This window comes from Pan paniscus, chromosome 20, assembly GCF_029289425.2.
Source record: "Pan paniscus chromosome 20, NHGRI_mPanPan1-v2.0_pri, whole genome shotgun sequence".
In the NCBI taxonomy this organism is placed as follows: Eukaryota; Metazoa; Chordata; class Mammalia; order Primates; family Hominidae; genus Pan; species Pan paniscus.
In genome coordinates this window covers 50217191-50446388 of record NC_073269.2, presented here as the reverse complement: position 1 = coordinate 50446388, position 229198 = coordinate 50217191, and the positions used below count along the sequence as shown (strand labels likewise).

At 40.6% G+C, this 229198-nt stretch overlaps 8 protein-coding genes, 1 long non-coding RNA gene and 1 pseudogene across 52 annotated transcripts; 2 read left to right on the top strand and 8 right to left on the bottom strand.

Moving 5' to 3' along the window:
• Positions 1 to 5180: 5180 nt before the first annotated feature.
• On the bottom strand, positions 5181 to 39951 carry ZNF233 (zinc finger protein 233). Its single transcript, XM_034945876.3, is given in 7 exon segments — positions 5181 to 5209; positions 5212 to 6583; positions 6586 to 6959; positions 12918 to 13013; positions 13555 to 13681; positions 15486 to 15547; positions 19655 to 39951. Coding segments are annotated over 7 exon segments (2184 nt in total). The 5' UTR covers positions 19779 to 39951.
• Positions 39952 to 42559: 2608 nt separating this feature from the next.
• On the bottom strand, positions 42560 to 104586 carry ZNF227 (zinc finger protein 227). 18 transcript variants are annotated; one of them, XM_055104144.2, is made up of 9 exons: positions 100725 to 104586; positions 99144 to 99321; positions 86767 to 86919; positions 86514 to 86611; positions 71859 to 72021; positions 67248 to 67309; positions 51273 to 51399; positions 50030 to 50113; positions 42560 to 45126 (listed from the first exon to the last, which is right to left on the bottom strand). In XM_055104144.2, exons 6-9 carry the CDS (start codon positions 67305 to 67307, stop codon positions 42998 to 43000), a joined length of 2400 nt encoding a protein of 799 aa, XP_054960119.1. In that variant the 5' UTR covers positions 67308 to 67309; positions 71859 to 72021; positions 86514 to 86611; positions 86767 to 86919; positions 99144 to 99321; positions 100725 to 104586; the 3' UTR covers positions 42560 to 42997. The 18 variants fall into 18 exon arrangements, with proteins under 18 accessions (XP_054960119.1, XP_057156688.1, XP_054960117.1 ...); XM_057300705.2 differs by lacking the exon at positions 99144 to 99321 and having other exon boundaries at positions 50018 to 50113; XM_055104142.2 differs by lacking the exon at positions 99144 to 99321.
• LOC117977045 (uncharacterized) lies at positions 44536 to 51014 on the top strand. The gene is made up of 4 exons (XR_004667939.3): positions 44536 to 44667; positions 44798 to 45073; positions 48941 to 49033; positions 50882 to 51014. It is a non-coding gene; the product is annotated as an uncharacterized LOC117977045 (long non-coding RNA).
• Positions 104587 to 104984: 398 nt separating the features above from the next.
• ZNF226 (zinc finger protein 226) lies at positions 104985 to 117623 on the bottom strand. Of its 8 annotated transcripts, none has more exons than XM_063600376.1 (7): positions 117518 to 117611; positions 116852 to 116902; positions 115776 to 115953; positions 112579 to 112639; positions 110457 to 110583; positions 109719 to 109811; positions 104985 to 107172 (listed from the first exon to the last, which is right to left on the bottom strand). In XM_063600376.1, exons 4-7 carry the CDS (start codon positions 112585 to 112587, stop codon positions 104996 to 104998), a joined length of 2406 nt encoding a protein of 801 aa, XP_063456446.1. In that variant the 5' UTR covers positions 112588 to 112639; positions 115776 to 115953; positions 116852 to 116902; positions 117518 to 117611; the 3' UTR covers positions 104985 to 104995. The 8 variants fall into 8 exon arrangements, with proteins under 8 accessions (XP_063456446.1, XP_063456450.1, XP_063456451.1 ...); XM_063600380.1 differs by having other exon boundaries at positions 117413 to 117560; XM_063600381.1 differs by having other exon boundaries at positions 117472 to 117560.
• A 2672-nt stretch (positions 117624 to 120295) lies between these two features.
• ZNF234 (zinc finger protein 234) lies at positions 120296 to 141452 on the bottom strand. Of its 12 annotated transcripts, none has more exons than XM_008970794.5 (6): positions 141375 to 141452; positions 140623 to 140676; positions 138344 to 138434; positions 134095 to 134221; positions 132505 to 132597; positions 120296 to 126428 (listed from the first exon to the last, which is right to left on the bottom strand). In XM_008970794.5, exons 3-6 carry the CDS (start codon positions 138356 to 138358, stop codon positions 124561 to 124563), a joined length of 2103 nt encoding a protein of 700 aa, XP_008969042.2. In that variant the 5' UTR covers positions 138359 to 138434; positions 140623 to 140676; positions 141375 to 141452; the 3' UTR covers positions 120296 to 124560. The 12 variants fall into 12 exon arrangements, with proteins under 12 accessions (XP_008969042.2, XP_063456430.1, XP_054960108.2 ...); XM_063600360.1 differs by having other exon boundaries at positions 120296 to 126425; XM_055104133.2 differs by having other exon boundaries at positions 132505 to 132561.
• A 3711-nt stretch (positions 141453 to 145163) lies between these two features.
• Positions 145164 to 167432, bottom strand: ZNF225 (zinc finger protein 225). Of its 4 annotated transcripts, none has more exons than XM_034946194.3 (6): positions 167196 to 167432; positions 166551 to 166716; positions 164922 to 165004; positions 162448 to 162574; positions 162188 to 162280; positions 145164 to 152022 (listed from the first exon to the last, which is right to left on the bottom strand). In XM_034946194.3, exons 3-6 carry the CDS (start codon positions 164934 to 164936, stop codon positions 150137 to 150139), a joined length of 2121 nt encoding a protein of 706 aa, XP_034802085.1. In that variant the 5' UTR covers positions 164937 to 165004; positions 166551 to 166716; positions 167196 to 167432; the 3' UTR covers positions 145164 to 150136. The 4 variants fall into 4 exon arrangements, with proteins under 4 accessions (XP_034802085.1, XP_054960107.1, XP_008969049.1 ...); XM_055104132.2 differs by having other exon boundaries at positions 166902 to 167331; XM_008970801.5 differs by lacking the exon at positions 166551 to 166716 and having other exon boundaries at positions 167196 to 167430.
• Positions 167433 to 171480: 4048 nt separating this feature from the next.
• On the bottom strand, positions 171481 to 186582 carry ZNF224 (zinc finger protein 224). Of its 2 annotated transcripts, none has more exons than XM_034946193.3 (6): positions 186420 to 186582; positions 184479 to 184567; positions 182968 to 183050; positions 179922 to 180048; positions 179624 to 179716; positions 171481 to 174449 (listed from the first exon to the last, which is right to left on the bottom strand). In XM_034946193.3, the coding sequence occupies exons 3-6, from the start codon at positions 182980 to 182982 to the stop codon at positions 172561 to 172563; spliced, it is 2124 nt and encodes a 707-aa protein (XP_034802084.2). In that variant the 5' UTR covers positions 182983 to 183050; positions 184479 to 184567; positions 186420 to 186582; the 3' UTR covers positions 171481 to 172560. The 2 variants fall into 2 exon arrangements, with proteins under 2 accessions (XP_034802084.2, XP_014198204.4); XM_014342718.5 differs by having other exon boundaries at positions 186378 to 186558.
• A 5833-nt stretch (positions 186583 to 192415) lies between these two features.
• ZNF284 (zinc finger protein 284) lies at positions 192416 to 210657 on the bottom strand. 5 transcript variants are annotated; one of them, XM_063600367.1, is made up of 7 exons: positions 208572 to 210657; positions 206267 to 206360; positions 204481 to 204563; positions 203072 to 203235; positions 199737 to 199863; positions 198791 to 198883; positions 192416 to 195203 (listed from the first exon to the last, which is right to left on the bottom strand). In XM_063600367.1, exons 5-7 carry the CDS (start codon positions 199768 to 199770, stop codon positions 193657 to 193659), a joined length of 1674 nt encoding a protein of 557 aa, XP_063456437.1. In that variant the 5' UTR covers positions 199771 to 199863; positions 203072 to 203235; positions 204481 to 204563; positions 206267 to 206360; positions 208572 to 210657; the 3' UTR covers positions 192416 to 193656. The 5 variants fall into 5 exon arrangements, with proteins under 5 accessions (XP_063456437.1, XP_014198207.2, XP_063456438.1 ...); XM_014342721.4 differs by lacking the exon at positions 203072 to 203235; XM_063600368.1 differs by lacking the exon at positions 206267 to 206360.
• LOC112437947 (U6 spliceosomal RNA) lies at positions 195614 to 195704 on the top strand (annotated as a pseudogene).
• A 2757-nt stretch (positions 210658 to 213414) lies between the features above and the next one.
• On the bottom strand, positions 213415 to 228909 carry ZNF223 (zinc finger protein 223). The gene is made up of 5 exons (XM_008970806.5): positions 228693 to 228909; positions 225696 to 225778; positions 220291 to 220417; positions 220031 to 220123; positions 213415 to 214804 (listed from the first exon to the last, which is right to left on the bottom strand). Exons 2-5 carry the CDS (start codon positions 225708 to 225710, stop codon positions 213591 to 213593), a joined length of 1449 nt encoding a protein of 482 aa, XP_008969054.3. The 5' UTR covers positions 225711 to 225778; positions 228693 to 228909; the 3' UTR covers positions 213415 to 213590.
• Positions 228910 to 229198: the final 289 nt, after the last annotated feature.

The window sequence follows — 229198 nt, the reverse complement described above, 5'->3', positions numbered from 1 at the left end:
AAGATGCATTTGAAGACTGAGACACGCAGTTACAGATGTATGTAAATAGATGTTCACAGTTGCATTGTTGATAATAGCAAACTTTGCATTTATCAGTTGGATTGACAAAATATTTGATGACTTATCCATTCAGTGGAATACAGAGTGAAATGAGAGGAGGTAAATTTATAATTATTGACGTTGGTAGTTACTAAGAATATGTTTAGGAAAGTGGGCAGAGACAGGATTTTGTATGAGTGTGTATATATGTGTATGTGATATGCATATATATGTACACATATGATCTTGTTACTTTAAGGGGGCTCGTGTAGTAACTTTTAACATTTTTGTAATGTGTTTTAAAGTTCTAAAACTTTTATTTTGAATTAATTCTAAACATTAAGAAAAGATGCAAGAATAATACAAAAGAATCCCACATATTCTTGGGGTCTCTAATGTGATTGCAGTTAGACCTGTTCATTACCACATTTGCTGCCTGAACTGAGAGAATGACACAGCTTTGGTTTCTCAAACATGTCTTTCTATCTCTCTGTGACCTCTTCAGCATGGCGACTTCACAGAAACTGGACATTACATGGTGGCTCAAAGCTAGTATCCAGATAAAAGCCAGCACAAATACTATGACCCTTTTTAATCTAGCCTTGGAAGTTCCAACATCACTTCTGCCTCGGTATGTTGAGACAGTCAAAAGCCTATCTACAATCAAGGGGGCAGTAAAATAATCTGTAAACATATTTTAAGACCATTGTAGGTTGAAACAGTAATGTTGGCTGGGCGTTGTGGCTCACGCCTGTAATCCCAACACTTTGGGAGGCCAAGGCGGGTGGATCACAAGGTCAGGAGATCGAGACCACAGTGAAACCCCATCTCTGCTAAAAATACAAAAAATTTGCCAGGCACTGTGGTGGTACCTGTAGTCCCAGCTACTTGGGAGGCTGAGGCAGGAGAGTGGCGTGAACCCAGGAGGCGGAGCTTGCAGTGAGCCAAGATCATGCCACTGCACTCCAGCCTGGGTGACAGAGCAAGACTCCATCTCAAAAAAAAAAGAAAAAAAAAAAGAAGAAGAAAAAGAAACAGTAATGTTTCCTAATCTGCAGAGTTTATTTAAATTCCACAGTTGTCCTATAATGTTTATAGCATTTTCTAGTTCAGGGTCCAATCTAAAATGTATCATGCCCTGCATTTCATTGTCATGTTTCTTTAGTCTTCAACCTGGATCAGTTCCATAGCCATTTTTTGTCTTTCATGAAATGAGCATTTTGAAGACAACAAGCTATTTTGTAGAACAACCCTAAATTTGAGTTTGACTCCTCATGATTAGATTCAAGTTAAATGTTTGTAGATTGAGTATTGCATGACTAATGCATACTTCTCAGTGCATCACAATAGGAAACACATGATGTGTTTTGTTGGCGTTAGCGTTGATAACTTGTATGAACTGGTGTCTCCCAGGTTTTTCCACTAAAAAATTGCTATTTTGGCTTTGAAATTAATAAGCAATTTGTGGGAAGATCTTTGAGACTATGTTATCACCTTGTCTTTCACCCACTAGTTTTAGTGTTCATTGATGATTCTTGTCTGAATCAGTTATTACTGTGATGACTGCAAAATATGACTTTCTGACTCCGTCATTCCTTTTATTTTTAGTAATTGGCATCCTACTGTTTGTTAGAAGAGCTTTTCCTTCCCCTACCCCCATGTCTCTCTACCTGTCTGTCATCCATATGAACCTTTGTTTTCTGGTACAGTAAGATATTAGGTTTATCTTGTATATTCCCTGCCTCAGCCACAGATTCTGTAGAGCTCTGATTGCTTTTAGTGGGGAATGATACTTAGAAACCAAGATCTGGGTGCTGTGCATACTAATCATTATTGGGATAATAGTCGTGTGTGTGTGTGTGTCTGTGTCTGTGTAAAATACTGACCCCTCTCATTTTAAATAAGTATTGCAGGATTCTTCCTAAGGGATTTTCCCATTCCATATTTACTTCTTTCTCCAAGAGTCAGAAATTGGCCCCCAGCATCATCAGTATGTTTATGCATCTGTTCAGTCCTCCAATACCTGGCAAGTAGTTTTGGAGTTGCCAACTAACATGAATGCACATAACAAAATTTGTTAGTGTTCATGATTTCTTTGCAGGTCTTTTTCTGTTTAGACCAAGTATATATAGATAAAATTCTTTATTCAGGCCAGGTGCAGTGGCTCATGCCTGTAATCCCAGCACTTTGGGATGTCGAGGCAGGAAAATAGCTTGAGCTCAGGAGTTTGAGACTAATCTGGGCAACATGGTGAGACCATCTTTACAAAAAATTGGCTGGGCATGTTGGTACATGCCTGTAGTCCCTAGTACTCAGGAAGCTGAGGTGGGAAGATTGCTTGAGTCTGGCAGGTTGGGACTACAGTGAACTAGGATTGTGCCACTGCACTCCAGCCTGGTCAACTGAGACCTGTCTCAAAAATAAATAAATAAATAAATAAAAAACAAACAAAAATCAGACAATCTCTTGCTGCAAATGACAGGATTTTATTATTTTAATGGCTGGATAATATTCCGTTGTGTGTATATACCACATTTTCTTTCTCCTGTCATTTGCAGCAACATGGATGGAACCAGAGGATATTGTGTTAAGTGGAATCATCCAGGCATAGAAAGACACATTTTGCATATTCTCATTCCTATATAGGAACTAAAAATATTGATCTCAAGGAGGAAGTGATTTAGAATGGTGGTTATCAGAGGTTGGGATGGATAGGGGTGAGGGAAGGATGAAGAGAGGTTGGTTAATGGGTACAAAAATATGATTAGATAGAACAGTGTCAGTAACACTAGAACTTACTGATTATAGCTAATCAATAACACAGTAGGGCAACTACAGTTAACAAGAATTTGTTGTATATTTCAAAATAACTAGAAGATTTAGAATGTTCCCAACACAAAGAAATGATAAATATTTGAGGTGATGCATATCCCAATTACCATGATTTGATCATTACACATTGTATGTGCACAAATCAAAATATCACGTGCATCCCATAAATATATACAACTATTAATAAAAACTACTTCAAGTGTTTTAGAAAAAAATTAATTTTACTCTGGAAAAATGTATATACTTTAAAAGATTCTCCAGAAGGTTGATGCATGGTTCAAATGGCAAACCATAACCCACAGTACCTCTATGAGTATTTGTTTAGGTATGATATATTTAGGAAAATGAAAAGTCTGTACATGATTAAGAGCAAAAAGAGGTTCCGAAAATAACTGCTTTAGAAGTGCACAGAAAAGGGAGTGTGTGATATGAGAATGTTAACTGAGCATCTATTCTTTAAGTAAATTTCCTCAGTAGGTTGGAATGAACAAATATGAGAATCAACTCAACCAGAAGGGCAGAGGTGAGGGAATCACAGAAGAATTGACCCAGAGCCCTGTTTCAACGAGACCTAGTCCTGTCCTACCTGTATTCTTTTTGTTTTTTGTTTTGTCTTGTTTGAGATGGAGTCTCATACCGGCCCCCTGGGCTGGAGGGCAATGGCGCCATCTTGGCTCATGGCAACCTCCGCCTCCCGGGTTCAAGCGATTCTCCTGCTTCAGACTCTTGAGTAGCTGGGATTACAGGCACCCACCACCACACCCGACTAATTTTTGTATTTTTAGTAGAGGCTGGGTTTCACCACATTGGCCAGGCTGGTCTCAAACTCCTGACCTGTGATCTGCCTGCCTCGGCCTCCCAAAGTGCTGGGATTACAGGCATAAGCTACCATGCCCAGCCTCTTCTTTTTAAATATGCATACCAATAAATTTTGTTCCAGCTAGTTGGAGTGTGATTTTCCATTTCTCACAATTGAAAACATCTTGATTTAAACAACCATGTGCTCCAGCAGCCCACCCTAGTAATCTGGTGGTGATGAAGCAAAGCATTATTGGCCCTGTATTTCTTTTTTTGTTTTTATCTTTTTTATTTATTTTTTCTTTTTCATTTATTGGCCCTGTATTTCTGATGGTAGCATGAAATGAGGTATCATGGAACTTAAGTATTCATTGTCCTGGAAGGTAAGGTCCAGGACAAAAAAAAAGAAAAAAACAGTGGGAAACTTTCTCCCACCTCCACTAAATATACACCTGAGTAAACCCTTCATCCAATTACTATGATTTGATCATTACACACTGCATAACGTGTAATGATGTCTGAGAAGTATGGGGTGTTGTCCAAAATGCTGTGTCCTTAACAGCTTAGTTTAACATCTAAAATGCATGCCATATGATGTTCCCCTTTTTTGCAAAACCTTTCTCATGAAGCTTTATGGAACTAAAAACCAGTTGGGATTTTTTTCTTCATTCAGTCTGTTTCCATCACACAAGCTCCCAAAAAGAAAGATAGCAAGAGCCCCCGCCAAAGAAACATAGCACAGCTGTACACTGTACGGAAAAAGTCTTAAATAATCAGATAGAAACTTTGGCCTATTACTGCTTGGAAAATGAAGCTGAACTGAGGACAGAAGCCAATTGCAAAAACATTACTCAGATTGTAGACTGCATGGTTTTATGTGTTTTAATTAAATGTCATTTCCTTGAATTCATTTTAAGGCTTCTTGCAAGAATCCTTTTCCCAGTACAATTATAATGACGAATTGGGGCTGAGCTCACTAAAATATTCAAATATATGTCCTATATATGATAGATTTTTCCTATCAAGTTAAACAATTCCAGGGAAGCCACTATTTGTTAGGTACTTGTTCAAGGTCACGATCATGCAGCAGTAAACAACGTTCCTGCATGGAGCTTAGATTCTAGTGGACACAGATTTTGTCATGTCCCTCATTATACTTTTGCTAAATTCTGACCTTACTTACCATTTTGAAGGCTTCACTCCTGTATATTGCTTATTGGATGTGAAGGTTCTGATTGAAACGTATTGTATCATTCTTTATAGGGTTTCTCTGTTGTGTGTTCTCTTGACAACTGTGACATTTTGGGCTCTGCTTGAAACTGGTCATATTCGTACAAAAATAGGTTTTCTTCAATGGAATTCAGATAACTATAAAAACTCAGCTCATGAATTCTTAAAACATGACATTTTATAAATATTCTGTGCTGTGTGGATTTTCTGAGGAAAATGGGAAGTCTAAGTCTTGAAGAGCACCCCTATCACACTTATCATGATTAATAGATTCACCACCATCATGGACTCTCTGATGAATCTGAAGACATGAACTCTTACTAAAGCCCTTACCACACACAAAACATTTGTATGGTTTCTCTCCAGTATGGACTCTCTGATGGGCTTGAAGATGTGAAGTCTGACTGAAGCTCTTACCACACATGCCACATTTATAGGGTTTCTCTCCCGTGTGGATCCTCTGATGAACATGAAGATATGAGTTCCAGATGAAGCCTTTCCCACATTCTTCACATTTGTATGGTTTCTCTCCTGTGTGGACTCTCTGATGGGCTTGAAGATGTGAACTCCAACTGAAGCCTTTCCCACACACATCACATTTGTAGGGTTTCTCTCCAGTATGGACTCGCTGATGGTCTTGGAGATGCGAACTCTGACTAAAGCCCTTCCCACATGTCTCACATTTGTATGGCTTCTCTCCTGTGTGAACTCTCTGATGGGCCTGAAGATGAGAGATCTGACTGAAGTCCTTCCCACATGTGTCACATTTGTAGGGTTTCTCTCCTGTATGGACTCTCTGATGGGCCTGAAGGTGGGAATTACGGCTGAAGTTCTTATCACACACATCACATTTGTAGGGTTTCTCTCCAGTGTGGATTCTCTGATGGGCTTGAAGATTTGAGGCCTTACTGAAGCCCTTATCACATACCTCACATTTATATGGTTTCTCTCCAGTGTGAACTCTCTGGTGAAGACCAGAATTCCTATTAAATATCCTGTCACTTACTTCCCATTTGTATGTCTTGTCTCTAGAGTGACCTCTCTGATGGGCTTGAAGTTGTGATGTCTGACTGAAGCCTTTATCATATACATCACATTTACAGGCTCTCTCTCCAGCACTGTCTACACAGTGAATGTCAAAATCTAAGCTATGATGGAAGCCCTTCCCACACCTGCCACATGTACACAACTTCTCTCCTGGGTGAGTAAGCTCATGAGAGGGAGGACAGGAGTTCTGGTTGGAGCTCCGGGCATATACCTGACATCTGTGGAGGTTCTCTCCTGTGCTGACTCTCTGATGAGGTTGCAGATGTGAGCCCTGACTGAAGCCCTCACCACTGTCACCATTCCTATAGCATTTCTCTCCTATGTGGAAACACTGATGCCTGGGAAGCCCTGAGCTGTAACCTATGCCCTTCCCGTACTCAACATTTACATGAGGCTTGTCTCTTAAGTGTAGTTGCTGGTGAAGTTCAAGATTAGAGCCAACACTGAAGCCTTTTCCATTTTCATCAGAGGTTTGCTCTCCTGATTGGATTATGCTATGCTGGGATGATTCCTTCACACAGTCTTTTCCACAATTATTGTGGCTAAAAGCTTTCTCTCTTTTGTGTACTCCATGATCATCATGTTGATGAGCAATTCTTTGCCTAACACAATGATCACATTTACAGAGCTTATTTTATTTTTTACATCAATTTGCTGACACCTACTCTGATAATTCTGTGGTTCTCTCAGATACATTTTCCTCCAGAAATCCCAGGTGGTCCTCAATGGAAGCTCTTGATTTTTTATGCTATTTGAACTCTCCCCTTGCAGCTTTATTACATAGTTCTCATCTTCAGAGACCTGACTAGATTCTCCTGTCCACATCTGACAGGGGGAATCACCTTGTTTTAGCAACTTGGACCTCTTGCCTTGAAGATTTATTATTAGGTCTTGATTACTGGTTAATTTACTTGTAAATTGTTCCCATATTTGCCAGCATATAAGGTCTTCATATGAAAGGAATCTTAATCTTACTTCTTGAAGGGTATCTATCTCATTTTGATTCCTGTGTCCTGGAATGATAAAGAGAACTCAGAAATGAAAATGAAGACAACTGAATATTTGTTCAGAAATAAAAAAACATTTCACAGGTTGATCACATTGGGAAACCTTAATAAACCAGTGGAGAGTTCAGCTTGACTTTATCATTGGTTTTTTTTCTCTTTTTTTGTTTTTTGAGACGGAGTCTCGCTCTGTCGCCCAGGCTGGAGTGCAGTGGTGTGCTCTTGGCTCACTGCAAGCTCCACCTCCTGGGTTCATTCCATTCTCCTGCCTCGGCCTCCCGAGTAGCTGGGACTACAGGCGCCTGCCACCATGCCCAGCTCATTTTTTTGTATTTTTAGTACAGACGGGGTTTCACCATGTTAGCCAGGATGGTCTCGATCTCCTGACCTCGTGATCTGCCCGCCTCGGCCTCCCAAAGTGCTGGGATTACAGGTGTGAGCCACCGCACCCAGACTATCATTGGTTTTTTTCATGCCTATGGCAACAAAAAAGGCTGGCTTCTATATACAAAATGTTAATGAGACTCATTTAGAGCTATACCAAGACTTTTTTTTTTTTTTTGAGACTGCAGTTTGTACAATGTAACCATGATTCTGAGGCTCACATATAGCCAGGATTTTGTAGATTTTATGCATCTGCCATGGAAAAGAGGAGAGGATTTTTTTTTTTTTTTTTTTGAGATGGACTCTCACTCTCTTGCCCAGGCTGGAGTGTGGTGGCACGATCTTGGCTTACTGAAACCTCCACCTCTGGGGTTCAAGTGATTCTCCTGCCTCAGCCTCTGGAGGAGCTGGGACTACAAGTGCATACCACCACACTTCATTAATTTTTTTTGTATTTTTAGTAGAGACAGGGTTTCACCATGTTGGCCAGGCTGGTCTTGAACTCCTGACCTCAAGTCATCTGCCTGCCTTGGCCTCCCAAAGTGCTGGGATTACAGGTGTGAGCCACCATGCCTGGCCAATACCAAGACTTATGTATGTGGTCAAATACACAGGCTACAGAGCAACAAAAAGATGCCCTAGAAAGACGTTGTAGAGGAGAAACTACCTCTTTGTCCATAAGAATAATCACTTAAAAATCCCTCCTCTTTGGCTGGGTGCGGTGGCTCTCACCTGTAATCCCAGCACTTTGGGAGGCCGAGGCAGGTAGATCACGAGGTCAGGAGATCAAGACCATCCTGGCTAACATGGTGAAATCCCGTCTCTACTAAAAATACAGAAAAATTAGCCAGGCATGGGGGCAGGCGCCTGTAGTCCCGGCTACTCGGGAGGCCAAGGCAGGAGAATGGTGTGAACCCAGGAGGCAGAGCTTGCAGTGAGCGGAGATCGTGCCACTGCACTCAAGCCTGGGCTACAGAGTGAGACTCCGTCTCAAAAAAAAAAAAAAAAAATCCTCTCCTCTTTTCCATGGCAGATGTATAAAATCTACAAAATCCTGGCTATATGTGAGCCTCAGAATCATGGTTACATTGTACAACCTGCATCTGTATATGATAAAGCCCAAAAATGGTTACAAAAGCCTGAATCTCTCCTTCAGCATTCACAAGTGGATTATTAAGTGATGCCAAGAATTCTCAAAGAAAGAAAGAAAGGGGACATCCTTGGCAAAAGTGAAGAGAATATAGAAAAATATCTTCTCAGTCTTGAGAATGAACCCATAAGATAGTACCATTATTTCCTTAATTTAGTCCTTAAACATACATTTGATGAGCTAGATTTGAGAGAATTCTCCTTCTTTTCAATGAGGTTCTAAGTATATAGTATTCAATTAGTGAACATGATAAATGAAAAAGAATTAGAAAACTTATTCCCATAGCTGACACACCCTATAGGAGTAAAGGCATTGATAATTGTTGCCACTTGGTTTGACTGAATTTTCTGATAAACCTAAATGGCTAATACAGGATGGTCCCCAGTGATCACTCCCCATTGGAATCCATTCCCTTTTGAAGCCCCCTCCCACACTGTATCAAGTTTGGTCTGTGAAACCGATAGAATATGGCAGAAGTGATGATCTGTCACTTCTGATGCTAGGTCATAAAAACACTGTGGCTTCTATCTTCCACTCTGCTGAATCACTGGGTCTGGGAGAAACTAGCTGCCATGTTTTGAGGACACTTCAGCAGCCGTAGGGAATGGTTCACTTAGCAAGGAAGTGAGGCCTCCTGCCACAGCCATGTGAACGAGCCCACCTTGGAAGCAGGTCCTTCAGTCCCAGTCCAGCCTTCCGGGGACGGCAGCTCCGTCACTCTTTAACAGCTTTTTGAGATCCGGAGTGAGAACCCTCACTCAGGGTTAAGCTAAGCTGCTCCCATATGCCTAACCCATAGAAACTATAAACCAATGTTCATTGTTTTAAGGTGCTAAGGTTTTTGTTTTGTTTTGAGACAAAGTTCCGCACTTGTTCCCCAGGCTGGAGTGCAATGGTATGATATCAGCTCAATGCAACCTCTGCCTCCGGGGTTCAAGTGATTCTCCTGCCTCAGCCTCCCCAGTAGTTGGGATTACAGGTGCCTGCCACCACACCTGGCTAATTTTTTTTTTTTTTTTTTTTAGTATAGATGGGGTTTCACCATGTTGGCCAGGCTGGTCTCGAACTCCTGACCTCAGGTGATCTGCCTGCCTCAGCCTCCCAAAGTGCTGGGATTACAGGCGTGAGCCACCACAACTGGCCAAGGTGCTAAGTTTCACAGTAATTTGTTATAAAATAATTGATAACTAACACAGGTGTCATAAAAATTATAAGTAGGCTGAACATAACATCAGAAGAGTAACTATGTTCTGAAATAGTCCTTTAGTGACACCTCTTTATTCTCTGCCTGTGAACTCTCTCCATGAGAAGTGAAGACAGTGAGATCCACTTAGCACCATACTCTGTGAGATTTTGTTTCATTGATCCTTGAGGGAGAAGACGCCCTTTAATTTGTACTTCTGTCCATTGAAAATAGACCTCAGGAATATTTTGTATAGGTGGAGCTGGGTACCTAGGTGGACAGGCAGAATGTGAAACCCTAAAAAATTCTGATGTTTGCCAAAAAATAAAGAGAGGTGAGGGTAGAATACGCTGTCAGATTTGTTCAGTTTTCCAAGGGCTGTGAGTTACATAGTTATATCCTTTTGTCAAAACTCATCAAATTGCACACTTAAGGTGTGCACATGTAAATTTTACCTCAATAAAAAAGAACTGTAAAACAAGCCATTTTACTTTCTGAAAATTTAGGGAGCTATACATTTACAATTTGTACAGTTTTCTGTATATATTTCAATAAAAAATTGGCCAAAAATTAAAAAAAAAAAAAAAGTAAAGATTTGTGGCCGGGAGCAGTGGCTCATGCCTGTAATCCCAGCACTTTGGGAGGCCAACGTGGGCAGATCACAAGGTCAAGAGATAGAGACCATCCTGGCCAACATGGTGAAACCCCATCTCTACTAAAAATACAAAAATTAGCTGGGTGTGGTGGCATGCGCCTATAGTCCCTGCTACTCGGGAGGCTGAGGCAGGAGAATCGCTTGAACCTGAGAGGCAGAGGTTGCAGCCAGCCAAGATTGTGCCACTGCACTCTAGCCTGGCAAAAGAGCGACACTCCATCTCAAAAAAGAAAACAAAAACAAAAACAGTCAAGATTTGCTCAAGGAGGCAAAGAAGAAGTTGGGAAGCTACCTGTTAAGAAAAAAAAAAAAAAGGACAATGGCAATAACTGGGATCATAATTCCCAAGTTTTAGGTTTATACACAAAAATGAGGCAGTCAAAAACAAAAAAAGAAAATTTTTAAAAATGAGGCAGTCAGTCAAAGAAGTCAGCATCCAACATTCCTGATTGCAATGCAGTAAACCTTCATGCAGCATGGAGATACAAGAAAATAAAAGATAAGAAGATTGGAAAGATTTTACTACTCCAGCTACTTACAAAATCCAGGGCCTGTCTCTCTCAGATAAGCAGAGAGATTCTCCTGGGCTTTTGGTTTGCTTTTTTCGTTTGTTTAATTTAGTTTTGCGTGTTGGTGCTTCTATCAAGTAGGAATGACTTTAATTAGTGTATTTTAGTATTTATGATGTATATTCAAATTAAAGATAAATGAAGGAAGGAGTGAAGAAAAGGGGGAATGAAATAAGGAAGAGAAAGAATAGAAGGAGAGGGGTGAAAGCAGAACAGGGAGGTTGTCACTGGGTGTATGGATGAGGCAACTCTCACCAAAAGTCTCGCAGATACCACAGGTTGGGAGATCTGTGAGAGAGCCATTTCAGTACTATTCAAATGAAACACCTATCCATTAGTCCATTAACTGACGTTACTGACATCGGTCCATTAACCCATTCATTCACTCGTTCGACAAATATTAAATGAACAGGTATTATGTGCCAAGCCTATTAAAGGCAATAAGGATCAGCAATTTTAAAACAGGTAAAATTAGTGTTGGGCACAGTAGTGCACTCCTGTAGTCCCAGCCCAGGAGTTTGAGCTGCAGCAAGCTATGATTGTATCACTGCACTCCAGCCTAGGTGAAAAAGCCAGACCCCCATCTCTAAGAAAAGAAAAAGAAAAATGAAAAGAAAACAGGTAAAATTCTTACGCTCATGAAGTTGTACTCTAATGGGGAAAGAGACTGTAGAAAAGTAAACAAAATATAATACATGAATATGTCAGCTGATGATTGATGATTAATCACAAAGTCAGGCAGAATAAAGAGATGGGTATTTAATTTAATTAAATGTATGTATGTATGTATGTATGTATGTATGTATGTATGTATGTATGTATTTTTGAGACAGGGTCTTGCTCTGTCACCCAGGCTAGAGTGCAGTGGCACAATTATAGCTCACTGTGAGCTAATTTTTTAAATTTTTTTGTAGAGGTGCGGTCTCACTGTGTTGTCCAGGCTGGTCTTAAACTCCTGACCTCGAGTGATCCTGCCACCTTGGCCTTTCAAAGTGCTGAGATTACAGGGATGAGCCATCACGCCCAGCCAAGGATAGGTATTTTAAACAGGGTAGTCAAAGCAGGTTTCCAGGGAGTCGGAGGTTGCAGTGAGCCAAGATCGTGCCATAGCACTCCAGCCTGGCGACAGAGCAAGACTCCGTCTAAAAGGAAAAAAAAAAGCAGGTTTCTGTGATGAGATGACATCTGACCAGACATAAAGGAAGTAGGCTGGGAGCCAAGAGGATGTATGAGGTAAGAACATCCCAGGCAGACAGAAGAGCAAAAGGCTTCAGGTAGAAAGAAATACATGTATGCCAGGCACAGTGGCTCATGCCTGTAATCCTAACACTTTGGGAGGCTGAAGTGGGAGGATTGCTTGAGCTCAGGAGTTTGAGACCAACCTGGGTAATATGGTGAGACCTCATCTCTACCAAAAAAAAAAAAAAAAAAAAAATGTATATATACATAGTTTTAAAATTAGTCCAGCATAGTGGCATGTGCCTGTAGTCCCATCCCAGCTACTCAGGAGGCTGAGGTGAGAAGATCGATTGAGCCTGGGAGGTCGAGGCTGCAGTGTACCATGATTGCACCACCACTTCAGCCTAGGTCACAGAGTGAGACCTGTCTTAAAGAAAAAAAAAAAAAAAAAAAAGCACACTTGGCATGTATAAGAAACACACAGCAGTCTTGTGTGGCTGGAAAGAACTGAGTGAAAAGCAAAGGATAGGAAATCAATTCACAGGGAGTGGGTGACCAGGTCACATAGGACCCTGAAGGCTCGTAGAGATTTTGGAATTAATGAGTGAGATGGGAAGTCACAGAAGGCTTTTGAGCCAAGGAGCGACATGATCTGACTTACATGATCTGGCTGCTATGTGGAGAATGGACTGGAGGGAGGTAGAAGGAGGAAGGTCATGCGCAAGCTGCTGCAGTAAACCAGGGTGATGAATTCTGGGGTCTTGGGCCAGGCTGGTGGCTGAGGAGGTGGTGAGGAGGAGAGGACTAGGCTGTACCCCGCAAAGACTCAGAGCTCCATGGTTCTCACCTGAACACCCATCTCCTTGGATTTCTGTCTCCATCATCAGAAGCTTGTCTTCTTTTCCCAACTGTAATATCACATCTAGTTTGAAGGGTTGATAGCCTGTGAAAAAGAAATGGCATATATATAAAGTGAATGCATTATAGTCAAACATTTTAATTCCAACACCACCATTTTCATGCGCTCTAAGTAGTATTTTTCAAAATTGTGATCATGAGCTATTGTCTGAATACCTTTTAATTTGTGATCCGGTACACAAATATATAAATGTAAATCACTGAAATCAAGTGATCAGATAATTTGATCCTAACCATTATCTACTTTTATCACATCTTCTTTCCTGTTTTTACTTACAATTTTTGTTGCACTGAATGCAGTTCCTGACAAGGAGCTATAATATTTCTACTTCATTTCATTAAACACAATAATAATGTAACTCCCCAACTGATTTCAAAACCCACCAAGATTTCACAACTGCAATTTGAGAAAAATAGACAAGGTATAGACAAGATGTCCCTGAGGAATTAGAAAATTCACATCCCCAAGTTCAGGGAAGCATTTTAAGCGCCCCAAAGTCTTAAATAATTGAAAGCAGGACAGTCCAGAGGGCTGATATTCAGTTACAGAAGGTGCCTGTGCTGACCCACTGACAGCAGGTTCCTGAAGTTCTCCAGCGTCACATCTTGATACAGCTTTCTCTGGGCAAGGTCCAGCAACCCCAGCTCCTCCCTGGTGAAGACCACAGCCACATCCTTGAATGTCACCATCTCCTACAACATCAAGCAGATGTAATCTCAATCTTATGGCCAATAACTGCTGGGAGAGAGGCAGCACTGAGCAGGTAGAAAGAACAGGCAGGAAGACGTTCTGGATTGTGAGGGCCTCGAATGAACTTTAAGTAGCTTCCTCGTTTCCTCCATCCCACCTGCCAATCTCATAGACTACTTTTCCACAGTCACATCAAAAGTGTGTGCTACTAAAAAATAACCCCTGTGTATTTAATTTGGTGACATTTGTAAGTATTCCAACAGTAAATGCCCCAGCACTGTAAATCTTGAATCACACGGAATACGTATTTTATAACTTGACTGATACTACCAAATTGTCCTAGAAATGTTGGGTCAATTTAGTCCCAACGCTGAAAAAGGTGTTTGTACATGCACGTTTATAGTAGCACAATTTGCAATTGCAAAAATGTGGAACCAACCCAAATGCCCATCAATCAATGAGTAGATAAAGAAACTGTGTGGCCGGCCGCAGTGGCTCACGCCTGTAATCCCAGCACTTTGGGAGGCCGAGGTGGGTGAACCACGAGGTCTGGAGTTCGAGACCAGCCTGGCCAACATGGTGAAACACCGTCTCTACTAAAAACACAAAAAATTAGCTGGGTATGTTGGCAGGTGCCTGTAATCCCAGCTACTCGGGAGGCTGAGGCAGGAGAATTGCTTGAACCTGGGAGGCGGAGGTTGCAGTGAGCCAGGATCGCGCCATTGCACTCCAGCCTGGGCAACAGTGCAAGACTCCGTCTCAAAAAAAAAACAAAAGAAAAGAAACCTTGGTGTGTGTGTGTGTGTGTGTATATATATATATGATGGAATACTACTCAGCCATAAAAAGGAACGAATTAATGGCATTTGCAGCAAGCTGGATGATATTGGAGACTGTTATTCTCTGTGAAGTAACTCAGGAATGGAAAACCAAACATCGTATGTTCTCTCTCATAAATAGGAGCTAAGCTATGAGGATCCAAAGGTCTAAGAATGACACAGTGGACTTTAGGGCCTCAGGGGGGAAAGGGTGAGAAGGGGGTAAGGGATAACAGAGGATGCCTCTGGGGAGTAAGGAACTGACTTGAAAGAGACAGGAGGGACCTTTCTGGGATAATATAAATGTTCTATATCTTGTTCTGAATGGTGGGCTAATGCAATTATACAACTGTCGAAGTGGGATATAAAACTGTTATTGACCTGACCACTTAAGATATATGTAATTTTTGTAAGTAAATATTGCATTTTTAAAGCCCCATGAAAAAGTCTTGCAAATTGAAATACTATTTAGAGACAGCATTGTGTATGTTTGTTTTGTAGCCTCTGAAAAATTAGACAAAAAATGAAAACCCTTCTGAGACAAATACATAAAGGAACACTAAATCATACAAAACTCTAGTAACAACATTAACTGAAAAAAGAAAATTGTATATAGAATGTGATTGTAGTTCTTTAAAATACACTGACAAGTATAGATATAAGACATACAATATGTAAATACATATAAAATAGTATGGGGGAAATAGATTATTTGTATGCAATGTAGTAATGTGGAGGTTTTCTCCCATTTTTTGATATCTATGAATTTTTGCACTACTACTTGTGAAATAAAGATGATAAAATAAAACTAACAAAACAAAAGCTAAAGACATAAACAAAAAATTGAACCAATCGAAAATCAAGTAACTAGCAGATCCCAAATACCTGTTTTCCTCCTTTATCTTTCCCAAGGAAGAGAAAAAAAAGTGTCTAATCTTTGAGGAAAAGAGATGTCATTTTAAGAGATAAAAATCAAAACTCAACTCACCTGAAACTTGGTCATTTTCTCCTGCTCCTTCTGGGGAAGGGCAGGGTCCTGGGAAGGCAGAACTGGGAAAAGAGAAAGAAGCCATGAGAAACAGGCCCTAGCCCACATGGCTGCTCTGGCTGAATTTTTAAAAGGTGGCCGGGCATGGTGGCTCATGCCTGTAATCCCAGCACTTTGGGAGGCCGAGGCAGGCAGATTGCTTGAGCTCAGGAGTTCGAGACTAGCCTGAGCAACATGACGAAACCCCATCTCTACAAAAAAATACAAAAATTAGCCGGGTGTGGTGGCACACATCTGTAATCCCAGCTACTTGCAGCAGAATGTACTGGCTACAAAAGTGGATTCTGGGGTCACAAGGTCTGGGGTCAAATCCTGGCATGGCTACTAACTCTGTTTAAGCTAATTAACCTCCCCATTCCTCAAATTTGTCACCTGCAAATGAGAAAAATAGTGCTTTCTTGCAAGATTATTGTAAGGGTTAAATGTGTGAACAGATGGAAACTCGTATAACTGATTTCCCTGCAAGCTGCAGAAAAGCAGATGATATTATGCATCATAAAATTGTTGTTGCAAATGTCTTTTGCCATCATTTCCAATAAGAGAGTCTTTTATAACATCCAGATTTCAAAGACTGTACAATGCTTTATCTTATGAAATTTACCTTTACCTCTGAAAAGTCTATAATTCTGATTGGCTATATTACTTACTACTTTGTTGTCCTATAATATTTAATTGATATCAGCATTCAGTTTTGTAAAAGGTATAAATACTTATGAATTTTCTTCATGTAGCCAGGAGAGTCTCAATGGTGTATCTCCCTTTCCTGTGCTCACTGTCGTAAGGAAATACTAATTTAAAATGTGTCTCTGCTAGCTTTTTTTTAAACAAAAGTTTGACAGTATCTGTCTCACTTAAATGAAAAATACTGTAGTACTAATAACAGATCCTAATTTACAGTTGCTTTTGGGATTAATGAGCAAATCGAATAGTCTTGGCTAGGCTAAACCATAGAGACAAAAAGTAATAGTTGCCAGGGCCTGAGAGAAGAGATAGTAAAGAGTGATGGCTAGGGCATATGAGGTTTCTTTTGGGGGTGATACAAATGTTCTTCAATTAGAAAATAGTGATGGTTGTACAACCTAACATTGTGGATACACTAAATACCACCGAATTGCACACTTTAAAAGGGTGAATTATATGGTATATGAATTATGACTCAATTTTTTAAATGGGGTAAAAGCCTTGGTTCTGTCTGTGGCACATTATATAAGCTCTCAATAAGTGATGATATGATGACTGTCGTTCCCATTTAATGGATGAGGAAGCTGAGGATTACTGAGATTAAGTTGCCCAAGGTCACGGAGCTGGTGAGGTGAGACTGCATCTGAACCCAGCTGAGTCCAGAGCCTGTCTCTTAATCGTGTCTCCTTCTCTAATCAGAAATATGAAGACATGGAAGGAATCATGTCTTAGAGATCAGAGAAGGGGAAGTTGGAGGGTATGAACTGCTGAAAATGATCTGCTGAGGGATACTGGAGCCAGATGATGACGAACCTAATATCCTAATTGACTCTTCTGACTTACTAGCTCTTTGTGCCTATTTCCTCACCCATAAAGTGAGGACAATAACAGTATCTACCTCGTAGGGTTATTAAGAGGTTTCAGTGAGTATATACAAGATAGCATTCAATACAGATAGCTACTCCTGTTCGTGGGTCCTCCTACTTCAGGCAGAAACACTCTAGTAGGGACGAGAGCAATGTATTCTCTTCTGAAAGCTAGGGAGAGAGATCAATTTTTAACATCCAATTCCCTTTGTTCTGGTCCTATATTTACCTGCACCCTCCTGCTCTGCCCAGTAACAGGATTTTGCAAGACTTGACATTTCACGACATTTAGTAGAAAAAAACAAATGGGGTTTGGGGTGCCTGGCTCAGCTCTGCTCACTATATGTACCAGGGCCACTTTTCGAGGCCTGAATTTCCAGACTTTGTTCATTCCTAGGTTGTCAAGTCCTCTCGTGCCTTTGCTCCTGCCACTCTGCCTCCAGAGAGGACCAGCTTCCCTGTCCTTCTCTTGTAATCCCTCCTCTTGGAAGCCTTCAGCGTAGCTGGGGCATTTGGGGTATAATTAGTAAATCAAGCATCTGTTTTGCCTGTGAGATAATGAACATTACTCATCTTTTTACCCCAAGCACCTAGAATATAGTGAGTATTTGATGCACACAGAATCAAAGAATGACACACAGTCAGACAAGGATTGTACTAATTGATCTCCAAGATTCCTTTAAGCTACAAAATTCTCAGGCTATTAAATTAATTGGGAGGAGGAGAGGATGAACTTTATCTGTCAATTTCTTCTGCGTTTTTAATTTCATTTGCTTTGCTCAAGCAACATCAAGGTCATCCTTAAAAGTGAAATCATTAGGCCAGGTGCAGTGGCTCACGCCTGTAATCCCAGCACTTTAGGAGGTCAAGGCAGGCGGATCACTTGAGGTCACGAGTTCAAGACCAGCCTGGCCAACATGATGAAACCCCATCTCTCCTAAAAATACAAAAATTAGCCAGGCATGGTGGCGGGCATCTGTAATCCCAGCTACTCGGGAAGCTGAGGCACGAGAATCGCTTGAACCTGGGAGTGGGAGGTTGCAGTGAGCTGAGATCGTGCCACTGCACTCCAGCCTGGGAGACAGAGGGAGACTCAGTCTCAAAAAAAAAAAAAAAAAAAAAAAAGTGAAATCATTCATAAAAGGGTCAATCCATAGACTGTGGATAATGTAAACCCTATCTATTTATTTATTTTAATAGCAGTGTCAGGTATTTACTCAAATGTCATCTCCTCAGAGTTCTTCCCTGCAAATCCTTAAAAAAATTTTTTTTATTATGACTCTTGAGCATCCCCCAGTCATTGCCTAAACTGTGAAACCATTTCTTTTCCTCTTTTTAATTTTTTTGAGACAGACTCTCACTCTCTTGCCCAGGCTGGAGTGCAGTGGGATGATCTCAGCTCACTGCAACCTCTGCCTCCTGGGCTCAAGCGATCCTCCTGCCTCAGCCTTCCAAGTAGCTGGGACCACAGGTGTGTGGCTAATTTTTAATTTTTTTGTAGAGATGGAGTCTCACTGTGTTGCCCAGGCTGCTGTTGAACTCCTGGGCTCAAGCCATCCTCCCGCCTCAGCCTTCCAAAGTGTGGGATTACAGGCGTGAGTCACTGCACCCCCATGGGACTGACATTTCTCAGGGCTGAAGGAGAGTGGCACAAAGGTCAAGAACCCACTCTGCCTGAGCTCAGCCTGAGCTCAAACTCCCAGTTCAGGCTCTTTCCTGTTGTTTTACTTTGGGAAGATAAATGTTTTACCCATCAGTGTTGTCATCTGTAAAATAGGAATTACAATATTATCTTTGTTCTGAAGATTAAGCTAATTAATGCATATAAAGCCTATAGAAGAGACCCTGGCACTCAACGTATTAACAAATTATTATTACTCATTCACGAACACATGCCTAATCCAACCTCTCATTTATTCCATAAATATTTGAGCATTTGCCCAGCAGGAAAAATAATATTGCTAATGAGTGTGGGAAATCTGTTCTCCAACTGAGCAGAAATAGCAATAGCATATATTAAGTCCTCTCACGTTGGGACAATGTTACCAAGAGCCAGGGGGTCAACACCCTCCTCTCTGCAGCCCTCCGGTTAGTCAAGGCTGAGGAAGGAAAGGAGGTTGGAAGATATTTAAACTCTGTTTCTGGTCCAGGATGAATGACAGTGGACATCCCCAGGCACCACATGGAGGTGAGACACACTCATGCCTTAAAAGGGAAGGAAAAATAAAAAAGATGGAGAGAAAATTGACACCCCCATCCCCCCACGTTAGGAATCCAGGAACAGCCCCGCGAGGTGCAGAGATCAGAGAAGGGCGAGTAGCGCTGACCTGGAGCTCAGAACCCACTGCGGGCTCACAGAAGCTTTCAGAGACTGAATGCCTCTCCTCTCCAGGAAGAAATAACAGATTGGCAACAACCAGCCACCTTTTCAGTGTGTGTCAGGATCGGTCTTACGCATTTTTACATCTATTTATCTTAAGTAAATCTCACGAAACCCCTACCAGATAGGTACTACTATGAAACTCACTTTACAGAGGAGAAACGGAGAAATTAAGAAACTACCAAGATTATATCGCCAGAAGACAGCAGAGCGTGTGGAAGGTGGGGAAGGCGAGGGAACTTGAGCGCCCGGGAGACCCTCAAACCAAACGTGCGACCAGGAGCCATTCCCAACTTGGAGACCCATGCACCGCCCTAAAAACAAAGGGCAAGCAAACCGTCGTCCCCGCCCTCTGCGACTTCCCTTCACTGAGTGCGAGGGCAGGCACCTGCGAGTCCAACGCCCAGGCCAGGAAAGCTCGCCGTAGATGCAGAGGTTCCGCGCTGACTCACCTCCCAGAGGGGATAGATGACGGCTGCCTCGCCCTCCTGCAGCGGAAGTACACAAGATTGCAACGGCTTCTGCACTACACTTCCCAGAATGCCCGAGCGGAAACAGGCTACCGCCCTGCCCAGCCAAGAAGGACCAAGAGGGGCCAGGTGCAGTGGCTCACGCCTGTAATCCCAGCACTTTGGGAGGCCAAGGGGGGGGTGGATCACTAGGTCAGCAGTTTGAGACCAGCCTGGCCAACATGGTGAAACCCCGTCTCTACTAAAAATACAAAAATTAGCTGGGCGTGGTGGCACATGCCTGTAATCCCAGCTACTCCAGTGGCTGAGGCAGGAGAATTGCTTGAACCCGGGAGGCAGAGGTTGCAGTGAGCCAATATCGTACCACTGCACTCCAGCCTAGGCGACAGAGTGAGACTCCAGCTCCAAAAAAAAAAAAAGAAAAAGAAAATCAAGAGGAAGAGAAATATTTACAGTTCTGTACTGTATTGATACTGTAAGTTTACACCATCTGTTTACAAAATAAACCATCTTTCTGAAATGGCAGGCAGCTGCAGCTTCAGACCTCAATCTACAGTACATATCAAGCAATTCAACTTTTTCTTATAATGTCATGACTTTTCTATGCATCTTGGGAGCACTTGCAACATCACTAGTGGTAGTTCACATAGGTCCCATGGTAGTATTCAAGTTTTACAGTATTGCACTAAACACAATAAAAAATAAGAAACCTTTAGATCACTTTTTACTGTAATACGCAATTTACTAGAGAGATGAACTGCTCACTTTGAGATGATTAGCATCACTTGGAATTTTAAGCAGATATTTACACACATGAGCTCACCACAACAGTGACAGGAGATAGCTATTAAATTGTTACAGTAGCACAGCATGTACTACAGTTAACTTTATGCAGGCTTGATTTAATATTGCATCTTTGTTTTACATTTCTCTTGACTGTGAACGTACAGTCTGTGTTTGTGTGTGTAAGTTTTTATAAGTTTTACCTTTTTATAATAGATTCATGTATATTTTATGGTAGTAAATGATAAAATAGACTAATATCTACATATATTTTATGCATTCATGGTATACCTAAATTTTTCTTAATTGTTTGGTATTTCTAGACTACACGGCTTATCTGTGAGCTTTTTCAAATTGTTGCAAATTTCCAAAAAATTTTGCAATATATTTGTTGAAAAAAATTTCACATATAAGTGGACCCATGCAGTTTAAACCTGTGTTGTTCAAGAGCCAACTGTATTGTAATTTGGAAAAAAACAATATCTAAATTATATCTTGAAAATGCTTCTTCCCTTATTTCAATTTAAATTTTTTTTGTATCCACTCAGCTTGCTCTTGAGATGATAAATGCAATAGAATGATCATCAATAGATCAAGTCAATGTGGAATCAAAAATGAAGTAATATTTAGCAGCCTTGTAAAAGCACATATATCAGGACTTCTTGCAGAGGCTTTGTTTCCAATGTGATTTTCTCTAGAAAGGAGAAAGTTGTTTTATTTAAGTTATGGGGGTAGGTATTGTGTATAGAGTGGGGAACTGCCTTTGATATTTTCTATCACAAATTTTTTTAGCTCAGTCAGCAGAATTTTATTATTTTAGCACCAAAGGAATCCTGAATCATGTTTTGTTTTCATCTCAAAGTATTTTCTAATTTCCCTGTAACTTCTATCCCCATCGGTTTTTATGAGTGTGCTGTTTAATTTCCACACATTTGTGAATTTTCCAGTTTTCCTCATTACTGATTTGAGTTTCATTTTTTTGTGGCCTGAGAATACATTTCATGTGACTTTATCTTTCTGTTGATACGTGAGATTTTTTATTTTTATTGAGACCTGTTTTGTGGCCTAATGTATGATCTATCCCAGAAAATGTTTCATGACCACTTAAGAAAAATGTGTATTCTGCTGGTTTTAGATGGGGTGCTTTGTATATATCTGCTAGGAGTTTGGTTTATGTTTCCAAATCCTCTAATTCTTTATTGATCTTTTGTCTGGTTGTTGTATCCATTATTGAAAGTGAGATACTGAAGTCTGAAAACATTGTAGAAATATTTCTCTCTCCCTTCAGTTCCATCAATTTTCACATCATATATTTGGGGACTAGCTGTGTAATGTCTGTATTGTTATATCTTCTTGATGGATTGACTCTTTTGTCAATATATAATGTCATTGTTTGTCTCTTGTCAAGTTTTTTACCTAAGTCGATTTTGTCTAATATTAATACAGTTACTTCAGTTCTCTTTTTTTATATCCTGCATGGAATAATTTTCTTCCATTTTTTCACTCAACATTTTTTGTCTTTGGATTGCAAATAAGTCTCTTATAGACAGCATATAGTTGGATCATGCTGTTTTATCCATTCTGTCAATTTTTGCCTTTTAACTGGAGAGCTTAATCTATTTGCATTTAAATTAATTCCTGATTTTAAAACGGCCTTGCTTCTTTCACTTTGTGATCTGTTTTCTACATGGCTTATCTTTTTTGTTCCTAGGTCTCTTGATTAATGCCTTCTTTCCTAGGTCTCTTGATTAATGCCTTCTTTTCTGTTTGATGTTTTTGCAGCGTACCTTTTTTTTTTTTTTTTTTCCATTTTGAGACAGGGTCTCACTCTGTCGCCCAGGCTGGAGTGCAGTGGTGTGATCTCAGCTCACTGCAACCTCTGCCTCCTGGGTTCAAGTGATTCTCATGCCTCAGCCTCCCAAGTAGCTGGGACTATAGGCATGCACCACAATGCCCAGCTAATTTTTGTATTTTTAGTAAAGACAGAGTTTCACCATGTTGGGCAGGCTGGTCTTGAACTCCTGACCTAAAGTGATCCACCCACCTTGGCCTCCCAAAATGCTGGGATTACAAGCGTGAGTCACCATGCCCGACCTGTAGTGTACCACTTAATTTTTCTTCTTATTCCCTTTTCTGTATATTTTCTTAGTGATTACCCTGTGGTATACAGTTAACATCTTTTTTTCTTTTTTGAAACAAGGTCTTACTCTGTCACCCCGGCTGGAGTGCAATGGTGTGATCTTGGCTCACTGCAGCCTCAAATTCCTGGGCTCAAGTGGTCCTCCAGCCTCAGACTCCTGCATAGTTAGGACTACAAAAATGTGCCATCACACCCAGCTAATTAAAAAAAAAAAAATTGTAGAGACAGGGTCTCACTATGTTGCCCAGGCTGTTCTCAAACTCCTGGCCTCAAGCAATCCTCCTGCCTCACCCTCCCAAAGTGCTGGGATAACAGATGTGAGCCACCACAGCTGGCCTATTTTTCCAAATTTTATTATGAAAAAATTTAAAGATGCAAAAGTGTTGAATAGTATTAATTCAAACTATATTGTAATACATTAAAGAAGTTAATATAGCTTGAATTAATACTAACCTAGCTTCCACAATATAAAAAATCCTGCTCCCGTATCTCTGTCCTCCTCCCTTTAGGATTTGAAAAATTACATCTTTATACATTGTGTGCCCCATTAACATAGATTTGTAACTATTTTACTCATTTTTCTTTAAATCATATAGGAGTTATGAGCCAATAATACAATAATATTGGCTTTTGTGTTTACCTATGTAATTACTTTACCAGTGATCTTTATTAATTTATATGGCTTCAAGATTTAGTGTCTTTTCACTTCTGCCTGAAGTATTTTGTATTTCTTGTAGGGCAGGCCAACTAGCAATGAACTCCCTCAGTGTTTGTTTATCTAGGAATATCTTAATTTCTCTTTCATTTTTGAAGGATAGTTTTGCCAGATATAGGATTCTTGGCTAACAGGTTTTTTTTATTTCATTACTTTAAATTTGTCATCATACTGGCTTCTGGAGATCATGGTTTCTGATGAGAAATGGGTTATTAATCTTATTATAGAGCCTTTGAACATGAGGTGTCACTTTCTCTTATTGATTTTGAGTCTCTTTTTATGGTTTGATTATAATGTGTCTTGGTGTGGATCTCTATGCATTTATTCTTCTTGGAGTTAGTTCCTTGAGCTTCTTCTATGTGTAGATTCATGTCTTATAAGTTTGAGAAGTTTTTGAACATTATTTCTTCAAATATTCCTTATACTCCTTTCTCTCTCCTCTTATTGTGACTCCCATTGTGCATATGCTGATATGCTTGATGGCATCCCACAGGTATCTGAGTTCTACTTATTTTTTCTTCTGCTCCTCAGATGGAATAACTTCAATTTACTTATCCTTTAGTTCACTGATTTTTCTGCTTGCTTAAATATACTGTTGAAATACTCTAGTGAATTTTCATTTCAGTTATTATACTCTTCAGGTCCAAAATTCATTGTTTTTAAATAATTTCTACCTATTTGATATCTTTTTTTCAGACATGATTCTCCTGGTTTATTATTTTTGTTCATGGTTTCCTCTAGCTCTTTGAGAATATTTAAGACAGTTTATTTAAAGTCTTTGTCTGGTAAGTCCAGTGTCTGTGTTTCCTTGGGGACAGTTTCTGTTCATTTATTCTGGGAATGGACCATAATTTTTTATTTGCATGCTGTGTACTTTTTTTTGTTTGTTTTATAATGTGGTATCTCTTAAAGTCAGATTCTTCCTCCTGCTCAGTTTGTTCTTATCTTATTGTGGATCGTAATGGTTTGTTTAGTGACTGTTACAGGTTTAATTTTGTCTCCCAAAAAGATATGTTGAAGTCCTAACCTGTGAACATGACCTTACTTTGAAATAGGGTTTTTGAAGATGCAATCAAGATGAGGGCATTAGGATGTACCCTCATTCGATACGACAGTGTCCTTATTAGAAGAGTAACACACCATATTAAGACTGAAACACATGGGGAGAATGCCATGTGACCACAGAGACAGAGCTTGAAGTGATACAGCTAAAAGCCAAGGAATATCAAAGATCAATGGATACCAGCAGAAGCTACTAAATGGTAATGAAAGAGAGCATGGCCCTTCTGACACTTTGATTTTGGAGGTCTAACGTGGAGAAAACTGGGAGAGAATGAATTTTTATTGTTCAAGCCACCCAATTTTGTGCCATGTGGTAAGAGCAGCTCTGGGAAATGAATAGTGAGTTTTCTAAACTACTTTTTTTGTAAAACTGGTATTCCCTGTATTGTGTGGTATCTAAGGCCTCTATTCTTTTCATTTATTTTTACCCAGTGTGTTAACAGGGATTTCCTTGAATGTCTGGATGAAAAACAAACAAAAAAGGAAAAATATTTGCCCACTCTTTGCGCAATGACTCTTTGTTGGAGCCCTCTTTCGGTGCTTAGCCAGGTCATTTACAACTCTGCCAAAGCCTTCCCTTACTGCTTGCACTAAGTCAAAGATCAGTCAGAGGTGAAAGCTTGCAGTTTTTTCAGGTCATTTCTGAACATATGTTCTCCTCTGAGTATGTGCATGCCTTTCTAAATTTCCTGGTGTATGTGGGGAGCTTTTCAATACCCTACTTCCTCACAGAATCTCTCTCCCCAGATTTTCCTCCCAAGTTGTCATTCTGTATATTGTTTGCTTCAACAGTAATCTCTTACCTCAAGTGACAGTGGGTTGTTCATTTGCCTTTCAATGATTTAGAGGAATGTACTCTTCAATTAGCCACTTTTCCACCATGATAGAATTCCAAGTTAGATAAGATAAAACCAAGTAACTTGCAACAGTCTTTCAAGTAGCCCTCAGACAGTTCAAAACAGACAAACACAATTGAGAACAAGTTCTGCTCCACTGCCTCTGGAGCAAGAGATCAGTGTCCTACACTGGTAATATAGGCTGTCACCTTCAAGACCATCACCCAGCTGCAGAGAAAAGTAAATCAAGGGCAAATGAAAGCACCACAAAGCTCCCCTACTATTTTTAAGTTGCTGTTTTCTCTATTCTACATTCCCTGGGTTGCTGTAAACCTTGGACTACTTTTCAGAGTTCTGATGACATTGATTTGGACAGTTTTTTAAAAATCATTTTTGTTGTTTTGTTTCTGTGGAAGGATGGGCCCTTGAAGCTACCTACTCCATCATTTCTCTGACATTACTTTGCCACTCTTTTTTTTTTTTAATACTTTAAGTTCTGGGATACACATGCAGAATGTGCAGGTTACGTAGGTATACACATGCCATGGTGGTTTGCTGCACCCATCAACCCGTCATCTACATTAGGTATTTCTTCTAATGCTATCCCTCCCCTAGCACCTCAACCCTCGAAAGGCCCCAGTGTGTGATGTTCCCCTCCCCGTGTCCAAGTGTTCTCATTCTTCAACTCCCACTTATGAGTGTGAATATGTGGTGTTTGGTTTTCTGTTCCAGAGTTAGTTTGCTAAGAATGATGGTTTGCAGCTTCATCCATGTCCCTGCAAAGGACATGAATTAATCCTTTTTATGGCTGCATAGTATTCCATGGTGTATATGTGCCATATGTTCTTTATTCAGTCTATCATTGATGGGCATTTGGGTTGCTTCCAAGTCTTCTCTATTTTGAATAGTGCTGCAATAAACATACATGTGCATGTCTCTTTACAGTAGGATGATTTATAATCCTTTGGGTATATACCCAGTAATGGGATTGCTGGGTCAAATGGTATTTCTGGTTCTAGATCCTTGAGGAATCGCCACACGGTCTTCCACAATGGTGGAACTAATTTACACTCCCACCAACAGTGTAAAACCATTCCTATTTCTCCACATTCTCTCCAGCATCTGTTGTTTCCTGACTTTTTAATGATCACCATTCTAACTGGCATGAGATGGTATCTTATTGTGGTTTTGATTTGCATTTCTCTAATGACCAGTGATGATGAGCTTTTTCTCATATGTTTGTTGGCTGCATAAATGTCTTCCTTTGAGAAGTGTCTGCTCATAGCCTTTGCCCACTTTTTGATGGGGTTAGTTTTTTTTTTTTTTTTCCTAGTAAATTTGTTTAAGTTCCTTGTAGAATCTGGATATTATTAGCCCTTTGTCAGATGGATAGATTCCAAAAATTTTCTCCCATTCTGTAGGTTGCCTGTTGACTCTGATGATAGTTTCTTTTGCTGTGCAGAAACACTTTAATTAGATCCCATTCATCAGTTTTTGCTTTTGTTGTCATTGCTTTTCGTGTTTTAGTCATGAAGTCTTTGCCTATGCCTGTGTCCTGAATGGTATTGCCTAGGTTTTCTTCTAAGGTTTGTATGGTTTTAGGTCTTATGTTTAAGTCTTTAATCCATCTTAATTTTTGTATAAGGTATAAGGAAGAGGTCCAGTTTCAGTTTTCTGCATATGGCTAGCCAGTTTTCCCAACACCATCTATTAAATAGGGAATCCCTTCCCTATTGCTTGTTTTTGTCAGGTTTGTCAAAGATCAGATGGTTTTAGATGTGTGGTGTTATTTCTGAAGCTTCTCTTCTGTTCAATTTGTCTGTATATCTGTTTTGGTATGAGTACCATGCTGTTTTGGCTACTGTAGCCTTGTAGTATAGTTTGAAGTTGGGTAGCGTGATGCCTCCAGCTTTGTTCTTTTTGCTTAGGATTATCTTGACTACAGGGCTCTTTTTTGGTTCCATATGAAATTTAAAGTAGTTTTTTCTAATTCTGTGAAGAAAGTCAATGGCAGTTTGATGGGAATAGCCTTGAATCTATACATTACTTTGGGAGGTATGGTGGCCATTTTCACGATATCGATTCTTCCTATCCATGAGCATGGAATGTTTTTCCATTTGTTTGTGTCCTCTCTTATTTCCTTGAGCAGTGGTTTGTAGTTCTCCTTGAAGAGGTCCTTCACATCCCTTGTAAGTTTTATTCCTAGGTACTTTATTCTCTTTGTAGTAATTGTGAATGGGAGTTCACTCATGATTTGGCTATTATTGGTCTATAGGAATGTTTGTGATTTTTGCACACTGATTTTGTATCCTGAGACTTTGCTGAAGTTGCTTATCAGCTTAAGGAGATTTCAGGCTGAGATGATGGGCTTTTCTAAATACACAGTCATGTCATCTGCAAACAGAAACAATTTGACTTCCTCTCTTCCTATTTGAATACACTTTATTTCTTTCTCTTGCCTGATTGCCCTGGCTAGAACTTCTAATACTATGTTGAATAGGAGTGGTAAGAGAGGTCTTCCTTGTCTTATGCCAGTCTTCAAAGGGAATGCTTCCAGCTTTTGCCCATTCAGTATGATATTGGCTATGGGTTGGTCATAAATAGCTCTTATCATTTTGAGATACATTCCATCAGTACCTAGCTTATTGAGAGTTTTTAGCAAGAAGGGGTATTGAATTTTATTGAAGGCCTTTTTCTGCATTTATTGAGGTAATCATGTGGTTTTTGTCATTGGTTCTGTTTATGTAATGGATTATGTTTATTGATTTGCATATGTTGAACCAGCCTTACATCCCAGGGATGAAGCCGACTTGATCATGGTGGTTAAGTTTTTTGATGTGCTGCTGGATTCGGTTTGCCAGTATTTTATTGAGGATTTTTCACATTGATGTTCATCAAAGATACTGGCCTGAAATTTTCTTTTTTTGTTTCGTCTCTGCCAGGTTTTCATATCAGGATGATGCTAGCATCATGAAATGAGTTATGGAGGAGTCCCTCTTTTTCTATTGTTTGGAATAGTTTCAGAAGGAATGGTACCAGCTCCTCTTTGTACCTTTGGTAGAATTTGGCTGTGAATCCATCTGGTCCTGGGCTTTTTTTTTGGTTGGTAGGCTATTAATTACTGCCTCAATTTCAGAATTTGTTATTAGTCTATTCAGGGATACAACTTATTCCTGGTTTAGTCTTGGGATGGTGTATGTGTCCAGGAATGTATCCATTTCTTCTAAATTTTCTAGTTTATTTGCATAGAGGTGTTTATAGTACTCTCTGATGGTAGTCTGTATTTCTGTGGGATCAGTGGTGATATCCCCTTTATCATTTTTTATTGTGTCTATTTGATTCTTCTCTTTTCTCTTCTTTATTAGTCTGACTAGTGGTCTCTCTGTTTTGTTAGTCTTTCCAAAAAGCCAGCTCCTGGATTCACTGATTTTTTTGAAGGGTTTTTTGTGTCTCTATCTCCTTCAGGTGTGCTCTGATGTTAGTTATTTCTTGTCTTCTGCTAGCTTTTGAATTTGTTTGCTCTTGCTTCTCTACTTCTTTTAATTGTGATGTTAGAGTGTCGATTTTAGATCTTTCCCGCTATCTCCTGTTGGCATTTAGTGCTATAAATTTCCCTCTAAACACTGCTTTCACTGTGACCCAGAGATTCTGGTATGTTGTGTCTTTGTTCTCAATGATTTCAAATAACTTATTTATTTCTGTCCAAATTTCATTATTTATCCAGTAGTCATTCAGGAGCAGGTTGGGTTTCCATGTAGTTTTGCAGTTTTCAGTGAGTTTCTTAATCCTGAGTTCTAATTTGATTGCACTGTGGCCTGAGAGACTGTTTATTATGATTTCTGTTCTTTTGCATTTGCTGAGGAGTGTTTTACTTCCAATTATGTGGTCAATTCTAGAATACATGCTATGTGGCACTGAGAAGAATGTATATTCTGTTGATTTGGGATGGAGAGTTCTGTAGATGTCTATTAGGTCCACTTGGTCCAGAGCTGAGTTTAGTCCTGAATATCCTTGTTAATTTTCTGTCTTGTTGATCTAATATTGGCAGTTGGGTGTTAAAGCATCCCACTATTATTGTGTGGGAGTCTTAAGTCTCCTTGTAGGTCTCTAAGAACTTACCTTATGAATCTAGGTGCTCCTGTATTGGGTGCATATATATTTAGGATAGTTAGCTCTTCTTGTTGCATTGATCTCTTTACCATTATGTAATGCCCTTCTTTGTATTTTTTTTTATCATTGTTAAAGTCTGTTTTATCAGAGACTAGGATTGAAACCCCTGCTTTATTTTTCTTTCCATTTGCTTGGTAAATATTCCTCCATCCCTTTATTTTGAGCCTATACTTTGCCATTCTTAAAACAGTTTATACTTAATGGATTTGAAATTGGAATATTGTCAGGTATAATTGGACTGGAATGGGGAGCAAAATGTAGCAATAACTCCTGTAGTTCAAACACCTGGTAATATGAGGTCTCTGTAACTCTAGGGGGTGGAGGGGAGGTGGAGACAACTGGGGATAACATAGGACTGGATAAATGAGCTAATGCTGGAGCTGGAGAGAAGAAAATGAACAGAAGTCCACAATATGAACTGCAAGGTAGTTCTAATTATGGGATTCAGGAAAAAGAAACTATATTTTCACTGTTCTCATTGTGAAGCCTGGAGTTAGTTAATGATAGAAATAGGCTTTTAAGAACTTTTATTCTGGATGAAAGCAGGACTAGGGAAACAAGCTTTGCAGAAAAATAGTAAGATTGGAATGAGGCAAGAGAAAACCCATTGACAACAAAAAATAAAAAAGCATTCCAATCTCTCAGGGATGAAAATACCATCCTGAGCAGCAGCCAATAACATATATGGGGTCTGTGGACTGGGTCTTTGTTAGGTTTTAAAACTGCGTTGTTAAACGTGTGTTTAATTTTTCTTTTCCAGTGGTGAGTCAAAACACAATGGCCAGTTAACAATACTCTTCCCATGGAGTGAGGCTGTAGGGAAATGTAATACTTTCTAAAATTGTGTAAATATGAAGATATGGATGTGTAACTGTCTATATGTATTATAAATGAGAGAATACTGAGACTCTAATCAAATAATTAAACTAGGCAAAGGAAAAAATAAGGCCCATTAATGCATTTGGGGAAATTTGCTTTAAATTTTTTTCTATACTAGGTAATATATTTACATGGTACAAAATTAAAATAATATAAACAATATACCTTGAAAACTCATCCCATTCTGACCCAAGGTTGTTTGCCTATACCAAAAGCCCATGTACCACATGTAATCTTTGTGGGGTTTTTTTGTTGGTTTGTTTTTTTTGAGATGGAGTCTTGCTCTGTCACCCAGGCTGGAGTGCAATGGCACAATCCTGGCTCATTGCAACCTCTGCCTCTTGGGTTCAAGCGATTCTCCTGCCTCAGCCTCTCAAGTAGCTGGGATTACATATGTGTACCACCACGCCTGGCTGATTTTTGTATTTTTAGTAGAGATGGAGTTTCACCATGTTGCCCAGGCTGGTCTCAAACTCCTGACCTCAAGTGATCTGTCTGCCTCGTCCTCTCAAAGTGTTGGGATTACAGGCATAAGTCATCACGCCCGACCAGTGTTAGTTTTTCATGTATACTTTCAGTGGGTCTTTGTGCACATGAAAAATTCAAGAAGTATATACAAATGAGCTTTTTCTAATGTACTAAAATATACACCCTTCCATCCTTTGGTTTATTACATGAAGAATGTAGTAAGAAACAAGAGTTTCTAGGTGAATGAATATATTTCTGTGGATTTTCAATGGTAGTATCTGTATTTTTAAAATAAAAATAAAAACAAGCACACCTAGACACATCATATTGAAACTGCAGTAAATTCAAAATAAAGAGAAAATTTTGAAGGCAGCCAAAGGCAGGGGATGGGTGAGGAGACACAATACATACAAAGAATCAAAGATGAGAATTACAGGACATGTCTCATTAGAAACTATGCAAACCAGAATACAAAGAGTATAGAAAGAAAAAAACAACAACACATAATTCCATACCCAGCAAATATATCCCTCGAAAATGAAGATATAATGAAAACTTTTTAAGACAAAAACTGAGAAAATTCAGTAGCAGCCAACCAGCAGTACAAGAAACATTAAAGAAAGTTCTTCAAACAGAAAGGATGCTATATAAAATTTGGTAAACTTGCAAAGTAATGACGATTTCCAGAAGCAGTTAAGAATTTAACTTTTAATTGCTCTGAAAGACACTTGACTCCTAAAGCAAAAATAATAGCAATGTACTGTGGCTTTATAGCATATGCCAACGACAAATGCTTGACAATTGGACAAAAGTTTGAAGGAAGGAATTGGGAGTGTACAGTTGTATAAGTAAAGAGTATATATTCAAAATATCATTAACCAAACACCACCTGTTTCCCAAAAACCTAGTGAAATAAATAAAATAGTATATATTATTTAAAGAGAGGCTGTCATTAACTATAGATGAATATTGTAAATTCTACAGTAAACGCTAAAACAACAATGAAAAGAGGTACAGGTTGAGTACCCCAACCTGAACATCCAAATGCTGCAAAATCTGAATTTTTTTGAGTGCTTACATGACAACTCAAAGGAAATGCTGATGGGAGTGTTTTGGATTTCAGATGTTCAGACTGCGAATACTCAACTGATAACTACAATACAAATATTCCACAATCCGAAAAAATCTGAAATCCGAACACTCCTAATCCCAAACATTTTGGGTAAGGGATATTCAGCCTGTAAAAATAAGCTAATTCTGGATACAATATGAAATCATATTTAAAAATTAGCAAAAAATGTGTAACAAAAGGACAAGAAACAAAGAAGGTAACCAAAAATAGATTTATATCTGACCATATCAATTACTAAATGATATATAAATGACATAAACATACCAATTATAACAAATCATCAGATTAGAGAATAAAGCAACAATAATCAAATTAAAGCTGGAGTGGCTATACTACTATTAGGCAAACACTAATAAAAGGCTACAGTGGGCCGGGCGCGGTGGCTCAAGCCTGTAATCCCAGCACTTTGGGAGGCCGAGGCAGGCGGATCACGAGGTTAAGAGATTGAGACCATCCTAGCTAACACGGCGAAACCCCGTCTCTACTAAAAATAGAAAAAAATTAGCTGGGCGTGGTGGCGGGCACCTGTAGTCCCAGCTACTTGGGAGGCTGAGGCAGGAGAATGGCATGAACCTGGGAGGCAGAGCTTGCAGTGAACCGAGATCGTGCCATTGCACTCCAGCCTGGGCAACACAGCAAGACTCCCTCTCAAAAAAAAAAAAAAAAAAAAAAAAGGCTATAGTGATATTAAAAGCAAACAAAGTAGGCATCAAAACAAGGATTATTACCAGAAATAAGAGGGACATTAAATAATAATAAAGAGGTAATTTCACCAAAAAGACATAAAATTAAATGTGTATGCACAAAACAACAGAGCTTCAAAATATACAAAGCCAAAACTGATAAAGACTAAACAACCCACAATTACAGTTGGAGACTTCATTCTCATTAATCAATAAAACAAATAGAAAACCAGTAAGTCATGATGAACTCTTGCTGTGATGGAAAAGAGAAAAGAAAACCAGTAAGGATATAGAAGACCTCAACAACATTATTAATCAACATCATTAAAACATACACCAAGATGGATCATACTCTGGGCCATGTAATTCACTGCACCAATTTAAAAGAATTGAAACTACACAAAGTATATTCTCATATCACAATAAAATTAAATGAGAATCAATAACAAAACAATCTCAGGAAAATCCCCCACTACCCTTAGAAATTAAATAACCCATGGGTCAAAAAAAACCCCATGAGTTAGAAGAGAAAAGGGAAAATAACAAATAAAAATAAAAAGATAACATATCAGAACTTGTAGAATGCCACTAAGGCAGGATTTAGAGAAAAATTTAGAGCATGAAATGCTTATGTTGGAAGAAAAGGAACTTACATCAATTATCTAAGCTTTTTTAAGCTTAATAAACTTTAAAAAAAAAAAAAAAAGCTGGGTGCAATGGTTCACACCTGTAATCCCAGGATTTGGGGGAGGCCAAGGCAGGAGAACTGCTTGAGCCCAGGAGTTTGAGACTAGCCTGGGTAACAGAGTGAGACCCTGTCTATGAAAAAAGAAGAAAAAAAAAAAAAAAAAAGAAAAACCCCAAGCAAGAAAGAAGAAAACAACAAAAATGAAAGCAGAAATCAACCAAACGAAAAGGATAACAATAGTGAAAAAAAAGCAATAAACTTTGAAAAGAACAAGAAAACAAAACAGAAATTACCAATTGTAGGACTGAAAGAAGGATATGATTACAGATCCTAATGACAGGCCAGGTGCAGTGGCTCACGCCTGTAATCCCTGCACTTTGGGAGGCTGAGGCAGGTGGATCACTTCAGGGGTCAGGAGTTCGAGACCAGCCTGGCCAACATGGCAAAACCCCCTCTCTACTAAAAATACCAGCTACCCAGGAGGCTGAGGCAGGAGAATCACTTAAACCTGCCCCGGAGGCAAAGGGTGCTGTGAATGCAAGATTGTGCCACTGCACTCCAGCCTGGGAGACACACACACACACACACGCCAGATCCTAATGACATTAAAATGATAATAAGGAAATATTATGAACAACTTTATGCCATACGTGACAACCTAGATGAAATAGACAATGTATTTAAAAAAGAAAAACTACCAAAATTCATTCAAGAAGAAATAGACATCCTGAATATTCCTATACCTCTGAATGAGATTGAATTCAAGTTAAAACACCTCCAGAAACACCACCACCAGGCCTGAGCCTCTTATATGTACCAAACATTTAAGGGAAAAGAAACTACCAATTCTACACAAACATTTTGAGGAAAAAGAAGAAAATAAAGAGGAGAAAAACACTTCCCAACTCATTTTATAAGGCTAGCATTATCTTGTTACCAAAATTAGAAAAATGCATGAAGAAAGACAACAGATCAATATTCCTCATAAACATAGACACAAAATTCTTCAACAAATACCAGCAAGTCGAATATATGAAAAGAATACTACATCATGATTAAGTAGGTTTATCTCAGGAATGCAATGTTGTTCGAACATTTTAAAATGAATGTAAGTCACTATATTAATAGACTAAAGAACAAAAACTCTTCAATCATCTTAGTAGATGCAGAAAAAGCTCTTAGGGAAACAAGCAAAGAAACAGAAAACATATTGGAAAAGAAGAAATAACTGTCTCCATTTGCATACAACATGATTATGTATAAAGAATGAAAAAGTTACCAGAACTAATAAATCAGTTTCAAAAGGTCCTGGGATGCAATGTTAATATACAATGTTAATATAAATAAGTTGCATTTCTATATACTATTATGAACAAATAGAAACTTACAACAGAACAAAATTTTCAGGAATTTTTTAAGTACAAGTCTAAGAAAACAGGCAATATCTGTGTACTGAAAAATACAAATCACTGATGAAATAAAAGACCTAAATAAGTGAAGAGACATGCCATTTTCACTGATTGGAAGACTAAAGAAGTCAAATCTTCAACACACTTCCCATTAAAAGCCCTGCAAATATTCTTTAAAAGAATCAACAAGATGATTCTACAACTTACATGAAAAAGCAAAAGAACTAGAATAGCTAAAACAATTTTGAAAAAGCAAAGTTGGAAGACTCGTGCTACCTGATTTAGAGAGAATTACTATAAAGCTATGTTAGTAATCAAGAACAACTGGCTGTGTATGGTGAAGAGACAAAAAGATCAACGAGCTAGAATGGAGAGTTCAGAAATAGGCCCACTCATATATGGTCAATTGATTTTTGACAAAGACACAAAGTCAATTCAATGGAGAAAAGATCATTTTTTCAACAAATGGTGTTGGCATAACTGGACATCCATAGTTTTAAGATGAATAAACATGTTTTGTATTATATATAAGTATTAACTAAAAATGGATCATACATCTGTATGTAAAACCTAAACTTGGCTGGGCATGGTGGCTCACGCCTGTAATCCCAGCACTTTGGGAGGCCGAGGTGGGCGGATCACGAGGTCAGGAGATCCAGACCATCCTGGCTAAAATGGTGAAACCCCGTCTCTACCAAAAATACAAAAAATTAGGTGGGCATGGTGGTGTGGGCACCTGTAGTCCCAGCTACTCAGGAGGCTGAGGCAGGAGAATGGCGTGAACCCGGGAGGCGGAGCTTGCCGTGAGCCAAGATCGTGCCACTGCACTCCAGCCTGGGCGACAGAGCGAGACTCCATCTCAAAAAAAAAAAAAAAAAAAAAAAACCTAAACTTATAAAATTAGCAGAAAACAAAGGAGAAAGTCTTTGAGACCTTGGATTAGGCAAAGGTTTCTTAGATATGACACCAAAAGCATGATACATCAAAAAAAATTATGATAAACTAGACTTCATAAAAATTTTAAACTTCTGCTTAACCACAGACTGAGTGAAAAAATTTTGGAAATCACATACCTGATAAAGCACTTGTATCGATAATATACAAAGAACCCACAAAACTCAATAAGAAAACAAGTAACCCAATAAAAAAATGGGCAAAGTATTTAAGTAGACTTTACCAAAGATATGATAATGGAAAATCAGCACATGAAAAACATGTTTAGAAAAATGCAAATTAAAAACACAGTGAGATACTACTAGGGTAGAATGGCTAAAATTAAAAGAGACCGACCATTACATATTTTGATGAAAATGTGAAGAAAAGATGCACACTGCTGGTGAAAACGTAAAACAGCACACCCACTTTGGAAAAGAGTGGAAATTCCTTAAAAAGTTAAACACGGGCAGGCACAGTGGCTCACGCCTGTAATCCCAGCACTTTGGGAGGCTGAGGCAGGTGGATCACAAGATCTGGAGTTCGTGACCAACCTGGCCAGCACGGTGAAACCCCATCTCTACTAAAAATATAAAAAATTAGCAAGGCATGGTGCCACATGCCTGTAGTCCCAGCTACTCAGGAGGCTGAGGCAGGAGAATTGCTTGAACCCCGCAGGCCGATGTTGCAGTGAGCCAAGATCATGCCACTGCACTCCAGCCTGGGCGACAGAGCAAGACTCCGTCTCAAAACACACACAAAAAAGTTAAACACAATGTTTGGGGTGATGGGCATCCCAACTACACCGATTTGATCATTACACATTGTACACATGTATTGAAATACCACATGTACTCCTCCAAATTTCTATAACTCTGATAAATAAAAATACCAAATTAAGTTATACATATATTTACCATATGATCCAGTTATTCAATTCCTAGCTATTTATCCAAGATAAAATATATAGTCTAGAGTTATATATGGTATATATATATATATTTCTAGACTATACATATCTCCATGCAAACACTTGTACACAAACAAGTGTTCATAGCATGTCATAGCATTTATAATAGCCAAAAGTTTGAGAACTCAAATCCCCATCAACAGATGGATTTTTTTAAAAAAATTATGGTATATCTACACACTTACAGTAATGCTCAGTAATAAAGAATTAATTCTATACAAACAACAAGGATGACTCTCTTTCTGCAAGAAGTTAGGGAAAAAAGTATATACTGTACAGTTTCCATTTGTTAGAATTGTAGAAAATGCAAACTATACAGTGTCAGAAAGCAGATCAGTGGTTGCTTGGGGATTGGGGAGGAGCAGAATGGAGATTAAAAGGGAGATATGAGGTGACTTTGAAGAATGATGGATATTTTTGCTATCTTGATTGTGGTGATGGTTTCAAAGATACACATATTAAAACTTTAAAAATCGAACACTTTAAATATGTACAGCTTATTGTATGTTAATTATACCTCACAACTTAAAAGGGGGAGGGAAAAAGAGAAGAGAAATATGGGTATACATTGTCAAAAGGCTCTCCAACTTAGAATTTTCAAGTGAATGGCTATCCTAAAACCTGCATTTTTAAGATTATTATTTCTGAGTCAGGGCCCCAGGCTGGAGAGCAGTGCAACACCACAACTGCAGCCTCAACCTGCTGGGCTCTAGCAATCCTCCCACTTCAGCCAGTGAGCCTGTAGCTGGGACTATAGGCACGTGACACAATGCCCGGCTAATTTTTTGATTTTTTTGTAGAGATGGGGTCTCACTATGTTGCCCATGCTGGTCTTGAACTCCGGGGTTCAAGCCATTCTCCTGCCTCAGCCTCTGAAAGTGCTGAGATTACAGGCATGAGCCACCATGCCTGGAAAAAGCTGCATATTTTTAAATAAACCTGATTTTGTGGAGGAACTACCAAGTAAATAGTTTCAGGTAAGTCCTAAAAAGGATTCCTTCCTCAAGTGGACTGCAAAATTACAGTTGGAAGAGGTACATTCAGTTAGGTTACAACTGCTAGGTTAAAGCTTCAAACATGGCTGTTCTTTTTCAACATTTGAGTTAATTTTTCAGTATTGGATTTTTAATCATCAAACAAGAAGAAATATTTAAAAATTAATGGCATCAACGAGGTCAGAAATGTAATCAAGGACATAGGAAATACAAAACATATCTCCTAGATCGAGGTGTCCAATCTTTTGGCTTCCCTGGGCCACACTAGAAGAATAATTGTCTTGGGTCACCCATAAAATAGCTGATGAGCTTTAAAAATTTGCAAAAACAATCTCATGTTTTAGAAAGTTTATGAATTTGTGTTGGGCCACTTTCAAAGCTGTCCTGGGCTGCAAGTTGGACAAGCTTGCCTAGATTATTGACTTAGTATAGGAAAAGCCTGAGTCGAAATGGAGCAAAAGACTTCCTAGGCAAATTTCGTTCTTTCTGAAGGATATTCCATTCTTATATTTGCACTTTATTTGTGTGAAATGGGATGCATGCTCTACAGAATGTAAACTTAGGAGTTCTGGCCTTGCAATGTAATTTATGCACATAGCATTTAAGAGTAGTTTTGAAGTCAGCAAGATAGACCTGAGTTCAAACTGTGGTTGTGACATTCACTACCGACTGACTTAGGGAAGGTACTTAAACCTGTAAAACCTAAGTTTACTTACCAAAAAAAAAAAAAAAACAGAATAACATTTATTCATAGAATTGCAGATTAACTACACATTGGACACACAGCACATTGCTTCATATATGGTCCCAATTTTCTGTTAAAAATATGCTTGTGTTTTCTTATGTCAATTCGAGCATTTTTTTTAAACCTAAAAGATTTGAGAAGTACTGAATTGAGATAATACCTATCTGTAGTATGTATGTATCTCAGAAGCAAGGCTTCCGAGAAACTAAAATTTGCTTAGATCAGAGAACGGCAAACTTCCTAAAAAGGGCCAGACAGTAATATTTTAAGTCTTGCGGGCCACAGATGGTCTCTGTAGCATTTTTTTTTTTCTTACAACTCTTTAAACATTTAAAATCTCAGCTCTCGTGTTGTACAAAGAGAGGACACAGGCTAGATTTGGCCAGCAGGCTATAGTTTACTGATCCCTTCCTTAGAAATTTCAAATATAAATTAGCAGAAATCTAGTAATAGTGACATCTATGTTGAAAATAATAGTTAACACTATACAGGTCTTACTATATGCCAGGCATATAGTTTTAACCCTTACCACAGAACTAAAAGATATTATCCTCAAACATTGAAGACACAAGCAAATTGAGGAATAGAGAGGTTAAGCATTTTGCCTGCAGTTACGCAACTAGCAAATGGTTACACTGAGCAAGAAAGTCTAATTCCAGGGTTCCAGGGTTGGCTTTTTCTTTTCTTCTTTTTTTTTTTTTTTTTTTTTTTGAGATGGAGTTTCACTCGTTGCCCAGGCTGGAGTGCAATGGCACAATCTCAGCTCACTACAACATCCACCTGCTGGGTTCAAGTGATTCTCCTGCCTCAGCCGAATAGCTAGGATTACAGGGGCTAACCACCACGCCTGGCTAACTTTTTGTATTTTTAGTAGAGACAGGGTTTCACCATGTTGACTAGACTGGTCTGGAACTCCTAACCTCAGGTGATCCACCCACTTCGGCCAGCCAAAGTGCTGGGATTAAAGGCGGGAGCCACTGCACCCAGTTGGCTTTTTCAAGATGGGGTCTCACTGTCACCCAGGCTGGAATGCAGTGGTCGAATCACAGCTCACTGCAGCTTCAAACTCCTGGGCTCAAGTGATCCTCCCACCTCAGCCTTCTGAGTAGTTGAGACTATAGGTGTGAGCCACTGTGCCTGGCTGACAGTCTGCTTTCTATTATACTCTACTACTTTATTACCAATATTCTGACTTGGTCTCGTTAACACTAGTTTCTCCTAAAATGCCTTGGTCCTCTCAAGAAGCAGTAGAGGGATGTGGTTTGAGAACTTTGTCAAATCTACCTCTGAGAAGGTTCAGAGAATGAGAGGTAAATAAAGTAAAGCAATGCTAATCAATGGCATCCATGACACTCACAGGCTAGGAGAGCTCCGCAACACTTCACCAGAAACCATTCCTTAACACTATCTGCAAGGAAACATTGACTGGAAGGCTCTCATCTGAACATATCTATCTTTGGATATTTCTATCAGATACTTTTCTTCATGGCCCTACGGGAACATTTTATTTGGTTTAAAGGGTCAATACCCTGAGAATAGGAAAAATTATAATGTTTGGGAGACTATGCCATTCAAAAATCATCTCTGGCATCAGTCATCCAATACTCCCGTTCTCTCCGAAAGATAGAACCCCCAAGTTCTAGTTGGATGCATGTCCACATTCCCCAGTAAATATATGAATGATACTGGGAGACAAATTTCTGATTCTTGAAGAATGAAGATGCAACATAGAATGGGGGTAAGGCTAGAAAAAAAACACTATGATATTAATTTAAGAACTAGAGATAAAAGCAGGAACTCATCATTAATTCTTTCTACCTTTCTACTTCTCTTCCTATCTGTATAACTCTTTCCCCTCCTTCCTAGAGGGGGAAAAAAAAAAAAAGGCACAGCTATTACCCAGATCTTGATGTTTAACTACCATCCCCCAATCAGAAGAATCTGAGTTCTCAAAGAAACAGCAAATTCCATGGATGGTGCAGGAAGGGTACAAGATGAGCTTGGAACACTGTATTGTGTCAGAGTAAAGATGTGCTCAAATTTATTTAAAAATACATGATGGGCAAACAGGACAGAAGGGAAACTTCCTTAGAGTAGAACAACAATCTAACAAGTGTTGGAGGAATGATGAAAGTTGAATATATCACACTTTCGCACCATCAGAGCAATTACTGATTTAGACCAGACTTACAGAATGCTTAAACTAGTGGAGGAAAATTTACTGAAAAACAAGCTATTTAGAGTCAGAAAGTGTCTCCCCAGAAGTTGCCTTTGTAATTATTAATTACAAAGAAAAAAATAGTAATTTCGCAGTGGGAAAACCCAGCACCGCCCTCCCCAATCAAGTGTTCCAAGTTAACATCACCTATAAAGGTACAAACATACCTCGTTTCCTCACGTGCTGCACACCACTTACAGAGTCCTCATGGGAAAAAAATGTGTAATTTAAATCCAATTGTAAGGAAACCTCAGGCAAATCCAAATTAAGAGACATTCTACAAAATAATCTCAAAAATATCAAGGTCATTAAAAACAGGTAGCAACTCAGATTAAAGGAGTCTAAATGCAATGTGTAATCTTTGGACTCTAGAGCAGAAAAACAATAAATATATTATTGGGATAATTTTAAGATTTAAATAAGGTCTGTAGGTTACATAGTGTTATGTATCAATAATAAATTTTCTTTCTGGGTGCAGTGGCTCATGCCTGTAAACCTTGCATTTTGGAAGGCTGAGGTGGAACGATCACTTAAGCCCAAGAGTTCGATACCAGCTTAGACAACATAGCGAGAGCCCATCTCTACAAAAATCTTAAAAATTAGGTGGGCATGGTGGTCCACGCCTGCAGTCCCAGCTACTTGAAAGGCTGAGTGGGGAGGATTGCTTGAGCCCAGGAGTTCAAGGCTGCGGTGAGCTATAATCACCACCCTGCACTCAGCCTGGGCAACAGAATGAGACCCTGTCTCTAAATAAATAAATCACTGGAATGTTGTATTGTAACTAAGTAGATATCCTTGTTCTTAGGAAAGCACACTTAAGTATTTAGTGTAGGGAGAAGGATGTCTGTAACATATTCATATGGCAAAACTTTATATATAAATGCGTTTAATATGTATAAGTATCAGTATATACACGCTCATACTTATTGAGAGAATAATTCAAACATCTTAACAACTGGTGAATCTGGGTAAAGAGTATATGGGAGCTTTTATATAATTTCTATAATTTTTCTGAAAGTTTCAAATTATTTCAAAATAAGTTTAAAGAAATATAAAAATATACATAAACTAAAATCCCACTATTTAGAGAGAACTATAAGTAAATACCCATTCATCTATGCGTTTTTACAAAATAGGATCACATAAAAATCTCACATTTTGTTTTTCAAGTTAATATATTCTGAACATCTTCCAACATCCACAGCTAAAAATTTACCTTTTCCCATTTGATGTCTGCATAGTGTGCCACTGGATTGGTAAAGCACAAAATACTTTGGCAATCCAAGTATTTCTATGTTTGCTACTGAAACAATGATGCACCGACTATCCTCTTTTCTCTTTCTCTTGCTCTCTCTCTCTTTCTTCTTTATTTATTTGAGACAGAGTCTCGCTCTGTCACCAGGCTGGAGTGCAGTGGCGCAATCTTGGCTCATTGCGAACTCCACCTCCTGGGTTCAAGCGATTCTCCTGCCTCCGCCTCCCGAGTAGCTAGGACTACAGGCACGTGCCACCACGCCTGGCCAATTTTTTGTATTTTTAGTAGAGATGGGGTTTCACCATATTAGCCAGGATGTTCTCAATCTTCTGACCTTGTGATCCGCCCACCTTGGCCTCCCAAAGTGCTGGGATTACAGGTGTGAGCCACCGTGCCCGGCCATACTACTATCCTTTAATACACCTCTACGGCAGATATAAATTTACTTCTGAAGATCAAAGATTCATCTCTGGGGATATATTCCTTAATTTTACACCTATATACCATATAAAAGAATCATATTATGAGTCCTTAGCTACAGAAAATTTTTAGTAATTTTATTCATTTTTCATAGCTTTACAGCTTTTATGAAAATAATGATCACTGTAAGTATAAAATGAAAATTAAAGAAAAGGGATAATAACCCAAAACTCTCCCTGGCCAAAAAACCAGTTAGCATATGGCAAATATCCTTCCACACATTGTCTTCAGGCATATATTCACAATGAAAGGTGATCATTTATATTAACTAGATCTTACCAAGAGAGCCACAAGCCCTATTTCTCCCCTAAATACGAGTTCTATTCCTGTTCATGGTTCTGTGTTATCATCTTGATGGATTTGTTAGAAAGATTCCAAGTGTGAACAAACCCCCTTCCACTCTCAGTAGTTTTACAGGGTTTACCACCAGCATGGACTAGCCAAAAACTTGAAGATGTGCATTCAGACAAAAGTTGGTAACACATTTCTCATTTCTAAAGCTTTTTACCAGTATGGACTTTCTGATGATATGTAAGACGTGAACGGTGACGGAAGTCCTTATCACATATGTCACATTTGTATGGTTTTTCTCCAGTGTGGACTCTCTGATGGGCTTCAAGACGTGCACTCTGACTGAAGCCTTTACCACACTCTTCACATTTAAAGAGTTTTTCCCTGGTGTGAACACCCAGGTGGACTCGAAGATTTGAGGGGAGACTGAAGGCCTTACCACACTCCTCACATATATGGGGTTTCTCTCCCGTGTGGACCCTCTGATGATGGCGAAGATTCAAGCTCCTACCAAAGCCTTTCCCACACTCTTCACATTTGTAAGGTTTTTCTCCAGTGTGGCCTCTCTGATGGTATATAAACTGCGAACTGTATCTAAAGCCCTTTCCACACACATCACATTTGTATGGCTTTTCCCCCGTGTGGACTCTCTGATGGGATTGAAGACCAGAGGACTGACTGAAGCCCTTACCACAGACACCACATTTGTATGGCTTCTCTCCAGTATGGACTCTCTGATGTACCCGAAAATCTATGGCCTGACTGAAGCTCTTATCACACTGCTCACATTTATAGGGTTTTTCTCCTGAGTGAACTCTTTGATGTGCATGAAGATTTGATCTCCAACTGAAGCCCTTCCCACATTCCTCACATTTATATGGTTTTTCTCCAGTGTGAATTACTTGGTGTAGTTTAAGATTTGAACTATAACTGAAGTCCTTACCACACACATCACATCTATATGGTTTCTCTCCAGTGTGGACTCGCTGATGGGTTTGAAGCTTTGAGGACTGACTGAAGCCCTTCCCACACGTTTCACATTTGAATCGTTTCTCCCCAGTGTGGACATTCTGATGGACTTGAAGATTTGAAGCCTGACTGAAGCCCTTACCACACTCCTTACATTTATAGGGTTTCTCTCCCGTGTGAACTCTGAAATGAATATGCAGATCTGTATTACGGGTAAAGCCTTTCCCACACGCCTCACACTTGTATGGCTTCTCTCCTGTGTGGACTCTCCGATGGCATATTAATGGTGAATTGTGGCTGAAGCCCTTACCACACACATCACATTTGTAGGGTTTCTCTCCAGTGTGGACTCTCTGATGGATGTGAAAATGTGCAGCCTGAGTGAAGCCCTTACCACATTCCTCACATTTATAGGGTTTCTCACCCCTGTGGACCCTCTGGTGAACACGGAGATTAACACTCCAACCGAAGCCCTTACCACACTCTTCGCATTTGTATGGTTTTTCTTCAGTGTGGACTCTCTGATGGCACTGAAAATTTGAACTTTGACTAAAGCATTTACCACATTCCTCGCATTTATAGGGTTTCTCTCCAGTATGAGTTCTGTAATGAATGATAAGACCCGTGCTGCTACTGAATCCCTTGCCGCAACTGTCGCATCTATAAGACTTCTCTCCTGTATGATTAGATTGATAAGAATGAAAAGAGCTCTTATTGAAGCAATCACCAGATTCATGACATCTATTGAGTTTCTCTCCTGGGTGAATTCTCTGATGAGTTCGCAGATGTGAGCTTTGACTGAAGCATTTTTCTCCTGTGTGAACATTCGGATGAAGGGGAAGCCTTGGGCTATAACTGAAGCCCCTTCCACACTCACCACATGGATGGGGTTTCTCTCCTAAGGGTAATTTCTGATTGGAGCCATCACTAATGATTTTGCCATATTCATTACCTTTGCAGGGTTTTGGTTCTGTGTCAGTTTTAATACGCTCATGAAATGGTGATTTCTTCATGAAGTCTTCATGTATTTGCAGGTTATTTTTCACATCAATTTGCTTACCTCTACTCTGAATCTGTGACTCACTCAGATAAGTATTCCCGCAAGAATGCTGGGTTCTCCAAAATGGAAACTCTTGATTTTCAATATAAATAGAGCTATCTCCTTTAGGGTTCATTATATTGTTCTCATTTTCAGAAACCTGAATAGAGTCACCTTGTAATAACTGGGAACTCTTCCCCTGAAGACACCTGGTTAATTCACTTGCAACCTGTTTCCAGATTTGCCAGCAGGACAGCTCTTGATTTGAAAGGTATTTTAATGCAAATTTTTGGAGTGTTTCCATCTTATTTTGATGCTTGCTGCCTATTAAAAAAGAAAAAAGGCAATATTTAGAGATGAGGGCAGTAAATGCTTTCTTCAGAAATATCAGAATTTCACACTTAGGCCATGGGAGAAAGCCTTGATAAACCAGGCGAAAGGTGACGTTGTCCTTACAGCATCGTGTATTCTTTTGACATGTTTTTCATACAGGTGTAAACGAAGAGTGGGGTCAACAGGCTCCCATTCACTAAGTATAAACATGATCCATGTAGAACCGTAAGTCTAACAGTTTAATATGAGAGCTAAAAGCTAAAATCAGGTAGCTGCAGGGCAACAAAAAGACAATCCATATTCCAACCTACAATAACATCAATGAACAGCCTACTCACCTCTTCCTCAGTAGGCTTATGACAAGCGGGATTCTAATAACTAGTTAGGTTAGAAAAGTTCAGACTGTAGGCATGAAATATTATTTTAGATCCTGATAGAAATTATTCTCCAACAGATTTGGGAAGGCAGTTGGAATAATATGATTGTTCTAAAACCTGGTAGAAATCCAGGTCTCTGGACAAGTGGAAAAGGGAAAGCTAATCTTGTATAACTAGGAGAGAACTTTGGAGAGGAAATAGAGCATAGTGCAAACTCTCAAAGCCAACACAGAAGACGAAGAGAGGGAGAGGTATGTTCAGCTTGGAAACTTCCTCCCAGAAAGCAGGGAGCCTTGCTTGTTCTCTCGCTCCCTTCAGGTCTCTGCTCACATGTTACATGTTACTTTATCCGTGATGCCTTCCATAACACACGATGTAAAAATAAATCAACGGTACCACCATACACCATTTTTTTTTTTTTAACAGCGTCTCGCTCTGTCGCCCAGGCTGGAGTGCAGTGGTGTGATTTCAGCTCACTGCAACCTCCACCTCCTGGCTTCAAGAGATTCTCCTCCTCAGCCTCCCGGGTAGCGGGGATTACTGGCGCATGCCACTACACTCAGCCAATTTTTGTATTTTTAGTAGAGATGGGGTTTTGCCATGTTGGCCAGGCTGGTCTCGAACTCCTGACCTCAAGTAATCTGCCCACCTCGGCCTCCCAAAGTGCTGGGATTACAGGCTGAACCACCACGCCCGGCCTGCCATACACCTTCGACTCTTTCCAGTTCAATTACCCTGCTTGACTTTTCCCCACAGTACTTATTATTTGATTTACTATATACTTTCCTTTGTCTCTTTAGACCCAGTAGAATGTAACGGTCATGAAAAAAACACGCATTTTGTTTTCTTCATTGCTTTATCCCCACTGTTAACAAGGGTTTTCAAATTGTTGCAATGCATTAGTGCACCATGAAACCAAGTATGTAACTTGTGACAAAAAAACAAAAAACAGAATAAGACATGCTTAGTGTATTAAAAGCAATAAGAGTACTACTATAGGAAATACTTGTTTTAGTTTGTAAATATACACATAAATATAAACATATTTATGCTTAGTCAAGATGTAAAATTATACTTATGTTGAGGGTCATGGTTAGAAACGTACGAAAGACCTTGGCTTAAAATGTTTAGGGGGTGGTTTACTAAGTCCTAATCAAATAATTTGCCTAAATGAAATGTTACATTCTAATAATACAAACTGAAAAAAAAAATAGCAACAGGTGTCTACACATTTCTGGATATGGCAGGCTGAGTAATGACACCCCACCCCCAAGAGATGTCCACAGCCTGAACCCTCAAACCTGTGAATAGTTAATGTACATGGCAAAAAGGAATTTACAGGCCAGGCACAGTGGCTCACACCTGTAATCCCAGCACTTTGTGAGGCCGAGGCAGGTGGATCACTTGAGGTCAGGAGTTCGAGACCAGCCTGGCCAACAACATGGTGAAACCCCGTCTCCGCTAAAAAACTAAAAAAACAATTAGCCTGGCGTGGTGGCGGGCACCTGTAAGCTACTAGGGAAGCTGAGATATGAGAATCACTTGATCCCAGAAGGCAGAGGTTGCAGTGAGCCAAGATTGCACCACTGCACTTCAGCCTGGACGACGGAGCATGACTCCGTCTACAAAAAAAAAAAAAAACAAGCAATTTATAGATATGATTAAATGAAAGCTCTTAAGATAAGGAGATTATCCTAGATTATCCAATGAGCCTAAAGTAATCACAAGTCCTTACAAAAGGGAAGAAAGAGGGAAGCCACCCAGATTTCACCCTATATATCTCTCCCTTTTGCTGCTTCCAACATGTATCTTTTTTGCTATAATAAAACTGTAAGTCCAGCACCTTCCCAAGTTCTGTCAGTCATTCTAACAAATTATCACGGGAACTCCCAAATTTGTAGCTACTTGGTCAGAGGTGAGCAAAATTATCTGGGAATCCCTAAACTTAGAGCGATATATAAACTTAGAGCGATATAGAGAGCAGTCTTGTGGAAAACTATGCCCTTACTCTGAAAGTCCGGCCTAACTTCAGGTGTTTGGTGTCAGAAGTCACTGCAACATGTAAAGTGCTTCTCACATTGCTGGTGCTAGAAGCTAAGATTAATACATGTGGATGCAAATTACAGTGGAAACCCAATTTAGAAATTCTGGAATTTTCTTTGCCTAATCAGGACTCACCTCAACTCCACAGGTATGTCAGCGCCTTTGGACTTCTGGAAATGTCCAATTCAAAACTGCTAAAGAACTACTGTATGTAGGTTATATAACTGTTTTGGTATTAGAGGGAAGGGGAAATGGGAAAGTGGGAAGTCAGCTGTATGGATAAGGCAGTTTTCACCAATGAGTAAAGCCAACTTGAAATTGATACAGGGAAACTGATGAACTATAATACCTGCCATATTGCCACTGATAATTTTTGATAGTGAAGTTCTACATTCCAACAACTGTGAATAGCTTTTATCTTCTAAGGTTAGTAGGTTTGAATATTTACATGTCCAAAAATGTCTTAGAAATTACTAATTATGTTAGACATTCACTAGAAGACAGTGTTCCCAAATAATTAATCACACTGGTGTGCTCTCAATCTATGAGCTAACTCTGAGTAAAAGGGATGTGATGTCTACTTGTCTCCATTCTCTGTAAGTTTTTTGTTAAGAATTCTTATAAAAACAAACCCTTTGGCTGAGCATGGTGGTTCATGCCTGTAATCCCAGCATTTTGGGAGGCTGAGACAGGTGGACCACGATCTCAGGAGTTCGAGACCAGCCTGGCCAAAATGGTGAAACCCCATCTCTACTAAAAATACAAAAATTAGCCGGGTGTGGTGGCAGGCGCCCGTAATCCCAGCTACTCGGGAGGCTAAAGCAGAATTGCTTGAACCCAGGAGGCGAAGGTTGCAGTGAGCCAAGATCATGCCACTGCACTCCAGCCTGGGTGACACTTTTGGGAGGCCAAAGTGGGTAAGATCAGAACTTCAATACCAGCCTGGCCAACATGGTGAAACCCCATCTCTACTAAAAATACAAAAATTAGTTGGGCATGGTGGTGGTCACCTGTAATCCCAGTAACTTGGGAGGCTGAGGCAGGAGAATCACTTGAACCCGGGAGGCAGAGGCTGCAGTGAGCCAAGATGGCACCACTGCTTTCCAGCCTAGGTGACAGAGCAAGCAAGACTCGGTCTCAAAAAAAAAAAAAAATTCACATCATCTAGGAATATCTAATTTTTACTTTTAATTTTGTGTGTGTGTGAGACAAGGTCTCACTATGTTGTCCAGGTTGGTCTCAAATTCCTGGGCTCACTTGATGCTCCTGCCTCAGCCTCCCAAGTAGCTGGGACTACAGATGTATGCTAACATGCCTGGCATATATATATATATATATATATATATATATATATATATATATGTATTTTTTTTTTTTTTTTGTAGAGATGGAGTCTCACTATGTTGCCCAGGTTGGTCTGGAACTCTTCAGCTCAAGTGATCCTCTCACTTCAGCCTCCCATGTAGCCAGGATTACAGGTATGCACCACCATACCCTTACTTTTAATTTTTAAGTCAATAGACCTGAGGAATATGCAAATTCAAGAGAAAGCAAAGAAGGAGAGAAAGGAAAGGTAAGGGGATGGAAAATGGAAGGAAGACGGTATTTTAAATTAAAATGGTAAATTTAAACAAACATAGAAGGCCTCTCTAATGATATAACATTTGAGGAATGACCTGAGTGCAGTAAGTAAGGTGCTGGGGAGCCTCTTCACCAAGGCAATGAGGAGAGCTAATTAGAAGCCATGGAACAGAAGGGAACTTGGTATGCTTAACAAATACTCCAACGGCGGCCAGCATGGCTGAAATGATCTAAGCAAAGGGAAAGGAATGGGAGATCAAAGAGAAACTTGGTGAGATGAGACCAGGTAGGGTCTTGCAGTTCAGTACAAGGACTTTGAGTGAAATGGGAAGGTTGTGAAGGCTTCTGAGCAGAGGAATAACATAATCTCATGTGTTCTTTAAAGAACCATTCTGGGCCGGGTGTGGCAACTCACATCTGTAATCCCAGCACTTTGGGAGGCCGAGGTGGGAAGACTGCTTGAGTCCAGGAGTTTGAGACCAGCCTGGGCAACACAGCAAGACCTCATCTCTACAAAAAATAAAAAATTAATTAGGTATCATGATATATACCTATAGTCCTAGCTACTTAGGAGGCTGAGGTGGGAGGACCACTTGAAATCAGGAGGTTGAGGCTGCAGTGAGCTACAATCATGCTGCTGCACTCCAGCCTGGGTGACAGGGTGAGACCCTGTCTCAAAAAAATAAAGATTAAAAAAAGAACCACTCCGGCTACCATTTAGAAAGCAGATTATAGGAACACAAGGGAGGAGGTGGGGAGACCAGCATGGAAGCTGTTGTTATAATCCAGGTGAAAGATTATAACACTCAGACCAGGGAGGTCATGGACATGGTAAGATGCAAACTAACCAGTACCTGAAAGAACAGACACAGGGTTCTCACCAGAATACGTACTTCTTTGGGTTTCTGTTTCCATCATCCAAAGCTTTTCTTCTGCTTCCAATTGGGATACCATATCTGGTTGGAAGGGAAGATGCCCTATGAAAATGTAGATTTTTATGTATTTAAGATGAACACACAACTAAAACACATTTTTGTCTGAACCCTATAAGCTTCACAACCTCTATAGTGATATTTTATTATTTTATTTATTTATTTTGAGACAGAGTCTCACTCTATCGCCCAGGCTGAAGTGCAATGGCACAATCTCGGCTCACTGCAACCTCTGCCTCCAGGGTTCAAGCAAGTCTCCTGCCTCAGCCTCCCGAGTAGTTGGGATTACAGGCACCTGCCACCACACCCGGCTAATTTTTACATTTTTAGTAGAGATGGGGTTTCACCATGTTGGCCAGGATGGTCTTGAACTTCTGACCTCAAGTGATCCACCCACCCTGGCCTCCCATATTGCTGCGATTAAAGGCGTAAGCCACCATGCCCGGCCTCTAGAGTGATTTATTTTAAGATGTTTTAAGATCATGAACTATAATAAGAAATTTAGGTTGTAGCCTAGTTCATATATATCTCTCTCTCTCTCTCTCAAGTTATACCTGGCTAATGTCTGTTTTCATCACATTTGCAATGCTGTATCTCACACCATTCACTGAAAATTGTCAGTTTTTGTTGCAATGTGAGCAGTTCCTGATAAGAAGCTCTGATATTTTCTATCCTTATCTGTTTTATTTCATTGAAAAAAAAGCCAATACAGTGCACTAAGTTAATGCATTGATGGGTTTCATTTGAAAGACAACGTATTTGAAAGATAAAGCATAGAAGCTAATGTGTCCATTTACGGTTCATTTAAAACAGGGTTTTGCAACTGCAGCACTACTATTTTGGACTGGCCAATTCTCTGTTGGGGGCACTGTCCTGTGCACTGTAGGAGATTTTGCAGAATTCCTGGATACTACCCACAAAATGCCAATAGCACCCCTCTGTCAGGTATGACAACCATTTCCAGACATTGCCAAATATCTTCTGGGGGCGAAATCACCCATGGTTGAGAACCAGCAATTTAAAAGGAGAGAATTTTGCCTGAGCAGAAAGATCAGAAAAACCTATCCTGTTTTCCCAGGGATTAGAAAACCTTTCATCTTCAAGAGCAAAGAACCATTTTAAAAGGTCCAAACCCTTAAACACCTGAGAGCAAAGAGATTCTCAAGGGAATTGAAGTTCAGGGTCAGAGAGTGCCTGTCCTCACCCACTGCAACCAGGTTCTTGAAGTTCTCCACCATGACATCTCGGTACAGCTTCCTCTGGGTAAGATCCAGCAGTCGCAGTTCCTCCCTGGAGAAGACCACAGCCACATCCTTGAATGTCACAGCCTCCTACAATATCAAACACATGTAACCTCAATCTTACAAGCAACCTCCACTAGAAGAAGGGTGGCATCAAGAAGGAAAAGAGCACCACAAAAAAGTTACAGATTCCAAGAGATCTCAGTCAATTTTCAGCTGTTACAGTTTTCCCTGTCTCACTATTTCCTACACTCATCCCCATAGTTTATCACTGTTTTTTGTTTTTTTCTTTTTTGAGATGGAGTCTCACTCTGTCACCCATGCTGGAGTGCAGTGGCACAATCTCTGCTCACTGCAACCTCTGCCTCCCAGGTTCAAGAGATTCTCCTGCCTTAGCCTCCCAAGTAGCTGGAATTACAGGTGTCTACTACCATGCCCGGCTAATTTTTGTATTTATTTAGTAGAGACGGGGTTTCACCATGTTCGCCAGGCTGGTCTCAAACTCCTGACCTCCAATGATCTGCTCGCCTTGGCCTCCCAAAGTGCTGTGATTATAGGTGTGAGCCACTGAGACTGGCCCTATCATTGTTTTTAACGTTTGCAAAGTTCACAGGCCTTCAGCAACCCCCTGGACAGGTATATAGCTCTTCCTGTGCTTTCAAGGCACATGTCACATCCACCTACTACAGGATGCACAGCTGCTTAATTTAAAGCACTGGCTCTGGAGTCTGGCCAGGTTCAAATTTCAAGGTTTTGCCTTTTACTAGTTATAGGACCTTGGGCAAATTCCTTAATCTCTCACTAACTGAATTTCCTCTTCTTTATCATTGTATCTAAATTATAAGGTGTATGAGCCTGACACAGAAGGATCACTTCAGCCCAGCAGTTTGAGGGTGCAGTGAGCCATGATTGTGCCACTGCACTTCAGCCTGGGCAACAGAGTGAGACCCTGTCTCAATTTTTAAAAATAAATTTTCAGGCTAGGCACAGTGGCTCACACCTGTAATGCCAGCACTTTGGGAGGCCGAGGCGGGCAAATCACTTGAGGCCAGGAGTCTGAGACCAGCCTGGCTAAGATGCTGAAACCCCATCTCTACTAAAAATACAAAAAAATTAGCCAGGCAAGGTGATGTGCATCTGTAATCCCAGCTACTCAGGAGGCTGAGGCAGGAGAATCACTTGAACCTGGGAAGCGGAGGTTGCAGTGAGCCAAGATGGCGCCACTGCACTCCAGCCTGGGTGACAGGGGTGAGACACTGTCTTAAAATAAATAAATTTTTAGAATTAAAATAAATAGATCATAAAGTATTTGAAAGGATCAGATGAATCAATATATGTCAAGCACTTAGAAGTGCCTAGCACACCATACATGCTCAATAAACTCGAACAATGCATATCTTTATCATCTCTTTTGTCCTATTTTGTGACTACATACAAAAGGATTCCTTGGAACTGATGATTTATCTCTAACCAATCCAAATAATGTACAATTAATTACAGATTTTTACTTATAACCAATACTACAAAGATCCTTTTACAGAGCTCATGGCCAAGAAGTAGCAACTGCAAAGTCATAGAATATTTACTTTAAAAGTTTTGAGGGGTGGAGCCAAGATGGCTGAATAGGAACAGCTCCGGTCTACAGCTCCCAGCATGAGCAATGCAGAAGACGGGTGATTTCTGCATTTCCATCTGAGGTACTGGGTTCATCTCACTAGGGAGTGCCAGACAGTGGGTGCAGGGCAGTGGGTGCAGCACACTGGGTGTGAGCCGAAGCAGGGCAAGGCATTGCCTCACTTGGGAAGCACAAGGGGTCAAGGAGTTCCCTTTCCTAGTCAAAGAAAGGGGTGACAGACGGTACCTGGAAAATCACCCTAATACTGCGCTTTTCCAATGGACTTAAAAAACGTCACACCAGGAGATTATATCCTGCACATGGCTTGGAGGGTCCTACGCCCACAGAGTCTCACTGATTGCTAGCACAGTAGTCTGAGATCAAACTGCAAGGAGGCAGCGAGGCTGGGGGAGGGTGCCTGCCATTGCCCAGGCTTGATTAGGTAAACAAAGCAGCCTGGAAGCTCGAACTGGGTGGAGCCCACCACAGCTCAAGGAGGCCTGCCTGCCTCTGTAGGCTCCACCTCTAGGGGCAGGGCACAAACAAAAAGACAGCAGTAACCTCTGCAGACTTAAATGTCCCTGTCTGACAGCTTTGAAAAGAGTACTGGTTCTCCCAGCATGCAGCTGGAGATCTGAGATCCGGCAGACTGCCTCCTGAAGTGGGTCCTTGACCTCCAAGCAGCCTAACTGGGAGGCATCCCCCAAGTAGGGGCAGACTGACACCTCACACAGCTGAGTACTCCTCTGAGACAAAACTTCCAGAGGAACGATCAGGCAGCAGCATTTGCAGATCACCAATATCTGCTGTTCTACAGCCACCGCTGCTGATACCCAGGCAAACAGGATCTGGAGTGGACCTCTAGCAAACTCCAACAGACCTGCAGCTGAGGGTCCTGTCTGTTAGAAGGAACACTAACAAACAGAAAGGACATCCACACCAAAAACCCATCTGTACATCACCAGCATCAAAGACCAAAACTAGATAAAACCATAAAGACGGGGAAAAAACAGAGCAGAAAAACTGGAAACTCTAAAAAGCAGAGCACCTCTCCTCCTCCAAAGGAATGCAGCTCCTCACCAGCAATGGAACAAAGCTGGATGGAGAATGACTTTGACGAGTTGAGAGAAGGCTTCAGACGATCAAACTACTCCGAGCTACAGGAGGAAATTCAAACAAATGCCAAAGAAGTTAAAAACTTTGAAAAAAATTTAGACGAATGTATAACTAGAATAACCAATACAGAGAAGTGCTTAAAGGAGCTGATGGAGCTGAAAGCCAAGGCTTGAGAACTACGTGAAGAATGCAGAAGCCTCAGGAGCCGATGCGATCAACTGGAAGAAAGGGTATCAGTGATGGAAGATGAAATGAATGAAATGAAGCGAGAAGGGAAGTTCAGAGAAAAAAGAATAAAAAGAAATGAGCAAAGCCTCCAAGAAATATGGGACTATGTGAAAAGACCAAATCTACGTGTGATTGGTGTACCTGAAAGTGACGGGGAGAATGGAACCAAGTTGGAAAACACTCTGCAGGATATTATCCAAGAGAACTTCCCCAATCTAGCAAGGCAGGCCAACATTCAGATTCAGGAAATAAAGAGAATGCCACAAAGATACTCCTCGAGAAGAGCAACTCCAAGACACGTAATTGTCAGATTCACCAAAGTTGAAATGAAGGAAAAAATGTTAAGGGCAGCCAGAGAGAAAGGTCAGGTTACCCACAGAGGGAAGCCCATCAGACTAACAGCAGATCTCTCAGCAGAAACTCTACAAGCCAGAAGAGAGTGGGGGCCAATATTCAACATTCTTAAAGAAAAGAATTTTCAACCCAGAATTTCATATCCAGCCAAACTAAGCTTCATAAGTGAAGGAGAAATAAAATACTTTACAGACAAGCAAATGCTGAGAGATTTTGTCACCACCAGGCCTGCCCTAAAAGACCTCCTGAAGGAAGCACTAAACATGGAAAGGAACAACCAGTATCAGCCAGTGCAAAATCATGCCAAAATGTAAAGACCATCAAGGCTATGAAGAAACTGCATCAACTAATGAGCAAAATAACCAGCTAACATCAAAATGACAGGACAAAATTCACACATAACAATATTAACTTTAAATGTAAATGGGCTAAATGCTCCAATTAAAAGACACAGACTGGCAAACTGGATAAAGAGTCAAGACCCATCAGTGTCCTGTATTCAGGAAACCCATCTCACGTGCAGAGACACACATAGGCTCAAAATAAAAGGATGGAGGAATATCTACCAAGCAAATGGAAAACAAAAAAAAGGCAGGGGTTGCAATCCTAGTCTCTGATAAAACAGACTTTAAACCAACAAAGATCAAAAGAGACAAAGAAGGCCATTACATAACGGTAAAGGGATCAATTCAACAAGAAGAACTAACTATCCTAAATATATATGCACCCAATAGAGGAGCATCCAGATTCATAAAGCAAGTCCTGAGTGACCTACCAACAGACTCAGACTCCCACAAAATAATAATGGGAGACTTTAACACCCCACTGTCAACATTAGACAGATCAACGAGACAGAAAGTTAACAAGGATACCCAGGAATTGAACTCAGCTCTGCACCAAGCAGACCTAATAGACATCTACAGAACTCTCCACCCCAAATCAACAGAATATACATTTTTTTCAGCACCACACAACTATTCCAAAATTGACCACATAGTTGGAAGTAAAGCTCTCCTCAGCAAATGTAAAAGAACAGAAATTATAACAAACTGTCTCTCAGACCACAGTGCAATCAAACTAGAACTCAGGATTAAGAAACTCACTCAAAACTGCTCAACTACATGGAAACTGAACAACCTGCTCCTGAATGACTACTGGGTACATAACAAAATGAAGGCAGAAATAAAGATGTTCTTTGAAACCAATGAGAACAAAGACATAACATACCAGAATCTCTGGGACACATTCAAAGCAGTGTGTAGAGGGAAATTTAGCACTAAATGCCCACAAGAGAAAGCAGGAAAGATCCAAAATTGACACCCTAACATCACAATTAAAAGAACTAGAAAAGCAAGAGCTAACACATTCAAAAGCTAGCAGAAGGCAAGAAATAACTAAAATCAGAGCAGAACTGAAGGAAATAGAGACACAAAAAACCCTTCAAAAAATTAATGAATCCAGGAGCTGGTTTTTTGAAAGGATCAACAAAATTGATAGACTGCTAGCAAGACTAATAAAGAAAAAAAGAGAGAAGAATCAAATAGACACAATAAAAAATGATAAATGGGATATCACCACCGATCCCACAGAAATACAAACTACCATCAGAGAATACTATAAACACCTCTACGCAAATAAACTGAAAATCTAGAAGAAATGGATAAATTCCTTGACACATACACCCTCCCAAGACTAAACCAGGAAGAAGTTGAATCTCTGAATAGACCAATAACAGGCTCTGAAATTGTGGCAATAATCAATAGCTTACCAACCAAAAAGAGTCCAGGACCAGATGGATTCACAGCAGAATTCTACCAGAGGTACAAGGAGGAGCTGGTACCATTCCTTCTGAAACTATTCCAATCAATAGAAAAAGAGGGAATCCTCCCTAACTCATTTTATGAGGCTAGCATCATCCTGATACCAAAGCCTGGCAGAGACACAAACAAAAAAGAGAATTTTAGACCAACATCCTTGATGAACATTGGTGCAAAAATCCTCAATAAAATACTGGCAAACCAAATCCAGCAGCACATCAAAAAGCTTATCCACCATGATCAAGTGGGCTTCATCCCTGGGATGCAAGGCTGGTTCAACATACGCAAATCAATAAATGTAATCCAGCATATAAACAGACCCAAAGACAAAAACCACATGATTATCTCAATAGATGCAGAAAAGGCCTTTGACAAAATTCAACAACTCCTCATGCTAATAACTCTCAATAAATTAGGTATTGATGGGACATATCTCAAAATAATAAGATCTATGACAAACCCACAGCCAATATCATACTGAATGGGCAAAAACTGGAAGCATTCCCTTTGAAAACTGGCACAAGACAGGGGTGCCCTCTCTCACCACTCCTATTCAACATAGTGTTGGAAGTTCTGGCCAGGGCAATTAGGCAGGAGAAGGAAATAAAGGGTATTCATGTAGGAAAAGAGGAGGTAAAATTGTCCCTGTTTGCAGATGACATGATTGTATATCTAGAAAACCCCATTGTCTCAGCCCAAAATCTCCTTAACCTGATAAGCAACTTCAGCAAAGTCTCAGGATACAAAGTACAAAATACAAAGTAAAAAATACAAAGTACAAAAAAAGTACAATGTACAAAAATCACAAGCATTCTTATACACCAATAACAGACAAACAGCCAAATCATGAGTGAACTCCCATTCACAATTGCTTCAAAGAGAATAAAATACCTAGGAATCCAACTTACAAGGGATGTGAAGGACCTCTTCAAGAAGAACTACAAACCACTGCTCGATGAAATAAAAGAGGATACAAACAAATGGAAGAACATTCCATGCTCATGGGTAGGAAGAATCAGTATCGTGAAAATGGCCATACTGCCCAAGGTAATTTATAGATTCAATGCCATCCCCATCAAGCTACCAATGACTTTCTTCACAGAATTGGAAAAAACTACTTTAAAAGTTCATATGGAACCAAAAAAGAGCCCACATCGCCAAGTCAATCCTAGGCCAAAAGAACAAAGCTGGAGGCATCATGCTACCTGACTTCAAACTATACTACAAGGCTACAGTAACCAAAACAGCATGGTACTGGTACCAAAACAGAGATATAGATCAATGGAACAGAACAGAGCCCTCAGAAATAATGCCACATATCTACAACTATCTGATCTTTGACAAACCTGACAAAAAAAGCAATGGGGAAAGGATTCCCTATTTAATAAATGGTGCTGGGAAAACTGGCTAGCCATATGTAGAAAGCTGAAACTGGATCCCTTCCTTGCACCTTATATAAAAATTAATTCAAGATGGATGAAAGACTTACATGTTAGACCTAAGACCATAAAAACCCTAGAAGAAAACCTAGGCAATACCATTCAGGACATAGGCATGGGCAAGGACTTCATGTCTAAAACACCAAAAACAATGGCAACAGAAACCAAAATTGACAAATGGGATCTAATTAAACTAAAGAGCTTCTGCACAGCAAAAGAAACTACCATCAGAGTGAACAGGCAACCTACAAAATGGGAGAAAATTTTCACAACCTACTCATATGACAAAGGGCTAATATCCAGAATCTACTATAACTCAAAGAAATTTAGAAGAAAAAAACAAGTGCATCAAAAAGTGGGCGAAGGACATGAACAGACACTTCTCAAAAGAAGACATTTATGCAGCCAAAAAACACATGAAAAAATGCTCATCATCACTGGCCATCACAGAAATGCAAATCAAAACCACAATGAGATACCATCTCACAACAGTTAGAATGGCAATCATTAAAAAGTCAGGAAGATGCGGGGGCAGCCAGGATGGCTGAATAGGAACAGCTCCGTTCTACAGCTCCCAGCGTGAGCAATGCAGAAGACGGGCGATTTCTGCATTTCCATCTGAGGTACTGGGTTCATCTCACTAGGGAGTGCCAGACAGTGGGCGCAGGACAGTGGGTGCAGCGCACCGTGCACGAGCCCAAGCAGGGTGCAGCATTGCCTCACTCGGGAAGCGCAAGGAGTCAGGGAGTTCCCTTTCCTAGTCAAAGAAAGGGGTGACAGACGGTACCTGGAAAATCGGGTCACTCCCACCCTAATACTGCCCTTTTCCAACGGGCTTAAAAAACGGCACACCAGGAGATTATATCCCGCACCTGGCTCGGAGGGTCCTATGCCCACGGAGTCTTGCTGATTGCTAGCACAGCAGTCTGAGATCATATTGCAAGGCGGCAGCGAGGCTGGGTGAGGGGCGCCCGCGATTGCCCAGGCTTGCTTAGGTAAACAAAGCAGCTGGGAAGCTCGAACTGGGTGGAGCCCACCACAGCTCAAGGAGGCCTGCCTGCCTCTGTAGGCTCCACCTCTGGGGGCAGGGCACAGACAAACAAAAAGACAGCAGTAACCTCTGCAGACTTAAATGTCCCTGTCTGACAGCTTTGAAGAGGGCAGTGGTTCTCCCAGCACGCAGCTGGAGATCTGAGAACGGGCAGACTGCCTCCTCAAGTGGGTCCCTGACCCCTGACCCCCAAGCAGCCTAACTGGGAGGCACCCCCCAGTTGGGGCAGACTGACACCTCACACAGCCGGGTACTCCTCTGAGACAAAACATCCAGAGGAACGATCAGACAGCAACATTCGCAGTTCACGAAAATCCGCTGTTCTGCAGCCACCGCTGCTGTTACCCAGGCAAACAGGGTCTGGAGTGGACCTCTAGCAAACTCCAACAGACCTGCAGCTGAGGGTCCTGTCTGTTAGAAGGAAAACTAACAAACAGAAAGGACATCCACACCAAAAACCCATCTATACATCACCATCATCAAAGACCAAAAGTAGATAAAACCACAAAGATGGGGAAAAAACAGAGCAGAAAAACTGGAAACTCTAAAAAGCAGAGCACCTCTCCTCCTCCAAAGGAATGCAGCTCCTTACCAGCAGTGGAACAAAGCTGGACAGAGAATGACTTTGACGAGTTGAGAGAAGAAGGTTTCAGACGATCAAACTACTCCAAGCTACAGGAGGAAATTCAAACAAATGCCAAAGAAGTTAAAAACTTTGAAAAAAATTTAGACGAATTTATAACTAGAATAACCAATACAGAGAAGTGCTTAAAGGAGCTGATGGAGCTGAAAGCCAAGGCTCGAGAACTACGTGAAGAATGCAGAAGCCTCAGGAGCTGATGCGATCAACTGGAAGAAAGGGTATCAGTGATGGAAGATGAAATGAATGAAATGAAGGGAGAAGGGAAGTTTAGAGAAAAAAGAATAAAGAGAAACAAAGCCTCCAAGAAATATGGGACTATGTGAAAAGACCAAATCTACTTCTGATTGGTGTACCTGAAAGTGACGGGGAGAATGGAACCAAGTTGGAAAACACTCTGCAGGATATTATCCAAGAGAACTTCCCCAATCTAGCAAGGCAGGCCAACATTCAGATTCAGCAAATAAAGAGAATGCCACAAAGATACTCCTCGAGAAGAGCAACTCCAAGACACATAATTGTCAGATTCACCAAAGTTGAAATGAAGGAAAAAATGTTAAGGGCAGCCAGAGAGAAAGGTCAGGTTACCCACAAAGGGAAGTCCATCAGACTAACAGCGGATCTCTCGGCAGAAACTCTACAAGCCAGAAGAGAGTGGGGGCCAATATTCAACATTCTTAAAGAAAAGAATTTTCAACCCAGAATTTCATATCCAGCCAAACTAAGCTTCATAAGTGAAGGAGAAATAAAATACTTTACAGACAAGCAAATGCTGAGAGATTTTGTCACCACCAGGCCTGCCCTAAAAGACCTCCTGAAGGAAGCACTAAACATGGAAAGGAACAACCAGTATCAGCCACTGCAAAATCATGCCAAACTGTAAACACCATCGAGGCTAGGAAGAAACTGCATCAACTAACGAGCAAAATAACCAGCTAACATCATAATGACAGGATCAGATTCACACATAACAATATTAACTTTAAATGCAAATGGACTAAATGTTCCAATTAAAAGACACAGACTGGCAAACTGGATAAAGAGTCAAGACCCATCAGTGTGCTGTATTCAGGAAACCCATCTCACGTGCAGAGACACACATAGGCTCAAAATAAAAGGATGGAGGAATATCTACCAAGCAAATGGAAAACAAAAAAAGGCAGGGGTTGCAATCCTAGTCTCTGATAAAACAGACTTTAAACCACAAAGATCAAAAGAGACAAAAAAGGCCATTACATAATGGTAAAGCGATCAATTCAACAAGAGCTAACTATCCTAAATATATATGCACCTAATACAGGAGCACCCAGATTGATAAAGCAAGTCCTGAGTGACCTACAAAGAGACTTAGACTCCCACACAATAATAATGGGAGACTTTAACACCCCACTGTCAGCATCAGACAGATCAACGAGACAGAAAGTTAACAAGGATACCCAGGAATTGAACTCAGCTCTGCACCAAGCAGGCCTAATAGACATCTACAGAACTCTCCACCCCAAATCAACAGAATATACATTTTTTTCAGCACCACACCACAACTATTCCAAAATTGACCACATAGTTGGAAGTAAAGCTCTCCTCAGCAAATGTAAAAGAACAGAAATTATAACAAACTGTCTCTCAGACCACAGTGCAATCAAACTAGAACTCAGGATTAAGAATGTCACTCAAAACCGCTCAACTACATGGAAACGGAACAACCTGCTCCTGAATGACTACTGGTACATAATGAAATGAAGGCAGAAATAAAGATGTTCTTTGAAACCAACGAGAACAAAGACACAACATACCAGAATCTCTGGGACATATTCAAAGCAGTGTGTAGAGGGAAATTTATAGCACTAAATGCCCACAAGAGAAAGCAGGAAAGATCCAAAATTGACACCCTAACATCACAATTAAAAGAACTAGAAAAGCAAGAGCTAACACATTCAAAAGCTAGCAGAAGGCAAGAAATAACTAAAATCAGAGCAGAACTGAAGGAAATAGAGACACAAAAAACCCTTCAAAAAATTAATGAATCCAGGAGCTGGTTTTTTGAAAAGATCAACAAAATTGATAGACTGCTAGCAAGACTAATAAAGAAAAAAAGAGAGAAGAATCAAATAGACCCAATAAAAAATGATACCAACCAAAAAGAGTCCAGGACCAGATGGATTCACAGCAGAATTCTACCAGAGGTACAAGGAGGAGCTGGTACCATTCCTTCTGAAACTATTCCAATCAATAGAAAAAGAGGGAATCCTCCCTAACTCATTTTATGAGGCTAGCATCATCCTGATACCAAAGCCAGGCAGAGACACAACCAAAAAAGAGAATTTTAGACCAATATCCTTGATGAACATTGATGTAAAAATCCTCAATAAAATACTGGCAAACCAAATCCAGCAGCACATCAAAAAGCTTATCCACCATGATCAAGTGGGCTTCATCCCTGGGATGCAAGGCTGGTTCAACATATGCAAATCAATAAATGTAATCCAGCATATAAAGAAACCCAAAGACAAAAACGACATGATTATCTCAATAGATGCAGAAAAGGCCTTTGACAAAATTCAACAACCCTTCATGCTAAAAACTCTCAATAAATTAGGTATTGATGGGACATATCTCAAAACAATAAGAGCTATCTATGACAAACCCACAGCCAATATCATACTGAATGGGCAAAAACTGGAAGCATTCCCTTTGAAAACTGGCACAAGACAGGGGTGCCCTCTCTCACCACTCCTATTCAACATAGTGTTGGAAGTTCTGGCCAGGGCAATCAGGCAGGAGAAGGAAATAAAGGGTATTCAATTAGGAAAAGAGGAAGTCAAATTGTCCCTGTTTGCAGATGACATGATTGTATATCTAGAAAACCCCATTGTCTCAGCCCAAAATCTCCTTAAGCTGATAAGCAACTTCAGCAAAGTCTCAGGATACAAAGTCAATGTACAAAAATCACAAGCATTCTTATACACCAATAACAGACAAACAGAGAGCCAAATCATGAGTGAACTCCCATTCACAATTGCTTCAAAGAGAATAAAATACCTAGGAATCCAACTTACAAGGGATGTGAAGGACCTCTTCAAGGAGAACTACAAACCACTGCTCGATGAAATAAAAGAGGATACAAACAAATGGAAGAACATTCCATGCTCATGGGTAGGAAGAATCAATATCGTGAAAATGGCCATACTGCCCAAGGTAATTTATAGATTCAATGCCATCCCCATCAAGCTACCAATGACTTTCTTCACAGAATAGGAAAAAACTACTGTAAAGTTCATATGGAACCAAAAAAGAGCCCGCATCGCCAAGTCAATCCTAGGCCAAAAGAACAAAGCTGGAGGCATCATGCTACCTGACTTCAAACTATACTACAAGGCTACAGTAACCAAAACAGCATGGTACTGGTACCAAAACAGAGATATAGATCAATGGAACAGAACAGAGCCCTCAGAAATAACGCCACATATCTACAACTATCTGATCTTTGACAAACCTGAGAAAAACAAGCAATGGGGAAAGGATTCCCTATTTAATAAATGATGCTGGGAAAACTGCCTAGCCATATGTAGAAAGCTGAAACTGGATCCCTTCCTTACACTTTATACAAAAATTAATTCAAGATGGATTAAAGACTTAAACGTTAGACCTAAAACCATAAAAACCCTAGAAGAAAACCTAGGCATTACCATTCAGGACATAGGCATGGGCAAGGACTTCATGTCTAAAACACTAAAAGCAATGGCAACAAAAGCCAAAATTGACAAATGGGATCTAATTAAACTAAAGAGCTTCTGCACAGCAAAAGAAACTACCATCAGAGTGAACAGGCAACCTACAAAATGGGAGAAAATGTTTGCAACCTACTCATCTGACAAAGGGCTAATATCCAGAATCTACAATGAACTCAAACAAATTTACAATAAAAAAACAACCCCATCAAAAAGTGGGCGAAGGACATGAACAGACACTTCTCAAAAGAAGACATTTATGCAGCCAAAAAACACATGAAAAAATGCTCACCATCACTGGCCATCAGGGAAATGCAAATCAAAACCACAATGAGATACCATCTCACACCAGTTAGAATGGCAACCATTAAAAAGTCAGGAAACAACAGGTGCTGGAGAGGATGTGGAGAAACAGGAACACTTTTACACTGCTGGTGCGACTGTAAACTAGTTCAACCATTGTGGAAGTCAGTGTGGCAATTCCTCAGGGATCTAGAACTAGAAATACCATTTGACCCAGCCATCCCATTACTGGGTATATACCCAAAGGACTATAAATCATGCTGCTATGAAGACACATGCACATGTATGTTCATGTCCCTACAAAGGACATGAACTCATCATTTTTTATGGCTACTGGGTATATACCCAATGGATTATAAATCATGCTGCTATAAAGACACATGCACACGTATGTTTATTGCAGCACTATTCACAATAGCAAAGACTTGGAACCAACCCAAATGTCCAACAATGATAGACTGGATTAAGAAAATGTGGCACATATACACCATTCAATACTATGCAGCCATAAAAAAGGATGAGTTCATGTCCTTTGTAGGGACATGGATGAAACTGGAAATCATCATTCTCAGTACTATCGCAAGGACGAAAAACCAAACACCACATGTTCTCACTCATAGGTGGGAACTGAATAATGAGAACACATGGACACAGGAAGGGGAACATCACACTCTGGGGACTGTTGTGGGGTGGGGGGAGGCGGGAGGGATAGCATTAGCAGATATACCTAATGCTAAATGACGAGTTAATGGGTGCAGCACACCAGCATGGCACATGTATACATATGTAACTAACCTGCACATTGTGCACATGTACCCTAAAACTTAGTTTAATAATAATAAAATTTTAAAAAAAAAAATGCTGATATCCAGTGAGTAGGACTAGAATTCACCACTGTCATCTCCAGTCTGCAGTTTCAAAGGAAGCCACATGGGGCTGGGTGAGAGGGGAGGGCCACAGCTGGATCAATCATTGTATAGATGTGGATACTGTGATCGGTATCTTTATCTGGGCATTTTTTTTCTATTAAAATTTTTTTAAAGTTAAAAAAAAAAGGAAACGTGCTGGAGAGGATGTGGAGAAATAGGAACACTTTTACACTGTTGGTGGGACTGTAAACTAGTTCAACCATTGTGGAAGTCAGTGTGGCAATTCCTCAGGGATCTAGAACTAGAAATACCATTTGACCCAGCCATCCCATTACTGGGTATATACCCAAAGGATTATAAATCATGCTGCTATAAAGACACATACACACATATGTTAATTCTGGCACTATTCACAATAGCAAAGACTTGGAACCAACCCAAATGTCCAACAACGATAGATGGATTAAGAAAATGTGCCACATATACACCATGGAATACTATGCAGCCATAAAAAAGGATGAGTTCATGTCCTTTGTAGGGACATGGATGAAACTGGAAACCATCATTCTCAGCAAACTATCGCAAGGACAAAAAACCAAACGCTGCATGTTCTCACTCATAGGTGGGAATTGAACAATGAGAACACATGGACACAGGAAGGGGAACATCACACTCCGGGGACTGTTGTGGGGTGGGGGGAGTGGGGAGGGATAGCATTAGGAGATATACCTAATGCTAAATGACGAGTTAATGGGTGCAGCACACCAACATGGCACATGTATACATATGTAACAAACCTGCACATTGTGCACATGTACCCTAAAACTTAAAGTATAATAATAATAAAATAAATAAATAAATAAATAAAAGAAAATCAACATCCAAAAAAAAAAAAAGTTTTGAAAGCGTAATGGCAGATTTTCCTCTCCAAAGGTTTTCCCAGTTCACTCTTCATGCAACAGTACAAGCATTCCTGAATCTCTAGACCCTGGCTAAATAGGACTCAGTTCCTTTTTCTAAAAAAGTCATTGACAATATAAGTAAAACCAATATATAAATAGAAAGCTATTTTATTAACATTTTCACACATTTAAATTATTAGTGAAGTTTTTTTCATAAATTTCTTTTCTTTATGACACTCCTATTCATTTCTTTTGCTCATATTCCAGTTGGAATTTTCTCTATATTACTAATCGTAACAGGAATTTAAGCTATTAGACCTTTACCTAATGTTTAAGAATATGCCACCGGTTTGCTGCTGTCTCTTACCAGCATACCTGATAGCTTTTGCTGTAGGGAAATTTAAAACACTTACATAAAAACTGTGCTTGAGCATCTACGTTCATGGAATGACTAAGAGACAAAACTAGAGAAGAGACAGTAATTGAGATGGAAACTGGATGAGGGGCATTGTTGGGGTCTATCCTCCAAAAGGTAATATCAGGGCCAGGTGCACTGGTTCACGCCTATAATCCCAGCACTTTGGGAGGCCAAAGTGGGTGGATCATCTGAGGTCAGGAGTTGAAGACCAGCCTGGCCAACGTGGTGAAACCCCGTCTCTAATAAAAATACAAAATTAGCCAGGCGTGCTGGTACATGCCTGTAATCCCAGCTACTTGGGAGGCTGAGGCAGGAGAATCGCTTGAACCTGGGAGGCAGAGGTTGCAGTGAGCTAAGAACATGCCATTGCACTCCGGCCTGGGTGACAAGAATGAAACTCTGTCTCAAAAGAATAAAAAGGTAACATCAGGTACTTCTATCATATGTGCTCATCTCTGTGAATGGAAAACTCTTTTGTTCTGTCTGCCTTTACATGAAAATAGAATGCCAGATATTCCTAATAGTTGGAAGCTTCAGTGTCCAATGAGTCAGCTACCTGGGAAATTTGGGGCAGTTATAAAATGTTCCCATAACCTGTTTCTTCATATTTAAAATGCAAATAAATAATCTCCATCCTCACATCTGAAAAATGCAATGACAGATGGAAAGGGCTGGCAAGACATCTAAGTACTACTAGACCTTACGTACATGTAGTTACTTTGATGAAATAAATTCATACAAGAAATAAATGAGTGATAAAAACATAAACAGGAAAAATATATAGCTCTTCTTCTCTGAAAGCATCTAATAAAATTACACCATGTCATTGTTTAGATGTTCTGTTTACAAAACACCTGAGGGAACTGACATGAAACTGAGACATAAACCTCTTCAATGCAGAGTTCCTAAAACTTTAAGGACAAATAATATTGAATTCCACCAGAATTTCTTTTGAAGGAATTGTTTTTATATGTAGGGAAAAAAGTCACTGGATTTACTTTAAAGTAGTAAAATTCTTAAAATTTCTGAATTTCTGAGAGGCTAAATAAGAAATAGTTTTTGTTGTCTTTTAAGGGCACTGCAATTCCATGGCATATGATGTACTCACTTACAATGCAGGTGATGCAATTAAGTGGAGAATGCACAATTGAAAATTTCATCTACTCAAGTATTGCAAAATGTGTATGAAAAAGGAACATGGGAAAATGAAAAAAGCTAGTTCGTAAGCAGGGTAGTAGCATAGATTATTTTTGATTAAAGCTTCTATTATTTTTTCAAACACTGTTTTGTAAAATAGTAAAGGTGATAAACTAAAACAAAAAAACACATACATGTCAGCATACCACATGTCCTGAATATCTGTTTCCCACTAACCTTTCCAAGAAAGAGAAAAAATAAATCTGTAATCTTTGAGAAATAAATCACATTTTAAAAGACAGCAAGGAATCCTTTACTTACCTGAAACTTGGTCATTTTCTCCTGCTTCTTCTGCGGAAGGTCATAGTTCTGAGATGGCATAACTGGGGGAGACCAAAGACGCCATGAGACACAAGCCTGCTGTTAGCCCATGTGTACATATGAGGAAATTAGAGAAATAGCCCTACATTCAGACAGGTATAGCCACATACAGCTTGGTAAGCAGAACATGGACTGTATTCCAGCTACTAAATGGTATGATAGTTCAGTGCCATTGGGCAGTGAACAGTCTGCACAAGTGCAGCATCCTTGCTACAAGGATTTCTGATGGCAGAGACAGCAGGAAACAAGAGGCAATGTAACAACATATGAGGGCTCTCAAGTCAAGTATCTGGGTTTAATTCCTAGAAATGATACTTACCAGCTGTGTAACCTTGGGGATATTAAAAACCCTCTCTGTGCCTCACTTCTGTTATGTGTACAATGAGGATATGGTAAGAATCATAAATTGTACCTCCCTCATAGGGTTTTTCCAAGGATTAAATAAGTAGATGGAGAGTTCTAAGAACCAGGAGTCCCTTTCTCTTATAGTTACAAAAAAGCTTCTTCATGGCTTCTTGCTGTTTAGCCAGGCCTGGCACAGTGGCTCATGCTTGTAATCCCAGCACTTTAGGAGGCCAAGGAGGGAGGATCACATAAGGTCAGAAGTTTGAGACCAGCCTGGCCAACAAGGCAAAACCTCATCTCTACCAAAAATAAAAAAAATTAGCCAGGCGTGGTGGTGCGGGTCTGTAATCCCAGCTACTTGGGAGGCCGAGGCATGAGAATTGCTAGAACCTGGACGGTGGAGGTTATAGTGAGCCAAGATCACGCCAATGAACTCCAACCTGGATGACACAGTGAGACTCTGTCTCAAAAAAAAAAAAAAAAAAAAAAAAGCAGATGATACTTTGCATCACACACTTGCCTTGCAAATATTGCTCTCCTATGAAAGTCACCTTTAATTTCTGAAAAGCCGAAATCTGACTTAAGGTTTCTTTTTAGTAATTTGTTGCCCAGCTAGTAATATTTTACTGACACTGTTATCAGTTTTCTAAAACGTATCATTCTGGGTCAGTTTACTTCATGAAGCCTGGAAACGATCATTGGTACATCTCTTTTATTTTATGTGCACAGAGAAAAACAGCAAAGAGAAAGATAAAGACACAAACGAAAAATCAAGAAACATGAAAGATAAATTGAGAGGCTTCCGTATTTGTCTAACAGGAATGGGAGAAGAGAAGGCAGGATGGAGGGAATGACTGAGAGGTTTTAATTTCAAGATGCAATTGCTGAGAATTTCACACAATTGGTAAAAGATACAAGTTCGCATATAGAAATTCTAAACAGTATAAATAAAAATAAACATACCCTAAACAAATCACAGTAAAACTCAGAAATGCAAAAGACTAAACGAACATAAAGAACTGGAAACAACAATAACCTTAAAGCTCCTAGAAAGAAAATATAGTTGACTTAAAAGAAATAACAATTAGATTGACAGAAATAGGGTAACAGAATGGAGATTTAAAACAAATGAATATTACCTCCAAAATAAAGAAACTGTCAACCTGAATTCTATGTTCAACTAGATGATTATTTACATGAGAAAGAAACAATATTTTAGCTGAAAAAAAAAATGAAGAGAATTTATAACCATGTGAACCCTAAAAGATGGACTGCAAAAAGCAATGGTAAGAAAACATTTGTGACTATATTGGTAATATAATAATCTTTGTTTAAAAAAAGCCAAAGAACTATAATGACAAATTTTGAGGGTGGTTATAATAAAAAGTAGACCTATAAAAACAGAGCCTTCTTTTTTTTTTTTTTTTAAAAAAAGGTACATCTTTTTTTTTTTTTTTTTTTAGAGAGAGAGTTTCGCTCTTGTCACCCAGGCTGGAGTGCAATGGCACAATCTCAGCTCACTGCAACCTCTGCCTCCCAGGTTCAAGCGATTCTCCCACCTCAGCCTCCTGAGTAGCTGGGATTACAGGTACGCACCACCACATCTGGCTAATTTTTGTGTTTTTAGTACAGACGGGGTTTCATCATGCTGGCCAGGCTGGTCTCAAACTCCTGACTTCAGGTGATCCACCCGCCTAGGCCTCCCAAAGTGCTGGGATTACAGGCATGAGCCACCACACCTGGCCCCATCTTCTTTCAGATTTTTTTTAGTCTCAATATTCTTCAGAATAAGAACACATGCTGATTAAGTTTAGTATTTGCTAAGAAAGAGAATATTTTTAAAGTTAGAAGAATGACACAAAACCATATAAACTCCAGACCAGTTGAGCACAAATAAAAGGGAATAAACTGAACAAAAAAAGACAAGAAAGGAGAACAAAATATACACACAGATAGTAAAAGCAAATTATCCCAGACTGCACTAAAAAAAAAAAAATTATACATATATATTCTAAAAGACACTACGAAAACATAATGACAAAAAAGTTTGAAAGAAAAAGAACAAAAAAAAGATATACTGTACTGAGCAAATGGCAAATTACAGCTTCAGTTTCAGAGGTCATGGTAGAAAATAAAAAAAAAACTGACCTCAGCTACTCGGGAGGCTGAGGCAGGAGAATCGCTTGAACCCGGGAGGCAGAGGCTGCAGTGAACCGAGATGGCGCCACTGCACTCCGGTCTGGGTGACAGGCGAGACTCCGTTTCAAAAAAAAAAAAAAAAACTGACCTGATGTCTGGCGTATGCTTTAAGACAACCATCTGCAGCCTTTTTGGCACCAGGGACCAGTTTCACGGAAGATAATTTTTCCACGGATGGGGGCGGGGGAGATGGTTTGGGGATGATAGGTTCCACCTCAAATCATGAGGCTTTAGTTACATTCTCATAAGGAGCGCACAACCTAGATCCTTCACATGTGCAGTCCCTCCTATGAGAATCTAATGCCCCTGCTGATCTGGCAGGAGGCAGAGCTCAGGCGGTACCCCTCCAATCACCTCCTTCTGTGCCGTCAGGTTCCTAACAGGCCACAGACTAGTACCAGGTCCGCTGCCCAGGAGTTGGGACTCCTGCTTTAAGACACTCTAATTTAAAAAAAAAAAAAAGTGGGGTGGAAGGAGGAGGAGATGGTCTGCAGCAAATGTTGAACCTGAGTGTTGGTTACGTGGAATTCACTGCACCACTCTTTTGACAGTTGAATATGCTTGAAATTTTTCGGCTGGGCACAGTGGCTCACGCCGGTAATCCCAGCACTTTGGGAGGCCAAGGTGGGCGGTCACCTGAGGTCAAGAGTTCAAGATTAGCCTGGGTAACATGGTGAAACCCCGTCTCTACTAAAAATACAAAAATTAGCTGGGAGTGATGGCGCACACCTGTAATCCCAGTTACTCGGGAGGTTGATGCAGGAGAATCACTTGAACCTGGGAAGTGGAGGTTGCAGTGAGCTGAGATCACGCCATTGCACTCCAGCCTGGGCAACAAGAGTGAATCTCCATCTCACAAAAAAAAGAAAAAAAAAAAAAGAAAATTTTCATAATATATTAAGAAAAAAACTACTACACAGAATACCAAACCTGTTTTGAGAAACATCCATAGCATATACTAAAGGGAAACACATTAAAGTGTTAGCAGTTTTATTATAAGTAATTTAAGTTTTCTGAATATAACATCGCTGTCCAATAGAAATATACTGACACACATAAGTAATTTTAAATTTTCTAGCAGTGACATATAAAAAAGGCAAAAAAACAAAAACAAAAATAGGTGAAGTTAATTTCAACAACATAATTTAAGCCAATGTATCCAAAATATTACCATTTTGACATATAATACAAAAAATTATCAATGAGCCATCTTACATTTTTTGTACAAAGTTTTTGAAATCCAGTGTGTATTTAACACTTAAAGCACATCTAAATTTGGACTAGACACATTTCAAGTGCTCCTAGGGCACACATGGCTTATAGCTACTGGATTGGATAGTGCATCTCTATAATGAGCATTCATTACTTCTATAACCAGAATATGACATATTTTGACATGGAATGAAATTAAGTAAGTGAGATGTTGTAGGATTTTTCTAAAAAATTCAAAATTCATCAGTGCAGTTTTTGAGATCTTCCACGATAAAATCCATACCTACATTCCCAAGGCTGATTTCCAACGACTCACCGGTAGCCATATGGGTTACTATTTAAGATAACTGAAGACGACTGTATCATTGAGATTAAGACCACAGACTCAGAAAAAGGAATAGAAAATAAACAACAACAAAAACCAAAGAAACAAAAACAAACAAAAAAGATCACACAGTCTGAAAAGGAATGCTTGGGTTCAATCCCAAATCCACCTCTTACTATCAATTGAATAACTTCGGGGAAGTATTTAATAACATAAGCTCTGCCTAATTTCCTCATAACATAATAACAAGACCTACTTCATCAATAGCTATGGTCCACAGACGAACGCCTTAAAATCAAAGTGGTAAGATGTTATTGGTAATACTCGTTTCCAAGTAGTTTTCCTACCCACTCTCACATTTATTCAACAAATATTTCATCATTTTTCAGTAGTAACTTACTGAGTGACGGAAACTTGACTAACTGAAAGGACAGAAAATGGAACAACAAAGTGCGTTCAAGAGCAGGTACCTGGGGCTATGCTGGGAGAAGCCAAGAAGTCCCTCCTTCCTCCTCTTTGCAAATTCGGAGGCGGTGAATAAAAGGATGCTGTCAGTTAGCACGATGGAGTCTCTATCCCGGATAAACGGCGGTAAACATCCCCACGCATTGGAGCCCGATGACTCAATCCTTCCTAAAAAAAAAAGACCTGTAAAAGTTCGGGAAGAGCTCGGTCTCCTGAAGGATACGACAGAAAGGCCACGGCATAAAGCCCTGACCTTTCTTCTCTCTTCACTGGAGCTTCCAGTAACAAGGGCGCTTGTGAGGGAATCACTGTATCAATAGCAGGAGCCAACCCAGTATCAGGTGCCACCACTGTTCTAAGGTTTGACCCGTATTATCTTGTTTAATTCTAATTACAACCCTACACAGTAACGACTATCTTTATTGCTATTTTAAAGATGAGGAAACAGGAGCGCGGATCATAGGTAACTCGCTGTTTATTATACCCACAGAAGTAGCGGCGCTGCTTGCCAAGTGCGGGAGGAGAGCAAACTTCCCGCCCTCGGCCTCTCGGCCTCCGCCGCGGCCGCGACCTCTCCATCCCAAGACTGATGGCTGGGGAGCGCCTACTCCCAAGCACAGGCTGAAAAGGTTCAAGAGGGGTCGTGGGGGTGCAGGGTTGACTCACCTCCCGGACCCAAAAGATGGTGGCGGCCTCGCTTTCCGGGGCGGAAGTGGCTCTGCCTGCCCAGAGCTCCTGAACTACCCTTCCCAGAAGGCCCGCGCTCCTAGGGCCCAATTGTTTCCGGACAGAGTTCTGGAATACGTTTCCCAGAACTTCCAGAAGGAAAAACCATCCAGGTGCCGCCCTCTTCGCGCTTGAAAAAAAAAAAAAACAAAAAAAACAGAGCGAGCGAGTGAGAGAGGGCTACGGAGAGTGTGACAAAATTCTCGGAGCTCCCGGACTACAACATCCAGAATCCCCTTCACGGCTTATTGCTGTTTAGCCAGGCTGAAGCAGTTCTCTGATGTCAGTGGAATTTAGGTTTTTCTTATTAACAAAAAGTAACAGCAAATATGTGAAGAATTGGAGCCCTAAAATAAAAAAAGACTCCCAGCACTTTGGGAGGCCGAGGCGGGCGGATCACGAGGTCAGGAGTTCCAGACCAGCTTGGCCAATATGATGAACCCCCGTCTCTACTAAAAATATAAAAATTAGCCAGGCGTGGTGGCGCGCGCCTGTAGTCCCAGCTACTTGGGAGGCTGAGGCAGAAGAATCGCTTGAACCCTGGAGGGTGCAGTGAGCCAAGATCGTGCCACTGCACTCCAGCCTGGGCGACAGAGTGAGACTCTGTCTCAAAAAAAAAGAAAAAGAAAAAAAAAACGATTATAAGAAACAGATCATGTGATCCTGTACTAATAGAATTATACCCACCACTTCCAAAAAAAAAAAAGGCAGAGGAAACCCTTTAAGTTTTTACATTTAACAGGATCGACTAGAAAAACTACTCTTTAGATTCTAAAAGAATGAAAGAGCAATCAAAAAATGCAACGAAGGCAGAATATATTATGGATTTCCACTTTTCTTAATAGCACAGTCATATAATTCAGAACAACTTGCTTACTGAGGATAGCTAGACATAGAAAACACAAGCTTTGGCATATGGTAGATCAACTCCACAAAGCAACTAGGGCCTCTGTAATCATTCCTCAAGGAGTTTCTGAATTTGAAAGATGAACAAATTTATTACTTCAGTGTTTAAACCTTGATCTTTATTTGCTTAAATGTATAATGGAATTGATGTTTCCAAGAATTGAGGGTTGAAAGAAGAGAGCAATACCTAAAAATATCCACATATCCACTACAGTACATGTTTGCAGTTCTCATTTACTAAATATATATTCTTTATTCTGTTATATACAACTATCTCTTATAAAGAACCAAGTATGTGCCAGGAACTAGTTCAAACTATTTAGACTATGGGACCCTCACTACATTTTCACAACTTTTTTCTTTTCTTTTTTGTTTTGTTTTGTTGTTGTTGTTGTTGTTAGACGGAGTTTGGCTCTTTTGCCCAGGCTGGAGTGAAGTGGCATGATCTCGGCTTATTGCAACCTCCGCCCTCACACAGCGTTCAAGCAAGTCTCCTGCCTCAGCCTCCCAAGTCGCTGGGGTTATAGGCACCCCCCCTCCCCACCACGCCCAGCTAATTTTTGTATTTTTAGTAGAGACGGGGTTTTGCCATCTTGGCCAGGCTAGTCTCGAATTCCTGACCTCAGGTGATCCACCCGCCCCGGCCTCCCAAAGTGCTAGGATTACAGGCATGAGCCACCGCACTTAGCCCATTTTCACAACTTTTTTAAAACAAATAATGTAATGTCCTCTAGTTTACTCTTTGGGATCCAGAGGCAGAGAGAGGTTAAGTATATCTCCTCAGATGGAAATTTGATTATTTTCACCTGCATGTCTATCCAGTGCCCTTAAGAGAAGGTTCAAATGCTTTAACAAGTCGCACAAACAGGAATTTTCCAGATGCTGTTTCTCTCTTGGAATCCACTTTCCACTCTACATGTCCAGCCATAGTGGATTACTTGTACTCCTATAAAAAGCCTCTAATTCTTTGTATTTGGTGTTCCTTCTGTCATAACCTGCTACTCTTTTCCCTCCTGGGTGACAGTCTTCATCCATAGCTTAAATATTCCCTGCTCTAATAAGACTTACTGTGGGTTCTTGCCTTGTAGACTAATAAAAGTAGTGTGTAGTAGCTAATATTACAGCCTTAGTATAAAGCTACCTAGATTAAAATACTAGTGCTTCCATTTCTTCTGTCCCCTTTTTCTTCATTTGTAAAATGGAGACTATAATAGGGTTGATATCAAGTACAAATGAATAAATACACGTAAAACACTGGAAATTCTGCCTGATTCATGACTACTCTATAAAAAGTTAGCAAATGTTAACCTCAGGGGATAAACACAGGACACATAAATTATGGATGGAAGGTTTCTACAAAAATTTGCTTTGATCACTAAAATATTATCAATAACCACGCATCAACTTTTGATTATGCTCCCAACCCGGGGACGCAAGAACTGCTCCAAACGTGAGGCTCAGCCGAGAGGAAAGAACACAAACTGCTCCCAACTCCAGCCTCCCAGCTGGCCACAGCTTCTGTAGTCCTCCTCCAGACGAGGGCCAGGACCCCGCTTGCTCCCTGACGAGGCTGAGAAAACTTGGAGGGTCCCAGCGGATCCAAACACTTGTCTCCTTGAGCCCTCCTGGAGGGAAAGAGCCTTCCCAGCAACTAAAGAGAAACCCTGGATCACTTCCCACAATTCCCTAGCACCGCCATCCAAAAGCGGAAGTGCCCCAGGCTACGCGGACCCCTGACTACACTTCCCAGAATGCCCCACGGGGAAAACGGCCATAGTTCCGCTCCTTGGAGCGGAAATACTTCCGAGTAACCTGAGCTTCCGGGTATCCTAGAAAGCCAGAGCAAATCTTAGCCAAGATTTGCAATTTTAGAGTGGAAGTGTCTGTCTTGGTGGTACCTACCGATTCTGTTGTTCAAGGGCCTCGGGGAAGAAGTTGGGGATCGGGAGAAGGGTACCTAGTAAAACTCAAAGAGCTGCACTACAGGAGTAAAGATAAAGGGCAAATAGATCATCTTCACTAGGGGACTGAAGCAAAACTTGAAATCACATTCGTACCTGAAAATAGATTAAAGTAAACCTTTTCTGTTAGTGTTTGCAGGTACCTGACATAAACAAATAAAAATATTCTAATAGAGAAAGAGACTGTCGTCCTAGGCCTCATATTCTTTCTCTAATTTTAAAATATATTAATATTGGACAAAGTACAATAGTCCTTGAAGAAAAGAACATTTTAAGATATACAAAGAAACACTTCATAGTAATGAAAAATTTCTATCAACTATAACAGCCTTACATAATGTAAAGCAAACTTTATAAAGAAAAATTGATTGACAGACTTATAAGGAGAAAAACACTGATAAACAGGAGAGCTTTTAATACATGATTAGAAGGAGAAACAGAAAGCCTTGAAATCATATACAGGTCCTGGAGTTAACAATGGTTCACTTAAGATTTTTTGACTTCATGATGGTGTGAAAGCAATACACATTCAGTATGGTACCTATACAACCCTTCTGTTTTTCCCTTTCAATACCTATTCAATAAATTATATGATATTCAACACTTTATTATGAAATAAGCTTCTTTTTGCTAGATAACATTGCCCTTGGATCACCTGAGGTCAGGAGTTTGAGACCACCCTGGACAATATGGCAAAACCCTGTCTCTACTAAAACTATGAAAATTAGTTGGGCGTGGTGGCGCACACCTGTAGTCCCAGTTACTCTGGAGGCTGAGGCAAGAGAATCGCCTGAACCTGCGAGGCAGCGGTTGCAGTGAGCCAAGATCGAGCCATTGCACTCCAGCCTGGGCGAGAGAGCGAGACTCCCTCTCAAAACAAAACAAAACAAAACAAAAAACCTTGCCCAACTGGGGGCTAATATAAACGTCATGAGCACCTTTAAGGCAGGCTAGCCTAAGCTATGATGTTTGGTAGATTGGGTGTATTAAATGCATTTTCGACTTAGGATACTTTCAACTTACGGTAGGTAAGTTCATCAGAATGTGAGCCCACTGTAAGTTGAGGAGCATCTGTCCTAAAACAGGAGAAAAGCTGAACAAAAAAATAAAAACATTTATCTCAGGAATTCAATAAACAAATACCAAAACCACAGTGGGTAGATGGAAAGAAATGATCAAGATAATAGGAAATACATGAAATAGAAAATGAAATGGAGTGGATCTTAAAAAGTAAAATGATCATTCCATAAATAGAACAATAAAACTGACAAAGTCCAGTAACAGTAAACAAAAAAGACAGAAATGACATATTACCAGTTTCAGAAGTAAAAGGGAACATCACTAAATATATTGAGAATATTATGAGGAACATTATGATTATACATTTAAGAAATATAAATTCCCACTTAAAACTAAAATGAACATACACAACAATTAACAAAATGTTGAAAATTTATCTCTGAGAATGAGAATGGGAAGAAAATGCTGAATATCACCACTTCTAATCAAATTGTACTGAAGCTTATATCTAGCAACTTGGTCAAAATAATTTTATTATTTATTTATTCCTTTCTTTTCCCTATGGAACACTTTCATTTCCTCCCCCAGCCCCATATTTTGTTTGTTGTGTTTCTCTTTGTGTGTGTTTTGTGCAACGTGCATGTGATGTGGTTGTGTGTGCACGTTTTTAGTTTATATAAGTGGTATTATGTCATAAAAATAAATGTTAAGACTTTCAAAACTCAGCAGTATGTTTTAAAGATTCATCCATGTTTCTAGCATACATTAACCTATTTTATAGAACTAATTGTTTACACCCAAAATATTTTACTATTCCATGACAGAAACCTGGATTGCCATTGGCAATAACAATGCTAGGAACATCACTATACATCTTCATAGAAACGTGTGACAATTTATTTAGGACACAGATCCATAAGTGTAGTTGTTGGTTCATAGCAGAGTCATATACTTACACATTTACAAATAATATTAATAGCTATATTGCTCTCCTGAATGGTTAAACCATTCCACATTCTCATGAGCACTGAATACAGTTTGTTGTATAACCACCCATTTCCATACCATCATTTGCCATGAACCATCATCCTATGTCTTGCCACTCCATTAAACACATACTGGTATTTCACTGTTTTAATGAAATTTCTCTGATTTTTAATAAGTTTGAGCATTTCTTCAAAATACTTTACAGCCTATTCTGTAAACTGTATATTTATGCCCTTTTCTTCTGTTATGGGTGCTATATTTTCCTTGTTCACTTGGATTATATACCACGAATATTAATACCTTATGCATTTGAGACACAGCAATACCTACTACTTGGTATTTTTTGATATTTCTTTTTTTTTTGATGTATTTATTGTTTTTTATTAAATTTTTTTAATTTAAAAAAATTTTTTTTTTTTTTTTAGTATTTATTGATCATTCTTGGGTGTTTCTCGGAGAGGGGGATTTGGCAGGGTCATAGGACAATAGTGGAGGGAAGGTCAGCAGATAAACATGTGAACAAAGGTCTCTGGTTTTCCTAGGCAGAGGGCCCTGCCGCCTTCCGCAGTGTTTGTGTCCCTGGGTACTTGAGATTAGGGAGTGGTGATGACTCTTAACGAGCATGCTGCCTTCAAGCATCTGTTTCACAAAGCACATCTTGCACTGCCCTTAATCCATTTAACCCTTAATGGACACAGCACATGTTTCAGAGAGCAGGGGGTTGGGGGCAAGGTTATAGATTAACAGCATCCCAAGGCAGAAGAATTTTTCTTAGTACAGAACAAAATGGAGTCTTCTATGTCTACTTCTTTCCACACAGACACAGTAACAACCTGATCTCTCTTTCTTTTCCCCACACTTCCCCCCTTTCTATTCGACAAAACCGCCATCATCATCATGGCCCGTTCTCAATGAGCTGTTGGGTACACCTCCCAGATGGGGTGGCGGCCGGGCAGAGGGGCTCCTCACTTCCCAGAGGGGGCAGCGGGGCAGAGGCGCCCCCCACCTCCCGGATGGGGCAGCTGGCCGGGCAGGGGCTGCCCCCCACCTCCCGGACGGGGCGGCTGCTGGGCGGAGACGCTCCTCACTTCCCAGACGGGGCGGCTGCTGGGCGGAGGGGCTCCTCACTTCTCAGACGGGACGGCGGGTCAGAGACGCTCCTCACCTCCCAGACAGGGTGGCGGTGGGGCAGAGACACTCCTCAGTTCCCAGATGGGGTCGAAGCCGGGCAGAGGCGCTCCTCACATCCCAGACGGGGCGGCGGGGCAGAGGCGCTCCCCACACCCCAGAGGATGGGCGGCCCGGCAGAGACGCTCCTTACTTCCTAGACGGGATGACAGCCGGGAAGAGGCGCTCCTCACTTCCCAGACTGGGTGGCCGGGCAGAGGGGCTCCTCACATCCCAGACAATGGGCGGCCAGGCAGAGACGCTCCTCACTTCCTAGACGGGGTGGCGGCCAGGCAGAGACTGCAATCTCGGCACTTTGGGAGGCCAAGGCAGGTGGCTGGGAGGTGGAGGTTGTAGCGAGCCAAGATCACACCACTACACTCCAGCCTGGGCAACACTGAGCACTGAGTGAGCGAGACTCCGTCTGCAATCCCGGCACCTCGGGAGGCCGAGGCTGGCAGATCACTCGCGGTCAGGAGCTGGAGAGACGAGGTGGGCCAACAGGGCGAAACCCCATCTCCACCAAAAAATACAAAAACCAGTCAGGCGTGGCGGCATGCGCCTGCAATCCCAGGCACTCGGCAGGCTGAGGCAGGAGAATCAGGCAGGGAGGTTGCAGTGAGCGGAGATGGCAGCAGTACAGTCCAGCCAATGATCAGCTCGGCATGGGAGGGAGACCGTGCAAAGGGGAGAGGGAGAGGGAGAGGGAGAGGGGGAGAGGGGGAGGGGAGAGGTAGGGGGGAGAGGGGGAGGGGAGAGAGGGAGAGAGGGAGAGGGAGAGCTATTTTTTGATATTTCTTATAGAAACTTTATTGAGATATAATGGATACAGTTTACCCATTTAAAGAGCACAATTAAATGAATTTTATTATATCCAGAGAGTTCTGCAACTATCACTGCAATCAATTTTTAGGACATTTACATAATCTCAAAAAGATACCTGATACCCATTAACAGTCACTTCCAATTTTTCCCAAACTCCTCAGCCCTAGGCAATCACTAACCTACTTTCTGTAGATGTACATATTTTGAACATTTTCTGTCAGTGTACTCACACAATACGTGGTCTTTTGAAACGAACTTTACTTAGCATAACATGTTGAAGGGTCATCCATGTTGGTGCATGAACCAGTTATTCATTTCTTTTCATGGCTACATAATGTGCCATTGGATGAATACACCACATCTTATTTATTCATTAATGGCTATTTTGGGTTGTTTCTACTTTTGGCTATTATGAATAATGTTGTTTTGAACATTTATGTACAAGCTTATGTGTAGGCATAAGTTTTAATTTCTCTTGGTTGTATATCTAGGAGTGGAATGCTGAGTCATATAATAACTCTATGTTTAAACCCTTGGGAAACTGCCAGACTGTTTACCAAATAAATTGCACCATTTTACATTCCCACCAACAATGTATGAGGGTTCCAATTTCTCCACTCCCTTGGCAACACTTTTATTATCTTTTTTACTGTAGCCAATCTGGTGGCTAAGCAATATCTCATTGTTGTTTTGACTTCCATTTCCCTAATGACTTATGACATTGACCATCTTTTCATGTGCCTATTGGGCATTTATATGTCTTCTTTTGAAAAATGTCTATTCAGATACTTTGGCCCATTGTTTAATTGGGTTATTTGTCTTTCTAAAGTGTTGAATTGTAAGAGTTATTTATGTATTCTAGCTACAAGTCTCATCAGATATATGATTTACAAATACGTTCATCCATTATGTTGGTGTCTTCACTTTCTCGATGGTATCCACTGATGCACAAAAGTTTTTCATTTTGATGAGTTCCAATTCATTCATTTATTTTTTGTTGTTCCTTGTGCTTTTGATGTCATATCTAAGAAACCATTGCCTATTTCAAGGTCATGAAGATTTATATCTATGATTTCATCTAGTTGTTTATAGTTTTAGCTCTTACATTTAGGCCTTTTACCCACTATAAGTTAATTTTTGTATATGGTGTAAAGTAGGGGGTCCAACTTCATTCTTTTTCATGTGCACATCCAGTTTTCTTAGCACCATTCACTATTTGTTGAACAGACTGTTCTTTTTTCATTGAATTGTCTTGGCACCTGTACTTGATTTTAATATTCATATACTGTGTCTCACATTGAATAAGCATCCTTAATTTTGAGGAGAGAAATTTAATAAGCATTTTCCTTAATTTCTGTGCTTTTGAAAGTCCTAGGTTTCAAGAATATTCTCCTACATTTAAAAAATTAACTTTCTAAATTTACCTTTCCCATTTAGGCCCTTTAATCCTTTTGAAATCTGTGTAAACATTATTAGGTAAAGATCTGCTTTTATTTTCCTGCATATACAAAAAACCTTTAAAATAATTATAATAAATAATATTTATGGATAGACAATTTAATATTTTAAACATCTCAATATTCTTCACCAAAGTAATCCATCATATCAATGCAAACCCAATAAAAATACTAGAATTTTATCTGGAAATTGATACAAATATTATAAAAATTTGGAGTAAAATCTGAGAGCTAAGAATAGTCAAGATAATGTGAAAGAATAACAAAATGGAAGACTTACTTTATGAGATATCTAATCATATTATAAAGCTACAATATCAGTGTGGCATTTGCTTAAAGATATATAGATAAAGGAAGAGAATAGAGTGTAGATCAAAGTAAATACTGTCATTTCATTTGTGAAAAGAATATGCTACTGTACAGATTATAAAAGTTCTTTTTAATATGTGCTCCTTCATCAATTAGATATCCACATGGGAAAATATATATTCGTCTGTGCCTCACAGAATTCACAAATATAACTTTCAGAAAAAATGCAGATCTAATTTTGGAAAGTAAAGCAATGACACTTAGGGAAACAAAAGAACCTGTTTGTTGCCCTGAAGTGGAAAAAAATATTATATGAGACCAAAATAATCCATAATTTTTTAAAAATTAGGTGACTTAGATTATTTTAAAAATGAAGAACTTCTCTTAATTAAGGCACCAATAAGAAAATGAAAAGGTAATTCTCAAATTGAGAAAATTTGTAAAATATATATGTGACAAAAGATTCATATCCTGAGCATATAAGAATACGTAAATCCTAAAATCTGTAAGAAAAAAGTCAGGCAAACAAATAAGAAAAATGTAAAAATAACTGAAGATAGTTCAGAAAAGATGACATAAATACTCAATAATCAAATAAAAAGATACTCAAGTTCTTGAGTCATCAAAGAAACTCAAAATATTATGAGAACTCCACTACATTCCAACCATAAAGGTTAAAATTAAGAATTAGGCAAAGAAAGGTTGACAAAAATGCAAATACTTGCATCGTGTAGGAATGTAGTTTTATACAACCACTTTGCAATAAAGTTTTGCAGTAATTACTGAAGCTGAGTAGTTTTAGTGCTACCACTAAAACTTTCAGTGCTATTACTAAAACTGTCGTATAACCCTTAGATCCATGCTTATATATATATTATCAATAGAAGGAGATTCATATGTTCAGCAAAAGACATGTCTTTTTATGTTTATACAAACACTATTTTTATTTTATTCATTTTTTATTTATTTATTTATTTTTTGAGATGAAATCTTGCCCTGTCGCCCAGGCTAGAGTGCAGTGCTGCGATCTCAGCTCACTGCAACTTCTGTCTCCCGGGTTCAAGCAATTCTCCTGCCTCAGCCTCCTGAGTAGCTGGGATTATAGGCACATGCCACCAAGTCAAGCTAATTTTTGTATTTTTAGTAGAGACAGGGTTTCACCATGTTGGCCAAGATGATCCAGAACTCCTGAACTTGTGATCCGCCCACCTCAGCCTCCCAAAGCTCTGGAATTACAGGTGTGAGCCACCACACCCAGCCTACAAGCACTGATTTTAATAACCAAGGACAAGAAACTACACAAAATCAATGATTAAATGAATTAATAAGTTATGTGATATTTATACATTAAAATAATACATATTAATGAGAGTAAACCAGTTATATTCACTTCCAACAGCATGGATAAATGTCACGGACATAATGTGGACAAATAAAACACAAAATTGTACATATTTTTTCTATTTACATGAAGTATAAAAAATAGCAAAGCAAATCTATGCTATTATAAATCAGAACAGTGCCTACCTTGAGAGAAAAGTAGGAATGTGAATTGGGCATGAACGTTTTTAGGGTGATGTGCTAATGCAGGTCCTCTTAGAAATAAAAATGCAGCCAGGCGAAGTGGCTCATGCCTGTAATCTGAGCACTTTGGGAGGCCAAGGTGGGCAGGATCACCTGAGGTCGGGAGTTCGAAACCAGCCTGACCAACATGGAGAAACCCATCTCTACAAAAAATACAAAATTAGCCAGGCATGGTGGCCCATGCCTGTAATCCCAGATACTCAGGAGGCAGAGGCAGGAGAATCGCTTGAACACAGGAGACGGAGTTTGCAGTGAGCCAAGATCTCGCCATTGCACTCCAGCCTGGGCAACAAGAGTGAGACTCTGTCTCAAAAAAAAAAAATAAATAAGAAAAATAAAAAGGAAAGAAAGAAAAAAAATGCAAAGGCAGAATTAGTTGTGTAAGAATTTTATTAGGGGAAATGATTGTGAGAGAAAACAGGAGAGAAGCTGCACCATGATGTAAATCTAACACTGAGTAAAGAACAAAAGGCAGCCCAGGGAACAAAGTGAGACTCTGTCTCTACAAAAAAATACAAAAACTAACTGAGTGTGGTGGCACGTGCCTGTAGTCCCTGCTACTTGGGAGGCAGAGGCTGGAGGATCACTTGAGCCAGGGAGGCAGAGGTTGCAGTGAGCCAAGATTGTGCCACTGCACTTCAGCCTGTGTGACAGAGTGAGACCCTGTCTCAACAACAACAACAACAACAACAACAACAACAACAACAACAACAACGGAAGATTTGATAAAATCATTCTAGACTTCCATACAGCTTAAGAAAAATTACATTAGGCCAGGTGCAGTGGCTTACACCTGTAACCCCAGCACTTTGGGAAGCCAAGGCGGGCAGATCACCTGAGGTCAGGAGTTCAAGACCCACCTGGCCAACATGGTGAAACACCGTCTCTACTAAAAATACAAAGATTAGCTGGGTGTGGTGGCATGTCTGTAATCCCAGCTATTTGGGAGACTGAGGCAGGAGAATCCTTTGAACCCTGGAGGTGGAGGTTGCAGTGAGCCGAGATCGCGCCACTGGACTCCAGCCTGTATGACAGAGCGAGACTAAATCTCAAAAAAAAGAAAGAAAGAAAAGTTATATTAAAGAAAAAGCCATTAAAGTCAGGTATTCACAATCTTATCTATCCAACAGAGAAGATCCATGTCTCCCTGAACAGGTCTACCTTAGAATCCTTACTGCTCTCAGATATTGACTGGGAGCAGCAGCCTTCAGAAAATCTGGCCTTGATGCAAACACAGGATTGACCTTAAAACACAACAATAGGGGTCTTTGGTTACTTGCATTAAAATATTTGTGAAATACATTTTCATGGCTACCACATGCTGGTTATGTGCAGTTTCTTGATACAGATGCTGGTATTTTGAGTGTGTTGAAAATTAAACAATCATGACATATACATTTTTCTACATATATTTATACTTCAATGAAAATTTAAAATATGTGGTGCTATTCAGATACTGGACAATTCAATGTTGTAAAGCTATCAGTGCTCCTTTGAATAATCTATATATTTAATAAAATTCTCAGCAGTTTTTTGGTGAAAACTAGCAAGCTGAGTCTAAAATCTGTAAACAAAAGCAACAATCAAGAATAACCAAAACATCAAAAGAAAACAGAAAGAGGTGGGTTTATGCGATAAGACATCAAGACATTTTATGTATTTGCAGTAATTAAAAGTGTGCTATATATGCAAATATGAATAGACTAATGGAAGATAATAGAAAGTTCAGAAACAGATTTACATATATCTAGTCATTTGATATTTGACAAAGATAATAACTAAAATGGAGAAATCTCTTAAGAAGTGAGGATATTGTATATTCTTCACATAGAAAAATAATTAATCTTGACCTTTAGCACATCCCATATGTAAATATCAATATGATATGGAATATAGATCTTAAAATTAAAAGATTTTTTAAATAGCTACTAAAATATCTTTGTGACCTTCTCTAATGTTGGCAACGATTTTTTAAAGTACCAACTGAAAAGTAAAATTAAAAAACTTAAAATGAGAATGGTTGTTTATCGAATGTACCATAAGGAAAGTGAAAATGCTGGCCACAGTTGAAAAGATAATCACAAAACACACATATGTCAAAAGGCTTGTAAGCAGAATATAAAGAAATCCTATAAATACAAGAATAAGACTGACAACCAAATAGACAAATCAACAAATCACTTAAGCACTATATGAAGAAGAATATACAAATGTACAAGGCTTCAGATACATGCTCTGTTTGCTCAACTTCATTAGTCATTACAGCAGTATAAATTAAACCCTCAATGAGACAACTCTATCGCCATACCAGAATGACTGATTTTAAAAAATTACTCGTGTATAACTGACATGTTATATCTTTCGACCAATATGTCCCAATCCCTCCACTCCAACCCCTGGTAACCAGCATTATACTCTACTTCTTTTAAAAAATTAGAATGGTGAATTTAAAAAATAATTTAAAAATAATTTAAGTCTGACAACACCAAGCACTGGCAAGCACATGGAGCAGATGGAACTCTACCACGGTCCTTGTAAGAGTGTAAATTGGTACAATCACTTTGGAAAATGTTTCACAGTATCTGCTAGAGTTAAATTTATGTATTCTCCATGACACAGAAATTCCACTTCTAGCAAGCAGAAACACACACACATGCGCACCCCGAAATATATACAAGATTTCACCCATGGGATGTAGTGTGCCTACACTTGCTCTACAGTAACAAAATAAGTAAACAATTGCTATAAAACAGCAGCATAGTTCAATCTCACAAACATAATGTTGAGCAAAACAGAGACACAAAAGGATATATACAATATGATTTCATATATATAAAGATAAAAGGAAAAGTAGTCAATGGTGATAGAAGTTAGGAAAGTGATTATAGTTGAGAGAGAGGGGTAGTGTCTGAAAAGGAGGAGAAATGGTTCAATATCAGTCAGGGTTCAATCAGAAAAGCAGAATCACTAGGATTTTAGGGACAAGGACATTTTAAAGTAGGAATTAGGTAAACAAACATGGGAAGACAAATCAGAGATGGTAGGACTTCTGAGAATTGAGGCATGTCCCACTACTGAAATGGAACTGTTAACAGGAATCATGGTAAGTTTAGTGAATTCTATCAACATGAGCCCAATGGACACAATTCATTTTTTGAAAAATGACTGCCCTGGTCACAAGAAATGCTGGGTGGAATTCCATGGCAGAAAATAAAACATTTTGTAAAGTCTACATGTGATGCTTTTATCAGAAACATTGGAATAGGAAAGGCAAATTCATATCTAGAGTAATTGTCTTTTCCATTGAAAACAAAGTGCTGTCTCCTCCATGATCAAAGTGGTCCTGTGTAATCAAATTCCAGCAGGAGGTTGGTAGTCCCCTTTGAAGAACAGTGCCTATCTGAGGTCCAGTGTTAGTCCATACTTTTGATAGCTTGGCCATATAAATGTGGTTGTAGCCAGATTGGATTTAGTAAATGGAATTTCATAGTACTGAACTAATAAGCTCCATTTCTTCCACCATGACTACACTGTTCATGCACCCACTGGGAATGGACATGGTTGGCTAGAGAAAAATCTTGAAGAATATTCACAGAATGTACCATCTTGATCACCTGATTATTAAGCTCATCTTCTGGTGAGGTTGCTGATTATTGACAATTAAATAGACCGCAAGTAATTTTATATTCTGCTCATTAAAAGTAGTCCACTCACATACCTCATTGTCAATTTGCCTTGTCAACCAATTATCAATCATGCTTCTTTGAAGTCCATGACCATCCAGCAAAACTATTCGTCCCCCTGGCATCATTCCTTCTGGGAAAAAAAAAAAACTATGAAGTACACTACTCAAAATTCTAACAAATGGGAATATTTTCTTTTACCACTCTCCTTTGGGGCCACCACAGCCTGAGGCTGTAGTGTGCCAGCTGTCCAGTTTTAGGTGATGCTAGAACATTATGCAGAATTACCTATAAAGCAGGTCCACATGTTTCTTCTTCATTCAACTGATTATAGCAAACTCCTCATGAAGTCAAATGTATGGACTAAAAGACTGGTGTCACCGTAGCAGGACAAATGGAGCCAGGGAAGGTGATGAAAAGAAGGTTCTCATGCACATATACCTGATAAGAGGAACGATCACAAAAGACTGCAAAAATCACAACAACCTTGCACAAAGGCCACCACAACCTTACACATACAAAAATACTTTGGTTAAGACAGCTGCCCAGCAACTGGCTGTCCAACCTTGAACTACTACCACCTTTGTTAGTGATCCTTGTAGCCAAAGATAATTGTTTCAAAAAACTCATGTAACCCTCCTCACTTCTCCTTTAAAAGCCCTTGTCTTTCTTTACCTCCCTGAATACACCCACTATATTCCCATTGCAATACTCATTCCTGAATAAATACAATTTTCTTTTAGACATCTTCTCTCTGTGTCTGCTATTTAGGTTGACATAAAGTTTGTGTCAAGAAGTGAGACTGAAGTCAGCTGACCTCAAACAGGCCAGCATCCCCTGGAATCTAGTGAGGTACCAACATTGACCCCTTTTGTGGCCTCTGCTTCTATGGCCTTCCTTCTCTGCTCTGGTGAATCTCCGCTTAGATTCTCAGACGTCCTTCGTTTGGTAAGTTCTTTCGACTTTATTCAGGATCTGGATTTGGCTATAAGGCCACCTTAAATTAAGGACCTTGCAACCCTTGTGGGACTACAAAAGACTTTTTGTCTTTTCTGGAAAGCCTCTTCTGGTATAAGGCCAAGTGTTCTTTTGGAGAGTACTCTGGTTCCCACAGAACTTATGTTCTGTGAGGCATGTATTTTCTACTGAATTTGCTTTGGTTTTTCTGCAAACACGGTTTTATATTTTGTTTGCTCTGCAAGCCTGGCTTAAAATTTTTGTGAGCACGCTTCATTTGGTTTCATGTCAATTTGGTTACATGCAACTGTAAATAATTTGGCTCTTTTGTTTTCCCTGCTTGTTTCTGAACACTTTCAAAGAGCAAAAATAAACATTCTAAATGGCACAGTATATTACTGTTTTAATGTATCATGACTAAAATTTTAAAGGGAAAAGGGAAAATATCTTTTTGTGTTGTCTGTATGTTGTGTCTATATATGTATGTAATATTTTCTACCAAAATGTATGAAAGAGCTCTATTTAACTGACTTAAAGAAAAAAATTAAGCACTTAAGTAATTTATCAGAAAAATAGTAGTTAACTCACATTTTTTAAAGTTCACATGACTTAGGTAAATCTTTGGTAAATAAACTGATTTTAGTGGACAATTAAAGCCACTAGGACCAGGCATGGTGGCTTGTGCCTGTAATCCCAGCCAGCTGGGAGGCTGAGATGAGAGAAATAAATGAAACCAGGACTTCCATACCAGCCTGGGCAACATAACAAGACCCTGTCTCTAAAAATATTTCTTTAGAAATTAGCCAGGTGTGGTGATGCACGCGTGTCTCCCCAGCTACTCCGGATGCTGCGATAACAGGATCACTTTGCCCAGGAGTTCAACGCTGTAGTGAGCTGTGATTGCACCACTGCACTCCAGCCTGGGCAACAGAGTGAGACCTTGTATCTAAACAACAACAATAACAACAAAATAAGAATAATAATAAATGCCACTAGGAACGTCACTGCCATCTATGACAGACTCCAGTCTCCAAAGAAAACGTCTCCCATGTAAGGATAAAATAGTCACAGACAAGGAAGATTACCACTGAGGCACCTGCCAGTCTCAAGAAAATTTCTACACAACCAGGGAAAACTTGGTCATAGGTTAGACAACTAGGACAAAGGCCATCTGCCAAGTATAAAAAGATGAATTCTGTGTCAGGTACACTAGTTAAAACAAAACAGCTTGGTCAATGCTTTTGACAAAATTTATGGGCTTTTCTTTGCTCTTGAGAGATTGATAAGAAATGCAATGGGATCTTCAATTTCTAAAGAATGCCAAGCCCTCTGGCACTTGAGGCAGCTATACATTTGAAATTTATGGTCCTTTCTCATGCACATTTAAAAAATAATTGGCAAATTACACTAAGGATAATGTACGGCCATTATGGGAATTATTTAAACTCTCTAAGCTTGTTTCCTTAGAGCTGAATTAAGAGACTGGAACTGTAGGATTAACATGTAGGGGCTTCTAAGCTAGCTCTCTTTTTTTCTCTGCTTGCTCTGAATCTGCTAACTTGTTTGCTTGTATTAAATTTGTTAATAAGTTCAAGGATTCTTGGAAGTTTATTTTTCTAGCCAATCCTAACTGAAATGTAAATATCCAGAAGTTAATTAAAACAACTCATTTAAAATTGAAGAGGAAAAAAGGGTAAAAGATTTTTCAAAAACTAAAATGCTATAAAAACAGCTTTACCCAAAATTTGGTCCACTTCCCTCATAAGATTACCTATCAAAGGCAAAAGAAAAAAAAAAGATTAGCAATATGAAAAACTGATCTTAACTTGTCCCATTTTTTCAGGAATATAATTTGGATCCAACTGTCTTTTTTTATACACTAGTGATTTTATATTAGTATATTTTACAGTTTCTTGACTACAATTTTACAGTGATAAGCTATAAGATCTTTTTGTGTTTATGTTTCTTGGTCTGTGTTATACATACATAATATTCTTCTACAGAAATATATAAAAGAACTCTATGAAATTGATGTAAAGAAAAAAAATTAAGCAATTTATCAGAAAAAATAGTAAATAACTATATACTAAAAATAGTAATAAACCCAACTTTTAAAAATTTGTGTGACTTAGGTAAATCTTTGGTAAATAAACTGATTTTAAAATTGTTGTTAAAATAGTGAGGTCTTCAGAATTGCAAGCATACATTTTGCCTGGATATATTTGTCAGACAATTTTCTTTTTATATAAGATGAATCTTATGGAAAAAATTTGTGTTTAATCAAGTTGCCTATAGTTAAAAGGGAATTATTCACAGGTTTTATCAAAAATTGAGTATTAATACAGTGATACAAAACCAGAATCCATTCACCTATGTTTAAAGCAACAAGGTTTTCTTGATGTATTTATGTGATTTTAGTTAGAAAAAAATCTGCAAGGTTTTGATATTCTGAAATCCGTTTAAATTTTCAACCGTCTTCTGAACTGCAGCTTTTTCCTGTTTTACACTTTCCACTTAATTTCCCTTATTCCAGCTTTAAAATACTATCTCCTTCATTTAAAAATAGTAATTTAGTTTCTCAAAAGAACTTTCCTTTTGAAGCTTTTCAAATTCATATCTCAGTTCCACTTTGCTGTATCTCATTGCACATGATTTGATGAGAAACATGCTTCATGTTGTCTTTATTAGGTTTTTGATTACTTAGGTGCTTTGAAAGAATTAAGGTTTGTTTTTTTTACATCTACGTAAAGTTCTGCATTTGTTTTTGGAAGCTTTTTTCACTCTGATTAAGTGAACGACTAAAATCATGCATCATTGCCTTCAGCTCTTCCTTGTCTCCTTAGGGATGATAACCCTCTCCCTCAACTTTGGAGTCAGCTCCTGTAACTCTCTCCTTCTCTCACCTCTCACTCCTCTTGCTTCTCTCGCTCTCTCGCTCGCTCTCTCTCTGGCTCTCTCTCCAGTTCTGACTCTGCTATTGTGGCCTAACACTAAAAATGTTTGTCTTTAAGGCCTAGGAGAATCTAGGGGAATAATATTTTCTTCCAGTATAACTTGATTCTGTAATTTTGTCTTTTCTTGATGTGTCTGAATTGCTCTGTTTAACCAATAAATTCCACATTCTTTTACTTTTTCTAAGAGCCACATATCCCCCTGCTCAAGGTACTTGTTTTCTTGTTTATCTTTTCTATAATATGGTACACTCATAACCTTGGATACACACTCTTCCAGTGTTTAGTTGAATTCAAGTACCTTTTCATCAGGCTCAACTTCCAGGTTATTGAAATGGGTTTCCCATAGGGAGAAGCAATCACAAGGGGTTTTTAAATATGTAGAAGGTTTTTATCTTTTGATAGCTGGCCTAGGAAACAAAGATTTTTTGTTTTATCAAAATAATTTCTCATGCTTCATGTTGTCTTTATTAGGTTTTTCATTACTTAGGAGCTTTGAAAGAATTAAGGTTTTTTTTTTAATCCATGTAATGTTCTGTATTTGCTTTTGGAATCTCTTTTCACTCTGATTAAGTGAATGACTATTATTCCACAATAATCTGTGATTCTGTTTTAATTAAATGTTTTAACCATTTTGACATTTTTGGCAGGTCTCTCCAGGATCAAAGTTCTAAATTAAGTCTTTTTGACCTATAATTAACTGAGAGATTTTCCAGTTGGGCCCCTGGAGAACCTTAAAGGAGGTATCATCTTGTAGAGATGTTAAACTAATTTGGCTTATTTGATTAATTGTATGGGAATCAATGTCAAATAATAAAGTGATGCTATATTTTCTTTAAGTTACATGGATATGTTATTGATGTATATTAAATATTATGTGAAATTTAAAAAGGTCTGATGGTCCTGATGTAATGCTATCAACCACGATTCTGGTTGTTACCTTAAAATGCTAAATACAATAGAAATAATTGAATTTCCTTCTCAACTGCTGAACTCCCATCAGATTTTTAATGATGGTTATTCTAAGTCTCTGACATCCATAGTTTTGATTTTTCTCTAAAGGTATCTGCAATCAGATTCATGGAAAAGACTCTAATAAGTACTCTTAAATACAAGTTTCTAATAACTTCAAGATTAATGAACTAAATAAAACTTTTCACAACTGCAATGAAGAAACTGATGAATTTGTGAAACTGCTAATCAAGATCAAGCATAACAAAAACTAATTACATGAAATTGAATAACTGATAATGTTTTTATAACTTTTAATTTAAACATTGTTGGTTTTTTACTGAAATGTTTTGTCTTCCAAGTTTAAGGAAACATTTTCTCTTAAGCTATCTATAGTTTACAACAATTTGGTAAAATATACTTCTGTGAACAAAGGTGGAAATATTTATTTTTTTCTATTTGGTCCCTTCAAAATTTGGAAATGATTTGCTAGTGTTTCTTAAATGACAATATAATTTTTTGCATACATTCAGTATGAATCTGTACCTCCTTGTAACATGATACAGTTAAAAACATTGGTTGTATTACCAATTAAAACTGGAATGCCATATTTAAATTTTTATTGGTACTGCAAACAAAGTCTGAAGTCTGCCTTTGTTTGGCTTTCTAGACTCAAGGAGGTTTAAAATCTGAGATTCTTGGCCAGGCACGGTGGCTCACACCTGTAATCTCAGCACTTTGGGAGGCCGAGGCGGGCGGATCAAGAGGTCAGGAGATCAGGACCATCCTGGCCAACATGGTGAAACCCCATCTCTACTAAAAATACAAAGAAAATTAGCCAGGCGTGGTGGCGGGCGCCTGTAGTCCCAGCTACTCGGGAGGCTGAGGTAGGAGAATGGCAGGAACCCGGGAGGCGGAGCTTGCAGTGAGCTGAGATGGCGCCACTGTACTCCAGCCTGGGTGACACAGCGAGACTCCGTCTCAAAAAAATAAAATAAAATAAAATCTGAGATTCTTTTGTGCTCAATTTACTACTCTTGCTGCTCTTATGTAAATTATTAAGTTAAGTAATAAACTTTAAAAAACTAAAATAATAAAACTAATAAAATAATACAAGAACCTAAAATAATAATAAAACTAAACTTATTTACAAACAAATCAGTCTTACTGTAATTATCTTTGGTAGAAATTAGGATAACTATATAGAGACAAAATTATGTTTCTAGAAAAGGACTATAATACATCTGTTATTAGATTGTAGTTCTGTGCATTGTCTTTGAGTTTTTATTATCTACTGTAGACCAGACTGGATCCTAAGTTATTCTAGGTTCCCTAATCTAATTTTCTCCCATGTTATTACTAAGAATTGGAACTACTCTTTCCTAAAGCCCTGTAAGCTGAAGCTAGAAAACTTGATGTAAATTTTAAGAGACAAGCCTCATGCCTGATTTGTGGGTCATGCAGAAAGTTCACCAAACCACCCAATGCTATAACGAGAGACATTCAAACTACAAACCAGGATGAGAAGTTGATGTCTTTATGCTGTGGACAGCTTTCTCAAGATGCCAGAACAATCTTTATCATAATGAGACTGTTGCCCCTCTTAGTTTGTCCTTGCCTACGCTTAACTTTTTCACTGGGCAGGATAATGGTGTAGTTAAAATTTTACAATTAGTAGCTTATGTGGACAACTTGACAAAATGTTAGATCTGTTATGCCAACTGTAGATCTTTACATGACCAAAGAATCCTTTAGTCCAACTTTAAAAATATTCCTAATACAACTGTCACTCACTCTATGCTTTTAATTCAACCCAGTCATGAGATATCAGATGACAAAATTTTTCTATATTATCTACTGGTTAAATAAGGTAGTGTCTATGCTATTGCTAGGACTACATGCATACCTGGATAAATTCCTCTGGGGAAGTTGAGACCCAAATACACAAAATAAGAAAACACGCACATAGTTACATTAGGTCTCACCTAATTCCCAATGATCATTTGATTGATTCAGTTGCTTGCCTTTAAGCCCAGGTTCATGGCTCGAAACCATTATGCAAACTGGGACGATCATATTAGTATAAATTTTACTTCGTATCTTTCTTTTTAAACTTTGTACCTGTTGCCTGTCAAATTTCTGTGGAAGTACAACTCCTAACACAATAATGCTGGCCTACAGCTTTGAAATAATAGCCCACACCTACAGAACAAACAAAATTGAACTTAACAACAGACTCCAGGTAGACCTAGCCCAAGAGCCACTCCCTCCAAACCTCCATTGTTGCTCAAATGTCATGACCTTACACAAACAAAACTACTTCCATGAAGACATCTACCCAGCAACTGGCTGTCCAACCTTGGACTGATACCACCGTTGTTATTGAACCCTGTGGTCAAGAAAAATTGTTTCAAAACAACTTATGTGGCCCTTTTCATTTTTCCTTATAAAACTCTTGTCTTCATTTACCTCCCTGAATATACCCACTGTATTCCCATTGAAATGCTCATTCCTGAATAAATGTAATTTTATTTTAGAGAGACTCTGTCTCTTCTATTTAGATTGACATTTATATCAGACAAAATAGACTTAAGACAAAAACTGTCACAAGAGACAAAGAAGGATATCATATAATGATTAAAAGTTCAACTCACTAGGAAGATACAACAATGACAGTTGTTCCTCAGTATTCACAGGGGATTAGTTCCAGGACACTCTGTGGATACCAAAATCCATGGATACTCAAGTCCCTTATATAAAATGGCACAATATTTGCATATAACCTATGCACATCCTCTCATATATTTTAAATCATCTCTGGGCTATTTATAATTCCTAATATTATGTCAATACCATGCAAATAGTCATTATATTGTATTGTTTAGGGAATAATCACCCAAAAAAGTTGGTACATATTCAGTACAAATGCAACGGTTCATTCTTTTCAAATATTTTTGATCCAAGATTAGTTGAATCTGTGGATGCAGAACCTGCGGATACAGAGGGCTACGTAAATATATATGCACCTAACATTAGAGTGCCCAAATATATAAAACAAACATTGACAGAACTGAATGGGGAATAAACAGCAACACAATAATAGTAGGATACTTTAATATCCCACTTTCAATTATGGATAGAACTAGACAGAAGATCAATGAGGAAACGGAGGACTTGAACAACACTAAAGACCAACTGGATCTAACAGATATATACAGAACACTTCACCTAACGACAGTAAAATGCACATTCTTCTCAAGTGCGCATGAAACATTCTCCAAGATAGACCATGTTAGGCTATATTACAAGTCTTAATAAATTTAGGAAGACTGAAATTATACAAAGTATCTTCTCTAACCATACTGGAATAAAACTACAAATTAATAGTAGAAGGAAAACAAGAAATTCCACAAATATGTGGAAATTAAACAATGCATGCTTAAACAACCAATGGGCCAAAGAATAAATCATAAAGGAATTTAGAAAACATCAGGAGACAAATAAAAACAGAGATACAACATTTCAAAACTTATGAGATGCAGTGAAAGCAATCCAAATAGGGACGTTTATATTGGTAAACACTTACCTTTAAAAACAAGAAATATCTCAAATCAACAACCTAAGCTTATACTTTAAGGAAACAGGAAAAGAAGAACAAGCAAACCAAAAGTCAGTGGAAGGAATAAAATAGTAAAGATTAGAGTAGAAAATAGAGAGAAGAAAATAACTTTTAAAAAGAAAATTAAGAGTCTGTTTTGAAAAGATTAACACAATTGACAAATTAATTAGTAAAAATAATTAAAATTAATTTCTTAGCTAGATTAAGAAAAAGAGAAGACTCAAATATTTAAAATTAGAAATGAAAGAGGAGACATTATGGTTGATGTCACAGAAATAAAAAAATTATAAGAGATTACTATGAAGAAGAATACACCAACAGATTGGATAACCTAGAAGAAATGGATAAACTAGGAATATGCAACCTATCAAGACTTAATCATGAAGAAATTTTAAGAAAACAACTGAACAGGTGTATAACTAGTGAGGCGTTGGACGTAGTCATCAAAAGCCTCCTAAGAAAGAAAACTCTAGGACCTGATGGATTCACTGCAGAATTCTACCAAATATTTAAAGAAGAATTAACATACAAATTCTTCTTAAATTCTTCCAAAGAATTGAAGAGGAAGGAACACTCTCAAACTCATTCTATAAGTCATCATTAACCTGATACCAAAAGCAAAGACACACAAGAAAATAAACTGTAGACCAATATCTCTGATAAATATTGATGCAAAAATCCTAAACAAAACACTAGCAAACTAAATTTAACAGCACACTAAAAGAATCACAGGTCATGATCAGGCAAGATTTATACCTGGTATAATTCAACATATAAAAATCAATCAATGTAATACACCACATAACAAAATAAAGGGCCTTTCATGATTTTAAAAAAAAAAACCACTTAACTAGAAATGAAAGTACCTAAATATAATGAAAGCCATATATGAAAAGCCCACAGTTAATATCATATTCAATGGAGAAATACTGAAAGCTTTTACTCTAAGATCAGGAACGAGGCAAGGATGCCCAACTTACCACTACTATTTAACATAGTACTGGATATTCTAGCCAGGTCAATCAGAAAGTTTTTAAAAAGACATCCAAATTGGAAAAGAAGAATTAAAATTTTCTCCGTTTGCAGATGACTTGGTCTTATATGTAGAAAGATCCCACGTACACAAAAAAGCTACAACTAATAACTCAGCAAAGTTGCAAGATACAAAGTTAGCACTAAAAAATCAGTTGCATCTCTATATACTAGCAATCACCAACGTGAAAAGAAAATTTCATTTACTATAGCATCAAAAAGGGTAAAATACTGAGGAAAGAACTTAATCAAATAACTGAAATATTTTTACACTGAAAACTACAAAACATTGTTATTAATAAAAGAAGAAATCTAAGAAGATACAAATAAATGGGAACTCATCCTGTACTCAGGGGTTTGAAGACTTAATAATGTTAAAATTTCCATGCTACACAAAGTGATTTACAGATTCAATGCAATCACTATCAAAATCCCAATGACTTTTTTTCAGAAATAGGAAAAAAAAATTCTAAAATTTGTATGCAATCTCAGATGCCTCACACTCCCTAATTTCAAAACATACTTCAAAAGCAGCAGTAATTAACATGACGTGGTACTGGCATATAGACATATAACCAATATAACACAGAACCCAGAAATAAACCCCTGCATATATAACCAAATGATTTTGACAAGTGTGCCAAGATTACACAATGAGGAAAGGACAGTCTCTTCAAAAAATGGTAATGGGAAAACTGGATATCCATATGCAAAAGAATAAAGTTAGACCCTTACCTTACATTGTATACAAAAATTAAATAAAAATGGATTAAAGGCCTAAATGTAAGACCTAAAACTGTTAAAATCCTAGAAGAAAATATAAAGGAAAACCTTCAGAATATTAGATTTGGCAATGATTTCTTGGCTATCACAACAAAAGCACAGATAATGGAAAGAAAAATAGACAAATGGGATTATATCAAACTCAAAAACTTCTGTGCATCAAAAGAAACAATCAACAGAGTGAAAAGGTAGCCTGCAGAATGGAGGAAAATTGCAAGTTATATATCTGATAAAGGGTTAATATCCAGATTATATAAGAAACTTCTACAACTCTATAACAACAACAAAAAAAACCCCAAATAATCCAATGAAAAAAATGGGCAAAGTTCTTAAACACACATGTCCAGAGAAGATACATAAATTGTCAATAAGTACATGAAAAGATGTTCAATATCATGAATCTTTTAGAAAATGCAAATCAAAACTGTAATGAGATATCACCTCCCACCCACTATTGTGGTCACTGGTAAAGGAAGAGAAAAATAACAAGTGTTGTCAAGGATGTAACGTTGGAAGACCTGTGCACTGTTGGTGGAAATGTAAAATGGTATAGCCATTATGGAAAATAATATGGAGGCTCCTCAAAAAATTAAAAATAGAATTACTGGATAATCCAGCAATCCCACTTCCGGGTATATATCCAAAAGAACTCAAAGCAGGATCTCAAAGGAATAGATATTCATCACAGCATTATAGCCAAGATGTAGAAGCAATCCAACTGTCCATTGACAGAAGAATGGATAAAGAAAATGTGCTGTACACAGACAATGCAATATTATGCAGCCTTTAAAAAGAAGAAAATCCTGCCACATGGCACGACATTAATCAACCTCGAGAACATTATGCTAAGTGAAATAAGCAAATCACAAAAGGGCAAATACTGTAAGAGTCTACTCATATGAAGTATCTAAAGTAGTCAAAATTATAGGAACAAAATTTAGAAAGGTAGTTACCAGGGGCTGGGAGGAGGGGGGAGGAAATAGTATCTAACTGGTATAGATTTTCAGTGCTGTGAGATGAAAAGTTCTATAGATCTGTTGCATAATATGAATACAATTTACACTAATGAATTGTACACTTAAAAATGTTAAGATAAAATATGGTTAAGATGGTAAATTTAGTGTTATGTGTTTTTGTACCATAATAAATATTTAAAGTGAAGCACACACATACAAAACTCACTAAGAATCCTAGTAGTCATTGTGTCTCTTCCCTGGTGGTTTTAGAAGGGTCATATGCAGCTATTTGCTCTTCACTTTGGAATAGGTATCTTGGAATATCCGATACCACTGGTCCTTTAGAAATCTTTTTTTTTAACGGAGTCTCGCTCTGTCACCCAAGCTGGAGTGCAGTGGCGCAATCTCGGCTCACTGCAACCTCCACCGCCTCCCGGATTCAAGCAGTTCTCTGCCTCAGCCTCCCGAACAGCTGGGATTATAGGCGCCCGCCACCACACCCGGCTAATTTTTGTATTTTTAGTAGAGACATGGTTTCACCATCCTGGCCAGGCTGGTCTTGAACCCCTGACCTCGTGATCCACCTGCCTCGGCCTCCCAAAGTGCTGGGATTACAGGCATGAGCAACTGCACCCGGCCAGTCCTCTAGGAATCTAATGAACATGGCCAGCTCCTGAATTTTTGTATTATCCATCTTCTAACCAAAATGTCTATTGTAATTGCTTCTTTCTGCTTAGAAAGTACAATCAGCATTGTATCTACAGACTAGAGCAGGGGTCAGAAAGTTATTTCTGTAAAGAGCCGGGCAGTAAATATTTTAGGCATTGCAGATCACATGATCTCTGTGGCCTAACTATTCAACACTGTCATTTTAGCATAAAAGCACTCCTGGGTAATATGTAAAAACTGGTTATGGTTATGCTTCAATGAGACAATTTATAAAAACAAGTTGCAGGAGATTTAGTCCATGAAACATAGTTTACCAATCCCTGGGTAAATTGTGAAAAATACTGGAAAGTAGATACAGAACTGAGCTGGGACCTTAAAAGTGTATTGATGGCCCTACCAAACTAAACTTCTGTGGATGACATTTACAGGCAGGTATAGAGAAAAAGGCACATATTGGCTTGGTGGCTCTCTATATCAGGTGCCAGCAGACATGTTGATTTGCTGTAGAAATAAAACCACATCTGGAACTGCAAATGAAGTCAACTTCTAATTAAATTTCAAATAATTTCATGTAATTCTCTAGGATATAAGTATCTCTGCACACGTCAATTGAGTGAATGAATCAGCATATGAACATGAAGGTGATCTGGCTGCAACATCTGTCACCCTATTGATCACCAGGGTTGAATCAGGATGTGATAGAACCATAACCCTTGCAACTTTCAAGATACTGCTAGTGGCACTAACCTCTGCAATTCCTCCATGAATGTGGTTTTGCTTTCAGGTTATCATTTTTTTGGCACATACAAAGCATTTATAGTGTTTGTCCTTGGCAAAATAGCCCTCTTTCCATGGATCAGGGAACATTCAGTATGAGGATTCTGCCAGCTATTGAATGCAGCTGGTGCAATTCTGCATTCTGAAACTTGGGAAATAATCAGAGGATGAGTTCAGGGCTCCATTCAGACCACCACAAACGGGCCTAAGCAAAAACATTCATTAATTATTCATCCTCTATAAGCCCTTCTACTACCTGGTGGGCTACAGTGACATTTTAGGTTTCTCAGAGTTAATGTCAATTCAGCTCTAGTGACCAGTAATCAATCCCTCCATATTCAGGCTGTTTCCAATTACCTAATCACAGCTCCATTAAATATGGTTGCCAAGTCACTTTGCAGAAGTGCAGGATGATTTATGGTAGTATAAGTCAGTTTCGGCAGCATATCAGTGTACTTTCTCAAGAAGACTTGACCTACGCTTCATTCAAGGTGTTCTGGGAATGAGAACTCATTCACATTTTGTAATTGCCTTAGAGGCCACAATTCTCTCTCATGTTGATTTACCAGACCCAGAGTCTTTCCACTCATTCAAATCAAGCACGGATTCAGTAGGCTTCTGGTCTATTTCAGCCAGAGGGACACCACAATCTATGAACAAATGCAAGGATCTCTGATAATCCCTTTGACTTTGCTGATCATTGTGATAAAGGCACTCATTTTGTCTCTACCAATAAAGTGCCTCCACTTGACCCCTAATGCTCCAGGATCCCATCATCCTCATTGAATTTTTTTTTAAAGCCCATTTCAATGTCACAACTTTCCTCTCCCATTCCTGGTCTGCCGAGAAGAGTTACTACAGAGCTCTCCCAAACTGCCAATGCTCCTCTCGCCAATGAACTTCTCAAGTCCTTGGCAAAGAGTGTCTTCCGAATCTTCCCAGAGTACAAGGGTTGAGTAAGGCTTTACATACATCCACTCCAGCATTCTGGCACTCCTATGTCTCTGTATATGTTCTATAACACTGGTTCTCAGTTGAGGACAATTTCCAAACCCCTGCACTGCTGTCTGGCAGTGTCTGGAGACATTTTTGCTTGTTATAACTGAGGGGGGGGTGGGTGTGGGTGTGTGTGTGTGTGTGTGTGTGTGTGTGTGTGTGTGCGCGCTACTGGCATCTAGTGGCTAGAGGCCAAGGATGCTGCTAAACATCCTACAATGCATAGAGCATCCCCTAACACAGCTATCCAGTCCAAAATGTCAGTTGTGCCAAGGTCGAGAAATTCTATAACATACTTACAAAGTTTTGGCTTTTTTTTACTTTAGGGTAGGCTAACGTTTTTGCATCCAAGTTTCATACAACTGAGAAAACTGTTGAAACTATTCCCAGGTGCTCAAGCTAACAGTGGGTCTGGAATCGCTGTTCACTACACCCATATCAGCAAATCCAGCCTAATCCATCATTGTATTATTTCCACCTGATTCAATACTGGTAAGATCTACAACCATATCTATTTCTCAGGTTTCTATTGATATAAATTACAAAAATCCTTACTTTGGCGATGTATCTCCTCATGGTCGTATTTTCTACTTGGTGACTCCTCCCATTGTCTGTGAAGACCCGAGTTTCATTATTGGTCTAGAAAAATGAGAGGTAGTGGAAGCAAGTCTTGAGGATCTAAAGCCTTTTGCAAGGAAACCATCTCAGGGAAGGTCATCACAGGCTTTTCAGGCAAGGGAGACTGACTTCAAAGAGAGGAAGAAGGGCTCCTAACAGCAAGAGATGCTCAGCTAGATTGAGCAAAACCCTCAGCTTTGTTGGAATCTGCTCATCTGTTCCCAAATTTTTCAGGATTCCATTCCTTCTCATTGATCCCTTGTGACATAAGGCACCCTAAAAGTTCTGAATTAAATGTGTTGTCATTCAGCCGCTGATTTTGGCTTTGCATCCCTCTTTCTCAAAAACAAAGGAATCCTGATAATATATAACAAATTCTCCCAAATGTTAATATGCAGCCAAGCTAAAAGCTAAGATAGAAAAATCTCCTGGAGGCTCAAAATAGGGAAGTTGAGTCCATGGTGGCAAGGGAGAGATGAAACTTATTTTTTTCTTGAGACAGGGTCTCAACTCTGTCACCAGGCTGCAGTTCAGTGTTGGGACCATGGCCCACTGCAGCGTTGACCTCCTGGGCTCAAGTGATCCTTCCATCTCAGCTTCCTGAGTACCTGGAACCACACATGTGTGCCTCCATGGCTAGCTAACTTTTAAAACTTTTTTTGGAGAGACAGGGTCTCACTATATTGCCCAGGCTAATCTTGAACCCCTGAGCTCAAGAGATCCTCCCACCTCAGCCTCCCAAAGGGCTGGGATTACAGGTGTGAGCCACTGCACCTGGCTGAGTTGAAACTTAATAGTTCACAAAGGCCAAAAGAACTGGATACACAACTAGCTGTCTAATCTTGAGTGTAGATGAGAATCAAGGCCAGAGGAGCCACAAACACTGTGAGTAGTAAACTACCTAACACTACAAATGAAAGAGCACCTCCCTTCCACTGACTGAAAAGAAAATATAGGTGCTCCCTGGTTGCTAGCCCCATCTTGAACCTAAAGACCAGGGTTAACCAGAAGGGCAGATATGAGAATCAAAAAAAATCATTTTGGAATCCTGACAGAAGCAGGTCTAAGTCCTGCTCTACCTGGGGTCTTTTTTAAGTTATGGGAGACAAATCATTTGGTTTAACATAAGGCTTGGTACACGTTTTTCTGTAAAGGGCCAGAAAGCACATATTTTAGATTTTGTGGTCCATAGTTTTTGTCACAACTACTAAATTTTGACACTGCAGCAAGAAAGCATAGATAATACACTAAAACACAGGCATTGCTATATTCTAATAAACCTTTAAGGAAGTGGGCTGGATTTGGCCCACGGGGGGTAGTTTTCTGACCCCTGACTTAACTCACTAAGCTACTGAGGGTTGGTGGGCTATCCTGATATCTAAGAGCAAACTAAACATCGAAGACTCAGGATTTCTGATATCTAACACAACTTGAGGTGTCATGGACTTTACATACTTAGCATGTGAAGATGCAGTCCAGGAACAACAGGAATTGTAATCCAAATAGAGAAAATTGTGGAAACCTCACAAAGATATATCCTTTGCTGAGTAAAGCTTTTAACCAAATAAGCCTTAAATGTCACAGAAATGCCTAAGAAAGAAATGGTATTCAATCCTGCTTAACTGCCTGTTCCCAGTTTGTTTTCACTGGCATCATGCTGTTCTCTCCCTACGCACATCTTTTCCTCAGGGAATCTTTGTTAAATTTTACCTCAAAAATTATATATTTCCACTCTATAGCTTCTGAATTTGCCCTCACCTTCTTGGGGTTTTTTTGTTTTTTTTTGTTTTGTTTTTGAGACAGAGTCTTGCTCTGTCACCCAGGCTAGAGTGCAGTGGCACGATCGCAGCTCACTGCAACCTCCACCTCCTGGGTTCAAATGATTCTTCTGCCTCAGACTCCTGAGTAGCTGGAATTACAGGCACCCATCACCTCACCCGACTAGTTTTTGTTTTTTTTTTAAATAGTGATGGAGTTTCACCATGTTGGCCAGGTTGGGCTCAAACTCCTGACCTCAGGTGATCCACCTGCCTCAGCCATCCAAAGTGCCGGGATTAGAGGCACGAGCAACCACACCTGGCCTCTGTAAATTTTATTATTCCTTTTTTCCACAGCTCGATTTTCCTTGCCATACAGTACCTAGAAAGGCCCAGCCATTTCCCCCAATCAGACCAAGCACTTGAAAAGACAAGCCAGTGCCCTGGGTTATCTATCCATTCAGCCAGTGAGTAAGTCTGTCAAGAAATAAGAAGCATTCCTACTACTGGAATTACATTAAAACTGTATTGATCGCATAGATTTGTACCTAAGCAGCAGCTTCAAATGCATTCACTGCAAATATATATTCACTCTCACCAATGCATCCGTATCTTTGAACCACCATACAAGTTTTTATAATTGATTTCCAGAGTTCCATTCTTTAATTTTGGCCTTATATGCTATATGATGACACAAGATTTCTTAACTGTAAGGGATTAATATATTCTAGTAATTTTTTAAATTATATTTTTACTATGTTACTGTAAAATAACAGTATTTTACTATAAAACCGATGCTCAGTTAAAAAATTAAAATATAGAAGTTAAATGTGAAAAAAAATTCCTGCATTCTCTTCGATGCTGTGGTGGCATAGGACAGACTCACGATTAGATGCACTATTCACTCACATGGACACACACGAATTCAAGGTATGTTTTTTTTTTTTTTTTTTAAGACTGAGTCTCACTCTGTCGCCCAGGCTAGAGTGCAGTGGCAACATCTTGACTCACTGCAACTTCCGCCTCCCAGGTTCAAGTGATTCTCCTGCCTCAACACCCCAAGTAACTGGGATTACAGGCACGCACCACCACGCCCAGCTACCTTTTGTATTTTTAGTAGAGACAGGGTTTCACCATGTTGGCCAGGTTGGTCTCGAACTCCTGACCTTAGGTGATCCACCCACCTCGGCCTCCCAAAGTATGGGGATTATGGACGTGGGCCATCACACCCAGCCTGTGATGTTCTTAAACTGTTACACTCTTCTGTCATAAAATTTGGTCATCATTTTCAAGGATCCTTTTTACTGTAGTATATAAAAAATTATTTCTATTTTTACAAAATTCATTAACACTGATGTGCTACTTACATTTTCTACTTGAATCTCCTAATCAAAAATTCCTATTCTATGAATTCCAGAAAAAAGAGATGCACATTCTATATTCTGATACATACTAACTTCTCTTCCAAAAGCATTTTTTTCACTGCCACCACTAGGAAAAAGGGTGAAAGCCATGCTCCAAAAATCGATTTTTGATGAAATTTATCAAATTTTAACTAATATTTTGTCCTTTTTCTCAGAATATGGGGGAGAGAAGTTCACAAAAGAAATCTGCAATAGCCGCAACCTAAACTGTGATTAAAGTAATGCTAAAGCCCTTAGAAGGCAATCATGTCAAAGCCTGAATGAAAATGTGAAAAAACCAATGATCAATTCAACATGTACTAAAAAATGTGTCATTAGCAACTCTGACACTTAAACCCCTGCCTTAACAGTGTTGAAAAAATAAGTGTAGTGTCCAGTTATTACAAGATGAACAAAATTATCTGTTACAAAAGATAATTGAATCTATATGGTATAAAACCAGTAGAAAACTAGACATCTGGGAAGATAGGACCCAACTTGATTAGTGAGGCTAAAGGAGGACAGGATCTAATCACAAGACAATGCCAAATTAACATTGGAGAGTTCAGTATTGAGTGGTTTTCTACATTTCAATGGTCTCCCGACTTAATCTTATTAAGGCTACTTTCAGGTTTCCTGTTTACAAATTCATGATATTCTGCAGGTGATCTCAACATAATTTTCAAAAAGGACCTATTAACAAATATTGAGCACCTGTGAAGTATATGGCAATGGTAAGATTATGTAGATTCAGTAGTGAACAAAATCTCTGTCTTTATGGAGTTAACATTCTAGTGGACACTTAATTTTGGCATGTCCACCATGATACTTTTATAAAAGGCCTGAGAAAAATTTCACTCTTAACACCCCTCTTCTAAGTAACATTTTATAAAGGTCAAGGTTCTGACTAAAGAAGCCCTTGCTATGCTAATCATAAAGATTGTTTTGTTGTCTTTGGACCACTGGGACATGAGGAGCTACGGCTGAAACACTGACTTTGAGACTTGTTAACTGGAAGAATTCAAATGACACGAGTCTTCACAAAGAATCATTTTATAGATTTTTTTTCCTGTGTGGATTCTCTGATGTTCTTACCACCCCTATTACTTTTATAGGATTTATCACCAACATGGATTCTGTGATGAATTGTAAGATTTGATCGCCAACTGAAACTCTTACCACATATCTCACATTTATAAGGTTTCTCCCCAGTGTGAACTCGCTGATGAGACTGTAGTTGTGAAGACCGACTGAAGACTTTACCACACACATCACATTTGTATGGTTTCTCTCCTGTGTGGACACTCTGATGAAGTTGAAGACTTGAGGCCTGACTGAAGTACTTACCACACTCCCCACATCTATATGGTTTTTCTCCTGTGTGCACCCTCTGATGCATGTCAAGATTCAAGCTCCACTTGAAGCCCTTCCCACACTCATCACATTTGTATGGCTTATCTCCAGTGTGGACTTTTTGATGGGCTTGAAGATGTGCACTCCGACCGAAACTCTTCCCACATTCTTCACATTTGAATGGTTTTTCTCCACTGTGGACTCTCTGATGGGCCAAAAGATTTGAGGCCTGCCTGAAGACCTTCCCACACTCCTCACAATTATATGGTTTCTCTCCTGTGTGGATCCTACAGTGAATTTTAAGATCTGCTCTACGACTAAATCCCTTGCCACACTCTTCACATTTGTATGGTTTCTCACCCGTATGGATCAGCTGGTGAATCTGAAGTCGTGAGCTCTGATTGAAACCCTGCCCACACTCCTCACACTTAAAAGGTTTCTCTATACTGTGGGCCTTCTGATGGATTTGAAGATACGAACTTTGACTGAAGCCCTTCCCACATATCTCACATTTATAGGGTTTCTCTCCTGTGTGGACCACTAGATGAACTTGATAATGGGAATTCCTCCTGAAGCTCTTCCCACACTCATTGCATTTGTATGGCTTCTCTCCAGTGTGGACTCTCTGATGGGCTTGAAGATTTGAACTCAGAGTAAAGCCTTTCCCACATACAGTACATATGTATGACTTCTCTCCAGTGTGGACTCCCTGATGGGCCTGAAGACTTGAAGGCCGACTAAAGCCTTTACCACATTCCTCACATTTATAGGGTTTTTCTCCTGTGTGGACTCTCTGATGAATGTAAAGATTTGAGCTACAAATGAAGCCCTTACCACACTCCTCACATTTGTATGGTTTCTCTCCTGTATGAACTCTTTGATGGGATTGAAGATGTGAATTCCGACTGAAGCTCTTACCACATGCATCACATTTGAATGGCTTCTCCCCAGTGTGGAGTCTCTGATGGTCCTGAAGATGAGAGGCCTGACTGAAGGCCCTCCCACACTCCTCACAATTATAAGGTTTCTCTGCCGTGTGGACCTTACAATGAACATTAAGTGCTGATCTACGACTGAAACCCTTCCCACATTGCTTACATTTGTATGGTTTCTCTATCACGTGGACTTTCTGATGGGTCTGTAGATGAGCACCCTGACTGAATTCCTTACCACACTCATCACACTTAAGTTTTTCTCCCACATGTACTTTCTGATGAACAGGAAGAACTGGGCTGTAACAGAAGCCTTTTCCACGCTCAACACATGTAAGAGACTTCTCTCCTGATTGTAACTGCTGATGAAGATCAAAGCTGGAGAGATCACTGAAGGGTTTTTTACACTCATTACACTGGTACGATTTCTGTCCTGTGTGAATCATGCTATTCTGATCAAATGTCGAAATCTTCATGTTGTCTTTTTCGTAATCATTGGGTCTATAAGATTTTTCACTTTTGTGTACTCTATGACCATCATGATGTGAAATCCAACCGATGGGATCAACACCCTTCTTACATTGACATAATTTATTTTTTATGGAAATTTGCTGATCTCTGTTCAATCTCTGTGACTCAGTCAGGAATGTTTTCCTCCAAGAATCCTGGGTTCTCAAGATAGGAAACTCTGGATTCCCAGTATTATTGGGACCATCTGCTTTATTTACTATATAGTTCTCATCTTCAGAAATTTGAATAGACAGTTCTGTCCCTACCTGGTAAGGGAAATCACCTTGTTTGTGACACTGAGAATTATTGATCATGGAGTCTTGACACCTGGTTAAGTCATTTGCAATTTGTTGCCAGATTTGCCAACAAGAAAGCTCTTCTTCTGATTCTCTGTCTTGAACAGTAATTAACTTACTTTGATTTTTCTCTCCTGTAAGGACAAAGGATTCAGAGAGAGAGTGAATTTTTTTGTTCAAAGATTTAAGATTTCACACTGAGGACAGAGTAAAAGACTTTAATGAACCTCGGGATAGTTCTGCTCATCTTTTGTGACACATTTGAAGTTTCTGGTTTACATACTGACAGAAACCAAGAGATGGTCCAAAACAAAGAGATGGTCCACCAAGCTCCCAATTGCTAAGCACTAATGAAACCCATTTAAAAACACAACTACTGACATACTATCTAAATTTTTTATTCCATGTCTTTCCTACCATAATATGGTATCAATAAGGAAAAACATTTTGTAGTGCTCACAGTTTACAACCACAGCCCAGAAGTTACTGCCCGGCAGTCATTCATAGTCACTCAAGGAATGTATGCATATATGAGTCCTTCCAACATTTCTTCATATATAAATGACTTCCAACATTTCTTCTAACTTCAAATCCAAGTTTAAGTTTGAGCCAGGTCATAGAGCAAAAGAGCTTTTACAAGTAAGGTATCTGAAATACAAAAAGAACTAGAAAGTACAGTTTTGCTGCAAAGTTGAAAAGCTGTACCTGAGGTAGGGGTACACCAAGTTGAGTTATTGCTGAAGAGAAAAATCAAAGTTGATAATCACTTGGGGTGAAAGGAAAGCATGAAGACCTATGCACTGGATCCTTCTAAGGCTTTTGCACTGAGTCAAAATTGGAAGGCTAGCAAAGAATGCTGTCTCTTTGAAAGCAAGGTATGGAAAGTTTCTGGATGTAGATATGTTTGTCTTTAACAAGAATGTTTTCCAAATTGACAAAGTGGTCTACTAGTCAATTGTGAAATAAATTTAATAGCTTGTGATATTTAGGAAAAAAAACAGATAAAGTATCATATCAGAATAATCACAAGCAGTAATGGTGTCATTACATAAAAGGCCTTCTAAAGACATACATATAAGCCTACACGATATAAATGTTTGAGAGGCAACAATGTAAGATCCATTTCTTTTTATGAATGTGGACTTTGGAAGAAGCAAATGGGATGCAACTGTGCAAACATTTTGAGGGAAAGGCTAATGCTCATGTCCTGGTTTTTAGTTTTACTTTTTCTTTCCTGATATAATGGATAAGGAAATCGAATTTTATTCCCTTCTATGGGGGAATACCTAAGAAATAAAAATAAAAGTCCTTATTGTAAAATATTCCCTCCCCGAATGAATATGCTCTGCTACAAATGCTCAAAGAAAGTCATAAACAAAGCATGTTATTCAGTTTGGTTACAACTATGACACTATAGGTTCCCTAAGATATGGGTCAACTTGTACAGACAGGCAAACACATGCAAACACACACACACACACACTCACACACAAAGAGAAATTAGAATTAGGTTAGGAATTCATTGGAAGACAAAAAATATTTTGCAATATCCCTTATTTATGCTGATTTGTTCACCACCTATTAGTTACCTCCATGGAAGACAGATTTCCATTAACTCATTTATTTAACTAATATTTATAGTGTCTCTTCCATATACCAGGACTATTCTAAGCACTGAGGAGACAGAAGCAAATAGATAACATTCCTCCACTCCTGGAGATTACACTCCAGTGAGGAGACAAACGTCACTAAACAAAAACATATATGAGGTGATAATCAGTGCTTACACACAATATAAGGCAGTGCACAGAGAGTAAATGGAGAGACTGTATTTTTAATAGGGTGGTCAGAGGAGGCCTTTCTTTTTTTTTTTTCTTGAGACAGTCTCGCTCTATCGCCCAGGCTGGAGTGCAGTGGCACGATCTCAGCTCACTGCAACCTCTGCCTCCTGGGTTCACACCATTCTGCCTCAGCCTGCCGAGTAGCTGGGACTACAGGCGCCCACCACCACGCCCAGCTTATTTTTCGTATTTTTAGTAGAGACAGGGTTTCACCGTGTTAGCCAGGTTGGTCTCGATCTCCTGACCTCATGATTGATCTGCCCATCTCAGCCTCGCGAAGTGCTGGGATTACAGGCGCAAGCCACCGTGCCCGGCCGAGGCCTTTCTTATAATACTAAAACTGAGCAAAGAACTGAATGAAGAAGGGACCAGAAGGATTATAGGTAAAAGATTATTTCAGGCAGAGGGAAGAACACACAGGGTTGTGAGGCAGAAGCATCCTTGATAGGTCTGAAAAGCAAGAGGGAGGACAATGTGGCTGGAATTCACAGAAAGAGAGTATAGAAGATATATTTAGAGAGGTAGTGGGGGATGAAAAGCACACCGTGTAAGACTCTGTCAGCCACATTAAGTGGATTTTACTCTATGTAAAATAAGTCACAGAGAATTTTGAGCAGAACAACAACATAGTCTGACACAAGGTAACAAAAACTCACTTTGCCACTTAAAGAACAGAATGTAAGAGGAGAGGGGTGGGAGCAGGGCAAGCAGTACAAAGGGTGTTGCAATAATCCAGGAAAGACAGTTGGCAATTTGGACCAGGTGATGGCAACAAGGCTAAGGAGAAGCAAAGCAGATGGACAGTTAACTATAAGAACTCATAACTGTTTGGTTTTTACCTAAATTTCCCTGTCTTCGGGTTGCTGTCGTCATTATCCAAAGCTGCTCATTTCTTTCTATAGGTGATACATCTTGTTTGAAGGGTTGATGCCCTGTGAAAATGCCAAATCACAAGTTGAAAATGAACATATTAGAGTTAAAATACACTGGAAATCTGAGTTGCAACTGCACATTCAAGACACTGAAAGCAGTGTTTTTCAAACTTTTATTTAAATTGTGACTTCAGTAAAGAAACACCATTTATTTCATGACCCAGACACACATGCGTAAATACATATTATGAAAACCAAGTTTGAATAACCTATTTTTAACTAATGTCTGTTTTCCTTAAATCTCCCATTGGTTCTCACATCACTCAAGCAATTGGCCAGAGTTTTTGCTGCAGTGTGTGCCATTCTTCCTAAGGAGTTCTAGTATTTTCTACCCTATTTTATTTCATTAAAATCTGCTGGTGACATTCAATAAGTTGGTTTTATAATTCAATACTGGGACAGGTGTAAAACATGAAAAAAAATAGACAAGGCATAGCAGTATTCTGTTCATTTATAGTTCTTCTATAAAACACAAATGAAAAAGACCTAAAATATTCTGTTCAGAAAGACCAGAAACATCCAGTGTCTCTGCATCCCACAAAAATTAGGAAAGTCAGATTCCCACACTCAGAGAACAATTTCAAGGGCCACAAAGCCTTAAAACTCCAAGGGCACAAAGATATTCCAGAGGGAGGCTGTCCTCACCCACTGACAGCAGGTTCCTAAAGTTCTCCACCATCACATCTCGGTACAGCTTCCTCTGGGCAGGGCCCAGCAGCCCCAGTTCCTCCTCCGTGAAGGCCACAGCCACGTCCTTGAAGGTCACTGCTTCCTACGACAAAAACAAATGACCTCAATCTTACAACCAATGTCCACTAGAAGATGGGTAACACTGAGAACAGGTGGAAAGTTGTTCTGGATGCCGAGCCGTTTGTAGATTTCCCAGCCCGTCTCCTGTCTTGCCAATGCCATACACTGACTTACCAGAAGTGTTGCTGTGAAAAAGAAAGCTTTGTATATTTACTGGATGCTCTCAGTGAGTACTCTTATAAGGGAATTTCCTAGAACTGTTACCTGCTGAACCTAAAACTTTGCCAATTTCCCCAGAAAGGTTTACCAATTGAGTCCCAATAGTGTTTGATAGCACCTGCCTTCCTACTGAGGTGGGAGCCAAGTGAGCAGCGTTATATGTGGAAACAAACCTAAAGGGCATGTCAGGTTTCTGAATGAAGGACTCTCTCTCTGTGTCCTCCTGTCTTGGTCTTTCACTTGAATATAATACACTGATCCCGGATCTTTAGTTTTCCATGTGAACTTGAGCACGTTCCTCATTTTTCACAAGCCCTTTTCTATTTATGTTTAAAATGGAGACAAAACAAAGAACCTCTTCATAGTTGCTGTGAGGTCTCAATACAGGGGCAGAGTGTAAGTGCTTGGCAAATCCTTTCCTACCACTAGGCATTTTAAATTAAGGTCACATACTACTTTAACTAAAAAAAATATTCAAAGGGAAAAAGACCAGTAAACACACAGGGTATGACTGAGGCATGGGGAAGACAGAATCTAGCTCTTGTAGTAAAAAAAAGTCTAATATTTTTTCTGGGTGAAGCAGCTGTTAAATCTTGACACACTGTGCCATATTTGAATATTCTATCAAAAAAAATCTGAAGTACCACACACAAAACATACCTTTTCAATTCTGAATACCTAATGTTACGGATTTTAAAAGGCAGTATTTTTCAAAATTGATTTTTTCAGAAAAAGTTAAATGCAAGAAAACTAACACTGTAGTTCCTAAAACAGTAAAAATCCTACACTAACTGTGTATAGAGAATAGTTTAAAAACTGGATACATAAATTTGATAGAAATACAACAAAAATAAATGTTATAAATGTAAGAAATGTAAAATTATATCTATGTTATGAATGCCAATATATAATTACAAGTACATACAATGAAGAGATTATGGAAATAAGATTTTTTCATTTCTATTAATTTTTTTTTTTTTTTTGAGACAGAGTCTTGCTCTATTGCCCAGGCTGGAGTAGTGGCACGATCTTGGCTCACTGCAACCTCTGCCTTCCAAATTTAAGTGATTCTCCTGCCTCAGCCAACTGAGTAGCTGGGATTACAAGTGTGCACCGCCACACCTGCCTAATTTTTTTATTTTTTATTTATTTATTTTTTTGAGACGGAGTCTCGCTCTGTCACCCTGGCTGGAGTGCAGTGGTACGATCTCTGCTCACTGCAAGCTCCGCCTCCCAGGTTGAGGCCATTCTCCTGCCTCAGCCTCCCGAATAGCTGGGACTACAGGCGCCTGTAACCACGCCTGGCTCATTTTTTGTATTTTTAGTAGAGATGGGGTTTCCATGTTAGCCAGGATGGTCTCGATCTCCTGACCTCGTGATCCACCTGCCTCGGCCTCCCAAAGTGCTGGGATTACAGGCGTGAGCCACCATGCCCGGCCTAATTTTTGTATTTTTAGTAAAGATGGGGTTTCGCCATGTTGGCCAAGCTGGTCTCAAACTCCTGACCTCAAGCGATCCCACCCCCTGCCTCGGCCTCCCAAAGTGCTGGGATTACAGGTGTGAGCCACTGTGCCCACCCATCATTTCTATTAATTTTTCTACCTTTATTTGTAAAATAAAAATGATGAAATAAAACTAAAACCAAAACCAGCTAAACTCAAACGGGACAAAATAAGCACCTAGCACACTCAACAGGTCATCAAATGCCTTGACTCTTACTTGAAAAAGAAAAACCTGGTCCCATCTCTGAGTACTAAAATGGTATTTTTAACAGCTGGGAAAGGCAAGCTCTACTCACCTTGAACATATTCACTTTTAATTCTTCCTTCTGGGGAAGTGCAGAGTCCTAAGAAGCTGAACTAGGAAAGAAGAGAGAAATAAATCAAAACTGGGTAAGTATGTTGCTAATCTACGTGGCTGCTCTTTAGGAATTAGCAAAGGTGTGTGCTTCTTGGGGTGGCTGCAGCTTTATGTGGCTTTTAAGCAGATTATGACATGGATCCCAGATATCCAACTACCCCTTTCAGCAGTAGTTCAGAACCAGGCTAACCACACAGTGGCCTCACTGCCCATGTGCCTATAATTGCACGCCAGTAATTCTTATTCTGAGTATAGCATAAATTGAGACAATATAAGTACAGTAGGCCTGGAATTGATATGCATGGGTTAAAATCCTGACACTAAAAGTGTCACCTTGGGGAAACTATTAACATCTCTTTGCCTTACTTCCGTCATCTGCAAGTGGTAAAGAATAACAGTACCAACCTCATCGGATTGCTGGAAGGTAGAAAGCTCTTACAACACAGTCAGGTATCTTATTTATTTGCAACTGCAATAAGTAGAAGATGGTCTATGGTTTGAAATTATCCTTAAAAATATAATTTCCACCAACAGAATATTATAAGATAGTTGGAGTTCACAGGTTGTTGCTATGTCACGTGAAAGTGTCTTATAACTTCTGAAAAACATCTTGTCGTCTTTCCAATAATTTGCCAACACTGAACTAATAAAACCTAAGATACCACAATTAAAAAACACCGTTTGACAATCCATACCTAACTTAAATTAAAAAGGCAGGAACCTGGCCAGGCACAGTGGCTCATGCCTGTAATCCTACTAGCACTTTGGGAAACCAAGACAAGCAGATCACTTACAGTCAGGAGTTGAAGACAAGCCTGGCCAACAAGATGAAACCCTGTCTTTACTAAAAGACAAAAATTAGCTGGACATGGTGGCAGGCACCTGTAATCCCAGCTACTTGGGAAGCTGAGGCACAAGAATTGTTTGAACCCAGGAGGCGGAGGTTGCAGTCAGCTGAGATTGCCCCACTGCACTCCAGCCTCGGCGACTGAGTGAGACTCTGTCTCAAAAAAAAAAAAAAAAAAAAAAAAGGAAAAGGGAGGAAACTGAGTCTATATTGTTATAAACAAAAGAATGTGTAATAAATAAATGGGTGACAAAAGAAAGCTCCTATAGTAGAACACATAAACTAATAAAGGTAGAATGAAAGATAACTAGAACATCATCAATAGCTGCTAAAAACTGGTGAAAGTTTGGTGAGGAATAAGATGGCTACATAGTCTCAAAGTATTAAGTGCAAAAGGAAAAAGGTAACCTGGCAGACATTTTATCCCGAAAAACAAAGTTGAGACCACTAGTGGGACAAACCCACAAACCAACATTTGACTCCTATGATGCACTGAGAAGGATACCTCCCTACTTTTATGGCATCTCTGCTGACAATGCATAGCTTGAATTTAATCATGAATAAATATTAAGGAAACAAAAAAATAAGAACATTTTACAAATAATTTCTCAATACTCTACAAAGATATCGAGAGCAAAAAAGAAATAAAGTCTGAGGAATCATTCTAGACTAAAGGTGACTAATGAAACCAAAACTAAGTGCAATGCATACAATTAGACTGGAAACTCACCTGGGGGAAGAAATTACTTTCAAAGTCTTTAACGGGAAAATGGAGTAAGTTTAAATACAAACTGTGGGTTAGATAACAGTAAGTTATCAATGTAACTAATTTCATTTTCATCACTATCTCTAGCTTGCTCTCAAATACTTCAGCAAAAAGACAAAAACAAAATATAAGTATGACAAAGTTGTGAAAGCAAAAAGACAAAAAAAAAAACTGCTTTGACAACAGCAGCAACAACCAGAACCTGGTGTTTCCAATTTATCAACAAGAATGAGACAGGTCTACTCAGTGATCACGGTGAAAAAAAAAAAAAACAAAACAGCTTGTAACACAGAGAGAAATACATCCTACATTGATAAAAATAGCCAAATAATTGCCTCTTCCATCTAACATGACCACTTTGTTATCAGTGACAACTCCAATCTCGTTATTTCCCCACCTCCAACATAAAAATTAGAATAGTCTGATCAAATTACTACTGCTTCTTCACAGCATCCAATCCAGAACAAACCCATTGCCTAAAACTCTCCCCAACTCATCTAACATAAACCAAAACCCTATAACCAGGGTCCTCCTAATTGCCTCTTACCAAGACACCCCATGCATGTGTGGGCTCCTTGGATGCAGCAAGATAAAACAAACAATTGTTGTTGGTTACAGGTATGTTCCTGGTGATGGCTGATGGTCATCAACAGAGCAAACAGGGAAAACATAACAAACAAACATAACAACTGGTGAATCTGGGTGTAGAGCATATGAGATCTCCTTACATTATCATTTTTGCAGCTTTTCTACAAGTTTGAAATTATATTTTAAAAAAAAGTTGGCTGGGCACGGTGGCTCATGCCCATAATCCCAACACTTTGGGAGGCCGAGGTGGGTGGATCACCTGAGGTCAGGAGTTCGAGACCAGCCCGGCAAACATGGTGGAACCCCATCGCTACTAAAAATACAAAAAAATTAGCCGGTGTGGTGGCGGGTGCCTGTAATCTCAGATGTTCGGGAGGTTGAGGCAGGAGAATCGTTTGAACCTGGGAGGCGGAGGTTGCAGTGAGCCGAGATCACGCCATTGCACTCCAGCCTGGGCAACAAAAGTGAAACTCTGCCTCAAAAAAAAAAAAAAAAAAAAAAAGTTAAAGAAATTAGGAAAGTCATTAATCAGAATAATAACGATGACGAGATGATGACAACTATGGCAATAATATCTAACGTTAATTAACAATAACTAGGTAGCTGATCTTCCCACTTCAGGCAGAAGGCCTCCAGTACAAAAGATGGCAAGGAATCTACTCCCCAAAGCCTGGGAGAAATAGATCTTCAGGACTCTGAGTTCCTCCATTTTGACTCTAGACTTGACAGCTGCCTTCTACTCATGTCATGGTTTTTGCAAAGAAACTTGACAGTTAATATTTAGTGGGAAAGAAAAATCACTGGACTGAGTAGGGTTCTAGTATGGCCAGCTCAGTTTTATCTGTGACATCTGGCAGGGTCAGTTTTCTAGTCCTGAGTTTCCAGATAAGACCTTTTCCTGAGCTTCTCAAACTTTAACATGCATCTCGCTCACCTTGGGATCTTGTTGAAATGCAGATTTCTGGGTCCTATCTGCAAAAATGCTAAATCAGAAGGCCTTCGGTAGGGCTCAAGAACGAGCCTTTCTACCTGGGTGATGCCAATGTTGCTGCTTTGTGAACCACAGTTTGAGTAGTGTTGCACTGTACTCAGTCCCTCTCCCAAAACAGCCCCTAATAAACAGAAATATATACAAGAAAAACTTGACAGAAAGGCACTAAAGTATAGTTGTTATCTTTATACCCTAAGGTCATGGGGAATTTACATTTTTTAAATATATTTCTGTGTTTTCCATGATTATGTGTTACCTCTATATTATTTGAAACAAATAAAACTAATAATTGAGAAAACTATTTTTAAAAACTCTTTTCTTTTTTTGAGACAGAGTCTTGCTCAGTTGCCGAGGCTGGAGTGCACCGGTGTGATCTCAGCTTACTGCAGCCTCGCCTCCTGGGTTCAAGCGATTCTCCTGACCCAGCTTCCCAAACTCCTGGGATTACAGGTGTTGGCCACCACGCCTGGCTAATTTTTGTATTTTTAGTAGAGATGGGGTTTCGCCATGTTAGCCAGACTGGTCTCAAAACTCCTGGCCTCAAGTGATCTGCCCGCCTCAGACTCCCAAAGTGCTGGGATTACAGGCGTCAGCCACTGCGCCCAGCCACTATTTTTTAAAAGTCATAGAATAGCCCAGACCTTGAGCAAAGTCCCCACAGTGAAGTCCCAACCTATTTTCACATGATACTAGCCAGCTGCCTATGGCTCATGCAGAACATACCAAAGAAAACTCAGGTCTAGACTCAGACTGCCTCGGTTTCAATGCTAGCTCTGCCTCCTACTAGCTAGGTGGCTATGAGCAAACAAGTTATGTTCTTATGTCTCAGTCTCCTCGGAAAAAGAGTATCACTTCACAGAGCCACTGTATAGTGGAAAGGTGTTCATTTGTATAAACCCCTTAGAATGGAACTTAGCAACTAACGCTAAACTATAATCACTTCTCATGCCCAAATACATGACCCCACACATTCTCTGATTTATGTGAATAAAACAAGAATAACAACAAGTCTTACTCACATGGGGTTCTGCTGCCTCCTCCTCTGTGCAGTGCTTTTTGAGAAGTCAGGGCTGGGGAAGAAAAACAGGCTATGAAGTAACCAGGATTGTGTCTCCATCCCGGATACATCACAGTGGCATCTCCCAGTACCAGTTAGAAGCAACCCTCTCCTTCCTCAAAAGAGGTCAGGGACAATCCAGCTTCATGGACTCACAGAATTTCGCCACAAAATGGGAGTTTCTAGGGAAATTATAGTAGTATTGGTAATTCACGTGCCAGGCAGTTTTACACTTTTTGTATTACCTCGTTTTCTCTCAAAACATTCTATTAGGAAGTTTTTGCTTTTATTTTCCTTCAGAACAGCAAACGAAGGCACGGGGATTAACTAACTCGCTCAATGTGATACTGTATGAAGTGGTAGGGCTGGCTCATTAGGTGGGGGAGTCACAATGAGGGAGCGAACAGCCCGGGAAACCTTCAAACCCGACGAAGCATCACCCCAGCCGCCCCAAGCCAGTACGCCCCCAATGCAAACAAGCTCCGCCCAGGGAAACGCAAAACAGCATCCTGGCCCCTCAAACCTCCGCTCTTAGCCGCTACTCCTTTTTTTTCCCCAAACAAAAGACCGCTAGCTGCTGACCACAAGTGCATTTCGGGGAAGTTTGAAAGGTTCCTGAGAAGCTGACCTGGATCACCAAAGCCAGGGAAAAGATGGCTGCTACGTCGTCTTCCTGGGCGGAAGTGCCTGCGAGTATCAGGAGGACCTGGACTACGCTTCCCAGAATTCCACAGCACTGCCTTCCTCGAGCCGGAAGTGCTTACAACTACCTAGAACGATTGGACCTACAGTTCCCAGGATTCCTCAGGGGAAACATTTACAGCCTTACTGCAGCTGAGCTATGCGCGACTACACGGAACTCCGGACTACATATCACAGAATGCTGGAGTTGGGGGAAAAACAGAACAGTACCGCCCTCCTGGACTACACTTCCGGAATGTCCAAGCCTTCTGATGTGGAAGTGTCCAACTACCTTGAGCTCCTGGTTTTCATTTCCCAGAATCCCTCACTTCTCTTTAGGTATTATTATGGTCTGAGTGTTTATGGCCCCCACCAAATTCGTATGTTTAAATCCTAACTCCCAAGAAGATGATATTAGGAGGTGGAACCTATGAGACGTGATCAGATCAAGAGGGCAATGCCCTCATGAATAGGATTAATGCTCTCTTATAAGTGGCCTGAGGGAGCTCCTTTGCCTCTTTAGTTATGTGAGGACACAGCCAGAAGGACCATGTATGACTTAGAAAGCGGGACCTCACCAGACACTGAATCTGCTGGCACCCGATCTGGGGCTTATGTACCAGCAATTTCACTCCTAAGTAAATACCCAAGAGAACTGAAACATATCCACACAAAAACTTGTTCTAAAAAAGTTCATAGCAGCATTAGTCATAATAGTCAAAAAGTGGAGAAGACCCAATGTCCATCAGCTGATGAGTGGATAAACAAAATGTGGTCTAGCCATATAATGCAATATTATTTAGTAATGTGAATGAACAAAATATTGATTCATGTTATAACATAGATGAACTCTGAAGACATTATGTCCGATGAAAGAAGCCAGACACAAGATACCATATATGGTATGATTCCATTTATATCAAATGTGCAGAATAGGCAAATCCATAGAGACAGAAAGTAAATTAGTTGTTTCCAGGGCTGGGGAGATGTAGTTGGGAATGGAGAGTGACTGTTAATATGTAGGGGTTTTTTTTTTCTTACTTTTTTAGAGACACCGTCTTGTTATGTTTCCCAGAATGGAGTACAGTGGCTATTCACAGGCATGATCATAGCACACTGCAGCCTTAAATTCTTGGGCTCAAGTGATCCTCCCGCCTCAGCCCCCTGGGTAGTTGAGACTACAGGCATGCACCACCACACCCAGCTCATGTAGGGGATTTCTTTTGGGAGCAGATGAAAGAGTTCTAGGATTAGATAGTGGTAATCATTACATAATATTGTGGATCTTTTCAAAGATAGAAAAATGTTATGTGACAATATCCCCTAAAGCGTTAAAATGTAGCTAAACTCAAAGCTAAGACAGGGAAATCCCAACGGCCAAAGATGAACAGGCAAGTTAGGCCCACAGATGAAAAAACTGAATGATCCCACAAGGGCTGGGCATACTAGGTAAGAGCTAAGGAATTAATCTTGTGTGTGGATGGGAGTTAGAGTAGCCATGCATTTTGGGAGACATGAACTATACAATATTACAAATGAAACAGTTCTCTCCTCTTGACTGTGAACAAACAACAACCAACCAAAAACAAAGCCAGATAGCTCCCAGCTTCTACAGCTGTCTTGTGACTAACCTGAAAACTCTGGTCATGAGGAGGGTAGATGTAGACTGTACCTACAGTCTTATCAGTTATGGGGCAGAGGGGCAAGAAATTATTTGGTTTAGTCTACTGGTTTTGGTTACAAATTACCTTGAAGGAAGATGACCTAATGTGGTATCTGGTGATACAAAGAAAGAAAAAGAAAGAAAAGAATATAGGTACTGGATTTCTGAAGCCCTTTGTTCAGAAAAGAGTTAACATAGGCCTGAGACTGTTGTACTTAAAAGGCCTGCTTGCAACATGCTATAGTTTGATGGTGTTCCCTTGTTAAAACTTAATCCCTTCTTGCTTTTTCATCACTTCCACCATATGAGGACATAGCATCTGTCTCCTCCAGAGGATGCAGCAACTAGATGCCATATTGGAAGCAGACAGCAGCAGCCCTCACCAGATGTTAAACCTGCCAGCATCTTGACCTTGGACTTCCCAGCCTCAAGCACTATGACAGATAAATTTATATTGTTTATAAATTACCTAATCTATGGTATTCTCTTATAGCAGCACAAGATACAAGGTTAGCCCTTGACTGGTGTCTGGGAACTTGAATTTCCGGAGGATTTCCACAATTCTCTGATAAGAGTGGCTCACCATGCCCCGGCTATTTGTATAATGTGATTTATGCTGAATTCCTTCTGGGAATCTAGAATTTTGGCCCAAGCTGGCCCATGTGACCAGTTCCAAAACAAAACACAACGTAGTGCCTAGGGCACTAAGTCTCCATTGAGCTTACTGGGTAGACATTTCACATGTTTCAATGCTGAAAAAACAGTACATCATGAATGATTCTACAGGGAGTGGATTATTGGAAGCCTGTACCTGATTTCTTCTGGACTTCATCCCATGCACATTTTCCCTTTGCTCAACTGACTTGGTATCTTTTACTATAATAAATCATAGTGACTATGATAACATAGGGTGTCTTGAGTCCTTCTAGTGAATTACAGGAATGTGAAGGTGGTATTATCAATCCCCAGCATACCATGCACATTGAGTTAGCATGGACCTTAATGAGTAGCAAGCATCCAGTGAAGGTACACTGAAGAAAATCAATAGTGGAAAAAAGTCTCCCCAGTTAGATATAATTTATTGAGTAAAGCCCTTTAATCCAGCAGTTCACAACCTTTTTGGCACAGGGGACCAGCTTTGCAGAAGACAATATTTTTCCACAAGGTGAGGTGGGGGGATGGGGATGGTTTGGGGATGATTCAAGCACATTACATTTATCATTTTATTTTCACAAGGAGCGAGCAACTTAGATCCTTTCTTTAAAAAAAAAAAAAAGAGTTTCGCTCTTGTTGCCCAGGCTGGAGTGCAATGGCGCAACCTCGGCTCACTGCAACTTCTATCTCCTGGGTTCAAGTGATTCTCCTGCCTCAGTCTCCCAAGTAGCTGGGATTACAGGCACCTGCCACCATGCCTGGCTAATTTTTGTATTTTTAGTACAGATGGGGTTTCACTATATTGGCCAGGCTGGTTTCCAACTCGTGACCTCAGGTGATCCGCCCACCTCAGCCTCCCAAAGTGCTGAGATTAAAGGCATGAGCCACTGTGCCTGGCTGCAACCTAGATCCTTCACATGCGTAGTTCACAATAGGGTTCATGCCACTGATCTGACAGAAGGCAGAACTCAGCTTTGCTCACTTGCCCACTGCTCACCTCTTGCTGTCTGGCCCTGTTCCTAACAGGGTCTGTGGCCTAGGGGTTAGGGACCCATGCTTTAATCAACTACACTGAAAATATCACCATCATGTCCAAGGAATATGGAATGTTATTCAAACCCACTCTTTGTCCTTACTGGTTCCACATCCAGTAAGTGGACTGCACTATATTCTGCTCTTATGCACACTTTTTCCTCAGTGAACCTTTTTAAACATACCTCCCTAACATATGTATACCACTTTGTTTTCATTTCCAGGATTCTCTCTGTGTTATAGACTAATGCTTTAAAAAATGTAGCAAGCAAGGCCGGGCACAGTGGATCATGCCTGTAATCCCAGCACTTTGAGAGGCCGAGGCAGGCAGATCACTTGAGGTCAGGAGCTCGAGACCAGCCTGGCCAACATGGTGAAACCTCGTCTGTACTAAAAATACAAAATTTAGGCCAGGCACGGTGGTTCACACCTGTAATCCCAGCACTTTGGGAGGCCAAGGAGGGTGGATCACAAGGTCAAGAGATCGAGACCATCCTGGCCAACATGGTGAAACCCTGTCTCTACTGAAAATACAAAAATTAGCTGGGCGTGGTGGTGCACACCTGTAGTCCCAGCTACTCAGCAGGCTGAGGCAGGAGAATTGCTTGAACTTGGGAGGCAGAGGTTGCAGTGAGCTGAGATTGTGCCACTGCACTCCAGCCTGGCAACAGAGTGAGATTCCGTCTCGGGGGAAAAAAAAAAAAAAACAAAAAACTGAGTTGGACATAGTGGCATGCCCCTGTAATCCCAGCTACTCAGGAGGCTGAGGCAGGATAATCGTTTGAATTCGCGAGGCGGAGGTTGCAGTGATTCAAGATTGCACCACTGCACTCCAGCCTGGGCAACAGAGAAAGACTCCATCTCAAAAAAAAAAAAAAAAGAAGTGTAGCAGACATTAATTGCAAAGATACAATTGTTCACACTCATCCATTTATCCACGTATTCAGAGAATTTTTTTATTTTTAAAATTGGCTTCCAGAATCTATTACTTAATTATGATCTTATGTGCCATATAACGATATAGAACAATCATTTTGAAGGGATTATCATATAGCACTTTTCAAAATTCTAATGTACATAATTTACTGCTTTGGTAATACTGATGTTCAATAAGAAATTAAAAGGTAATTTATGGAATTATAAAATGGAAAAATACCACAAAATGCTCATTGCAAGAGAAAATTGCTTAAAAAAAAAGTATCCTTTACACATTATCTTACGCATGTACATACACACTCACTCATAAAAATGTATAGATTTCATTATGCTACAAAGGCAATAGTCTATGATCTTCCAAAGCCCATATTCTTTCTTTATCCTGTCATTACAGATACCTGCCACCATTTTAATGGCTTCAGGTCAATACAGGAATGAAAATATCAAAAGTCAAATTATTATAGAGGAACACACACTTCCATTTAAAACAATTCATTGACATCATTGATATGTTACTTAGTCTTTTTGGTATTTTAATCTCATAATCATAAATTCCAATTATATAACTTCCAAATCAGAGATATACAGTGTAAATTCTGAAAAACACTCTTCCTTAAACCCATGTTTTACTGCCAGCAATAGGGAAAAGCATGGTAAATGCCAATCCTGCCCAAATAATAAATTTGATAAAATTATCAAATTTCCACAAGTTGTTTTTGGTATTCGCTTAATGGGTGTGGGGCAAAAATATGGTAGAGCCCCTACCTCAGAAGTTTTTTTGTTTTGTTTTGAGACAGAGTCTTGCTCTGTCACCCAAGCTGGAGTGCAATGGCGCAGTCTCGGCTCACTGCAACTTCCGCCTCCCGGGTTCAAGCAATTCTCCTGCCTCAGCCTCCTGAGTAGCTGGGATTACAGGCACCTGCCACCATGCCCAGCTAATTTTTGTATTTAGTAGAGATGGGGTTTCACCATGTTGGTCAGGCTGGTCTCTAAGTCCTGACCTCAGGTGATTCACCTGCCTTGGCCTCCTAAAGTGCTGGGGTTACAGGCATGAGCCACCACACCCAGCCAGAAGTTTTAATAAGAGAATGCTACAGTTATTAGAAGGCAATCATGTCAAAGTCTGGATGGAAATGTGGAAAGTCAGAAATCAAATAAATTCAAGGGGGTTGATAAAAATTTGGCATTGGCAACTACTTCTGACACTTTAAAAGTGTTAGAGTAAACCCCTGCCTTAACATTAATGGATTAAAAACTCAATTGTGTGATATTCAGTAAATTCTTGTCAGGTTAATTAAATTTTTTTCAGTCTGCACTGTCAGAAAAATCACAAAATATACTTCAACTTGGCCGGGTGTGGTGGCTTACGCCTGTAATTTAACACTGGGAGGCCAAGGAGGTTGGATTGCTTGAGCTCAGGTGTTCAAGACCAGCCTGGGCAATGTGGTGAAACCCTTTCTCTACCAAACATACAAAAATTAGCTGGGTGTGGTGGCACGTGCCTGTGGTCCCAGCTACTCAGAGGGAGAGATGGGCGGATGGATGGAGCCTGGGAGGACGAGGCTGCAGTGAGCCATGATTATGCCACTGCACTCCAGCCTCGGTGACAGAGCAAGGTCCTGTCTCAAAAATAAAATTAAAAATAAAGGTACTTCAACTTATGTTTTATAAAACCTTTGGGAAACTAGACAGGCTCTCAATAAGAACCAAATTTGAGAGAAGAGACTAGAGAGAGGACAGGTGTCAACTGTAAAAGAGTAATATCATATTAATATTGTAGGCTGCAGTATCCAGTGGTTTTCTGCATTTCAACAAATGTTCATTTCTGCAAATAATTTTATTTTGCAGGTTTCTTCCTTTGGATACAATGTTCAAATATTGTGCATTTACTCCTTTTGATTCAGTTAACAAACAAGTATTGAGCACACCTACAAGCACTAGTCAATGTTAAGGTTGTATAGATTCAGCAGCAAAGTTCCTGCCCCCATGGAGCTTACAGTCTAATGGACATCAATTCTGGCACCTTCATCAGTATACTTTTTTAAAGCCCAGGTCAAACTCATTTTCTAAATCCTATTTCCTAGGTAACATGTCATAAATGTCAAAGTTTTGACAGAATGCTTTACTGTACCACTTAACAAGGGTTCTCAGCTGTGTGGTCACTGGACCACTGGGATATGTTGAGCTATTGCTTAAACACTGACTTAAATAAAACAAATATTTTAAATAAGAGAATGCTACTGTAATTAGAAGGCAATCATTTCAAAGTCTAGATGGAGGCCAGGGGCGGTGGCTCATGCCTGTAATCCCAGCACTTTGGGAGGCCGAGGTGGGTGGATCACATGAGGTCAGGAGTTTGAGACCAGCCTGGTCAGTATGGTGAAACTCCATCTCTACTAAAAATACAAAAATTAGCCAGGCGTGGTGGTGTGCACCTGTAATCCACTGAGGCAGGAGAATCACTTGAGCCCAGGAAGTGGAGGTTGCAGTGAGCTGAGATCGCACCACTGCATCCAGCATGGGCAACAGAGCGAGACTCCGTTTCAAACCAAAAAATAAAAAACAAAAAAAAGTCTAGGTGGAAATGTGGAGCATTACAAATCAAATAAATTCAAAGAGGTTGATAAAGAAAATTTTTCTCTCCTATGAAATCTGATTACAAGCATTCAGGTTGTACATGAGTTCTGTTTTTTTTTTTTTTTTAATCACCTTGTAGAACTTCCTCCCTCTGACAACTCTCTGATGTTCTTACTATTCTTATCATTTTCATAAAATGTACCAGCAGCATGAATTTTGTGATGACTTACAAGATTTGATCGCCAGCTGAACCTCTTACCACATATCTCACATTTGTAAGGTTTTTCCCCAGTGTGAACTCGCCTATGATACTGTAATTGTGAAGACCGACTGAAGACTTTACCACACACATCACATTTGTATGGTTTCTCTCCTGTGTGGACACTCTGATGAAGTTGGAGACTTGAGGCCTGACTGAAGTGCTTCCCACACTCCCCACATGTATAGGGTTTTTCTCCTGTGTGCACCCTCTGATGCATGTCAAGGTTCAAGCTCCACTTGAAGCCCTTTCCACACTCCCCACATTTGTATGGCTTTTCTCCAGTGTGGACTTTTTGATGGGCTTGAAGGTGTGCACTCCGACTGAAGCTCTTCCCACACTCTTCACATTTAAATGGTTTTTCCCCACTGTGAACTCTCTGATGGGTTAGAAGATGCGAGGCCTGACTGAAGACCTTCCCACACTCCTCACAATTATATGGTTTCTCCCCTGTGTGGATCCTACAATGAATTTTAAGATCTGCTCTACGACTAAATCCCTTTCCGCACTCTTCACATTTGTATGGTTTCTCGCCGGTATGGATCAGCTGGTGAATCTGAAGTCGTGAGCTCTGATTGAAGCCCTGCCCACACTCTTCACACTTAAAAGGTTTCTGTACACTATGTGCTTTCAGATGGATTTTAAGATATGAACTCTGACGGAAGGCTTTACCACATACTTCACATTTATAGGGTTTTTCCCCTGTGTGGACTACCAGATGCACTTGATAATGAATTTTCATTCTGAAGCTCTTCCCACACTCATTGCATTTGTATGGCTTCTCTCCAGTGTGGACTCCCTGATGGGCCTGAAAACTTGAACTGTAAATGAAACCCTTACCACACACTTTACATACATATGGTTTCTCTCCAGTGTGGATTCTCCGATGGGCCTGAAATTGTGAAGGCTGAATAAAGCACTTACCACATTCTTCACACTTGTAAGGTTTCTCTCCTGTGTGGACCCTTTGATGGATACGAAGGTTTGAGCTACAAGTGAAACACTTACCACAGTCCTCACATTTGTATGGTTTCTCTCCTGTGTGGACCATGCAATGATTATTAAGTGCTGATCTACGACGGAAGTTCTTACCACATGTATCACATTTGAATGGTTTCTCCCCAGTATGGATTCTCTGATGTTCCTGAAGATGGGAAGCATGTATGAAGGCCCTCCCACATTCCTCACAATTGTAAGGTTTCTCTCCTGAGTGTAATTTGCAATGTACAGTAAGTGTTGATCTACGACTGAAGCCTTTCCCACATTCCACACATTTGAATGGTTTCTCTACAGTGTGGACTCTCTGATGAGTTTGAAGATGTGAGCTCTGACTAAATTCCTTACCACACACGTCACACTTATAGCGTTTCTCTCCCATGTGGACTCTCTGATGAATATGAAGGGCTGAGATGTAACAGAAGCTTTTTCCACACTCATCACATGTATGAGACTTCTCTCCTGAGTGTAACTGTTGATGAAGATCAAAGTTGAAGACATCAGTGAAGGATTTTTTGTACTCATCACATTGGTAAAGTTTCTGTCCTGTGTGAGTTGTATATAGTCCTGCCCTAACCTGGCAGGACAAATCACCTTGTCTGGGGAACTGAGAAATACTTATCATAGAGTCTTCATACTTGATTAAATCACTTGCAATCTGTTTCCAGATTTGCCCCCAGTAAAGCTCTTCATGTCGTCCTGCTTCTGGAACAGTCTCCACCTCACTTTGGATCTTGTCTGCTGTAAGGACAGAGAATTCAGAGATGTGGAGGCTCTCTTAAAAGTTTTCAAGATGTCATACTTAGGCGAGAGCATGAGATTTTAACAAATCCAGAGAAGGTCCAGTTTGTGTAATGGTCTTTTCCACTGTGTATCATGATCTCTGATTTCCATGCCTAGATAAATCAAGAGGTGGTCCAATTGGCTGCTATCTACCAGGCATTAGACCATACCAAGTCTCCTATGTGAGACACAAGTTAGAAGTCAGAGTTAATTTTAAAAATTAATGTGATACAAATTGTTAAAGTACTGCCATTTCCATCAAATTTTAAAGTCAGTGTAGAATAATAAATAGTAAATTATCTAAATATAAAAAGCATAGGCCAGGCATGATTATGCCTGTATATCCCAGCATTCTGGGAGGCTGGGGCAGAAGGATAGTTTGAGGCCAGGGGTTTGAGACCAGTCTGGGCAACAAAGCAAGAATGTACCTCTATTAAAAATATTAAAAGTTAAAAAAAATGTAGATAATATAAATCAACAAGAACTTCAAGGGAAAGTAAGAAAATCAAATATTTTGCAGTTTAGGTTCATGTTACATATTCAAATTATTAAATAACCTGAAATGTTTATATTTACATGTTCAAAATACAGTTGACCGTTGAACAACACAGGTTTGACCTGCATGTGTTCACTTATACATGGATTTTCTTCCATCTCTGCCATCCCTGAGACAGCAAGACCAACCCCTCCTCTTCCTCCTTATAATTTTCTTAATAACATTTTCTCTTCACTTTATTGTAAGAATAAAGAATTCTTCCTTTATTATAAGAATATAGTATACAATACATTATAACATACAAAATATGTGTTAATTGACTATGTTATCAGTAGGTCTTTCAGTCAAAGTAGGCCATGAGTAAAGTTTTAGGGGGGAGTCAAAAGTTATACTTGGATTTTTTTACTGTGAGGGGAGTTGGTGTCCCTAACCCCCAAGTTGTTCAAGGATCAACCATATTCTTGAATATTCTGCATAACATATACACTTAATCTTATTTTTCTGTGTTGACAGACATTAAATGAGCTGACAACTATTATAAACTCTTGACCACTTCTAATATAACTTAGATTTAAAATGTTTAAACCCTTCTGAAAGGTTTATCCTTAATAATATTCCAAAATGTTTAATCTTGTATAAAGAGATATAAATATTTGGAAATTATTTTTTAAATGAACTCTTCCACAAAAGTTTAGTGGAAAGACGTACCTCTAAGAAAACTTTTACAGAGGAAAAACTTACTCCCCTCCTGCAGGAATAGTCATTTAAAAGCTGCCTCTTGGCAGGGTGCAGTGGCTCACACCTGTAATCCAAGCATGTTGGGAGGCTGAAGCCGGAGGATCACTTGAGCCCAGGAGTTCAAGACCAGCCTGGGCAACATAGCAAGACTCTGGCCCTACAAAAAAACTTTTTTTTTTGTTTTTTGTTTGTTTGTTTGTTTGTTTTTTTGAGACGGAGTCTCACTCTGTCGCCCAGGCTGGAGTGCAGTGGCGCGATCTCGGCTCACTGCAAGCTCCGCCTCCTGGGTTCACGCCATTCTCCTGCCTCAGCCTCCCGAGTAGCTGGGACTACAGGCGCCCGCTACCACGCCCGGCTAATTTTTTGTATTTTTAGTAGAGACGGGGTTTCACAGTGTTAGCCAGGATGGTCTCGATCTCCTGACCTCGTGATCCGCCCGCCTCGGCCTCCCAAAGTGCTGGGATTACAGGCGTGAGCCACCGCGCCCGGCCTACAAAAAAACTTTTTAAAAAATTGTCCAGATGTGGTGGCACACACCCGTAGTTAACATTATTTAGGAGGCTGAGATGGAGGATCGCTTGAACTCAGGAGTTAGAAGCTGCAGTGAACCATGATTTTATCACTGCACTTCAGCCTGAGGGACACAGTGAGACTTTGTCTCAAAAAAAAAAAAAAAAAGAAAAGAAAAGAAAAAGAGAAAAAAATCTACCTCCTCCTTTGTATCAGTAGACATTTGTTAAATGGTGTCTATATAACTCTGCCTTGAGTCATTTTATTGGAAAGTTACTTCAATATCCAGGTGACTGGAATGGTTAACATGACTTGCAGGCTGGGAGCAAGTACCTAACCACATACTGACTAAAATATTAGCAGATAAGCAGATGGTGAAACTTTAGCTTCTGTCAGCAAGTTTCCTACATGAGGACTAAAGGGAAAGAAAGTTGAACTGATAACATGTATTATTCTAAAAGCTGACAGTAATTTAGACCTCCAGAAAAAAAAAAAGTGAAAAAGAAGTAGACTCCAATCTTTCACAATTGAGATGGAGACAGGGAGAAGAAAAAGATGTCACAGTGTAAACTTTGAAAGCCACCCCCGCAGCAGGAGTTATATTCAGGGAGGAACTCTTCCCAGATAGTGAGATGGATGGTTCCTCACGTCTTGTGGGTCTCTGCTCAATGTCAGCTCACCAGTGAGGGCTGCTTTATTACTCATTGAAAAATAATGAATCCTGTCTTCACCCAATTCACCTCTAGCAACTTGAATTTGTCTATGTTCTTCACAGCACTTTTAACCACTGGACACACTAAGTTACTGGTTGTTTAATGTATGTCCTTCCCACCACAATGCAGCATCAATGAGGGAAGCATTTTCTAATTTTGACATAATACTCGTTTTACACTTTCCTACTTTATAACCATTGTCCAGAACTGTGCCTGTCACAGTGAATGCTCAATAAATGCATGTCAAATGAATAAATGAACCCCAACTTGACTTTTTTTGTGTGAGAATTTAAGCCAAGTCCTAGGAGAAAAGCATCTTTTCCAAATGTTATTTGAAATAGGAAAAGAACAGAAAATTGTAATTTTGCAGAGAAGCTGAAAAGTTGTACAAGATACAGGTATATCCAGGGTGAGGCTAATAAGAAAATTTGAAGGTGGCAAGAATCACTTGGGATAAAAAGAAAGCAGGAAGCCCTATACACTGGTTCCTTCTGAAGCTCTCAATGTAGGTAAGTTGGGCCTTTCACAACAGTTTTTCAAATTAAAAACTGTAGCCCTTTAGTGAGCTGTGAAATAAATTTAAAAGCTTGTAATAAGCATTCAGAATAAAAGAACCAGGATAGAAACTATCAGAGTATTACCACCAGCAGGAAAGGGGTCCTTCTGAAATGCTTACTAAAGCTATAATATCAATCTATACAGACATGAAATGTTTGTTTCATTGTTCTAATTTCAATGAAAAATGCATTTCTTGCTATGGCTCATGCTCAAAAGAGCTCAAAAACTTTGGTTCTAGAAGTTACCTGGTCCTTAATTAAACAAACTTCTTCAAATGGAAAGACAATTTCCAACCGTGACACCTTGGAAAAATATTCATAGGAGAGTATGTAACTCTTGGTATTTATATATATATGATGAATATATGATTATATTTAACAAACTGACCCTTAAAAATTGTAGTTTTTTTGAGGAGGACAAGTCTCTATGATGATGTAACAATTTTGAGCAAGAAGTTTCTTCATTTTTCCCAGGTTATAATGTCAACTAGTTGAAAATAAAAGCCAGGTCTTTATAAAAATAAAGGAAAAATTGTATGACATCTATATTCTTTAATATATGCTTAATGGCTACTACATTTGTAGAAAATAAAAGCACAGCATATTTTTGAACCAGAGAGTCAGGCAACATTCAGCTGTGTCAGTTTTGCCACTCAAATCTTAAATCTTCCACCTCTGGCACAGGGGAGGCAAAACCTGGGGGCAGTGATACGGATGGGCACTTTGGAACAAGCAAATGAGGTTCAGATGGGCAGTCTGCTGAAAAGAAAGCAGTTTGCAACCTAGTTACTATCTGACACCTTAGGAAATAGTTATCTTCTTGTGTGGGGAGCTATCTCAGAAGTAGACATCAGAATCTTCATTCAAAAATTATTCCTTCCCAGAAATGAATGTGTTCCATATGATGGAAGCCTCCAGGAAAGCCACTGGGAAGGCTTGTTACTCAGTGTGGTCACAACCACGATGCTTGTAAGTTTTCATGGTATGAGGTTCAAGTGCACACACAAACATTCACGTGAAGGGCACCTAAGGCAGAAGAAACTGGATGTGCAGCCATCAGAAAACAAATAACGTTCTGCAACCCCCTTCATTCATTTTGGTTTGTGTATGACCTGTCCTAGCTGCAAGACCCCTAGAGTGAGGTCACATCCAACCATTAATGCCTTCATTATGCCAACAGATATTTATATTAACAGATATCTGCCATGTAACAGGACTATTTAGGCACTGATGATAGAGTAATAAACAAACAAACAAAAAAATTCCTCCACTCTTGGAGATTATATTCCAGTGGGGAGAGAGAGGGGACAAGCAAGTAAACCAAAGTCTATGAGACACAAGAGAAGGCAGGGCAGAGAGTAAAGGATGGCATTTCCGGTAAGGACGTCAGAAAAGGCCTCCACTGTGAAATTAAAACTGAGCAGAGACCAGGATGAAGTAAGAGAGGGGCCGAGAGGATTGTAGGTGAGTTTTTCCAGGCAAAGACAAGGGCAAATAAGGGCTTTAAGGCAGAAGTATCTGTAGTTGGCAGAAAAATCATCCCCCAAAGAATCCACGTTCTAATTCTCATCCTAAGAATATGTCAGGTTATGACAAAGGGTAATTAAGGTTGCAGAGGGAATTAAGGTTGCAAATCAGCTGAACTAAAAATAGAAGGCAATTCTACATTATCCAAGTGGGCCCAGTGCAATTAGAGGGTCCTTATAAAGTGGAAAAAGGATGAAGAGAGAATAAAAGGGAAATGCAACTATAGAAGAATGATCAGAGAAGCAATGTTGCTGGCTGTGAAGAGGGCCACAAGCTATGAAATTTGGCAGCCCCTACACACTGATAAGGGAACGATACAGATTCTCCTTCCCTAGAGCCTCTGGGAAGAAACAGGGACGGGCTGACAGCTTGATTTCAGCCTAGTGAGACCCATGTTGGACTTCAAACAAAGAACTGAAAGACAATACATTTTTATCATTTAATCCACTCAGTTTGGGGTAATATGTTACAGCAGCAGTAAGAAATACAGTGTCCAGGTCGGGCACAGTGGCTCATGCCTGTAATCCCAGCACTTTGGGAGGCTGAGGCAGGCGGGTCACTTGAGGTCAGGAGACCAGCCTGGCCAACATGGTGAAACCCTGTCTCTACGAAAAATACAAAAATCAGCCGGACGTGGTTACAGGCACCTGTAATCCCAGCTACTTGGGAGGCTGAGGCAGGAGAATCGCTTGAACCTGGGAGGCGGAGGTGGCAGTGAGCTGAGATTGCACCACTATACTCCAGCCTGGGCGACACAGTGAGCAGTGTCCTTACCAGGTCTGGGCAACAGCAGGGAGGATGGTGTGGCTGGAAAAGATGGAGCAAGAGGTAGAATACAGGAGATGTAGTCAGAGACGCAGAGGAGGATGAACAGCAGACCACGCAGGACTCTATAAGCTCCTTTAAGAGACTTCAACTTTAAGAAAAATAAGAAGCCACTCAGAGTATTTTTTTTTTTTTTTTTTAGATGGAGTGTCGCTCTGTTGCCCAGGCTGGAGTGTAGCTGTGTGATCTTGGCTCACTGCAACCTCTGCCTCTTGGGTTCAAGTGATTCTCCTGTCTAAGCTTCCTGAGTAGCTGGGACTACAGGCGCTGGCCACCACACCTGGCTAATTTTTGTATTTTTAGTAGAGACGAGGTTTTGCCATGTTGGCCAGGCTGGTCTCAAACTCCTGATCCTCCTGCTTTGGCCCGCAAAGTGCTGGGATTACAGGCTTGAGCCACTGTGCCCAGCCCTGTACAAGGTCTTAAGCAGAGGAATGGCAATCTGACTTACATTTCCAAAGGATCACTTTAGCTGTGATATGGAGAACGCCTGTAGGAGAACATACTTTATACTATTAAGGGTGGATGCAGTGCGCCCAGTACGAAGGCTGTTGCAGTCATCCAGGACAGAGGTTTGGCAATTTGGACCAGATGGCAGCAAGAGCAGGGGAGAGAAGTACAACAGATGGACAATCACGTACAAGGACTCTTAGCTGCTTGGTTCTTACCTGATTTCCCTTTTCTTTGAATTGCTGTCTTCATTATATCAAGCTTTTTTTCCTTTTCTAAAAGGAATACATCATGTTTGAAGGGGTGATGCCCTAGAACATGCAAAGTCACATATTTAAAACACACTAAAGGTAGAACTGAACTTACTGGCAATTTGAATTACTACTGTATACTGATCAATCAATCAAAAGTAGTGTTTTCAAACACTTTTAGAAAAACCTAATGAAGAAATATCAGTATTTCAAGATCCAGACACATATACATAAATATGTGCTATAAAAACCTATTTCTGAAAGGAGTTAGTTCGCTTGCCTTAGGTAGACAGCAAGGGAAGGGTCTTTGGAGAGCCCCTGACCCATGGGTTAGTGCCTTATTTTTATATAACATAAAAAGCAGCCTGGAAAAAAAATTTAAGCTGCAGGCACCGATAAGAGAACTACCACAGGGTGTTGTACCTGGAGACATGCCCATGGCTGCACAGATAGAAAAACCTCCAGCCCATTTGGATAAAAGCTTGTACAAACCTCCAGCTCACTCAGATAAAGGAGCAAGGCCTGGCATAAGAATGCCTTTGTCCTTTGTATAGTCAGCGGGCTCCCAGGAAAAAGTTTCTTCTCCTTTTGTGGGCTCCAGTGGGTTCCAGTGGGCACTCTACTTTCTTTTTTTCAAACTGTAAGTCCGGTCTCTATATATCTTTACTTCAACCTGATTGGTCCCAGGCCAAGGTCCCGGGCCAAGCTAAGTCACACTTTCTCCAAAATAGCCCATAAACTAAGCACATTCCTTCCCCTTCCCAGTCCATAAAAACCCCAAACCCCTGCCTCATAGGGGGAATTCCGTTTGGGTCCCCCTCTCTGCTGGCAAAAAGCTTTCTTCTTTTGCTTATTAAACTTTCACTCTAACCTCACATTTCTGTCTGCACTCATTAATCTTCTTAAAAATAAAACAAAAAACTCCGGGTGTTATCTCAAACAACAGAAAAACTGTTACATCTTGGTACATTACTAAAATTACATTTCTAACCAATGTCTTTTTTTTTTTGAGACAGTCTCACTCTGTCACCCAGGCTGGAGTGCAGTGGCGTGATCTAGGCTCACTACAACCTCTGCCTCCTGGATTCAAGCGATTCTCATGCCTCAGCCTGCCAAGTAGGTGGGATAAGAGGCATGCACCACCACACCTGGTTAATTTTTGTATTTTTTATTTTTTGGTAGAGATAGAGTTTCATCATGTTGGCCAGGCTGGTCTCGAACTCCCGACCTCAGGTGATCCACCTGCCTCAGCCTCCCAAAGTGCTGGGATTGCAGGCATGAGCCACTGTGCCTGGCCCCCGTTTATTTTCATTAAATCTCCTCCCACAGGTTCTCACACCACTCATGCAATTTACCAGTTTTATTTGCTATGTATTCCATTAATTTTAGTGAACTCTGATATTTCTATCTCATTTTATTTCACTAAAAACTACTGATAGGAAAGTCAGGTCTACAAATGTAGGCGACTAATTCAAGACCTCCAAAGTGTTGAACCCCTGAAGACACAAAATCACTCCAAGAGACTGACATTGAGTGTTAGAAAGCTCATGTCCTCACCCACTGACAGCAGGTTCCTGAAGTTCTCCAGCATCACATCTTGGTACAGATTCCTCTGGACAGGGTCCAGCAGCCCCAGCTCCTCCTCAGTGAAGACCACAGCCACATCCTTGAAGGTCAGTCCCTCCTATAACATCAAACACACCTTGCTTCAGCCTTTTTAACAAACTCTTGAAAAGAAACAGCACTGAGAAAGTGGAGAGTATGTGGGGGGAGCTGGTCCAGATTTTCAGAGACTTAATGTGTAGATTTCTCAGCCCTTCTCCTTCCATCTTACCAATGCCACACTTTGATTTTCCTTAGTGTCAGTAAAAGTACATCAGTAACAATAGCCTTCAACATTTCCTTTGTGGCTTCACTGAGTCTATTTGTAAGTAACCATCTAGAACTCTAAATGACGCATCCTGAGCCATACAGGTTTCACCTTTCGGTAAATATTACCAATTGCCCCAGAAACATTTAGCAAGTCAGAACCAACATACATAATAACACCCACCTTCCTCCTCTCTCACATAGGAACGCTGGATGCTATCCCTTTGCATTAAAGTCTGCCAAACTAACAAGCTTTTGGTAACATATCTAAAACTGCTACGTAGTTTTCCTTCTGTACACCCAGGGCACACAGCACCAGCATTACCTGCAGCATTTAGTGTCATGATCTGGAGCCATCATGCCTCAGTGCACACAAGGGTACCCTTCAAAGTTGTGTGACCTTGGATAAGTTCACCTAGTTTCATCTTGATATGATAGTTCTTACATGACAGAGTTCTTTCAAACGTTGAACAAGAGACTACATATAGCATTTGGAATAGTGTATGGCACAGACTAAGTACCTAAGAAACATTAGCTATTATCTATTATTATTACCATCAAAAACTATTTCACCTCATTTCATGACTGTATATTATTCGAGGGAACTGATGATCTGCATCTACCTGTTCTAAATAATGAATATTTAATTTTCAATATTGTTTTCATTATAACCAATCCAGCAAAGAACATCATTTCACGTAGATCTTACTTTCTTTCCTTTTTTTTTTTCTTTTTTTTGAGACGGAGCTTCACTCTTGTTGCCCAGGCTGGAGTGCAATGGCACAATTTTGGCTCACTGCAACCTCTGCCTCCTGGGTTCAAATTATTCTCCTGCCTCAGCCTCCCGAGTAGCTGGGATTATAGGCATGCGCCACCATGCTCAGCTAATTTTGTATTTTTAGTAAAGATGGGATTTCACCATGTTGGTCAGGCTGGTCACGAACTCCTGATCTCAGGTGATCCGCCTGCCTTGGCCTCCCAAAGTTCTGGGATTACAGGCATGAGTCACCCGACCGTCAGATCTTACCTTCGTGTGTATTTAAAATGATTGCAGGCCATGCACAGTCGCTCACACCTGTAATCCCAGCACTTTGGGAGGCCAAGGATGGAGGATTGCTTGAGCCCAGGAGTTCAAGACCAGCCTGGGCAACATGGTGAGACCCTGTCTCTACAAAAAATACAAAAAATTAGCTGCATGTGGTGGCGTGTGCCTGTGGTCCCAGGTACTCAGGAGGCTGAGGCGAGAGAATTGCTTGAGCCCAGGTAATCAAGGTTGTGGTGAGCAATGATCACACCACTGTACTCTAGTCTGGGTTACAGAGTGAGACCCTGTCCCAAAAAAATAAATTAAACTAAATAACTGCAAATAAAAAATAAAACATCAGAAAAAAAGCACATTAAAAATTATGATCACATAATGGCAGATTTTCTTCCTTTTTTCCTGCCTCCCTAATCTTTCAAGAGAATACAAGCACTTGGCTGGGTGCGGTGGCTCACGCCTGTAATCCCAGCACTTTGGGAGGCCGAGGCAGGTGGATCATGAGGTCAGGAGTTCAAGACCAGCCTGGCCAATATGGTGAAACCCCATCTCTACTAAAAATACAAAAATTAGCCAGGCATGGTGGTGCGCGCCTGTAGTCCCAGCTACTCAGGAGGCTGAGGCAGAAGAATCACTTGAACCCGGGAGGCATAGGTTGCAGTGAGCCGTGATCGTACCACTGCACTCCAGCCTGGGCAACAGAGCCAGACTCTGTCTCAAAAAAAAAAAAAAAAAAAAAAGAGAGAGAGAGAGAATGCAAGCACCTTGCTTCTCTATATGATGACCAAAAGCAGGTTATAAATTTTCCAATGGTTTTGATAATCTAATTAGGAAGAACAATTCTATTATTCTTACTTACTTGATTATAAATGAATACCAATGTTTATTATGAATTTCATCTTTTTTGGCACCTGTGTGGTAAATATTTTTGCCCCAACTTGTTTTCTCTTAATACTCTGTAAGGTATCTTTTGTCACACCCACTAAAACACTTACCAAAAACCTCAACCCCTGATCCCCATGCTTCAGGGTACTCCTCAGAGATGTTCTTGTGTTGTAATGAGGTTGCAGAGGTTGAATGAACCACTTATTAGTAGAATTGATAGTAGAATGATGGCTGTAAACTAGTTCAACCACTGTGGAAGACAGTGTGGCGATTCCTCAGGGATCTAGAACTAGAAATACCATTTGACCCAGCCATCTCATTACTGGGTATATACCCGAGAAACCACTATCTGAGGGGGATATCCGTAGAGTAATTTAAAGACTTTATATAACCACTGTGCTAATCACTGTCCTTGTGCACCTGGAGTGCTGAGCATCTTAGTGCATCTGAGGTGCCACCACATTAGGAAGACAAGAGGTCCCCCACTACCTGTGGACGTTATCACCCAACAGGGCACTCCAGACACCCACACTACGGGTCATTCATTGAGAAATATTTGTTTCCTTCTGTCTCTCACTTTCACTTGAATGGAATGGCTAATGTTTCTGACCCCTGACTTTCTATGCCAATCTGAGAAGGTTTCTCATATTTCACCTGTTTAAGAGGAAGAAGAGACCACGAACCTCCTCATTCTGCTGTTCTGAATAAATACAGTAACAGAACACAAGTGACTGGCAAATCTTCCGTATCACTGGACATTTTAAATGAAGGTTATTACCTACTACTTTGGTCAAACTGGTTACTTTATAAAGGCAATAAGACACTAGTAAATAAAATACATACAAAGTATGATCGAGGCACAAAGCACACAGAATCTAGCTCTTCCTATGTGAAAACTCCAACAATATTATTTGTGTGAAGCAGCATTATAGCCTGTTGTGCTGTGCCATGTTATAGTATTCTATCTACAGCCAGTCACTGTGGCTCATGCCTGTAATCCCGCCACTTTGGGAGGCCAAGGCAGGCGGATCATCTGAGGTTAGGAGTTCGAGACTAGCCTGACTAACATGGAGGAGCCCCATCTCTCCAAAAAATACAAAATTAGCTGGGCATGGTGGCACATGCCTGTAATCCCAGCTACTCGGGAGGCTGAGGCAGGAGAATTGCTTGAACCCAGAAGGCAGAGGTTGCGGTGACAAAAAAATCAGCAGAAAGTTTTCAGAATTGATTTTTGAGGAAACGGTTATGTAGGAAAATTGTCATTGCAGTGTTATTTAAAACAATAAAATTCTTAAATCACCTAAATGTCCATGAATGGGAAGTAGTCAAAAATAAAAAGGCACATTAATTAAATGGGTATATGGCATAACCTCAAAAAATGAACATTATTTAGTACTTAAGGAAAAAATAACAAAAATGAGATATATGTCATGAATACCAATATAGTTATGAATGCACATTAGGAAAAGACTATAAGAAAATAAAAACAGCTAATATGTAAGCAGAGAAGTAAAGTAGGAGAACTGTTCATTCACACCAATTTTTCTACTCCATAAAATAAATACAGTTGTCGCTCAATACGCTTGGGGAATTGGTTCAAGGACCCCTGAGGATACCATAATTTGTGGATGCTCAAGTCCCTTATCTAAAATAGTGTTTGTACTACAGTCAGCCCTCCACATCCATTGGTTCCACATCCACAGACTCAATCAACCGCAAAAGGAAAATATGTATGGTCAGCTTTACATAGACTCAGGTTTCAATCTGTGGTTGGTTGAATCCACAGATGCAAAATTCAAAGACGCAAAACCCCTAGATGTGAAACCCACAGATACAGAAGGTCAACTGAAATAATAAAATAAACAACATCTAAAAACAAAGTCAACTCAAAAGGCAGAAGGATGCACTTAGCATAAACAGGTTCTCAAATGCCCGTTGTTCTTGAGTCTTCCTCAGGAAACATGAGAATAGTGAGATGGAATTTTAACAGCAAGAGTGGCAAGCCTTATTCACCTTGAATGTGGTCATTTTTCCTCCTGTTTCTGGGAATTTGCAGAGTCCTGAGTTATGCCATTTGAGAGAAGGCAGAATCGTGCCTGGAACACTATGGAAGACACAAAAAGAGACATGAAAGCGTGGCCAGGGATGTCCCCACCAACACAGATGTGTACTGTGAATTAGCCCATGAATGGTCACAGCGGCATTATTCATAATAATCCCAAACTGCACACAACCAAAATGCCCTCCTATGGAAAAATGGATAGACAAATCCTGGCATATCCATACAATGGAATCTTATTTGGAAATTAAGAGGAATGAAGTACTGACTCATGCTACAACATGCATGAACCTTGGAAACACTATGCTGAGTGAAAGAAGCCAGGCACACCAAACCACAGATTGTATGATTTCATGTATATGAAACGTCCAGAACAGACAAATGTTTATAAAGAAAGTAGGTTACTTGTTGATGGGGATTTAGGATAAGAATGGGGATTAAATGTAAATGGGCAAGAGGAGTCCAATTGGGGGATGAAAATGATCTAAACTAAATGATGATGATGATTACTACACTCAGCAAAGTTCCTAAAGATTACTGAATTGTACACTTGAAATGGGTGAATTCTGATACATAAAATACACCTCAATAAAGTTGGAAAAAAATTATTAATCTACATGTCATTTAATTTAACAGACTGCGTTCTGAGTCCATATTGATGGAATATTTACTTTTGAATGAATGAATAAGCAAACAGGGGAACAGGGGATGCTGGTCTTTACAGTATGTTGCCCACTAACAAGTATATCTACTCATAAAAATTAATTTAATTTTATTTTAATTTATTTGAGACAGAGTTTTGCTCTTGTTGCCCAGGCTGGAGAGCAGTGGTGCAATCTTGGCTCACTGCAACCTTCTCCTCCTGGGTTCAAGCAATTCTCATGCCTCAGCCACCAGAGTAGCTGGGATTACAGGCGCGCACTACCACATGTGGCTAATTTTTGTATCTTTAGTAGAGACGGGTTTTCTTTTTTTTTTTTTTTCTTTTTCTGTGACAGAGTCTTGCGCTGTTGCCCAGGCTGGGGTGCAATGGCGCAATCTCGGCCCACTGCAAGCTCTGCCTCCCGGGTTAACACCATTCTCTTGCCTCAGCCTCCTGAGTAGCCGGGACTACAGGTGCCCACCAACACGCCCGGCTAATTTTTTGTATTTTTAGTAGAGACGGGGTTTCACCATGTTAGCCAGGATGGTCTTGATCTCCTGACCTCGTGATCCGCCCGCCTCGGCCTCCCAAAGTGCTGGGATTACAGGCGTGAGCCACCGCGCCCGGCCAGAGAAGGGTTTTTGTCATGCTGGCCAGGCGGGTCTCGAACTCCTGGCCTCAAGTGATCCACAGGCCTTGGCCTCCCAAAGTGCTGGGATTACTCGGGCTGTGACCCTGAGTGCCTCAGTTCCATAACTCAGGACTCAGGCGTGACCCACCATGCCCTGCCCTCTTATACTATTTTTGCAACTTTTCTATAGACTTAAAATTATATAATTACTGTATTAAAGTTTTTTTTAAAAAATCAGGAAATAGTCATAGGACAAATAATAATGAGAAGAATAAGAATGAGCATGATAGAATATGGCAGGTCACTAGTTTATTATCTCTTTATTTGGAAATTTCCATGGATAAGCAGATAAATAGAAAAACATTGAGAAATGTATAATAAAAATTTTGTAAAACATTTATAAGTAATATAAACATAGAACCACTAAAACAAAATGCATTAGGAATTTAACCATTACTATCTTTACATCCTGATTTCATAGGTAATTAAAATTTTTGTATCTTCGTATTTCTGTAATTTCTGAATGCTCCACAGTGATACGGTTCTATTAGAATGTGAAATATTTGTAATAAATGAAACAAAATAGTTGACAGTTTTTAAAAACTGAGAAAACTCCAAGGCAATTAGCCTTGCTCTTAAGGTCCTTTAATCAAGTTCTAACTTACTTTCCCCACCTGAGTACAGCTAGTTCCTCTGCCTCAATGAGAATATATCCAAGAGATGATCAACTCGGGCTCTGACCCTGAATGCCTAGGTTCCAACCCAAGTTTCACCTCTTACTACTTGGATGACCAGTACCTCTCCACAGAGTCACAGTGCGGCTTAAACGTATCTAATTGTATAAATCCCCTAGAATTGAAGTTAGCAATTAAGGCTTAATTATTATAAATGCCCATGCCCTATTACACATGCTACAAAGATACAGTCTCTGTAAAAGAAAAATGACAAGTCACACTCACGGGGAGCTTTGCTTTCAGTAGCCAAGAAGTCAGTCCGCGCAGTCCTTTTTCAGGCTGGGGAAGGAGAAAGCTGTGAAACATCCTGACTGGGTCGCTGTCCCTGAAAAAAGTTAAATGCTCCCCTCCCTTCGTGGAAGTGGACGCAACCCTCGCCTTCCTAAAAAGAGGTCAGAAGGCGTCCGGGATCGTCCAGCGTCCTGCAGGGATCAGAGATAAGGGCTGGGGCTCCTGCTGCCGGAGCTCTGACCCCAGCGGGGGACCTAACAGGTTTCGTGGGAAAGTAACAAGAAACCACCACTCACCAAGTGACAGGGACTGCTTGTGTTGTGTAACCTATTCCAGTTACCAAAACGATTCTACAAAGATGGTCCTGCCGTCCCCATTTTAAAGAACAGCAAGGAGAGGCCCAGGGAGATTAACACGCCAACCTTGCACTGTAAAAAAGTGACTGCGCGCCTGGAGTGCAGGGAGGCGGAGTGGGCGAGCTCAGAGCCCCGGAAACCCTCAAACCAGGCGAGACGCGACCCAACCAAGTCCCAATGCCCCCCGCCTCCCGCCGCGGGACACGAGGGGAGCCCCAGCCCAAGAAGGCTCCGCTGACACAACAAAAGCCGCCGCCCTTGCCCCACCAAACCTCTGCTCTCCCACGAGGCTTCTTTTCCCATAACCGGACCACCAGGTCCCAGCGAGCCCCAATCTTAAGTCCCTAACATTAGGAGGGGCCCGCGAGTCGCGGAACTGGAACAAACTACCGTGGAATGTGCCGTGACAACCGCCCCCTCTTCCCTGGAGCGGAAGTGCCCGCAACTCCACTGATTGGCGGGACTACATTTCCCAGAATTCCCCGGATCCCCCTGCGTGGGTCAAACGGACCACGACTCCACTGAGCGTTTGGATTACACTCAGAATGCCGAGGGAAAAACGTTCAGAATCTCACCCTTCAGGGAAAAGCGTTGGGACTCCGCGGTGCTCCTTGCCTACGATTCCCGCACTGCCCATGGGGAACGAATCGTATATCGCTGAGCGCCTGGTAGGGAATGTGGACTGTGACCCTGAGAGTCGTCCTTCCCTCTGCCTGAGTCCTTGAGCGAAAATATTGAATAGACAGCAATTCCTGAAGTCTAAACGCCTCCCAGGACTACGGAGGATTATTGGAAAGAGAACAAGCGAGGAGATACAATCTTCAAGGACTAAATGGGGAATGACTTTTTAGGGGTCAGTAGATGACTGATGATTGATTACTATAAACTGATAATATGAGGCCAAAACTAAAAGTTGAAAGAGTGAGCAAGTACAATGGTTTGGGAGAGGCAATGAAGAACAAAGAAGGTGCCAGCCCCTACTCCAGACGCTGTGGTACCACTGGTTTGGCAGGAAAAACAATCATCATTTGAGAGGGCCAGTGGGGAAGCCCTGTCCTCATGGAAAAGTTATCTTCTTTCGTTTACACTTTTCATGGTATTATGTCTACTGAAGAGGTAAAAACACCAAATTTCAGAGAAGCTCTTAAATTGCCCAATACTTCAAAGCAAGTATAACTGGTGAAGCGCTTGGCATTGATGTCAGACACCCAATGCCTATGATTTATTTAATGCAGTAGCATTAAGGAGGATCCTATACATGAAGGAACATATTTTATTTTCTTCCTTTATATTTTTTGGTTAAAATATCGTTATTATAGTTGGCAATTTGGAATCTGGCTTACGTTGGTTGATACAAATTAATAATAGAATAAAGCAAAATCAGAAAACAACCCATCTAAAATCTTTCTTCAAGATAACCAGGGGCTGGGTGCGGTGGCTCACGCCTGTAATCCCAGCACTTTGGGAGGCCAAGGCGGGCGGACCATGAGGTCAAGAGTTCGAGACCAGCCAGGAGAACATGGTGAAAACCCATCTCTACTAAGAATACAAAAATTAGCTGGGCATGGTGGTGCGTGCCTGTAATTCCAGCTACTCGGGAGACTGAGGTAGGAGAATCGCTTGAACCTGAGAGGCAGAGGTTGCAGTGAGCCGAGATCGTGCCACTGCACTCCAGCCTGGGCGACAGAGCAAGACTCCGTCACGGAAAAAAAAAAAAAAAAAAAAAAACCACCAGATTTTTTTCTCCCCATAAACATACATTGGCCTATTGATATGGTTTAGATCTGTGTCCCCACCCAAATCTCATGTTGAAATGTAATCCCCAGTGTTGGAGTTGGGGCCTGGTGGGAGGCGATTGGATAATCAGGGAGGTTTCTAATGGTTTAGCACCATCCCTCTAGTGCTGTTCTCCTGATAAGAGTTCTCATGAGATCTGCTTGTTTAAAATTGTGTAGCATCTCACTCCTCGCTCTTTTCCTCCTACTCTGGCCATGTGAAGTGCTGGCTCCCTAGTCGCCTTGCAGCATGGTTGTAAGTTTCCTGAGGCCTCCCCAGAAGCTGAGCTGATGCTGCCATGTTTCCTCTACAGCCTGCAGGACTCTGTGTGAGCCAATGAAACCTCTTTATAAATTACCCAGACTCACGTATTTCTTTATAGCAATGCGGGAATGGACTAATACACTTATCAATCTATATTTTTGTTTTTTAAAAAATGAAGTCTCCCATTCTAGATTCATTTTATAAACTAAAAAAAGACCTTTTCACAATTGTGTTTACACATAAAAACAAGGTTACTATGCTAATCACACAATGCCACACATCCCCCTCTTTGAAAATTGACTGACTGCTATTTCTATACTAGTTACAGCTGTATTGTTGCTCTAGTCGGCCCTTCCAAATGACAAAATTTATTGAGATGCTCCATCTCGGCCAGGCGCAGTGGCTCATGCTTGTAAACCCAGTACTTTGGGATGCCAAGGCCAGCGGATTACTTGAGGCCAGGAGTTTGAGACCAGCCTGGCCAACATATTGAAACACTGTCTCTACTAAAAATACAAAAAATTAGCTGGGCGTGGCATGGTGGTACATGCCTGTAATCCCAGCTACTCAGGAGGCTGAGGTACAAGAATCACTTGAACCTGGGAAGCCGAGATCACGCCACTGCACTCCAATCTGGGTGACAGAACGAGACACTGTCTCAGAAAAAAAAAAAAGTGGAAGGGAGGGAGGAAGGGAAATGCACTCCAGCTGAGTGACAGAGTGAGACTCTGTCTCAGAAAAAAAAAAAAAAAGGAAGAAAAGAAAGAAATGTGAATCAATCAATATCTTCTAAAAAATTTAAGATTATTTTTTCCAGGGTTATATTTTTAACATTTTGATCTTCAGCGATTCCAACATTCAAGATTATGTCTTTCTGGATTATGATCAATTTCTGTCCTTAGTGCATGATCTCAGGATGTACCAGATACTAGTTTTTATCCATTACTGGTGCTGCTAAACTTGAACAGTTGATTAAGGGGTTTCTCTCCCGAATTCTGCACTCTAAAATTATTTTCCCCCCAAAAAGTTACTACTATCTGGTGAAAAACTGAGATACTCCAACTCATTCGATGTTGATTTTTTGGCATTATGCTCTAAGGAAAAGCTTTCCATCTATATTATTTATTTGTTTATACCAGTGTGGATTTGTGAATTCTTGTTATATTAATGAGTTCACATCTACTACTGTTATTACGTATTTTGATTCTCTGGTTGTCTCAGATTTTGCCAGTAAAATCCTCTTCAAGCAGTCCCCTCTTGCCTTCTGGCTCCTCCTGTTCATCATGATATGAGCTCTTTGTGCACTGGTTTACTTTCTGATACTGTGTTTTCCAAGTTCATTAGGTATTTTTCAAGTTCATTGGGTATTTTCCCTACCCTAGCCATGAGATCAGATATTTCTCCTAGGACTTCTGGTTCCTGTTTGTGGAAAATGTAGTTAGAAACAAAGAACTGAGTGCTAGGTGTGATCGCTGCTACCTTAGTGTTATTGATTCTTGACCCTCTCAGCTGACAAAACTAGCAAATATATACTTTTTTTTTTTGAGATGGAGTTTCCCTCTTGTTGCCCAGGCTGGAGTGCAATGACGTGATCTCGGCTCACTGCAACCTCTGCCTCCCAGGTTCAAGAGATTCTCCTGCCTCAGCCTCCCAAGTAGCTGGGATTATAGGCATGCACCACCACGCCCGAATAATTTTATATTTTTAGTAGAGCCGGGGTTTCACCATGTTGGCCAGGCTGGTCTTGAACTCCTGACCTCAAGTGATCTGCCCACCTCGGCCCAGCCTTTTTGTTTTTTGTTTTTTTGGTAGAGACAGAGTCTCACCATGTTGCTCAGGCTGGTCTCAAACTTCTAGACTCAAGTGATCCTCTCGCCTCAGGCTTTTTTCACTTTTTATACTGCTATTGATGTCTAGTTATTATGATCTAGACTGTAGTTGGAAAATATATTTTTATGGTGTCAAACTTTTACATTTATCAAGACTTGTTTTGTGGCCTAATATATGGTCTGTCTTGAAGAATGTTTCATGTGCAGTTGAGAAAATGTGTATTCTGTTGGGGGGTGGAGAGTTATGTCAATGTCTCTCAGGTTGAATTGGTGTATAATGTTCTTCAAATTATCTGTTTCCTTATTTATCTTTTGTCTGGGTGTCCTATGCATTTGAAAGAAAGGTAGGGAGTCTCTTACTATTATTGGAGAGCTGTATATTTCTCCCTTCAATTCTGTCAGTATTTACATTTTATATTTTGGAACTCTGATATTTGGTGCACATATGTTTATAACTGTTTCATCTTAGTGAAATGAACCTTTTAGCAATATTTAATGTCTCGTTTAACAGTTTTTGACTTAAAATCTAATTTATCTGTTAGTATAGCTACCTGTGCTGTTATTTTTTTTACATGGGATATCTTTTTCCATCATTTGCCTTTCACCTATGCATGTCATTAATTCTAATGTGCAGAGCATATAATTACATATTGTCTTTCAATCATTTTGACAAACTACATCTTTTTATTGGGGAGTTTCATTAATTTCACTTAAACTAATTATATATAGGTAAGGACTACCATTTTAAATTTTTTATATGTCTTATTGTGTTTTTGCCTCTCATTTCCTTCATTACAATTGTCCTTTGTGTTGAGTTCTTTTTTTGTGATAAATTTTGAATCACTTTTTTTTTTTTGAGATGTTGTCTCACTATGTCGCCCAGACTGGAGTGCAGTGGCACAATCTCAGCTTACTACAAGACCTCCACCTCCCGGGTTCAAGCAATTCTCCTGCCTCAACCTCCCGAGTAGCTGGGACTACAGGCACGCGCCACCATGCCCAACTAATTTTTTTTGTATTTTTAGCAGAGATGGGATTTCACCACGTTGGCCAGGATGGTCTCGATCTCTTGACCTCATGATCCGCCCGCCTTGGCCTCCCAAAGTGCTGGGATTACGGGCATGAGCCACCCTGCCTTGCCTTGAATCACTTCTTATTTTCTTTTGTGCATGTTTCATTGGTATTTTCTTTATAGTCACCAAAAGTATATGTAACATCCTAAAGTTATAACAGTCTTTTAAATTGATACCAACTTAACTTCAATCAGATATAAAAACCCTACTCCTTCACAGCTCTTTCCTTCCCGCACTGTTACTGATCTCATAGTACATCTTTACATAGCGTGTACTTATTTACATAGATTGGTAGTCATTTTTATGCATTTGTCTTTTACGTTGTATGGAAAATAAAAACTGGAATTACAAACTAAAATTACTATCATAATGTTGTTTGTATTGCTTCATGTAATTGCCTTTAGTATAGATCTTTATATTTTCATATGATTTCAAGTTATTGTCTAAAATCCTTTCATTTCAACTTGAAGGATTGATTCCCTTTATCAATTTTTTTTTTGAGATGGAGTCTCGCTGTGTTGCCCAGGCTGGAGTGCAGTGGCACAATCTCAGCTCAGTGCAACCTCCACCTCCCTGGTTCAAGCAATTCTTCTGCCTCAGCCTCCTGTGCAGCTGGGATTACAGGCGCCCACCACCACACCTGGCTAATTTTTATATTTTTAGTAAAGACAGGGTTTCACCATGTTGGCCATGCTGGTCTCAAACTCCTGGCCTCAAATGATCTGCCTGCCTCAGCCTCCCAACCTTTTCAATTCTTGAATAACTTGTCTACTGGCAATTCTCTCAGCTTTTGTTTTTCTGAAAAGTTATTAATTGATCTCTCATTTTGGAAGTATAGTTTTGCTGAATATAGAATCCTCAATATACCAGGTTTTTTTCCAGCACTTTAATACATCATCTGGCCTTGGAGGTTTGCTGAGAAGTCCACTGATGATCTTTTTTTTTTTTTTTTTTTTTCTTTTTTGAGACAGTCTCCCTCTGTCGCCCAGGCTGGAGTGCAGTGGCATGATCTCGGCTCACTGCAATCTCTGCCTTCCAGGTTCAAGTGATTCTCCTGTCTCAGCCTCCTGAGTAGCTGGCACTATAGGTGTACACCACCACGCCTGGCTAATTTTTGTATTTTTAGTAGACACAGTGTTTCACCGTGTTGGCTAGGCTGGTCTCAAACTCCTGACCTCAAGTGATCCACCTGCTTCAGCCTCCCAAAGTGCTGCGATTATACGCATGAGCCACTGTACCTGGCCAGAGCCATTGATGATATTATTGAGGATCTCTTGTACATGACAAGTCACTTTCATGCTGCTGCTTTCAAGATGTTCCTTGTCTTTTTGATTATAATGTGTCTCAGTGTGAGTCTCTTTGGATTTATCCTACTTGAAAACAAGAGTTCAGTCACTGCCAAAATGTGTGATTATTTCTCTTTTTGAGTACACAGTCACAGAAGTTCATGACCATAGGTCCTTATGGAGATCTCTGGGGAAAAAATTAGTGCTGTAAATTTTTTGCAATCTAGCAGGGTCCATCCTTATCCAGAACTGCCCTCCCCCCCCATCAAAGGAATTGTGGATTTGTAAAGTGGACATGTCTTGGAATTTATTTTTGGGCTGAGTCTGCATTAGAAGATTCAAGTTACACTTTGGTTCACTTGAAATAGAAACCTTCTACCTATATAGATTATGTAACAATTTAATAGACTTCTCATAAACTTACTTATTTTTTTGAGATGGAGACTCACTGTATCACCCAGGCAGGAGTACAGTGGCACGATTTTGGCTCACTACAACCTCCGCCTCCTAGGCTCAAGCGATTCTCCTGCCTCAGCCTCCTGAGTAGCTAGGATTGCAGGCGCACACCACCACACCTGGCATATTTTTTGTATTTTTAGTAGAGATGAGGTTTCACCACATTGGCTAGGCTGGTCTAAAACGCCGCCTCGGCCTCCCTAAATGCTGGAATTACAAGCGTGAGCCACCATGCCCATCCTCATCAATTTATTTATTATGTTATGGATAATAAGACCAACAAAGGAAGGTCAACTAACCTGACTTGAAGCCTCCCTCCTTTTTCAAATGCAGAGGAAGGATGATAATCTGTAATAATCCCCACCGATTGTGAAAATATACCCAAGTCAAAGTTATATTAGGGAACTCACCAGTGTCCACAAAAGAAAAAGGAAATCAAATCTGTGGTGAAAAATGGCAAAGAATATTAGCCCCACATAAGCTCAGGGTACTAGATATAGAACTAGGTATTTAATATTCAGTGTGGTTGGGAGAAACAGAAATATTAACAAGAAACACAATCAGTCCCACATGTTAACACCATGTTGTAACCAAGTTGATGATCCAGGACACACCAGAGAGCAGACATAGACCCTACCAAACTTTTAATAATTATAATAGGCAAGTATTTTCTGTTTAATCTGCTGAGTGTTCTGTTACAGTTACCTTGGAGATGAGCTATTCTGGTATCGGTGACAGTTAAAAACCAAAACACACAAAACAAAAAGAAGACTGCAGCCAACAGTTTTCTAGTACTATGTGCACAAAAAGTTAATATAACAGGCCTGAGACTGCAAATCTTAGAAAGGACTGCTTATAAGACTGGCCTTTAGCTGGTGTTAGGAAACACGGAGTTTGAGAGGGTTGCCACCATTCCATAACTGGTGGGCATGGTTCAAGTTATTCTGAACACTTGCTCCCCTTCTTGGAGTCTAGAATCTTGATATGTACCAGAGGGATGGTACCTACATGATTAGTCCCAATAAGAACCTTTGGTACGGGTTGATAATTAATTTCCATTGTAGACATTTCACAAGTACGATCACAATTCAATAGTGGAGGAATTGAGACCTGTTATTCCATGCACAAAGGATCTTTACAAATTTACATCTGATTCCCTCCAGATATTATCCAAGAACATTTTCCCTTTGCTGATTATTTGTATCCTGTCACTATAATATAGTCATGAGTACAACTATATTCTGAGTCCTCTTAGCAAATCATAGAATCTGGAGAGATTGTCTTAGGGACCTCCAACCCACTATGCAAATTGAGACAGCATGGATCTTCATAAAGTACCTAGCATCCTGAAAAGATACAGTCTAGAACATTAAGTATAAAAATCAAAGCTATCTCTAGTAGATTTGATTATAAAAATCAAATCTATCTCTAGAGATAGATTTTTCTGAAGAAAGCCTTTTAACCTAATGTACTCAAAATATCACCACGGTGTCTATGAATGGAATGGCACTCAATCCTGCTCTTTGTCCTAACTGGTTCCAGACTGTTAGAGGCCGCACTGCTGTCATGCTATTGTTCCCTACCCATACACACCTTTTCTTAAAATAATCTTTGTTGATTTTTTACATCCACATGTATACCCCTTGATTTCTATCTCCAGGATTTTTCCACTCCTTCACTTATGCTTAAAGCGAGCTCACATGCATTATGTATGAGGACAGCTGAAGACACTCACCAATTTTTCTCTATATTCAAACTAGACAATTTTTTTTTGAAAACCAATTTCCACAATCTTATTCCTTAATTTTGAGTCATGTCATACTATTATATGATACTTGGTACATATCCAAAGAAAAGGAAATCAGTATGTTCAAGTGTTATCTCCATCCCCCCATGTTTATTGCAGCACCATTCACGATAGCCAGGAAATAGGCCAAGGTATGTAATCAACCTAAGTGTCCACTGGATGAATGAATAAAGAAAATGGGGCAAATATACACATCAGAGTACTATTTAGCCATGAAAAACAACAAAATTCTATCACTCACAGCAAAGTGAATGAGACTTACAGGGCATTATATTAAGTGATATATGCCAGGCACAGAAAGATACATACCATATGTTCTCACACATATGTGGAAGCTCAAAAAGTTAACTTCATAGAAGTAGAGAGTAGAATAGTAGTTCTTAGAGGTGAGGAGGCAGGGTGGTAGCCAAAGGTTGGTTAATGAATACAGAAATACAGGCAGGTAGGAGGAATAAGTTCTAGTGTTTTACACCACTACAGGGTGACAGTAATTAACAATGTATTATTTTCAAATAGCTAGGACAGTGAATTTTAAGGGTTCCCAACACAAATAAATGATAAATGTTTGAGGTGATGGGTACGTTAATTACACTGATTTGATCATTACACATTGTATACTTGTATTAACTATCACACTGTACCCCATAAATGAGTACAACAGTTATGTGTCATTTAAAAATAATGACAAAAGCATATCAAGATTCAAGCGCCTCTTGTAGCGCTTCCCACAGTCCTCACATTTAGATGTTTTCTCTCCACTTTGGTCTCTTTGTTGGTCTTTAAGGCATGAACTGTGCACAATGCTCTTCCCACAGTCCTCACATTGAAGTAGTTTTTCTCTACTGTGGAGTCTCTGATGGGTTAGATGAGTTGAGGCCCATCTGAAGCTCTTTCCACACTTCTCACATTTGTATGGCTTTTCCCCAGTGTGAACCCTCTGATGGGAATGAAGCTGTGAATTCTCAGTAAATCTCTTCCCACACTCTTCACATTTGAATGGCTTTTCATCACCATGGAGTCTCTTATGATTCAAAATACTTGAGGCCCGGCTAAAGCTCTTCCCACATTCTTTACAATTATAAGGTCTCTCTCCGGTGTGGACCCTCTGGTGCATGTCAAGATTAAACTTACTGTTGAAGCCCTTCCCACACTCTTCACATTTGTATGGCTTTACTCCAGTGTGGACTCTGCGATGAGAATAAAGTTGTGAATTCTGAGTAAATCTTTTCCCACACTCTTCACATTTGAATGGTTTTTCTCCACTGTGGACTCTACGATGGGTATAAAGTTGTGAATTCTGAGTAAATCTTTTCCCACATTCTTCACATTTAAATGGTTTTTCTCCACTGTGGATTCTCTGATGATTCAAAAGACATGAGGCCCAGCCAAAGCTCTTCCCACATTCCTTACAATTATAGGGTTTCTCTCCTCTGTGGACCCTCTGATGAAAGTCAAGATCCAACCTCCTTTTGTAGCCTTTCCCACACTCCTCACATCTATATGGCTTTTCTCCACTGTGGGCTCTCTGGTGAGAATAACGTTGTGAATTTGTATAAAATCCCTTCCCACATTCTTCACATTTGAATGGTGTCTCTCCACTGTGGACTCGCACATGTCTTGAAAGACCTGAGGCCCATCTGAAGCTCTTTCCACATTCTTTACAATTATATGGCTTCTCCCCTGTGTGGTCTATCTGATGCTTATAAAGATCTTGCCTATAAATGAAGCGTTTTCCACATTCCTCACATTTGTACCGTTTCTCTCCTGTGTGGACCATGCGATGACTATTAAGTGCTGATTTCAGACCAAAGCTCTTACCACATGTATCACATCTGAATGGTTTCTCTCGCATGTGAACCATGGAATGCCTATTAAGATTTGCTCTACTACGGAAGCTCTTACAACATATATCACATTTGAATGGCTTCTCCCCAGTATGGATTCTTTGATGTTCCTGAAGCTGGGAATCATGAATGAAGGCCTTCCCACATTTCTCACAAATATGAGGTTTCACTCCTGTGTGTAATTTACGATGAACATAAAGTCCTGATCTACGACTAAAGCCTTTCCCACACTGCTCACATTTGAATGGTTTCTCTCCAGTGTGGATTCTCTGATGAATTTGCAGATGTGAGCTCTGATTGAATTCCTTACCACACACATCACAATTATAGAGTTTCTCCCCCATGTGAACTCTCTGATGAATACGAAGAGCTGAGCTATAACAGAAACTCTTTCCACATTCATCACATGTATGAGACTTCTCTCTTGACTGTAATTGTTGATGAAGATCAAGGACGGAGACATCACTAAAGGACTTTTTACATGTCCTACCCTCAGAAGGTTTCTGTCTTATGTGAATTATAGATAGTCCTGCATCAACCTGGCAGGGCATATCATCTTGTTTGGAGAACTGAAAGCTGTTTACCATGGAGTCTTGAAACCTGGTTAAGTCACTTGAAATTTGTTCCCAGGTTTGATGACTGAACAAGCCTTCATGTGTTCCTGATTCTGAAACAGTCTCCATCTCCGTTTGGATCTTGCCTCCTACAATGACACAGAATTAAGAGATGTAGGCAAGTAAAGCTTTTATTCAGTGTTATCAAGATTTCATACTTAGGACATAGGCTGAAATTTTAATAAATACAGGGAATGTTCAGATTGTATTTTCCTTTTTTTTTTTTTTTTTTTTCGAGATGGAGTCTCGCTCTGTCCCCCAGGCTGGAGTGCAGTGGTGTGATCTCCACTCACTGCAAGCTCCACCTCCTGGGTTGTTCACACCATTCTCCTGCCTCAGCCTCCTCAGTAGCTGGGACTACAGGCGCCCGCCACCACGCCCAGCTAATTTTTTGTATTCTTAGTACAGACGGGTTTTCACTGTGTTAGCCAGGATGGTCTCGATCTCCTGACCTTGTGATCCGCCCTCCTCAGCCTCCCAAAGTGCTGGGATTACAGGCGTAAGCCACTGCGCCCAGCCCTGTATTTTCCTTTTTTTAAGAGAGTGTCTCCCTCTGTCACCCAGGCTGGAGTGCAGGGAGACAATCATGGCTCACTGCAGCCTTGACCTCCTGGGCTCAAGTGATCCTCCCACCTCTGCCTCCTGAGTAGCTAGGACTACAGGCACATACCACCATAACTAGCTAATTTTTACACTTTTTGTAGAGACAAGGTCTTGCTATGTTGCCAAGGCTGGTCTTGAACTCCTGGCCACAAGTGATACTCCGATTTTGGCCTCCCAAAGTGCTGGGATTACAGGCTTGAGCCACTGTGCCCAGCCAATGTGTTTTCCAAGTACACTATGGACTCTGGTTTGCATGAGACCAATTCAGAACCACACCAAGTGTCATATGTGAAATACTTGGTAGAAATAAAACTTTGCATGGTAAATTATGTAACTAATAAATTATGTAAACAGTGAAATATGAATCAAATGTGAACTTTAAGGAGAAGCCATAACATCATCAAAACTTTGTATATTTTAGTTTGTATTGTATATCCTTATGAAGTAAAGAAATTATCCTAAGTCACAAAGAGGCCTGGGTGATGTCCTCAGCATCTGAGAGGCAATCTCTCAGTCCTTAAAATGTCATGCCTTAGGAGAGTGTCTTTGTTTGCCTGGAGGTAGTAGGTCTAGTAAGTCACTCTGGACGGTGTAATACTATGATTTAGGATTATGGGTGGCCACACCTATGAGGAGAACGTGGTGCTCACTCTGTGAGAAAGACCAACAATGTGATTTATGGTGAGGCTTTAGGTCATGTGGAATCAGTCAACCAGGAGACTGAGACTACTCATACGGGAAAGAAATCAACCAATAATGGCTATGTAATTAACAGACAACGATTACTCTGAATACCAGGGCTCAGGAAAGCTTCCCTGATAGGCTCTCCTCCCGTCTAATGTCACACCTTAATCTTGGGGATGTAATGCATCCTGATTTCATGGGGAGAGTACAATACAAAGTTCCATTTGATACTTCCCTGGACTGTCTCTTACTTGATTTTTCTCCTAATTGTAATATGCATCTTTCCCCTATAAAAACCCATAATTTTAAGAATATGGAACATGAAGGTAATTTGGGGAAACCACTGAATTTGTCATTGGTATGCAGTGACGGCAGTCTTCTGTGAGCTGTCACTTTAAACTTTGTAATTGGTTAAGCTCATCACAATACTAAATATGAAATACCTAGGAGTATTTATGTCTACATTTTCAGAGTATTCCTGCACAAGAATTTTTGCAGAACATGTATAATCTCATTTGTCTGTACTGATATGAACAATAACTTGGTTACCTGAAATAGAAAAGGATCAGAAACCTTCAGTTTTGATGGGAATCTGAAAGGCTGGACCTGACAGAAATACACAAAGGGGGATGCTCCTGATGAGACAATGAAAGTTGGTAAGATCACCTGGGATGAAAAGAACGCCTATGGGAGCTGGGTGAGGCCTATGACCGCCAGCCTTCCCCTACTTCCCAGACAATTTGCATGACTCAGCAGAGGCAGCCATAATCCTCCTAGGTACACAACTCCAGTAACCTGGGAACCTCACCCACATCCCCTACAGCAGCCACAGCAAGACCCACCCAAGGAGAGTCTAAGCTCAGACACACCTAGCCCTCCCCCTCCCTGATGGTCCTTCCCTACTCCCCCTGGTAGCTGAAGACAAAGGGCATATAATCTTGGGAGTTCTAGGGCCTCATCCACCTCTGGCTCCTCTCCATACTACCACAGCTGATGCTCTCTGGAAAGTGCCACCTCCTGGAGGGAGACCAACCAGCACAAAAATAAAGCATTAAACCACCAAAGCTAAGAAACCTCACGGAGTCCATTGCACACCCCCACCACCTCCACTGGAACAGGCGTTGATATCTATGGTTGAGAGACCCACAGACAGTTCATATCACAGGACTCTGTGCAGACAGCCCCCAGTACCAGCCCAGAGCTGGGTAGACTTGCTGGGTAGCTAAACCCAGAATAGAGACAACAATCACAGCAGTTTGGCTCACAGGAGGCCACATCCATAGGAAAAGGGGGAGAGTACTACATCAAGGGAACACCCTGTGGGACAAAAGAATCTGAACAACAGCCTTCAGCCCTAGACCTTACCTCTGACAGAGCCTACCCAAATGAGAAGGAACCAGAAAACCAACTCTGGTAATATGACAAAACAAGGCACTTTAACATCCACCAAAATATCACACTAGTTCACCAGCAATGGATCCAAACCAAGAAGAAATCCCTGATTTACCTGAAAAGGAATTCAGGAGGTTAGTTATTAAGCTAATCAGGGAGGCACCAGAGAAAGGTGAAGCCCAGCACAAGGAAATCCAAAAAATGATACAATAAGTGAAGGGAGAAATATTCAAGGAAATAGATAGCTTAAATAAAAAAAAATAAAAAATTCAGGAAACACTGGACACACTTATAGCAATGCAAAATGCTCTGGAAAGTCTCAGCAATAGAATTGAACAAGTAGAAGAAAGAAATTCAGAGCTTGAAGACAAGTTCTTCGAATTAACCCAATCCAACAAAGACAAAGAAAAAAGAATACGAAAATATGAACAAAGCCTCAAAGAAGTATGGGATTATGTTAAATGACCAAACCTAAGAATAATCAGTGTTCCTGAGGAAGAAGAGAATTCTAAAAGCTTGGAAAACATATTTGGGGAAATAATCGAGGAAAACTTGCCCAGCCTTGCTAGACACCTAGACAACCAAATACAAGAAGCACAAAGAGCACTTTGGAAATTAATTGCAAAAAGATCATTGCCTAGGCACATTGTCATCAGGTTATCCAAAGTTAAGACGAAGGAAAGAATCTTAAGAGCTGTGAGACAGAAGCACCAGGTAACCTATAAAGGAAAACCTATCAGATTAACAGCAGATTCCTCAACAGAAACCCTACAAGCTAGAAGAGATTGGGGCCCTATCTTCAGCCTCCTTAAACAAAACAATTATCAGCCAAGAATTTCGTATCCACCAAAACTAAGCATCATATATGAACGGAAGATACAGTCTTTTTCAGACAAATGCTGACAGAATTTGCCACTACCAAGCCACCACTACAAGAACTGCTAAAAGGAGCTCTAAATCTTGAAACAAATCCTGGAAACACATCAAAACAGAACCTCTTTAAAGCATAAATCACACAGGACCTATACAACAAAAACACATATTAAAAAGCAAAAACAAAAAAATACAAAAACCAAAGTACACAGGCAACAAATAGCAAGATGAATGCAACGGCACCTCACATCTCAATACTAACATTGAATGTAAATGGCCTAAATGCTCCACTTAAAAGATACAGAACTGCAGAATGGATATGAGCTCACCAACCAACCATCTGCTGCCTTCAGGTGACTCACCTAACATGTAAGGAGTCATATAAACTTAAAGTAAAAAGGTGGAAAAGGCATTTTATGCAAATGGACACCAAAAATGAGCAGGGGTAGCTATTCTGATATCAGACAAAACAAACTTTAAAGCAACAGCAGTTAAAAGAGACAGAGGGACATTATATAATGTAAAAGGCCTTGTCCAACAGGAAAATATCATAATCCTAAACATATATGCACCTAACACTGGAACTCCCAAATTTATAAAACAATTACTAATAGACCTAAGAAATGTGGTAGACAGCAACACAATAATAGTGGGGGACTTCAAGACCCCACTGACAGCATCAGACAGGTCATCAAGAAAGAAAGTCAACAAAGAAACAAAGAATTTAAACTATATCTTGCAACAAATGGACTTAACAGATATATACAGAACATTTCATCCAATAACCACAGAATACACACACTATTCAACAGCATATGGAACTTTCTCCAAGAGAGACCATATGATAGGCCATAAAACGAGCCTCAATTAATTTAAGAAAACTGAAATTATATCAAGCACTCTCTCAGACCACAGTGGAATAAAACTGGAAATCAACTCCAAGAGGAACCTTCAAAACCATGCAAATACATGGAAATTAAATAATCTGCTCCTGAATGACCATTGGGTCAAAAATGAAATCAAGATAGAAATTAAAAAATTATTCAAACTGAAAGACAATAATGACACAACCTATGAAAACCTCTGGGATACAGCTAAGATGGTGCTAAGAGGAAAGTTCATAGCCCTAAATGCCTACATCAAAAAGACTGAAAGAGCACAAACTTAAATTCTAAGATCACACCTCAAGGAACTAGAGAAACAAGAACAAACCAAACCCAAACCCAGCAGAAGAAAGGAAAGAACCAAGATCAGAGCAGAAATAAATGAAATTGAAACAAAACAAAACAAAACAAAACAAAAAATACAAAAGATAAATGAAACAAAAAGCTGGTTTTTTGAAAAGATAAATAAAATTGATAGGCCATTAGCAAGATTACCCAAGAAAATAAGCGAGAAAATCCAAATAACCTCACTAAGAAATGAAACAGGAGATATTACAACTGACACCACTGCAATACAAAAGATCATTCTAGGCTACTGTGAACACCTTTACACACATAAACTAGAAAACCTGGAAGAGGTGGATAAATTCCTGGAAAAATGCAACCCTCCTGGCTTAAATCAGGAAAAATTAGATATCCTGAACAGACCAATAACAAGCCATGAGATTGAAATGGTAATTTAAAAATTACAAACAAAAAAAGTCCAGGACCAGATGGATTCCCAGCAGAATTCCACCAGACACTCAAAGAAGAATTGATACCAATTCTTTTGACGCTATTTCACAAGATAGAGAAAGAAGGAACCCTTCCTAATTCATTCTAGGAAACCAGCATCACCCTAATACCAAAACCAGGAAAGAACATAATCAAAAAAGAAAACTACAGACCGATATCCTTGATGAACATTGATGCTAAAATCCTTAATAAAATACTAGGTAACTTAATCCAACAACATATCAAAAAGATAATCCATCATGATCAAATGGGTTTCATGCCAGGGATGCAGGGATGGTTTAACATACCCAAGTCAATAAATGTGATACACCACATAAACAGAATTAAAAATGAAAATCACTTGATCATCTCAATAGATGTAGAAAAAGCATCTGACAAAATCCAGCAACGCTGTATGATTAAAACTCTCACAAAATCAGCATACAAAGGACATACCTCAATGTAATAAAAGCCGTCTATGACAAACCCACAGCAAACATAACACTAAATAGGGAAAAGTTGAAAGCATTCCCTCTGAGAACTGGAACAAGACAAGAACATCTGCTCTCACCACTTCTCAACATAGTACTGGAAGTCCTAGCCAGAGCAATCAGACAAGAGAAAGAAATAAGGGGCACCCAAATTGGTAAAGAGGAAGTCAAACTGTCACTGTTCGCTAATGATATGATCATCTACATTGAAAATCCTAAAGACTCCTCCAGAAAGCTCCTGGAACTGATAAAATAATTCAGCAAAGTTTCTGGATACAAGATTAATGTACACAAATCAGTAGCTCTTCTACACACCACCAGCAACCAAGCAGAGAATCAAATCAAGAACCCAACCCCTATTATAATAGTTGCAAAAAAAATCAAATACTCAGGAATATACCTAACCAAGGAGTCAAAAGACCTCTACAAGGAAAACTACAGAATGCTGCTGAAAGAAATCATACATGACACAAACAAATGGAAACACATCTCATGCTCATGGATGGGTGCAATCAATATTATGAAAATGACCATACTGCTAAAAGCAATCTACAAATTAAATGCAATCCCTATCAAAACATCACCATCATTCTTCATAGAATTAGAAAAAAAATGCTAAAATTCATATGGAACCAAAAAAGAGCTCGCAGAGCCAAAGCAAGACTAAAGCAAAAAGAACAAATCTGGAGGCATCACACTAACTGATTTCAAACTATACTATAAGACCATAGTCACCAAAACAGCATGGTACTGGTATAAAAATAGGCACATAGACCAAAGGAACAGAATAGAGAACCCAGAAATAAACCCAAATCCTTACAGCCAATTGATCTTCGACAAAGCAAACAAAAACATAAAGTGGGGGAAAGGACACCCTTTTCAACAAATGATGCTGGGATAATTGGCTAGCCACATGTAGGAGAATGAAACTGGATCTTCATCCCTCACCTTATACAAAAATCAATTCAAGATAGATTAAGGACTCAAATCTAAGACCTGAAACTATAAAAATTCTAGAAGGTAACATTAGAAAAATCCTTCTAGACATTGGCTTAGGCAAGGATTTCATGATCAAGAACACAAAAATAAATGCAATAAAAACAAAGATAAATAATTGGGACCTAATTAAACTAAAGAGCTTTTGCACAGCAAAAGGAACAGTCACCAGAATAAACAGACAACCCACAGAGTGGGAGAATATCTTTATAATCTGTACATCTGACAAAGGACTAATATCCAGAATCTACAACAAACTCAAACAAATCAGTAAGAAAAAAACCAAACAACCCCATCAAAAAGTGGGCTAAGAACATGAATAGACAATTTTCAAAAGAAGATATAGATGGCCAACAAACATATTTTAAAAAGCTCAAAATCACTAATGATCAGGGAAATGCAAATCAAAACCACAATGCGATACCACCTTACTCCTGCAAGAATGGCCATAATCAAAAATCAAAAAAACAGTAGATGTTGGCATGGATGTGGTGTTCAGGGAACACTTCTGCACTGCTGGTGGGAATGTAAACTAGTACAGCCACTATGGAAAACAATGTGGAAATTCCTTAAAGAACTAAAAGTAGAACTACCATTTGATCCAGCAATCCCACTACTGGGTATCTATCCAGAGGAAAAGAAGTCATTACACGAAAAAGATACTTGCACAGGCATGTTTACAGCAGCACAATTCAAAATTGCAAAATCGTGGAACCAACACAAATGCCCATCAATCAACGAGTGAATAAAGAAAACTGTGGTATTATATATGATGGAATACTACTCAGCCATAAAAAGGAATGAATTAATAGCATTTGCAGCAACCTGGATGAGACTGGAGACTATTATTCTAAGTGAAGTAACTCAGGAATGGAAAACCAAACATCATATATTCTCACTGATATGTGGGAGCTAACCTACGAGGATGCAAAGGCATAAGAATGAGACAATGGCCTGTAATCCCAGCACTTTGGGAGGCCGAGGCGGGTGGATCACGAGGTCAGGAGATCGAGACCATCCTGGCTAACTCGGTAAAACCCGTATCTACTAAAAATATTTTAAAAATTAGCAGGGCATCGTGGCAGGCGCCTGTAGTCCCAGCTACTTGGGAGGCTGAGGCAGAAGAATGGGGTGAACCTGGGAGGCGGAGCCTGCAGTGAGCCGAGATGGCACCACTGCACTCCAGCCTGGGCAACAGAGCGAGACTCTGTTTAAAAAAAAAAAAAAAAAGAGAAATGGACTTTGGGGACTTGCAGGAAAGAGTGGGAGGAGGGCGAGAGACAAAAGACTACAAATATGGTGCAGCGTATACTGCTCGGGTGATGAGCGCACCAAATTCTCACAAATCACTAAAGAACTTATGTAACCAAATATCACCTATACCCCAATAACTTATGGAAAATTTTTAAAAAATAAAAATAAAAACATAAAGCTCCAAGACAAGTCAGAGAGAAGGCATAATACTCAGTGTGGCCATAAAAAGAACACTTAGAAGTTTCCATGGGATGTAGGTGAACTGCACATATCTAAAAATAGTATCCCAACAAGGAATCCTAAGAAAGTTCTAATTAGATAGGCAGCCATCAAAAGACAGAAACATGTTCTGCAATAGCTCTCATTCACTCTAGTTTGTGTATCACTTATTAGCTATCTATCTCCATGATTCCTGGAGACACTGAAGTTCCCCTCATCCATTAATTTATTTATCAGGATAACAAATAATTAGATACCTGCCATGTAGCAGAACAATACCTTCTAGCCTGTGAATAGACAGCCATGAGCAAAACAGCTAAAATTCATCCTCTTAGACATCACATTCCTGGGGGTAAAAGTGACAGGTAAACAGAAATATATAAGACACAGTGCAAGACAGCACAAGAAGAAAAAAATAGAGCAGTGTTTTGTTTGTTTTTTTGAGACACAGTCTTACTTTGTCACCAAGGCTGGAGTGCGGTGGCTCCAGCTCGGCTCACTGCAACCTCCGCTTCCTGGGTTCAAGTGATTCTCCTGCCTCAGCCTCCCGAGTAGCTGAGACTACAGGCACACACTACCACGCCTGGCAAATTTTGTATTTTTAGTAGAGATGGGATTTCACCATGTTGGCCAGGCTGGTCTCGAACTCCTGACCTCAGTGATCCACCCACCTTGGTCTCTGAAAATAGTGGGATTACAGGCGTGAGCTACCGCGCCTGGCCTAGAATAGTATTTTAAATAGGGTGGTTGGAAATGGCCTCTCTAAAACTGAACAGAGACTTGAAAATGCTTAAAGGAGAAGCCAGAAAGTTTTGAGGTGAAAGAGTATTCTGATCAGAGAGAAAAGCAAGTAAGGGCTCTGAGGCAGAAGCTTCAGTAGTAGACAGAACAATGATTCATAAAAGATGTCCACATCCAGTACCCAAGACCTATGAACATGTTATATTACACAGCAAGGGGGACTGGGATTGCAGATGCAATTAAGGTCACTAATCAGCTAACAAGAAAGTGAGGTCATTGTGAATCATCCAGGGGTAACCAACACAATTACAAGGAACCTGAAAGGCAGGAGAGAGAGGCATAAGAAGAGTGGCAGAGTGAGCATGACTATGGAAGAAGGGTCAGAAATGCAAAGTAGCTGCCTTTGAAGATGGAGGAAGGGAAACAAGAGCCAAGGAGTGCCTAGAGACTGGTAAACCAAAATAAAGGCTTCTCCTCAAGAGCATCCAGAAAGAAACAAACACCTACAGACAGCTTGATAATTGTCCGGTGAGACGTGTCAGACTTCAGGCCTAAAGAACAGAAAGATAATAAATTTTTGTTGTTTAGTCGACTAAATGTGTGGTCATTGGTTACTACAACAGGCAATACAGTGTCCTTGGCAGGTCGGAGAAACGGTAGGGAGGACAACGTGGCTGGAAGGACAAGGCAAAAGGGAGACGACAGGAGATGTAGTCAGAGAGGTGGTGGGGGATGAAAAGCAGATCACATGGTCTCTAAAAGGCACTTAAAACACTTGCAACTTAAGTAAACATAAGAAGCCAGCCGGGCGCGGTGGCTCACGCCTGTAATCCCAGCACTTTGGGAGGCCAAGGCGGGCAGATCACGAGGTCAGGAGATCGAGACCATCCTGGCTAACACGGTGAAACCCCGTCTCTACTAAAAATACAAAAAATTAGCTGGGCGTGGTGGTGGGCATCTGTAGTCCCAGCTACTCAGGAGGCTGAGGCAGGAGAATGGCGTGAACCCGGGAAGCAGAGCTTGCAGTCAGCCGAGATTGCACCACTGCACTCCAGCCTGGGCGACACAGCGAGACTCCATCTCAAAACAAAAAAAAAGAAGCCAGAAAGGCTTTTGAGCCGAGGAATGGCAGTCTGACTTTCCTAAGAAATACATTGGCTGCCATGAGGAAAACAGATGTCAGGGTGGGAAAAGTGGGAGCAGGGAAACCAGCCGAAAGTCAGCTGTAATAATTCAGGAAAGAGGTCTGGCCATTTAGACCAGGACAACAGAGCTGGGCAACAGACAGAAGTAAAACAGACGGGAGAGTCATGCACAAGGACACAGAGTTGCTTGCTTCTTACCTAAATTCCCTTCTCTTTGGGTTGCTATCTCCATCATCCAAAACTTTTCTTCCTTTAGGAAGTAGAAAGTATCTCTGTGGAGTGATTGATGCCCTGTGAATGTGAAAAGTCATGTGCTTAGTGCCAATATATCCTAGAAAAAAATCTAAGTAAAATTTACTAGAAACTTAGGTTCCCAATGCACACTCAAACTTGAACACTCTAGGATACAAAGCCACTCCTGGTCCTGATGTTCCCTTACAAAGGGTGCCTGTCCTCACCCACTGAGAGCAGGTTCCTGAAGTTCTCCAGCATCACTTCTCGGTACAGTTTCCTCTGGGCAAGGTCCAGCAGCCTCAGCTCCTCCTCAGTGAAGACCACAGCCACGTCCTTGAAGGTCACTGCCTCCTACAGCATCGAACATATGCAACCTCAGTCTCATGACCAATGACTACTAAGAGAGGGGTGGCACTGAGCAGACAGAGGGGAGGAATGAGAAGCTGTTTTGGATCTTGAGAGACATAGGTCAACACACAGACTTCCTTTTTTATTATTTTATTTTTTTTATTTATTTATTTTGAGACAGTCTTGCTCTGTTGCCCGGGCTGGAGTGCAGTGGCGTGATCTTGGCTCACTGCAACCTCCGATTCCCAGGTTCAAGTGATCCTCCCGCCTCAGCCTCCCAAGTAGCTGGGATTACAGGTGCCTGCCACCATGCCTGGCTAATTTTTGTATTTTTAATAGAGATGGGGTTTCACCACATTGGCCAGGCTGGTCTCAAACTCCTGACCTCAGGTGATCCGCCTGCCTCGGCCTCCCAAAGTGCTGGGATTACAGGCATGAGCCACTGCGCCCAGCCAACTCATAGATTTCCTATTCATTCTGTCTGTATCCTGATAATGATGGATTTTCCTGAGCTCCACCAGAAGTGCAATGATGGAAAAGACCTCCTGTAGGTTTACTTTGTGCACTTACTGAGTCTCCTTGTAAGTAACCCTGTAGGACTCTAAATGCAGCATCCTGGGCTGCACGTATATAGGTTTCAATGAATCTTGCCAACTGCCCCAGTAACATTTAACAATTCAGTCCCACTCTCGTCTGATAATTCCCATTGTTCTCTCTCATACTTGAACCCTGAATGTTATCATTTTTCTTTAATATCTGCCACCAAACTAACAAAGCTTGTGGTAACCTGTGTGGGACAGCTATACAGTACATCCTGTGTACTCTCAAGGCATAAACTACATACATTGATTACAGCATTGATCTATGATCTGCAGACAGTGTGCCTAAAAGCACATCCCAAGGCTCTGTGCCTTCCTGGTCACATGACCTTGGACAAGTTCACCTATTTACTCCCTCTCTAATAATTTTCATATTATAGTTTTTTCAATGATTAAACAAGGAAATACGTGCAGCATTGGGAAAGTTGATCAGTGCAGACTAAATACCTAATAAACACTAGCTTTTTAAAATTATGTTTTATTATTATTGTCATTGTTGCCATCTATTTTATCTCATTTCATGTCTGCATAGTATTCCAAAGAATTGATAATCTATTTTTATCTACTCTAAATAATCTTTAATTTTATATATGCTCATTAATACCAATCCTGTAAAAAAAAAACATTTTGGGTAGATTTTACTACTGTTTATTTAAAATAATTTTAAATGAAAATTAAAATGTCAATAAATAGGCATATTTAAAATTGTGATCATATAATATCAGGTCTCAATTTTTTACCAAACCCTAATCTTTCAAGAGGATACATGTACACTGATTTGTCTTACCATAACCAAGAGCAGGTTATCAATTTTCCCATGATTTTTGTAATCATATTAGGAAGAATTTAACAGTCTCACTTATTTGATTATAAATAATACCATCACCTTTTCAAATATTTATTGGCCATCTCAATTTCTCCTTTTAAACTTGCCTGTTAATGTCTTTTATTCACATTCCTTTGGATTTTCTTTTTCTATTCTGTACATAAGATTCTTATTTTGGATTTTATCTTTTTCAAATATACAAGTAGTGAATATTTTCGCTCTAGGCTGTTATATTTTCTGGTAACATTGTGTGAGGTACCCTTTACCATACTGAAAGTAAAGATTTTCTATCATGACTATGGTTATCACTGTCCTTGGGTGCCTGGAGCACTGGGTGCATCTGAGTAGGTGTCACGTCAGGAAGAAAGAAGATTACCCCAAAATGGTGCCTGGGAGGAGCAGTGCCACCTGTGGACGCTGGCTCTCATGTTGGCACAACACAACAGGCTATAACTGCTTAACTGCTGCTTCACACAAGGATTATTGGAGGTGTTCACACGGGAAGAGCTAGATTCTGTTTGTCCCATGCTATATCTCTGTTGTACTCCCTAAGTCTTCCCAAGACTGAGAAGAACCTGTGAGAATATGAGTAGTGAGAAGAAATACGGCCGGGCACGGTGGCTCACGTCTGCAATTCCAGCACTTTGGGAGGCTAAGACAGGCAGATCACCTGAGGTCAGGAGTTTGAGACCAGCCTGGCCAAGATGATGAAACCCCGTCTCTACTAAAAATACAAAAATTATCTGGGTGTGGTGGTGTGTGCCTGTAGTCCCAGCTACTCGGGAGGCTGAAGCAGGAGAATCACTTGAACTACGGAGGTGGAGGTTGCAATGAGCCAAAATCAGGCCACTGCACTCCAGCCTTGGCGACAGAACAAGTCTCCATAAAATAAATTTTAACAGCAAGAGAGGCAAGCTCTACTCACCTTCAACGTGGTCATTTTTCCTCCTATTTCAGGGAATATTCAGAGTCCTGAGTGATACAGTGCGAGGGAAAGCAGAATCCTGCCTGGAAAGTACCAGGGAAGGCAGAAAAAGAGACATGAAAGTGTGGCCAGGGATGCCATCCACCAACACGAATGTGTATTGTAAATTAACACATGAATGTTCACAACAGCATCGTTCATAGTAACCCAAAACTGCACACCAACAAATTCCCTCCTATGCGTACATGGATAGACAAATTGTGGCCTATCCATACAATGGAATCTTATTTGGAAATTAAAAGGAATGAAGTACTGATTCATGCTACAACACGCATGAACTTTGGAAACATGATGCTAAGTGAAAGAAGCCAGTCACATAGGAAGGCCCACATATTGCATGATCCTATATCTATGAAATTCCAGAGTAGGCAAGTGTATATAACGAGAAAGTAGGTAGGTGGTCTCTGCATATTTGAGGTGACAAAGAGGATTAACTATAAGTGAGCACAAGGAGCCTTAATGGGGGATGAAAATTATTTAAACTGAATTATGGTGATGTTTATTCCACTCCACAAAGTTCCTAAAAATCATTAAAGTGTACATACGAAATGGGTAGTTTCTATGATATGTAGACTACACCTCAATAAAGTTGGACAAAGCATTGGTAATTGTTCATCCACATGTCATTTAACTTAATAAGACTGGATTCTGGATCTACACTGATAGAATCTTTATAGTTGAATGAATGAATAAGCAAATGAAGGAGAAGGGAGAGTTCACCTTTACAGTAGAATGTGCACTAATAAATGTATTTCTCCTTACAAAATTTTATTTAACTAAAAAATTAGGGAGTGTATATTGAGAGCAACTTGAATCTGTGTTCCTGGGGTAAAAAAAAAAATTCAAAATAATTTTACAATGCGGAAATCTGACAAACATGACTTTAGCCAAGTGAACAAAGTTGAGATCACCAATGAAGTGACAAACTGACATATGGCCCCTGTTATGTTGCAATAAGAAATTTACCACTTCAGGCTGGACACGGTGGCTCATGCCTGTAATCCCACACTTTGGGAGGCCAAGGCGGTTGAATCACCTGAGGTCAGGAGTCTGAGACCAGCCTGGCCAACATGGTGAAACCCCGTCTCTACTAAAAATACAAAAATTAGCCGGATGTGGTGGCAGGCACCTGTAATCCCAGCTACTTGGGAGGCTGAGGGAGGAGAATAGCTTGAACCCAGGAGGTGGAGGTTGCAATGAGCTGAGATCGTGCCATGCACTACAGACTGGGCGACAAGAGCGAAACTCCGTCTCAAGAAAAAAAAAGAGAGAGAGAGATTTACCACTTCTGTGGTATTCCAGCAAAAAATGCATAATTTGAAGTTAAACGTGAAATACATCAGAAAAACTCCAAATGAACATCTTTGACCAAAATAACTTCGTCTATACTCTTCAAAAATAACAAGGATAAAATATCAAGAAAAAAAGATGAAAGCTATGCTATCTTTCAAGATTAAAGACTAGAAAAACATGACAACTGAAAGCAACACCCATGCCCGAAGACACATCCTATACACTCTCGGTTGGGGTGAGCATCTCTGTCAAAGAAAAAAGCCAAGGATCACTCACGTAGAGCTTTGCCCTCAGAAGCCAAGAAGTCCCTCCCTGCAGCTCTTTTTGGAAAGGTCGGGCTGGGTAAGGAGAAGGCTGTGAAACACTCTGACCGTGGTCGCCGTGCCCCATAAAAGTTAACTGCTCCTCTCCCCTCCTGGAAGTGGATGCAACCCTCGCCTTCCTAAAAGAGAGGTCAGAAGGCGTCCGGGATCACCCAGCGTCTTGCAGGGATCAGGGAGAAGGGCCGGTGCCCCTGCAGCTGGAGTTTCACCCCACCCGGGGACCTGACAGGCTTCGTGGGAAATTAACAAGAGACCACCAGTCACCAAGTGACAGGGGCTGCTTTAAGGCTCTCATTTGTGTTACCGCTTTCAGTTCCCAAAACGATTCTATTAGGATGGTCCTAAACTCCCCATCTTAAAGAACTGTAACGGAAGACCCAAGGAGATTAAGTAACATCCCAACGTTTTATCGCGAGGAAGTGGCCACGCGCGTGGGGTGCAGGGAGGCGGAGTGGGCGAGCTCAGAGCCCCGGAGACCCTAAAACCAGGCGAGACGCGACCCGACCAAGTCCCAAACACCCCGGGGACGCGAGGAGAGCCCCAAGCCCAAGAAGGCTCCACTGACGAGAACGAAAACAGCGGCCCCGCTCCGCCAAACCTCTGCTCTCCGACGAGGTTTCTTTTCCCCTAATTCGATCACCAGTTCGTTAAGGATCCAATGCGTAGGTCCAGGAATTTCAGAAGGGTCTCGCAGAACTGACCCAAACTACCAGGGACAAAACTGCAGCAACCTCACAGTAACGGAGCGGAAGTGGCCCGCTACTCCCCTGAGTGTCTGGACTCCACTTCCCAGAATTCCTGAGACAAACTGACCGCGACGACCCCGAGCGTCTGGACTACACTTCCCAGAATTCCCTGGGATCCACCTGCCGGAGTCAAATTGACCGAGACGCCACTGAGCGTCTGGACTACATTTCCCAGAAATCCCCTGATTCGCCTGCCGGAGCCAAGCTGACCGCTACTCCACTGAGCGTCTGGACTACCATTCCCAGAATTGCTTGTATCCTCCTCCTGGAGCCAGTGTGTACGACTCCACAGAGCATTTGGATTACACTCCTCCGAATGCTGAAGGAAAAACGCTCAAAATCTCCTTCTTCAGGGGGAAGCGTTGCCACTCCGGGGTGCCCACTGGGAACGAATCCCAAAGCCACGAGCGCCTGCCTAGTGGGGAATGTGAACTGTTATTCTGAGAGTCGTCCTTCTCTCTCCCTGGTTCAGGACAGAAAATACTGAATAGACAGGAATTTCTGAAGTCTAAACGCCTCCAATGATAACAGGAGTGTTATTGGAAAGGGAACAAGCGAGAAGACAGTCTTCGAGGAGTTAAGTTTTGCTAATCTAATGGTAAGAAATGGTATCTAAATGTAGTTTTAATTTGTATTTGTTCTTTTGTAAATAAAGTGGAACATTCTTGCATATTTTCCGTTGCCATTATTATAGTCTTTGTGAATTGGTTCTTTTGTAAATAAAGTGGAACATCCTTGCATATTTTCCGTTGCCATTATTATAGTCTTTGTGAATTGGTCAAATAGTTTGCCCACATTTCTATTGAGTGTTTAGTTTTTTTCCCTCCGTTAAGTATTATTTACATATTCATATTAACATTGTATCAAATATTGCTCAACCAAAAAGCTTTTTTCCTTTGACTTGTTTTTCGCTATGCAAAACGTTTTTAACGTGGTCGTTTTATTATTTAAAAAACATTTTTGAGGTGTAATTCACAAAACAAAATTATTTTAAGGCACATAATTCAATGGCAATGGCATCTAGTAGGAATACAGTGTTGTTAATATATACGAGTTAAGAAGCCATCACTTAGGCAGATAGGGTATGGGAGCCCTCGGTAAGGCTTTTCTTTTTAATGAAAAGCAGCCCCAAATTATTTCCCTTCCTAAGGAAGAGCAGCCTGTAAAATCCAGCTGCCGCAGACATAGATACCAGCAGTTGTGCCAATCATGTTAAAGATGGCGGCTCCATCTTCCCTTCTCTTTGTCAGCCACGTGCACAGTAAGAAGCTGACAAGATGGGCCAATCAACTGGGAAGCCTATTTGCATAAGAAGATTAGGGTGGGGCGGCCAGCCTTCCCCACGCACTATGTTAACGTCATAACTGATCGAACCAATCTATGACCCCTATGTAAATCAGACACTGCCTCCTCAAACTGGTCTGTAAAACTCAGCACATTCACTGCCAGCCGACCCTTTTCCGCTCGGAGACCCCTTCCTCTATGGAGGAACCTGTTTCTCTTTTTCTTCTCCCTATTAAACCTCCGCTCCTAAACTGAGGAGTTTTTGTGTGTCCGTGTCCTAAATTTTCCTGGCGCTTAACGACGAACCCCGGGTTTAAACCTCAGACAAAGTAGCTGCTTCATTGTGAAACCACCACCTCTTGAATTCCAAAACATTTTTATCACCCAAAGAAAACCCCATGCCCACTAAGCAATCACTACTGTTGTCCATAATCCCATTCCTGGGGAAACATGAATCTTTCTCTCTTTTCTGTTACCTATTTTGGACAAATCATAAAAATGAATGGAACATTTTGTTTCTAACTCCCTTTGCTTAGCATAATATTTTTAATGTTATTCACATCATACCACGTATCAGTACTTCATTCCTTTTCATAGATGAATATTTTATGTTTATACTACAATGTTTCTCCATTCATACATTGACGCACATTTGGCTTCTTTTCACCTTTTGGCTGTAGTGAACAGTGTTGCTACAAATATTCGTGTATACGTATTTGTTTCATTACCAGCTTTCAGTTTTGGTTGTTTTTTTTGTTTTGTTTTGTTTTTTGAGAGGGAGTTTCGCCTCCCGCGTTCAAGCAATTCTCCTGCCTCAGCCTCCAGCATAGCTGGGATTACAAGCATGTGCCACCACGCCCGGCTAATTTTGTATTTTTAGTAGAGACGGGGTTTCTCCATGCTGGTCAGGCTGGTCTCAAACTCCCGACCTCAGGTGATTCACCCGCCTCGGCTTCCCAAAATGCTGGGCTCACAGGCGTGAGCCACCGCTTCCAACCGTGTATTCCACTTCTTTCTGCTGCTGAGACACAATAATTTCAGATGACTTCTCTTTATATTCACTCATTCTGAATACAGCAAGAGTAGGGAGATGAATATTAGGTGCACTTACCTGTGGCTTCAGAGCCTGCACAAACACAATCTCATATATACCACTTCCAAATGGAATACTAATCTGCACATGTAACTTAAAAAGATGCAGGGGTCAACACCCGATTCATGATGGAAAGCATAAGTCACATGTTAATTTGGTGGTCTGTGGTCAAGTGTTCTGTCCCTTTTAAGACCCCTAGTGGCCGGGCGTGGTGGCTCACACCTGTAATCCCAGCACTTTGGGAGGCCAAGGCGGGTGGATCACGAGGTCAGGAGTTTGAGCCCAGCCTGGCCAAGATGGCGAAACCCCGTCTCTACTACAAATACAAAAATACAAAAAATACAAAAATCAGCCGGGCGCGGTGGCGGGCACCTGCAATCCTAGCTACTCGGGAGGCTGAGGCAGGAGAATCGCTTGAAACCGGGAGGCAGAGGTTGCAGTGAGCCAAGATTGCACCACTGCACTCTAGCTTGGGCCACAGAGCAAGACTCATCTCAAAAAAAAAAAAAAAAAAACAAAAAAAAAAACACCCTAGCAAAATGAAAAGCTTCTTCTCCAGAGGAGAGTAAGTATATGCAGAAAGAGGATGGCAGAAATTTGCTTCAAAATACTAAGCATCTGAATTTTGATTCTCCAATTAGGGCCAACCATAGGCTTCAAACATACTATCTGCCACGGACATTTCAAACACTTTTGGACCTCCGGGATCACAGGGTTTTAGTGGCAGAGAAGCTTACGTGGAAGCTGGGACATATTACACAAACTTCTCTTGTCTGGGACAAGTCAAAGTTTTTGGGTCACTCATAAAAGTCAGAGTAGCACAATCGAAACAATAAGTTGCATCCAATATCAAAAATGGCACACTAAGCATTGTGACATTTTCTTTGCTTGTAGGGGGGTGATAAGCCCTATTTGTTCTATACCTTAGAAAATATATCACTTTAACTTAACACACTTAAGATATTACTATGGTGTATACCTGATGAATTAGCATCTGACAATAGTTTGAATATGTATCCCCTCCAAATCTCATGTTGAAGTATGACCTCCAGTGTTGGAGGTCGGGACTATTGGAAGGTGCTTGGTCATGGAAGCAGATCCTTCATAAACATTGGTGTCCCCACCATGGTAATGAGTGAGTTCGCACTCTTAATTCACACAAGGGCTGGTTGTTTAAAAGATCGTGGCATAAAAAAATTAAAAATTCATGGAAGTATAAAATGGAAAAATGCCTGCAAATACTCATTGCCAGCAAAGATCAGTAAAAATATTCATTTACACAGTATGTAAACACTAAAAGAACATAAAACACACAAAGATATTTGATTAGGTTATGAAGGCTAAAAAAAGCCACATTGTTTTTCTCCCTTTGTTATTGTGTCTATGTCATCATCTCATTGAGTTCATATTATTAGGGGAATAAATGCAATTCACACAAATTCCTGTTCTTGAACATTTGTTCTTTCCATTTTAAAATGCAGTGACATCATCAATGTGGTCTTCTACTTTTTGGAGTTTTAGTGTCATAGGCATAGTTTCCTATCCTATGGTTTTCATATCAAACAGTTGCACCTTATACATTCTGGCATGTTCTGCTCTCCAAAAGACATATTTTTACTGCCAGCAATAAAGAGGAGGATTTAAATGTTACTCCTGCCCCCAATAATGAATATATTTGATGAAATTACCAAACTCCATTTTCTCTTCCTGTTTCATAGCGTTGGTGGAAGAATATTGGATAAGAAGGTTGACAAAAGCTGTCCTTCAAATTTAGAATATTTTATACCAGAGAAGTTAAAAAAAAAATTGTACAGCAATTAAAAGGCAATCATACCAAGGCCTGCATAGAAATCACAAATCATGATCAATCTAGGATTGACTAAGAAAATTTCTGTCAATGTACATCTGGCACTTGAAAAGTGTTACTGTAAATCTTGCCTTAATACTGTTGAAAACACTTAATTGTGAAATATGCAGTGGTCTGTTATTGCAAAATTAACCAAACCTTTTCAGTCTATACTGTGAGAAAAACTACAAAAGATAATTAAATTTATACCGTATACAAGCAACGGACATTTCATAGAGCCACAAATAATACTCTGACTTCAGAGCACAGGATGGGGGGAAGCCAGGAGCCAAGTGCAATAAAATAATATTCAATGAATATGATAAATCTGATCAAGAAAAAAATTTAAAAGAAAAAATAATAATATGCAAAATATTGCTATGGATTGCAGTACTGAGTTTACTCTGCATTTCAACTCATGTTTCCCAGAATTATTTTTTGCAGGCTTCCCTTTTTGGATACACAAAATTGTATCCAAATCCATACATATGTTTTATCCTTTCATTGATTTAACAAACAAGTACTGAACACATACAAAGTGCTAATCCATGTTAAGGCTGTGACGATTTAGCAGCAAAGAAAGACACATGTAGCTTACATTCTAGTGGACATCAATTTGGACATGTCCACCATTAGTCTGGTAAATTCATGAACTCTTACTCTTTCTAAGGCCTGTCTCCTGAATGATAGCTGTAATTATCAAACTTCTGAATGAAGCTTTATTGCACCATTTACAAGGATTCTCCATTATGGTGGTCCTGAGACTACTGGGGCATGCTGAGCTATGGCTGAAGCACTGATGTTATCTTAAACAAATGTTTTCTCTCTTCCAAGAATGGGTGAAATTTATCACCAGCATGGATTCAGAGATAAAATACTCAAAGGGAAGTGCTTACTATGTGCCTCATATTTTAATGTGTCTCTCCTTTGTGAACTTTCAGATGAGACTGCATTCATGAAGACTGAGTGAAGACTTTATTGCACCATCACATCACTAAGGTTTTTCTCCAACATGAACATTCTGATGAAGTCGAAGGCTTGAGGCCTGACTAAAGCACATATCACACTCCCTACACTTCCATGTTTTCTCTCCCATGTGGACCCTCTGATGCATATCAAGATTCAAGCGCCTGTTGTAGCCCTTCCCACAGTCCTCACATTTGTATGGCTTTTCTACACTGTGAACTTTTTCTTGCACTTTAGAGAATGAATTCTGTACAATGTTCTTCCCATGCTGCTCACATTTGAGAGGTGTTTCTCTGCTGTGGCGTCTCTGATGGGTCAGACGAGTTGAGGACCAGCTGAAGCCCTTCCCACACTCATCACATTTGTATGGCTTTTCTCCAGTGTGCACTCTTTGATGAGAATGAAGCTGTGAATTCTGAGTAAATCTTTTCCCACACTCTTCACATTTGAATGGTTTTTCTCCACTGTGCAGTCTCTGATGTTTCAAAAGACACGAGGCCCAGCCAAAACTCTTCCCACATTCCTTACAATTGTATGGTCTCTCTCCTGTGTGGACCTTCTGGTGCATATCAAGATTAAACTTACTATTGTAGCCCTTTCCACACTTCTCACATTTGTATGGCTTTTCTCCAGTGTGAACTCTCTGATGGGAATGAAGATGTGAATTTTGAGTAAACCTCTTCCCACACTCTTCACATTGGAATGGTTTTTCTCCACTGTGGAGTCTCTCATGTTTCAAAAGACATGGGGCCCGACTAAAGCTCTTCCCACATTCCTTACAATTATACAGTTTCTCTCCTGTATGGACGCGCTGGTGAAAGTCAAGATCCAACCTCCTTTTGTAGCCCTTCCCACACTCCACACATTTGTATGGTTTTTCTCCACTATGGGATCTCTGGTGGGAATAGCATTGTGAATTTGTGTAAAATCCTTTCCCACATTCTTCACATTTGAATGGTTTTTCTCCACTGTGGACTCGCTGATGTTTCAAAAGACACGAGGCCCATCTGAAGCTCTTCCCACACTCTTTACAATTATATGGCTTCTCTCCCGTGTGGACCATATGATGCGTATAAAGATCTCGCCTACAAATAAAGCCTTTTCCACACTCCTCACATTTGTATGGTTTCTCTCCTGTGTGGATCATGCGATGACTATTAAGTGCTGATCTCTGACGAAAGCTCTTATCACACGTATCACATCGGAATGGTTTCTCTGCCGTGTGAACCATGGAATGCCTATTAAGTCTTGATCTACCACAGAAGCTCTTACCACATATATCACATTTGAATGGCTTCTCCCCCGTATGGATTCTCTGATGTTCTTGAAGCTGGGAATCGTGAATGAAGGCCTTCCCGCATTCCTCACAATTATAAGGTTTCTCTCCTGTGTGTAATTTATGATGAACATTAAGTGCTGATCTACGACTGAAGCCTTTCCCACATTCCACACATTTGAACGGTTTCTCTCCAGTGTGGACTCTCTGATGAGTTTGCAGATGTGAACTCTGACTGAATTCCTTACCACACACGTCACACTTATAGCATTTCTCTCCCATGTGGACTCTCTGATGAATACGAAGGGCTGAGATGTAACAAAAGTTTTTTCCACACTCATCACACGTATGAGACTTCTCTCCTGAGTGTAATTGTTGATGAAAATCAAAGAGGGAGACATCACTGAAGGGTGGTTTATATCCATTGCCCTGGGAAGATTTCTGTCTTGTGTGAATTACAGATAGTCCTGCCTCAGTCTGGCAGGGGAAATCACCTTCTTTGGAGAACTGAGAGCTATTTATCACCAAGTCTTGAGACCTGGTTAAATCACTTGCAATTTTTTCCCAGATTTGCTGGAAGGACCACTCTTGATGTGTTCCTGCTTCTGAAACAGTCTCCATCTCAGTTTGGATCTTGTCTCCTATCAGAATACAGAATTAAAAGATGAGGACAAGTGAAGCCTTTGTTCAGTGTTATCAAGATTTCACTTAGGCCATGGCATGAAACTCTCATGAGTATAGACAACATTTAGTTTGTATTTTTCAAGTGCACCATAATCTTTGGTTTGGATGAGGCCAATTTCGAACTAAACCAAGTATCATATGTAAAATACTTGATAGAAATAAAAGACGAAAAACAATAGATGTTGACATGGGTGTGTTGAAAAGAAACGTTTATACACTGCTGGTGTGAATGTAAATTAGTACAACCTCTATGAAATACAGTATGGAGATTCTCTGAAGAACTAAAAGTGGATCTACCATTTGATCCAGCAATCCCACTACTATCTACCCAAAGGAAAAGAAGTCATTACATCAAAAGGACACCTGCATGCCTATATTTATTACAGCACAATTCACAATTTCAAAGATATGGAACCAACCTAAGTGCCCACCAACCAATGAGTGGATAAAGAAAATATGGTATATATTCACCATGGAATACTATTCAGCCATAAAAAAATGAAATAATGTCTTTTGCAGCAACTTGGATGGAGCTGGAGGCTATTATTCTAAGTGAAGTAACTCAGGAATGGAAAACCAAATACCGTGTTTTCACTTATAAGTGGGAGTTAAGCTATGGGTATGCAAAGGCCTACAGAGTGATATAATGGACTATGGAGACTCAAAATGGGGAGGGCGGAAGGTAGGGTAAGGGATAAAAAGCTACAAGTTGGGTACAATGTACACTACTCAGGTGATGGGTACACTAAAATCTCAGACTTCACCATTAGACAATTCATCCATGTAACCAAAAACCAGTATATACTTTAATAAAATAAAAAAAGACTACTGAAATAAAATTTTTAATAAAATAAAAATAAAAGACAATAATAAAATTAATATGATACAAACATTATACCTGCTACTCTTCCTAGTGAATTTCCTAATCAGTCTAAAATCTTGCATGGTAAATTATGAAACTAATAAATTGTGTATATAATAAAATATGAATCAAAACCAATTTTAAAGAAAAGTAATATAATCAAGACTTGGTACATTTGTGTTTATATTGTGTATCCTTACAAAGTAAAGATATTAACCTTACTCAAAATGAGGTCTAGATGTTTTCCTCAGGATTTGAGAGGTAATGTCTAGGAGTTTATGCCTGAGGAGAGTGTCTTTGTTTGCTTGAGAGTAAAACTAGGTCACTGGAAAGTGAAACAATATGATTTAGGGTTGTGGCTGGCCACGCCTTTGGGGGTTGGTGCCCCCTATGTCACAAAGAGCAACGTGATTTAAGATGAGGCTTTAGATTACATGGAATCAGTGGCCCAGGAGACTGACTAGCCACATGGGAATCAATCAACAAATAATGGCTATGTAAGGGAGCCTCAAAAATTACTTGTAAAACCAGGGCTCGGCTGGGCGCGGTGGCTCACGCCTGTAATCCCAGCACTTCGGGAGGCCGAAGCGGGCGGATCACAAGGTCAGGAGATCGAAACCATCCTGGCTAACATGGTGAAACCCCATCTCTACTAAAAATACAAAAAAATTAGCCAGACGTGGTGGCGGGCGCCTGTAGTCCCAGCTACTCGGGAGGCTGAGGCAGGAGAATGGCAAGAACCCAGGAGTTGGAGCTTGCAGTGAGCTGAGATCACGCCACTGCACTCCAGCCTGGGTGACAGAGCGAGACTCCGTCTCAAAAAAAAAAAAAAAAAAAAAGGCTCAGGTGAGCTTCCCTGATTCGCTGTACTCTCTACGTCACACCTTAATTCTGGGAATTTAACGCATCCTACTCTATGGGGAGAATACAATACAAGATCCTCATTTGGTACTTCCCAGAACTGTTTCTTACTTTTCTCTTGGTGAAATGTAATGTGCATCTCTACCCTGTAAATATCCGTAACTTTTAGTATAAAAGCATTCAGTGAGTTCTGCTTATCTTTCTAGGTAATTACTGAATGTGAAGGTAGTTTTGGGAAATCCCCACACTTGCAGTTGGTGTGAAGTGAGAGTGATCTTCTGTAAACTCTTGCTCTAAACTGTGCAGCCAGTTAAACTCTTCACAATAATATCAAAGGCCTAGGAGTGTTTATATCTACATATTCATAATATTCCTACACAAGAATTTTACATAACATGTATCTTTAATTTTATTTTTCTGTAGATGTGAACAATAATTTGGTTAACTGAAATAGGTAAGAAACAGACAACCAGTTTTGATGGGAATCTGAAAGGTTGGACCTGACAGGGGTAAAGAAAGGGTGATGTTCCTGATGAGACAATGAAAGGTGGTGAGAACACTTGGGATAAAAAGAATGCCTGAGAGGTCATGCCCTGGTTGGTTCCATGTGGGGATATTAGACTCTCATTAAAATAAAAAAGAGCAGAGGCTAGGCACAGTGGCTCATGTCTGTAATTTCAGCACTTTGAGAGGCCAAGGCGGGCAGATTGCTTGAACCCAGGAGTTGGTGACCAGCCCTGATTAACATGGTGAAACCCTGTCTCTACTAAAAATACAAAAATTAGCCAGGTGTGGTGGTGCACGCCTATAATCCCAGCTACGTGGGAGGCCGAAGTATGAGAATCATGTGAACTCAGGAGGCAGAGGTTGCCGTGAGCTGAGATCATGCCAATGCTCTCCAGCATGGGTGACAGAGTGAGACCCTGTCTCAAAAAAATAAAAAAAGAAGAAAAAAGAGGGCAGAAAATATATGATATAGATAAATACTCCTTTATACTTATTTCCAAATGGAAGAATATAGACAAAAAGTGAGCTATAAATTTAAAACCTTCTAATGAGCATTTAGAGAAAAAGAACTAGAAAAGAAATGATCACATCTTCATGACAAGCAAGAAAGGTATCATTTCATGAAATGCCTACTGAAGTAACCCATAGACATCTATATGCATGAAAAATGTTTGTCCTGGTTATGGTGAAAGATGTGTTTCTTACTATGACTCACAATCATACAAATGTTGAAAACTTTGGTCAGGATATTACCAAGTCCTAAATTAAGTCAGTCAAATGGAAAGTTAACTTCCAAGGTTGAATCTTGGAAAAACAGTAATAGGTAAATATGTACCCAATGGTACACGCTGGAGTATGGATATATTTAACACACTGTTACTTAAGAGGTTTTTGGGGAGAAGAGAGAGTCTCTTTCAGGATGTCGATATTTTGAGAGGGCAATTTCCTGATTCCTTCCAAGTTATAAAGTTGAAAATAGAGCACTAGGTCTCTAAAAAATAAAGGAAAAATTATGTTGTAAAATCTATATTCTTTTATGTTTTTAACAATTAAATCTGTATACAATGAAGATGCAGAAATATACATATTTTTGAACAAAGATGACCAGAAATATAGGCAATGTTCAGCTGCATGAATTGTGTTGCTCTCTTCCTCATTCTTCCCCATCCAGGAGAAGAAGAAACCTGGGGTCAGTGACGTGCATGCAGACTTTGGAAAGGCAAATGGGCTGCAGATGGGTAAATCTCTCAAAGGAAAGCTAGCTGGGAAGCTGGTTATTATCTGACACATCACAAAATGGAGAATTTTTTCCCCTTGTAGAAGAGCTGTCTCACTAGTAGACATCAGAATGCTCATTCAAAAATGATTTCTTTCCAGAAATGAATATGCTTCCTATGAAAAGCTCCAGGATAAGTCACATGGAAGGCATATAGCTCAGTATGGTAATAAATAGAATGCTTAGAAGTTTCCATGGGATGTGGGTCCACCGTAAACACACAAGGCAATCAAATAACGGAATCTAAGAACATTGTAATTAAATACATGGCCATTGGAAGACAAAAAACATGTTGTGCAACATCTCTCTTTCACCGTAGTTTGTGTTTCACTTATTAGCTCTCTCCATAATTTCAGGAGACAGTGAAGTCACCCCATTCATTAGCTCATATATCAGGTTAACAAAAATTTGGAAACCTGCCATGTACCAGGACCATTCTAGGCACTGAAAATACAGCCACGAAGAGTTAAAATTCCTTAGACATTATAGTCCAGCATGTAGAAGTGACAGATAAACAGAAGTATGTGAGACTTGGTACAAGAGAGCACAAGAAGAATCAAAACAGAATGGAATTATAAAGAGAGTGGTTTGGGATGGCTTCTCTCATGACTTTAAAACTGAAAAGAAACCTGAATAACTGAAGGAGATGCCAGAAGGTTTTGAGGTGACAGAGTATCCCAGTGTCTGAGATGAGCAAGTAAGGGCTGAGACAGAAGCTTCTGTAGAGACAGAATAATGGTTCCTAAAAGATGTCCACATCCAGTCCCCAGGACTTATGATCACGTTGTTATACAGCAGGGGAACAGAGGTTGTAGATGCAATTAAGGTTGCTAGTCAGTTAACCAGAGAACAGAAAGATCATCCTGGATTATCCAGGAGTGATCAAAACAATTACAAGGGACCCAAAAGGTGAAAGAGGAAGGCATAAGAAGAGTGGCAGAGGGAGCATGACTATGGGGATGCAAGTTGCTGCCTTTGAAGATGGAGGAAGGGAAGCAAGAGCCAAGGAGTATGGACAGTGCCTAGACACTGATAAACTAAAGTAAAGGCTTCTCCCCAAGAGCATCCAGAAAACATGAAGCCCTACAGACAACTTGATAATTGCCCAGTGAGATGTATCAGACTTCATCCCTAAAGAACACAAAAATAATAAATGTTTGTCTCTCAGTCTGCTCAGTCTGTGGTCACTGGGTACCAGCAAAAGGCAACACAGTGCCCTTGGGAGGACAGAGAAACAGCAGGGAGAATAAAGTGGCTGGTAAAGACAGAGCAAGAAGGAGAGGACAGGAGATGTAGTTAGAGAGGTGGCAGGGAGGGGATGAAGAGCAGATCACAGGGTCTCTAAAAGTCAACTAAAGAGGTTGTAACTTTAATAAAAATAAGCCAAACAGGCTTTTGAGCTGAGGAATGGCAATCTGACTTACATTTCCTAAGGATCACTTTGGCTGCTATGAGAACAGATGTCAGGATGGGAAGGCGGGCGTCAGGGCCACCAGGTGTAAGATGGTTGTCAATAATCCAAGAAAGAGGTTTGGCCATTTAGGACAGGGCAATGGATTTGAGCATGGACAGAAGTAAAACAGGTGGAAGAGACATACAGGGATTCATAGTTGCTTGATTCTTACCTGAATTCCCTTCCCTTTGGATTGCTGTCTTCATCATCCAAATCTTTTCTTCCCTTAGGAAGTGGAAAGTATCCCTGTGGAATGCTTGATGTCCTGCAAACAGGCAAACTTACATGCTTAATCCCAACACATTCTAGGTAATATCAAGGTAAAGTTTACCAGAAATTTAGGTTCTTACTGCACACTCAAACTTGAACCATAGGTTCAAGTTACTAATTAAGACTTGAAACTTTGTACCCTAGGATACAAAGCCACTTCTGGGGCCTGACGTTCAGTTACAGAGGGTGCCTGTCCTCACCCACTGAGAGCAGGTTCCTGAAGTTCTCCAGCATCACATCTCGATACAGCTTCCTCTGAGCAAGGTCCAGCAGCCCCAGCTCTTCCTCAGTGAAGACCACAGCCACGTCCTTGAAGGTCATTGCCTCCTATAGCATCAAACATATGCAATCTCAGTCTCATGACCAATGATTCCTGGGAGAGGTGTGGCACTGAGCAGACAGAGGGGAGGGGTGGGAAGTTGTTTTGGATCTTGAGAGACATAGGTCAACTCATAGATTTCCTACTCATTCTGTCTGTATCCTGACAATGACTGATTTCCCTGAGTTCCACCAGAAACACAAAGATGAAAAAGACCTCCTGTATTTTTACTTCATGCAATCATTGAGTCTTCTTGTAAGTAACCCTCTAGGACTCTAAATGTGGCGTCCTGGGCTACACATATATATGTTTTGACAAATCTTGACAATCACCCTCAGCAACGTTTAGCAATTCAGTCCTGACTTTGTTTGATAATGCCCATTGTCTTCCTCTCTCAAACTCAAACCCTGGATGTTATTGTTTTTCTTCAACATTTGCCAAACTGACAAGCTTATGGTGACATGTTTGAGTAGTTATGCAGTGAGTCCTCTGTACTCTCCAGGCAAAAACTACATACATTAATTGCAACATTGAATGTCATGATCTGTAGCCAGCGTGCCTTACAGCGCATATATAAGGCTCTGTCCCTTTCCAGTCATGTGACCTTGGACAAGTTGGCCTGAATGCATTACTTTCCTCTCTATATAATGATCGTCACATGATATAGTTTTCAAATAATTAAACAGTGGAATATACATATGTTACTGGGGAAAAGTGTGTAGCAAGACTGAATACTTAATAAACATTAGCTATTTTTATTTTTGTCAATTGTTGTTGATTTTATCTCATGTCTGCATAGTGTTCCATGGAACTAATCTATTGTTATTCTAAATAATGAATATTTAATTTTATATCTTTTCCATGATTACCAATCCAATAAAGAACATTTCAGGTAGATCTTACTCTCCTATTTAAAGTAAGTTTTAAATAACAAAATGTCAGAAATTTAAAATTATGATTATGTCATGTTTTCTCAATTTTTTTTTTTTTACCTAACTTCAAAATCTTTCAAGGGGATACATTATTCTGGTTTTTCTTAACATAGCCAAAAGCAAGTTATCAATTTTCCCATTACTTTGGTAATCTGATTAGGAAGAAATTGTTTTTTTCTTTTTTTTCTTTTTGTAGAGATAAGAGTCTTGCTATGTTTCCCAGGATGGTCTTGAGCTCCTGGTTTCATACAATCCTCCTTCCTAAGCCTCCTAAAGTGCCAGGATTATAGGTGTGAGTCACAGGCCTGGCCATGATTTTGTTTTTTTATTCTCACTTATTTGATTATAAATGAATACCACCATCTTTTCAAATATTTATTGACATCTGTTTTTCTCCTTCTATACATTCCTGGTAATGTCCTTTATTCGCATTTCTTTGGATTTTCTTCCCTGGTCTGGGCGTAAGATTCTTATTTTGGATTGTATCTTGTTTTAGATATCCAAATGGTAAATATTTTCACCTTAGACTGTTACATTTTCTGGTTTGTGTAAGGCATCTTTTCCCATAATGAATTTTAAAATATTCTATAACAATTGTGGTAATTGCCGTCCTTGGGTGCCTGAAGTGCTGGGGGCCATGGAAGAGGTACCACGACAGGAAGAGAAGATGCCCCCCTCCCAAGGTAGGTCCAGGGAGGAGCGATGCCACCTGTGGACATCATCACTCAACAGGACACTCCAGACACCCACACCACAGGGCACAGTTCCCTCAATGGAGAATTCTCTCTTTCTTTTTCTCTCTCTTTCAACTGAGTAAAAAGGCTAAAATAACTAATATTCTTGACCCTTGGTCTCCTGTCTGAACCCGAGCAGGTTTCTCATATTTCATGTGTTTAAGAGGAAGATAAGAACAGCCTCATTCAGCTGTTCTGAGGAGTAAATGAAGAAACAAAACACAAATGACTGGCAAATTTTCTAGTATCATGCACAAAAAATTTAGGTTAGGCTGGGCGCGGTGGCTCACGCCTGTAATTCCAGCACTTTGGGAGGCCAAGGCAGGTGGATCACCTGAGGTCGGGAGTTCGAGACCAGCCTGACCAACATGGAGAAACCCTGTCTCTACTAAAAATACAAAATTAGGCATGGTGACGCATGCCTGTAACCCCAGCCACTCAGGAGGCTGAGACAGGAGAATCCCTCGAACCTGGGAGGCAGAGGCTGCAGTGAGCCGAGATTGCACCATTGCACTCCAGCCTGGGCAACAAGAGTGAAACTCCATCTCAAAAAAAAAAAAAATTAGCTTACATATTACTTTGGTCAAATTCCTTAATATATAAAGGAATAAAGAAAGGCCAGTAAATAAAAGACACAGAAGGCATGACTCAGGCATGGGGGAAAGAGAATCTAGATCTTCCTGTGTGGAAACTTCCAGCAATCCTTGTGTGAAGCCACAGTTACAGCCTGCCATGATGTGCCACATATGGATACTCTATCTACAAAACAGCCAACGTGGCACACATCAAAAGTAGCCTTTCAAAACTGAGTTCCTGGTGTCTGGAAGTATAAAGTAATTAAAAAGGAACATTGATTAAATGGGAATATGGTGCAACCATTAAAAATGAACATTATATAATATTAAATACAAAGAGTGCAATTTAAATTAGATTAACATCACCAATACAAATACAGTTATGAATGCACATGAGGAAGAGTATCACAGGATAAAAATAGCTAATGTGTGAGCAGAGAAGTAGTATAATGAAATAATTATCCATTCCTACAATCTTGTCTACTCCATAGAATAAATGATACAAGAAAACAAGTAGTAAAAACAAATGCAAAATCCACTCAAAAGTAACAAAGGAAGTACATGGTACACAAGAGATCCTCAAATGTCTGTTTTTCTCCTTGAGTCTTCCCAAGACAGAGGAAAACTTGTGACAATTTAAGTACTGAGAGGGAATTTTAAGAGTAATAGAAGCAAGTCCTACCCACCTTGAACGTGGTCATTTTCCCTCTTACTTCTGGAAACTTGCAGAGTCCTGAGTGATGCAGTTCCTGGGAAAGCAGAATTGTGCCTGCAAAGTGCCAGGAAAGGCAGAAAAAGAGACATGAAAAGGTGGCCAGGGATGCCACCCACCAACAGGGATGTGTATTGTGAATTGGCACATGACTGTTCAAAGCAGCATTAATCATAAAAACCCAAAACGGCACAACCAAAATGCCCTCCTGTGGGTAAATGAATAGACAAATCATGGTCTATCCATACAATGGAATCTTACTTGGAAATTTAAAGAAATGAAGTACTGACTCATGCTACAACATACATGAACCTTTGAAACATTATTGCTAAATGAAAGAAGCCAGTTAAAAAGGACCACATATTGCAGGATTCCATTTCTATAAAATGTCTGGGTAGGAAAATGCATAGAGAAAACTGATTAGTGATTGCTTCAGATCTGAGTGAGAATGAAGTCTAACCATAAGTAGGCAGGAGGAGATCAATATGAGCATGAAATGATCACCAAATTGTGGTGATGGTTACTCCATTCAGCAAACTGTCTAATGATCACTGGATGTACACCTGATATAAGTAAGTTATATGATACAATAGGTTGGAAAAAATAATGGTTAATGTACACGTTATCTAACTTAAGAGTCAATTCTAAGGCCATATTGATAGAATATTTGTAGTTGAACAAAGAGTAAATGGAGGAGAAGGTCATTTTACAGCTGAATGCCCACTAATAATGTTATCTACTCCTAAGAAACTTTATTCTTTTCCATTTTTTTTAAGTAACTTTATAGTGGAGAAATCTGAAAGACAGCGTCTCGGCCAAGTGGACAAGGTTGAGATCACCAATGAAGAGACAAACTGACATCACTTGGACCCTGTTATGTTGCAATGAAAAGGACATTTCAGCACTTCTGTGGTATCCCTACCAACAATGCATAATCTGAACCCGCATTTCACCACTTCTGTGGTATCCCTACCAACAATGCATAATCTGAACCCGCATTTCACCACTTCTGTGGTATCCCTACCAACAATGCATAATGTGAACCCGCACATGAATTACATCAGACACAACTCCAAATGAATGCCTTTCTCCAAAATAACTTGCCTATACTCTTCAAAAATATCAAGCATAGAAAGACAAAGGGTGTAGAATCCTCAAGATTAAAGATTATGGAAATGTGACAATTAAAGGCAATGCATAAAATTAGACTGTGAACACAGGTGGTGGTGGCAGATGGGTAGGGGACACTTGTAAGAACCTTAAGTGAAAAATTGAACAAATTTAAATATAGAACTGCAGAGTACATAACATGAAGTTAGGTAATATGTTATCTAGCACTGTATAATAGATAATACAATAAACTACTATTAGCAGTCTTTGGATAGATATCTAATATTTAATAAATAACATTATCTGGTATACAATCTGAAATTATCTAATATGTTATGTGAAACCATATACTAGGTCTTCCTAAATTCTACTTACCAAGACAGCCCCTGGTACGTGGGCTTCCTTGCTGCAGAAAGCTATAATCAGCTGTCTCTGGTTACAGGTATGTTTCTGGTGGTATTCAGCTGATGGTCATCAACAAAACAAACAGGAAAAATGTAAACACTTGGCAAACGTGGGTAAAGAGTAAATAAGAATTTCTTAGGCTACTTTTGCAACTTTTCTATAGGTTTCAAATGATATGAAAATAAAAAGTTTTATAATTTTAGGAAACAGTCATAGGAAAAATAATAACAATAATGAGATTAATGAGTATGATATAACATGATAATTCACTAGTTTAGTCTGTCAGCATTTGGAAATTTCCATAGTTAAACACATAAGGGGGAAATATTAAGAAAAAAATTATAAAAATTTGTAAATGTTCATAAATAAACCTATAAATATACAAAAAGAAAGAAACACATTACGAGCTTAACAGTTGCTACCTTTACATCATGGATTCATAGGTAATAAAAACATTTTGTTCTTTTTTTTTTTTTTTGAGACGGAGTCTCGCACTGTTGCCCAGACTGGAGTGCAATGGCAGATCTCCGCTCACTGCAACCTCCGCCTCCCAGATTCAAACGATTCTCCTGCCTCACCCTCCCGAGTAGATGGGATTACAGGCGCCCACCACCACGCCCAGCTAATTTTTGTAATTATTTTTTAGTAGAGATGCGGTTTCACCATGTTGGCCAGGCTGGTCTCGAACTCCTGACCTCGTGATCCGCCCGCCTGGACCTCCCAAAGTGCTGGGATTACAGGCGTAAGCCACCGCGCCAGGCCCATTTTGTTCTTAATAAAGAAAAATAGAATGCTGTACAATGACATGGTTCTATAAGAATACAAAATATTTGTAATGATTGAAACAAAATAGTTGACAACATTTTTAGAAACTCAGAAAATTTCAAGCCCCTAAGTCTTGCTTTCCCCACCTAAGTCCAACTAGTTCATCTGCCTCAATGACAACGTATCCCAAGAGAAGATCAAATCAGGCTCTGACCCAGACTGCTTAGGTTCCAACCCCAGCTCCACCTCTCACTAGTCGGGTGCCTATGCGCTCTGTGTCTCACTTTCGTTTTTAAAATAGAAAAAAGCAATACTTCTCCACAGAGCCACGGTGTGGCGTAAATTTATTTGTATAAAGCCCTTAGAATGAAGTTACTAATTAAGACTTAATTATTATCGACCCCCATGCCCGAGGACACAACCTATACACTCTCGGTTGGGGTGAGCATCTCGGTCAAAGAGCCAAGGACCACTCACGTAGAGCTTTGCCCTCAGAAGCCAAGAAGTCCCTCCCTGCAGCTCTTTTGGAAAGGTCGGGGTGGGGAACGAGAAAGCTGTGAAACACCTTGACCGCGTCGCCGTCCCCCATAAAAGTTAAATGCTCCTTTCCCTTCATGAAAGTGGACGCAACCCTCGCTCTCCTAAAAAGAGGTCAGAAGGCTTCCGGGATCATCCGGCGTCCTGCAGGGATCAGGGAGAAGGGCCGAGGCCCCTGCAGCTGGAGCTCTGACCCCACCCGGTCCTTCGTGGGAAATTAACAAGAGACCACCAGTCACCAAGTGACAGGGACTGCTTTAAGGCTCTCATTTGTGTTACCTCTTCCAGTTCCCAAAACGATTCCATTAGGATGGCCCTAAAGTCCCCATTTTAAAGAACAGTAACGGGAAACCCAAGGAGATTAACACCCCAACGTTATATCGCGAAGAAGTGGCCACGCGCGTGGGGTGCAGGGGGCGGAGTGGGCGAGCTCAGAGCCCCGGAAACCCTGAAACCAGGTGAGACGCGACCCAACCAAGTACCAATGCCCCCGGGAAGCGAGACAGACCCAAGCCCAAGAAGGTGCCACGGACGAGAACGCAAACAGCGGCCCTTGCCCCTCCAAACCTCTACTCTCCGACGAGGCCCCCTTTCCCCTAATTCGATCACCAGTTCTTTGAGGATCCAATGCGTAGGTCCAGGAAATTCAGAAGGGTCTGCAACGCGCGGAACTGCCCCAAACTATCGCGGAAAAACTGCAGCAACCTCAGTCCCCGAGCGGAAGTGTCCGCGACTCCGCCGAATGTTTGGACTCCACTTCCCAGAATTCCCCGGGACCCGCCAGCCGGAGCCACACTGACCGCGACTCCACTGAGCGTCTGGACTACACTTCCCAGAATTCCCTGGGACCCAACTGCCGGAGCTAAACCGACCGCGATTCCACTGAGGGTCTGGACTGTACTCCTGCAGCATTACACTCAAGGGGAAGTGTTGACGACTACTGGGAAGCCCTTGACCACTCTTCCCACGGGGAACGAATCTCGTACCCCCGAGCGCCTGTTGGGAAATGTGGACTTCTACCCTGAGAGTCGTCCTTCCCTCTCCCTGGGTGCCCAAGAGAAAATACCGTATAGAAAGGAATTCCTGAAGTCTAAACCCCTCTAGTGAGGACAGGAGTGTTACTGGAAAGGGAACAAGCGAGATGATACACTCTTCAAATAAGTTTTGCCAGTGGTAAGAAGTGACATGTAGTTTTAATTTATATCTCTTGTAAAGATGGCATATTCTTGCATATTTTCAGGTGTCATTATTACATTTTTTGTAAATTGTCCAGATGTTTTGCCCACTTTCTTATTGAGTTTTTGGTTTTATCCCTCACTTTTCAAGCACTGTTCTTATATTCATGATATTAACATTTTATCTCGCAAATATTTTCTCAACAAAAACGTTTTTTTCTTTATTATCTATGCAAAACATTTTAATGTATTTTATTATTTAAAACATCTCTATTGAGGTGTAATGCACAAAACGTGAAATTCACCATTTTAGGATATATGTAGTACAAATAAAAAGTTAGGAAACATTTTCATCACCCCAAAGACCCCATACCCACTAAGCAGTCACTATCTAACACTAATCTCTGTCCTATTGAATTACCTATTGTGGACATTTCATATAAATGGAATTATACATTATGGAACCTTTTGTTTCTGACACCTTTCACTTAGCATACTGCTGCTTTTTTTTTTTTTTTTTTTTTTTTTTTTTTGAGACGGAATCTCACTCTGTGGCCAGGCTGGAGTGCAGTGGCACGATCTTAGCTCACTGCAACCTCCGCCTCTCGGGTTCAAGCGATTCTCCTGCCTCAGCCTCCCGAGTAGCTGGGACTACAGGCACCCGCCACCGCGCCTGGCTAATTTTTCTGTATTTTTAGTAGAGACGGGGTTTCACCGTGTTAGCCAGGATGGTCTCGATCTCTTGACCTCGTGATCCTCCCGCCTCGGCCTCCCAAAGTGCTGGGATTACAGGCGTGAACCACCACGCCCTGCCAGCATACTGCTTTTAAAGTTCATCCACATCACAGCATGTACCAGTACTTCATAATATTTTATGTTTCTGCTACGATTTTTTTTTTGTTTGCTTTGTCTTGTTTTGTTTTGAGATGGGGTTTCCTTCTTGATGCCCAGGCTGGAGTGCAATGGCACGATCTCAGCTCACTGCAACCTCCGCCTCCTGGGTTAAAACGATTCTCCTGCCTCAGCCTCCCAAGTAGCTGGCATTACAGCCATGCGCCACCACACCCAGATAATTGTTTTGTATTTAGTAGAGACAGGGTTTCACCAGGTTAGTCAGGCTGGTCTCGAACTCCTTACCTCAGGTGATCTGCCCACCTCAGCCTCCCAAAGTGCTGGGATTACAGGCGTGCACCACACTTTGTTTATCCATTCATTGATTGAGGGACATTTGGGTTCTTTCCACCTTTTGGCTGTAGTCAATAGTGTTGCTACAAACAGTGGTGTACAAGTATTTGTTTCATCACCTACTTTCAATTCTTTGGGGTATATACCTAGATATGAAATTTAGTGATTCATATGGTAATTCTATGTTGGGAACCACGAAACAATTTTCCACAGCAACTGTACCATTTTTACATTCCCACCTTCAGCGTGTGAGGGTAGTAATTTCTCCACATCCTCTCCAATACTTATTTTGTATATATGTATGTATAAAATATATATGTATATGTATATGTGTGCGTGTATAAATTGAAAACGGGGTCTCCCTGTGTTGTGCAGGCAGAATTGCAGTGGCTATTCACAGACAACATCTCACTACTGATCAGCATGGGAGTTCTGACCTGCTGTGTTTCCACCCTGGGCCAGTTTACCTCTCCTGAGGCAACCTGGTAGTCCTCTGCTCCTGGGAGATCACCATGTTGATGTCGACTTAGTGTGGACACCCAGTGGGCATAGCTCACTACACCTCAAAACTCCTGGGCTCAAGCGATCCTCCTACTTCAGCCTCCCAAGTAGCTGGGACTGCAGGTGCCTGCCACCACATCGGCTATTTTCTATTTTTAAAGATGATAGCTAACATAGCTGTTGTAAAATGGCATCTCATTATTGGTTTGATTTGCATTTTCCTAATGACTAATAGTTGAGCATCTTTTCACATAATTGTTGGTAACTTGTATATCTGAAATTTCTATTTGTATCTTTGCCCATTAGAAAATTGGGTGGTTTCTCCTCTTGTTATTGAGTTGTAAGAGTTCTTTCTTTCTTTCTTTTCTTTTTAAGAAACAGAGTCTCTCTTTGTTGCCCAGGCTGGAGTGCAATGGTACATCACGCCCCACTGCAGCCTTGACCTCCCAGGCTCAAACAATCCTTCTGCCTCAGCCTCCTGAGTAGCTGGGACCACAGGCATGGGTCACTATGCCTGGCTACCTTTGTTTTTTGTTGTTGTTGTTTTTTGTTTGTTTATTTGTTTCTTGTAGAGACATGGTTTTCGCCATGTTGCCCAGGCAGGCCTCAAACTCCTGGGCTCAAGCGATCCACCCATCTCAGCCTTCCAAAGTGCTGGGATTATAGGTGAGAGCCACCTCACCTGGTCTAAGAGTTCTTTATATATTCTGATACTAGAAGCCATGCTGTATGGTGTTTTCATGCTCTTGACAATGTCTCTGTATGCATAGCATTTTTTTTTTTTGCTCTAGTCCAATTTATGTGGGGTTTTTTTAGCTTGTGCATATGGTGTCTTATCTAAGAATCCATTCCAAATAAAAAGTCTTGAAGATTAACCTTTATGTTTTATTCTAAGAGTTGTATAGCTTAACCTCTTATATTTAGGTCATTGATCATTTTAATTTTTAAGTATAGTGTGAAGTGCGGATCTAACTTCATTATGTTGCATATGTATATATATTTGCCCAGCATTATTTGCTGAAGAGACTATGCTTTCTCCATTAAGCAATCTTGGATCCTTCTTGAAAATCAAGTGACTTTAGATGTATGAGTTTCTTTATGGACTCTCAATTCTATTCCATTACTATAGCTTGGTAGTAAGTTTCGAAATGGGGAAGTGGGAGCCATCCATCATGTTCCTTTGAAAAAGAAAGATTTTGTCTATTTGCCTCCATTACAATTACATATGAATTTATGAATTGATTTCTGCAAAAAAAAAAAGGCTGTTTGGATTTTGATAGTGATTGCAGTAAAACTGTAGATTGGTTTGGGTAGTACTGTCATCACAAAAATGTGAAGTCTTCCAATCCATGAATGCCTAGACAATAAGTGAATTCAGCATGATCATAGGATACATGATCAGGATACCAAAATTAATTTATATATATTATACTAGCAATGAACACGTGGAAATCAAAGTTCATACCTAGATGGAAGTTTGAAAAAAGATGTACAAGGGTTGTAAGATGAAAATTACAACACACTGATGAGGAAAATCCAATAATATTAAATGAATGGAGACACATTTCATGTTTGAGGATCGTGGGACTCAATATAGCAAAAATGTTCATTCTCCCCAAATTGATACACAGGGTTAAAATAATTACTATCAAAATTCCAGCAAGATATTTTGTAGATATAAAATTATTCTAAAATTTATAGGGAAAGGCAAAGGAACTAGAATATGAGTATGGTTAGGGTTGTCTTCACAGTTGAAAATCTTTCATTTAACCAGAGACATTATAGGGGAGACACTCTGTAAAAAGCTGGTCTCAAACTCTTAGATTCAAGTGATCCTTCTGCCTCAGCCTCCCAAAGTGCTGGAATTACAGGTGTGAGCCACCATGCCTGGTCACTTACAAGAGACTTACAAAAGTGAGGCACTAAATTAAATTAAAAATCAATAAATTTCCTTGAAAAATGCCGTGTATAAATGTGATTATTGTATTTTCAGCTTCAGTTTGATTTCACATCACCATCAAAATCAAGGAGCACATAAAAGAAAGCAAGCTTGTTTACTTTTATTTTTATTTTTTGAGATGGAGTCTCGCTCTGTCACTCAGGCTGGAGTGCAGTGGCGCGATCTCGGCTCACTGCAACCTCCACCTCCCTGGTTCAAGCAATTCCCTTGCCTCAGCCTCCTGAGTAGCTGGGATTACAGGCACACGCCACCACCACACCCAGCTAATTTTTTTGTATTTTTAATAGTGACGGGGTTTCACCATGTTGGCCAGACTAGTCTCAAACTCCTGACCTCAGGCACTCTGCCCACCTCGGCCTCCCAAAGCGCTGGGATTACAGGCGTGAGCCACCGCACCTGGCCGAAAGCAAGGTTATTATACTCACTTTGGCACTGGAGAAGACCTCTCATAACCAGCAGACAATTTTCTCAGAAAACCTATGTGTAATGAATGTGGACAAGGATTCAGTGATGGCTCTAGACTTGAAATTCATCACTAACTAGATTTAGGAGACAGCCCCAATATCTTTAATAAAATATATGGGCTTTAACGATAGCTGAGTTTTGCCCATTCATGAGTTTTCATCCATAAGCCCATCACCTTGTCAGTGTTGGAAACTTCAGAAATGTGATGCACCTTCAGATGGATTAAAGTCTTCACGTTTATTAAGGAGTCCATGACAATGCTACATCTTTTACAGATAATGAGTATGGTTAGGGTTGTCTTCACATTTGAAACCCTTTCATTTAACCAGAGACATTACAGGGGAGACACTCTATAAAAAGTATGTGCTTTAAATATTCCTGCTTATGTTATGTTCATCTTTATGCCAATATTTTTATGCTGTCCAATTCATCAGATTTTCTTTGTTGTTTAGTGATTTCCACGCCCCCCCCCCCCAAAATACTAGCCTTCCCAAGTTTGTGGAAACAGTGTACTATTTTGTTATAGAAACTAAAGAAGATCAATCAGGGGTGGTGGTCCATGCCTGTAGTCCCAGCTTCTCAGGGGGTTGAAGCAAGAGGATCACTTAGGCCCAGGAGTTCGAGGCTATAGGGCACTGTAACTGCATCTGTGAATAAGCAATCCAGCCTGGGCAACACCGAGAGACCCCATCTCAAAAACAAAACAAAACAAAACAAAATGCTGTGCGCATGGCTCAGGCCTGTAATCCCAGCACTTTGGAAGGCTGAGGAGGGAGAATCGCTTGAGCCCAGGAGTTTGAGACCAATTTGGGCAACATAGTGAGACCCCATCTCTACAACAAATTTTAGCCAGGCGTGTTGTTGCATGCCTATAGTCCCAGCTTTTGAGGGGCTGAGGCAGAAGGATTTCTTGAGCCTGGGAGGTCAAGGCTGCAGGGAGCCGTGATCATTCCACTGCATGCCAGTCTGGGTGACAGAGCAAGACTGTCTCAAAAGAAAAAAAGAAAAAGCCAATTCTTGCCTAATAATGGTCAGAGTTTATAGTGGTACAACCAGTTTGAAATACTTTTCGGAAGTATCTACTAAAATTAACATATTCATACCTTATAACTCTTTGCTGTCACATATATCACATTATTAAGGTTTCTCTACAGAACAGACACTGAATTTGAAGATGTGAGCCCTGACTGAAGCATGTACCACAATTTCCACACTTCCATGGTTTTTCTCCAGTGTAGATCCTCTTATGCATATCAGCATTCAAGTGATCCAGCAATCCCACTACTAGCTGTATATCCAAAGGAAAGGAAATCAGTGTGTTGAACTCCTATCTGCACTCCTATATTTATTATAGTACTATTTGCAATAGCTAACATATGGAACCAATCTAAGTGTTCATCAACAGAAAATGCTAAAGAAAATGTGGCATACATACACAAAGGTACACTATTTAACCATAAAAAATAATAAAATTCTGTCATTTATGGCAAGATAAAGATAAGCTTTGGAGAACATGATGTTGAGTGATGTAAATTCAGGCCCAGAAAGATAAATACCACATGTTCTCACACATATGTGGAAGCTAAAAAGTTGACATCATAGAAGCAGCATAGCATTGGCTGGGCACGGTGGCTCATGCCTGTAATCCCAGCACTTTGGGAGGCCAAGGCAGGTGGACCATTTGAGTCTGGGAGTTCAAGGCTAGCCTGGCCAATGTGGTGAAACCCCATCTTTACTAAAAATACAAAAATTTTTAGGCATGGTGGGCATGGTGGCTCACGCCTGTAATCCCAACACTTTGGGAGGCCGAGGTGGGCGGATCATCTGAAGTCAGGAGTTCAAGTCCAGGTTGGCCAATATGGCAAAACCCCATCTCTACTAAAAATACAACAATTAGTCAGGTGTGGTGGCGGGGGCCTGTAGTCCCAGCTACTCGGGAGGCCAAGGCAGGGAGAATCGTTTGAACCCAGGAGGCAGAGGTTGCAGTGAGCCGAGATCAGGCCATTGCACTCCATACTGGGCGACAGAGCAATACTCTGTCTCAAAAAAAAAAAAAAGTACAAAAATTAGCTGGGCGTGGTGGCGCGTGCCTGTAATCCCTGCTACTCAGGAGGTTTAGGCAGGAGAATCGCTTGAACCCAGGAGGTGGAGGCTGCAGTGAGAAAGGATCATGCCACTACACTCAAGCCTGGATGACTCTGTTCTCAAAAAAAAAAAAAAAAAAAAGCAGAAGCAGCATGGCATAGCAATTACTAGAAGGGAAAAGTAGGAGAGAGGGTGGATGATGAAAGATTGGTTAACAGATATGAAAGTACAGTAAGATGATGAAAGGAACAAGTTCTAGTGTTCCACAGCACTAAAGGTGACTATACTTAATAATAACTTATTTTCAAATAACTAGAACAGCAGTTTTTGAAGGTTCAAAACACAAAGAAATGATAAATGATCAACACAAATAAATGATAAAGGAGGTGATGGATATGCTAATAACACTGATTTGATCATTATACATTGTATACATGTATTGAAATATGCTGTAACCCATAAATATGGACAATAATTATATATCATTTAAAAATAATGATAAAATCATATCTAGATTCAAGCGCCTCTTGTAGCGCTTCCCACAGTCCTCACATTTGGATGTTTTTTCTCCACTGTGGTCTCTTTGTTGGTCTTGAAGGCATGAACTGTGCTCACTGCTCTTCCCACAATCCTCACATTGGAATAGTTTTTCTCTGCTGTGGAGTCTTTGATGGGTTAGATGAGTTGAGGCCCATCTGAATCCCTTTCCACACTCCTCACATTTGTAAGGCTTTTCTCCAGTGTGAATTCTTTGATGGAAACGAAGTTTTGAATTCTCAGTAAACCTCTTCCCACACTCTTCACATTTGAATGGTTTTTCTCCAGTATGGAGTCTCTTATGTCTCAAAATACCTGAGGCCCACCTGAAGCTCTTTCCACATTCCTTACAATTATAAGGTCTCTCTCCCGTGTGGACCCTCTGGTGCAAGTCAAGATTAAACTTACTAATGTAGCCCTTCCCACACTTCTGACATTTATACAGTTCTTCTTCTCTGTAGGCTCTCTGATGTGAATGGCCCTGTGAATTCATATAAAATCTCTTCCCACATCCATCGCACTTGAATGTTGTTTCTCCATTGTGGACCCGCTGATGTCTTGAAAGACATGAGGACCACCTGAAGCCCTTCCCACATACATTACAATTATACGGTTTGTCTCCTGTATGGTCCATCTGATGCTTACAAAGATCTTGCCTACAAGTGAAGCTCCTTCCACATTCTTCACATTTGTATGGTTTCTCTTTTGTGTGGTCCATGCAATGACTATTAAGTGCTGATCTCTGACCAAAGCTATTACTACAGGTATCACATCTAAATGATTTCTCTTGCATGTGGACCATGGAATGCCTATTAAGATTTGATCTACTATGGAAGCTCTTACCACATATATAACATTTGAATGGCTTCTCCCCAGTATGGATTCTTTGATGTTCCCGAAGCTGGGAATTGTGAATGAAGGCCTTCCCACATTCCTCACAAATATGAGGTTTTTCTCCTGTGTGTAATTTGCAATGAACATACATTCCTGATCTACGGCTGAAACTTTTCCCACACTGCTCACATTTGAATGGTTTCTCTCCAGTGTGGATTCTCTGATGAGTTTGCAGTTGTGAGTTCTGACTAAATGCCTTACTACACACATCACACTTATAGCGTTTCTCTCCCATGTGAACTTTCTGATGAAGACAAAGAGCTGAGCTATAACAGAATCTCTTCCTGTACTCATTACATGTATGGGATATCTTTCCTGAGTTTAATTGTTGATGAAGATCAAGGATGGAGACATCACTGAAGAATTTTTTACACTTCCCATGCTCAGAAGGTGTCTCTCCTATGTGAATTATAGATAGTCCTGCATCAACCTGGGAGGGGACATCACCTTGTGTGGAGAACTGAGAGCTACTTATGGAGTCTTGAGGTCTAGTTAACTCACTTGCAGTTTGTTCCCAGATTTGCTGGCAAGACCACTCTTCCTGTGGTCCTGTTTCTGGAACAGACTCCAACTCAGTTTGGATCTTGCCTCCTATAAGGACACAGAATTAAGAGATGTGGGTAAGTGAAACCTTTGTTCAGTGTTTTCAGGATTTCACTTAGGACATGGCCCGAAACTTTACTGAATACAAGGAAGGTACAGTTTGTGTTTTCCAAGTGCATCACGGTCTCTCGTTGTCACGAAACCAATTTTGAATGACATAATGTCTCAAACGTGGTAGAAATGAAAGACTTAATTTAAAATATTAACATAATACAGTTAATGTGTTACTATTTCTACCAATTTCCTAGTTAGTCTAAAATCTTGCATGGTATATTATGTAACTACTAAATTATATATATGATGAATCAGAAGGAACGTTAAGGGTAGGAGGACTTCAAGATGGCTGACTAAAGACACCTAGAGCTTGCGTCCTCCACAAAGAGCCAAAATAATGAGTAGTGCTCACTTCAGCAGCACATATGGTAAAACTGGAATGATCAACCCCTGCGCAAGGCTGATATGCAAATTCATGAAGTGTTCTATATATTTTATTACTAAAAAATTTAAAAAGCAAATAGATACTCATACATCAAATAGCATCTAAGAGGGATCACTGGAATTCAGCAGAGAAGTGACAGGAAACACCCAAAGCACAAAAGGAGAGCGAAGGGAGGTAGCCCTTCTGGCCGTGATCACCTGAAAGCCGGGAAAGGCTCCTAGTGCTGGGAAAGGGTAAGTGAGAGAGCCCTAGTGGTTTACATTTCTGCTGTGGACTCCAGCAATCAGCCATGAGAGAGGCCCTCGACCCCTGTGGGCCCTGAGACTAGCACAGGGGGCTACCTGGAGTCCATGCAATGGCACTCAGAGAGGGTGCTCATGATGGGACCCACACACTTCCCAAGACTCAAGCAGCTATGGCACAGCGCTATTTTGAGAGCTGCACCCCCACCAGACTGCATCTTACCCTGGGGCCCAACAGCCTTTGCATCTCCAAATCCCTGAAGCCCCATCGACATGCCCCCACATCCACCCCGAGGGTTACAATAATGCCTGTTAGACCCAGCAGTATGGCAGAGTCCCCAGCAATCTAGGCCACATAGTGTCCCATACTCTGGGGAATGGGCCATGCAGGACACCAGGGAGGCTGCCCCCAGTACAGTACAAAGGGACCCAAAGTGTGTGCACTCACCAGAGCTTGAAAGCTGCCTGTCTGGGGCTGCTGCCTCTAATGGCAATGCTACCTCACCCCCAGCAGCAGGGCCACTGTACACTCATATGTGTTCTCATTCTGAGGAAAGTTTCTCTGCACACTCTGCCACTGCCACCCAAGCACACCTCCTAAAGGCATGGGGAGTCCCTTGCACTGCCCACCACAACCTCTGCCCGTGCACAGGACAAGCCCACTTCACTTGGTACTACCCATCTCAGTGCCAGAGCATGACACAGAGGGACCTGGGGATTGCTCTACCCTGTGTTGCCTCAGGCACATGTGTGCACAAACAGGAGACCTGACAAAGACCCAGCTTGTGTGCTGCCAGTGCTGGAGCATGCCATCTGGGGACCTAGGGATCACACCGCCTCTTCCACCACAGCCTACATCTGCCTGCACCACTGAAAGGCCTGAGGACAGGCTCACCTGGCCTGGCGTCATTCCTCCACTACCTAAGCATACCACCTGGGGCTGTTGAGATCACCCTGCCATGTTGGTTGCCCCAGGCATGAGCATGTACCATGCAGGGAGCTTTACAACAGATCCAGAACCCTGCCGCAGGTGCCCAAGCATGCTGTCTGGAGACCTAAGGATTTCCCTGCCCTGATCACCACCACTGGCATCTGTGTACTCCTCCTAGTGACCTGAGGACAGGTCCTACAAGCCTGCTGCCACCATCACCGCTGACACTCACCTGCACACACCATGTGGGGGCCTCAGGACTGGCCCACCCAGCCCATCACCACTACCTCTAACACCGGTACACATAGCCTTGAAACCTGAGGGTTATCCTGCCACCACTATTGGGTACTATGCTCAGTACCTGGGTGACAGGATCATTTGCAATGCAAACCTCAGCATCACACAATATACCCAGGTAACAAACCTGCACATGTACCCCCTGAATCTTAAAATAAAAATTGAACAGCTAAAAGTCCTCCTCTTAAGACATTCCATTCCAGTGGGTAGAAATGACAGCGAAATAGAAATATGTAAGACACAGTATAAGACACCACCAGAAGGGTAAAGATAGGATGGTATTCCATTCCATATATATATATATATATATATATATATATTTCTTTATTTATTTTTTGAGACAGAGTCTCATTCTGTCACCCAGGCTAGAGTGTAGTGGCACAATCCCAGCTCACTACAACCTCTGGCTCCTGGGTTCAAGTGATTCTCACGCCTCAGCCACCCGAGTAGCTGGGATTACAGGACTGTGCTACCACACCCAGCTAATTTTTGTATTTTTAGTAGAGTCAGGTTTTGCCATGCTGGCCAGGCTGGTCTCAAACTCCTGGCCTCATGCTATCTGCCTGCCTCAGCCTCCCAAAGTGCTGGGATTACAGGCGTGAGCCACCACGCCCGGCTGGTATTTTAAATAGAGTGGTCAGAGAAGGCCTTTCTCATGATATTAAAACTGAACAGAGACCAGAATAAAGGAAGGGTCAGAAGGTCTTGAGGTGAAAGAGTATTCCAATCAGAAAGAAGAGCATATATAAACTTTAAGACAGAAGCTTCTGTAGTAGACAGAACAGTGGTCCTTGAAAGATGTCCACATCCAATTCCCAGGACCTATGAACCTGTTATGTTATATAGCAAGAGATATTAAGGCTGCAGGTGCAATTAAGGTCACTAGTCAGCTAAAGAGAGAGTAAGAAGGTCATTCTAGATTATGCAGGAGTGACCAATCCAATCGCAAAGGACCCGAAATGTGGAAAACAGAGGCTTAAGAAGGGTGGCAGCATGACTATGGAAGAATGGTTAGAGATGCAATGTAGCTGCTTTTGAAGATGGAGGAAGGGAGACAAGAGCCAAGGAGTGTGGACAGTGCCTAGGGATTGGTAAAATAAAGTGAAGGCTTCTCCCCAAGAACATCTAGACAGGAACAAAGCCCTAGGGACACCCCGATTTTTGTCCAGTGAGATGTGTCAGACTTCAGGTCTGAAGAACAGAAAGATAATTGTTTGTTGTTTAATCTGCTAAGTGTGTGGTCACTGGGTGACAGCAACAGGCAATACAGTGTCCTTGGCAGGATGGAGAAACAGCAGGGAGTATAACATGGCTGGAAAATGGAGATGTAGTCAGAGAGGCAGTGGGGGATGAAGAGCAGATCAAGGGTCTCTAAAAGGCACTTAAAGCAGTTGTAACATTAACACAAATAAGAAGCCATAAAGGCTTTTAAGCTGAGGAATGGCAATCTGACTTACATTCCCTAAGGATCACTTTGGCTGCTATGAGGAAAACAGATGTCAGGGTGGGAAGAGGGGGTGGGGGAGCAGGACAACCAGCAGGAAGGAGGTAAGAATCCAGGAAACAGGTTTGGCCATTTACACCAGGGCAATGGAGTTGGGCAATGGACAGAAGTAAAACAGATGGAAGGGTCGCGTACAAGGATGTATCATTGCTTGGTTCTTACCTGAATTCCCTTCTCTTTGGGTTGCTGTCTCCATGATCCAAAACTTTTCTTCTCTTTGGAAGTGAAAAGTATCTCGGTGGGAAAGTTGATGCCCTGTGAACAAAGTCACATGCTTAATCCCAATACATCTTAGGTAAAATTTACTAGAAATTTAGGTTCTCACTGCACACTCGAACTTGAACGCTGATATGGTTTGGCGGTGTCCCCAAATCTCATCTTGAATTGTAGTTCCCATAATCCCCACGTCATAAGAGGGAGCTGGTGGGAGGTAATTAAATCATGGGGGCAGTTTCCTCCATGCTGTTCTCGTGATAGTGGATGAGTTCTCACGAGATCTGATGGTTTTATTTTATTTATTTATTTATTTTTTTTTTTTTGAGACGGAGTCTCGCTCTGTCGCCCAGCTGGAGTACAGTGACGCGATCTCGGCTCACTGCAAGCTCCGCCTCCCAGGTTCACGCCATTTACCCGCCTCAGCCTCCTGAGTAGCTGGGACTACAGACGCCCGCCACCACGCCCGGCAATTTTTTTTGTATTTTTAGTAGAGACGGGGTTTCACCGTGTTAGCCAGGATGGTCTCCATCTCCCAACCTCGTGATCTGCCCTCCTTGGCCTCCCAAAGTGCTGGGATTACAGGCATGAGCCACCGCGCCCGGCCCTATCTGATGGTTTTATAAGGGGCCTTTTCCCCTTTGCTCGGCACTTCTTCCTGCTGCAATATGAAAAAGGTGCCTTTCTTCCCATCGGCTTTCCACCATGACTGTAAGTTTCCTGAGGCCTTCCCAGCCATGCAGAACTGTGAGTCAATGAAATGTCTTTTCTTTATAAATTACCCAGTCTTGGGTATTTCTTCATAGCAGCATAAGAACAAACTAACACAAACACCCTAGGATACAAAGCCATTCCTGGGGCCTGATGTTCCATTACAGAGGGTGCCTGTGCTCACCCACTGATAGCAGGTTTCTGAAGTTCTCCAGCATGACATCTCGATACAGCTTCCTCTGGGAAACGTCCAGCAGCCCCAGCTCCTCCTCGGTGAAGACCACAGCCACATCCTTGAAGGTCACTGCCTCCTACAACATCAAACGTATGCAATCTCAATCTCATGACCAGTGATTCCTGGGAGAAGGGTGGCAATGAGCAGGTGAAGGGGATGGGTGAGAAGTTGCTGTGGATCTTGAAAGATGTAGGTCAATGTACAGATTTCCCATTCATTCTGTCTGTATCCTCGCAATGACACTGATTTTCCAGAGCTCCACCAGAAGTGCAATGATGAAAAAGTCCCATAGGTTTACTTTGTGCACTTATTAAGTCTCCTTGTAAGTAACCCTCTAGGACTCTAAATGCAGCATCCTGGGCTGCACATATATAGGTTTCAATGAATCTTGCCAGTTGCTCCAGCAACATTTAGCAATTCAGTCTTAACTTTGTTTGATAATGCCCAGGGTTCTCGTACTTGAACCCTGGATGTAATCATTTTCCTTTCTTTCTTTTTATTTTTTGAGACAGAGTCTCGCTCTGTCGCCCAGGCTGGAGTGCAGTGGCGCAATTTCAGCTCACTGCAACCCCTGCCTCCTGGATTCAAGCAATTCTCCTGCCTCAGCCTCCTGAATAGCTGGGATTATAGGCACCTGCCACCATGCCCAGCTAATTTTGTATTTTTAGTAGAGACCATGTTGGCTAGGCTGGTTACGAACTCCCGACCTCAGGCGATTTGCCGGCCTCGGCCTCCCAAAGCGCTGGGATTACAGGCATGAGCCACCACACCCGGCCCATTTTTTTTTTAATATCTGCCAAACTAACAAGTTTACGGTGACCTGTGTGGGACAGCCATGGAGTGGGTCCTCTGTATTCAAGACGCAAACTACATATATTAATTGCAGCATTGAATGTCATGATCTGGAGCCAGTGTGCCTATGATCACACTGAGTGTGTGTGCTCACTCACAAGGCTCAATCCCAAGGCTCTGTGCCTTTGCCTTCCCAGCCACGTGACCTTGGATAAGTTTGCCTACATGCATTCGTTTCCTTTCTGTATAAAGACTGTCACATCAGTTTTCTCCAGGAATAAGCAAGAGAATATAAATGGGGAAGGTCTGTGGCACAGACTAGGTATTTAATTAACATTAGTTAATTTAGTTAATTTTATTACCTTTTTGTCTTTTTTTTGAGACGGAGTTTCGCTCTTGTTGCCCAGGCTGGAGTGCAATGGCGGCAAACTCAGCTCACGGCAACCTCCGCCTCCCCAGTTCAAGCAATTCTCCTGCCCCAGCCTCCTGAGTAGCTGGGATTACAAGCATGCGCCACCATGCCCAGCTAGTTTTGTATTTTTAATAGAGATGGGGTTTCTCTTTTTTTGCTGTTTTTTTTGTTTTGTTTTTTTTTTGTTTTTTTTTTTTGAGACGGAGTCTCACTCTGTCCCCAGGCTGGAGTGCAGTGGCACGATCTGGGCTCACTGCTAGCTCCGCCTCCTGGGTTCACACCATTCTCCTGCCTCAGCCTCCCGAGTAGCTGGGACTACAGGCGCCCACCACCACACCCGGCTAATGTTTTGTATTTTTAGTAGAGACAGGGTTGCATCATGTTAGCCAGGATGGTCTCGATCTCCTCACCTCGTGATCCGCCTGCCTCGGCCTCCCAAAGTGCTGGGATTACAGGCATGAGCCACCACACCCGGTGGAGATGGGGTTTCTCCATGTTGGTCAGGCTGGTCTCGAACTCCCGACCTCAGGTGATCAGCCCACCTCAGCCCCGCAAAGTGCTGGGAATATAGGCGTGAGCCACCGCACCTGGCTGGTAATGTCCTTTATTCATATTTCTTTGGATTTTTTATTATAACTTTCATTATAGTTATCTATTTCATTTCATGTCTGCATACTATTACAGGGAACTGATGATCTATCTTTATTCTAAATAATGAATATTTAATTTTATGTAGTTTTCATTAATACCAATCCTGCAAAGAAAATCATGTATGTGGACCTTACTCTCCCGTCTGATCATTGAAAATAATTTTGGCCAGGTATGGTGGCTCATGCCTGTAATCCCAGCACTTTTGGAGGCCGAGACAAGCAAATCATTTGACCTCTGGAGTTCGAGACCAGCCTTGGCAACATAGCAAAACTCCGTCTCTACAAAATATACAAAAATTAGCCGGGCATGGTGGCACGTGACTATAATCCCAGACACTTGGGAGGCTGATACAGAAGAATCGTTTGAACCCAGGAGGCGGAGGTTGCAGTGAGCCAAGATTGCACCACTGCACTCCAGCCTGGGCAACAGAGCAAGACTCTATTTCAAAAAAGAAATAAAATAAAATAATAATTTAATTTAATTTAATAATTTCAAACCAGGTGCAGTGATTCACACCTGTAATCCCAGTGCTTTAAGAGGCTAAGGTGGGGGGATTGCTTGAATTCAAGAATTCAAGACCAGACTAGGCAACACAGCAAGACACCATCTTTATAAGTTTTTAAAACTAGCCAGGCATCGTGGTGCATGCCTGTAGTCCTAGCTACTTGGGAGGCTGGGGCAGGAAGATCTGGACCCCAGGGGTTCAAGGCTGCAGTGGGCTACACTTACATCACTGTACTCTATCCGGGGCAACAGAGCAAAACTCTGTCTCTAAAGAATAAGAATAAACTATAATACAATAATTCCAAATGAAAATTAAAGTGTCAAAAAATAAGAATGTTTAAAATTGTGATCATATATGTCAGATCTCAATTTTTTCTCAAACTCCAAAATCTTTCAAGGGGATATATTACCCTGGTTTTTCTTAAAATAGCCAAAAGCAGATTATCAAATTTCCTGTGATTTTGATAATCTCATTAGAGATAATTCACCTTATTAATCCCATGTATTTGAATATAAATAATACTATCACCTTTTCAAATATGTATTGGCCACTTCTATTTCTTCTCTAAAATTTACCAATTAATGTATTAATGTCCTTTATTCATATTCCTTTGAATTTTTTTCTCCATTCTGTACATAAGATTCTTATTTTGGATTATGTCTTTTTTAGATATCAAAGTGGTAAATATTTTCACCTTAGGCTGTTATATTCCCTGGTAACACTCTATAAGCCATCTTTGCCATTAGGAATTTAAAGATTTTCTATAGTGAGTGTAGCAATCACTGTCCTTTGGTGCCTGGAGTACTAGGTGCACCTGAGGAGGTGGCACAACAGGAAGAGAAGAGGACCCCCGAGGAGGGGTCAGGGAGGAGCTATGTCACCAGTGGTTGTCATCACTCAAGAGGGCACTCCAGACACCCATACCAGAAGGCATCGGTCCTTCAATGGAGAATACTCTTTCTTCTTCTCTCTTTCAATTTAGCAAAATAGCTAACATGCCGACCCTAGGTTTCCTCTCTGAACCTCAGCAGGTTTCTCATATTTCACATATTTAAGAGGAAGATGAGGCTGAGAACTGCATCATTCAGCTGTTCTGAGGAACAAACAAAGGAATAGAACACAGTGACTAGAGAATCTTCTGATACCATGGACATTTGAAACTAAAGCTACCAAAACTAAAAAACTAAAAAAAAAAAAAAAAAAAAAAAGACAGAAAAATGATTACATCCAGGGTTCAAGTACGAGAACCCTGGGCATTATCAAAGTTGAGACTGAATTGCTAAATGTTGCTGGAGCAACTGGCAAGATTCACTGAAACCGATATATGTGCAGCCCAGGATGCTGCATTTTGGTCAAACTCCTTAATATATAAAGGAATAAGAAAAGACCAGTAAATAACATACACACAATGCATGACTTAAGCATGGGGAAAACAAAAGCTAGCTCTTCCTATGTGAAAATCTCCAGAAATCCTTGTGTGAAGCCACAGTTACAGCCTGCTGTGCCATGCCACATATGGATATTTTATCTACAAAACAACCAACGTGGCACATGTCAAAAGTACTCTTTCAAAACTGAGCTCCTAGTGCCTGTGAGTATAAAGTAGTTAAAAAGAAACATCGGCAGGTGCAGTGGTGCACACCTGTAATCCCAGCACTTTGGGAGGCCGAGGCAGGCAGATCACTTGAGGCCAGGAGTTCGAGACCAGCCTGGCCAACATGGTGAAACCCCGTCTCTACTAAAAATACATATATTAGCCAAGTGTGGTGGTGAGCGCCTGTAATCCCAGCTACTTGAGAGGCTGGGGCAGGAGAATCGCTTGAACCCGGGAGGCGGAGGTTGCAGTGAGCCGAGATTGCGCCACCACACTCCAGTCTGGGCAACAGAGCAAGGCTCTGTCTCGAGGAAAAAAAAAAAAAGGAGCATCAATTCAATGGGAACATGATGCAACCATAAATAATGAATATTACATAATATTAAACACAAAGAACACAATTTAAATTAGATAAGTATCAATACAAATACAGTTATGAATATACATGAGGAATAGCATGAGAAAATAAAAATGCCTAATTAGTGAGAAAAGATGTAGTGAAACGGGAGAATTGTTCCTTCCCACTAAATTTCTACTCGTAACATAAATAATGGTAAAAGTAAACAAAATCAAATCCAAACGCAAATTCAACACAAAAGAAACAAGGAAGCATCTGGCACACAACAGGTGCACAAATAACTGTTGTTCTCCTTGAGTCTTCCCAAGACCGAGAAAAACATGTGACAATCTTAAGTAGCAAAACAGAATCTGAACAGCAAAAGAGACCAGACTTACTCACCTTGAACGTGGTCATTTTTCCTCCTCCTTTGGGGAATTTGCAGAGTTCTCAGTTATGCAGTTAAAGGGAAGACAGAATTGTGCCTGAAACATGCCATGGAAGGCAAAAAAAAAAAAAAAGAGACATGAAGGGGTGGTCAGTGATGCCACCCAACAGTACGAACATGTGTTGTGAATTAGCACTTGAATGTTCACAGGGGCATTATTCATAATAACCCAAAATTGCACACAACCAAAATGCCTTCCTATGGGTAAATGGACAAATTGTCGCCTATCCATACAATGAAATCTTACTTGGAAATTTAAAGAAATGAAATATTGACTCATGCTACAACATGCATGAACCCTGGAAACATTATGTTAAATGAAAGAAGCCAGTCACAAAAACCCATGGACTGTGTGATCGCATTTATATGAAATGTTCAGAATAGGCAAATGTATCATAGAGAAAGTAGATTAGTGGTTGCTTCACATTTGAGGTGAGAATGAGGTTTAACTATAAATGGGCACAAGGAGTCCAACTGGGAGATAAAAATGATCTAAACTGAATCATGATCATGGTTATTCCACTTCACAAAATTCCTAAAAATCACTGAGTTCCATGCCTGAAATGGGTGAAAGCTATATGTGAAATACATCTTGATAGAATTGGAAAAAATAATTGTTAATCTACATGTCATTCAGTAAGACTGAATTCTGAGTCCATATCAATAGAATATTTATAGTTGAATGAAGGAATGAATAAATGGGGGAGAAATGGAAACTCTTCTTTACTGTAGAATGTCCACTAATCATGTATCTCCCCATAAGGAACTTTATTATTTTCAAAATTTAAAAAAAGTAACTTCACAGTGGACAAATCTGAAAGACTTCATCTTGGCCAAGTGAACAAAGTTGAGATCACCAGTGAAGGGACAAACCAACATCATTTGGACACTGTTAGGTTGCAATGAAAAGGACATCTCACCACTACTATGGTATCCCTGCCAATCATGCATACTCTAAACGTAAACATGAAATTTACCAGACAAACCCCAAATGAATGTCTTTCTGCAAAACAACTTGCCTATACTCTTCAAAAAACCATGCATATAAAAGACAAAGGCTGTGGAATCCTTCTAGATTAAACAAAAGTATAGAAATGTGACAATAAAGACAATGCATAAAATTGGACTTTGAATGGGGTTACAGGTAAAAAGTGGGGCAAGGGATAGTTATAAGGACCAAAAGAAGAAACTGAATAAATTTAAATATGGAAGCTGCAGATTAGATAACAACGTTATGTAATATGGTATCCAACACTATCTAATAAATGACACTACAACTACTATTATTAGCTTTTTAACAGATGTGATATGTAATAGATAACAATATTATTTAATATAATATTTAATTATTTTTTTGAGACAGAGTCTCACTCTGTCATCCAGATCAGAGTGCAGGGGCGCCATCTCAGCTCACTGCAGCCTCTGCCTCCCAGGTTCAAATGATTCTTATGCGTCAGCCTCCCTAATAGCTGGGATTACAGGCGCACGCCCCCTCAAATTTTAAAAAAGTAACTTCACAGTGGACAAATCAGCTAATTTTTGTATTTTTAGTAGAGATGGGGTTTCTCCCTGTTGGCCAGGCTGGTCTTGAACTCCTGGCCTCAAGTGATCCACCTGCCTCGGCCTCCCAAAGTGCTACAATTACAGACATAAGCCACCATGCCTAGCCAGTATAATATCTAATAGTATCTAGCATGTTATGTGAAACCCTATAACCAGCCCTTTCTAAACACCTCTTACCAAGACACCCCACAATTATCTTGAAATGTGGGCTTCTTTGCTGCAGAAAGCTACAAGCAACTGTCTCTGGCTACAGGTATGTTCCTGGTGGTATCTGGGTGATCAGCAAGAACAAAGCAAACAGGAAAAATGTAAACATTTGGCAAATTTGGGTAAAGAGTATATGAGAATTTCTAACACTATTTTTGCAATTTTTCTATAGGTTTCAAATGATATGAAAATAAAACGTTAAATATTTTTTTTTTGAGACCGGGAGGCAGAGGATGCAGTTTCGCTCTTGTTGCCCAGGCTGGAGTATAATGGTGCAATCTTGGCTGACCGCAACCTCCGCCTCCCGGGTTCAAGCGATTCTCCTGCCTCAGCCTCCCGAGTAGCTGGGATTACAGGCATGCGTCACCATGTCTGGCTAATTTTGTATTTTTAGTAGAGATGGAGTTTCTCCATGATGGTCAGGCTGGTCTCAAACTCCCGACCTCAGGTGATCCGCCCACCTCGGCCTCCCAAAGTGCTGGGATTACAGGCGTGAGCCACCGTGCCTGGCTAATATCAGGAAACATTTACCAAAAAAAAAATGAGATAACGATGAGATAAATTAGGATGAGCATGATATAACATGTAAGTTCACTAGCTATTTCCCTCTTGGCAGTGTTCCCAAATTTCCATAGTTAAACACATAAGGGAAAACACATTTTTTAATCATAAAATTTTGTTTAAATGTTTATAAATAGATATGCAAATATGCCAAAGAAAGACCAAAAAGAAATGCACCGGGTGCGGTGGCTCACACCTGTAATCCCAGCACTTTGGGAGGCCGAGGCTGGTGGATCATGAGGTCAGGAGATCAAGACCATCCTGGCTAACACGGTGAAACCCCATCTCTACTAAAACTACAAAAAAATTAGCCGGGCGTGGTGGCGGGCGCCTGTAGTCCCAGCTACTCACTCAGGAGGCTGAGGCAGGAGAATGGCGTGAACCTGGGAGGCGGAGTTAGCAGTGAGCCGAGATCGTGCCACTGCACTCCAGCCTGGGCAACACAGCGAGACTCTGTCTCAAAAAAAAAAAAAAAAATGCACTCGAAGTTTAACAGTTACTATCTTTACATGCTGGATTCATGGGTAATTATAAACTGGTACTACTCGTATTTCTCCAATTTCTGAACGCTCCACAATGATACCGTTGCATAACAAGTGAAATATTTGTAATAAATGAAATAGTTCTAATGAATGAAATAGTTGATAAACTCCCAGAACAGTCAAAGCCCATAAGCCTTGCTCTCAAGTCTCCCTTCAATCAAGTCCTAGCTTCCAGCTAGTTCCTCTGCCTCAATGAGAATGTATCCAAAAGATTATCAACTAAGGCTCTGACCTGTAACGCCCAGGTTTCAACCGCAGCTCCACCTCTTACTGCTTAGGTGACTATTCTCAGATAACTCCTGCTCCTTTGTATCTCACTCATCTTTAAAACTGAAAAAAGTAGTACCTCTCCACAGAGCCACGGCGTGGCGAAAATGTGATTACTTGTATAAAGCTCTTGGGATAAAGTTACCAATTGAGGCTTAATTATTATCAACACCCATGCCTGAGGACACATCCTACACTCTTGGTCGGGGTGAGCATCTCTGTAAAAGAAAAAAAGCCAAGGACCACTCTCGTGGAGCTTTGCCCTCGGTAGCCAAGAAGTCCCTCCCTGCAGCTCTTTTTGAGAATCAGGCTGGGGAAGGAGAAAGCTGTGAAACACCCTGACCGCATTGCCGTCCGGCATAAAAGTTAAATGTTCCTCTCCCTTCGTGGAAGTGGAAACAACCCTCGCCTTCCTAAAAAGAGGTCAGAAGCGTCCGGGATCACCCAGCGTCCTGCAGGAATCAGAGACAAGGGCGGGGATCCCTGTAGATGGAGCTCTGACCCCACCCGGGGACCTGACAGGCTTCGTGGGAAATTAACACTAAGAAGAGACCACCAGTCACTAAGGGAGGGGCTGCTTTAAGGCTTTCATTTGTGTTACCTCTTCCAGTTCCCAAAACGATTTCATTAGGATGGTCCTAAAGTCCCCATTTTAAAGAACAGCAGTGGGAGGTACAGGGAGATTAATAACATCCCAACCCTAAATTGTGAGAAAGTAGCCTCACAGGTGGGATGGAGGGAGGCGGACTGAGCGAGCTGAGAGCCCCAAAAACCCTCAAACCAGGCGAGACGCGTCCCGACCAAGTCCCAACCCCCAGCCTCATGCCCGGGGACGCGAGGACAGCCCCAAGACCAAGAAGCCTCCGCTGACAAGAACGAAAAGAGAGGCCGTTGTCCCTCCAAACCTCCGTTTTCCAACGAGACTCCTTCTCCCCTTAGTCAACTTCCAGGTGGTTGCGAGCCAGCATCCTAAGGGGACACGTTTAGAAGGACCGACAAGACACAGGACTGACACCAAACTACCACCGAATGCACTGCAGCAACCTCACCCCCCGGGAGCGGAAGTGCCCCTACCCCGCGCAGCGTGTGAACTACATTTCCCAGAATTCCCCGGATACGCCGTCCTGAGCCTACTTGCTCGTCATTCAACAGATCTCCTGCGCTACACTTCCTTGAATCTCAAAGGAGACGTTCTATAGTATCACCTTCCGGCGGGAAGCGTGGGACTCCGCGGTGCTCTTTGACTACACTTCCTGCAATGCCCACGAGGAATGAATCCCATAGACCCAAGCGCCTGGTTTGGAATATGGACTGTGGCCCTGAGAGTGGTCCTTCCCTCTCCCTGCGTCCTCGAGAGAAAATATTGAATAGACAGGAATTCCTGAAGTCTACACGCCTCCCGTGATGACAGGAGTGTTACTGAAAGAGAACAAAGCAAGGAGATACAATCTTCAAGGAGTTAGCGGGGAGTGACTGTGGAGCGGTCAGGAGATGGCTGAAAGGCTAATATACTAGACGCTAACAGTATGAGGCTAAATCTAAGAGCTTAAATAATGGGCCAGGAAAAATGGTTTGGGAGAGGCATTGAGTGGGGCACCAGCCCCTGGTACAACCAGACACTGTTGTACCACTGGTTTGGCAAGAAAAACAACCACAGTTTAAGTGTTTAAGAGGGCTGTAAGAGTTAAAGAGAAAAAAAAAAAAAACACGAAAAGCGGCTCAACAGTCAAAGACAGGTTCGTTTTGGAGAATAAACCGAGAGGGGCTTCTGGCCAATTGCAGTCAGGAGCGCTCTCTCTTACGGACTAAGAGTATGTATTGGCTTTAGGGAGAGAGAGCTTACCACAGGCTTAGAATGTTTCTGTATCGGGGAGAAGTCTGTTGTGGGGTTGGAATATCTCTGGTTGGAGGGGAAGTTATCTTGGGACTGACATCTCTCCAATGGAAGGGAAGTTATCTCGGTGCTGGCATGTGTCTGGTCAGGGAGGGGTTTATCTTATGGTTGGAATGTTTCTGATTGGAGATGTCATTTGTGGTTTATGGTCATGCTGACCTTAGCCATTAGGATGATGCCCTTTGGATTTAGGCAGTTTTTGATCAACGCGAACTTTAAAATGGCAGTGTTTGTCCAAGATGGCGATGCTCCTGCCCTGTCAAGGGCCAATATGGAGGGCCAATTGCCCTCCTGGAAAAGCTATCTTCCCACTTTTAAAGTTTTCATATTAATATTCTTTAGACGTGGAAATGCCACATTTAAGAGAAATTAAACTGCTTAGTATTGTGAAAGGAAAATATCTTGGGCCCCCAAAATCACTAAGGAAACCTCAAGCTGGAAATCGCTTAGGGCAAACCTGCCTCCCATTCTATTCAAAGTCACTCCTCTATCTGTCCTTGCTATCACGAGAACAGCATGGGAAAGACCCACCCCCATGATTCAATTACCTCCTACTAGGTCCCTTTCATGATATCTGGGAATTATGGGAGCTATAATTCAAGATGAGATTTGGGTGGAGACACAGCCAAACCATATCAGTATGTGTAGATTTCTTATTTTCCATTATTACTTAAAAGAAAGCACGTTTCTAACTCTTCTATGGTCATGTAATAACATATCCTAGAAATCACTTCATGTACAGTACATTCTTTTTAGTGCTGCGTAAACTAGAAAATCCAGAAATAAATTTCTACACCTACAGTGAGCTCATTTTCAACAAAGGTGCTAAGTATATATATTGGGAAAAGGACAGTTTCTTCAATAAATGGTGCTAGAAAAACGTGATATCCACATATAGAAGAATGAAACTTCAACCCTGTTGTTCACCATATACAAAAATAAAATCGAAATGGATTAAAGACTTAAATCTAAAACCTCGAACCATGAAACTACTACAAGAAAACATTGGGGAAAAGATGTTCCAGGACATTGGTCTGGGCAAAGATTTATTGAGTAATACCCCAAAAGCATAGACAACCAAAGCAAAAATGGACAAATGGGATCATGTCAAGTTAAGAAGCTTCTGCACAGCAAAGGAAGCAATCAACAAAGTGAAGAGACAACCCACACAATAGGAGAAAATATTTGCAAACTATCCATCTGACAAGGGATTAATAACCAGAATATAAGAAGCTCAAACCAAATAGGAAAGAATTTAATAAATCAATTTTAAAATGAGCAAAATATCTGAATAGACATTTCTCAAAAGAGGGCATACAAATGGCAAACAGGTATATGAAAACGTGCTCTACATCATAGATCATCAGATAAATACAAATCAAAACTACCATGAGATATCCCACTCCAGTTAAAATAGCTTTTATTCAAAAGACAGGCAATATCAAATGTTGGTGAGGATGTGGAAGGAGTGAAGGAGGGAATCCTCGCACATTGTTGGTGGGAATGTAAATTAGTAGAACCACTGCGGAGAACAGTATGGAGGTTCCTCAAAAAATTAAAACTATATCAAAGTGATATCTGCACCCTCCCCTGCAATGTTTATTGCAGCACTATTCACAATAACCAAAATTTGGAAGCAACCTAAGTATGCATCAACAGGTGAATGGATACAGGAAATGGACATATACACAATGGAGTACTATTCAGCCACAAAAAGAATGAGATTTTGTTATTTGCAACAATATGGATGGAATTGGAGGACATTACATTCAGTGAAATAAGTCAGGCACAGAAAGACAAACTTCACATCTTCTCACTTATTTGTAGGAGCTAAAAATTAAAACAATTGAATGCATGGAGACAGAGAGCAGAATGTTGGTTACCAGAGGGAGGGAAAGGTAGGGTTGGTGGTGAGGGAAGTGGGGATGGTTAGTGGGTACAAAAATATGCTTAGATAGAATGAATAAGATCTGGTATTTGATAGCACAACAGAGTTACAGTCAATAATAATTTATTGTACATTTGAAATAACTAAACGAGTATGGATTGTTTCTAACACACACAAAAATCTGATAAATGCTTGTGGTAACAGATACCCCATTTACCCTGATATGATTATTACGCATTGTATGCCTGTATCAACATATATACTCCATATGTGTACCCATAAAAATTAGGATTTTTTTTTTTTAGGCTGAGTGCAGTGGCTCATGCCTGTAATCCCAGCACTTTGGGAGGCTGAGGTGGGCAGATTACTTGAGTGCAGTAGTTCGAGACCAGCCTGGGCAACATGGAGGAACCTCATCTCTATAAAAAAATACAAAACTTAACCAGAGGCTGTGGTGCACGCCTGTAGTCTCAGCTGCTCAAGAGGCTGAGGTGGAAGGATGGTTTGAGCCCAGGAGGCCACCACATCCAGCTAGTTGTATTTTTAGTAAAGACAGACTTTCACCATGTTGGCCAGGCTGGTCTTGAACTCCTGGCCTCAAGTAAACTGCCCACCTCAGCCTCCCAAAGTGCTGGGATTACAGGCATGACACTGAACCCAGCCCTTTGCCCATTTTTTTAATTGAGTGGTTTCTGTTATTGAGTTGTAAGAATTCTTTATATAATCTGGATAGTAGAACTCATGCTGTATGGTCTTTTCATGTTCTTGACAATGTCCATGTATGCACAGCATTTTTTAAAACTTAGGTCCCATTTAGGTATTCATATTTGCTTTTGCTTATGTTGTTTCATTGAAGAATCCATTCCAAATAAAGTCAGGAAGATTTACTTCTATGTTTTCTTCTAATACTTTTATAGTTTAGCTGTTACATTAGGTCATTGATGAATTTTGAGTTAACTTTTAAGTGTAGGGTGAGATACAATCTAACTTCATTATGTTGTGTGTCTGTGTATAGGTGTCCCAGCAGTATTGGTTGAAGAGACTATTCTGTCTCCATAAAGTAATCTTGGATCCTTCTTGAAAATCAAGTGGCCTTAGATATATGGGTTTCTTTACGGACTCTCACTTCTATTCCATTTGTCTATATATCTGCCTCCTGGGTTGAAGCGATCCTCCCACTTCAGCCTCTCCAGTAGTCTCCAGCTGGGACTACAGACATACACCAACACAACTGGCTAATTATTGTATTTCTTGTAGAGATGGAGTTTCTGATGTTCACTGAGAAATCTAAAAATAATGCATACAATTATAAAATAGAAACATACCAGCAAATATTCACTGCTGAAGAAAATAAGAATATAATTGTAACACACTATGTATGTACACTCAAAAAAAAAAATTCCAGAAACACAGAGAGATGCTTGTCTAGAAACAAAGAAAGGTATTTATTTAATTTTTTTTTTTTTGGAGACAGGGTCTCACTCTGTTGCCCTGGCTGGAGTGCAGTAGCACTATCATAGGTCACTGCAGCCTCAATCTTCCAGACTCAAGCAATGTAAGGATGCAGCAAAAATACAAAGACACATGTGGCTGACATTCTAGTGGTCATCAATTTTGACATGTTCATCATTAGTGTTTTGAAAGTGTGTGAACAAACTCTTATACTAAGACCTGTCTCCTGAATAATAACTAATTGTCAAACTTCTGTTAGAAACCCTGCAGCATTCTCTGCTCTGACAGTCCCACGACCACTGGGGTATGCTGAGCTATGGCTGAAACACTAACTTCAAACTGTCCTCAATCACATGGGGAAGCTAAAAAAGCTGATTTCTTAGAAGTAGTGAGAACAGTGGCTCTAGAGGCAGGGAAGGGTAAGGGATAGGTGGGATGGCCAAAGGTTGGCTAATGGATGCAAAAGTACAGGTAGATAAGAGGAAGAAGTTCTGCTGTTCTGCAGCACTAAAGGTGACTATCATCGACAACAATTTATTTTCAAACTGCTGGAACAATGAATTTTTAATTTTCTCAACACAAAAAAGAGATAATTGAGGTGATAAATGTGCTAATTACACTGATTTGATCATTATACATCATATACATATATTTAAATATCACACTGTACCCCATAAATATGTACAACACTTACGTGTCATTTAAAAATAATGATAAAATTATATCAAGATTCAAGCGCCTCTTGTAGCGCTTCCCACAGTCTTCACATTTGGATGGATTTTCTCCACTGTGGTTTTTTTGTTGGTCTTTACGGTATGACCGGTATACAAGCTTCTTTCCACAATCCTCACATTTGAATGGTTTTTTTCGGCAATGGAGTCTCTTATGATTCAAAATACTTGAGGCCTGTCTAAAGCTCTTCCCACAGTCATCACAGTTATAAGGTCTCTCTCCTGTGTGGGCTCTATGGTGCAAGTCAAGACCTGACTTAGTAATGTAGCTCTTCCCACACTTGTCACATTTGTATGGCTTTTCTCCAGTGTGGACTCGCTGATGGATCAAAAGATAGGAGGACCGTCTGAAGCTCTTCCCACATTCTTTACAATTATATGGTTTCTCTCCTGTGTGGATCGTCTGATGCTTACACAAATCCAGCCTACCAACGAAGCCTTTTCCATATTCCCCAGTGCTGTTTGGTTTCTTTCCTGTGTGGACCACACAATGCCTATTAAGACTTGACCTAAGACGGAAGCTCACACTACATATCTCACATTTGAATGGCTTCTCCCCTGTGTGAATTCTCTGATGTTTCTGAAGCTGGAAATCATGAATGAAGGCCCTCCCACATGCCTCACAATTATAATATTTCTCTCCCATGTGTAATTTGCAATGAACTGTAAGTGCTGATCTACATCTGAAGCCTCTCCCACATTGTTCACATTTGAAAGGTTTCTCTCCAGTATGCACTCTCTGATGAGTTTGCAGATGTAAACTCTGACTGAATTCCTTACCACACACGTCACACTTAAAGAGTTTCTCTCCCAGGTGGACTCTCTGATGAATATGAAGTGCTGAGATGTAACAGAAGCTTTTTCCACACTCATCACAGGAATGAGACTTCTCTGCTGAGTGTATTTGCTGAGGAAGATCAAAGATGGACATATCACTGAAGGATTGTTTACACTTCCCACAATTGGAAGGTTTCTGTCCTGTGTGCATTATAGATAGTCCTTCCTCAACCTGGGAGTGGGCATCACCCTGTTCAAAGAACTGAGAGCTCTTTATGGTAGAGTCTTGAGGCCTGGTTAAATCACTTGCAATTTCTTCCCAGATCTGCTGGCAGGACCACCCTTCATGTGGTCCTGCTTCTGGAAAAGTCTTCATCTCAGGTTGGATCTTGCCTCCTATCAGAATACAAAATTAAGAGATCAGGACAAGCTATGCCCTGTTCAGTGTTTTTAAGAGTTCACACTTAGGACATGGTATGAAACTTCAACGAATGTTCAGTTTGTGTTTTCCAAGTGCACCCTGGTTTCTGGTTTGCATGACAGTAATCTAAAACCGTACCATGTCACTGGGGACGGTGGCTCACACCCATAATCCCAGCACTTTGGGAGACCAAGGCACTTTGGGAAGCTGAGGCAGGCAGATCACTTGAGGTCAGGAATTCGGGACCAGCCTGACCAACATAGTGAAACCCCGTCTCTATTAAAAATACAAAAATCAGCTAGGTGTGGTGGCACACACCTATAATCCCAGATACTTGGGAGGCTGAGGCAGGAGAATTGCTTGAACCCAGGAGGCGTAGGTTGCAGCAAGCCGAGATCGTGCCACTGCACTCCAGCCTGGGCGACACAGTGAGACTCTGCCTCAAAAAAAAAAAAAAAAAAAAAAAAAGAAAGAAAGAAAAAAACATACCACATTTCAAATAAAAAATCATTGATAGAAATAAAAAGTTTAATAAAAAATTAATATGACACATACATTTAACCTGTTACTGTTTTTAAAATTTCCAACTCAGTCTGAAATTTTACATGATAAATTACTAAACTATTATGTACATAATGAAATATGAATCAAAAGGAACTCTAAGGGAAAGCAGTAACATAATAAATACTTCGTATATTTGCCTGTATATTATATATCCTTATAAAGAAGTTAACCTTCCTTTCAGTTTAAGATGGCTTAAAAAACATTTTTAAAAATAAGAAAAGGAGTTAACCTAACTAAAAAGAGGTCGGGACTTTGTCCTCAGTATCTGAGAGGTAATCTGTAGAATCTTGAAGGGGCATGCCTGAGGAGAGTCTCTCTGTTTGCTTGGGGGCAAATCTTGGGTAACTCCTGATAGTGAAATAATATAATTTAGTTGTGACTACCCACAGCTTTGGGGGATGGGAAATGGCAGGTGGCGTTCCCCATGTCAGAAAAAATAACGATGTGATTTAATGTAGGTCTTTAGGTCACAGGGAACCAGTGGACCAAAAGACTAAATAACCACACAGGAATCAACCAACCAATTATGGCTATGTAATGGAGCCCCAATAATTACTTGGATCCCAGCACTCAGTTGAGTTTCCCTGATTGGTGGTTCCTTGTGTCTAAGTCACATGCTAATTTTGGGTATGTAACATGCCCGACTCTACTGTGAGAATACAAGAGGAGATCCACATTTGGTACTTCACTGGACTCTGTCTTATTTGGTTTTTCCCCCTTGGTTAACTATAATATGCATCTTTTGCTTGTAAAAATCAGTAATTGTGAGAATAAATGCATCCAGTGAGTTCTGAGGGTCTTTCTAGGAAATTATTGAATGTGAAGGTAGTTTTGAAAAACTCCTGAATTTGCACTTGGAGTGAAGTGAGAGCAGTTCTCTGTAAAATGTCCCATTAAACTTTTTAGTTTAACCCTTCATGATACTAAACATCAAACACCTTAGAATGTTTATATCTACAAATCGAAAGTATTCCTATACAAGAATTTTGCGTGACACATATAAAATACTTAATCTTATTTTTCTGTTTTGATATGGATGGTAAGTTGGTTATCTGAAAGAGTACAGAGACAGACAACTGCAGTTCTGAGGGGAATCTGAAAGGCTGTCCTTCCAGAGGTCCACAAAGGAGGATGCTCTTCATCAGCCAATCAATGATGTGAAGAATCACTTGGAATGAAAAGAAAGCCTATGATGTAGATAAACAGGCCTTTATAACCATTTTTATATTCAAGACTACACATCAGTGAGCTGAAATAAAGTTAAAACCTTCAATAGACATTTATAGAAAGGAGCCAGAATGAAAATTATCACAGTGTGGAGACAAGCAGGAAAGGTGTCGTTACATGAAATGTCAGCTAAAGTCACTCACATACACCTACATGCATGAAAACTGTCCAGGTTATACTGAAAGAGGTGTTTCTTATTATGGTTCATGCTCACAAAATGTTCAAAACTTTGTCAGGATATTACCAAGTCCTGAATTAGGTAAATTTTTCTGATAGAGAGTTAAGTTCCAACGGTTGAATCTTGGAAAATATTAATAGGTAAGTGGGTACCCATCAGTATACCTGGCCAAACTCCACCCTTAAGCCTAGAACCTCAGCCCTAAGTGAAAACAGATGACCCCATTTTTCTGCCCAAATGTTGCTTTTTTTGGCCTGCCTGCCACTATCCTGTGACCATAAAAGATTTCAGCTGGCAGAGCAACACAAGCAGCTGAGTGGCAAGGATACAAGTTGCTGAGCGGTGAGCAGAGAAGCAACTGAGTGTCGGAAAGTATGGATAGATGTGGCTAACTTCAGAAGGTGCGGCTTTGGAGAGGGGCCCAGCCACAAATGGCCTGGCTTCAGGAACATGTTGATCCCCTTCCCATCCCCTTTCCAGCCTCCTTTTCTGCTGAGAACCACTCACTACTCAATAAAGTCTTCTGCGTTCATCACCTTTCACACAGTTCATGTGACCTGGTTCTTCCTGGATGCTGGACAAGAACCCAGGTGCCAAGAGGGCAGGGGCTGCTACCCTGACGCTCCACTGAGCTGAATGGCACTTGGCCATCCCCAGATGGCAGAGCTGAAACAGCATGGGTTGTAACATGCTTGGACACTGCTGTGGGGCGTGCACAACAGAGCCTGCTCTCGCCAGAGAGGAGCGACCAGCCAATTCCAGCATTCATTTGCTCCGGTTCCTGCACTCGCTCGCTTGCACACTCCCTCCTGCAAGGAATCGACAGCGGTGGGCTGAGTGAAACAAACCCTGAAGTTCCTGCCCGCAAAGATGGTCAAGGGAACAATCCTGTCTAATAGGTACATGGATATATTTAATACACTGTGACTTATAAATAAGAGGTCTTTAAGGAGATGGGAAGGGGTCTCAGGATGTTTCTATTTTGAGTAAGTAATTCCCCAATTCCTTCCAGGTCATAAAGCTTACTCGTTCAAAATATAGCACTAAATCTATAAAAATAAACAAAAAGCCTGTCCTTTAACTTTTTGACAATTAAATTTGCATAATGTAAAGACGAGGGAAATACACACATTTTTGAAGAAAGATGACCAGAAACAGAGTCAACATTCAGCTACATAACTTGTGTCCTCTCATCCTCATTCTTCCCCCTCTAAGGGAAGGAAGGAGGAACTGGAGGCAGTGAAGTGTGGGCCGACTTTGGAAAAGGCAAATGGGCTGCAGATGGGTAAATCTCTCAAAGGAAAGCTACCTGCAAATCCTCATTCAAAAAGACTTTCTTCTCAGATATAAATATGCTCCCTATGGAAAGCTCCAGGGTAGGTCCCAGGGAAGGCATATTACTCAGTGTGGTCATGAAAAAAAAAATGCTATGCTTAGAAGTTTCCACAGGACATGGGTCAACTGCACACACATAAAACCAATCATGTCAAGGAAACCTAAGAAAGTTGAAAATGGATAAGCAGCCATCCACAGAGAAAAAAAAAAATCTGTTCTGCAATATATAATCAGCCCTCCATATCCATGGGTTTGGCATCCATGGATTCAACCAACAGGACATAAAAAATATTTAGGGAAAAAAATTCCAGTTCCAAAGAGCAAAACTGGAATTTCTCACACACTGAGTCCTATGTTGAATCCTTGTGAATGAAGTGACAGGTAGGCATTGCATTTGGTATTATAACTGGTCTAGACATGATTTAAAGTATATGGGAGGATGTACATAGGTTATAGCAAAGACTTCACATATATCAGGAACTTGAACATCTCTGGCTTTCGGTATCCATGTGGGGTCCTGAAATCAAACCCCTATGGCTTCCAAGGGACTAATATATTTCATACACTCTGGTTCATGTATTACTTATTAGCTAGCTCCATGATTCCTACAGACAGTGAAGTCCCCCCATCCATTAATTCATTCATCAGGATACCAAATATTTACAGATCCCTCCATGTACTAGGACTATTCTAGGCGCTGAAGATGCAGTCATAAACAAACAGATAAACACCTTGTAGAGATTATATTTGAAAGGGAACAGGTGATCTATCAGTAAACAAAAGCATATGACACGTAATACTTGCAGGCCAAGTAAAGATAGGATGGTATTTTCAATAGGGTGCTTGAAGATGACCTCTTCCATGATATTAAAACTCAGCAGACACCTGCATAAACTAACGGAGGGGGTCAGTAAGTTTTGTGGGAACAGAGGACTCCAGTCAGAGAGAAAAGCAAGTGAGGGCCCTGAGGCAGAAGCTTCTGTAGTAGGGAACATAATTGTTCCTGAAAGATGTCCACATCCAGCCTTCAGGACCTATGATTCTGACACATTACACAGCAAGGCAGATTAAGGCTGCAGATGTCATTGAAGTCACTAATCAGCTAAGCAGAAAGTAGGAAAGTCAACTTGGATCATGCAGGAGTGATGAATACAACCACAAGGGACCTGAAAGGTGAAAGACATAGGCGTAAGAAGAGTGGCAGAGGGAGCATGACTCCGGAAGAATGGTCAAGGATGCAATGTAGCTGCCTTCAAAGATGGAGGAATGGAAACTAGAGCCACGGAGTGTGGACAGTGTCTAGGGACTGGTAAAACAAAGTGAAGGCCTCTCCCCATGAACATCCAGAAAGGAACAAAGCCCTAAGACAGCTTGATTTTTTCCCAGTGAGATGTGTCAGACTTCAGGCCTAAAGAACAGAGAAATAATAAATGCTTCTTATTTAATCATCTAAGTTCGTGGTCATTGGGTACCAGCAACAGGTGATACAGTGTCCTTGGCAGGATGGAGAAATAAGAGGGATGACAAGGTGGCCAGAAAAGATGGAGAATAAGGGAGAGTATGGGAGATGTAGTCAAGAAGCAGTGAAGAATGAAGAGTAGACCACAGGGGTTTCTAGAAGCAACTTAAAGAGGCTTTCATAAAATTAAGAAGACAGAAAGGCTCTTAAGCTGAGGAATGACAATCTGACATCCATGTCCTAAGGATCACTTTAGCTGCCATGAGGAGAACAGATGTCAGAGTGGGAAGGCACGGAGCAGGGCCACCAGCTGGAAGGAGGTTATAGTAATCCAGCAAAGATGTTTGGCCATTTAGAAGAAGGTAATGGAGTTGGACGTGCACAGAAGTAAAACAGATGGAAGTCACAAACAAGGACACACAGTTGCGTGCTTCTTACCTGAATTCCCTTCTCTTTGGGTTGCTATATCCATCATCCAAAACTTTTCCTCCCTTAGAAAGTGGAAAGTATCTCGGTGGAATGGTTGATGCCCTGTAAACAGGAAAAGTCACATGCTTAATCCCAACATATTCTAGATAATATCACGGTAACACTTATTGGAAATTTAGGTTCCCACTGCACACTCAAACTTGAACACCCTAGGATACAAAACCACTCCTGGGGCCTGACATTCCCTTATAGAAGATGCCTGTCCTTACCCACTGACAGCAGGTTCCTGAAGTTCTCCAGCATCACATCTCGATACAGCTTCCTCTGGGCAAGGTCCAGCAGCCCCAGCTCCTCCTCAGTGAAGACCACTGCCACATCCTTGAAGGTCACTGCCTCCTACAGCATCAAACATATGCAACCTCAATCTCACTACCAATGGTTACTGGGAGAGAAGGAACATTGAGGAGGCCAAGAGGAAAAATGGAAAGTTTTTCAGGATCTTCAGAGATGTAGGTCAACTTATAGAATTCCCATTCATTCTAGTCTGTGTCCTGACAATGACACACCTTGATTGTCCCAAGTGTCATCAGAAGTCCAACGACGAAGAAGTCTTGTGGTCTTATTTAGTGAACTCATTGAGTTTACTTGTATGTAGCCCCCTAGGAGTCTAAATGCTGCATACTGGGCTACACGCATATAGGTTTCAATGAACCTTGCTAATAGTCCCAGCGACAGTGAGCAATTCAGTCAGTATCTGCCCGACCTGGCAGCCGGTTGATGAGGCTGTGGCTGTGAAACCCCAATCTCAGTATTCCCAATAATTATTTTTCCTTTTCCCCTTTATAATGCACATCCTGTTGGTAATTTGCGGTTCAGATCACCGCGGTAACTGACAAAGGTCCTCCTGACTCTAATCTGGAGGTGATGCTTTCCTGAACATCCCCTGACTTCTACGGGATCCCACAGTGGTGAAGAATGAGACCACGGAATACCATAGGGGTCACCAGGGTCCTTCTGATGGTACTGGGGACACCTGATCCCATTTGGGTGGCTGGCACTAGCAGGCATTTTTTGTATAGGACGTGACGTCCCTTCCTGACTGAACAACTGAGGCAGGAAGGTCTGAGCCAAACAACCAGGGGAATGGATGTCTACAATGGTAGTAGCCTCAGGACAGGGACAGACAGACTGGGTCGCTGCACCACCTCAGCCCACCCACTATCCAACAGCTATTAATCTGCTGTTCCCCCAAGGATATGGCAGCAGAGGCCTGGAAGCACAGCACATTCCTTATCTCAAGCTGCAGTCACCTCATGTCACCTGGCTAAGTGTTCCATCTGCTACCCTGCATTTATTCTATCACCAACCACAGTGACCCTCTCATCCTGACTATGGTAAACCACACCAGCATCCTTCATGCCACAGTGCACACCAACAGCTCCATAACCCTGGCTTGTCAAGTCAGAACCTGGCACCTGCCACATGAGAAAGAGCTGGAGGGCCCTGTGGTAACTGGTGTAAGGCAGCAGAATCACACAACCTCAACAAAGCTACAGTGGACTGTGCTTTCTCGCACCATGTTCCTTTGATTACCTGGATGAGAAATGTTCCACATAATGAAAACCAGGACTGGATGAGTGGTATTCCTCTCTGTAAGGGCCGCATGAATGTCATACTGGGGGAACTGACCTTATGCAACTGTGCCAAAAATGAGATGTGGCTGGCAAAAGATAATGTCCCCATTCCCACAAATGGGTCACAGAACAGCCAAACAAGGGAATGGGTGCTGTGTGCACCTGAGCCTTATGGCTTTCTCTGTGGGTGGTTTGGGGGGTGACCCAGATACAGGGTGGGCAATGTCATGCCTGGAAAGCTGGCAGACTGTTAGATCCTAAACATTGGGCATGCTGGGGGTGCCCCTAGATGTCACCCTGGAAGCGAGATGCACCACTGGGCAAGAAGGCTAAAGCTGTGCCCCGGGCTGACTGGGGACCTGCCTGGAGGTGCAGCTAGCTCCAGATTTATGTCCTACACCTACAAGTGAATTCCCATGAAAAATGATGAGACACCTGCCACAGGCAATGGCCGATAGATACTGTTTATTCCACGGCCACTGCCTTGGGAGCCCAGCAACATCCCTTCACTCCCTCAGGAAGGTTCAAAAAACACAAGTGCTCTGTGCTTTTAGCCCTACTGGGAGGAGTGGGTCTGCAACTGCCAACACCTCTGGCCTTCTCTGGATACATAGCTATTGTAAAAACTCAATGAGAGGCAACCCAGAAGCAGGTCCACTGGCTTCAGACACTGGGGCCACCTGAATGATTCTTCTTTGGTATCTTCAGCAGCTTCTTATTTTGATAACTGGGACCTGGGCAGGATTACTACTTCAGGAAGGTCTGGCTGTGCTGCTTGTGGTCATGCTCCTCTGGGGTCCACGGAATGTATTCCAGCTATAATTCCATGAAGTTGGCAGAGATTGTGTCAGTCAAGGTGTTACACTGATCTAACAAGATCAGGGGAGGCCAGGGGAGGTCGATGGACATATGAAATGGACCAGTTTGCTAAGAGGGATATCTGGGTCAGGGGATGGACTGCAGGACAGTTGGGGTGCAGACCCCACCCAGCTCTCTCCCCTTTATTGCTTGTAGTTCTCAAGAATAACTGTAGATTATTCTAAGAATGCAATATTATGGGGAGGAACTGCCTTTGACAGTCTGGGCTTTGTTCCTCTCTCACCTGGAAGGAAGATGACCTTCAAGTTTTTCTCCATGAGTCATGGCACCCTGAAGTATATAAATGGGGGCAGGTTACCTTCTGGGGTGCCTCAGCTCTTGTGCAAGTGGGGCACATACAGTCAAGATTCCATCTGCTCCAGGTAGCTTTCTTGAGCCCTGGATGGCCAGCTCACACTGGACCCTAGGCTTCTGGGCTCGCCTGCTGCCAATCTGTAGTAATAAATCTGCTTCATGCAATCTGTTGCGTGTGAATGTGTTCTGTCCCACAGGACTCACACGAGTTGGTAATCAGTGCACAGTGAACCTGCTCCATGGTACCCTGAGACAGTTATGCAGTGTGTCTTCTGTACTCACAAGGCACAAACCACATATGCTTATTGCAGCATTTAGTGTCCTGATCAGAAGCCAGAATGCCTCAGTGCACATTCTGAGAGTCTGCCCATTTCTAACCATGTGACCTCAGACATGTTTTCCTACAAGGCTTGTTCCCTCTCTGAATAATACTTCTTACATGACAAGAGTTTTTTCAAGAATTAAGAAAAGAAATATACGGTATTTTGAAAAGTCTACGGCACAGACTGTTTAATGAACATTAGCTGGTATTACTTATTACTGTTATTACCATTATCTATTTCAGGGTTCCATAGTATTCCAGGGAACTGATGATCTATTTTTAGCTACACTAAATAATAAATATTTAATTTTACATATTTTCCATTATCAGTCCGGCAAAGATGATATGGTAAGTAGTAAGATGTAAGAACATCTGACTCTGTCTCATTTAAAATAATTTCATATGAAAATTAAAATGTGAAAAATAAGCACATTTAATATTATCATTATATAATTGCATACTTTCTTCTCGCTTTTTTCCCTACCTCTCTAATCATTCAACAGAATACAAGTACCCTAATTCTCCTTATGATAGCCAAGAGCAGTTTATAAATATTCCCATGGTTTTGTAATCTGATTAGGAAGAACAATTCATTCTATCATTCTCACTTATTATTATAAATGAGTATCACCACTTTTCAAGATTATTGGCCATCTCTATTTCTTCTTTTACAATTGCCTTTTAGTATTCTTTGTTCCAATCTGTTTGAACTTTTTTCTTTATCCTTTTAGAAGATTCTTATTCTGGATTTATTCTTCCTTAACTATCCAAGGGGTAAATATTTTTGCCCCAGGTTGTCATTTTTTCTGGTAACAATGTGTGAGGCGGGCCGGGCACGGTGGTTCACGCTTGTAATCCCAGCACTTTGGGAGGCCGAGGCAGGCAGATCATGAGGTCAGATCGAGACCATCCTGGCTAACACGGTGAAACCCCGTCTCTACTAAAAACACACAAAAAAATTAGCCGGGTGTGTGGTGGCGGGCGCCTGTAGTCCCAGCTACTCGGGAGGCTGAGGCAGGAGAACGGCGTAAACCCGACAGGCAGAGCTGGCAGTGAGCTGAGATCGCAACACTGTACTCCAGCCTAGGCAACAGAGAGAGACTCTGTCTCAAAAAATAAAAATAAAAATAAAAAATGGTGAGGCATTTTATGCCATAAGGAGGAATTTAGGGATTTTTTTTTTTTTTTTTTTTGAGACAGAGTCTCACTCTGTCACTCAGGCTGGAGTGCAGTGGCGCGATCTCGGCTCACTGCAAGCTCCGCCTCCTGGGTTCACGCCATTCTCCTGCCTCAGCCTGCCGAGTAGCTGGGACTACAGGTGCCCGCACCACGCCCGGCTAATTTTTTTTTTTTTTTTTTTTTTTTTTTTTTTTTTGTATTTTTAGTACAGACGGGGTTTCACCATATTAGCCAGGATGGTCTCTATCTCCTGACCTAGTGATCCACCTGCCTCAGCCTCCGAAAAAGTGCTGGGATTACAGGTGTGAGCCACCGCGCCCAGCCAAAGAAAAAATGTGTGAGGTATCTTGTGCCATAAGGAGGAATTTGGAGATAAGAACAGCTGTGGTAATCACTGTCCTTGGGTACTTGGAACAATGAGTACACCTGAGTAGGTGCCAGGTCTGGAAAAGAAGAGGTCACACCAACGCAGGACAGGGAGAAGCAGCGCCACCTATGGATGTCATCACTCAAGGGAGCACTCCAGACACCCACACAACAGGGCACCAGACCCTCAGTGGAGAATTTTTCTTTCTTCTCGTCTCTCTCTTTCACTTGAGCAGAATGGCTAACATTCCTGTTCCTTAATTGCCTCTGATTTTGAGCAGGTTTCTCATATTTCATGAGTTTAGGAGAAGAGATCAGGAACCTCCTCATTCTGCTGCTCTGAGAAGTAAATGAGTGACAGTACACAAGTGACTGGCCAATCTTCAGTATTACTAGACTTTTTTTGTTTTGTTTTCTTTTTTGAGACAGAGTTTCACTCTTGTTGCCCAGGCTGGAGTGCAATGGCCCAATCTCAGCTCACTGCAACCTCCGCCTCCCGGTTTGAAGTGATTCTCGTGCTTCAGCCTACCGAGTAGCTGGGATTACAGGCATGTACCACCATGCCCAGTTAATTTTGTATTTTTAGTAGAGATGGGGTTTCTCCATGTTGGTCAGACTGGTCTCGAACTCCTGACCTCAGGTGATCCGCCTGCCTCAGCCTCCCAAAGTGCTGGGATTACCAGTGTGAGCCACTGCACCCAGCCCAGTATTACTAGCCATTTTAAATGAAGGCTTTCTGGCTGGGTGCGGTGGCTTACGCCTATAATCCCAGCACTTTGGGAGGCCGAGGCGGGCAGATCACTTGAGGTCAGAAGTTCGATACAAGCCTGGCCAACATGATGAAACCCCATCTCCACTAATACTACAAAAATTAGCCAGGTGACAAGAGATCCTCAAAGTCCTGCTGTTCTCCTTGAGTCTTCCCAGGGCAGAGAAAAACATACAACAATCTGAGTAGTGAGATGGAATTTTAACAGTAAGAGAGGCAAGTCCTACTTACCTTGGACATGGTCATTTTTCCTCCTACTTTAGGGAATTTGCAGAGTCCTGAATGACACAGTTCCAGGGAAAGCAGAATTGTGCCTGGAAAGTGCCATGAAGACAGAAAAAGAGACATGAAAGGGTGGCCAGGGATGTCACCCACCAACAAGGACTCATATTGTCAATTAGCACATGAACGCTCACAGCAGCATTATTCATACTAACCCCAAATTGCACACAACCAAAAAGCTCTCCTATAGGTAAAGGGACAGAAAAATTGTGGCATATTCATACAATGGAATCTCATTTGGAAATGTAAAGGAATGAAATACTGACCCATGCAACAACACCCGTGAACCTTGAAAACATTACAGTAAATGAAAGAAGCAAGTCACAAAAACCCACAGACCCTACGATTCCATTTATATGAAATGTCTGGAATAGACAAGTAGAATAGAATAGAAAGTAGGTTAGCAGTTGTTCTAAATTTGAGTTGAGAATGAGGTTTAAAGTAAATGGGCATGAGGAGTCCAACCGGGGGATGAAAGTGATCTCGGCTGAATTATGATGATGATTACTCCACTTCAAAGTTCCTAAAGACCACTGAACTGACTTGTATACCCGAAATGGGTGAATTGTATAACTAAAATAAACCTAGAGTTAAAAAAAAAAACTGTTAATGCACATATCATTAGAATCAATAAGACTGGATTCTGAGTCCACATTGATAGAATATTTATAGTTGAACAAATCAATGAACCAATAGAGGAGAAATGGAAGCTCTTTTTTACAAGAAAATGCCCACTAATAATGTATTTTCCCATAAGAAACTTCATAATTTAAAAAAAAGTAACATAAGAGTGGACAAATCTGAAAGACATCTTCTTGGCCAGTGACAAAGCTGAGATCACCAATGAAGGGACAAACGAACATCACTTGGACCTTGTTATGTTACAATGAAAAGGGCATCCTATTGCACCATTGTACCCCAGCCTGGGTGACAAGAGCAAAACTGTCTCAAACAAAAAAAAAAACGAAAAGGGCATCTTAACACTCCTGTGGAATCCCCACCAACAATGTATAATCTAAACCTAAATGTGAAATATATCTGTAGGGGAAAGAAAAAGAGATCAGGCTGTTACTGTGTCTATGTAGAAAAAAGGAAGACATGAGAAACTCCATTTCGATCTGTACTAAGAAAAATTCTTCTGCCTTGAGATGCTGTTAATCTGTAACCCTAGCCCCAACCCTGTGCTCGCAGAAACATGTGCTGTATTGACTCAAGATTTAATGGATTTAGGGCTGTGCAGGATGTGCTTTGGTAAAAATGTGTTTGCAGGCAGTATGCTTGGTAAAAGTCATTGCCTTTCTCCAGTCTCGATTAACCAGGGACACCATACACTGCGGAAGGCCGCAGGGACCTCTGACCAAGAAAGCCTGGGCATTGTCCAAGGTTTCCACCCACTGAGACAGCCTGAGAGATGGCCTCGTGGGAAGGGAAAGACCTGACCGTCCCCCAGCCCGACACCCATAAAAGGTCTGTGCTGAGGAGGATTAGTGAAAGAGGAAGGCCTCTTTGCAGTTGAGGTAAGAGGAAGGCATCTGTCTCCTGCTCGTCCCTGGGAATGGAATGTCTCGGTGTAAAACCCAATCGTACATTCTATTTACTGAGATAGGAGAAAACCGCCTTATGGCTGGAGGTGAGACATACTGGCGGCAATACTGCTCTTTACTGCACTGAGATGTTTGTGTAAAGTCACACATAAATCTGGCCTATGTGCACATTCAGGCACAACTCCTTTCCTTAAACTTATTTATGACAGAGTCCTTTGCTCACATGTTTTCCGGCTGACCCTCTCCCCACCATTACCCTATAGTCCTTCCACATCCCCCTTACCAAGATAGTAGAGATAGTGATCAATAAATACTGAGGGAACTCAGAGACCAGTGCCGGTACAGGTCCTCACTTGCTGAGCGCCGGTCCCCTGGGCCCACTTTTCTTCCTCTATACTTTGTGTCTGTGTCTTATTTCTTTTCTCAGTTTCTCATTTCCACCTTGTGAGAAACACCCACAGGTGTGGAGAGGCAGGCCCCCTTCAATATCAAACTCCAAATGAACAACTATGGAAATGTGACAGCTAAAGACAACGCATAAACTGGACTTTGAATAGGTGAAGGGTGGGGCAGAGGACAGTCATAAGGACTTTAAATGAAAAATTTAACAAATTCATATATGGAACTGCAGATTAGATAACATGATGCTAGGTAATATGCTATCCAACACTATCTAGTAAGTACACTACAAATACTAGTATTCTTTTAACACATCTATCTGACATGTAATCTGTAACAGTATTATTTAACATAATATCCAATATTATCTACCATGTTATGTGAAACCCTATAACCAGCCCTTCCTAAACGCCTCTTACCAAGACACCCCACAATTACCGTGGTATGTGGGCTTCCTTGCTACAGAAAGCTACCAATCAGCTGTCTCTGGTTACAGGTATGTTCCTGGTGGTATTTGGTTGATGGTCATCAACAAAGCAAACAGGAAAAATGTAAACACTTGGAAAATTTGGGTAAAGGGTATATGAGAATTTCTTATACTGTTTTTGCAATTTTTCTATAGCTTTGAAATGATATCAAACGTTTTAAAATATCAGGAAACAAGAGACCACCACTCACCAAGTGACAGGGACAACTTTAAGGCTTTCATTTGTATTATCTCTTTCAATTCGCAAAACAATTCTATTAGGATGACCCTATAAGCACCGTTTTAAAGAACAGCAATGGGAAGTACAGAGACATTAACATTCCACATCACACTGCGGGAAAGAGTGTACACACTGCATACGTAGGGAGGCGGACTGAGCGAGGTCAAAGTCCTGGAAACCCTCAGAGCAGGGCACACAGGGCCACCCCAATCCCACCCCCCGGGACGCGAGCAAAGCCCCCCGACGCCAGAAGGCTCCGCTGACGGGAACAATAAACACTCTCCCCGCCCTCGCACCTCTAAACCTCTGCTCTTCGCCAAGGCTTCTTTTCCCCTGAGACGATCATCGATCATCGGGTGGTTGCGAGCCTCAAGCAAAGGCGGTTCGTTCAAAATGTCCTGCAAGACGCAGAAATGGCTCAAACTACCCCGGTCATTAAAGCAGCAACCTCAGGCTAGGAGACCGGAAGTGTCCTCTCTGCGCCAGAGTGTCTGGACTCCACTCCCCAGAATTCCCCGGACCCGCCCCCCTGAGCCAAAGGGCCCGGGACTCCGCAGAGTGTCTGGACTATCGTTCCCAGAATTCAACGGTTCACCTGCCAGAGCCAAAATGCCCAGTGTTCCACGAGCCAGTGGACTACTCTTCCCAGAATTCTCCGGAAACGCCTACCTGAGCTGAAGTATCAGGAATCCCGCAAGGTGTCTGGACTGCAGAGCCTCAGATGCAAAAGGAAAATGTCCATCATCTCACCCTTTAGGCGCAAGTGTTGCGACTACATGGTGCTCCTCGATTACACTTCCCG

Coding starts and splice junctions, on each gene's coding strand:
- ZNF224 (XM_034946193.3), bottom strand. Junction 179,717..179,921: donor CAGGAACCTGCTCTCAGTGG/GTGAGGACAGGC, acceptor GCCTGTTTGCAG/GACATCAAGCATTCCACAGG. Junction 174,450..179,623: donor CCAAAGGGAAGGGAATTCAG/GTAAGAATCAAG, acceptor GTATTCTGATAG/GAGACAAGATCCAAACTGAG.
- ZNF226 (XM_055104147.2), bottom strand. Junction 109,812..110,456: donor TAGGAACCTGCTGTCAGTGG/GTGAGGACAGCC, acceptor GCATTTTCACAG/GGCATCAACCCTTCAAACAA. Junction 107,173..109,718: donor CCGAAGACAGGGAAATTTAG/GTAAAAACCAAA, acceptor TTGTCCTTACAG/GAGAGAAAAATCAAAGTAAG.
- ZNF284 (XM_014342721.4), bottom strand. Junction 198,884..199,736: donor CAGAAACCTGCTATCAGTGG/GTGAGCACAGGC, acceptor CTTTGTTCACAG/GGCATCAACTTTCCCACCGA. Junction 195,204..198,790: donor CCAAAGAGAAGGGAATTCAG/GTAAGAACCAAG, acceptor GTGTCCTTATAG/GAGGCAAGATCCAAACTGAG.
- ZNF234 (XM_008970794.5), bottom strand. Junction 132,598..134,094: donor CAGGAACCTGCTGTCAGTGG/GTGAGGACATGA, acceptor TGCATGTTCTAG/GGCATCACCCCTTCAAACAT. Junction 126,429..132,504: donor TCAAAGAAAAGGGAAATCAG/GTAAGAACCAAG, acceptor CTGTCCTTACAG/CAGACAAGATCCAAAGTGAG.
- ZNF225 (XM_034946194.3), bottom strand. Junction 162,281..162,447: donor CAGGAACCTGCTCTCAGTGG/GTGAGGACAGGC, acceptor TCACATTCACAG/GGCATCAATCACTCCACAGA. Junction 152,023..162,187: donor CCAAAGAGAAGGGAATTTAG/GTAAGAAGCAAG, acceptor GTGTCATTGTAG/GAGGCAAGATCCAAACGGAG.
- ZNF227 (XM_063600371.1), bottom strand. CDS start 67,307: ATGCCATCTCAGAACTATGACCTTCCGCAGAAGAAGCAGGAGAAAATG. Junction 51,359..67,247: donor AGAAAATGACCAAGTTTCAG/GTAAGTAAAGGA, acceptor GGTCTTCTCCAG/GGAGGAACTGCGACTGCTGG. Junction 49,647..50,029: donor GGAAACAGAAACCCAAAGAA/GTACGTATTCTG, acceptor TATTTTTTGTAG/AGATGAGGTCTTGCTGTGTT.
- ZNF223 (XM_008970806.5), bottom strand. Junction 220,124..220,290: donor CAGGAACCTGCTGTCAGTGG/GTAAGGACAGGC, acceptor TCCTGTTTACAG/GGCATCAACCATTCCACCGA. Junction 214,805..220,030: donor CCAAAGAGAAGGGAATTCAG/GTAAGAAGCACG, acceptor GTATTCTGATAG/GAGGCAAGATCCAACCTGAG.